Here is a 248,197-nt window from a genome sequence, read left to right as displayed (position 1 = left end):
ATACGTGTCCGTGTGTATTGCAATACAAACCATCGTTATCCAAATAGTGAGTTGGCAATAGTAGTTCTGGACTTCTGGATAGCACTACTCGCAATCACGCCTCTTTAAAACTGATTCAATTCAATAGTATAGCATAAAACAAGCCAAAACACTTAATTGTTATATATGATCCGATGTACGTTAAGGCCCCGAGATAAAACACTTAAAAAACTTGTGACCTTTTTCGACTTAAAGAGCGGTGGCTTTGCAGGTTTGGTTGCATTCGATACATACCGGAGGAATCAGTACGTGCAGTCTGCAACTGTATTTGGGTCACTTGATATCCCAACAGGTTCCCTTAAACGGTCATATATACCCATTCATTAGGCAATCCTGCTCATACAGTGCATGCCTAAATTCGATATGGTTCCCTACTTCCCTTGTACCATGGGAACATTTAGATACTCAACGTATGAAGCCTGGATGAGTGTGACTTCCCGAATCTATTTGTATTCTTTTGTTCCCACTTCTTGGTAAGAATGTGATTCATTACGAGTTATTCTTTATGAAGCCACGTTAAACAGTTTAGGCAAATGGGATCAAATATTCAAATCTGTAGCTTTGCATCTTGTATTTTCGGAATGCATTATGCATGTCTTTCAAGGTTTCAATTTTGATACTGGGTCTTTTGACATTTGTTTGATTGATTCTTAAGATGATAACATAAAACATAGTCTTCCGATATATTCTTTCTAGTTTTCCATCCAAATGCTTGATAAGTAGGCGTCTACAAAATTATCTATAGTGTTTGGGAAAATGGTCTGTCAAACTATATCTCTAAATTCTAAAATGCAAATAAAATCTCATTATAAAAGATTGTATTGTGTATTTTCTATATTTGTACAGTATAAGTATATACATTGTGATAATTCTAAGGTGATTTTTTCCTTGAAGATGCTTTTGAACATCACTCTCACAACAATTTGATCTGTATTTCTGAATGAGAAATGATAGATATTTGAAGAAACTGAATTCCGATAAGTACTCAGCTTTTTTAGAATGGCCAAGCTAGCTAGTTATAAACAAGCTAAGGTCTCTAAAGGGTTTCTGTTCGCTGACGAAGAACTTCACCATCCAGATTGTGCGTTCTATTCTTTCACAATTCGACAACGCCAGTGTAAAGCATCTACAGCTAACAATAGTGTATCATGATATCCATACCGAAAGTCAATATTTATTGCTTGCACAAATACTTACAACTTTAGCATCTCTCCTCATATTGGGGTGTTAGGCATCTTATTCCCCAAAATGGTGGATTAACACTTTGAAATCCTTTCTTGTCACTCTGTTTGTCCATTTTTTCCTAAACATAGGTTTATGGAAATTGTTAGACATAACCAAGACAAAGGAGTTAATTAAAACACAGAGATAGAGTAAGAAACAAGAGAGCACTTATACTTGAAGCCTACTACCTCTTACACAGCCATGCAAAAGCATTTGTTATGTCACCTCAATGGCTTCAGTAACAGAATATCCACACACTGTCTCAATTTGCCAACTTATATGATCAAATTGATTGAACATAGCTACGTGCAATGGCCACATATTTCTTGAACACGTACACTCAATTCTCACCCCCATAAGTTGAGATTCTTATGGAATCACTAAGTTATGCCTACATATAAAGTTCATCTCCTTATAAATACACCAGGCACCCGGCCTCTTTAGCATTAGCAAGCTGAACCAAGTCCTTCAATTAGCTCTCCGAAAATTGATAACCTTTCAAACAAAATGTGGAGTGGTAACTGGAAGTCCGTCTTCTTGTGCTTGAAATCAGGCATTAATGCGCCACATCGAAATCAAGTAGTAAGCGAGTCAGTGCATGGTGCAGAATTGGCCAAGAAGTACCTGTCAAATTGCAATGTTTGCGAGGAGGAGGAGAAGGTATGCAAATGTGAAGTCGATGATGAGGTCTATAAGATCTCAGCAGCTGATACTAATAGCGGTGTGCACCGTGTGAATGCCAATAGTTCTTTTGCTCATTCTGTCATTAACATGGTTGGGATGCTTATAGGTAAGTTTCGGCACCAAAGTCTCCTTGAAAGCAGAATTACATTTAGTTCCTTTCGTTTTATTTTATAACAAGTTAGAAAGGCGAGCGGATTGGTTCTCTTTTAATGAAGGCTCCAATTGAATAATAACTTATTCGAATTTTTGTGACAGGCCTTGGACAGCTATCAACTCCATATGCTCTAGAGAATGGTGGCTGGGCTTCTGCATTCCTCCTTGTAGGACTTGGGGTAGCATGTGCATATACGTCACACCTACTTGGTAAATGTCTCAAGGACAAAGATAACTCGAGAAACTACACAGATATTGGAAACCATGCATTTGGGACTAAAGGAAGAATTATAGCTGCCATCTTCATTTACGTAGAGATCTTCATGGCCCTTGTTTCTTACACAATTTCACTCAGTGACAACTTATCCACAGTGTTTGCTGGAACACACCTTAGATTTCCCGGGATTCACCTATCCACATCTCAAATTCTCACTGCCATTGCTGTTTTAGTAGCCCTACCTAGTCTTTGGCTAAGAGACCTATCTTCAATCTCGTTCCTTTCGTCTGGTGGAATTTTTTTGTCCTTTTTGATATTCACAACTGTGGCAGGCACTGCAATCTCTGGTGCCGTTAACGCTAATGCCAGCATACCCTTTCTTAAGTTAAATAATATCCCTGCAATATCAGGCCTTTACATCTTCAGCTTTGCGGGGCACATTGTTTTCCCTAACATTTACAAATCAATGAGAGATCCATCGAAGTTCACCAAGGTAGCTACTAGCTTGTTATCATTTGGCACCTATTTATTCCGTTCCTACTGTTGTTTATCATGTAAACCTTTATCACTTTCTTGTTTTCAGGTATCTATTGTGAGCTTTGGCATAGTTACATCCCTGTATATTACTCTGGCCTTCATGGGTGCTAAGATGTTTGGACCTGAAGTGAACTCCCAGATCACACTCAGCATGCCTCCACATTTAATACTTACCAAGATTGCTCTTTGGGCGACGGTTTTGACACCAATGACAAAATATGCACTTGAATTTGCTCCAATAGCAATGCAACTTGAACATAACCTTCCCTATGCCATGAGTTCGAGGATGAGGATGTTAATAAGAGGCAGCATAGGTTCTTTGTTGCTTATAGGGATCCTTGGATTAGCTCTTTCAGTTCCTTACTTCCAGTATGTTCTTGGCCTTACGGGTTCCCTTGTTAGTATTGCCATATCTATCATACTTCCTTGTGTCTTCTACATCAAGATTTATTGGTCAGACATCACAAAACCAGTTTTAGCTCTCAATATACTCCTCATAGCTTTCGGGTGTATTTCTGGGGCTTTCGGGACCGTATCGTCTTCAAAATCCCTTATAAAAAGCATACAGAATGGCTCCTCACCTTGAGATTTAAGAGTAATACATATATATAATGGATCGAGTTCTATATTTCCTTCTATTTTTGTTAGATGGCTGAAAATGTTGGACGACACCAAAGCCCTCGGTAATATGGAGGTACGGTGGACTAAAAGGAGTTCAAGAGATCAGTTAGGTAGTATATATGTAGAATTCATATTTTCCAATGTAATCCAAACATGAGTTGCTCCAGGTTATACATGTAACATATATGCAATGGTTGTGTTTTTGGAATAGTTGTTAATCTCTCTCTCTCACACACACAGTTCCGAAATAAAATCCCTTCACAGAGGTCATAATACATGGTAAAACAAAATTTTGTGATGATCTGCTGCAGGGTTGGATTAACCAATGAGGTTTATGCCAAGAGAGAAACATCAATAATGGAGACAACATGTCTATATGCCAATGAGGTTTATGGCCACATTTTCTATAGCACATAATGGATGATTAAATGTCTCAAACCATGACCTTGTACCACAAGAATCATGTTTTCAGTCCACACTCCCAAAGTGACCAATGCAATGCTGGATTCAAGGGAGGGAAGCATTCACACTCCTTAGGAGCAAGGCCCAAAATATCGGATTCAGTGAATATTTCGGTGTACCCAAAAACCGATATATATTGGAAATATCGGAAATATCCATTTTTGTGTGACCAGTCCAATCTATTTAAAATATCGAAAATATCGGTAAAAAATATCGTAAAATATTGGATATTTATATTAAAAAATGGTCAAAAAGGCAAACGATATATCGTAAATATTGCATATATCGGCGATATAAAATTTTATATCGGAAATTTTGATATATGTATCAAGAAAAAATATTCAATATTCGGTGGATATATATCGGATATATCGATATCGGTGTACCAAAAAAACGATATATATCAATAATATATCGGATATATCATCGATATTTTGGGCCTTGCTTAGGAGTATTTTCTATCTAATTGTATTTTACAAGTTGTGACACGACAGATCTAAAGTCTTCTCAGAAAATTGGATATAGGTACACATATGCAAATTTCTTAAGTTTAGAAGAAATAACAAACTTTTTTTTTGTTTTTCCTACATAAAAACTGAAATTTGACATCTATCTCAAATTTCAGACCGACTTTTATAATTTTAACCTCTTTTATTAGTCCCAACTAAATAAGCCAACTATAAACCAACTACTAACAAAAAAAAAACTACGAACTAAATCAGGTACCAAAAGAATAATGGGTTAATCAAAATAACTAAAATTTATCGAAATCTACAAAATTCCAATTAAGCATTTAGATGAATTTTGGAAAACATCAACTTCAAAAACGGAAAAAATGTATGTTGATCACAACTAATTTCAATACGCCTTTAACAATTTAAAAATCCGATAATTTTGAATAAGATGTTTAAGCTTTGTTTGATGTAATTCAAATTGTGAAATTAAAAAGGACAAATGGTTTTTTTATAAGACAATTGTATTATTTGATTGCGATATTTTTGGGGCCTTGATAAGTGGCATCGATTGACACACACACCTAATACACCCAAAAAATGATGTGTTGCTAAAATTGGAGTAGAATCAAAAGATAATATTGGTCTTTCTCTAGACAAAAAGCACACTAAAGAAAGTGTCTAGAGCCCAATTTATAGAAAGTCTTATAGGGCAGTTTAAAATGTTAATTTGAAAGAGTAGTTGATTAGGATTTCTTCTTTATTCCTGGTCAAAACTCGAAACTATCACTGAATCGACATTTCAAATATTTATCATTTGAGAAGCCGAAATTTATAATAAATCGGCAAATAGATATCTCAATAATCAAAATATCAGAAGAAAATCTCGAAATGTGTACCTGCTCTTATCCAAAAAAACAGGAAAAAAAAAAAGTCTCTTTCCTCTCTCATTTTCTTTGTCCCCATCTTTTCAAATAGCATTTGTTTATTGGTTTGAAATAATTAATTAATTAAATTAATTAATAATGCCCCAACCTTCCACGACGTCTGATGGGCAAAGGAACATTTCACCACAGTCCCAATCTCAATTTCTGGATATCATCTACCCGACGTTGGCCACCCATTTGGAAACTGAACAAAATGTTTCCTTTTGTTTCTTTCTTTTAGTAATTTCATCAAACACTTTACATGCATGGCCCAAACTTGTAAAAAAGCTATATTATAGTCAGTTTCGTATAAATGGAAGCACGAAGACGTCTTTCTGTGCTCTGTTCTCATATTGTCCCAGTTGATAAGGAGTTGTTTTCAGGGATTTCGATGTCTAGTTGTGCTGCTAATGATGGGCAATGCATGAAGGGTTCTGAGGAGAAGGATTGTGTTTTTTGTAAGATTATTCGGGGTGAATTGCCTTCATTCAAGGTAGTTTTGGGACTTTTGTTGTGTAGTGTTGTTAGATTTTGAGTTATTATATTTGGGGTTTGATTATAGATAGTTTTGTTTCATTTAAGCCGGGGTGGAAATTTAAAGGGAAACAGGAGTGTAAGGGCAATTGAATATAGGGGAACAAATGCATGAATGGTAGATGCAAACTTTAAATCTTAATATCTATAAATTGTTCATGGACATCTCATTCTTGGAGGAATAGCAAATGAGATAGGAGTTACATTATAAGCATAGCTACTCGAGAAAAAGATTGGATGTAGTCTTGGAATGGATAATGTATTTGTTTAACAGTGGATTTTACAAACTCACAACTAAGCACATTAAAATGTGAAGGGAAAGTCGACAGAACTTAAATGCGAGAAATGCAGATGTCCTACTAAAATAATAGTCATTTAGTGTATGTCAAAGTGATCTGTATTCCGGGAAATGCCACCATCTGAAACTCCGTCGCCATATTCATGTGATTGTACTTGTCGCCTTGCCACTTAGACTCGAGTATTCCTTTGTGTCCGTCATGCACCTTGCTACCTTATACGTTGTACTAGCTTGAAAGCAGTTTGAGCACTTTTGTTAAAATTTTGTGTTTGAGACTAACTATATTGAATTCATATTCTTCTTATACAAAATATTACGCTATATTATGGTCAGTATGGTTGGTTGACAATTATTTTGTTGCAACAGTACTCTTGTCTAGTAGCTCAGCTGAAAAAAAGGTTAATTTGTTTGTTTGTTTTTCCCTGTTTGATGACATCTAGTACTAATCCTTTACCAAACTTTGATCTATATGCAGGTTCATGAGGATGATGTATGCATCTGCATTTTGGATTTGAATCCACTTAGTCATGGGTAAGGTACCTCTTATTTCAGAAATTACCCTGAATGACAAAGAATTGTTTCCTTAATGTAATACTTGAAGGTAACTGCTACTGTAGAACTTCAGCTGGCACATCACTTATTTTTCATGGGTTTAATGGTTTAAGTATCTTGAAGAAATGACTCTCTTTGCCATGTTAGATGCAAATTGATTAATCATTCTAAACATTGATGCATCTTTATTTAAGATATCTAATAAATTAAGCGTTGAATGGAACTCTCCCTTAAGACCTTGTATGCTGGTAGTGTATCTGAAGCATTTGACATGCTACTCTGGGAGAGTAGTAATATCACACATTAGAGTGCCTTATTAAATTTCATTCACATGATATGCATGTCTAGGAACTTGTGGCATGTGCATCGGTTAGGTGACTTGACCTTTTACGCATTGTGTTATTGGGGCTTGATCATATTGGTATATGATAAATTGATAACAAGAGTGATTGTTTTTAAGTGAGCTGTTGGTCTCTTTTTGAATTCATTGTATGCAGATTGTAATCATGTTTTAGGAAGGTGTTAAACTCTACCTTCATGCTTTTGTGATGTTATATGTTTAATTGTCGATGTTGGGTTCACGAATCCTATTTGTCACTGTAAAGTTTCGTTTTAGTCACGACCTTACAACTCTAGGGAATTGGGGAAGATGGAGGTTTAGTGTTGATTTGACTGAGCTCGCGTTTTGTAGCCTACGTATCCAGTTCTCCGGTGAACTAGAATCAAGTCTGCCGTAGTTTCTCTTGATTGGTCTTATGAATAAGAAATGGAGATTGATTGTGGAGAAGAAATAATGCTCTTGGAGAGTGGAGAAGATGGAGACTCAATATGATGCATCGAATTCCCCCACTCTTTGTTAGTTCCCTCGTCATTTATAACATGTGACCTCTGGTCAATGTGGCTCTTGAATGAGCTTAAATGCAGATGCAATAAAGTGCATGGCTGCTGTTACAAAATTGCTATAACGACTGCATTTCCATCTTTGAGCGTTATAAGGCCTGGCTGAGGTTTTGGTATAAGCGACCTGGCTGAGGTCTTGGTATAATCGACCTGGCTGAGGTCTTGATATGAGCGACCTGGCCGAGGTCTTGGTATAATCGACCTTGCTGAGGTCTTGGTATAATTTTGTGATAAGTTGTGCTGGACACGTATATAATATACATTAGCTGTGTATATTAGTCTCTCACAGTTAGGGCAGGGAATCGGGTCGGGTAGACCCAAATCTGACCCGACCCGATTACCGATTACGATTACATCGGGTTCGAGTCGATTTTCATATCCGTTTATGTATTTGGGTCGGATTCGGATATAATTTTTGGGTTTTTTTTAATTTTTAGTGTTATCCGATCGGGTTAGTCGGGTTCGGGTCGGGTTCAGATATTAAATTTTGGATATAATCGGGTTCGGATACTGTTAAATTATTCGGATATAGCCATATCCGACCCGATCCCTGCCCTACTCACAGTCACCGTGCTTATTATGTTAAAGAGATCATTATGGTTAAAGTTATGAAGTTCTATGAAGTACTTTGAGTATTTTGTTGCTAGATGGGATCGTCTTATGTTTTTAGACATGGGGTGACGGTGCATGTTAGGGCTTTTTTGTTTTTTTCTTCTTATGTTTTGTTTCATCGCTTGTAAATATTTTTTTCGGTTGTTCTCTTGTAATGTAGGCCTTCTCAACCTACTTTTCTTTTATTAATGGAATATCACTTTTACCGAGCAAAAAAATATATATATATATATATACTATTTCAGAAGTAACAATGTCATCCATGAGAGATTGCATACCTCGAAGCGCAAATATTAAATAAAGTTCCTCATAAAGCAAATCAGATGTCAAGTTTGTATACGTGAGGTGTATATTATCATCAAGTTTTTCATATTACTCTATACCATATCAGCAATACATTGTGGTGAGATGTGAATGATATAAAAGAAATTTTTTAATATCATTTACATGCATGAATTCAGACCCATTACTACTCGAGATTTGAGATAAAATTAGACTGTTTGCTGGCAGCCTTTTATCTCTGTATGTTAAATCATAGGCTTTTTGCTAATGATTATTCATTTTTGTAGGCATTCTCTTTTGATTCCAAAGTGCCATTTTTCATCCTTGAAATGCACTCCTCCATCCGTAAGTTATTTCTTTTAGATTCCTATGTATGTTGATTAACTATCGCAATTTGTGCTTGTTGAGTTCAGTGTATCAGTAGAATTTTGTGCTCATAGATGTTGCCCTTGGTTGCCTTTCTTACCATTATCTTCGTTGGGTCTATTATTTTGTGTTCGTAAAACACACTACTCACCAAAATTGAAGCCTTCAAACTTCAGAAAATTTATGCTTCCTTTCTTTGCCGCTATAATTTGATGAAAACAGCTAGAGAGACTTATTCAGCTTTTTTCAGTTGCAATCTGCATTCAAAATTCCTGGTTGTACATTTCCAATCCATCTGACTTGAATCATATCTGCCACCATGTACAGCCTTAATGCCTTCTGGATGTATTTATTTGTTTATACCACTCGTCCATCTCAACTGCCTCATATAGCTCAAAGACTCATTATCTCATTGTATATGCCTTTTCAGAACATACTGTGCAATGAGCTCAACCTTTTGTGCACTTGTCCTTTGTTTTGTTCCTATCTACCTTATTTTGATCAATTTTAATATTCTATCATGCAGGTTGTTGCCTCTATGTGTTCTAAAATACCCTTTCTCAGCAGTGCAATTATGAAAGCTACTAATTGTGGTAAGTTCCCAATTTTGTTGACCGGTCAAGTAAATATGTAGAGAATGAGAGCAGTCATTGGTGTGGTGAACTTATTACTGGTTTTATTATGGTATTATCTAGGATTTGGTGGGAAAAAGCTTATTGTTACAAGGACGCGTTATTAGGTTTTCTTCTATGAAATTTCGATTTCCCTTGTCATTCTTACCATTAGTCTTAACAATATAGATTCGTTCAACGTGGTGTCCAATAACGGTGGAGCTGCAGGCCAGGTTATATTTCATGTAAGCTTACACCAATTTGATTATAAAAAACTTGTTTTCTTTGACCTGATCTAATCTTTAGAAGGTTTACTATTTTGCTTAATCTAGTTTGAAATAAAAATGCAGACACATCTCCATATAATTCCTCGCAAAGATCATGATCGGTTATGGAATTCCGAGGTAAAAGTCAAAACATGGTTCTCTTTTATGGATTACCCAAAGTTTTTTAAAAAACAATAATTTCCAGATTGCTATAGATGAAGGTGCCCATTATGCTTAATAGTAGAAATAATCTGGAAGTGGTCTTTTAATGCATACCATGATTGCATACTAATACATGAGCTTCCATCTGAGTAGACAGTTGAAAAGAAACTCCTGTACCTAAAGTCTTAGCCAGTCAAATAATATTGGCCATCTTGTGTTAATATTTAAACCAGGACACTAAAAGTACCTAGAAAATGAAGGCATGGAGATCTAAGGTCATGTTTAACCTGCTTTCTGTGCAGCGAGTATCCATGATAGTGTTCTCTATGATTTCTATCCCTTTGGCCTCTTTCATTTGGTGAGTATCCCCAGGTTCTGTAGTCTTTTCCTTGATCCAAGCTGGTCATGGCATTGCCACTGATACATGGTGTTAATAACCAAATTTCGCACCAAGAGACCAGAGGTGATAAAGGTTTACAAATTTTAAGTCTATCTCATATTCTGTTTTGCAGCTTAGTCTGGGATTAAAAGTAACTTGGGATTATTTCATATTGAGTTTCTGCATAGAAGATCACCTTGATGGTGATAGTCCAGTTGGTGGATAAAACCCCATTCATGTACACCAGAATTGTGAAATGCTATTGTAATTAATACAAAGAGGCAGTTGGTTGATAGAATCATAGAGCCCCCTGCATGTACGTGACAAATGTGGAATGCTATTGTAATTGTAATTAATACATAGTGGCTTATTGTTTGCTTGGTACGAATATTCATTATAAAACTATTTTCTCTCAGACCTTTAGCAGGCAGCCCTTGAAGTTGAGTGGAGAAACGGATGAACTTGCAGGCTCTATACGGAAACAGTTGTCCATGAATACCAGCCATGAAGATGTGAAGGACTGAAGGTATTATTGACCAACAGCTGACTGATAGTTATTTAGAGTATACTGCGATTAAGTGTATTACATTCTTTGAGGTGTATTTTGCATTAAGAACGGAAATTGGAACTTTGATAAGTGCTTCAAGAAAAAACTGGAATATGCTTGGCAAGAGTGGTTTTCATGTTAAGTGTGGTATCTATTTTAGGAAACAGTGTAACAAATGTTTGCAACAATGTTTGTGAAGCGTGGAAGAAAATTTTCTAACAGAGTAGGTTGATTTTTCTGACATTGTTATATTATGCATGTTTCTCCGAATTCATTAATTTTGGTACATCTTATAAGCGGTTATGCCCAAGTCATTCTTGAACCAACCTGTATTTTTTTCCCTACGAAGTGGCTTATCTGACAATGTGTCACCTATTCCTTTCATTAAGAACGGAAATTGGAACTTTGATAATTGCTTCAAGAAAAAACTGGAATATGCTTGGCAAGAGTTTTCATGGTGAGTGTGGTACCTATTTTAGGAACAGTGTCACATATTCCTTGCAAAGCAGCTTTGCGCAGATTTAGCTTGAGCTCAGTCTCACGTGTGTATTTCATTAAGGAAGACCCCCACTTCCAAACCTTCATTATGCTCTGTTAGATAGCGAGAAATTAGATTTCGTTTGTGACTGACTGTTCATTCCACCCTTTTCCAGGAACACTGGTTATTCACCACTTGAATCTACTATTATTAAGTAGTTGCATAATGTTTTAATACAAGAGTTATGATGTTATTGTTTCAGAGTGCAATTGAGTTGTATTTGCAAATGATTTACACCACACCACACAGAAACTAAACAACTTTAGCTGTCTGCCAAAACCAAACAAGAAGATGAAACTGGGCCCTTTACCAACAACATATAATTGAGCTTATAAATTTGTTTATGAAATCCCGTTAGCTGAGGTTGCATGCATATGATAGAGTTTAAGAGGGGATTTCATTATTTAAACATTACTAAGATACGAGAAATTAAGAAAGGAGATCTTTCAAATAAGTAGTAAGCTTCTTTATTCGTAACTAAGAAGAATTAGCTTTGTCCTTTCTCCCTAAAAAGAAAGAATTCTTGTCACGTGAGGTTCTTCAAGTTGAGACGATCAGTCAAACATTTGGGCATTCAACTCTTTTAGAATTCTTAACTAAGCAAAGCACGAGAGATTGAGAGATAGAATACTCGGATACTAAAATAATGTTTGTAATATCGATATGATGACTACCTCAAGCATAACATATATTGCATTACTAGCTTTCCCTTGTTTTCTATTAGTTACACATGAATAAGATAGCTTTTCCACCATTGATTTGGTAAAGACGTGTTCTCACCAAATCAATGCGGCAAATAACATTGAAAATGATTTATTGAAGACAAATCCCTATTCAAACACAGGTCCATCCGCGAGCCAAATGAATCCCAATTCCCAATCCAATATGGCAATATATTGGCTCTTGTAGTAACTCCTAGCGTTATGGCGTTATTGTCGACCTTACAGTTCACAACGAAAATAAAGCATGCCAAGAACCCGAGATAACACTCAATGTCTCAATGCCATGGTGTAAACATTGAAGAAGCACTGTTACTGTTACGTCTCATCAAACAACTCAGGTGGTTAACATGTTACGCTAAATAAAAAATTCTTTGTGCAGATGTATTTGACCTATATGTTCACACCATGTCTAGTGGTAACTGTTCTGATTTTTTCTACTCCTTGTTTTGTTCTTTCTAGCTTAAAATCTTAGCGTAAACATTCAATTTTTACACATGCATTGCACTACTGGTAGCATGGCCACTCCTTAGACTCAGTTACCAACTACAGATACGATACGCGAATGTACTTCCATACACCAACTTTACGTGTCTCCACACGTGTATACATGCCACCGCGAAGGGAGGCACGTGCACACTTGCCCAAGAAGATCAACTTAGGCCATTGAGTTCGAGGAGTGAATACATATGTATTATATTGACTCAAGTTCCAGAATTAGGGCTCTTCTTGCCATCATGGCTTCAGTATGTTCCAAGTCAAATGGTTTGAATCCCAAACTCTTTACAACATAGAGCTTCAAATGAATAATATATCTAAAATGAAGTTAGCGAGCATTTCAAGAGTTTTAGCTGGGCAGTAGGAGAGACAAACACAGACAGGCTTGAATAAAACAATTAAAATTGCTAGATACAGATGTCAGTATCAAAATGTGATCCAATATTCTCACAAATATTTGACCTATCTGGGAGGCATGCACACAAAAAATGAGTTAGGCTTATTTTCCTATGATTTATTCTATATTTTATGGTGTTACTAATATACTTTCTGAAAGAAATACAAGGACAGCCAAAAAAATTCAAAACATGAGGATTGTCCATTACATTGTAAAAATTGATGACAAAATTTAGAAATTAAGGCTTTTAATTTCCGTATACCTAGAACTCATCTAAACAAGATAATTATAATTTGTTTCTTTTCGGTTATCACTTATTCAACTAGTGTCCATCGGATTAATCAGAATCAACGAATGAAACACTAGGTTTTTCAGTTTTTATAAAACACCAACTCTTTTCGAACTTTCTCACCAAATTTAAAAATATGATATGTTGGGACTTTTGTTATTTTGATCAGCAATTTAGTAACACAAAACTCATTACAATGGGCTGATTTTCATAAATTTTAACTACATTTTGCAATGATAAAAGAATTCATAAATGATCACAAAGAGCTTGCCAATGCCACCTGACATTTTTGGGATGATCGTATCTGAAATTTTTGATGGAATCACCACATTATCCAAGTCCAAAATATACGTGCATGCTAAAAGAGGTTATCACATGGATGATCTTGGGATCCATCATCCAAACCCTGATCCACAGCTACTAATACCCAAGTTGAACCAGATCTTTTAGTGCATAAACCAATCCCATTTTTTCCAAAACTAATCAACAACCATTCACAACCCTAATTCAAAGAAACAAGCTATAGCGTGGTTTGTAGGACTTCAAGGCTCAAAAACAAAACTTTGGCAACTTTTCTACTTTAACCCTCACCCAACTCATTGAACAGTGTGCATGCCAATATTCACGTATTATTTCCAAGAAGGCACGGGTGCTCCGCCGTTTTCTCCCAGGCAAAACTCATTCACTAACGAGTTTAAACAATGAAATAATTATAAGCTCATTGATGTTTGCGCAACACATGACGACCAATTTTGATGGCATTACTTTGACTTGCATCCACGCCCTGCTTGAGATGACTATCTAGGTCCAACCATGTTACGACACGTGGCGTCCAAAGGATCATATCATCTGTTTGGAATAGCCAGGTGAGCTAACTTTATTTGTGGTATATTATTATTGAAAATGAAGGGAAAAGATTAGCTGATATATGGTTTGTTTAAAGAACACGGACTAGCCAAATCTATGTTTTTATTTATTTATTTAATTTTCTTTTATCTCTAGGGTAGCAATGGGTGGTGTTGGATCGGATACGTGTCGTATCATATTCGAGTCACGTTTTAGAAGAGCAAACTCAAATCCAACCCAATTATTAATCGTGTCGAGTTTGTAAAATCCAAACTCAACCCGCCTATATAACGGATAACCCGTTAAGCCAGCGGGTAAATTTCATATCAATTTCAAATCGGATTCACAGACAATCTGTATGCAAAATATTTAGTATTTTACGATTTTATTTGTTAAATATATATATATATATGTATTAATTCTAAAAAACCATCCATAATTTAATTACATATTAATGAAAATTGAATAATAAAATATATTTTTATCGAATGAATCAATATGACAGCTAATCCTTTTCTTTTTAGTCGTTTTATTTTAGGTAGTTGGGATGATATATAAGATTTTAGATCAGTTTCGGATCGCATTCACTTGTATGCAAAATATTTAATATTTAACGATTTTATTTATAAACACACACACACACACACACACACATATATATATATAGTCTTTTTCTTAAAAGTAGCTACTTAAGTTAATTTTAAAATAAGTACATAAGTAAAACTTCACCTACAAAATGAATTTAAACCTATTTTTTTTTTTGGATATGATATACTCAATATTAAGATCATCTCTACAAAATTTCAATTCATTTGGAAACCTCTAACATTGGCAAAAAACAATTACAAAAATTCAACATTTCTAGATCGTTAGATTTCATTTTAAAGATGACAACAATTTTTATTTATGTTAGAGGTTTCCAAATGAGCTAAAATTTTGGGAAGATAATCATTATGGTGATTGTTTTATAACCACAAAAAATTAGGTTTCAATTCATTTTGTGGGTAAAGTTTTACGTACGTACTTATTTTTTAACTTAAGTAACTACTTTTTAGATAATTACTGTATATATATATTAATTCTAAAAAAACGTCCATAATTCAATTACATATCAATATATATATATAATTGAATTATATATATATATTGATAACATATCAATTACATATCAAAATAAACGACTAAAATTCAATATATATATATTAATTCTAAAAAAACATCTATAATTCAATTACATATCAATGAAAATTGAATAACAAAACATATATTTATCGAATGAATTAATATCACGACTAATCCTTATCATTTTAGTCGTTTATTTTAGGTTGTTGGGATAATGAGATTTTAAAAAATAATGAAACTTATTTTAAAACAGATTAGGTCATGGGTTGATGGCTCGACCCATTAGACCCCATTAGACCGAACGTACTAATCGGGTATGCTAACGGGTTACTTGGGTTAACATATGTGATCCTAACCCAATCCATTTATTTGACGGGTTAGCGGGTCAACCCCCAAAACCTTTTTTCCCAATTCGAACATGCTAATTTTGTGTCGGACTTGTGTCGGGTTAGCGGTTGTGTACAAATTAAACTGCCACCTCTATTTGTCTCAATATCTCTAAAATCTTGGAATTAAAACTCAACTTATTTAATTTCCAATTATAACTAAATCTCTCAATAACTGTGGCTATATTTTTCGTTGGAGCTGCAAATTTCCATATTGATTTTGATTATATGTCAGTATCGATTGGCTCCCAAGCCAATAATCCAATACAATGATTCCTCGTCCGAGTACCCACAAACTAACTAAAACTGGTTTATGTTAATTTCGAGAATAAAATTCAAGTTTATTTTGCATCAAATTTTCAGAGCTACCCTTTGGACTGGGGTAAAATTGCAACTTGAGAGGGTACATTACATCTCCAAGACTCCAGCTCATTTTTATCTGCATATACCATTTGTTTATTATTACATACTCATTTGCTTAATTTTTACTTTTGCTAGTGTAGCCAGAAACGTTGTTCTCTCCCAGGCAAACCCAATGGTTGGCCACTTACAAGTAGACCAGTTATTTTAAAGTCAGTCTTCACGACCATGAACCGACCAACAGCCACCTCTGGTTCACCTTCAACCCAAACAAACAATGAACTTGCACCCCATCATGAATTTTTACATTTCCTCATCTCCCTCTTGCTTGTTACCCGCTCATTGTCCACCACCCTCGACTGCACCTCCCTATATACTCTAAGTATAGGAGAGACCTTCGCGTACATTCGATACAATGAAAAGTAAAATCAAAACAGGACAATTTTTGGTATTATAAGTACTGTAATGTTTGGAAACTAAACAATATTCCCAAAATCAGATTAAGCAACAAAACAATATGTCATTATCAATGTAACATTCTAACCAACTTAAGTTGTCTCTGGGACCAATTAACTTGGTAATTAAAATTGTGGTTTTTTATCATAAGAACTCTCAGCACCATTATCAAACAAATGAAAAAACTTGGTTGACATACTTATCTTAATGGTCACTAAATACAAATTTTGTATGTAAAACCACAAAACGGATTTCAAACTTTCAAACATGATTCCAAATTAGGGTCAAAAGTTACACCCACCCCACACCCGTCTCCTTGCCCTTTTTTAACCTGGCTAAACTTAGTTGGCTATGATTATGATTGGATTACCAAGAGCATTTATTTTTACAGTGGTGCAGGCTTTAATGTTATAAAATATTGACAAGGCCATGTGTTTTACCTTCTTGATTCCTTTATTGACGGTCAAACTTACAGCAAGTGTATGCACTTTGATTTCATCGAGATGAAATTATCCATTTTTTCTCTCTCATCTTTTTTTCATGACTAAATCACACTATTCATTTATATCACATATTCACATTTTATGTACGACAAATGACAAATCTACAACAAGAGCAAAAAAAAAAATAATCTGAGAAACAATAGAGAAAATACCAAGTTAAACTCCAAACAGGGCTGAAAATATAGCAATATATCCTGAAAATTCAGATAATTGTAATATACTTTTCAACTTTTATATATCAAGCAATTTCTCGTCGACCTGAAATAACAGTGTATGATATTGGGAAGATTTAACGGTACACTGGCCACTGGGTACAGTATATTACTATATTGTAAATATGTATTTTAAGGGGGCTCTAATCCAAAATGTCACCACACCCTACCTGAAGTATATCTAGACACTTGGGTTTATATATTTTCTCCATATTTGTACGTGAAAGATTTTTATTGAGAATGAAATAACCCAAATACCGGAAGACAAGGATTCATGTCCTCATATAGGGGTGCAAAATGCATACACCATTTTTTTTTTTACATATTCTCTTTGTTGCTTCTATATATCTTCTTCCTTTTATAAAATTTTTCTTTTTCCTTTTGCTTCTGAAAAGGTATATGGGATGAGTTCAGTCATTTCAGTGTGTCATGCATGCATTGAGAAGGGTATGTGTACTGTGTGTAAGAGGGCTCCCGGGTACTACGGGGGAGCAGTTTGATGATTAGTACTTGGTGATAATAGTAAAATAATAGGTGTGATAGATCATAGATGGAATGGAATGGGAGAAAGTTATGGGTGTTTAAGGATATTGATGGCTAGCTCTCTGTATATAGAAATAGAAAAAGGGGTCAATTATCAGGAAATTTGCAAAGGGGGTTGGCTAGGAAGAAGGTGGTAGTGGCAGATTGCACTGACATGAAATGACCACTGCCCAACTTGAATAAATGGGTGTGGAGATGGACTGCGTGTGGGTTTTTTGTCACATTTTGTCAGATTTCAGCTTAATACAGGTGTGCATGTGGGGCACTGTACTGTGTGGTGTGTTGTATCTGTACCACCTCATATACTAAGATCTCTTAATTAATTCGAAACTTTTACTAATTTTTAAGTGATGGCCCATATTACTTTATATATATCAAAATTTTAACATGAATAATATTAGTAGGCAACATATTACTTTATATCAAAATACTTTAAGTGATGGACCCATGGTTTAAGGTTATGAAACTATTAATCAATTTCATTAAATATGAAACTATGCAGATAAACTAAATTAATTTACTCTCTTTTTTCCCCATAAATTTAATGAATTAATTAGAGATATTTTTAAGTGCATGTACACATATTTATGACACACAGTTTCCCTAAATTAAGCTTATGATTCTTGCTGTATTCATTTAGGACTTAGGGTTACAAAGTAAAAAGTCCTTCTCCATTTCGGGTTGGGTGAAAGTAAGGGAAAGTGGATTTTATATAAATTTGATAACAAACCCGGCCTTGACCCTTGAGGGTGTAAGGAAAGAGGGGAGGTTATATATAAAGCTTGAGTTTGCTTAAGTTGAAATGTTTTCTAGTGTCTCTAGCTTATTTTTTTAGGATCATTTCAAACCCCAACGCACCACAACCTGCAACTTTCATATCAAAGCAACACATCCAACTTCTTCTTCTTGTTTCTTTCTGAGGTTTATGTCTTCTGCATGCAGAAACTGGTGTATCATGTTTACTGATTTTAAGTTCAGTGCAATCTAACTCTCTTTCCCTTTTTTTTTTCTTTTTCAAGTAGTTGGTAGTAGTAGTGTAATAGTTTCTGAATGGCTTCTATGAACAACTGGTTGGCTTTCTCTCTATCTCCTCAAGAACTTCCATCACACTCTCAAAACCATGAAATTTCCGGCACTGATGTTTCTAATGATTGCTTTGATCTAGCTTCTAATTCAACAGATCCTTCACTTAACCTTCCTTCTATGAGACCTGATGGCCCTTTTGGTATTTTAGAAGCATTCAACAGAACTCACCAACCACATGGTATGGTTTCTTTAGTCTAAAACATGTTACAGTACAACTTCAACTAGTCCAGAAGATAATAAGTTTTCATTTTTATTTTGCAGATTGGAATGTTAAGGATTTGAGCATGAACTGTGATTCCAACTACAGAACAAGTTCTGAATATTCCATGCTCATGGGTGGCTCTACCAATAACCATCAACACTTAGACCTTGAAGAACCAAAGCTTGAAGATTTCCTTGGAGGGAACTCTTTTTCTGATCATGAGCAAAAACTCAATGGGTGCAATACCATGACAGCTTCTTATGACAATAGTGGTGACTACATGTTTTCTAACTGTTCATTACAGCTTCCAGCAGTGACATCAAACAATAACAATGGTGGTGGAGCTAGTAGTACTGGTGGAAGTGTTAACAATAATAACTCCATTGGTTTATCTATGATCAAGACATGGTTGAGAAACCAGCCAACACCAACACCACCCCCACAACAAGTTGCGCCACCTCAAACTCAACCTGAGAACAAGAATAGTGCACAAACGTTGTCTCTCTCAATGAGCACTGGCTCACAGTCTAGTTCTCCTTTGCCCCTTTTAACCGCAGCGGTTGGAGGGGGAAGCGGTGGGGAGAGTTCTTCGTCAGATAATAAACAGAAGACTACTACTACTCTTGATAGCCAAACTGGTGCAGTTGAGGCAGTTCCGAGGAAATCAATAGATACATTTGGGCAAAGAACTTCAATCTACCGCGGTGTCACAAGGTTTCTAAGCATACGTCTTTTTAACCATATCTTCTATAAGCTTTGTTAATGTATTCCTTGCTAACATTTATGGTTTTGATCAACATAACAGGCATAGATGGACTGGGAGATATGAAGCTCATCTTTGGGACAACAGTTGTAGAAGAGAAGGGCAAACTAGAAAGGGAAGGCAAGGTATAAGCAATATAAATTTGAACACAATAATGTGTTTTTCCTTCCTTTTCTGTTACTTGTTTTAGATGGTTATTTACCTATTTCAATCATTTTCTAACTCTTCCACTTGTTTCATGTTCTTGATATGATCTCATTCATCCTCATGGCAGTCTATTTAGGTATGTGGGAGGTGCCTGGGTTTTTTTGTATCCTTCTGTTCTTCTTCCTACTTCAGCATTTATCTTAAATACTACATTTTCTTTCATGGCACCTTAAATTAAAGAGGTATCTTTTCATCTTGTCTCCTTTATTTAGGTGGGTATGATAAAGAAGAAAAGGCAGCTAGAGCATATGATTTGGCTGCTTTGAAGTATTGGGGCTCAACCACGACTACTAACTTTCCTGTAAGTAAAAATTTGAAAATTTTATCTGAATTTTTTATCTGATTTCGGTTTCATTTGTGAAAGAAATTTGTTCTAAGGTGATTGATGAACATTGTACTCTTTTATTTGCTTTCAGATCAGTAACTACGAGAAAGAGTTGGAGGAAATGAAGAACATGACAAGGCAGGAATATGTTGCATCTCTTAGAAGGTACATTGGCTATCTTGCCATATACGTTCAAAATTATGCTATACTGATACAATGAGTTAATGATCGAAACAATGAAGTTGACAATATTATTTATCATTCTCGGATGCAGGAAAAGTAGTGGCTTTTCTCGGGGAGCATCTATTTACCGTGGGGTGACTAGGTACGATTATGTAGCCGCTAAATATAATTATATTCGTGTATAACCTACATTCGTGTACATTATTTGTCAAGGCCCAAAATTTTATAAATCTATTTGCATTATGAATGTCATATTTTCAAAGATAGTTGAGGCCTAGGTGAAATTATCAACAAGCCACAAACTTATGCTCTATATAGTTGGGAATCATTTCCATGCAATAACCTTGATTCAAAGCTTTTAACCATAGAAACAAGAGATCCCTAGAAACAACACTGAATAACCTGGATTGCATTATTGTAGTTTCTGTTATTAACAAACGTGTATATGCTAAAGTACATAACTTCAATACGTGCAGGCACCATCAGCATGGAAGGTGGCAAGCAAGGATAGGAAGGGTTGCTGGAAACAAAGATCTCTACTTGGGCACTTTCAGTAAGTTAAAAATTTGCAATTTATTAGAGGAAGTTAGCCATTAGTTTCAATTTTATGTATTCGTATGTTTCTATGATCAATGAGCTCAATTAGGCGATGAAGGCTATTAATAACGTGTTTCAAAACTTGTTCAATTCCTATGTGTAGGCACCCAGGAAGAAGCAGCCGAGGCCTATGACATTGCAGCCATAAAATTCCGAGGCCTGAATGCAGTAACAAACTTTGACATGAGCAGATATGACGTAAATAGCATTATAGAGAGCAGTACTTTGCCAATAGGTGGTGCCGCAAAGCGTTTAAAGGAAGCCGAACAGATTGAAGCAGCTAGTGTGGATGGGAGGCGAGCAGATGAGCAAAATATTACAGCACAACTGACTGATAGTATTAACAATTACGGAGCTCAAAATCACAGCTGGCCAACTATCTCATTCCAACAACAAGCTCAGCCATTGAGCATGCACTATCCGTATGGTCAGCAAAGAGGTTGGTGTAAGCAAGAACAAGATGTCACTCCTCATAGCTACCAAGATATTCATCAACTACAGTTAGGAAGTACTCACAATTTCTTTCAGCCTAATGTTCTGCACAATCTCATGAGCTTAGATTCATCCTCAATGGAACATAGTACTGGTTCAAATTCTGTTATCTATAGCAGTGGAGAAGGTGGAAGTAATGGAAGTAACTGCAGTTATCAAGGAGTGATGGGTGGAAACCAAGGTGGCTATGTTATGCCGATGGGAATGATTCTTTCAGATCAAGGTAATCATAATCAAGGTAGTAGTTATGGAGATAACGATGTGAAGCAGCTGGGTTATGACAGCATTTTAGCCTCTAGTGATCCTTATCAAAGCCGGAATTCTTATTATCTTTCGCAGCAGTCACCACCAACTGGTATGTTAAAGAGTAATGGCTATGATCAAGGTTCTGCTTGTAACAATTGGATGCCGACAGCCGTTCAAGCTCTACCAAGGTCCAGTAATCTAGGTGTGTGTCTTGCAGCACCTGCATTTACAGTATGGAATGACACATAAACTGACACAACGGGATAACGAAGGATAATATTAGAAGGGAATGTAGGAAGGAATAGAAGGAAGGGTCAAGGGATAGAAATTTAAGGATGTATACAACTTACTTCCTGATTTTGAAGAACTTTCGGTTTTTCTTATTGTTTTTTTAATTTTTAAACTTTGCAGCTAAACACGACAAATGTCATAAGGATTTAGCTGGAGTTCATTAATAGCAAGCGAGAAGTTTCACACTTCCGCTGGCTATGAATTTTGCGAACTTCAGATTGATGAAATTAACTTGACCATGCTTTGTAAATCCGAAATAACATTATTGATGATACAGAGAATGGGAGATTTAATAGCTTCCGTTGACATTCACCATTTGTGGAATGCAATGACTAGTTACCGTCTCAATGATCGGTGACATACTCTAATTATATAACTGCAACGTAAATTTTCCTTCTCCTAACCATTGTTTTCCTCTACATTAACAATAGATGAAATGGTAATTCATTTTAATTTATCATTCACGGTAGATAACTAGATATACTAGTATACTGCGTGGCAGTGGGGAGTGAGCGGAGCTGCGGGGAGAGAGAGATGGGTGAAGGAGAAAGGGTATTGGGGGCGAAGAAAAAATGAGAGAGAAGGTGAGAACAGACACAGAAACCAACCAAGTTGGTTTTTGTCCGCATAGTCCCCCGTTCTATCAAGATCGTTCGCTCCACTCACTCGATTAAGTTAATTACAAGAGGAACAATCTATGTAAGATTTTGATTAAGAAATGCAGGTAGGGGTCTGCCTAACCCCATAGCTATCATTCAAAAAAAAGTTAATTATAAGCCATAACAATGTAATAAGATTTATAATTAATTAATTATGCACCATATGTTAGGATTATTTTTCTGTAGTATACCCCTTAAACCATTTTTTTAAAAAAGAACACAATGGTGCTAGTACGGTACTAGTAGTACCATGCATAATGCACCATATAATTTTTTTTTATGGTGGTTGCCCGTGATTCAGGAGCACCTAATTCATTAATTTTATGAAACTGAAAAAGATAAAGCAGCACCTAGCTAGTTCTTCCTCAGAGACTATACCCCTTTTCCATCCCCACTCAGCTGTTTTAATTTATGAGCAATAAAATTACAAGTTCTAAATGTATATCTAAAAGAAACAGAATCAAAAAAGTTCAAATTAACTAAAACATTACATAGAATGGCTCTCCATTTCCATTTCACATTGCTGACAGTGTCTTTGGAATGCACCATATAAAAGGTTATAACATTGTAATAGCAAGGGCGCGCGCGTGTAAGATATACAGTACATTATAGGTGTATTGATCAATGACTGTTAAGAAGAAGCAAATTACCAAGCCAGTTACTACTTGGGAAGTCCACAAGAAATACTCCTTTAAATCTTTGTTGACCATGTACATTTATAAACAAGAACTTATTACTGATACATGGTTTAATCCCTCTAACCTCTCCAAGTAATTATAAAAATCCTTCTGCACGTTTTCATCCATCTCGTAAAAAATAGGTCCATCATGGCATGACCATCTAGGTCGTCCTTGACACAACTATGCAGAAAACTTCAATATAATCAGGATTATCAATAGATTAATTACCGTTCCCCTTGTTATACATACTAACAATCAATTGCATCCGACACCATATTGCATCCTCTTCGGTACCATATTCTTCATCTTCGGACGGTGATGAATAATAATCCCATGTTAACAGTGGCATGCATGAGCACTTCTACTTTGACAAACTTCACGGGAATTTTTTTCTAAGAAAACGGTGTTCTTTATTTCTAGATAGGCTCATCTTCAATTTTAAATGGAAAGTTCTCTAGCATGTAGCATCTCATACGGAATTCTAAATGGTCTTTTATGCTTGTAGCGGTAACGACTGGGTGTCTTTACGATAGTCCGAGTGAACACTCTATCGGGTTCAGTAATGGAAGACAAGGATCTTCATCACGTACAGCAGCAAAGAATAAATAATGTTCTTGTTGTAGTAATCTTTTTGTGATCAGATTACAATTCCTCGACGACCAATGGTGAGAGGGAATGCTGCGGGCGTAGAGTAGTGGTCAAGCCCATATATACGTACTCTCCAGCACACAGGAAACAGTTAACGGAGAAATGAGCTGCTCTATTACGGCTATTGGCATCTCTACCAGAGATTACGGCCAAAGGACAAACCCCAAACAGCAATTACGGCTGAAGGTGACGGGTAGGGCTGGTCATTGAGCTACTAGAGTTGAGTTTTGCTATACTCCAGCTCGACTCGCAAATGCAGAAGCTAGATTCGAACTCACCTTCGAGCTTAATATTGAAGCTCAAGATTGACTCGTCTAGTTCTACTAATAGCTCAAGCTCAGATTTGAGCTCGAGTTCAATTATGCTCGCAATCAGTTCGTTTGAATTCGAACTCGAGCTCAAACTCGAAAAAAATATATAAAACATTAAAATTGTATAAATTATATATTATAGTTGGATATAAAGTATAAAATGGCATATAAATTATAAATTATATTCTACGTATGGACTTATAAAATGAGCTTGACTCAAGTAGCTCGCGAACTACTCGCTATTTAGAATGAACTATAAATTAAGCTCAAGCTCAGCTCATATTTTTTTTGTGCCAACAAGTTTGAGTCAAGCCTTTGACAAGTCGAACTCGATTTACTCATGAACAACACGACTCGATGACCAACCCTACCCACCGAATTACCCTCCCCACCCCATTATTTGTATCTCTAGTTATCTACTCAACTCAAAGAAAAAAGGGTCTCAAGAAAATAGAGAATACAAACTAACAGGCCCCTCAGCCCATTTACAGATTCAGTCATAATAAAGCCTAACTTTCTTTAGGAATTTTAGGTCATGTACATTAAATCCTAGTATAAACAGGTTGATTTCGCTTAGGAGTCACTAGTCACCAGAATTCTGTCAGCCCATTTCTCTAGGCATTGTGTTGTCTACTACTAGTAGTTGGGCCTCACCGCCCGTTGATCTCGTGGGCCCCCATGTAGTTATGGCAGGGCCGCATGCTGCTTACATAGAAAGGGCTTCCATGGCTTACAGTTTATTTACAACTTCATCCCTAAATTCTTAGTTATTTACTCCGTCCTCCACAAACGTTTTCTTATTGACCTCAACCACCATTTCCTTCTTCTCTCCATTTGAAGCTCATCCCAGAAACCACTTTCTCGTGTTATCTTCTGTTGGTTTTCTCAGGTATATTTCCAATTCCAACATGCCCTGTACTGTTTTCTTTTGTTACTTGTATGTTTTGAGTTCACAGCAGCACTCAACCATGAGAAAATTTGCATACCCTTTATTATTATGTTATGCTTGTTTAATTAAAATATAACCAAGCCTCTTCCCAATATGGGATTGCTGCTTTTTTGACACTTGAGTTAGAAAGAATAATTCTTTACAGTTAGCTTGACTACTCAGCAATTGGAAATGATCCCCTCTTGTAGAACTTTTGATGTCTTGATTCACTTAGTGAAAACACATTTGGAGAATTAGACATTGCAAACAAAGACCCTCTTGGGTGACTAAGCCAGGGTTTTGAATTAAGCCAAATAGCTTTAAGGTTTCTCCGAATGGTATACTCTGAATTCTGAAAGCTGAGCGAGTTTATGGAACTTCGTTTTTTTTTTTTTAAATTATTTTTTTATTTTTTTTTTTTTTTGTAGTATATACTCTTCGAATAAAAGTTTTTTTTTTTTTTTTTTTTTGTATGTACTATTCGAATAAAAGAAAATGTTTTTTTTTTCCCCAGAACATATAAAAGAAATGTGATTTCTACATTGAAATCTTATGTGAACAACTTAGCCAAATAAAGAAGACAAAGTATTTAGGCCTAACGGGTAGTAACGGCTCCGGACGGGACACCATATGGGCTACAATAAGACATTTTAGAATGATAAACCTTATTACATTTAAAACTACGTAATTACCAGCGATCAAAGCACACAAAGCGGAGAAGAGAATCTTGTACTTGAGTTTATTGTTTTTTGCCAAAGGGTGGTTACTTGCTACTTAGATTTGATCTGTTTTTTGAAACCACAAGTTATAATCGTTTCTATGAAGTATGCACTATTAAGTATTACTTGTTTACCTTAACTTGGACTAGATTTGTTTTCTTTATTCAATGACTACTCATTTGGTTCCCATAATCCTATTTACAATGGTAAGCTAGAATCAGAACTTAAACACTTTCTTTCATCGTGGGAACATAATTAAAATACGTTTTGTCTCTCAGACTAAATCCAGATAGCCAACTTTGTTTATTTTTGGTGTAAGACATGGGATTCTCGTATAAGTTAGGCTCGCCTAAATAGGTTGTGGTAAACTCATTGTCCACTGAAGTACCAAGCAAAAGGCATTTCCATAAGAAGTCCAAATGTCTTCCACTTTCCCTATTCTTTGTTCCTTTTTTTTTTCACCCCTTCTATTTGAGCTCCTACTGATTTGAATATATGATATTGTCATTATCACTGTACCGACCAATAGTAAAATGTTAGCTGTTTGTTTATTACTGACTCCAAGCTTTTTTCTTTCGAAATTCTCTTAAAGTGGGCCATAGGTCAGATGTATATATATTTGAAATATTATCATCTATAACTCTATATATTTGTAAGACTGATGCTGGAGATGCATGGTAATATGTTTGACAAACCAAATGAACCTGCTTAATATGAGATCGACACTTTGCTCGAGGTACTAAGACTTGTATGCTGGAATATGATAGCTTTCTTTGTCAAACTTTTGTAGTTTTGAGTATTGTTTAATATGCTCACATTTTTCCTTTTATACGATATCAGAGGTTGAATCTTTTTGCTACAGAGGCACTGATCAGAAAGAGAAGTCAGGAGGATGTCATACGAGATAACTGAACAGAAAAGTAAATCACCTTACTTGAATATACTTGATGCATTGGATTTCTTGTTTTCCTTTTTTCTTTTTCATTGGTAAAAAAAAATATATCCTTCAATTGGTTCTTGTTCATCACTTCATTAGTTAGTTTCTGCGTCTAAGATGTCTTAGGGTCAACTCCATAAGTACACTTGTGCATAATCCCCCGTAGAAGAAAAGTTGATTTTGTGTTTCTTAATTGTAACAAAATTATATAGTTAATGTTCTCCAAATAAATCTGCATCTCATCGTGTGAATCTAATTTGTAAGCATACTTCTCAGTAACACCTCACCTGAAAAAAGTTATTTGAAACATTTTAAAACTTCTAGCATATACTGTCAGCTATGGTCTACAGAAGTTCTAAGCATTTCATGTGTGGTGCAATATCTATAAATTTTTCCATATTGAATTTCAAGCTTAACATACAATGTGGTTTTTAGCTCCTTTTCCATATTTTCTAACAATGCAGAGGTAGGAATTGGACTCATTGGTTTTGGTTTCTTTTTCACATTTCTCGGCGTAATCCTTTTCTTTGACAGGGGCTTGATCGCTTTGGGAAATGTAAGTTCTTGTAAAAGTTAATTATTTCAATTAACCCATCTATTGACAAAGTTCTAGAGGTAAACCCTACATAATTTTCTGCTTCTGCCATCAGATCTTGTCCTTATCTGGTGTGGCTCTTTTACTCGGTTGGCGATCTACATGGCAACTCTTCACAAAGAGAGTAAACTACAAGGTAAACATAAAAAACTCTTAATGATAGATCAAGGCCTGTGGTCTCTGGAAGAGGTTTAGCTGTTGGCTGTGAACTTCCTTTCAATAAGTTGTTTACTATTGTATATATAAGCATCGTCTTCAAATCCTTTTGTTTTTTATTTCTTGGTACACAAGTACAACTGTTCATGTTAGATAGAAGCAACTGATGTGAGTTAAGATACGTTAATTTTTCTTTGTTTAGGTAATTTACTCGTTGTAGATTCAATAGCCTAATTACCTATTCTTTTCCAACTTTTCATAACTTGATTGTCTGCCAACGCTAATATTAAATGAATGCAAGCTATTTAATTGGAATTACGATGATGTTTTCTATATCCTTTCTTTTTTTAGGGCTCTGTGCCTTTTCTTCTTGGGCTTTTTCTCATATTTGTTCGTTGGCCCATTGTCGGTATAATCATGGAAATATATGGTTCCATCATTCTCTTCAGGTTTGTCTCTGTTTTCAAACTCTGAATTGGATATGCCTAGTTCTCAGTCTTCATAGCTAATAATTTTTTTTGTGCCTTGAAGTGGCTTTTCGCCTTCCATAAAGGTTTTCCTCTATCAAATTCCAATTGTGGGATGGATTCTACAATACCCATTTCTGGTATGTGTTAAGAGCCCTTATACTGCTTTTTTTTTCCCTTTCCCTTTTCTGACGCAGTTCTTGTAACGGTGCATTCTGCCGGGTCTTTTCTTATATCTATCATTTTCTTCACAGCTTCTTGATCAGTTAAGAAAAAACTTTGGTTGACATCTTTGTTTACATACTGTCTCGTATACTGCTCAAAAGACAAGGTAGTGGTGCTCACCTGCTTATGATTACTAGGAGTGGTTCTTTTTTTTTACCTTTTCAAGGGATAGAAGAAAAGTTGTTTACAATTTCTCTGGAACCTTCTCATCCCAAGAAATTGTGAAAAATTATTACTTGTTGGATGGAGTTTCTACCGGTTTGGTATGTCGTCTTTCTATACAAATCAAATAGCTCTGGTGACAATGCACACTAGTTTAGTTTGTTCAAGCGGAACCAAATATCAGCAATGCACCACTAATCTGTTATGAATTATTTGTTTTTCAGTTACGTGGATTTATAAATGATTTTCGTAAAACACTATAATCCTGTTGTTTATGACACGAGTTTGAAAGCAATGTAGTCGATTATACACAATTTAAATGTTATTTCTTTTGGTTGAGTGAGATGAGGTTGATCTTAAGATTGAATATCTTGCATACCCTGTGATTTTTAGTACATTTGCCTTGTTTGTAGACTGGTGATTCTTTTTAGGTTTTTGCCACTCGAATTTTAGGTGATCGGACTCATTCCTAATATGGCAATTACGAAAATATTAGGAAATAAAGCCTTTTGAAGTGCTGCACGAAAAGGATGCCTAATTAGTGGAGTAATCAATATCAATATGCAAATACACATCGTTATTGTTTGTTAGAAGCATCCTTTTCCCATTGAATATCCGAGTAGGCCCACATTAGACAACTCCCAGTGTTGCGAATTAGATGCAAAACTGCCTCAAAAAATTAATGCATGTCAATTGGAGTACTTCTGGGTGAGATATAAATGTTGGAGGAGGAAGCAATTTAAAACATTTAATAATTTCATACCCCTAGACCAAGAAAGTGGTGCGCAAATTTATTGTTGTTGTTGGCATGATATTGTGGAAGGGATTGTGGAATAATGAATGAGGAGTGATCCAATTATATGCCCCTTTGTAGATATTCAGTAGGAGTTTGTGCATATGTATATATATATATATTTCTGTAGAGTTTCTCTATTGGACTTCTGTTGAATAACCTGAAAACAAGATTTCATTAGATCCATCATCCATGTGTTCGACAAAGGTTAAGAACATATCAACAAATTAGGCATATGCAAAACTTGTTCATTTTTCCACGTACCTGGATGAAATTTGATGAGTACAATCTTATTAGTATGCTAGTGTAAATGTCTAAATTTACACTGAGGATTAATACTTAGTTTTTAGCTCTCAAGTTGGGAAAAAATGAGGGGATGGTTTTATTTGGTGTTAATGGCTGCTCTTCATGAATAAGAAAATGTCTACGTATCCAGTATTGTGGCGCCGCCATCATTACGGAAAACACCATCATTACATTCTATGCCAATTCAGATAGACCTAAACGCTTATAACTGCTATTCGCATGTCTTTCACAGACACATGTCGTCCATCTCGACCGCACATTTGTACTTATCAGTACACGTGTCACATCCGATGTGCACTCTCAATGACTATAAAAGCCACCCTCTAAGAGCTACATGTGGCTTGATTCCAGTCTCACTAACACAGTGCTGGAACTAAATCATCCCCTCATTATTATCCCAACTTAAGAGCTAAGAACTAAATCTTAATCCTCGGTCTAAATTTAGACATTTACAGCTAGTATAAAAAATAATGACTGATCTCGATCTTACAAAACAGAGAGTAAATGCATATAGGCCGGATAACTATGCTCTTGAGTGCTAGATAGTACAGCCACACTTCATCTGCTGATCTGTGTACTATCATCCTCAACATTAACTCTTCAATCAAGCTTACCAAGAGAATATATGTAAATGGATAAAAATTACAATGAATGATGACTGATTCAGGTTTATATTTGGTTAACTCTTCAATGCTCTGTTATAAGGAGGCAAGTTATGGGTTCTCAGTACTAAAAGACTTAGGTGGTGGGCAGTTATGTGTGTAACCAGGATCACCAGGATGGTCTTCATGTCGATGTTTACCAGTCCAGAAGTAAAAGAAATTTCCACCATGGTTTAATTGAACTGAATTTAAGAATGTTGGGCCTCTGAGGCTCATGTCATAATTTTTCTTTACTATACTTTCACCCCCTATTGCAGCAGATTCATATTCTGCAAAATGAGTCAGAAAAAAGAAATTGCCTTTTTAATGTATCATCTACTTCCAATTATTGAATAAAATTATATCGTCTTCGGAAGTTCTTTGCTGAAATAAAGTCTATGGTTCTGAAAATCTGAAATGAAGGCTGTATAGCTCGATCTTTAAGTTACTTGAAATATATTCTTGTACTCCATCTTTACATTTTGTCTTTAGTTATTGGTTTCACATTTATGTTTTTGGGTGTGAGTAAACTGTAAACACAAATAAACGTAGTTATCATGATGCATTAGCATAATTGAATTATCTTGTTGGCGGAAGCTTCAAAAATAGATGAACATCATATCAAGTTAGTAACAGATGCCAATCATTCACTTTGATTAAGGTTTTAACACAATAGATTCCAGATTTCTTTGTTGTATAGTTGTATACTCGTGTAGTGTGTGTGTTAGAGAGAGAGAGAGAGAGCATCAAAACAAGTTATGATAAGTGGTGTTAACAGAACCAATATAACACTAGGCACTATCAATGGTGCAATGGTGTCTGTCACCTTAGCATTAGCAATGTAAACTGGGAGTAACGTAGAATTTGCAATTAATGAGCTGAATTGTGAACATGGACAACACTATGAGAACTCCCAAGACAATGAAAAGCAGATTTAAGAATTTCACAGTTAAAGCTGAGTTAAGAGTCGGATTTTGACATGTTGAGAAGTTCATAAATGTTGTGAGAATTATAGGATTTGAGGCATTTAAGATCAATCTACTTGCTACCTTTTAATGCTTGGCCTGCTCTCTTTTTAATGAGTTGGATGATGGCCATTTAAGAACCCTTTCATGTGTACACGCCCTTGTGCACGCCATATTCAATTTAAAAGGTGGAATTTCGTTGTTTACTGGTAAGCCTCTCCACAGCTCTCACAGACTCACTTCCATTCTCACTTGGTGAAAACATAATGGACTTTCTACAACAAAAACAAGATCTATTTAATAGGCAAGAAGAGCATGCCAAAGAGGTGAAGAACAGCCAACAGTTTGGGAATGTGGATGTTCATCCTGAGCTTTCTTTAGGACCTTCTCGACATGGGCTTCTCCTTCCAGAGACAACGAATAGTTCGTCGTCAGATTCAGACACCAAAGCTTCCAGGAAGAGGAAGTGCTGCTGGGACCACATAAACTCTGAATCCAGGATCCAAACTAGTATTGAACTTCAGGTTGAAGACTCTTTGCCTTTGGACTGGGAGCAATGCCTCGATCTTAAAGTAATTTCTTTTCTTACTAAATCTTTAATGAGCACCCCCGCAGAGTGTTGCACCATAACACACTCTCAAAGACATTGTTCTGTTTTGGGAATCCAAAAGGTCGAACTCACTTAACCTTGTCTTTAACCCAAAATCTTGTATCTTTTAAGTTCTTGTTTGTGGGTGCAACACTCTGAATAGGTCACTTCTCAGCGTTCTCTTTTATTAGTATTTCAGGCATATTCCTATGGGATCCCCATTCCTATTATCTTTATACGTTCTCATCTTAGATTTGTTGGTTGTGTTATTGTTTCAGTCTGGGAGACTCTACTATCTGAATAGGAATACCATGAAAAAGAGTTGGAAGTGGCCCAATCAAGACCAGAAGCTAGACTTGGAACTCAACATCTCAACAGTATCATCAAGTACCAATAACAAAAAGAACTCTGTAATGTCTATGGATTCAAAGAAACGAGTCTCTTCAAGCAGTAGTATGGTTGCTGTGGCTTGCATGAAGTGCCATCTGCTTGTCATGCTTTGCAGGTCGTCACCTTCTTGTCCTAATTGCAAGTATGTGCACTCACTCCTAGCTCAAGAAAGCCTAGTGTCACAAAACCCTGTAAAGCCCTTCAATACGCTAAGCCTTCTCAACTAATCAGCTTCAGATTATGAATATGACTATAGTGCCCAGAAATAGTAATGAAGGGAATTTACTGTTGGATATCTGGATACAAGGAAGTGTCAAGAATGACTGCGTGTTTATATGCCTCCAGATTTCACTGTTATTGGGTGTTCACGTATTTAGAGTGCATATGTGAAAACTTTGGATGTATTTCCTCATTGTGGTGGTATTGCATAATGCAGATAGCGGTAGGTGGTGTAACGTAGCTTATGTATGACTGGTATCGAACACTATAATGTTGATCTCTTTTTCTTTTGTAATTTTTCTCATATCATTTTAATGTTGATCTGTACCATTATTTTGCTTTGTGACAGTAAATGGTAGGCAGATGTGCTGTGCACGCCCAGCCTCTGCCTATGCAAGTTTTATATATCGAGGCCTGGGTGATGTACAAGTATTTCTCTCATCTGGATATTATTCTAGGTGGCTCCTAAGTATTTGTACTCTACGTGTATAATTGTATACATTACGAGTGCGCAATGAGGCTGAACACAAGTGTGTTTCGAACTTACGCTGGATCAGCTCCTTCCACTAAAAAGGTCCTGAATTTTGAGGATCATCTTGTTCATGAATTTTGTCATTCCAAAAAAATAAAAATAAATAGATAATAAATAAAAATAATTTCACAGTGAAATGGCGTTTTGTACTATTGTATGAGGTAGGATTGTAGGAAACTGGTCGTGAACTCATGAGTCGTGACCGCAAACTTTCATTATTCTGTGAGATAGTCTGTCACAGAAGAAGCATGTTCAAATGTTCAATATCTATAATTTTGTCTCGGTGTTTACGAGAATTCCCATTCCCACACAAAAACAGTACACATATAATACACAGATAGAGAGTAGGTTTTGCCGAATCAATGGTCTGAACAATCCTACGCCATTTGAACTGGTGCGGTTTGAAATCCATATTTTTTTCAACAATACTTTGACCAGCGGAACAAAAACAAAAAAATAATAATTTAAACCATTCGATGCGGGTCTTCAAATTGCATAGAATAAAAACCCATTTTTTAAAAAGATGAAAATGCCCCTGTGCTGGTTAAACATAACCCATTTTCTTAAAAAGATACATCCGTAATAAAATAGAAGTAGTGGGAGTAGTCCCCAAATGACTCCACTTCAAATAGCCTTGTAAGAAATTGTATTTTACATTCTGCATTACTTCAAATGATGCCATTTGAGTTTTTACAAACCACACCACTTCAACTCGCGTGGAATTCTATTCCTCGATAATATTCTATATATATATAGAGCTATATAGATATAGGAGAAGAAAACCACTATAACTCCCACCGATTTTGAGCGAATGCAGACAAAGGTTTGCGCTACCTACCTTGTTCTTCAGATACTTCGAAGAAAAAAGACATGTAAGTTGCATATAACTAATTGCATGTCATTTTCTTTCACTTTTACCGACAAAAGTGACCTATTGCTCGAGAATAAAATACTAGCTAGTCATGGTATAACAAAATGTACCGCATACTTGTCAGCCTAGAAAAGCACGACTAAGGAATCTGTGTCATAGCGGTTTTAGGAGAAATTCTAGATTAAATCTTTAGAGCACTCAATCACTCATGATGATAGGATTAAATTATGGTCAAAAAGTGATAGGCTGAATGAATTGAAAATCATTGCAATGATCGATATTATGTAATTTTTCTTTTTATTTTTCTTTTTTTTTGATAAAACGATACTTTCTTTATTTACTTACTGATTAATCGTTCCGTAAAATTTTTTGAACATCCACTCTTATAGAACTTAATACAAAAGCAGATAGATGAGACCACTAGAACAAAGAGAACTCATTTAATAAGAGCTGAATCACTCCCGGTATATTTTCTTGTATTGGTTAATTTTGCAAATTTCACATTATAAGACAAGTAAGTTCAGTGCCTCCAAACAGGCAACAGGCAAAAAAAGATATATTGAGTTAGGTTATTTAATTATTTCCTTTGTTTCTCATACAAGAAATAGTGAACAATAATTTAGTAATACCCAGACTTAGGACAATATATTGAGTATGTAATTTTCGTAGTTCTATTTTTTAGGAATTGGAGAAGGTGAATTATGCTGAAGTAAGGAGGACAAACCGACAAACTGAAGAGCAACTTTGAGGCCTGGGCAAGGATATTGTGAAAACTTTAGGTTTGAGTTGGGCGTGGGACTGATCATAACTAGCTTTGGGCTACTTTAGGCTCAAGCCCCCATTCAAATTTGCTGGAATAGGCCTGCAACAGCAAGGGCGACATTTTTTTTTTTTATTTCGTTAGAGGAAAGAAGCTTGGACAATGGACACTCTTGAAACCCCAATAATCCCAAAACTATTGCAGTCTTACCAAAAAAAAAATCTAATTTAAGTCTTACAAAATAACAAATTTTGCTAAGCATAGTCTTTGCGACCTAGCCTGTAGATTTCTCCATGTACCACTGGCCTAACTAGCTACAGATTTTTGTAGTGCCGCCCTTGTGATAATAACAAATTTTGACTAGTTTTATAGAGTACCGTTGGAGCTTTAGATTTTTTTATTTATTTTCATGTTGAGCCCCGTTTTAGAGATGTTTTTTAGTCAAATTATTGATGCAGATTGAAGATATTTAAATGATTAATAGAGCAATCAGTACTACAAGTCTAGTTTAATATGATTCTTTAACAGCTAACATTGCTTTTCCAAAAGGACTCGATCTCCTGTTATTCAAATTGAAAGCGAACGTAGGCAAATAGATAGCAGCCATGCAAAGACAAAAGGTCAGTCAGTACACCCACTTAGTTTTCAAATCTAAATTATTAGTACTTTTAGTTTCCTTCATAGGCGCTATTTTTCGTTTAAAGCTAATAATCAAATCCAACATGAAGAAGAAAATTCCACACCATTTTCTACTTCACATGTGCCTGATCGATGGCATTTGTCTTCATTAGATTTAAAATGACTGGCCTGGAACAAATAACATACAAGCTAGTGGAATTCTTAGTTAAACAGCTAATATAAGATCGATCAAAGTTGACATGTGGGAAGATAAAATGGGAAGAAAAACTAAAACTATGGACAATATAAATCAACAACTAATCAATAATCAATGGTCCCGGGATTAGTCGAGATGCGCATAAGCTGGCTAGGACACTCGGTTAGAAAAAAAAAAAAACAACAACAACAACTAACCAATGATCCATCACGTCCATAATGGCAGACAATAATTTAAGGGCATGTTTTTGCCATGTAACATTTCTACTGGCACAAAATTGACCACCATTGTTTTTATTTATTTGTTTGTTTTTCTTTTGCGTCAGTGCCCTTATTATTATTTTTTTGGTAATAGTCGGTGTCAGTGTCCTTATTATTAGTTTTTGATAATCCAGTATATTTAGAAAGGATATACCTTCGTTGGAAAAACAGATTATCAAGAGATTTAAGATCATGTCTGCCCGGCTGTCCTAAAACCATGAGTCGTCATCTTATAATTTTGATGCCAACCACAAGTAAGCCCAGTGTCCTTCACTCCACTCGGCAAAATACACGAGAAAAGAAGTATAAATCCGAGCTGAAAATCTAATTACCAAAAAAAATGCTATATGAGAAGATCATATAAGGTGTTCCCGGTTGCTTTGTAGTTTGTACCCGGATGAAGAGATCTTGAATCTTTCTTAAGGCCACTATCTACCGTTAAAAAATACATTAAAGATAAGACAACACTCATCTGCTACTTAATGTTCATCATAATAAATAACAGATCGTGCACTAAAGAGTTAAAGACCATGTTCTTGTGATGTTTTTAAAGTGATTGTATTCACATCGAATCAGAACAATTTAGGGTCGTGACACGTGAATGAACAGATTATGGATTATCTAAATTGATCTAATCTAAAATATATATTTATTGATTTGACTGAATGGTATCACAAGTAGTCGTATCTTAGTGGCGTATATTGGATAACGTATTCTTTTAAATGTCAACCTAATCACACCGAATACCTTACCTTATACAAGTTTATAAAGAGTTGATGTTAATAATCTTAATATACATTGTCGTACAAAGTGTGGAGCTTGCGTAGTAGTAGGGATTGGGAATAGAGTTTTTTAAGTGGGAGAAGCAGCCAATGGACCAGCTGCAAGTCAGCAAGTAGGGTAGGGAATTGATCCTGAATATGTGGGGTTCGAATACATTTTTCTAACCGTATTTAAATTTGGGTAGGATACGGATACGGATACAGATACGAATAATTTAGGTTCATGTTCGGATTCGAATATATATTTTGGGTAATTTTTCACATTTTTAGTGTTATCTGATCGGGTTTGGGGTTCAGATTCGGGTGAAATAGTTGCAAAAAATTTGGATTCGAATTCGATTCGGATTTGGATTCGGATACTATGAAAAAATTCGGATTCGAATATTGGCATATCCGACCCAAACCCGACCCATTATCTGCCCTAAGTGCAGGGAAGATTGAGAATCACGAGAAAACTTGTAGGGCTAAACCAACATTGTTTTATGTCATTCAATTTCAACACTTTTGGTTTATTGGCACAACAGTTTGTTGAGCTCCTTAAGAGATTGCAGAAAATTATAAACAATAACGTAATGATAGCTAGTTCTAACGAGTTTGTATTTATGAGGATAAGATTTGTCATTCAAAAAGAGTGCAGCTTGTTGCACACTTGTCTTAATTATCTGTAAAACTATTTATCAATAAAATTTTCACTTTATTAAAAAAAAAAACACACACACACCCCTAAGATATTTTGGTCATCACTGGATCCATGTCGCTCCACTCCCGGTCTCTTTCTTTCAAATTTGTCCTGTCCTCAGTAAGAGGTTAGGTTGCTTGGAGGGGCGGTCAGCATTGATTCATCTTTTGTCATGGGTCTTACTCACAAACGTGTTGAAAATGCTATAACTTTGATAGACTGTTTAGCTATATTGGAGGATCCACAGTGTGAGTTAGCACTTTTACGAGCTTGTGTTGGACTCTCTAAGTTGGTATTTGCGATTCGTACTTATCCATCATCTATTTTTAGAGAGACAGCTAAAACTTTTGATCGACATCTCCACTAGGGGTGGAACTTGGGTCGAGTTAGCCCAAGCCCAATGGACTAAAAGCCGACTTTTATTGGTTCTGGGCTAACATATCAGATATGTGGTCCGGGTTTGGTTTTATAAAATCAAAACCCAACTCGATTTTGGGTTGGGCTTGGGTTAGAATATCAAAATACCGAAATACCCGAGCCCGTGTGCATATATGTACGTATATCTTTCAATCATTCTATTCTTGTAAAAAAATAAGGTTTAGAATCTCTATTTTAAAGAATAATGTAATCAACAAGGTTATTTTCTCTTTCAAACAATCAAATCTCTTTGATTTCATTAGAAAATTTTAATTTCGGTGTTTTTTACCTCTTAATTAAAAAAAAACCCCCGAGAAGTTTGATTAATGGACCCAACCCAAATTGGTCGGGATAGGGCTGAAAATTTAAGGACCGACTAGGGCTTGGTCTCGGGCTCGGGTTTACACATTTGAAACTTAGGTTGGGCTTGGGTTATGCCTCAACCCGACCCAAACCGCCCGAGTTCCACCCCTAATCTCTACAGTGCTATTATTGTAGTTTATGATGGTCCTAACTTCAGTGATTTGCCAGTGATGTTTAATGACACTCCTATTACGTTTTAGTGGGTTAAGTATTTATTGTGCCACTGATATCTTTACATTTGTTTTTGTGGCCTCTCGCTTTTAGATTTCTGAGCTTCATAACCACATTCTTAGGAGTTGTAGTCCAATGCCTATGGATGAGAATTTTGATAATACTAATAGTGTATTAAGTTTTTGTCTATCCGATTTTGACCTCAATTCTCTGGCTGTAAAGAATGTTACCGTCATTTCAAAACCACAAAAAAGTTTTGGCGGAAACGTTCTACGGTAAGATTGATGCTAGTCTTGAGAGGGAGTTTGAGTTATCTGCTCGACAAAAGACAGTCATTAGATGTTTGCAGTCTGAACATGAAAAAGATTTTATGCTTGTTATTCCAATGAAAGGATTTTGACAGCATATGTCGTCGATGGAATATCATGTTATTCTCCGATACTGTCTCATGATTCCTTTGTACTTTGATGGTGGTTTTTGCCATGTATGTAAAAACAGTAGATTTGATGCTTTTGGAGACCATGCAACACATTGTAGATATTTTCTAGGTTTCAAATACCAATATGATCATATTATAGGCATCTTATATTATGTATTTTGGAGGGCTTGAGTACAAGTGAAGAAAGTGACTTCTGTCAATTTTCTCACTAATCCGAATAAGAGCATATCAATATTTTGGCCTGCGGATGTTTTGATATATAGTTGGTCTGAAAGAAAATATGCATGTGTTGATTTAACCAGGGCCTCTCCCTTAGTAAGGCTTGATCCCTTAGTAAGGCTTGAAAATAGAGTTTTTGAAGTGTGACAAGCCCTGACAGATAAAACTGACAAACACTAGGCTTGTACGCCAAATTTGTGTTGACAAGATGCATAACAAAATACTAGCCACTGTGCACGTGGTACTCACATGGGATCTACTGAGTTTTTAAAAAAAATATAAATATTAAATTACTATTTTATCTTTCTAATATAACAAAAAAAATTGAAAATTACCAAATTGCCTCTAAGACGTACACCAAAACAGTGTTACTCAATCCCCACATTTTTCTATATATTAAAGATAGCCAATCAGTGTACCACCTTAAATTAAAAAAAAAAAAAAAAATGTAAACTGAACTCAATTTAGAAATCAAGGGCGTCAATTTTCCAAATTTGATTGGTTAGCTAGGCGACTTCTAAGCGTTGAACAGAAATGAATAGATTTTGCATCAAGCTGGTTAGGTATTGGTCTGGGTCCAGCTGTGCTATTGGCTCCACAAACAGTTTGAAACGGGTTTCCAATGAGAGTGATGATGCATATACTTCACCAAGAAAATTTGGAATTAACTGAAAATACTGTGTGATTGGATATACACTTTTTGGGGAAAGATTATCCCATATTCCCAGTACAGAAGTGTTAAGAGCATTCTCGATGAATATCAATGAGATATAACAATATTCATTTTTAAATGGTTAAAAACATTTGTCCAATGTAAAGGTGAATATCAAAGTGACTATTTTTTCAAATCAAATCGAGAGTGAAATCTTCATTGAGATAGTAATTGAGTTGGGAACTTCGGACGGAATGTTTTATTCTGTCTCGTGTGTTTTTTTTAAATTCGATTTTTTTTTCCGGACAGAATAAAACATTCCGTCTCCCGTGTTTTTTCGATTTTTTTTTAAAACTTCAGACGAGATGTTTCATTCCGTCCGACGCATTTTTTCGATTTTTATATTCAAACCGAATCAAACGTCCCGTTCTAAAATAATAATCACATTTGTATTGGGCAGTCTCATCTTGCTTTTCACTAAAACGGTGGAAAAGAAAGGAAATAAAACTGACGTGGAGGTGAATAAGAGTGGCTTGCATTGGCTTGGGAATGCTCCAAAGTGTACACAGTTGAAGTTGAACACTCCAGGACGATTTCTACTTCTACCAATAAAAAATGAATTAAATAATCAAAAACTTAAAAACCAAAATTGTAAACAGACCTACACAGTCCAGTACTCCAGTTAGACTAAATAGGTCGTCTTACCATGTGATACATGAGAGCGGACTGCATACAGCCCATATACAAGAATTTGATTTCAAAGTGCCTCCATAGAATTTGATTTTGTTGCTTAAGTCGTGTGTTAAATAAATAAACCCAATTCCTGCGATCTCTCTCAAATTAGAAACAGAATACAAAGAAACAAGATGAATGCTTCATATATACATTCTTATATAAGTAAAACGACTTAATATAAACTTCTATACACCATAGCACAAAACACCAAAAGATGTGCAAGTTTTGTGTATTGATGAATCGTCATTTATTTAGTAGACAGAGTTTTAAGATTAACTCGATGAATCATCATTTTTGCAAGGTTCAACTAAGACTCGGACAGAACACGACAAGTTCAAGTGACCTCACTGTATATATCTGCTCTAAATGACTAGCTAATGCAACTATGCAAATCGACAAAACTTGTATGTAATCGTCTCACGTCAAACAAGTCGAAAGCATGCCAGCTAGCGTCAAGGAAATTTTGGACTCAGAAGACATAGTTATTAGTAATTTTATTATAGAGCCATCAGTCACTATAGACCAGCTGATCGAAGATTGCCATAATGGGGGAATTAGATGAGATGTCAGGAAGTAAGCGCATGATGAGCTCCCTAAAGCTCTCTTTGTATGTACTTTTATACAAAAACTTGTTGCCTATCATCACATATAAAGCATGTAGAACAGTGAAAGCATACCAACTGATCGTACATACATTCTTCATGAAACATTGAGCATACTGAACATAGTAAAGTATTGAAACAGTCAATAGTCTACAAGACTCCGCTGTTTTGCCAAAACACAAAACCAAGGAAAAGATCAATATTTTGAGTGTTGAAAGGATATGCATTTTTGCTCTAAAACATTAGATTATGACAGAGTTTGGATTAAGAGATTTTCACACTAATCCTAATTGTACTTATCATAAGAAAATAATAGTGAATAAACGGTACAAGTAACTCTATTAACGGTGTTCCAAATAATCACACTCCTTTCCAATGATCAATGTCGTCGTATTCCCTTGTGGTAAAAGTCTCTTCTAATTAGGTGCATTTGGCCGACTTTAAATATGGTTTAAAGTGGAAAGAAAAATTAAATTCATCTGACTGATTTTAGTTACCAAAGTAATCTGATTACAACATATATTCTACTTGATGGTTGCCAGCAAGGAAATTGATAAAGTAGTCATCTTGCAGACAGACCAAAAAAGAGACTAAAAATTGTGCTTCATTTTGTTTTCGTCTTTAAGCATTAGAAAATGCAAGACGTTACATTGCAAGTACTCAGCATAGATAACCAAGATGCATCGACTATCTGTTTTTTCCCCGATAAAATATGTATCTATCGACATCTTTATAATTCACCTCTTTTTCTGCTTATTGTGTTTGGTTACTTTGGTCTTTGGTGGATGGAGATTATTGGAGAGAGGCGGAACATTTTCATAACAGTGAGGACCATTCTTTGTAATGCATGTAAAGGAGATTTGCATTATTATTTCTCACAACAGTGATGAGGACCATTCTTTCTTATGCATGTAATGTAAAGGAGATTTGCGTTATCATTTCTCACAACAGTGATGAGGACCATTTGCATTATCATTTCTTGTACGAAATTCTGTTCAGCAACATATTAAACTTCCATCTTTTTTCAAGTTGAAGAGACTTCTGAAAGGCTGCAAACGTACTAATTGATTAAAAGCACATGTTATGTTGTTCTAAAATGATAATTCACTTCATGTCCAAAACTGAAATGAATACTCGTGTGGTCATGTGGAGTTATTTGTTAAACCTCTCGTTACACTTCTATTTCCTATATATATTTTTTGTTCTGCGAAAACAAATAATAGGATAAATGCTAAAAAAAATTGAAAAAAGAACAAATCCAATAGAGGGCTGCTAAAAGGAGTTTGGCTTTAGAACTAAGTCTTAAAAAACACTTTTTGAATCATTCTCGGGGTTTACCCGAGAACTAAATGAGAATTTTTCTTAATAGACCCTTGTCACATAGGATTTTTATTTTGTCCGGTCAAATATGGCAAGACCAAAACTTGAATTTCATTTCAATCGCTCTTTTGTGTTTTGAAGTGCTAAATGGATATAGATTGCACAATTTCTACCAATTCGTCGAAATATAACACACGGATGACAAAAACTGTGTTATCTACTTATCTGTCTCCCGAAATTTATTAGGAGACAATGCCACACATCTGGATTTATCACACTAGCCAAATTTAAAAGTCTTATAACAATCTCCATTGGAATGATATTTTGGTTTTTGAGTGTTATATGACTTTTAATTAGCTGTCTATATAGCACCCCATTAGATTTGTTTTAAAAGTATTAGGTGAAAGACATTTATTTGAGTGAGAGAGAGCATTAGAACAACTATTAAGCACGAGTTTTTTTATTAATTATAAGTGAAATAATAAAGGAGGTAGGTGACTTCTAAGCATAGAAATAGGGATTCTTAACGGTTACTAAAAGTTAAAGTGAAATAATAGCAAATAACACTATTCACACATTTCCCACTATTTATCACTTTTGATATGATTTCTTACTTATGATAAATGTTTTTAAATTTTGCCACAACTAGTGATTTGCAATGATTTTGATAGCAAAATTTATTTAGGGAGAGCTATGTAAATTTTGTCACACCAAATTACACACAAATTTGCTACAAATTATTTGTTATCATGTAATCAAACAGTATCAAATCTAGATTTGCTATAAACTATTTGCAATTGCCACTTTGATTACTATGACAAATTTGTCATTAAATGGTGACAAAATTTATCTTTGCCGTAGTTCCTATAAAAAACAGTCTAATAATTTTGTAGTATACAACGGGCATTTACAACTTTCTTCAATCCCCATGTCATTGTTTGTAATATTAATATTAATATTAATTCAAAGACTTAATTGGTTGATTGAAATCATTGAATCGTAGATTTTTTTTTCTTGGTTTTTTGATAATATGCACCTAAGCCCATTCTAATGGCTTCAGCTGTGCACTCTTTTTATATATATATATACTACTTGGTCATGCAAAGCCTAAAACCAGACACAACTAAAGTTGTCCATCTCTTTTCTTCTATATCCCCTCTTCTGCCAAAGAGTAGATAAAACTCTGGCACCTTGGCAAGTGCTGAATTTTCAGGTGACAAATGAGAGTTCTCGGCAACCCCTCATGGGGTCATCTTTGGCCTCAGCTTGTGGCATTGATGGCCACAATGCTCTTTGTAGCTAACAATGTAGGATCAGTTTCAGCAGATCCGAACCTCTATGAATCACCACCACCACCGTATGTTTACAAGTCACCGCCTCCACCTCCACCTTCACCTTCACCTCCACCACCTTATTACTACAAATCTCCACCACCGCCATCTCCATCCCCTCCTCCTCCTTACTATTACAAGTCACCACCACCACCATTGCTATCTCCACATCCACCTTATCATTACAAGTCTCCCCCACCACCATCTCCATCACCACCACCTCCATACTACTATAAGTCACCACCACCACCGGCACATTCACCGCCACCACCATATTACTACAAGTCACCACCACCACCGGCACATTCACCACCACCTCCATACTACTATAAGTCACCACCACCACCGGCACATTCACCACCACCCCCATATTACTACAAGTCCCCACCACCTCCATCACACTCTCCTCCACCACCCTACTACTATAAGTCTCCACCACCACCGGCACATTCACCACCACCCCCATATTACTACAAGTCCCCACCACCACCTCTGAAGTCTCCACCACCCCCATATTACTACAAGTCCCCACCACCTCCATCACACTCTCCTCCACCACCCTACTACTACAAGTCTCCACCACCACCTGCCAAGTCTCCACCACCACCATATTACTATAAGTCACCTCCACCTCCAGTTAAGTCTCCACCACCACCATACTACTACAAATCTCCTCCACCACCAGTTAAGTCTCCACCACCACCATACTACTACAAATCTCCTCCACCACCAGTTAAATCTCCACCACCACCGTACTACTACAAGTCCCCGCCACCTCCAGTGAAATCTCCACCGCCACCATACTACTACAAGTCTCCTCCACCACCAGTTAAGTATCCACCGCCACCATACTACTACAAGTCTCCTCCACCACCAGTTAAGTATCCACCGCCACCATACTACTACAAGTCACCTCCTCCACCAGTCCCGCATCCTTATCCGCACTACCATTCCCATATTGTTAAGGTGGTGGGAAAAGTCTACTGCTACAAATGCTATGACTGGACGTACCCAGTGAAGTCCCACAACAAGAAACATCTCAAAGGTATATCTCTTAACGACATAATAAGTCACATAGCAACCTCTTTTGAACGTATGTGCGTGTCATTCATTTCCTCAAAGATTTTACAAGATTAAAACAATAAAACGTGACTAACAGCTATCTTGTAGAGTGAGTAAATAATTGTGATCTCGTAGAGTTATGATAGAATTAAATTTAAATTATCATAGAATCAACATATTTGAAATTGCGACTAAAATAATTCTGAAAAACAGAGAAAATTAGTTTCTTTTGACCTTTGATCTCATATAACTAATCACCTACAATTAATAAATACAGAGTGACTAGGAATATAGTATAACTTATTAATTAGCATTTCTGAATATATAGATACTCTGAAGAAAATAGTTTTAGACCTATTTGCAATCATATGGTTCTGTTCCTAGTAAACAATAGGATCAATTTAATAACACAGATTCCATCACTACAACATCACCTAAGATTAAGGTTCTACCATGAACTAATGGCACTCGCGCACATATTTCACTTTCTGTAATTACGGCACTAATTATTTTGCTCATTTTCATTCTTGGGGTGAGTTCATTTGGAAAGGTTATGAAGTATTATGAATCACACCGAGTATATATCGGGCCCTGGTATTCTTCTGTCAAAAGAACTAATTATTTTGTTAAAGGTGTTTATACTTTATACTTTATAGATACCTTCTGTCTGGCTGAAACATTCAAATTATAGTTTAGTATTCTTGATCAGTCACTGGTATATGCAACTTAACAAGAATAGCTGGACTAATGTTAATTGAGCTTTTTGTGCTCTCGAAAGAATCTTATGTTATGTCAAGATTCATCTAATTGTATACTAATAAATTAAGTAATCCTATGCTTGGAGCAGGTGCAATTGTGAAGGTGACATGTCATGCAGGAGATAAGCACATTGTTGCTTATGGTAAGACAAAGATCAATGGAAAATACAGCATCACTCTTGAAGGTTATGATTACTCAAAGTATGGAACCGAGGCATGCAAGGCCAAGCTCTACAAGGCCCCCGAAGGCTCACCTTGCAACATCCCCACTAATATTCATTATGGGATAAAGGGCGCCAAGCTTAAACTGAAGTCCAAGACAGATTATGAAGTTGTGCTGAAAGCAAAGGCATTTGCTTACGCACCCAAGACCCCTTATAAGCAATGTGAGAAGCCTGTGTCACCGCCATACTACTACAAGTCACCCCCACCTCCCTCACACTCCCCACCACCCCCGTATTACTACAAATCTCCTCCACCACCAGTCAAGTCACCTCCACCACACTACTACTATAAATCTCCTCCACCACCTGTCAAGTCACCTCCACCACACTATTACTATAAATCTCCTCCACCACCTGTCAAGTCACCTCCACCACACTACTACTATAAATCTCCTCCACCACCAGTCAAGTCACCTCCACCACACTATTACTATAAATCTCCTCCACCACCTGTTAAATATCCGCCACCACCATACTACTACAAGTCCCCACCACCTCCAGTCAAATCTCCGCCACCAATATACTACTACAAGTCACCTCCACCACCTGTAAAATATCCACCACCACCATACTACTACAAGTCTCCCCCACCACCAGTTAAATCTCCACCACCACCATATTATTATAAATCACCTCCACCACCAGTTAAATCTCCACCACCACCATACTATTATAAATCACCTCCACCACCAGTTAAGTCTCCACCACCACCGTACTACTACAAGTCACCACCACCACCTGTAAAATATCCAACACCACCATACTACTACAAGTCCCCCCCACCACCAGTTAAATCTCCACCACCACCATATTACTACAAGTCTCCTCCACCACCAGTTAAATCTCCCCCACCGCCATACTACTACAAATCCCCACCACCTCCAGTCAAATCTCCACCGCCACCTTATTACTACAAGTCTCCTCCACCACCTGTAAAATCTCCACCACCACCATACTACTACAAGTCTCCCCCACCACCGGTTAAATATCCACCACCACCATATTACTACAAGTCTCCCCCACCACCAGAAAAGTCTCCACCACCACCATACTACTACAAGTCTCCTCCACCACCAGAAAAGTCTCCACCACCACCATACTACTACAAGTCTCCTCCACCACCAGAAAAGTCTCCACCACCACCATACTACTACAAGTCTCCCCCACCACCAGAAAAGTCTCCACCACCACCATACTACTACAAGTCTCCCCCACCACCAGAAAAGTCTCCACCACCACCATACTACTACAAGTCTCCTCCACCACCAGAAAAGTCTCCACCACCACCATACTACTACAAGTCTCCCCCACCACCAGAAAAGTCTCCACCACCACCATACTACTACAAGTCTCCCCACCACCAGAAAAGTCTCCACCACCACCATACTACTACAAGTCTCCCCCACCACCAGAAAAGTCTCCACCACCACCATACTATTACAAGTCTCCCCCACCACCAGAAAAGTCTCCACCACCACCTTACTACTACAAATCACCACCACCACCATCACCATCTCCTCCACCACCATACTACTACAAGTCCCCACCACCACCATCACCATCACCACCACCTCCGTACTACTACAAGTCTCCACCTCCACCTTCACCATCTCCTCCACCACCTTATTACTACAAGTCACCACCGCCCCCAGCACATTCTCCACCTCCCCCATACTACTACAAGTCACCACCGCCGCCAGAACATTCTCCACCTCCCCCATACTACTACAAGTCACCACCGCCGCCAGAACATTCTCCACCTCCCCCATACTACTACAAGTCCCCACCCCCACCGTCACCATCCCCTCCACCACCATACCACTACAAATCTCCACCCCCACCATCGCCATCTCCTCCACCATACCATTACATTTCCCCACCACCTCCTTCACTATCACCTCCTCCCCCTTACCACTACAACTCACCTCCGCCCCCAACGGAATCACCCCCACCTCCAATCCACTACTAAACCTGAGAAGTTGGGCTCCTCCTTCCGCTCTTCATTCATGTAAGTATCACATCTCATCATCAAAATTTATACTATCTGTAATTTTTAAAGTTGTTCGACCAATCTAATCTAACTAGTTCTTTCGTTTTGCAGGTCTTGTTTACAGTGTTCAAATAAAGGAATTTCACTCTATGAGAATTAGAGTCATGACACATGCTTCTTCGAATAAGGGTCTGGTTGCATCTAAGCGCTTCAACCTTTCTACTTCAGACCAAATTTCTTTCTATGATTCATCGACATCCATCTTAAGAAGTGTCTTCTTTGCATATATCACTGTTGGTGGCTTCAAGAAATACTTGAGCAAAGTATATCTTGGAAGAGAACGAAGAACATAGATTGAAGGATAAGCTTCGGTTTCACAGTGGTTCTTGGATGGAGTTCACTATGGTTTTCTCGTTGTTCATGTCTTCTTGTAATTTGTATAGAATAGAATATTACCCTGTTTGTACTACTTATTTATTGGCGTTCTTTGTGCTATAAGCACTTGTCTCAGTTGAGAATAAAGAATAAGTTATCACACACAAACTCTCTACTACATACCCGCTCTTTCTCTTTTAAAAAATGTGACTTTTGTCATGCATGCATGCATACTCGTTACTCCTGTGTTATATTAGCACACTGCTGCTGTTGTAACTTGTAAAAAATAAGAAAATGTTCATTATTGCACTCATTTCACATATGCAAAATTGCAAACGTGACGTTTGAATAATACGCTAGTACGTACGCTACACAGGCCAGAACTACTGGTCCCTTGCCTTTGGCAAAGTGAGCTCGGAAGACGCCCCACACTGCTAAATTATAAGCTCAATTTGCTTGGGATAGTTGACAGTACTAAAGTTCAGATAATTACAAAATGTGTTGACCTTCGATCAGTAACCATGAGTTCATGATGTTAGTGGAAGAAGTAAGTGGATTGCCTGGTGTTTTTGGGACTATGCTGTCCTCAAAATGGAGCCCTCTTTCATATTTTTCTACACAAATCTTGCGTGTCTCTATCGAATAGATATAAAGTCGTTGTTGTGCGTGTCTATTCGTGGGTGGGGCTGGGACCTGGGGGGTTTACTTATCCAAGATTCTAAGGACATGAAAAATTAAAACATTGAGGTACACTCTGCCATGCTATTTGTTGATCAGGTTCTCTTTTTTGCAAGTGACTCGTTGCTGTTAGTCTAGCCATTGAGGTTTTAGTACGTGAATTAAAATTTTAACTAAATTTGCTCTACAGCAGCTATAGTTTTGGAAAGGGGCATTGTCTGGTAGCACCACATAGCAAGTATAATCTAATTTTGTATGATTTATTTATGAAGATTTTCTTTACTTTTTTCTTTCGCGTCAGATTTTACAACAAGAAAATGTACTCACTTGGCACTAAACTTTAGTTCAAAGGGAGATAATTTTGAAAAATTACTCCAGAAACACTTGGATCCTATCTCCCATGGTGTCATTAAAATCTATCAACTTCGTCCCTCCAACTTCGTCACGCGCATCATCTAACAGTGCCCTGAGATTCACACCACCCAAAGCTGTGAATCAAAGAAAATGAGTAATTCTCAGTCTGGTTCTTTGAAAACTAGTGTTAAAAATTATCCACTTGTACTAGCTTCCATGTTTATAAATAATACCTGGAACTACGTTTGTGATCCCTTCTAAGAAACCAGCCTGCAAACGGACATCAATTAGTTCTGAAGGGCAATAACAGAATGCATACCCATATCATAGTATTTTCTGTAAGTGATGTGCACTAAATAACTTTTATCTTCGTTCAAGTATTAGTTGTTATGTGACTTTTGTGCTCTGTGATCAATCGACCCATAGTGGATACAATGATTGCCCTCTAGCTAGTAATGGTTACCCCCATATCATATGTGCATGTATTTAGGGCTGCGTCTATACGAGAGTCAACAAAGGATCCCGCCGGTAAATAGAACTAAGAAACAAGCACCACCAAATTTTCATGAAAACCTAATATATCGTAGGGGTAAAGTTGGAAAAGACCCTAGATCTCATAAATTCCCCTTCATAGCACTTGGTCCAAATCTAGGTCCCATGCAGAAGAAGATTCAGAGTTCAGCTCAGATCGAACCTAAGTAGATGACCACAGCCAGACGATATTTCTTCTTGGGCTGTTTTAAGTCATCAATGCTGAAAAAAATCATTGGTGGATGTTCAAGGTGATCCTCAATTAAGCATTGGCTGTGATACCTCCTGGATGGGGTCATGGGATATCTACAGCGTGGGGATAGACAATCAAATAGCACTATAATTAATTACTATTATCAAATACTCTATATTTTATGTGAGTCAGACGTATCAAAGAGCACATCTCTATACCTCAGATGAGTAGAATAACTTACAGGAATCCTGATTTCAAGCTTCTCCGATCCATCTCTTCCAGTGATTTTGACTCTCAGTGTGCGAGACGAGGTCCGGGCTAAAGGACCTTTTGAACCATCTGGAGCATAGTACATGTCAGGAGTTATCACTTCGACAATGGGTTCCTGTTCAATTTGACCTTTTTGCTCAGTATCATCTGGAGTCTGCTGCTGTATTGTGTATATATTGCTGCTCGATGATGAGTAACCTATACTTGCAAGAATCAAGACAGTAATAATCATTTAGAATAGAATACTTTCAAAAGCACAAGGGCAGCTTGAAACTGGGTAATGTTGACGACAAATTTTCCCTTTCATCTTAAAGGTCAAAAGTTTTCTAAATCCAAATATTAACAGAATACTCAATGCTCAGCACAGACATATAAGAATGGCAGAATACAGTTTTAATAAGTTTCTTGAATTTTGACTGGTGCTAATAAAGCTTTGAAATTTAGAAGTCTTGCAACAACTACCTCTCTGATAATCTGACTGATTGGTGCTGGTATCATACTGCTTCTCTTCTTCGTAATATGCATTAAACCCAAGGATTTCCTTAATTTCGTCAAAAGATGGCAAACTTGCAGGAGGAGGAATGCGACCACCTTTAATTCCCTTAAGAGCATCCTGCACAGAAGTAAACAGCCCACAAACAATTAATAAACATAATCCGTTAGTAAGGATCATATGTAAGATCCAACCGCAAAGACAGATCTTCAGAATCATTGATTAAAAAAATCTAAGTAACATGGACACTTCACATACTTAAAAAATGTGTGTCGGATACGTATTATTTGTGCGACACTCGTGTCAGACACACAAACACCTGATGCATAGATTTTGAAACTAGGGTTTCTTTTAAACCTTAGAATGCCAAGAACACAATCTATTAGCATAGTCACAACTCCATGATATGCCACTTGCAGAGACACTTTGTAAGGTCCAATCCCAAGAAAGTCATGTAACTAATGAATAGTAATAGTTTTTTTTTTTTTTTAAACGCTGACACAGATACGTGTGTCTGTATCTAACACGGATACATAGAGTCTGATACGGTGAAATATCAAAAATTGAGGTGTATCACATACTGTATGTATCCATGCCATGTCTGATACGGACATGTGGATAGATATATGACATGGTATATTTTTAAAATATGGCGTGTCCATCCAACATTGTTTATTTTCTATTTAGCTATGTCCCCATATTCTACTTCATATAGGTCGCCATGCCGGACAGTCCATATCCATGTGAGACAACGACATGCATATCCGTGTCAATGTGTCTTATAAAATAACTGATCAGACTCAAGGACGATTTCCCAATTAAGCAAATGATATGCCACATAATGACACTGTATACATCGGTCAACGGATGATTTTGTTGCGGTTCTGACTGAAGCTTTTCTAACAACTGACAAATGAAACTATACAAGTTAAAAAAAAAAGTTACTATTCTAGGTACATAGGTTAGGTATCAAACCATGAATATCAAAATCAAAGTCTTTTTGGTGGTCAAACAATTTCATTTGTATTATGACTTGGATGAGCGGTAGGGGCAACTGGGTTAAGATGGGCGACAATATTGGTACTTAGTGAAAATCTTCAACCTTGATGCGGAAGGAGAAGAGGGCACCGGTGAAGAACTGTAGTGACAGTGAGATGATGTAGGCAGTTAAATGATTTTTACTCTTCTTCTTTTTCTTTTTTTTTTCCTATTTTATATATATAGGACCGAGTTAGATAATGTGCAAGTGGTAGCATTAGTACCAAGATTCCAAAACTACCAACTGTTCTGGTTCCCATCAGGCAACAGATTCGATGGTATATTAAATTTGACAAGGAACCTTTGTGGGACCTCCAGTAATAGTTAAATCCACTACATAGTACACCGCATAGGCAAAGTACACACACATACACAAAATACAATGGTAAAATTAATCAAGGATAAAGAACGTATGGTAGGTTGCTCTCAATCTCTTGAACTAAACCAGAAAAATGTGTAACATGTTTTTCAAACATTTTAGTGCTTAGTAATAATGCAAAAGAGAAAGAACAGGAAATTAGACCTGCATCGCCCGAATGGAGACCCCAATCAAGGACAATGGGTAGCTGACGAGTCTAAATCCCATCTCTGTCAGTTCAATAGGGTGCAATATTGGTGATTTTCCTCCTCCTTCAAGCATATTGGCCTACACAAAATGCAAAAGCTATATTAGTTGATGAGGAAGCAACAAATTGACTACTCAAAATCATCATTCATTGCGCACATATCTTTGTCCTTCCAACTTTAAATCCCGGGTTATCAACCTCAATGGGAGTGGCTCAACTATATAAATTTGGTCCCAACTATAGGTCGATATGGTCCTTGCGGCGCATAACCTTTTCAGGACATCTAGAGGAAAGCAGTTAATCAAATGGAAAATATATACCACATGACCAATGATTCTCTTCAAAACACATCCATTTATGGTAAGAATAATTCTATTTATAGAGAATTTTATTCCTAACCCAACTATAAGAATACATTTACAGTAAGACTACTAACAATATCATTTCATCATTTACAAAGTCTCAGTGTATACCACAATGTTCACAGGTTGATACATATTTCTACGCAAAAGCAGATTACACACTCACCAGTTTCTATAACGAGAATCCTGAAGAAGTTAACTCCAGATATTTAAAAACGTTAAGAATTTACAAAAATTATAATGATAAATTTTGACAGTAACTCTGTGTGCAAAGGGTGAAATATCAGGTAACAGATTGCTAATGGTGAAGCAGTTCACTGATAATTCTTGTTCGTATGCATAAAGCTATCATGATTTTAATAATGCCAATCCATACATTCTGGTGCAGGTCCCAGCTGACTTAAAAGAAATAGGAGGCCCTATGAGATACATAAGGAACTTTATGGTTACACAAATAAAAAAAGGAACATAAGTTTTCTTAATCAGATTATTACAAAATAGAATCGCCTGCGTGTTAAATAGCATCTAATCGTAACGGCCATAAAATAGACTCGTCATTCTTTAATACCAATTTTATACAAGTAATTTGGCACATTATGAATGTAAGCACATGCAACCATACCATTTTTGGAAGCAATGGAAAGATCTGACAAAACTTCTCCATCTCTTCTCTTGAAGCAAGGGCATCAATGAAAAGAACATCAGCTCCAGCATCTCCAAAGGCTCGAGATCTCCAGAGAGACTCCTCGAAGGAAATAGCCTGACGAGAATCAGTCCTTGCTACAATAACAATGTCAGACCCACTCTCCTTCCTTGCATCAATAGCAGCTTTAATCCGCATCACTGCCTCCTCCCTAGAGACCACTTTCCTTCCCTGTGTATGGCCACAAGCTTTTGGCGATACCTTCAAAAGAACAATACATTCATAATTTTAAGAAAACAAAGGCACCTAAAGAGTAGCGAGGTTAAAATTTATAGTCAACCAGAGAGCATAGCATAATGTAACCTAACATTGCATATTTCTTTCATCATGTTTACTTGTCATTATAGGAAACAATATAATATCCATCTATTTCAAGTGCAATACTTGTACTCACTCATTTATCCGACCGCTCTCAATTCAATAACATTTCAATCTAAGCTTGTAGACATTATTACAAAGCTCGAATAATGCTAAAAATAATCAATCAAAATATGTACCTGGTCTTCGAGTATAATGCCTGCAAACCCTGCATGAATATACCCTTTAACAGTTCTCTTAACATTCATTGCATTTCCATATCCATTATCTCCATCCCCAATTACTGGAATCGAAACAGCTTGTGTAATTAAACGACCTTGATCCACCATTTCTCCATATGAAATTAAACCCACATCAGGTAATCCTAATTTCGCCGCCGAAAGCGAAAAACCACTCGTGAAGCAGAAATCAAAGCCAGCTTGTTGAATAAGCTTTGCACTTAAAGCATCAAAACAAGCAGGACCTAAATGTGTCGTTCCCCGAGATTCCAGAAGACGACGAAGAGCAAGAACCTTTTTTGATGAATATAAAGAGGTGTTTTGAGCCTTCTGAATTTGATCACTTGAGCATGAAACGGGTTTTAAGGTTGGGGCTTTTTTGTTGGGTTTGAGGGAATATAGCCGTTGGGAGAGTGAAGGAATTGGGAAATTTGAAAAAGAGGAAGAAGGTGAGGAGTGGGTTTTGAGGTCGGAGAAAGAAGGTTGGGAAAGAATGAGATCATGACTGAGAATTGAAAGCTTCATGAAAATTTTGAAGATGAAATGAAAGAGTGAAAATTTTCAAAAAAATTGTATCTTTAAGTCGTTTCTCAAAATTCCGTCAAATTAAAATGCCAAAATCGTTACAGAAATTGGAATAGAAGTTTCTTGAATCTATGTCAAAATGTACAAATATACATACATGACTAATGGCTTTGACAGAAAGAAAAATTCTACAGAAATGATACACAGACAGACAGGTTGAGGTTCTATGACAAAAATGTGAACTCTAGAGAAGTATACTGGAGGATTTCAACTTCTCAATTACAGCCAGAAGAGTGGAATTTCCTTCACAAGCCTCTGCTAACAATCTGAACCTTCTTTCGATTTCGCTCTTTGGGGCCAATGTACTCTCCTTCCGTTCATGCTCTTGAGATGTGGCTGGCTTGTTGTATGGTATGAAGTCCAGCATCATGCCCTGTCATTGAGAAATTTTCACAACCAAAACATTTAGTATCAGATCTACACATATATAAACAACCAATAACAGGTGCATAATTTTGTTAATATTTTTCTCGTCTCGGCTCTTCTGAAAAAGAACCTTACAGGACTTTTGAGTCAAACCTATTATGGATCTGTTCCACTGATAAAGATACTTGTGATAAACGAAATTATGGATCCGTGCATCTAAATCGTTCTGGATAACATTTGACAAAATGTCCCTCTGTAGTCTGTAAGCATATAATGGTGACCATATATATAAATAGCGTACCTCGTGTTTCTGTTTTCGTGAACAGTCACGCAGAAGAGACTTTGCCAGTTTATTTCTCAGCAATAACTTGTCGTCGGCATCATTATAAAAAATGAATGATGAAAGATGATGCAATGCCAATGTAAAAGTCATGGATCCTCGCAAAGCAGCTTTATCCAGTCCCCCAGAAACCCATGACTTTACATATGCCTCCAGAATCCCTTCATTATCCTGCAAAACACACCTTGTTCAATAACCCTCATGTAGACTATCTGACTTCATTAAAAAAAAAAGTTCAAAACTGACACACAAAACTTGCCATGGTCACAGTTAGAACAGTAAATGCAACAACCAAACATAAATATGAATAATAGCAAAATATAAAATAAATATATAGGCATTTTAATATTCAAAAGGCCCCCAACCTGGAACTTTTTCTGTTATGGAAGTTCAAAATAAATCTGAATATGCTTTGGGATACGTAATTTTAGAGATAATAGAGACCATAAAGCTCCGGTGGCTCAAAGATATGTTCCTTTTAAACATTAAAACATTTTTAGATAGTAGGAGTACATTTCTTTAATTCAGAGATTATCACATTCTTTCATGTCAACTGGGATACTGGTTTTTTAGCCACTTTGTGATTTCTATCAAACATGCGAAAATTAGGAGTATTGTGTATGTTGTTACTCATTTTTAAGACTAGAGAGAGAGAGAGAGAGAGAGAGAGAGAGAGAAGCTACAAATAAGAATGATATTTTGACAAAAATAGATGTGCTAAGAATGTCCTTATACCTCAATGTCTAAGTATCCTTCAGTCCCAGCAAAGCATTCCCCAAGAGGAGGTAAGAGTTCAAGGATATGAGCATTAGAAAGCGCATTCCAGGTAGCAAGTCGCACTGGAGCTTCAACTGAATGGTGGAGATACATGGAAATTTGCCGGCCATAAATCACATCGCCATAAGATGCAGCGCCAAATTGCTCAACAAGAGTGTCGATAAATGTGGTGTAAGTCTCATGAACATCCGACTGAAACTTGAGAAATTCTACACCACATTCCCTTCCAGTTTCTGGCAATGTGTCATCATTCTTGTCAGGAAAGACTTTTGTAATTCTTCTACATCTTGATTCATCAAGAAGTTGTGCATAAAGATCTTGTAATGTACGATACAGATCCCTGCTTTTCTCTTCTTGGAGAACACCCATTCCAACAAGTAAGACCACTGATAAAGAATGCAATTTCCATATCAACGGCACAACATGAACTGGAGAACAGTTGACAGAAGTGCATGGGGAAGAATTCATAGCTTCAAGACCTAAAAGAAAGAAAAGCCCACTTTTTGCTACTTCAAGAACTTTATCCGGAGCATTGAGAGCAGCAAGAGCACCTTTACTGTCATTAATGGTTGAGATCGGGCTGAGGAACCAATGCATGGGCAGTGGAAGTCTCTGGTGAGCCCACTTTGTCACCATAGAGGTGCAGTGAGGATCACACACAGTAGGCTCTACTGTGTCTGAATCCTCATATATCGTGTCGAGCGCATTGCCACCTTTCTTCACTGTTTTACGGTCAGTATCAGGATGGCTATCTACTGATTCCGATTTCCTCTTTTTGCACAGCCATCTATTTTTGAAGTGAAATTTTAAAATCTCACTCATATAGAGGTAGTCGTCTTCTTTATACTCCCATCCAAATGCTTTGATTTCTCTAGCTCGAAGAAAACGACGAACACAATAACCAAGATACTTTAAAACAGAAGTTTGGAGCAAAAATCCAATGCCTTCTCCACATTAAGGGTATCCCCTGGGCCAGCAATTAAACATACTCCTAAGATAGTGTCAACTCTTTGTAAAATAAATGTCACATCTTCAACGGTTGGGTCATCTTTCTCAAAAACTACTTCAAACATTTCGACCAAGTCCATAAGCAATTGTGAATCTGCTTGTCGTAGCAAAACAGTCACAGACCAGAACCCTCCACCTGAGGCTCCCCAACCCAATCCAACCCCAGGAGCAGGCCCTCCTCTACCAAACGTCTCAATGCACTGTATATCACGCCAGCTCGAGGATACCAAATTCATAAACGTGACAAGTACACTTCTAAGTTCACCCTGAGACCACACAAATATCCCATCCTCCAGTATTTTACCCTCCCTTAAGAAACTATGTTGTCCAGAAGATGGAGTATAACTTTCTTGCTTAGCTATCTGAACACATTTGTCAAGAGAAACTATAAGCTGGACAAGCCCATGGAGGCAACTAACTGAAGATAATGATAAAGCATAGTGACTATGGAGTCGTAAATGACATAGGGCTTTAGCCAAAGACCCTCGTCCAGACGGAGCCATATCATCTGTACCTGAGAAGTCAAGAAATCTGTTCTTTACAACTTCAATTCCAATCTTAGGAACAAACTCCGGCAGCCATGGAACACAGTCACCACGGCCTTGCAAATTATTATGACTTCCTGGAGCAACCTTATTTAGTACACTGGATAGCATGTGCTCAACAGCTGAAATCACCCACACTATAGAGCTAACTGAAGATTCTTGATCAACTAAGGTAGTTCTTTCATTACAGTTGACGATTTTAGGTAGAAAAGCATTGTTCTCTGAGGATATCCATTTCAAAGCTGACTCAACCATTGGGCCGACATGGCTCCAAGACCACATCTCCATGTCATCAGAACCTGAGGTTTTCTGACTTAATTGCTCCATGGAATGAAGATTTGGGAGCCTTCTAGCCAGGGCCTCCAGAACCAGATAAGCTTCTCTGGAGATCGCAGCAAATTCACCAAGTACATTGTTCTCGATGAGGTTGTCGAAGTCGGGAGGAGTCAACCACAAGCACAAGACAGGAAAAAAATCTGCAAAGTAAGATATGCAATAACCATACTGAATGCAGACCTTCCATAAGCGTAGCTGTTCAATCATTAAAGGCTGACATGAGTTTAAAGTATTCCCTTCCTGATTTTATCCACTGCTCCAATGACAATGGTTGTCGATAGAAATGCCACATCATATTTCGGACTATACCCTTCTCTATAAAATGTATGCAAATCTTCCTGTCATATTGAGCCAACACCTGCTCATTGAGTCAAAACATCTTAAAGGTTAAGTTTTTTCAATTATAAAAGTCTTACTGTGAAACAACAGGTACAGTATATAGAATTACTGTACCCAATCTCAGGAATGTTAGCATCAGATTAAAGAAACTATAATATGATTTAATTTGAGGGATTTCAAGAAACTACAATATGATTTAAAATGAGGGATTTCAAGCTCACCTTTACAAGGGTCGTCGATTTTATCTTTGAAGGATTTACTTCCACTGTATCTTTCATCAAAAACCTGTCAACAATTATTTCAACTAGCCCTGGGAATCTGATGATGGCATTCGCACACATTTGAGAATGCCTTGCCAATCCGATGATTATAGAAATAAGGTGTTCTTCCAATGCTGCACTAGGGTCTGCCTGAAGGTAACACAAATCAACAGGAAAAACTGTATCAGTGTCAAAAAGAGATGTACCTCGTGCATAAGTAAACAATAAAATCAATTTCAAAAGCAAATACTACTAAAATCGTAAGATCATTTGTTGTTTAATGAATTCAAAGGAGCAAATCAAAAATCAATGTAAGGAAATTATACTCAGTCTACAATCATGCTTACCACCAAAAGATAGTGTATTCTTGGAATGATTCCCATCCTAATGAGACCTGCGGCAAAATCTTGTCCAGCCACAATAACATCATCCCGAATAGTATGGTTTCCTTCATTTTCAGAGGCCCCTGTCTCATCAGTTATAGGGAGAATGTTTGAAGGTTTTGTGTTGTACTTCCAAAATCCACCATGAAGAAAGCCAACATCAATTCCCGGTCGACTTCGAAATACTGGAGCGGTACACATGACATTCTGAAAAGTCGACATTTTCTAAGACAAAAACCAATGCAACGTACTAGTAATTATTTCCCCATTTCAGTGAGAATGAACTTGGTAGATAAGGAACAAAAAGAAAGACCAAGAAGAGAAAACCAAATGAGAATTACCATGGTGAAAGAATAAGCCAGAAGTTTACCTCTGAAGTGTCAAAGAAGCTCTCGTTCATATCACAGCTTAATACGGAATGTAGAACTTTTACAGTAGTAAAAACTACAGAGATGTGGTTGTCATCCAAAGCCATCCTGTGTGAGTTTAAGTAAGTGTTTAAAGTAAAGAGCATAGAAAAGATTCAATAAACAAAGAGAGGAGATAGGAAGAGAGAAGTAACACAATCGGGACAATTTCATATAAGCTTATTTGTAACATGCTAATAATGTGAGGAAAAAACCCAAAACCCAATGATCGCCACTCCAGCTTATATACTAGTAATTCATACCGATTGTTGGTGGGTGTGGGTGTGTGTGGGGTTTAGTTAAAACCAAAAGGCAAGTCAGCTAAAGTTCAAACTAGACCAAGCATCATTCACCTTAGTGATAAAGCAAGCTCGGGTTCTGGTCCAAGAGTAAAAGCCCAAACTGCCTCCCAATCAACAAACTTGTCAAAATTATCAGCAATATTCACATCACAGCCAACTTGAATTTGTTGTATTCCCCATAAAGCCTTGTCAAGTACAGAGGCGAGAAGCTGCAGTGCAAGAGATCTTTGTCCTGGAACCTAAAATCCACATTCAGAACAATAAAACTAAATATTACTATTTCTTATCCAATGTCAACCCGCTTGCAGTGGCAATCACGACAGCAAAATGATAATAGATAAACAAACATCAGAGGCTAATAGAAGGCATTAAACCAACCATGCTTCTGCTGAGGGCTACAGCCTCCTTAATTGTGTAGCCTACACCACCAGGGTCCCCCTCGGTCCGTAGGAAGTCGCGTTCAGTAACTCCATCAATGCTTCGACTGTTGTTGGCATTATTACCTGTAAAATGGAACATATAACCAATCAATATCATTTCAAAGCATTTAAACATTCTAAAATCCTCAAACTAACCCCCAATATATTCTCGAAAAGTTTTGTCCACATATTCTATATGAAAAGATAATAAGATTCTAACACTTACCCTGGTCAGATGATTGGAGAGGAGCACTTCCCAAAACAGTACCATCTAAAGAAAACCTCAATACCCTCACTGCTTCAACTCTCTCGCTCCATGCATTCCACTTCTTATTAGGTGCGCCCAACTTCTTCACCCCACCAGTATTCGGAGCATCAGATGTATGACTAGAAGGTCTTAATGCTGAACCCTGCTCAGCATTCGGCTCTGCTGAAAGAGGGTCACTTTTTAAATCTTGTTTTAACAGATTCTCATTCATTTGAGTAGCCAACCGGCTATCACTTTCAGAACATGAAGTTGAACTCTCAAGCTTCGATCCCAACTTATTTCTTCCCCGCCTCTTTAACATCTCTATAACACCAGGTTTCATTTTCTCCAATATTTCGCTCTGTTCTTCCACAATCTCATCAGCTGACATTTTCTGCAACTGAGCTCGATTTTCCGCATCAATTTGACTCTCTAAAGACATAGAACCTCGTTCATCACGTGGTTCACTACTTTCATGTTTGATGTTCAAACCACGCATCGAATCATCAACAACCATGTTATCTCTCCCATTACCCTCATACCCCACATGTAGTTTCTCATTCTCAACTTCAACAACTCTTTCTCTAACCTCAATATCCACATTTTCTATCACAACCCCTTGTAATTGTTTTCCACCTTCAGCTCGTTTATTCGTAATAACAGAAGTATCTTGTGAAACCAACTCTTTCCAATTACTAAAATTCAAAGTTTTCTTTTGTTTTCTCTGAATTGGGTTTGCAAAACTTGAAAAATGAGTATCATCATCATCATCATCATCACCATTATCATCATTATCAATGTCCATTTTATTACTACTTGTTAAAGGAGCCCAATGCTGAAAAAAAAAAAAAAAAAAAAAACTTATAATAATTAAAGTAGATTAAAGTAAAATTAAAAAAGAATGGATTTTTAAGTAGATTAAAGTAAAATTAAAAAAGAATGGATTTTTAGTAAGTAAATTTATTACTACTTGTTAAAGGAACCCAATGCTGAAAAAAAAACAAAAAAAAAACTTATAATAATTAAAGTAGATTAAAGTAAAATTAAAAAAGAATGGATTTTTAGTAATTCTACTTACGGGGCCATGAGAACGATGACGGGCAACGGGGAATGGAAGAACTGAAGGACGAGGGAGTGGGAGTGGTGTTGATGGAAAAGTTTTGTTCTCGGTTGAGAAACCTTTTTCTACTACGCTTCCAACAAGTTGTGATGACTGTGACTGTGACTGTGACTGTGGTTGTTGTTGTTGTTCTTCTTCTTCTTCTTCTCTTTCTCGTTTCGAGAGTGAAATTGAAGTCACCCCTTTCATTTTTTTCCAACACACCAAAAAAAACAGACCAACTTATTTAAGGGTTTAAGGATTCTTTCTCACTAGTGAATAAAAGAGTTGCATTGAGGCAACTCCTCTTTTAAAAAACCAACTCTTTTCACAAACTGACAATTTGGCTTGTTTAGACAAGTATGCAAACCGTGCTACACATCGGTTTTCTTAAGTCTCACCCGCTCCTCTAGATCGATAGTTAGCCATAGTTTCTTTAGATTCTAATTGTAAATGATAATTGTAATTATATAGGAGAGACTCATATATTTATTTATTTTTTAACAAAATGGGAGATAATTATATTATTTAAGTGATATTAGGCAGGCTCTTTTAAATTATCAATAATAAAATGGGACTTGTTTTAATTTCAATGTTGGAAATAGAGATAATTATTTAATTTAAGTGATATTAGATAAGTGTTTCTAAATTATTAATACAAAAGAAATCTAGTTCAAATTATATTAATAAAAGTGGGGTTTATTCTAAATTTAGTGAGAGGTATTTCTAAATTAAATAAATAAAGAGAACTTAAATTGGCTACTCGATATTGGGAAGAGTATTCCGGAATAGGAACATTAATGGCTAGTGCCCTCGAACATTAAAGCCCAACTATGGGGCTCTATGGAAAGGATTAAATAAGTTGAAACAAAGTTATCGGTGAAGTAGATTTTGAGGTCTTGTTTTGGTACAAAATGCATGGCAGTCTATGAAGAATTTTTTTTTCTGTAAGTTATTATCAGAAACATAGACCGTTTAGCAAAGAACTCTCTAGTAGAGTTGGCTGTAAATCAAGAGTTCAGATATATATACTACCAAAACAAAACAAATAATGGTCATCGTGTATACATAACGTCGCAAAAAAGCACAACCAGAACAATGGTCTGGAACAGGTCACCAGGAATCCCTTAGTTACACTCACTCAATAACTATATTTACTCATAAATCATATCTGATTGCTTACAAAAATCGTGAATAAAACAAAATACAAAAGAATTACATTTATTGTTCAAGTATTTCATATGGAAAAATCACTATAATCACAGGGGGGGCAGGGGGAGGGGAGATCCCTCTCATCCGTACACAACACAACAGTAAAATGAACCCCACAAGGCAAAGAAGAACTGGGACCATTGACCAACAAATTCTTACAAGATGTGATCTAACACAGCTTTCGTATCGATAGCAGATGGCGAAACAGTAGCTGGATACCGCACAGAGGAATAGATTGTTCCTTCCTGTCAAAACTCATGTATAATGTATCTATTTCTGCAACTTTCTCTTAAAAGCTGGCAGCACAAGCTCATCGGTACCCTCCGTATGGTTGTTGAGGATAACCACCTGGGCCCATCATGGGGTTGTAGTTGCCAGGCATGTTGTAGTTACCGGGAATGTTGTAGTTGCCGGGCATGTTTGGAGTTGGAGGTAATCCTGTGGGTGGTCGCATTTGGCCTCCCTGACCCATACCCATGTTCATCCCCATACCCATGGGTTGATTCATGCCTCCATAACTTCCCATGTTCATGCCCATACCCATTCCAGAATTGCCACCCAAGCCCATACCAACTCCAGAACTGCCAGCCATGCCCATACCCATTCCAGAATTGCCACCCATGCCCATACCAACTCCAGAACTGCTGCCCATGCCCATTCCAGCACCACCACCCATTCCCATGCCCATGCCAGGATTTGGAGGTGGCCCCAGGGAATTTGCACCTGCACGACCCATCCCAGTACCAGATCCCATAGCCTTACCCATTGTAATGGTAGATGTTACAGGAGTTGCTGAAGCAGGTCTCTCCCTCTTCTCTTTCCGATTAATTGAATCAAAATCGACTCCAATATCGGCCAACGGATTAATTTTGGCTGCAATCAAAAACTCCACGCAGTCAGAAAACTAAAAGATACTATGTGCACAGTAAACAATCAGAAAGTGAAATAGAAATCCTAGCACTTACGTCCAGATATATTCAAGTTGACCAACCCCTTATTCAGAGTATCAGTCCAAACTGTTGATTTCGTTTCAAACTTCTTTGGTGGTTGGGTATTCACAGACAATACAGTGGGAGCAGGAGCAGGAGCAGCTTCGTGTGAAGCTAGTGGAACGATATGTCCCGTCTGTGATAGAAAGTTCCCTGGAGCATGGGTGTTTTGCTGCAAAGGTTGTACGCTTGGGCTGTGAAAACCTCCATATGAAGCTGCTGGGGTTGTATATCCCCCCTGTGGAAGATAATTTCCATGAAAAGCATTGTGTTGCTGTACTGATCCACTTGGAGCTGAAAAGGAAGGCTGTGAAGTCAATGCAAGCGCAGATCCTGTGGGGGGGAGGATGTCTGCTAGAACATCAGTGGTCTGATTGGAAACTGATGGATCTGGTACCGAAAACTGGGAATTCGTGGAAGGAACTTGCATATTAGAAACATCAGGAGGAGCATAAGTAATGCCTGAGAATGTGTCTCCGAAGTCAAAGGAAGTGACTGTTGGTGGAGCTTGTTGAAGAGGTACCGAACTCTGGCCCATGACATTAGGCTGAAAGTTACTTGTGGAAGCAACATTCTGAGTCTGATCGGACATATTATCTGTAGTTGGTGTTGCTTTAAAAGGAGAATCGCCAAATGGATCTTGAACAGGCTGAAGAGCAGGCGGTAACGGTGTACTTTAGCCCAAAACATATGAATACTATATTAAATAAATAGATCTTGATCAACCAGATTTCAACACGAGACAGATATATACTTTTCAAAGAGGATGTTAAAAGTATCTTTAAGCTCCGCTTGCATGCTTTTGTTTAGTGTGTCATATTGGAGTAAATGTATATCCACAGAGACAGATACCTGGTTCAATACAGTGGATGCTGATGATAATGCAACAAATGTAGGACCCGGTCCAGAACTTATGGGTACATCAGCTTCAGAGGTTGTGGTTGCCGACGTCGCTGGCACAAGGGCTAAAGCATTTGAAGAAAATGACTCCGAGAGAGAACCAAGTAGATCAATTTCTCCATTACTCGTGGTAGGAGGAGGAGCTGATAACAGGAGAGACTTAAATTCCATTCAAGAAGCAAAAATTGAAGATACGGTAAAAAAATGATTACTAATGCTACCACAGTTGGCCACCAATATAACAACACTTAAATCAAGTGACAAGGGCTTGTACATTAACAATGTTCTTAGAAACCTGCTCTGTTAACTTTTAGATACGCATTTCATTAGGTTCTCCTAATAGCGAAAGTCTAACAACTTCTAAGCGAGATAACGAAGACGCAAACGCATGTCTCTACAGATTTATGTGCTTATTTGTTGAAATATTCATAAAGTTTCATATATGAAAAAAACAGCATCATCCAAGAATAAAATCAATAACTTGATTATCTTCTTAAATCCTAGTACATTTTCTAGCTTCATCCCCTCTTCACTCTTCAGTCATTGAAAATTAATAACCACTACTTCTAAACACATCCAATATCCTATTTTTTAAACACATCCAATATCCTATTTTTCATTCTTCAATTTGTAAGCTGGAGCTACAAATGGAACGTTAGAGAATAAAAAAATCGGAAAAGAAAATGTAAACTTGTAAACACTTCAAAATCTGATTTTTAGTACAGATGAGGCTTATTCTGGCCTTATGAAATCCTTTTTTCGGTCCTGTCCAAGTGTCCAACTTTACCAATCTTTTTTAACATGGTATCAAAACTTGACTATTAACAACTTTTTTAACAAGAAAAACCTAATCAGCACTATATTACCGTTATTACGGGAGAACTCTAGCTTCAAGGATGACAAGCAACTGAAACACGCACACATTACTAGTAAACTAAGGAGACTGGATAAGGCCGGCAATTAAATGCTACACAACAATGCTTGGTTCCCATGATGCATTCGATGTGACTGAACTTAGAATAGTATAGATGCCATATCAGTTATTCAGTTGAATGCATCCACATATCCTCTCTTTCCCTTCCCTATTTTCCAGCTAAAGTAAAACAATAAAATATAATTTTCTTTTATCGGTGAAATGAAATTTCAACAATATGAAATCTTTTACCAACGAAAAAAAAAGGAAAATTCAATGAAGTGTCAATTACGAGAGGGGGGGTGGTGTCTATAGGCATCAACATGGATACTAAGACATCCCATAATAGATAAGATATTTCGATTTGCTAAGAAGGCATTGCAGTATTTAATATATTAATACAACCACTCATACCCGGAAACGAACCACGTGGATCGAATTCGTCAAAACCATCAAATTCCTGGTTTGCAGGAGATGTAACTGTACCACCCACGTTAGTCAATGAACCTTGGGTCACACTTCCAGTTGGAGAAGACTCTTTAGGAGCATGTGCCTCTCCAATTTCACCATCCCTATCACCCAAAATTATGTGAGATACAACTGATGTATGAAGGTAAGTAGCAAAGAACAATTCTACTGAGTAGTGGCAGGAGGCAAAGTGGCAAACCTTTCATCATGCACTGGGCTTCGAGCATCTGTTACAGCTTCTTCATACGGAGGAGGTGGAGCAATGTTTTGCTCAGAAAACTTGCGCTCAAGCCGACTGCCAAGAGAACAAAAGGAAGTCATGGTCACATAAAATACCTACTTTTGCTGTTAGTGTGATTGAAACTGGAGGGTCCAGAAGCATAAGTCCCAAAGAAAAGTGGTTTAAATGAGTATCTGCTGAAAAATTACCGTTCATCTTGAGAATGTTCTTCTGCTCGTCCACCACTGCTGCTGCAACAAAGAAAGGCTATATGTGACTATGTCGTTCATGGCATTGTACTAGTAAGAGTTATGATAACGATAGCCATGATAAAGAATCAGGAATTTTACAACATACAGTAAGTGTTATCACATTTAATAAAATCAACATAGGACTAGGAAGCTATCTTGACGATGTAACCATTAAGGAATGCCAAAATCATCACAAATCTAGCTTTCTTTATAAGAGAAAAAATACCGAGATGAATAGCGGCCATCATCATCATAGGCTCGATCTTTGTATCTTTCTGAGCTCCTACTTCTAGACCCATACTGATACTCGTCAACGCTTCGACTTCTTCCCCTGTAATCATCATCTCTGTACCCATCTCTGCTATAGCGATCATCAGAATCTCTACCATAACGGTCTCCATCTCGACTATACGAATCAGCACCTCTACCATATCGATCATCATCTCTCCCATAACCATTCCGGTCATCATCTTTATATCCAAAGCGGTCTTCATCCAGTCGGTCACCATACGAACCGGGCCGATACATTCCACCTGTTGATGGGTTGCGAAACCTGGGAAGTATGCAATTAACGGTCACAAAACTTGTAATTGTAATGAGTTCGACCAGTAAAACATATCTCGAACTTGTTACTTTTGATAAGTGAAATCCAATCTTCAATTAACTTGTTACATATGAGATATAACTAAGAAATGAACAATTTATCTATTATCATCATTCAGTAATATTAAAAAATCTAATAAAATTTTTAAAAACATGAAATACGATATTCCAATGTGCAATGAGAAGCACAAACAACAAAAAGAGAATCGAAAAAGGAAATTATAACAGCTAAAACTACCTAAAGGTAGAACCAACACCCAACCTAAAGCAAAGGAATCCAAGGATAAGCCCTCCAAGTCCACAACTTGGACCAAACAAAAATGATTCACTACACCTATGATGCATGGATATGGGTACAGGTACCGATACGGCTTTTCTAAAATATTAGGATACGGGTACGGCCTATGGGTACGGCTAATTATTAGGAATATTTTTAAATAGATGTGTATTCTAAAAATTCTCTTAGTAGTTCTTTGAGTAAAGTAAGTCAGAAACATGTGAAAAACTATTATAACGCATGCCAAAGTCAATCCAGCTTGAAGCCTCAAGAAACAATTTACATTTTCAATTAAGCATAAGTGCATAACTATCGGATCAGGTCTATTTCAGGGATTCCAGCTAGAATCCATTTAGAGAAGTTCACTCTCTTTCGAGAAAGAAGAGAAATTTGGAAATTTTGGTCATTCAAGTGAAAGAATTTTGCTAAATCTCCTCCACCAGCCTCTCTTTAAATTTATTGGGATTCTTTGTTTTTTTGGGTGAGGGACAAGTATCCTAGAAGTATCCGGTACCCGTATCGGTATCGTACCCGACCGACACGGGTGCAATGACATTTTAGGAGTATCCGTGCATCATAGCACTAGACCCTATAAAATGTTTAATTCACGAGCACCTTAGCAAAAAACATTGTTTTTAAATGAATATAAATTTAGGAGTGAGGGGAACTAGTGGACGTTTTCGACGACAAAGCTTTCATTATCTTTATTTGCTCACCCTATTAAAGATGCCAACACAGTAAGTTTTTTATAAAGTACGGGGACCCTGCTAAAGAGATTATAAAAAGCCTGTGAAATAAGCATAAAAACATGTAAAACAATAATTAAAAAAGAATTGGAAGTCAAACTCACTTGTCCCGGTTTGCACTGGCTTTCTGTCTAGCTTCCAAGATTCTCTCTTTGTCATTCACTAGTACCACAAGACTCTGAGACTTCTTCCTGACATTACTTCCCTGGTCTCTCCCACCAGAATCAATGTATTGAAAATCAGACAGCGTCTGCAAGATGAAAAATAAATCTCACAAGTAAGTTACAAGATCACGAGTAGTCACATGGTACATCCAAAAGCTGCAAAAACGTGTATAATGAGTATTTTTGTCAAAGTCAACTGACAAACCCACAAGTAAACAAATAATATTACCGATATTTGGTAGGCATGCTCCTTGATCTCATCAATGACACGTTCAGATCCATTTGCCACCAGGTAATCTAGAACTGTCAATGCCTGAAACCCGAAAAAAACAATTTGAGAATCGCTTTTTGTTTCCTTTTTCAGCTATCCAGGTAGGGGAGAGGAGTAGGTAACACGAGGATCAAGAATATCAAAACTAGATAAATTAACCCAATAGACTCAAGCATATCAAAACGAGTGAACTAGAAGGGTGGACCTACCACCTGCTTGACTATTGGGAAATTCGCAAACCAGCCATCTCTGTGAACATTGAATGCGCACAGTGATTAGTGACCTAGTGAGGGTTAAATTTAAGTTTATGTATGAAAGAAATGTTCTAGTTGGATTTGTTTGGGTTGGATGGTGAAAATGAGCTGTCTTATTCCATGCATATAAAAAATATGGACAACACACCTAACTCATTTGGTGGTTCAGGAATCCTGCTAAGAAATCCTTCTTAACATGGACATGCTCCCCAAAAAAATCTCAACCATTAACGTTTAATGGACACAAGTGTGTCATGTGCAAATCTAGCATGAGATCAGTCATTAATTATATAGATTTTCTAGGTAGAGTCATTGAGCTTTAGTTTCATTCCAAACTGTACGGCACTGTTGTTTGGTTACCACAAAAAGTATGATTCCCTGTACTTCTGTTCCATCTTTGAACTATTACACTTTAATAGCTAACAAAAACAACTCTCAAATATAGCTGTCACCCCTCATCTAGAAATTTCATAATTCAACTCAGACAGCTAATATGTATAACTAAAGAGAAACAGGTCATGGTTCTTATACAAACAGAACCTCTGTTAGAGTTCTAAGAGGACATCTCCCGAGGGTCGGACTTTAGGCAGTTTCTATTATTGTAAACCCTTATTTTTCATATAAATATTGAAGTGATACAATGCCAAAACTAATAAGGCCGTATCCTCTTTTTATCCATTAACAACAATACAATTTTACTACCTCCTTTAAGCTTTAGTCAATGCACTTTTCCCAAAATGAATTTGATCTTTAAAAATCTACATAACATCGAAGCTTCATATTTTTAAAAAAAGAAAAAAAAAAAAGTGTCAAATAGGTATCCCCCTATCCGTGTCAGATACGACACAGACATATTTAATGCTGTACATAACATCGAAGCTTCATATTTTTAAAAAAGAGAAAAAAAAATGTGTCAAAGAGGTATCCCCCTATCCGTGTCAGATATGACACAGACATATTTAATGTTGTACATACTAAATTTTTGGCACTTTGCCATGTCAGAGACCAATACATGTACCCATGTCAATGTCAGGATAAAATGCAGAATACATATCTTTTGTACTTGTATATATTAATATATATACTTAAGTTGTAATTTGCATCAATGGAGTGATCTAATTTCAAATTGCTACCAACCAAATTTAGCCCACCCTAACAACCACAAAGAGATATGTATACCGTGTTACAACCTCATTTAGAAGCAATGAGAAACGAGATAACTGCAGTGACATTGTAAATACTATTAGGAAAATAAGTGAACCTTGTAAACATGTCGCCAATTCTTGCCAGTATCGTTGATCCTTTTCCAGATCACCACCATGATCATTTGGTATTCATGGCTGCAAAAGGGGAAATGAAATTAATAATTTGGAGCAACACAAGAAAGGAAGAGCATCCAAAATAGTTTAGAGCCTCACTAGTTTCTAGTAGCCTGTGCAATGTCTGCCAGAAGTGATCCATGGGGACCCCAGGGTTCGTTGCTAGTAGCGTCAAGAACCTGGAGTTAGAGAAAAATGATAAGTTGTTTTCTTTAACTTAAAAGAGTGATACTCGGCACAGATAAACTGCAAACTGGCTGAATTGAAGAAAAACTCTGCATCACTCTATGCCTAAACAGGTTTTAAAGTGACATAACTAAATAGATAATGAAGATACCAAAGGAAAAATAGTACCTTCTGTTCTATGCCCGGAACTTTCAAAACATTCTTATTCACTCCTCTTTTACTGCAGAGCAACAGGAAGAGACATAGGGTTAGAGTTGCGTACTGAAAATACAGTCTATATATTAAAATATATCATAGACAAATAAATAAATAAGAACAAAAAAAGGCGCTATAACAGACAATATGCCTCCAAACATCCATGAAACAGTAACAATATGGGCAGAAAGCACTGATGAATATGTTGTGCTTTTAAACACGATGAATCCAATATAAACAACTGCATCATAGATTGGTCTTATTATCTTACAAACTATTGCATGTTTACATAATGGCAACTGGTAATGGTGAAATTTAGAAAGAATCCTTACAGGTCCCTAAGGGTTTGATCAAGGGCCTTCTTCATGGCTGTGCAGTACCAAACTCAAAGCTCTCCTTGCTGAAATTCACTTTTAAACTGTTGATGTATTGTAGTGGAAAAGCCTCTCAAATCAACCAGACTGTAACACAACAATAATCAATAAAGTTAGCACCATCAGAATAACGGAAAACTTGGGAAGAAGATACTCTAAACAACGGAATAGATGACCTAAAATAAAATGATCCAGAACACACAAAATCTTCCAATAGGTTTTATGATATAAACTAAAAAAATGGGAAACAAAATACTAGAGGGGGTGTTTGTTCTATGGGAATAATTCCCACGCTCATTTATAGGCTAAAATTCTATTGGTTAGTTCAATTTTCTAGTAAAATTTCCCACAATAAAAGCACCAATCTCATCCAAACTCTTCAACTCTCCCGTACTTAAAAAATAACTAAATAAAAATGAACTTTCCTACACAATTACACATATTGAGTTGTGAAATGTTCCCACAAAATTATGAGCTTGATCCAAAATAACTCAATAGAATGAAAGTTTCCCATGGCATTATTTCCAACAATCAAACACACACAAATTCGTTACAACAAATCAAGACAAACTCTACAAAGTTTTAGTCCAGCACACCCCTTATTGAGTCTCATGTGAAACAGTATAGGTGCCTGTGATTCTTCAATTACAAACACGTCAAGAGGATTACATCAATTATATTTTTCAAACAACATAGTATAAATGTTTGGATTAATACATTTCTGACACCAACATTGAATTTGCATCAACACTAAGCAAAACAATCTCATGGGAACACATTCCAGATACAATTGAACATTCTTCTTAAATCCCAATGCAAAGATCCAAACCAAACCAAAAATAGCTCAAACAAAACACCTAAAGATATGAAATTTAAACCATATTCAAATACTAAACAACGAAATCAGATCCAAAACCCTATAAAATGATAATCATACCTGTAAAATGCCGAAATAATTATAAATTTCGAATTCAAGATCGAAATAAATCAGATCTGGTTTGAGAATAGAGAGAGAGAAATATGATTTTAAAAAATAATAATAATAATGAATAGAGAATCGAGGTGAAGGCTGAAATCGCGATCAGCTTCTTCTTCTCCCCTCCACTCGAAACATTTAACAAATGAGGCCTTTCCATTTTTCTCTCTACAAATTCGGTGTAATTTGTTATCTCATGCTCTCTAATGTATTTTAAATAAGTTACTCCTTCTATCCCTACCGTGGAAACAATCTCGAGGGTAGGTTTTAAGATGATTAGCTGGCAAAAGGTGGATTTTTATATTCTTTAATTAATAGAAAGTGAATGAAACAGCGCACCATAGAAACAAGAATATTAGGACATGTATTTTTTATATTAGTATAATGCATTGCAGTGGGGCGTGAGCTTAGTATATCATTTATTTGGCTCTGATTTTCTATATATATTTTATTTATTTATTTATTTTCACAACTTAATTAAATTTTTAATAAATTAAGAAAAATATATTATATCATTGTCTAGTTTATTCAAGTGTAACAATATTGATTGAATACTTTTGCTACGTATTAACATGTGTAACGCTTTAATACGTGTGTACTCCGGCTATCCTTACCGTGGAAACCATGTCGAGTGTAGGTTTTAAGATGATTAGCTGGAAAAAGGAGGATTTTATATTATTTAATTAATAGAAAGTGAAGGAAACAGCGCACCATAGAAAGAAGAATATTAGGACATGCCTCATTTTTTATATTATAGATTAAAGTAGATTACTACAACTTTTAATTATTGGCTGCACAAAGGAAAAAAGAGGACCGACAGCTAATTGTGAGATTTCAGGATATATGCTGATATTTTGGAGACAAAATACAGACAGAGGTTTGTTTGGAATACTGACTTTTAAAGATTTCTAGAGAGTGTCATTATTTTTAGGAAGAATAAATGGTCAGTCTACTATCGTGTTTTCTAGACGTGATGGATTTTCATAGTATGTGGACAATTTTGATATCCAATTTAATGTTATGGCACATAACTATCTAGTTATATAACATTAGAGATTGATGTAGAAATGTAATTTTTAATGTGTTTCAAGATTTGAGTGACAAATTTTTACATCTAAGATGAGATGTATTTATCCATTATGGCGATCATTGCATGCACGGAACTTTAAAAATATTGTGATATATTAGTCATCCATTTTTTTTTTTTATGCATATAAACCTTTTTTTTTCTTGTTTGTTTTTTTTTTTTTTTTTTTTTTTTTGTCTCTCTAACTTGCAACACGTAATAACATTTACAACAAATTTGATAGTTGCGATGTGAGTGAATATGTATTTTGAGAGCATGTTCATTGATAAACAAAATAAAACAGTGATAATAATTTAAAAATAAATAAATAAATATAAGTGGATATGTTTTTTTTTTTTTCATTTCATATGGAGGTTGTAAACAAATTTAAACTATGTAAGAATTAAATTCAATATTGAAGAGTACGTGAACATGAGAATAACAAATTTTGTTGCAATTTAATCTTTGTTGGAGAATAATCTACAAAAACAAAATGCAACAATGGACATGGTCCACAACTTATTGATCTAGCCTAAACAACTAATATAACATAAGCCAAATAAAATTCTACAATCGTAAGATGGAAGGGATCAGTTTACTTTCCCAAATTTACACAATTTCTTACTATTATCTTCAACCACCATATAAACAATTTTAGTGGTCCATGTTTTGTTTAGGGGTAGCTACTTTGGAGTTCAAACAAATATATATGTTTGGCACAAGTCTGTATATTTTTTTTATTCTTGCTTGCTATTTTTTGTTCGATCAAAATATATATATTTTTTCGATCAAAATTGGGCAATAAATAAAATGATTGAAACTAATTATCGATTTAAATTCCTCTACTTTAGAACTCTCAAAATATAACATAACGAATAAATTTATACTTTGCGTGAATTCCTCAAAATCTCTTATAACAATTTGTGAGGTGTTTGTGACGAAGGTTTATTCATTCATAATGTAATTGAAAACTATATTGGAATGGGCCACAAGTGTTTTAAGAAAATCTCAATGGTTAATATTTATTTAAGTATAAAATCATAGTGTGTTTTGTATGTGGATTTACTTTTTTCATACTTCATGAGTTGTGTTGTGTTGTGGCTGAGATAGAGTCGAATTCTAATCACAAACATATAAACCATATTTTTTTCATTTTTTTCGGGTCAGATTCTAATCACAAAAATATAAATTATATCCGTTAAAATGGATTCGATAGGGTCGAAGATTTGGGTTGAATTCCGTATCATTTATTATTCGTGTTGTGTTGTGGCTGAGATAGAGATGTCCATCTTGCCCAAAACCCAAAACCCAAAACCCGCCCAAAACCTGAACAAAATATCCGCACCGAACCCCACCCAAACTTGACAAAACCCAAACCGAAATACATAGGGTAGGATTTGGTCACACTCTCTAAACCCGGACCGACCCAATAATTTAGCCCTAAACCCGTTAAAATATCTAAAACCCAAAATCGAACCCCAAATCCGGTTTCAATTACATATTATTAATATCATATAAAATAATAAGTTAGATAAATATTTGGATTATGGTCTCATTTATGTTTACAATGATGAGTTATTTAATATATTTGATTATGAAAAAATTTATGTCAGGATTTCAATTTTTTTTAGTAATTGCACATGATCATGTGATTATAGTTTATTCGGAGTCCATATATTTTTAAATCATATCAAATAATTATGTCCGAGTAAAGGTGATAATTACTTCCAAATTTATTAGAACTTTGATTTTGTTTGAAGGATTGGTGGATAGCCGAATAAGAAATAAAATGTAGATATATATTTCAAATAAAGTTTCTTATTGTCTTATTTATTCATTTATACCGGGTTTTATCTTATCCGAAACTCGAATCCGAATCCGATAGGTACCCGAAATATAGAATTAGAGTAGACTTTGCCACTTTGGTCACTTTTCAACAAAATATATGACCCACTAAAAACCAATCCAGGATTCTGGATAATACCGGTTCAAAACCTGAAAAATTAGGTTCGAACTGGGTCGGGTCGGGTATCCGTTTGGACATCCCTAGGCTAGGCTGAGAGTAAGAAATTGTGAAAACTTGGGACCCATAAACAAAAAAGTATAACAAGGACATTGGCCTAATTAGAAAGAACGGTACGAAAACAAGAAGCCCCTGTTTTTGCTCAAACAAACATAATCGCATATTCGCATCATGTTTTTGCTCACAGCCGACAGAATATCCCCGAGACCAACTGATAACAACTCTTTTTGTTTTATCTTCCACGTGTTCAATTCTCCCACGTGTTCCTACAACGGTCACCATCAAATGATCAAAACACAATCTAGCAACTTCTCACTTCATCATTACATAACCAAAACACAGAGAGAGAGAGAGAGAGAGAGAGAGAGAGAATGGGATTGAGAGATTGTTTCCGGAAGAAGTCCAACGTAGTTGATGAGGAGTTGGAGCCTGTTTTATTGGTTTCTGGTGTAGCTGGTTCAATATTGAATGCTAAAGATAAGAAGACTGGTCTCGAAATGAGAGTTTGGGTTCGGATTTTCTTAGCTAATCTTGAGTTTAAGCAGAAAGCTTTGTCTATCTACAACTCCAAAACAGGTATCTTTTCATTCTATTTGTTTCAATTATGTAAAGAACATATCTTTATCACTTTTGGTAGTTTTGTTGAAGTTTGCATGCTTGGTAGACTTTGTAGCACTATTATCTAGTAATCATATATACTTGTGGTTTAGTTTTGGTTAAGCTGATTTAGTTAGTATTACATTCCAGGTTATACAGAGTCGTTGAATAAAAACACTGAAATTGTAGTCCCAGAGGATGATTACGGGCTGTATGCTATTGACATTTTAGATCCTTCATTGGTAAGCCTGTTTATTCATATACCTTTTTCGCAATTGCCTCTATGTGTATTAGTACTCATTCTTTTTGAAAAGAAACCGTACATATAAATATATAATACCTCTTCATGAAATGGACATAGTTCTTTTTGCACAGTCCACTCAATAAACTAAGAACGTTTTATGATAAGTTCCTTAAAATTTTCATAGCTAGATGCCTAGATGGCTTTTGAATATATAGCAACATTGTCATTTCTGTATTAGAAATGTCTTTCAGCACATACTTTCCAGTCTTTAATCTTGTTAGCTTGGTTATTAAGTGTATTTATCTGTCGATGTGCCAGTGGATGAAACTTTTGCATGTAAAAGATGTGTACAATTTCCATGATATGATTGATATGCTTGTTGGATGTGGATACGAGAAGGGAACGACATTGTTCGGATATGGTTATGATTTCAGGCAAAGCAACAGGTATTCAATCGCCCTCCCCATATTTTTGGTTGTTTAATATTTTCTTATTGTTTTCTGTTTCTCAAGTTTTTATGAATGTGTGCATGACCAAGGTATTTATTTTGGTGTAGTGCCACTTGAGTTATTAAAACTTGCATATTTCCAAATAGCCTTTTAATCTCAGTTTTAGGTTGACTTTCCTGTTCGTAGAATTGACAAAGCAATGGATGGTCTAAAATTAAAGCTTTCCACTGCATACAAGGCTTCTGGAGGAAGAAAAGTGAATATTATATCCCACTCAATGGGCGGATTACTTGTGTTGTGCTTCCTGTCTCTCCATCCTGAAGTATGCATCAATTCTTGTAGACGGTCGGATAATTTATATGAGCATTTAGACTTTGGACTTTAATATTTTTATTTTTACAGTGTACCCTGAAAGAGCAGTTATTCATTATATTTCCAGGTATTTGAGAAATACGTCAACAAGTGGATTTGCATTGCTTGCCCATTCCAAGGTACTTTAACCATGTTTGTAGTTATGTCATTTCTCGTATATCATTTGTAACCAGTTCATGGGGGTGCATGTACAAGGTATTTTTATCGGTATAACCCTCCGTAGTTTTCTTAATGTTTTGATACTCCAACTTAGATACCATAATTATGGTGAAACATAATAATTTTGATCTAAGCTGACAGTGATTTCTTGGTTAACATATGTTTGATAGGTGCACCTGGGTGGATAAATGATGCCCTTTTAACAGGACTGCAGTTTGTATTTGGTTTTGAAAGCTACTTCTTTGTGTCTAGATGGGCAATGCATCAACTGGTACTTGATCACATGTCGCTCCTTTTATTAAACAAAGATGTTTTCCTCTCTTACTTTGACTCAGAGAAAGTTGATATAAAATTTTGAGTATCCAGAATCAGAACCTAACAATTCCGTGAAACTTGATCATGAGTTTAGGATCTGGATAAAAAGTAGTTGCAAATACAAGATAGTTGTCAAAATTTTCACTCGTGCGTGGTGCATCACATAACTAATAAGTAACTAGCATGTAACATCCTCACTAATAAGTAAGGATCCTAGTTGTGTACTTGATCAGTATTATATGTGGATCTACCAACAAATCACATTACTCTAGCATGTAATATCTTGATCCAAAATGGCAAAATGCATGTGAGGATCCTGTTGCTTCTAAATGACGGAGATAGGATAGTATCGTCTTGTAGCTGCTTCTTTACTTTCACTTTTTATCTGTGCTATTATTGTGTTACTAATCTATACGCGTGGGCTAAGAGAAACATAACGTGTTGAATGTATAGTTGGTTGAGTGCCCATCCATCTATGAGATGTTGCCAAATCCAGAATTCAAGTGGAAAAAGCAGCCGCAGATTCAAGTTTGGCGAAAACAAACGGAAGGCAATGGAAACTCTTCTGCTGTATTGGAATCATACGGTCCAAAAGAAAGTATTTTTCTGTTTGAAGAAGCTTTAAGGAATAATGAGGTAGCCACCTTTTTATTTTCTATTGATTAATAGGATGACTAATCTAATAGATTTAAGTTGTGGTGGCTGGTATCAGGACCTAAAGCCTAAACTTCTTTCTGTTTATACTTCCTGTTTCGTGCTGTATCTGCCACCAGCCACCTCATTTGTATATGGTATCTGTAACAGGTTATGTAGTGTAGGCGTGTAGCTAAAAAAACTGTGACATTTTTTTCCCCATTTTGGCCCCCTGTAGATAGACCACTTGGTTCCAGGACCATAACATTTCCATTTTAATAAAAGGCATTGTTGAAACTCATGGCGGAGAATAGTGGCTGATTTGTAGTTGCAACTTGCAAGTGACAAAAAATATTGACTTTTATTGACCTGTCTAACTGACCATTTTCATATACAGCTGAACTACGATGGAAGTTTAATAGCTCTGCCCTTTAACTTTGATATCCTCAAATGGGCAATTGAGACCCGCCGGATTCTTAATAATGCAGAACTACCTAGTGGAGTCAGCTTCTTTAACATTTATGGAACGTCTTCTGATACACCTTTGATGTTAGGTAAGCAACTAGATAGTCTCAATATAGAAAAATGCATTTACATTAAATCAAATGGGACTGAAAGAAACTGGAGTTCTTGTGCAATATTGGTTAATCTCCACACTTTCTATTTGCAGTCCCATGATTGAATATTGAATTTCCTGCCTTATAGTTTGGTTTGTAAAAATACTTTGAAGTACAATCTTTTTTTGAGAACAAAGAAGTGTTTTATATTCGCTGAGAACCTTTTAACAAAATCTTCTTGTAACACAGTTATGGATCTGAGACATCTCCTGTTGAGCAATTATCCGAGATATGCCACTCACTGGTGAGTAGATATAGTTCTGTGCACTGAGATAGTTAAAAATGTACGTGAAGAAAGATAATACAATGCTACATGATTTAAAGTAGCTTGGATGTCAACAACTATGGTCTGTAACATCATCACCCAAGCAATGGTTGTTCATGTAATACCATAAGATGAACTGTTAAGCGCACAATATATTTGGACCATTTAAAGTCACTCATAAGTAGCTACACTATTCAACTTCTTGCACAAATTCAGTATAGCAAACACTTGATACATTGATTCTAAATGAGCCGAGTGTTCTGTGCCTAGTTGCATTAGCCAATAACCCCGAATGCTGCAGCAATATTTTGCCATTTCCATTTTTTTTTGTTGAAACTTATACTTAGGGTTTCTATCCATCCCACAGGGGTTGATATCTCTTAAGCGTGCCTGCCTTACAACCCATTACCCCTTTGATATGCATTGTTACCTCACTTTCTATCTACTTGGCTTTTGAGGTAAAGTGATCCTGAGAGGTCAAGTGCTAGAGCTTAGTCGGGGGATGTGTTGGGCATGTGCTGCCTATCAAGTAGGTGTTGGACCTATTACCCCTTTGATATACATTGTTACCTCACTTTCTAGATGCTTAATTACCCCTTTGATATACATTGTTACCTCACTTTCTAGATGCTTAACTTTTGAGGTAAAGTGGTTGTGAGAGGTCCAGCATTGGCACTGAGTTGGGATCGTGTTGGGCGTGTGCCTATCCTGGAGAGGGTATTGTTGGTCTTATGCCTGCCCCGTCTAAGACCTGCAACCCTTCAAGTATTTAAGGTTATGTCTGTCCAAAGAGCTTTTGGAATAAACTGGTTGTTGACTAGAAGATTGTGAAATTTGAAAGATGGAATTTTTTTTAGCTCTCCACATTTCATGACTTTTGCATGTAAAGCAACCAAACAGCAAAGAGATGTAATTAAAGGTTTAATCACTGAGTTGGTTGTTTATCCGGGCTTACTTAGATGGATGTCGCCGTCAGTGTTTATATTTGCTAATGCGGTCTTCCACTCTTTATGGTATTTCCAGCCCGAATATACTTATGTGGATGGAGATGGTACTGTTCCTGCTGAATCAGCTAAGGTATATTTTCTAAGCTCATTTCTTTTACGTGAAGATTTGTTGTTTGTTATTTAGAGATCTTATTACTTTATTCAGTTTTGCATGATGTGTCGAAATGAACATTATTGTGTGCACAACCCAGGAAAGTTCACTTCACTTCTCATTGCTGTCTGTTAGCTGGGGAAAAAAAAAACTGTTTGGGATGGCCTATTGTAAATCTTGGGATTGGGCAAATCCGAAAGTGAGAAGATAAAATATAGTGACACTGAGTTAAAACGCATGCCAGCTGGCTCAGTTGATAAAGTTAGTGGGAGCTGTTACCACAGATCTATTTCAAATCGCGAAAATTGGTTTTGGGATATTAAACAAATTTGGTTTTGAAATATTATTGACAGAAACAAAAGCTTCTAACTGCAACTTTCCTTTGTGTGTGTGTGGGCACGGAGTTAATATATTTATCACTGAAGGAAGCTTCAGTCATTCAAATCACTTTTGAGTGTCAAACTGATATTATTTTAGCTTACAGTTTGAATTATGTTTCTTCCAAAGTAGATTATCTATGGTTTCTTTCAAATCAATGGTTTTTATATATTCAGGCTGATGGCTTACCCGCGACAGCGAGGGTAGGAGTTTGTGCTGGGCATCGGGCCTTGTTACGTGATAAAACAGTGTTTCAACTTATTCAGAAGTGGCTAGGAGTCAGCCACAAGTCTAGCCATCACTCCAAGACAACTAGAGTAATGGATGGATGTGTTCAGTAGTGAAAACACAACAGTTGCTTTTGTACTGATAATTTATTTCCAACAAAAATCATTGTTATAACGTATTTGAAGTTTGAACTTGTAACTTGTAACTTGAAATTGTAAACTCTCTTCTCAGACAGACTATAGAATAGAAACTTCGTTTATCAGGCTCATCTTTTGTGGGAAGCGTGAGAAAAGGAAGTTGCATGGGGAGGTAGGTCGTACTCCCTGAGAGTTTCAAGATAAGCGGAGTGCCACTGATTACAAACAACACCAAACCGGATAAGGTCTTGAATGTGGATGAACCCTAGTGAAATGTAACAAAAAGCTCGCTAGGAAGTTTCAGCCAATCAACAACCTTCTTATCGCTTTCCTCAGTATCTCATTCCATGACATCACAATACTGAGAAAACGAGACACCCACTAAAAGCATTCCCAATGCAAGTCCTTATTTTCCCCTCTTTTTACCTCCACGTAGGCAGTATTTCTTTTCTTTTTCACAGTTTTGGTGAAAGCAAGGTGAATGCAAAGGTGAATATTAATCGATGTTAGATTTCGTCTTGACGTAAAAATTGAAAAAACGCTCCGGACGAAATGAAACATCCCGCCTGAAATTAAAAAAAAAACCCGAAAAATCAAGTTAGACGGATTCCATCCGAAAAAAAAACCTATTTAAAAAAAAAAAACACACGAGATGGAATCCAATATCCCCTCCGAAGTTCACAACTCAACCACTATCTCGGTTGAAGGTTTCACCTTTGTTTTGACTTGGGAAAATAGTCATCTTACTATTCACCTTTGCATTGGGCAAAAGTTTTGAACTATTTGTTTGAACCATTTAGAGGTGAATAAAGTCACAAACCCACCATAATGACTTGTATTGGGAATGCTCTAACCAATACGGAAAAAGACAACTTTTTATTGGGCCTTTTCTTATTACGGGCTTTTAGCCCACCTTTTCAAGACGATATTTCAGTCTAAGCGTCATGGTTTGATAATTGAAATTTTAAAGAAAAAAAATGGTGGCGCGAGTGTTTTTGTTGCAGAAACGTTTCTTCTGTAGTGAAAAACAATCATGGAAAAAGAGTGTGAAGCAAGTAACGAAAACCAACTTCATGGAATCCTTAGAGGAGTTAAAGAATGATATAAAAAACTGTGATTTCATAGCCATTTCTTCTTCAAAAACAGGTTCTTTCTCATTACAAGCTCCATGGGCGCGTGTGCTTCCTCATTTTGATACTCTGGAAACTGCTTACCTTAAAAATAAACATGCTGCTGAGAAGTTTCAGATTTTTCAGTTTATGGTTTGCCCATTTAGTCTGAAAAGTTCTAAGCTTGTTGCTTACCCGTAAGTCAAGCAATTGCTCTTTATTTGCTTGTTTTATTCCCTTTACTGTGTTTTGGGTTGTTGGAATATCAGTATTTAGTTGAATTAGTATAAATGTTTAATCTTTAATGCATGCAATTGTAATAGTATATGTATAGGCAATGTAGACACACTGTTTGGTCTAGATATATTAGCTCAGTTTACTTGGGTTGTAGGCAAGAACCTTAACTTACTAGTTACCATGACATAATTGAAGGACTAGTAGTAAATTGAGAAGATGGAGACTTCTTGGAGGTCTCGTGGCAATGCTAGAATTACAAATGCTTATGGCGAAGATAGGAATTTGGAATATTGAGAATGATAGGGAGGTAGTATTAGACAGAACATCATGCGCGAAGGTGTAGCTTTGAGATTGTTTGACTAAAGGAACGTTTTTGTTACTTCATTTTTGGAGGGCAAAGTCTTTATTTTTTAGTGAAATTAAAAGGTTGTATGTAACACAAATTTTCCTACTATATGCTCTGAGTTTGTATGGTTCTGAGTTTGTATGCTACAGGTACAACTTTCATTTGTTCCCAAGGGATGAGTTAAATATAGGAATGCCATCATACAGCTTTTCGTGTCAAACTTCTTATTTGACATCTATGGCTCGACAAGGCTTTGACTTTAACATGTGCATACATGATGGTAAGTTTGTTACAGTTTGCCGAGTTTTGTACATTGCTTGGTAGCAATCTTATTCCATTTAGCCAGTAAACCATATAAATCTTCAGAAGATCAATCTTGTTTTTTTTTTGGAGTTTCAAAATAAAAAATGGAAAAATAAAAGAGTATAAAACTATGTAAATAATTACGTGACTAAGGGTTGCCTGTGCCCATGGGACTCCAAATTAGGTTCACCTACAGAAACAAAGTTCTGGCACATTAGCACCTTGGCATGCCTTCAACATGCTTTGAGCCTTTGACCTGTATACACCACATATTCAACCCATTCTGGTCTGTCAAGATATTAATGATAAATAGATGTATTTTTCTTTCTTGACAGGCATATCATACCTATCCAGAGTTCAAGAATCTGCTGTGAAACAACAACTTGAAAATCCTGTTAGTGATGTATATAAAGTTAAATCATCCTTGACATCATCAGTTTCTGATGTAATGTTTATGGATAGGATTAAATCAAGAATTCAACACTGGAAGAAAGCATGTAAGGAACAGAGTAAGGATACAGACGGTAAGGAAAATGCTGCACTGCTTCCATTTGAACTTATAACTTCATTCTTGATATGGGGTGTCTATCATCATTACAGATGCTCTAGTTAGATCCATAAGGAAGCTTATCTTAGGAGGTGAAGTGTATGGATCCAGGCCGTGCTTAACTATAGATGTTTGCAATGAACGCCAGGTGCAACTAGTACTAGAGGTAAATGAGTAAAACCCCTTTTTTTTTGGGTGAAAAAAAGATGACTTTGTAATAAGTGTATAGTCTCTGTATTAATTGGTGTTCTGTACATCTTTGCTGTATTAATGTGTATCAGTCCTTATTGTTGGTTGCAGATGTTGAATAAGTGTTTTGATGATCTTGTACCTTTGGTCATCCCAGAAAAAGGTGGAGGATCCAAGGGTGTACGTGCTGTGCTGACACGTTCAGAGGAGGACAAGAATCTTTTCAAAGTAAGGACCAGGAAACTGAATGATGCTTTTTTATAATGCATGAACATATGATCATGGAATAGTTTTGACAGGAGGAGCTTCGAGAAATTGAAGAGGAACAAAACAAGAAAGTCCGTGGTTTTCGGGAGGTGATAGATGTCATATCTGCTTCTCAGAAACCAATTGTTGCCTATAACTGCCTGGAAGGTTACATCTAAAATTGCTAGTTCTCTTTCAGAAGTTGGACTAGACTGTTATCTTTACCAATATTTCTGGACATGCAGAATTTTCTTTCATTCATTCAAAGTTCATAGCTTCCCTTCCGCCAAGTATGAACGAGTTCATGTGCTCCTTACGCTTGGTCTTTCCCCAGATCCTTGATATCACCCATTTGTTGAAGGAAATCGGCCCTCTTAAAAAAGCAAGCAACATTTACGCTGCTATTTCCAACTTGAAGAGACAGTTCTTTGTACCCCTTGATATCGAAATTCCTCACCAAGGTAAGCCAGTCCTACCTGTGCTGATTATCTTTTCATTCTTAAGAGTTTCGTTTTCCAGTGTAACGAGAGTTAGTGTCTTCTTATTCTCTCAATTTTTTCATTTATCATTATTTTACTCTTTTTTTTACTGATTAAGTACAGCATCACGTTCTTCAGTGCAGGGACATGAAAACAAGAACTATGGGCATAATGTACTTTTTACGGCATATTTGTTTGCCAAGCTAAGTTCTCTTCTGAAAATTACTCCTGATGCTCAGGAAAGCTCAAGTGACCATCAAGCTATATCCATTAATAGATATGCAAACAACTTCAGTCCATGCTCTGCCAACCTCCAGGAGCCTACTAATGAAGATGACATATGGGTGAATAGTACAATGAAGGTGAGCTCTAGAGATTTGATTTTATTGTGGGGATTTAGTAGTGGAATGCCTGCCAGAGAATTAAAAAGCCTGTTACATGGAACTCATGATGTGTTTTTAGAAGACTTTGAGCTTAGATTGTTGGATAAGAGTTGTGCCGTCGTAGTTTTTAAGAAGCCTCATGCTGCTGAGGAGTTTCTCAAGGTAATTGGTTCTGGAGGTGTTGGGTATGATGCTCTGAGGGATTTGATATCAGAAGGGCTGAGAGCAGCAGAGTACGAGGCTTACAAGAGGGTTTGTGCATCAGCTATTTTGGAGACAAACTTAGCTGATTCATTAGACAAGACCTTAGCAGAGCAAACAGATGATATTTTAATATCTGATTCAAAAAAAGCTGCAGATGTATACTGGAGCAGTGAGTTGATCATTCTAGATGAACTCTGAAATTACAATCCTCATCTTCTTTTTATATCCAAAAAGCTTTAGTGATTATTTGTATACAAGAAAGCTGCTCAGGACTTGAGACATTCATTAGAAGTGCTATAGAGTATTCTTCATTCCTGGAGTAACAAAAATGGCTGGGACGTTGATAATCTTGAACAGAGTAAAATGTGTTGAACTGCAGGAAAGATGGGAACAATGAAGAACTATTGCGGACTTGTGCTTTTTCAGGAACAAGAAAGAAGACAATTTTCCTTACTTCACTGGTCAGTAAAGAACTGTTTATGAGTATGTACGTGATGTTTTTTTTTGAATTTCGATGTTTATTTTTGTTCCCCAAATTCCATTAGATGTAAATAGGTAATATATGACTATATGAGGACCCATCACTGTAATGTATTAGTTTTGATTTTGGAGTAGAGTAAGTTCAAATATATCTTGTGAAGTAGTTTTTTCCATCAACCAACATACACACCATCGAGTCAAAGACAGACCGTATGAACATTTTGTACTGGCCTGATTATTAATGAATGGATATTTTTTGCTAAAAAACACTCACAGATGACAGGAAGGAGTTCAGGAGAGACAAACACACACACACACAACATGAAAAAACACAAACGAGGAGAAGCAAGATGGTGGTTGACAACATAAGCGTAAATGGTGGTTGTACTGTTAAAAACACAACAAATACAGGAATGTGATATCTGTTATTATAGCAGCAAATATAATTACAGTTGTGAACTTGTGTTTAAGAGAAAAGTATGAAGATGTCGAAAAGGACTCAGGAGGATAATCTCATTGATGAATTTATGGTTCCAGAATCGCAAACAAAGAATCCATGACTACATAGACATCAAATCCTTAACTAAACTAAAAACGAAACACCAAAATCACCACCAATGGATATTACACATTCTTGAAGACTTAAACGAAAGCGAAACAAACAGATGATCCATCATGCATCATAATATATATTGGTCAAATAGTTTCACCATGCAAAAGCTTCACACCCTCAAGGACTCTTCTTTCTTTCTTTCTTTCTTACCCAAAAATATTTACAACCTATGAATTCATGTCAAGGCAGCAAATCCACCCCCTCTCATCATCTGCTTGAATTCCTTATAGTTAACCATACCATCACCATCTACATCAACTTTCCTTATCATCTTCCTGCAGTCTTCTACAGTTCTTCCTTGTTTTAGTCCCAATGAAGCCAAAACCGATCTCAACTCCTCGACAGTAATGAATCCATCTCCATTTTGATCAAAAACATTGAATGCCTCCTTCATATCCTCCTCTTCGTCCCGCTCGTCCATTATAGTTTGGTACAATGCACCAAATTCTTCGATATCCACACACCCGTCTCCATTAACATCAATCTTTTCGATCATTTGAATTAAATCCTTATCAGTGATGAATATACCCAGCTTATCTAATGAATCACTTAGTTCTTTCTTCGTTATACGTCCATCACCATTGTGATCAAACATTTGAAAAACCCGCTTAAGTTCCACGGGGTCCATTGCATGTTGATCCATTATTTTCTTGTCTTGAATCGTCCCCGAAGCCAAACAAGAAGAAGAACAAGATGGTGTAGTTGATGAAATGGTTTTTGTTACTACAACATGGGAATCGAAAAAGAGCCAAGAGGAGGGTAGGAATGTAGAAAGTTTCTTGGGGAAAAAATAGAGAAAAATAGAATGCACAAGGTTGTAAAGAAAGGAGATTCTTAACAAGACGGTTGGCATTTGAGGTGTTGTATGGTTTTGAGAAATTTGTGGAGAAGAAAATTTTCCTTATATAAAGAGTGTTGGTTGTTTTGCCTAGAATGCCGTTCGAATCAATGGCACTTTTTAGAGCTGTCTTCTTAACGTCTTTCTTTTGCCTTTGACGTGTTGTAGTTATTTGTTTCAAAAGCGCGTTTGGTGTTTTGAAACTGAGTTTTATTTATCCTCTACTCCTTGTTCTCCACTACCTAACCTACCTACCTAACATTCCACTTTTCCAATACACACACTTTATTATATGTATTTTTTGGGGCAACCAGCAGTCCAACATATACACTCAGCAATTCTCTTAAACAGATTATCCGTTTATGGACATGTTATATAGTGTCTTGACGTATTTTATTTAGTGTTTTGAACAACTTATTTAATGTTTTACTCACGACCATGTGATAAGTATAAATGAAAAAAGTTGTTCAAAACACCGTTTCGGTCAATGGATAATTCGTTTAAGAGAAGGCTGAAATTTGAGTATACATTGGGTAAAATGTTCAGATAATGGTAAGACACAGCTTTTGTGGACTAGACTCACCTGAATATAGAGTCTTGTCAATTGTCAAGTATTACACATTCTTGCACAAAAATTCCTCGTGAGAACTGTGAGACATTTTGAGATTTAAATTGACTTCTGGCATCTACTTTTTAAAAAAAAATACATACACCCCAGACATTTAAATTTCTTATTAAGTTCATTTTGCGTGGAGTAGGTTGACTACTCAACTCATGGGTGTAGAGGAGTGGCAAGTTTTACGGATTTTAATAGTGATACGAAGAGAGGACCGTTGTTAACGGATCTATGAAAAGACATAAAGAGACAGTTAAAGCGTGAAAAGCGCCAACAACGCGTCCAACTGACATGGACCTACTCTAACGGCTAATAACGTGTCGTGTAATGAGTTTGTGACAGGTGGAGTGCTGTGGTAAAGTTGTGTACGACTCTTTTTTAGTTTGGCTTCCTGTTTTGAGTTCAGAAAACTAGAGACAATTGGACTCAAGATCCCTAGACCCGGGTACAGAGAACATCTATGTAACCGTGTTACGGTTATCTCCCCGTTGATCCGAATCCGAAATATGTGTGCCTTGATACCTGTGTGTGCGCTCCGAGATGTGTGTGTGTGGACCGAGATACGAGATGTGTGTGTATTACACGTGTTACGGTTATCTCGCCGTTGATCCGAATCCGAGATGTGTGTGTGCACCGAGATACGAGATGTGTGTGTGGTACAGAGATCAATCTCTGTACCCGGTTATAGAGGAATTAGTCTACTGAGCAGACATTTTTGCTGATGCATTTCAGATTGCAGTCCAAGACCTGAAGTATGAAGACTATGAACATAGAAAAAGTCAACTTAGAATGCTGCATTGGAATTTCGTTGGTAATGTCAAGTATCGAAACCTTAAGGAAGAAGCCAATGTGAATACTAATTGAAGTGTTTGATCCAAGGGGGGCATGTTTTATGGTTTCAGATGGAACTGTATGACAACTACTCCAGTTATCCCTATTTGCAGACCTAAAACCCTGCCAACATATCTTTCAAGGACATCTGGTCTCATTAGTTCAACAACTAGTTGTAGGCCTAGGCGAGTTATCAGAATCAGCTTAGTAAAAATTGTGGTGAAAATAAATTAAAAGTTTAAATCTATGCTATCTTTCATTCCAAAGCAAATTAGGGAACACTCGAACATAGTTTACATAACGACATCCACGAGGATATAGTCAGTCCATTGTGAATCTTATATCGGATGGCTTTAGTGCAGTTAAGAAGCAATATTGCTCCTGCGCCAAGTCCAATAGTTTGACCTCATTGGGTCCACAGTTTCCAACACAGAACATATGGTTCTTGCAACGTTTACGTCAGGTGGATCTGGATGTGAGGTTCTCAATGGCTCAACAGCATGTATGATCTCTTCACTTGGTTCAAAACCTAGGCAGACTAGATCCAACAGCAGACTCAATGCGAACACGTAATTGCTTTTATTCTTTAGAACCTTCAAGAGCATTGAGGAGATCTCAGGATCATGTGTGAAAGAAAGGGTATCACCTTTATATAAACCTCGAAGGTATCTCCAGGGGCTCTCATTCTCAGGGTTGGAGAGAATGGCTTCAATGGTGTATTTCACCTCAGAATCTCTCATGGCTTCCAGGCCTCCCAAAAGAGGAGACCTTGTTACCACAAAATGCCTCTGTTAAGACAGGATAAACGATCAGAATAACTTTTGCAAAGCATAATTGGCTGACGAAAAAACCAGGTTAAAAATGTCAGCGATTGCCCACATTTGACGTACCTGATTCCAAGCAGAATTGTTAAAAACATCTTCTTCAAGGAGCTTGTGACAGTAATCAAGTTCACCTTCCCATCCTCCCAATGCTTGAAGAACCCACTGCAATGAACAAACTTTATCAATCAACAAGTGACCAACTGATGCTAACAAATGATAAGTTCTTGTTCACACTCATATGCCAAAAAAGCTGCACGGCACTTCCATGATATAATGCTGGACGGTTGATTTGGTTAATCAGTTCCCTACTACTAGAATCAAATTTGAATGCACTCTTTTCTGGAATCCTGAGGTCGATACCTGTCTCAAGTATAAGCATGAACGCATAGTTTTAGTTTAAATAACACAATGTGAGGGCCCTCATTTGGTTGGTTAACTTGGATAATTCTAGGTAATGCCTGGGAGATTAAGGCTAGATAGGCTTTTGAGGCTTTCATGATGGTCGCCACAGCACCCATTGCTTCCTTTACATGCTAATAAATATCTTTTTCAGCTACTGACTACCCTGAGTCTGGACTGAAAAAAATATACTTCAATGAAAGATTCCTCTGATCACAAAAGATAATTCTTCTAAGAGGTGTGTTTGCCAAAACAATAAGCCAGACTGTAACAGGCCAGAAAGCTGGAAGCAAATAGAGCAACTCACCTGCCTATGGGACCAAGCATGGTAGTTTTTGGCATCAAGAGATAGTATATTCTTGGTGAACTCAAGTTCCAGTCCAGTTACTTCAGTTCCTAACTTTTCTGCAACCCATCGCCTGTGATGCCTACGGAGGACCAAAGAACATTGAAGACTCTAAGAAGGCAGGGGGACTAAAGAAGATGCATGACGATATAGTAATAAATAATATAAAAACATGTGTTCACTAATGGAAGGAAGATAAACATAGTAGGCAAGTAGCCAACACCACCATTGGCTTCAGAGTAGGTATATTCTGTGAAGAAATGAAACAAAGCATACACAAACATAGCAAGATATCTAACCGGGATTACTTCCAATCAGAGTCGTACAACATAATCTAACCAGAGTTACTCCCAATTAGGAAGTCGTACATCCCACTCTTTTTTTAATAAGCAAGATATCCATGCAACGTGGCAACATAAATTTTTTCAATGTGTAGGTTGTTAGTGAGCATCTTATGGAAATGTGCTTTTGTTACTATGCACCTCCCCCCCAATTGACATGTGAACTATGAAGAGTATATAGATATGGAAGGAGAAAGAAAATGGACATGTATCAAATAGTGCCTCTTACCAAATCTGATAGTTTTTTGAGTTAACTTTAGCAATGCTTTCAACGAAACTCAACTCATCATGCAGGTCCACACCAAGTGTCTCGAGTACAAGTCTTCTGAAATGCCAAACCTACACCAAAAGACAAGTTTGAATTAATCAATGAGTAGATAACAAAATCTCTTTATATAAACCAAGTTCTTCCTTAACTCGTACTGAGGTTGCAATGTTCAATCCAATGATGAGCTCATAAATTAAAGGACAAATATATAGTATATTTTAACAACTGTAAATATTGTTAAACATGGGATACCCAATTATTGAGAAACAACTAATGAGCAAAAATGATTATTCACTTCATATGGGAGCTAATGCAGCTTTCAATCCACCCTCCCCCCTAAACACACAGACGGCAGGTGCCGACTAGCAAAGTCGGTAAAACCTTTGGGTGATGATACCAGAGGTCTGGGGCTCGAACCCGCCAGCATCAAAGAGTTACTGATCTCATTTAAAACAGACTTACCAATCAAAAAAAACACACACAGACGCGATTGCCGCCAACAAAACTAGCTCGAAATCTGTTTACAATACTCTCATCCTTAATCTTTTTTTTTTATTGGCACTCATCCTTAATCTGATGCTACTAACTATGCTTGTAATTATTCCAAAAGGGTATATAAAAAACTCTGATCACTAATACGCAAAATTTACACTTCATTAAAAACATGATTAGTATCCCACAGTTAATAAATAACAATAAGGTTCAGTGTACTGCACAACAAGTAAACATAGAGCTAAATTACAAAAAAAAAGAGTAAAGGTGAGTTCTTTTTTATGAAATTACAGTGTAGTTTCCAGCATTGAAGTGAATAGCTTCAGTAGTGAGTTCCAAAGATCTAAAGGTTCTCTCATCAGCAAGATAAACAGCTCTGAAATAATCCATTGTTTCTCTGAAATCATCTCTGTATGCTATTGGTACTACTGGATTTGGCCCATCGTCTTGTGGAACGGGGTTTACATCTGACCATTCTGCTCTCTGGCTCAATGGTATTCTCTCGTCTTCTTCTTCTTCATCTGATGAACTCATCTTCTTTCTCGATGCTGATTCGACTACTTGTTTGCACTGATTACCAGGATTCCTTTCTTTCTTTCTGTGTGTGTGTGTTTTTTTAATACTGGCTTAAGTTATTTGTACCCACAGCAAAATACTGTACACACCCATTCTACTAAAACTTAGGCATAGGCAAACAGTCCTTTTGATCATAGATACATAAACTAACAGGTAATAACTAGATAACTGCAAGGCAAAGCGCGGAGATTTTGAGGAGGAGAGAGAGAGGAGAGATGAGTTTGTGGTGGGACTATTCCTAACAGGATTTCAATTCCCGAAACTCGAGTTTTTTAGAGTTTCGTTTGAAATCAGTTAACTATACCCCATTCCAAAAACTCATCTCAAATTCTTTTCTCATTCCAAAGTTGAAATTTAATGAATTCCAAACTATGTTTAAATTCCAAAAGAGAGATGGAGAGGAAGAGTGAATGAGGGAGATTGAGGCTGTGTAAATCACTCTTAGATTGTGAGAACAGTTTGGATGAGAGATTGGAAGAGGTTAGAGGCAAAGATGGGAAAATGAGAGAAGATGAGGGATACGGTCAAACACAAAATAAAGGTTATTTAGGGGTACGGACAGACACGTGGAAGAGTGACACGTATGAAGTGGTTTTTTGTGAGAGTGTTGAATAGTGACCTCAAGAGTTCGCTCACGCTCACGGACTAACTAGAATAACTGCATAACAATGGGGAGTGGAGAATAAGTGAGAAGAGAGCGCAATTATTGAGAAAAAAGAGGGGAACGCTTTGAGTTTGGGCGAAGAAAAAAAAATAGGATAAATTACAAAGATCCCCACCCCCTATGGCTAAAAAACTGTTCGCGCCTCGCTCATTCGACTATAGACTTTTGGTATTCTTTACAAGACCTCTAGTTCTTAGTTCTTTGTAAGCTGATTCGACTTGCTCCAAAATTCCAAAATCATCTTAAAGCATTGATTTCCCAAATGACCATAATTAGATGTTATCAATTGGTTCAAATGGAAAGATTATGCCTTGAGCCCATAAAAAACCAAGAGATGCCTAGTTTTAAAAAAAAAAAAAAAAAAAAAAAACAACTATCAAAATGGGTGAAAATAACCGTATCCCCCAATTCAGTTATGATTAACATGATTCATTTTTCTTCAGTAGGAATGTCAACTATAGACAAAAGCTGAAACTCAAGAGGTTTTGGAAAATCAGAAACTTCTCTCCAAAAGAGAAATATCTGGGGGTGCCTATTATGCTATCAAGGAAAAGTCCGATGACTTTGACTACCGGTAGACAAGATTCATACTAAGATAAAAGGTTGGAAAGCTAAGGTGTTGTCCCAAGCTGGGAGAACAACTCTTATCCAAGCAGTGGCTCAGACCATACCTCTATATGCTATGTCAACTTATCTGCTCCCTGTGGCAACTTGCAATAAGATTGACAGAGCATGTAGGGATTTCTGGTGGTCTGGGAAAGAACAAACTAAAAGTGTCCATACCAAAGGGTGGGACTCTCTCTGTCAACCAAAAAAAGTTGGAGGTTTGGGATTAAGGAAGGCTAGGGATATGAATATGGCTATCCTTGCAAAGCTGCCATGGAAGGTCAAGCATCGATGTTTAGATCCTTATGGACAAGAACCTTGTTCAAAGATATATGGAAAGAAATGGATGGGAGATGTAGCCAAACCCCCGACAAAGCCTCCTACTTTTGAAAGGCATACACAAAGCATTCAATGCCATTAGTGGGGGCTTAATATGGGGATTGGGAATGGGAAACAATTTCTCACGATCAAAGACCCATGGCTAAAATATAAGAATCAACCGCCCGAAAGAACGGGGTGGAAACCCCTAGTCTACAGAACAAGGTTGTCTCGGAGCTTTTCTTGAATGATAAAAGTGGGTGGGATGAAACTAAGATAAGGAATCATTTTGATCCTTACGAGCAACCACATTCTAAATATCAAAGTTAGACTGAAAGCAAACCTTCGGCCGACAAGATGAAGTGGAATAGGGACAAGTATGGGCAACTAAAGCTAAATCAAATATAGGTTCCTTAAACCGAGGATGAGGTGGGTCAAAGTTCAAGTTGCAACCCCACTCCCTCACCCAGTGTGTGGAAATCCCCATTACCGACTTTTATTCAGATGTTCATATGGAAGCTATACATGCATATGCTTCCAATGGGGAGACCCATAGAAAAGAAAGATAAAAGGGAATTATCATGCCCATTTTGCTTAAGGAGTTGAAAACAAGTTAACATCTGTTCTTCACTTGTGAATGGACAAGAACAGTATGGTATGGTTCTATACTAGTTATGACACCAAAGATCTCCCTATAAGACGAGATTGGATAGGTCGATCTTGTGGGAGTTTTTATTTGGGATACACATGGCCTTTATCCTATATCACATATGGACCTCGTAAATGAGCTCAAATTTGAGAAACGAGAAAGGCTAACAGAGAATTTCAGAAGCAAGACCCGAGCCCGGACAAGTGCTACAAGGCCTTCAGAGAAGAACATCTCAACCCTACTACTCCTAACTCAACCATTCTTAAACATAGTTTTGAGGAACTTTTTCCTATTATTCCAAATGATAGCATTATAATAAGCTTTGATGCTTTTTCCACGTGGGAATTGGGATGGGCAAGGGGAGTCAAGATGCAAATGATGATGATGGATGCATCATTAAAATTGTTGTAAGAAGATTTAAAACCATCGGGCGGTGATCTTTGGTGGAAGCAAATTAAGTCGGTTTTTCGGCAAGAAAACTGGGAAGCCACATTTTGTGTGTATAGGCGATAACAAGGAGGTGATGGGGCACTACAAGGACACCTATGTCGATGGGAATGGGAAGCCATGACAAAATATATTATCTCTCTAGTACCTGTTAGTAACTCTGTAGAGTTTAAATGGATTAGTAGGGATTTCAATGGGGATCTGAGAAAAAAAAAGCTTGGGCCTATCGCCAGCCCAGGACTAGGTAACTCGATCTTCCGAATTGTATGGTTGCTACAAACTGTGTTCCTGTATGGCTGTGAGGGGGGTTGCTTAAGTTTGATATATATAAATAGTATGAATTGCATAAAAAAAAAAAAAAACATGATTCATTTCTTTTTGTGTGTTTTTTTTAATATTGGCTTAAATTATTTATACCCACTAACAAAATACTAAACACACCCATTCTACTAAAACTTAGGCATAGGCAAACATAACCTTGCTCATAGAGACATAACATAGACTAGCACGTAGTAACTAATTAGAATAACTGCATAACAATGGGGAGTGGAGAATAAGTGAGAAGAGAGCACAATTATTGAGAAAAAATAGGGGAATGCTTTGAGTTTGGGGAAGAAAAAAAGAGAGGATAAATTACAGAGATCCCCACCCTCTATGGCCAAAAAACTGTTCGTTCTGCTCATTCGACTATAGACTTTTGGTATTTTTTACAAGACCTCTAGTTCTTAGTTATTTGTAAGCTAGTTCGGCTGACTCCAAAATTCCAAAATTATTTAGCATTGATTTCCTAAGTAACTACAATTAGACCTCATCAATTGGTTCAAATGGACAGATTATGCCTTGAGCCCATAAAATACCAAAAAAAAAAAAAAAACACTATATAGTACTATCAAAATGGGTGAAAGTAACCGTATCCCCCCATTTCAGTTCTTGAGGTGGGTGACAATATTTTACCCGTTTTCTCTCTGTGATGAGAATTGACATTCCATCCAAAGCAATTCACCTGCCTTTTAAGCCCGCCACTCTAATTTATTCATTGTTTCTGATTCTGGCGCCAATCTCGAATAATTGAAATGAGAAATTCTGGCGCCAATCTCATCATCTCATTTGTTTTCCTTGTCCAATTATTTCCCGCCACAGTCTTCTCTATCAGGTAACCACAGCTCAAATTCTTCCACTTGTTATTGATTAGAAACCATCTTTATAGTGTTTTTGGGTGTTGCAATACATTTTTTTACCTTAAAGAATTGATTTTTATGCTAACAATCTATTATTTTGAACTTGTCTTGTTTGAATTTCATGTTGGTTAGGATGGATGTCAAAATTCAAAAGAAACAGGCTTGTAGAAATACGGTTCAAGGAAGATATCTACTGTCTGACGATAATGGTTGGGGCAATATTCTCCACACTTCAAATTTTTACATTTCTTATTATTGTTCATGCTTTATGAGTGGTTGGAAGATGCATGGACATGCTATCTACTGAAAACTTCTCTCTTAGCTTCCTGCGTTTTTATGGTGTAGTATTGGATAAGTAGACAAAGGTCTAAGATGCACACACACTACACTTTCCTGTCTGGATAACTATTCTGATTGAGACAACAGTGACAAAAGGAATCTTGTAGACATATCTAGGCATTTCTGTAGTTATAAAGTTGGTTAGGCTTGTTGTTTGACAGTTTTCGAAAGGGAAGTTTGGGTTAGACAGGGTAATAACATACTTCTCCAATTATACTTCATACCCGATCCATGTTGCTAAATGATCAGCTACACCGTATAAGTTTATGTGCATATGGATTACCTAAATAGTAAGCTATTCCAAGTTATATCCGAATGGGTTTGTTTACACTTCATAATGTATCTTTAGATTTCTTTCTATGATGTTGACACCGTAGTTTTGGGAGGGCATAACTGTGAATTGCTTATCTGATAGTTGCTTTCTTTGGTGTGTAATCATATTCTTAACGAGTTACTGCTTAAATATAGAGCACTTGTGTATTGCAGGCCATGTATGCAATGCTCTATCTGTGGATCACTGGTCCCGCTGCTGCCCTGAGACTGGAAAGAAGTTTTCTTGTCAGTGAGTTATACTTTAAGACATCATATCTGTTAATGCTCAAATTGCTGAAATGTTAAGTAGTTATAGAACATTTCTTTTTGTCTTTTCTTGTAGAGGATGTAACCTTGTTTCACAGTGCTGCACTTCATATGAGTATTGTGTTTCCTGCTGCCTTAATCCAGCTCAGGTATTCATGAAAGCATTATATGTTAAATAAGTTATATTCTTGGACTTTTAAAATAGCCGTTTGTTCTTGTTGCAGACTCACAAGGAGCTTGCATTGAAGGTTAAGGTAGCCAAGCCAGTGACTGCAGGTGACTCTTTGATTTCTTCCTCTTCTACATGTTTTACTGGGGTTTAGATTTGGCGTCAGGGAAATCAGTCTGAGATACTATGTGGTCCATTGTAGTAGGAAGTAGTCATATGAAGCTTATAAATGAGATGGAAAACTCATGTGACAAATAATTTTGATGTTGAGCTCTCTTAACTGTGACTGATCTAGTAGTAGTTGGCTGAGCATTTAAAACTAGGACTTCCATTTTCATAAGTAGATGTTTGGGTATTTTTTTTAATCATATTGTTACTGTATAAGAGCTTTACCAGTTACAACTTGAATGTCGCATCTCGCATCCATACGGATCTTTATCTTGCAGGCACTTATGCAAGTGTTTTTGATTTTTGTGCTGGAAGATGCCGTCATAGTTCTGAGAGTGTGGTATGTAATCTTCCATGGGTCTATTTGTCATTTATTTTTCCTTCATGGGTTTCCTTTCTCATCTTTGTGATGTAGATTGTCAAATGGGTTTATTGCATTCTGTTAGTTACACACGAATTAGTTGTGTAACGAAAGAATAATATTTAATTAACTGTGTCCCAGTGTCCTACTTCATATAGGTCGCTGTGTCGGACACCGACACTTGTATCCGTGTCAATGTGATATAGTCTGACACATATTTTAATATTTAGTGACTTGCATTTAGGTGGTGTGATCATAATATATGTCTAGGGATTATGCCATCATTGACCTTTGTATTTGAGGTGTTTCACCTTTGTCATGTCTGAGCTTATTCAGATGTCTAATATTGTAATATGGCTCCCAGCCTCCCATTCCCTAACTGTTCTAGGGTCTTAACCATCCAACCAAATCTACCACCTCGTCTTTGATTATTCTGGCAACAACTTTAGTTGTTTTTGTAGAAATGTGCATAGAAATAGTGGTATATGTATCCCACTTTCAGAAATTTGTAGTCTTTTGTACTTGTTGGAATTTTGGACTATTGTCACTGGAACAAGTATATCACAGATTGGAAGTTAAGGACTTGTGGTAATTGGATGCTGGAAAAAGCAGACTTATACTAGGTTCCCATAATTATGTCTAGCTCAATTTTTTATTTTCTACTGTACTATCTTAAACAAAATTTACTTTCAGGTTCACGAGAATGCTTATATTAGCGAGTTCCACCACTGCTATTCTCTGCCATCAAATTTTTCTGGTGAGTCACGATAAAGAGCTATCTCAATAGTAACTATATGCCATTGTAATGAAAGTCTTGCAATCTGCTAAATATTTGCATAGTTATCAGTGGTTCATATGTTCTTCAGCAAATAAAAGAAAGCATTGTTATTTCCATTTGCCATTTTTTGTCATTTTAAAAATTAGCTCATAAAAATGTACTTGATATCTTAAACTTTCATTTGTGTATGTATTTATTTATGTATTCATTTTGCTTATCGAAAAAAAAAGAAGATTTATTTTATTTTTATTTTTTATTCACTTAAAAGCTTTGTGGTTTCTCACTGGTACTGGGAATCGAGTATCTTAGTTGTTAAATAATTTCTTTGCTCATTGGACAGGGACGTCAAATACCCATTTGGAAGCAAGATTGTCTGGAATAACTGTTCTTGTTGGGAGGTTAGAGTTTTTAAAATTTTCCTTCTTAATGTCCCGCAGAATTTTTGTACTTATCTTTGTTGTCATTGACATGGAACTAGGCAAGGAGAATCCTGTGATTCTGTTTGCAAGTCGAAGGGGCAGTCATGTGTTCCTGGCAAGCTTGTGGTGCTGAATAAATGTGAACTGTAAGCTCCCCCTCTCTGCTTTCTGTTTAGTTCACTGGGCAGAAGTCATTTTATTTCTTGTGTCTAGTACTGTCCATGTGAAAAGGTATCACTATTTATTTAACTTTCATGTTATGTAATTTAAGCTAAACAGTCATACCAGCAGCAAGTTGTAGACACATGCAAATATAAATTTATTCCTTGCATCATATATGGGAATTGGTATTTTTCTGGCTGGGTAAAAAGACATAAGTTTATAGTTCCTCATTTCTATATTGTCATCATTAATAAGTTCCAGAACAGCCGATCATGGCAATTGTGAGTCCTGACCATCTTTTTATTTATATGGATAATTAGCACATTTTTTTAAGTAAATTTTTCTTTTTGGGGCTGTATTTTGACTCTCCAAGTAGTAGTGGATTTTATGTTACCCGCACTTTTGTTTATTTTTGTTCTTTTTGTTTTTGTTTCTGTTTACAGCATGCAGAGATATATGAGCTGCAAAGGGGAGTGTTTGGCTAGCATTGGAGCAGATCAACCGGCTGAAGTCGTGGAGGATGCTCCATTGCATTTGGTAAGGCTTTCTTCTCTTCTAAACTTCAGTAGTTGACTGTGGTTCTTTATAAATACCAGATGTGTGTAGTTATTGTATTATTGACATGGGAAAAAAGGGCTTGTACGGGGGAAAATGTTGTGCATAGAAACTTTTGGGGCTGTAGAATTGATGCTTCAGTAGAAATTGCTCATTCAACTGTCTCTCACTTATCTATTTGGATATTGTTTTCAGCATCCAGGGGCATGCTTGTACACTCGAACACAAGCTGTACTTTGTTGTGAAGGTTCACATCGGCATACAAGGAGACTGTGCCCTTGCGCATAAATAGGTGATACATTTCATTTTTAACTTGTAAGTTTTAATTCCTTTGTACTTTTCGAATTGTTGTTATACAATAGTATTTTTTTCTCAGTTAGAATGAGTTCCTGGAATTAAAAAGGCATATTTTAGTGAGCATAGTGAATGCTTTCTTACAATTCCGTGATTTTCAAAGTTTGAAAATTTTCATCTATAGACACTAATGATTTTTATTTTTATTTTATTTAAATATGATCTTTAGATAAGATGTATCTCTAAAATAAGTCACATTATTATATTCTTAGTCACATAACTTGCTCTTAATATTCTAAATATTGCATTACAGGAAAAAATAGGATAAATGCCTCAACAATCACAGGGACTGCGTATTCATAGCAGCTATGACAAAGAAAGCAACCTTGTAGTCTGCCATAGTTTTTCAATCATTCGTTCTTGGGGGTGTGCACTTATAAGAAAATACGATTTGCGTAATTATTGTAAGATTGGAGATACCTAATGTTGTGGAGAGTTGTTCTTGTATTTGCGTAATTATTGTAAATTGACTTCTTTCTTTAACATGTAAACCTATGATTATACTGAGATTAGTATGGTGTAATCATACATAATTAGTTGGTTCTTACTTTTTAGTTTTTCTGTAATCAGCTATATTTGTTCATTTGATATGTACTTGGTAAGCCAGTGATGCAGATGCGACTATCTGAGCAATTTCAAGGAAATGATGCTGATAGCAGATACCCATAATTGGAACAATTCAAAGTGAACCATCTGATCTTACTGAGAATGCATGCTTCATATATTTATCATAATTATATCCACGTTCCTGGAAAAATAAGGTAGATTACACAGATCCTACACTTCAATTTCCCTGAAAAAATTTCCAAACAATTTATGTTACAGCATCGACAATTATCCACAGTTTCTTGCAACTCTCACTGGACAGAAGCTATTGTAGATTTTGGTCAGAAGAGTCTCAGGAAGAAAATTGGAAAACAATCAGACTTCATATTGAATGAACCAAATCAACTAATCCCAAGCTCTATTTACTGTTTTATTTGTTTTTGTTGGGTATGATGCTGCATTTCAAAAGCTGTAATCTGTGTTGAAAAGATTGTTGCTGAAGGGCTTAGAGCTCTTCCTCAATTCCTCAACCACTCCAACTTCTTTTGCTCCATCAGCTGTTTGCTCTTCAGCCACAGATTCAAAAGCTGGATGGTATAGAATGCTTCTAAGTAGCTGTGTTCCTCTTAGAGCGTTTGTTAGTGGAAGGTGTCCTTCAGGTGTGTCATCTTTCAATTCCCACATGAACTCATTTGGAAATGCTTTGTAATTATATTGCACAACTTCAGTATCAAGCAGCTTCATCCACCCAACCTTTTGAAAAAACAAGCTGAAGTCTTCCTTTTCCTTCTCATAGATTCTCTTTTGTACACTGTATCCAAACTTGTTATCACTGTATTGCCTCCAAAGCTTATCAATAGCCTGGAGGTCAGCTTCTGAGATGAATTGAACTTCAGAAAAGAAGACGTAACCACGCTTCACAGCAGCTTCTCCTACGAGTGCAATAAGGAGGCGACGTGTTTCTTCATCGGCTTGACGAAAGTCTTTGGAAGATAAGTGTTGTTCGAGGATGTCAAAAGTGAGAGTTGGTGTACTAGTAGTGGCAGCACTGGAAGAAGAAGTGGTGGTATATAGAGTGAAATGCGTGGGTGAAAGCTTGTGCATGAGAGAGGGAGTAGGAGTAGTAGAGTTGGGTTTGAGGAAAAGAGAAGAAGGAAGAGAGGAGGAAGAAGGGATGTCTGAAGAGTTGTGGTGTTTACGTATGGTGTGGTGGAGGGACTGAAGGTAATAAGTGGTGGCCATTGAGAGACAAAGGTAGAGAGTGAGGGCTGGAGATACTGAGAGACTGTTTTTTGTCTATTGTCTTGGAAAGTGGAGAAACGAGATAAAGAGATGGGGAAATTTAGTATGTCATCTAAACAAGTAGAGGGAAGCATTTTGATTGGCCACATTTAGGTAAGGCTGGATACTCCTCTCTCTATCTCAATTTTCAACCCAACCGTTCAAATATCTCATGAAAAGACTCTACTTGATGAAATGTTTCAAGTCAGTGTCATTTACAGTTTTCTCTGTGGTATGGAATACGGAAGCATTCTAGATGTTGCACCATTGCAGCCCCACTTATCACAAACTTACTTCTTCCAGTCATCCAGTGCTTTCTTTAAGACCAAATAATGCATCATCTCTATCAACTGCTTTGCCACTCAGTGATTTACATCTGACCTTTAGTTTTGGTTCCAATTATCAAATATCAATACATATATGAAAAGTCCACAAGGTTAAAAAAAATTACAAGTGGGTGCTTGACATTCGATATAGAAACTAGGTTCAATATATGCATTACACCACCTCGAGGAATCCCTCAAACAGTAAAATTTAAAGTTGGAAAAACAACAGCAGATGGCTGAATTAAATAGCAAATACATCGTCAATCATGCTGTATTCAGTAAAAACTGAAGTAAGCCTACATGCTATGTGAGTATACAGCTCATCAACTGTTGTATGTATCACGATCCTGCACAAGTATATTAAACCTGTAACGAATGGTGCTTGGAGGCGGATGGTACCATATATTCTTCACCATCAATGGGCCTGAGTTGAAGTGTGCAACAACCAATAATGAAGTACCATGGTGATCAGAAAGTACAATGCAATTGAGGTCTGCAGTCCGCGTTAAAGCCAAACACTGGTTCCTTTATTCAGTTTAAGATTTAAAACTAACTTCAAAGGTTCTCTGATCAATTCTGATTTTCGGTATTCAGAGACTATCCTCAATACTTAGAGAAGGCATGCATGACGCTGACAACCAGCTCAATCCTTGAAAGGAAAATGTTAAGCATCTTCCATGTCATTTTTTAAAGTTAACCTTACCGCTTGACTCCTTAGGCGCTCACATGCTCCATTTAGACTCCCATGGTCATGTAGACTGAATAGATCAAAAATAATGGAACTGAAAAGCAATATACAGGAAAGTGGAGAACCGGGTTCATCTCATAAGCCTTCATCATAGCTCTAGAGTTCTGTAAAAACAACAAAAGAAAAATGAGCAAAATTAGAGGTCTTTTATCGCTAGCAGGATTCAACCCGTAGTTTCAACAAACACCTACTATATTTCACACACTGAGTGAACAGAATGGAGAAAAGTAGATATTCATCTTTATAAATAACTTCGAGTGTAGATGAGGAAGCTGTCTCAACTCTAAAGTATGATAATTTGTGCAAATATCTTAAGGATGTCTTAAGTAGAGAACTAGAGACGCCGAACTGTATGGAAGAAATTCCCAAAGAGCAGGTAAATCTTTGGAGTGGGAATAAAAAAATTTAGTATTTATGCTGCATGCACATCAAGGATTCAACAGGTGTCCTATATTATATGATAAAGTATAATACTGGATGTGTCGTATATGTGGATTAATAGTTGTAATTCTCTCATGCTGAAGGTCGATGCCTAGACATCCTATCCTAACCATCGTATGGTTTACACTTTAACTTAAGAACGAAACTGTGGGCAATATGAGGAAAGAAAACAACAAGAAAATATTTCTGAAAATGATTGTGTGAAAAACTACTTATTAGGAAAAAGCAATTTTTTTAGGAACATAACTCCACAAACTAAAAACTATCATACACTGAGGTTGACTAATTTCTAACAAGTAACACCTGCTGATCCTCAATGAATTATACACCCGAAATTGAAGGTGAAATGAAAAATGAAAATAAAAAATAGAAGATGAAAAGAAATATGCAATCATAGGAGTAGAAGCCTTACCTTAAAATGTTTCCACATAATCAAGATGCAAGCAATAATTATAAGTTTTCTCGCCAAACGCTTATCATCAAAAAGCTTTGATCTTTTGCTTATTTTGTAATTGTCGTAGTAGTCATCTTCTTTCTTCCGCGATAGTGATAGATAGTGCTCTCTATATACTTCCCTTTCAGCAGCAAGTGATCCTATAAGGAAAATAGCTGGAAGGACCACAAAACAGAGGTGTGGAAGAACAATAACCATTATATCAGGATGGCCAATATATGCTGGTTTTTCCCTTTCACTAGAGCTATTTAAGGTCCAACCCTTGTAATTCATATGCCCCAAGTCCTGACCTTCAGTGAAAACTTGCCCAAGAAACCAAGGGAATGATATCAAATAGAGCAAGTAAATTAACAAACCAAGCCAAACAGGAAAAGGTGTGGATAACTCTGTTAGGAGCCACAGTAAACCACTTCTTAAACCTTTCTTGTTGCTAAAATCCTTGTATGAGTAAGGTTTCTTTGCACATGTGTGAAGTGCTTTTGAGATAAGAAGCATGGAGAAGAGAAACATAATAACAGACCACAGAATTGGGTAGTACAAGCTTGCCCATTGGCAACCCATAACCATGAATTCCTTCCACGTCCAACGGAGCTTTACGCTGATACCATTAATAGAAAATGGCCTTAGCTTGCTAATACTTAATCTCCCCATTATGTCAGTTGCTTCTATTTGGAGCCAGAACCTGTCGGGAGATGGATCCTCAAAGGCTCTCCAATTCCATGGGATAGTGTAGAGGTCGCCTCTAGTGGAGTTCTCAAGCTTTCTCATTGTCTCCTCCATGACTAAGTCGAGATTCCTATATTTTGAATCATATATCCTTGCCACAACTGACACAACCATCGACTTTGAGAATATCAGAGCTCTTACAGAATCATAAATCAATGAATTTGTAGACTGACACTTGTACTCATGGAGATGTGAAGATGTCAGCATGAAGCGTGAGTCAAGAGGAAATGTCGGAAGTATAATCATACTTTTTGTATCTTCTGTTCTGGAGTCAATATCCACAAATGAGATATGACCTGCATCGACAGCCAAGACCCTCATAATCCTACTCTTCCTCCAATCTCCCATCTCCCATTCCCAGAATTCTTTAACAGGTGAGACTCTAGGATGACAATCCTCCTTATCGAAATCACTTTGTGAAGATGTTTGGTGAATGTCTGACTGGAAGTATTTTTCTGATGACAAAAACTGATGACCTGAGTGATAGTGCCGCTTCAAATTCTTACCAAACCTAGTGTGGAGATGCCCACATAAGTAGGCTGATAGGGAATGGTTGAGAAAAACCTCTTTCAGAGTCTTACCAGATTCTGTGGCTGCTGTGAAGGAGAGAGGAAAATGACCAAAGGCAATCTTTGTTACTGGCTTAGTATGCTGGGAATCCCATTGTGACAGTTCATTTTCTATATCATTGAGTAATTGATCTGTTGGATGTCCAAAGAGATTAGTTGGCCCCCGCAGGCCTATGGCCATCGTGCTGTCAAATCCAACAAAGAGATGTTTCCGGCCACCCCTCTGCACTTGAAGTACACAAAATTAAGATGACGTGCTATGACACTAGAGAAAGAAAATGAATAGCAAGCAATGCTTGTCGAGTACAATGAACTTAAAGATAACGGATACTTTTGTCTTTAATCTACACGATGGGCATTTACCTCTAAAGTGATGCTATGGACATTTTTCCTTCTTCCTAGCATCCCATTAACACTATAAACTGAGAAGAAATCAAATGGGCCACCAACTACTGGTACTCCAAAGCTGTCATGGTTCCCTCTGAGGTCATAGAAGATTCTCTTGTCAAGACCACTTCTTTCAACAACATCTTCTACAACTTTCTGATATTCTTTCCACTCCTCCTCGTTTTGTTTCATCGTTAGTAAGTCTTTGCTCTTCCCATCTGGTAAGATTAAATACTTGAAAAACACTAGGTGATAAGAATTAATGTACAATATCAAGCTCTATGGTTGACAAAAGTGTTTATAATAGAATTAGTGTGGGTCAGTGTGTCACGCATTGCATATAACATTCTTCTTTGTAGTTTTTTTCTAATAATAATCCCATATGCATTCCTTTCTCTACAATGCGGCAATGCATACACACTAGCTTTTGACATGTCATTCAGAACTTGGAGAGATGGCATTACCATACTATCTTAACCAATCACCAATTTAAAAAACCCATGATTTACATCACAATGCAATAATCACCAGGTAAAATTAAACTCACCCCTTAAGAAATTCATCCTCAAACATCACCACATTCCTAAAACTAAGTGAAACAATAGCTTCAACAGCCTTTTCCCTTCTATTACCATGTATATAAGCAACTAGAGATTTTAAAAAATGGGAAAAGAATGAAACTTTATAGATTAAAACTTCATTTTGGGCAATCCAATGTGTTCAACTAAACAATTCCAAACTGGCCAATGCTTAGAAAATAAAGACAGGGTACCTGTAAGATCACCAGTGATGAAAACAAGAGAAGGATTGATCATAGAAAGAGTTGGGCCAACAAAACTCTGAAAATCAGAAGCTCTTTCAGGATGAAATACACTGAAATGAAGATCAGATAGCTGAACAACCCACACCACTGATGATAATGAACCATCACCATCCAAATTAATGATAGTTCTCGAATGAGTCTTCTCTTCATTGGTATTTATGAAGGGGTTGGAAGAGATTGCAGAATGCATTGATGATGAAAGGGAGTGAAGGAGAACAAGGAGAAGAACGAGGTCCTTCCTCATTTTCTTCTTCATTCTTTCATTCTTTCCAGCTTAAAGACATTTTAACCACTTGGAATTGGGCTTTGGAGGGGCTTAAAACTTTATCTGGGCTGATTTTTTTTTTTTTTTTAAACGTCCGGGGCTTGCCAAAACGTACTTATAGGTTCCAATTTAATTTACAAAATAAATTTAAACATTTAATTCTGAAAACGGATAAAATTGAATGACTTCACAATTAAACTTTCAAACTACTAAAAAAAACTTGTTAAGAGTTATATTAATCAATTAAGATTAGCTAAATTTATTTCATAACATATTATAATGAAATTATAAGGTTGGCAAACTTGAGAGATAAATGCTTTTTAAAGTGATTTTTAACATATTAATGTTAAAATGAAATATATTGTAAGAAAGTTTATTAAAATATATGTGATAAATGTTGAGGGTCTCATGAAGGCTTAAGTTTCAAAGTCTAGACTCTTACCCTCCCCTCAAAGGCTTGAGGGGCCACGTGAAAGCCCCAAATTTACCTAATGTGATGGGTCTCATTTTGAAGGCTTTTTGCCCCCATGGAGTGAGGCCCGGTGGTGGGCGGGCTAAGGACTTGAGGGCCATTTTGACACCCCTGTCTACGCCCACTTAGTTCAAAATCATCAAATTTATTACTACCCCATAACATTTCCAATGCAAACAACAAGTTGTTACCTATACATACATAGACACCACATACGATTATTTCTCCTCATAGTGATATTATTGGTGATAAGCTACAAGGTATTGGCCAATGCAAATGTGATTTTAAAATTTGGACGAAATGTTTTATTATGTTTGAATGTAAAAAAAAAAAATATCGAAAAAACAAACTAGATGTCATAAAAAAAAAAAAATAAAAACAAAAAAACACACTAGACGGAATAAAATGTTTCGGCCGAAATTTACAACTCAGTAACTATCGAGGTAGCAAGTGATAGCTTGATTGTTACACAGTGAAGAGCTGCCTTAATAAGTCACTTACTCTTGCATTGGAGCATTGATTGTTATTTCCCCCTAAAAATCACCTGCATTGGGAATTAAATCCCATGATATTAAAAGTTACATATTGCAGGTACATATCACCTGTTGTTGCCTTCCATAAGTCCAAAAATCCAAGACGTTGGTTTTAGCAGTCCTCAAAGTGTCCAAAGTGTCATTTTGGGTTAGGCTCCAATTTCCATGTGTCATCACCCTCTTTATTATAGTCTTACCACTTCTCAACTCTCTCAACTGCCACCTTACTCCTTTTTACTGGGTGACTAGTACAGCAGTAATTTTGATAGTTGGAAAGTTGTTGGGCTGCAGTTAAATCTGATGCCTAGTGATTTGCTTTTCCTATCTTTGCATTACCATCGACGGCTCAGAACTGTCCACATAGCACAATAACAAAAATAGCGGGCACGAAGTTTGATTTCCTTCTGCCTATATTAAGATACCGCTCAAAAACTTGCTTCATCACTCTCTTCTGTGAATGGTTTGTAGGCCAAAGCTTAAAAAAAAAACGAAACATGAGTTTTGAGTCTTCATCAACTGTAGTTCAGACAGAAGATGCTGTGCATGCATTGATGGATTTTCTTGTTGATCCTGTGTTATCTGTTAGAACCTGTAAAGATGAACCTCCATCTCTGTCTGAGCAACAATCTGTTGCAAAGCAGGTAAATGATAAAGATTCCACATTTTTTGTTTGTTTAGTGAAGGAAACAGTGAAATGAGCTGCATTTTCTTTTTTAGTTTGTTATTTGTTATGCTTTTTTTGTGTTATTTGTATGTGGAAATGATGTTTATGATGCTGTGTTATAGTTAAAGTTGTGATTAGGAACAAGGATGAAGGTAGGGAGAGTACCACATCTCCATTTTGAAGAGATCGTGTTATGTGTTGTTGTTGTGTGTGGATCATCGACAAGGGGCATTAAGTCACCTGCAGATCTTTCTAGGTGCTCATTAACTCATTTATAGGTGGTCTAAAAGAACGGACACTGACAATGCAAAGGAAATTAAGTTTAAAATGTGTTTCATTGTTTTCAATTGTTTTAGTTACCGATGGCAGGCATGTTTTTTGGCCTGCTTGACTCAAAGAAAGACTGCCAATTTTCTTTCATACCGATGACAGGCATTTTTAAGCATATCATTAACAAGAATAACATGATGAATATAACGTGTGTGCCCTTGAAACAAGGGTTGTGTGACCTGACAGGCATAGAACTATAGGTCGACTAGAGTTTTGAGAGCACAAGTACATATTTATTTCTTCTTATCAATATGTACAAGTGGACATTGATAAAGGAAAGGAGAGTAATATGGCAGATTCACATGTCATGTTATAAAAACATGATTTTGTTTTGATATGCATTTTGGTATGGACTTTGATTGGATACTCTGAATAATTTTAAGTAATTTTTTGATGATCATATCATGTGTTGTGTTCTTTCAGATGCATGCAGTTGTGCTACTGTACAACTATTACCACAGGAAACAATTTCCACAGCTAAAGTTCCTTGGTTTTGAGTCATTCTGCAAGATGGCTGTGATCGCTAAACCGGGTCTATTAGTATATTTGAAATACATGCAAAAGGTTAGTGCTGATGGACCTAATAACAACCTCTCCATCACAGAGAAAGCAATAATGCAAGCATGTGATGTTTCCTTAAGGTTGGATGCATCGAAAGATGCTCCAACCATGGAGTGTTGGCCAATTTCAAAAGTTGCAGTTTTTCTGACCGACTCTATCAAGGAAAACTGCTTGCTTCTTTTCAGTGCCAGAACTCAGGGGGTTTGGTCACTAATAGAAAAAAATGATGGTGAAAGTGGTGATATATCAGAATGTGTGTTGGGAGAAAAAGTGAAAAGTAAAAGGAAGAGAGCCACTAATGATGAAACTTGTCTGCAAAGACTTGCAATGTCAGCTGTTAAGGAAACAACAGGTACCTTACCTCTCTACAATTTATCTGATCAAATATATATGGAGTTATATGTGTACTTGGTAGACACTTTTGATGCTTGTTGGATATGAACACAAGTTTTCATCTATCATGTTACTTTCATTGTTTTAAGCTGCTACTTCTTGCTTTTCACCAATTACTTCTCAGTTAGGTTCTTCATGCATACTATTAGTATCTACAGAGACGAGCAATACTGCCAACACGATGTAACGATAAATAATTAAATATATACCAAGAATACATGAATCCTGATGTACCTATTTACATTGCTTTCCATCAAAATCCGAGAGAAGGCCTAATTGGAAGTGAAATGCAATTGATGTTACTGCTTTCTATATCTCCAGTGTACTTGTGTAATATCTGTAGTTGTTAGTGTGGAAGCTACTAATAATTAGAAGAGGAGTTTTGCTCACAGTAAAAATGCTTTGTATGTTTTGAACAGGTATTGATCCAGCAGAGCTGATCATTTTGGAAAGCCATGTTGCCTATTCACTAAGTGAGGAGAAGACTACCACTCACTTTTTTGTAATGAAGTGTAAATCAGTTAAAGAAGATGCATTTGAGGTCCCTATCAAAGATGCTATTAACAGGTTTGATACTAATAATTTTGGTTTTTCAGTGTGTGCCTTAGATATGGAAGTAATGGAACTGCTTTCTACTGCTAATAAACACATGTGATACCTGATAGAAATAATATAATTACCCACTCTGTACCCATAGTCTTGGCCTAAAACATTTACCCAATCTCTTACACTGTGTGTTTATACGTAGAGTAGTTCTCGTCTCAAGCACTAGGTATGGAATGATGTGCTCTCTGATATTTGTATTCCAATTGGATTCTCTTTTCCAAACGAAAGCATTAAACATTTGTTGACACTGAGGTTAGTGATGGTCACGCGTTCAGGCTCATATATGTCTGCACAGCATATGAACTGGGTGTCCCAGTGCTTTGGCTCACGGGTGCTTGAGGCACACTTTGCACTTTTGCACAAGCTCTATTTAGATATTAACTGCGTCTAGTTGAGCTGGAACCTTGAGTTGGACTGTGCAATTGGTGGGCCTCGTTTTGGCTTGGGAGTGGTGGCATGATGGGAGAATCTATACCCATATATATTATCATTAAAACTTCAATCTCAGTGGATAATCCTACTGATTTGAAGAAAAAGAGGAAAGTTAAAGATTACCTGCTAAGCACCATATCTAAGAAACTTTGGACTACGATGGTTATGAAAGCATCATCTTGAATATACTAATTGGTGGCCATGCATAGAATATGTTATTTAACAGTACTTCTAGTTAAATATAGTTTCTTTATTAATAGCTTTGGAGACATGTTGGACAGGAATGTTCTTCCTGTAAGGGAAGACCATTCAATTGTTGTGCTGCCTTTTCTCTAACACCACGGCTGACTTGAATGAACAGTCTTCTGAGTTTGTATTTCCATTGAGAGCATCAAACCAGTGGTTCAGAAGTTACATTTTTTTGGCTGACCTTTTTTGTGACGATTAGGCCAAAATTGGATGTGTTTTTTAGTAGGATATTTCCTATGCTTTTGCTGGATTTTGCAACACCTGAGTGCTGCACATGCATGAATTTGGTTGTGAAGCCTTTTGATTTTGGACCCCGCATACCTATTGTGATGAATGTTTTGTTTCATATTTGAAGCTTGGAAGGTCCTTTGGTCAAAAAGAGTTGCAACGGTAGCATGGCATCCGACGTTGTTGAGTATTTCCATTTGCTGCCTTATGCTGGAATCATAAAAGAGTGGTTTTCCAGGTATTGTTCAGTTGCTCTTTTTTTAAAATGCATCTTCCAATGGAACACTGAAATCTTACTTTAACCGTATTTATTCTTTATCTTGTAAACGCTATTGTTAGAACACATCTGCTCTTTGTTCTCTTATACTCTTATGTTATCCTGTGCTGTTATGCTTCAAGAAATTATTATCCTTTGTCACAGGGAAATGTTGGCAGATGATTCAGTACTTTCAAAGGATGAGAACAATAACATGGAACTTTCTCCAAGGAACGATGAACCTTTGACTAAGACAAAAAATGAGTGTTCTGGCAATTGCCCAATTGCAAGTGTTCCGGATCTCAAGACGAACAGTTTTGAAAATTTGGAGGGGAGTGACAATCATGCAAGCAGACTTTACCATACAGACAAGGATAAATCATCCAAATTTTCTCATCCCAGTGAGGAGAGAAAAACTACTTCGCAAAGGACCTCTGACAATGACTTGCCTCCCAAGAATATTGAATCTGCCATAGTAACCACTGAGAAAAGTAATGAATCTTCTGGTACTTGCCAAATTGAAAATATTCAGGACCTCAAGAAAACGAATTCCGGGCATTTGAACGGGGAAGAGAATAGCGACTATGATATGAGCAGACTCCACAGTATGGAAAAGAGCAAATCATCCAAATTTTCTCATCCTAGTGAGGACAGAAAGGTTACTTCGAAAAGGATCTTTGAAAATGATTTACTTCCCAAGAATGTAGAACCTTTGACCATAGTAGCAACTAAGAGAAGTAGTGGATCTTCTGGCAATTGCCAAATTGAAACTCACAAGGACCTCGAGACAAACACTTCTGAAAAACTAAACCAGGAAGGAAAAGGCAATGATCATACAAGCGGACTCCACAATATAGACAAGAGCAAGTCATCCAAATTTTATCATCGCAGTGTGGAGAGAAAAACTTCGAAAAGACTCCTTGACAAGGACTTACCCCCGAAGAATGTTGAACCTTTGACCACAGTAGCCACTGAGAAAAGCAATGGATCTTCCGGCAATTGCCAAATTGAAAATTTTCAGAACAACAGTTCTGAGACTTCAAACCAGGAAGAGAAAGGAGACAATCATATGAGCAGTCTCCACAATGTAGACGAGAGCAAATCACTCAAAGTTTCTCATACTAGTGAGGAAAGAAAGCATACTCCTACAGTTCTTGTCGAGAATGCTGCTACAAAGATTTTTACTGAATGCCCATTACGGTCTACTAAAAGTGACTTTGCAGATAAGGTATGTCTTTCCATTATTTACATTTTATTTTTTCAGTACTTCTCACTGTCAAATAAGCAATGGCTGCTAGCAGTTAAATGGTTAGTGTCCAGTTTATAACTTTTTAACTTATGCTCAACCACCCTAAGTCATGTTCATCAACATGTAAAAAAATTCTGTATGTGGAGGGATGAATTGTACGCAGTTACAGAATCCATAAGGCCTACTTTTATGATTATTCGTTAGTTTTCTCCAATATATGTTTAGTGTTTGTATGTCGTCCGTGCTTGAGGTATAATAGGCTTTTTCTGCATTTTACAGGAAGATAAGCCTGATCCAGCGGCGAAAGCTTGCAACAACGAAAACGTATCTGTAAAAGTTGCTGGTAGAAATGAATTTTATACCACTGTTTATTCTGCTCAGGAACCCAAAAGAGACCATTCTCTGGTTCCTTTCAAGTCTGATACTTGTGATTTTGTCAAAGTTCAAGCTGTATGGGCTTCAAAGGGGGATGAAATGTTAAGAGCTTCCCTGGGACTTCTTTTAAAGAGGCGGAATGAACTGGTATGAAATAAAGCTGTCCATTTTCATAACATATTCAACTTACATACAGAAGAAGGAAAGACATTGACATGTAGGCTCATGCCCAAAACTGACAGGGACAAGAGCCTACATAAACCTGTTTTACAGTACATGCATTTACATGCGTAAGCCTGAGTACAGTCTATCTGTGGAGAACTAAAGTTTGAAGACTGGGAAATATGTAATTGGTTTCAGTTGGGAGTTTTGCTCCGGAACATGGGAACAATAGAGTGTCGGTTCGGATTGCCTGCATGTACTGATGCCTTCCTATTTACTATTTGCCCACTTCCCATGTGTACATAATTAATACAGTTTGGTTATATTGGCAGCATCATCAGCAACGCCAACTGGAAGATGAGATTGCCAGATGTGAGAAAAACATTGAGACAATCATAAGTGGTACTATAATCTGTTCCATGTGATCTCTTTTTTTATTTCATTTTCATTTTTTCCCTCCATTTGCCTCTAGTACTCGGTATAGACCAGAGACTTTATTCAGTCATTGTAGAAAGGCGAACACTAAGTGAATGCTTTACTGTAAGATTCTCTTCAAGCTAGAACCAGTCTTAGACACAAAGGGTAGATCCATATTTTCTTCAGCCTACAAATTCACATCATATAAAAGTATTATTAGATTATGAGACGGTCATGGTACTTACATCTTCCTAAAAATTCTGCAGGCGGTGAAGATAACTTGGTGTGGAAGATTGAATCCTTAGTTGAAGCTTGTAATGCTGCTTCCTCAACAGATGCTACTGAAACTCATGGAGACCGACTTAAATGTGTCAAGAGAAAGAGATTATCTGAGGCCACTCTACAATTACAAAATCCATGTCAGGCAAGTAATTATTTTTTCCATTTGGTCTCATCTAAAAACAATTTTGCGTTTCATAATTTCGTGGAGTTCAATGTTTGATTCTTTAAAAGGCAGATTCTGAAGTGCCTAACTTGTCTTTACAAACAAAAAAATAACTAAATAAACTCACTGATGGCACTAAATTCTGTTTTATCAACTTAGAAATTGATTGCCAGGACATGGGTTGCATACAGGCATAGAGTGGTTTACAAGGATGTAAGGGAAGAGAACCTCCAAACCGAACCTTACATAGAAAACAAACTGAATTTTGTATAATCACCACCTACATCAGATGATCAGAGTATTACATAATTATTGGTCTTACATGATTGCCCTCCATAAGGCCAAATAAGCCACGGACGTTACATTGATAGATATTGTTTCTGTTTCTATTAAGCAAATATCATACTTACTTGGTTACTTTATTACAGGAATTGGATGATATATGTTCTGAAAACAACTGGAAATTGCCGCGATACACCGTTCTCCCATCTCATGGTAAGCTTGGGGAATTCTTATTTCCAATTAAGGATATTTTAGATGCTATTTTTGATATTGTATGAAGTCAGTCTTCCAACTGTATCACAATTGTATGCTGCCCAAGTAGTATCCCATGCTACAAGATATTGTTTTTCTAGTAGGTATTGAGTCTTTTTCGTAAGAAACTGCGGTTTCTAAGTACTAGTTTTAAACCTTGCTGCAGGTGGATTCCAGTCCAATGTGACAGCCCAAGGAATTGATTTTCAGTTTTCTGGTGGTGGTGATATACGGTCCAATGCCCGCGAAGCAAGGGAATCAGCTGCGGCACAGATATTGATAAAATTACGCAGTATGGCAAAACAAGCTCATTAAGTCCTGATATCCAGATGCTACATTAGATTTGGACTGTCACCTCCATGTCGGAGTTCAAAAGTACTTATCCAGTTATACATGCTAGAGAAACCAACTATATGGTTCGATTATTAAGAAAGAGCATGTGTATTGAAGTATCAGAATGTATTAGAGATATTAGTCTACTATTAATATTTCAATTCTATATTGAAACAATTTCGACTGTCATCAGTTGTAGATGCTTATGGTCTTGAGTCTTGACTCTTAACTGAGATCCAGGCTTGCCACTGAAATTTCTTTATCCAGTATCTTAAAAATCATCTCAAAAGTCGTCGACTTATTATACTGTTTTAGGTGAATGCCATGCAAGTCACCTTCACTCATATGCTTGTAAGTTGCTAGTCTTCTAGATGGTTGGAGTCATTCTATCTGAGTGACTTGGACTTGCATGTTTAGTTAGCATGTGTAATTGTCTCCTCACTCCTGTGTATGACATCGGTTAGAATGTTCCATATGTGTTTGGATAATCTTTTTTCTCCTAAACATTGGGCCAACAAGAGAATTAAACAACAATATCTTTAAGCTGCTAAATGCTTTCTCGCCAAATTTCCAGTAGAGACTGGGTCAGTGTGATTAATTAAAGAGGTCTAAATTTAATGTCAGGAAACGTGGGATGATTTACCTCCGCACGCTAATTTGATCATTTTCCAAAAAACTAATTCCTATTCATATTTATCATAGTTGTATAATCTAAACTAGCAATGTAATACAAGTAACTCAAAATGAATTGCCACATAAATCTGGAGTACAAACTGAGAAATGAAACTTGGGAAAAATGCTAGAGGCAAGCAGCAAGTACATAATAGCAAATCGGTGTCATTTTAAAATGGTATTAAATTTGAAAGGAGTAAAAAATTAAGCCAAAATTAAAATCTTGCAGCTGCTATAATAAGTTCGGGAGACGACATAGTTTCTGTCCGTCCGTGTGTTAAATTTCAACGGATGGCATAAATGTGTCGTGCGTCTAAAAAAAATTAAGTTACAAAAGAATGGACGGACGGCATAAACGTATCATTTAACATTTCAAAACAGAAAACGCGATTCGATTGGTTTTTTTTATTTTTGGGTGCCAAATTTAGTTGGGCAAGCTAAAAAAACTTGCTCTTAGAAAATGAAAGAAGAACAGTGGAAGCTACTGCGTTGGCGTTGACGTTGAACTTGAAAGTAAGTAGCTGATGCCTGATCACGCGCAGTTTGAACTTTAAAAAGAAGACGAAGAAGAAAGTCCAAGTCGTACCGTCAGGGCTATAATAGGAAATGTGAATTAGAATAACATTCTTCTTCTTTGTTTCACACCATTATTTCACTCAACCTTCCATCCCTTCATTTTCTTCTTTATCTTTCAACTCTACTCACCATCACCTGCTTCATTCTTCTTCTTCTTCTTCTTCTTCTTGACTGATTCAGTAAGTTTTTTTTCATTCTGTTTTATTCATTTGGGCCTTTTCTTATTATATTTTTACTGTGAATTGGATTTTGACAAATGGAGTGTTCTTGTTTTAGTTTCAAAGTTTGTATCTTTTCTACTCATGAAGATCTCAAACCTGTTTTTTCTGAATTTGACTATGTGGTTATGCAGATTTAAAATGCGTGCACCATCGATACTTGCCCAGTGCTGGCCGGGCTTGTTGCCTCAAGAGCGAGGAAGCCATGAAATCTCTTCGGTTTCTGAAAAGAGCCCGCAGCAACTACCATCTCCAGCCGTTGAGATTCAACCTTCAAAGGTATCATTGTATATTTCGTTTCCGTTAAAGTCATTTTTGCATGGTTACAAGTTTGAATGTTCTTTACTGTCTGGTAAACAGTTTGCTTTCCCATCCAAGTTTGCTGGGGAAACTCTGGAGCTGCAAGGACTCAACATTTTCAAGGTAATTCCAATCATATGTTTCAAAACTGTCAAAAACAGAAGCTTTTTTTGTTCATTATAAAGCATAGAATTTAGAAGGTCAAAAAGTTATCCCTGTATTAGTTAAAGTTCTTTGGAATTACGAATATAACATCTTTCGTGTATGATCGAATTTTTCTGAGCTCTATAATAAATGTTCAGAATTCAGTCCTAAATTACAATGCATGTATTGGTTCTACTACTTTGGAGAATACAGGTCTATCTGTACTAACTACTAAGTTTCTAGCCTAATAGAGTTATATACTTACATCATTTCGGAGCTAGGATGATCTAGGCTCTAACTATTGTTGTATGCAAATGGATGTTAACAACAGTATGGAATGACTTTTAGAGTTTAGAGTATTTGTCGACTTGCATCCGTGTATTGGAAAAAAGCTTAAGAATGGGTTTTATTTTACGTGTCTTACAGGGAAGAGTGAGCGTATCTGATATCATTGGCTTCACTAATTCAGAAGTATCTTCTAAATCTGAAGGTGTGCAAGTTATTTTCAGGTCTTATTCATATCCGTAAAGTAGTCGGCCGTAACCAGAATTTGGTTAAACGTTCTTAAGAGGAAAAAAGGAAATTTTTTCTATTGAGTTTCATTCCAGGACATTATTTTATGGCTTTGCAGGTTCTTTGAAATCGTGGGAAAGTTCCATTGATCTTGTTAATGTTCTTAAGAACGAAATCCGTGATGGGCAGCTGAGTTTTAGAGGCAAACAGGTCCTTGAGGTATGTCAACATAAGTACTGTTAGACAACGTTCCCAAGTGTGATTTTGTTGTAGGGATTCTCTTTTATCACCTAACATGAAAACACATGTTAGGTTCACGTAGTTCATCTCCTTTTTCTAAAAGAAGAAACAGAAAAAGGATGTTTAAGAATCATGTATTTTATCAAATTACGACATCAGAAAAGTCAATATAGGTTTTACTTGAGTTGTACAAGAGTGTGCCATGTGGAATGAGTTTATGAGTAAGAAAGTTTCGGTCTATAAAGAGTAGAGGTAGCAGTTATCTCTACTTAGGTGACTTCCGCCTAGATCAAAATCTAGTTACTTATACTTCTCTGGTATAATTAACTAAGCTTTTACGTTACTGAACTAGTAGTTTTCTATTTCAATCTAGAATTTAGTTAATTATAAAGACGTCTAGGCAGTCTGACTTCTGGAGAGGTTGGATCTTATGATCATTGTACCCAAAGACATGTTTGGTGTGGGGTCAAATGATCCCTTTTACCATCGTAAATGGTCTCCTATTACTCTTTCAATTGAATATATTCTGTGTCTGCTACAGGATTTGATTTGTAAATTCACTGTCTATGCTTGTTGCAGCTTAGTTGTGGCTATGGACTTCCTGGGATCTTCGCTTGCTTAAAGGTACTTTTTACTGGTTTACTCAAGTGTTATGCTTTGTCAATGTTCTGTTTTATGATGCATAAGAAACTCCCTATAAGTTGATACCGATATATTAGTAATCTCTTCTGTAATAGAAAACACTTGTTGGTTGCAACTTTATCAGACAGGAGAGTATTATATTTTTCTGATAACAGGAGAGGGTTATATAACGACCTCTTTTTGCTTACGGTCAAACCCTATAATGTGGCTTGTTGTCTTCCTCCAAAAAGTCGACAGATTTAAGATTTAGTGGATGGTGAGACTTGGAGAAGGGACTTGGTAGGTCACTTAGGTGTACTACTCCTGGAGTTATACTCATTGGGTCTTTAGTTCCTCCTGGTGAGATCCTAGAGAGCACACAATGAATGTTTCAAGTATCAGTGTGAAACCAGGTGGGACATAAAACAGTTGTGTTGCTAGTACTTGAACATGGAGGTTTAATTCACTGTATCTGATTCTATCCAATGCAGGGAGCTTCTACAGTGCATTTTCAAGATCTGAATGCAGAAATTGTAAGATGCAAAACCATACCAAATGTCGTTGCGAATCTTGAGGAGGCCCGAGACAAGCAAAGCCGACAACTTGAAGGCCCCCTAACTCCATCTAGGTATGAACTGGCTCCTGAGGTGCATTTCTATGCTGGGGATTGGGAGGAACTCCATACAGTATTGTCTGTAGTGAGGAAGGATGAAATTGAGAAGACAACTGGGATGAGCCTGAGCTACTCAGAGGAGGATTTTATGGATGTTTGTAGCAGTCAAGATGGTAGTGTCATCGGGAATGAATCATCTTCGAGGCGATCTAAGAAACTCTCAGGAAGCCGAGCGTGGGAGAGGGCAGGTGAGGCAGCCCCGGGAGAAGATGGTTATGATGTTATATTGATGACTGAGATCCCATATTCAACGAACACCTTGAAGAAGCTATATGCACTCATAAAGAAGGTTTGTGTTCTCATTATTTTTTGTTGGTACTCTTCCCTTGAATCATACTACAAAAGGTATTTACATCAAAATGTCACACCGAGGACCATTTGAGAAACTATGGAACTTAACCATATTACACAATTTTTGTATTATCAACTGTAATGTGTCAGTTTTCATGGTTATTTTCCCTGTATACGAGGAATTGCTGAAATTGGCGATTTGCTTTTCCGAATTCATGGTCTGATAATCTCTTCTTTTTTTCTTTGCTCGGATCTGGTTTGAATTTAATTTGACAAGCTTTAAATGAGCATAATTCACACATTTTTTGCCTGTCTTTTTTTTTTTTTTTTTTCAACTTTTTTGCTCCCTTTTTTTTATGCCTCCCAACTTCTCACCTTTAAATCCCATTCATGCTGATTCTATACTTGTTCATTTTCAACTTTACTTTCTTTTGTCTTAACCTTTGCTATGGGATATATAACAGTGTTTGCGACCACCATACGGAGTACTGTACGTTGGCACAAAGAGGAACCATTTTGGTGGTGGCGGAGCAAGGCACCTAAGAAGTCTGGTAGATGAGGAAGGTATATTTGGTGCTCATGCAATCATGGAAACAGCTGACAGAGAGATGTGGAAGTTCTTTCTTAAGTAAGAGAAACTGAAGCAGGCCAACATATTTGAGGCAACTGCTGAATGGTTTTGGACATTTGTAATATACATCTCATTTGTTTATTTTATTTTATTTTCCGTTAAAGAGAATTGTAATAATTATTAGTACCACACAAGTGAAAATAGGGAGCTACAGGTCTGTCACTGAGCTCACCATACTGCCACAAGTCCACAACATTATGAACTATATCAAGCCTTTTGTTTTTCTTTCCTTTTTTCTGCTCTCCACACCTAAGTGTTTCAATTAAATTCCAGTTCATGAATAGTTGTATCACTCATATTGTAATTACTTTTATATATATAAGTTAAACTGTTTATCTTAATCTAAATGCTGTGTGCAAAAACTGTCTGACTTCTGAATTATAATCACCAAAGTGGTCACATTGTAACAAGGTGCACAAAAAGTGCACAAGAGCATGCACAGTGTTATAAAATTATTAAAAATTAGAAAAGCTATATAATAAGAAAAAAAAAACATATTAATAAATAGGCAAAACAAAACAAAGAAAGTAGAAAAGGAGTAGGAGAAGAAGGAAGAGACGGCGGAGCATCAGAGAAGGTCTCATTATAAGTAAGTTGTTTTATTTTATTATAATATTTTACTTTTGTATTCACACGATCCTTTCCCTTGAAAATTTTCATAAAATTAAATTCTTTGGGGAAAAAACAAGAACAATAATAAACCAATCTTCAAATTCAAATTAATTTGAGACATGGTACGTTATACTTATCTTGAATTCCTAAAGAAACGATTTTTATACAAAAATTTGAAGCAATTGCCTTGGCATGTAAATTAAAAAAGACTTCTTTATGTGTTTGGATTCAAATTAATTTGAGACATGGTACGTTATACTTATCTTGAATTGATTGAGGATACCATTAGAATAGATACAAAAATTTGAAGCAATTGCCTTGGAATGTAAATTAAAAAAGACTTCTTTATGTGTTTGGATTGTTTTTTGACAGTGAATTTTGTGACATATATGAGTGGAGATGATGAAATGATTGAGGATACCATTAGAATAGATACTGGAGAAGATATGGATGAGAAAGGGATTGAATATAGTTTTGGAGGGGAAGAGGATGGAGCAATGACTATGATTTCTGAGGAAAAGGATATAATTGAACATGAGCATGAGAATGGAGCAATGATATCCAGGACTAGTAATGAAATGGAGTTAACTGCACATGATGGAAGTGAAGATCCTTGTGTTGGAATGCAGTTTGAATCTGAACAGTCTGCAATGGTATACTACGATGCGTATGCAAAGAGAGTTGGTTTTATTATACGTGTTGGTAATTGCCATCGTTCAGGCAGAGACAATTCAATTATTAGTAGAAGATTTCTTTGTAACAAAGAAGGTTTTCGCCTAGCTAATAACAAAACAAAGAGGAATGAAAACAGGAAACCTCGGGATACTACAAGAGAAGGCTGCAAAGCAATGATTATGGTAAGGAAAGAGAGATCTGGAAGATGGATCATTTCAAAGCTTGAAAAGGAGCATACTCATCCACTGGGTTTACCTGCTAGCAAGGGCCGTCGCGGTTCAGTTCAGGCTCGACCACAGGTTAGTTCTGGCTACATTTATACTTAACTACTTCCTAAGATTTTTGTTGTCTATATTCATTTCCATTATAATTTCCCCTGTTTTGTGTAGAACTGTAGAATTCAGACCTTGTCATGGGTGAGGCCTTAAAAATTGACACTGTTTGAATCAGTAGCTTTAGTTGCATAGTTCTTACCTTTTTCATGACATGGTGGAGGGTTTGGTCGCTTGGGTGCTTAAAATCGTCATTTTTTAAAAATATAGTAGTAGTAATTCCTTGACACACTGCAAAACATGCTTGGTCTAGTGAAAAATAAATGATTTAATTTATTTCCTGTGCAGTTTTCCTTCCGCTTTGTTCTTTTGCTATATCATATATTCATAGAGTTTATGACTATTTAGTACCACGTACTTTCATTTTTTTTCCTAAATGGCAACTGTACTTTGTTTCTCACCTATTAGTACCACGAACTCTTAATTTGTTTCAATTTAGTACCTCCGTCTGTTTTCCGTCCAATTTGTCTAACGGCGCTAAATAAGATGACATCAGCACTTCTTCAAGAAAATATTGATTTGGTTGTTCTTGAAAATCCAACAAGTTGTTCTTGAACATTCTCTCTCCATGATGTTTAGTGAACTGCTGCGAAAAATTTATAGTTTAGAGCATAAATAAAAGATAATAGAAGATTACGAGCTTAACAAGAACCATGTAGAGTAGATTGTACAAGCATCTCAGTAATCAAAAGGTAACTAAAACTTCAAACAAGTAACAGCGAACTAACCCATTATTCAAGATTTTGTTATTGGAATAGAGCTTGTCAGAGACTCAATGCCAATAGAAAGGAAAGAATAGATGTGAGCAACCAATCAAATGATAATACTACAAATGCAGAATCCTGAAAAGAAATCATATGTTAAGGAGGTGCAAGATCCACTGTTCTTTGCTGCCAAGAAGAGAAACTTCCTCAAGTTCCTCCCTTCCCTTCCTACAGAAGTTAGAATTATTGAGGCGGCCCTAGAGCTCCCCAAATATCAGCTGAGTCTTCTTTATAAGGACAGATTAAAGTGGTTTCAGTCAGCCTCAATGATCACCTCCTAGAACTTGCAGATTCTGGAATATTTAAAGCCACTGGTAACAACCATTTAAAAAAAAAACAGAACAAAGAACGTCTTGCGCCGCAACACCACCACTAATCTGCCCAGGTACTAATGTTATTCGAAAAATGATAGGTTTGGAACCTCTAAAAAATGGGGTTTGCGATCTCCAAGGTGAAAAAAATGGAGTAACCTTGCTCCTTTCTTAGCTTGTTTTCTTCCTTGTCTTGTTTGGTTGTCAAACTTACATCCTTTGTTTTCTTAGTTTTTTTTCTTCCTTGTCTTATTTGGTTGTCAAACTTATGTCCCTCACTAACAATCTAACATAGAATCACAATTGGTTTAAATTGATTTCCTTCACCAAATCATGGTAGGTAATTCTTAACATCTCCATGCCCTCTACGACAAGAAATGATGAAGATGTTGGGCAGCAAAAGCAACCCCAACTCTAGAAATCACGAATCAATATTTTCTTGAAGAAGTGCTGATGTCATCTTATTTAGCGCCGTTAGACAAATTGGACGGAAAACAGACGGAGGTACTAAATTGAAACAAATTAAGAGTTTGTGGTACTAATAGGCGAGAAACAAAGTATAGGTACCATTTAGGAAAAAAAATGAAAGTACGTGGTACTAAATAGTCATAAACTCTATATTCATATGGCACCTGGACCTACATTTTTGTATCACTTTTTTCTAATTTACCATTGTCCGACGAAATAGCTTGATTAAATAATTGATGTTCGCAACAAAAAAGCCAGCCGTATTATGGAGGGAGAAGTAATAACTTGTTAAAAATGCTATATATTAAGGGTCTAGTGCGAAATTGACGAGTGGGCTACTGGGTCAATGGGTCTTAAGAAATTCAGGGAGAAGAATCTGTTTTCACATGCTTGTGGATACAGTCATACAGCTAAATCCATTATTTAGTATATCCTGAACATATATGGGTGCCAACGTGTGGCTTCCAAGTTGGCTCAGAGCGCAACTTCGAACATGATGGAAATTCTCGGGTCATCTCACTTTCAGCATCCACTTTTGGATTCCTGATTTTAGTAATAACCTGGAACCAATTTAATCATTATAATTTAATCAGTTTTGTTTCTTATTTCATCAATTTCCGCTTTCCAGAGTCATGGTCCCTCTGGTTCCAAACCAGTATAATCTAGTTCATAGTTGTGAAAGTTGACGTGCTAATAAATATTTTTTGGGGTAATACATGGTTATGGTTGAAATGCAACCCATGTTTGTATAGTGTCAGAATGGAGGAGTTGGGCTAAATTAACTGAAAGGGCTATATTCTCTTTTTCGTACCTGTTTTATGTAATTGAAACAATGAATGGCATAACATTGTACTGAATACTGACATATGGTGTTCCTTTTTTGCATAGGATGAGAAGGATAAGAAAATCCGGGAATTGTCTTTGGAGCTCCATCGTGCAAACCTACGGTTGGCCGAGTGTAGGGAACAACTTGACACGATTTTGAATGATGCTGAGCGGCACACAGACCACCTAAGTAAAACTGTCCAAGACATAGTTGAGAATGTAAAAGAAATTGAAGCTGAGGATCAAGAGGACCCTTCATCTCAGCTCGACATGTAGGCATGTAGGTGTAGTTATAGTTATATACACGCCTCGCCCCCCCCTCCTAATTTATGAGCATTATTGACATCACTGCCTTGTATATTTTCCCAGGTGATGTGAAACCCTAAATCTATAGCGGGTTAGTTCTTAGAAATCTTAAGCTATTTCTCAGCCCTCAGGTCCCTTGGTCTCTTGTTTTCATGGGCTCAACGAAGTAGTATGAGCATGTGGTCGTGTTGGATCACTTGAGGGAGTTGAGGCTCAAAATATTAATAGGACTTACAAGAATCTGATACCAAAATTTCTGAAGTATCTCACTTTTTTCAAGTTTGCTTTCGGCGTACAATCCAATGTCATGTCATGTTTATGCCCTTTCAACGTTCAAACACTTGCGCTGTACTGCAGTGTCATGTTTATGCAGGGTCAGATACTCATCTTAAACTTACAAAGGAGTTAATGTGGCCTTGTGCCCATTTTCCGTGCAAACTTTGCATGCTCAGTTCACTTGTCACCGCTGCCAAATGCAAAGTGCATTCTATATCTTCCAATTGCTATAAAAAAAAATTTGACTCTGCAAGTGTTTTTTTTTTTGGCTATGTAAAAATTGACTCGGCAGAAGTTAATGTTAAGCAACATTCCACGTGTTTTGAAGTTCTCTAGCCACCATTGTGCACTGATTTGTTTTCTTCATCTCTTGCTTCAACATTACACCTCTAGGGGTGCTTAATCCACTATTTGTTTGTAACTCTTGAAATATGCATTAAATCTCCTCTGTGGCTCTGTCGTCAGACTAAAGGATTTTTGCACAAATGTAGCAGGAATAATTTCTCAAGTCTGTATGACTTGAAATCTGGAATAACTGGTAAATGTAATTGCTGAGTTCAACATCATCAAATGAGACCCTAGTTCTTACGTATGTACACCCTGGTATCTTGTGTTAAAAGAGCAAAGAGTTATCAACTATTAATTATAATGAAAATTTTATGTGTTATTTCATGTAGGCTGTTCTCACCTACTGGTAAAGAATGAAAAAATAAGGGTGGAAAGTTGCAAGTACATTACTCATGATAATTAGTTAATTACACATATATCACACATGCGACTTCTTTTAGCATCCGGCAGCTTTTAAGAATTTGTCATATGGGCTCGAAGGTGGAAGCCTGAAAGACTGCTCGTACTCGCTTGAACAGGACAGCTGGTTCTGAGTCCAAACCTGCTCAATTCCTGGCAGTCTCAGGTAGTTGTTCTCTGGAAGGTCCTTTTTCTGAAAAAAAATGGCACAGTGAGAATTGTAAGCACACTGAGGGTATTTATAAATGCTTTTAAATATATAGATTAAATGTCACAAGGTCATCTGCTTTACATTGATCAACTATACAATTCCTTAGACGGTGGCATTTTCCTAAATCCTGTGTTAAGCACTGATAATTTAACTATGAAGCTTTGATTTAGATCTTCTTAGTTTACCATGTTTGGCAAACTGGGGACTTTCTTTTCTTTTTCTGTGCTGATGCCAATGCTCAAGGTTTCCTGTTGAGATTTGAAACTCAGAAGTACTGACATCTTCTGATGTTTACCCGTTACTAGAGCTTCACATTGATTCTTCATTTGGTCGTAAGGTATGGGTGTCGTGGAGACTGGGAAGCTTGCAACCTGTCGGGCAGTTTCCAAAACCTGCAACAGATATCACCTCTCATAACATATAATACCATAAAATAGAGATATACTTCTCATAAGACTAACACACACAGTATATGCATATAAATAATTCAACCATACCCCCCAGGTTAGATTCATTTTGGTGAACTTGCCAAAGTACCAACGCATTGAGATGACCAACTATTGTGGTTGCAAACTCACAAGAAGAGTGAGACATTAATGGTTAATGCAGTGAAGATGAGAAGATAGCATCAACCAGTCAATTGACAACAAAAACAAAGAAATCTTCTATTGCCAATAATTGGGTAGACTATATGTTCCTACCATCTGCTGATCTAAGATGATTCCTTCTAGGTCCTGAGTGGTGGCTTACCCCTAGAATAGTGCATTAGCCATCAATAGACCATTACTACATTCCAGTCAAAAGTAGCTTGTACTCCTATGCGTAATGTTTGCGATCATAAGACAGTGAGCATAAAGTTGGGATGTGTACCGATTCCAAGAGTTGGTTAACACTTAAAACGTCAAGTGTGTTGATGGACAGTGATGTTTTGCGATCAGAATGACTTTCACTCCCTTCAAGGAATGCTTCTTCATCTGTAAAGGCAGCCGAAGGCATGACCTGAAAGAAAAGCATCCAACACTCACTAAAAGTGCCTGCCTGTTTTACAAAGATGCCAAGAAGATAGAAATATAGTTCTAACCTCATCAAAAGCCTGAAAAACCATTCGTGCAAGTGGAGAACATGGTCCTGATGCATCCGTCAACAGCCCAGCTCCCATTGGATATGCATCATCAGGTGAGAATCCCTGAAGTAGTTGATTCTTTAATCCTTCAGACTCATCCTGTAAGACAAAACAGTAATTAAATGCTCTTATCCACTTCACACATCCAGATATTATGTGTGTGTATCAATGCTAGGCTAAATCGATGAGTCAATTCCAGAGTATACACTATTGACATATAGAAAGGTTTTAGGTGGATGCGAATATACTTATTGTCATTGTTGGGATCAAACTAAACCCTATAAATGTTATCATGTTCTACAAAAGAAATCCGATAATCTATAATCTAGACATATATAATAGAGCATACGGAACTATCATTGGTGGTGCATGATCTTTAACTAGTCTTCTTTGTCCTGATATCAGGTAACTTTGTGAGCTGAACCATGGTTTGGAGAAAATGGTTCAAGCATTACTTGGGAATTTACCTCAGCTACTTTTCCAATCTTTTTCATGAAGTGAGATAGCACAGTTTCTTTCAACTTTCCATCATCCACTTCTATTTCTGAAAGAGACTTCAAGGCGGCAACTTCATCTTCCTGTGATCCATAGACCGTCTTTCCATCATTTGATCCTACGCCAACAGCCTGTAGCCTGGTATCTTCAATAAGCTCAAGGAAAGGATCAACCTGTTACAGGAGTCAAATTTCCAAAAATTCAGTCATGTTGAAACTCAATATCACCTCCAAAATAAAACCTCATTCAGTCAAGCTAAATTCGAAGTGTATAGAGATTACCGTTTTATCCGTGAGTGTTTCTTTCACACAAGGAATAAGATGTCGAAGATTGCTCGCCTTCGCTGAAAATATAAGCATGCATGATGCCAAGGTAAAGAGAGATCTTCTACGAGATGCCAGCAAACCCCCTTCAATTTGCCATGAAAAAAACACAATAAATGAATCAGAAAAGTTTGCTTGAAAATGTAGCTCACAAGGTTGCATAAAATGATGTTACTACCCCATGTGGACAATAGATAAAAAGAACACACCCATCTTTGATTCGCATTATCAAATATAATAGGCAGTTTGACAAAAAAGTTCATTTTCATATTAACCATCACACAGCTCATTGTTTTATACAACAAATAAAGATCGTCAACATATATAAAGTCAATCTATTGGCTCAATAGGATCATTTGAAGAGAATTAGTTGAGCTAGACAATCTCTTACAAAGTTCACTCCAATTTGTGGCCAATATGGACTTTATTCTATCACTTCCTTGGACTTTGGGTCCAATATGGACCTTATACTCCCATCTATTTTAACTTGGGATGTTTACGTCGGGGCCTAAATGAATCAATATTGATGTGACAGAAACAGCACATGGACCATATATATCAACATTTATTAATAAAATAATAAAAAATAAAATAAAATTAGTTAATTAAGGCCCCATTAATTAATTGAAATTAAAATTAAAATTAAAGTATCACTTTTTCAACTGACAGAATGTATCCAAAGAGTTAGACCTGAACAATAGCTAAAATCGAGACAACATCATCATACCTTCTTGTTCCAGAGAGGCGCTTCTTAACGAGAATGCCAACTGGAAACATCGAGTGAGAGCAGCATGACTAGTGTTCTGACAACACCATGAAAATCCATTATGAAGTGAGATGAAAATCCATTGAGTACCAAACTCCATGTATGTTTCAATGAAACAATGACTTGCAAACTCGGAGACCATCAGCATAAAGTATAACATATGAGCAGTGGTGGCAATTCGTTAACTTGAAACTTAGAAGTAAAATCATGGTCCGAATCTGTTCACCTTCCTAAGGCATGTGATGTTGACCTCAATAGCAGGTTGGTTGTTTGGAACTCAGTTTTCTTCTTACGTTTTCAGCAAAATTCAAAACAACCAATCAGATGTGGATGGCACACATACACCTATACTTTGATTAGCTGATCATTTAAGTATCTGGACCGTCAAAGACGATGAATGCTCACAAGGTAAAGTTTAAACCAAAGAATCTCTACAGTGATTCGTGATTTATATATACCGTCTATTTATTGACTATAAAAAGTTTTACCATAAACAGTTTTTGAACATTGTTGACACAACTTGCAAAGGGAAGCTTTAACACTGTAACTCAGTGAACAAGTCAGGGTTCCTACGAGGATTAAATGGACAGTTTCTCTTCAGCTTTATATGCTAAAGCGTTATGAAGAGTCCCGTCCAATCAATATAAACTAATACTATAAAGCAAGTAAGAATAAAACAATATGCTAGACCAATCTCTGACGATAGTAGCAGTAAATACAACAGGTATCTCACCTTGGATCTGGAAAACAACAGAGCAAGATTGTAAGTGTGGGCCATAGCCTCAAAATTTGCTGGAGTGTTTTCCGTGGTTGTTGCCTGGACCCAAATGGATGAAAGCAGAAGACCAACTTGGTGACTACTCAACCGAAGGGAAGTTAGCTCCTGAAGAATGTTAAGATTGTCAAGATTAAGATGGTTAAAATTTAGTACAGCAAGAAATCTGTAACTACTAAAAAGAACAGAAACGAAAAAAATATTAGTATCAGTCACTGCAGAGTTTTTTAGCAACCTTTCCACCGGAAACAAATATTAAAGTCCTAGAGATATAATAACATCAAAAATCTAATCCACTGGGGCGTAAAAGCACCTATACTGCCTAGACAAGCTACAAAGCGGATTTGACATTGCCTGTTTAGGATATTCTTATTAAATATTTTAAGTTTCAAAAAGAGAGAGAGAGAGAGTAAAAAAATATTATTTATGAAAAGAAAGGTGAGGGGACATAGTGTGAGTGAGCGAGTCACGCTATGGACAATCATATAAGCAATTCACGAATCTTGATATACAACACTATCCCACCCTACCATGAACCTACCAAAAGATATACCCCTCATAACAGGAAGAATACCCTGTTCCAACGATATGTTTCTCACTTTCAATGATGAAAGTAATCAAAACGATAAAGTACTCGAGTATCCTCTGGGTGACAATTAACGAAACCTTTGAAATAAATATATACTACAAGTTGCATCACCAGGGATAAGTTTCATGTTTCTTACATCTTTTCCATCAGTAGCCACGCACGAAGGAGAAAGTTTGAAGCTGTAGACTTGGCCACGAGATGAACGAACAGTATAACGACTAAGCCCCACATCAGCATCTTGGATTGCTTTCTCTGTCATTCCTCCATCCGTGACATCTATTCTATCTATGCTTCCACCTCGCATGGAGAAGTTTCCATTCATCACTTTCTGTGACACAGCACAGGAGGACAATAAGGCAGGCGTACATTTCCCATGTGGATCCGACCAAGGACGATAAAGTGATGGCATTAGGACAACAGAGAAGACACGATGTGCCCAAACTCGTGTCTCGGGATCAGGATGGGCCATTGCTAAGATCAATTGGTGAAATAAAGCATCAGGGAAGGCCTGAAATCAATGCAGCAGAGTTGATCATTGAGCTAGCAGCTACATCAGCATAGAGTGGAGCAATAACCTATTACATTAAGATTTTAAACTTGCCTTCTTGTCATATGATATGTTGGGGAGGGAAGAGATTATTTGTGCAGTGCGATAAACAGCTGATATCGTCGTTCTAGCCACAATGGTAGCAGTTGGGACATTCTCCAGCACCACAGCCATCATATCAAGAATCGGTCCAACATCTCCAACCTGTTCATTCACGCTCAGTCTTTCATGCCTCAAGCCAATCACTCCAAAAGTTGAATCAAATTATTTTAATATATCAAACATTTCCCGTGTTTAAAATTTGGAATAGAAAACATAAATAGCAAAGGAAAAACAAATATAAGGATGCAGAAAACACGACCAAGCCCTGTCAAGGATCTTGCCGAACTGTATAGGGTTGTGTGTTTCTAAAGTTGTTTTTCTTCTTTTTCTTTTGTTTGTTAAGGTGATCTCCTCAAAGAGCAATTATCTCTGTATTCCTCAATATACTCATATTTCTTTTATCTACCAAAAGAAAATGTTAAAAAAATTACTGAAACTCTTATCAATAGAACATTCTGTGCCCATGACATGAAAACATAAACCTTTTGGGCTTTTGTTTTCAGGTGTTGGTGCCTGGTGGTTTGGGGAACAATGGGAACTTGGTCATAAGTAGCAGCTTTATACCGACTACATAAAGAGGCTGCAGGATCTAATTCGTTTTTTGGAGTATCTGAAACATGGTGGTAGTCACCATTTTATATATTATATTAAGAGAACTGGTTTAAAAGTTCAAGTGCGGGAACTTAATTATAGTACCATTTTATATATTATATTAAGAGAACTGGTTTAAAAGTTCAAGTGCGGGTACTTAATTATAGTCAAGTTACAAAGAGCAATGTAACAGTCACAATGAAGTCATCTAGCAAACAAAGAGCCTCTAAGTTAAGTTCTGTACAAGGACAAACATGCCAATTCCCAGCACCCAGATACTTTATCCTTACAAATGCATGAGGTATAGAACATATCATGGCGCCCCACCGCTTAGATGAAAACATAGCCCCAAAAGAATGAGTATACGGTAGTTGCAAACCTTATTCGAGAGTTCTGAGAGGCAATCTTCTAAAGCAGAATTGAGAGCAGCATTCCACTCATTCACCTCACCGTCCTGGCTGGATGTTTCCATTGAACATTGAATAGACTTGCGTAATTGTTTCATCAAATCTACTATGGCACCAGTTATGGCAACAGAAGCTTGCAGATTTGCTTGTTGGGAGATATATGTGATAATAGTTACAACAGCAACCTGTGTACTAGGCTTTTTAATAACATTCTTGTGGTCTAGGTGCTTGACTAAAATAGACAACAACAGATGGCTGTTGTAACCTGCATGGAGCCAAATCAATTATAGCTAAAAGGTTCCTTGGCAACATTTTCAAATCCAACATGGTGCTATCGTGAAATTGAATATTGTGACGCGTATGTCACCTGATTTCTCCATCTCTGATTGCATATGTGATAACACAGAACAAGCAATCCCACTTTCAAGTGACCAATGGTTCCCATCATCGAAATTTCGAAAAAGGGGATCCAGCACTCGGCGGACGGTAGTTGCCTCCTTGGCTAGTCCAGCCATATTGCTTAAACAAACCTTTGACCAATGCACAGGACTACTGAAATCATCCCTGTTAGGAGGTACAACAGAATCAAAGGTTATTTATAATATATGTAGGAAACTTCTGCTCAGAAATCAATATAAAGTAGAGATCAGGGGAAATGTTTGTTCAAATAAGGTTCTCACAATTCCTGGACTGATTCAGGATTTGTATCTACAAGCTCAGGTAATGTAACCTTCTCATGGATAGATGTGCAACGCTTTTCTTGAAGCCACTGGCCGTGAGATTGAGAAGATCGTGGGAGTTGCCGAGTATTATTCGTGTTCTTTGAGAGATCCACGTAATTCTCTAGAGTTGCTGTAATTATCTGTTTTTATGAAAAATGAAACAAAATGGTATATATATACCACCAGATGCTAAATTAACTGAGTCTCTGGGATGGAAAAGATGTACACTATAAAACATAAGGAAACATTCCGAATGTGAAAGGTGTCCAGTATAAATGACAATATTAGTATTAACAAGAAAAACTTACATGGTCAAAGTCCATTGAGATGTGGGAATACACTCCCATGAACCACACCTGGGAATAACATCAAAAACATGTGCAGTATCAGACAATACGAAACATAAATATCCGCATGTCATCCAATCCATGATAAACTAATGCTACTGCATAGTATTAAAGAATTACATTTAAATGTAGTCATAGTAGAAACTATCTAACTACAAGGAAAATTGTGACAACACAGAAAGCATGCCAAATCATTCCCGTGAAAACGTCAAGAGTACTAAATAATTAGCTGTTCTTTTTCACTGGTTCTGGAACTTTCAGTCCTGATGTCTACGTTTCATTTCAAATCATTCTAGGCGCGCGGATGTGACTCATCTGATATACCACATTTCACGTAAAACAAGTGAGAGAAACTCCCGTCTAGACCGAGTGTTAGAAACCACGGGATCAGAGAGGAATCAGAGACACTTTGAGGGAGCACCAACACCTGTGGAGAAAGTTGAGTGGCCATCAAAGCTCTTTTATGTTTCCAGCCGAAGGTGCATATTGAGACACGAGACATATCTTTTGAGGTGTTTGTGTTTAGATGGGAGGCCATAATGAGATGATCGGGCTAAGGGACTTGCAACTTTCTGTTTTTTCTTTTCTTTTCTTTTGTATGCGTATGTAATGGAGGATATCTCATCCTTATGTATCTATCTTTAGTTATATTAATAAATTATACTTTACCGATCAAAAAAAAAATAGGTTCACCAAACATTTGAAAATGAAAATAGAGAAACTCAGTTGATGTAATAAGTAATAAACAATGATTTAAAATACCATGGACCTAAATTTCGAACGGCCAAAAAAAGTGAACAAAAGTTTACTGGAAAACAAAATCACCAAAAAGGGTGGAATGGAGTAGTACCATAGCAGCAAGCGCTTGCAATCCAGCTGAACGTAGAGTGAGGGCTCTTTCATCTTCTCCGACCTCTTGAGCTAGTTGACAAAGTTTCGGTATGAGACCTTCCAAATTAAACATGTATGTGCTATCCGTCTACATTGACACGATATCCATGAGTCAGTTTTAAACAATGGATCATTCGCATAGATGGTATAATGCGATGTTTAATAAAATGCCCTGAGGTGGCGAGACAAGCCTCAAGCCTCAAGCCTCATTGACAACAAATGCACCGAGGCTTAAACCTCTTTGTTAATTGAAGAGGCTTATGCTAATGAGGCGTAAGCCTCTATACCTATGCCTCAAGGCTTATCAAGAATTAAGCCTTTATGAAGCCTTTTTCAACTCTTTTTTGTTAAAAAATAAAATAAAATAAAAGTATCCTATTAAGTATGAAAACTACATAGAAGTCCCACACTACAAATAGGCTATGTTGAGGATCGAGAGAAGGATGGGAGATTGACTTTTCTCCATTTCTTTGCTTTGGACTTCTCACAGACTCGTATAGCACTTGTCATTTTCGTATTTTTTACTTTTACTTTTGTTTTATGTTATTATGGATGCATATTGTGTATTATATTTGTCATATTTTTTTATCAACTCTTGTTTAAATGTTAGAATGGGCAACTTTTGTTGTCTACTTCTATATAGCAATTATTATTGCCTAATAATTAGTATCTTGATGTTGACATAGCACTTGTTCAGTATCTAAGGTCTAAGTAACTTCACTTGTTCCTCATAATGCTATATATCTTGCTTTGTTCAAGCTTTAACTATGTAGCTCGTTAGTGTCACTAACAAGGTAAAATTTATAGTCTCAATAGCTTTTATACTTGCTTAAGAAAATTTGTCCATATATAATGATTTGTTTTATTTTTCATTTTTTAGAATTCTTCAAGCACTTAAAAAACAGATATATTTTAGGCTTAGGCCTTGTACGCCTCAAGGCTTGAAGGCGTTTTTCTTAAACATTGGTATCAATGTATCATGTACTATGATGTATGACCACAGTGTGTATTTAATTCTTTTTTTTTGCTCGGTAAAGTTGAAATCTCATTAAAAGTGTGTATCTAATTAAATGGTCAGCTTTCAAACATGCACTCACGAAGTGATAGCAAAATCTGCCATATGAAAGACCCTACAACTCATCTAGGATAAATTATTTCTATGGCTTGGCTCCTACAGAGTATAGTATATACCATGTAATGCTGGCCTTTTTACCACCTTTTCAAGATAATTGGAGGCATACTACTAGTCTTATAATAGTAGAAATTACCTGGTTTTTTATAAAGTCAACAAGAGTTTGGCAACCTAGAATGCGCATCTCATCTTGTCGTGTTTGCTCAAGAAGAGTTCGAACAATGCAAAGCAAACTACTAGCAAACAGCGGCCTGAAAACATTGAAATATTTCAGTACATGTCATTAATTAAGCAAATATGGGCAAGTTCATAACAGAAACCTAATTTGAGAAATAAATAAAACAGAAACCATGCAATCATAGATCAATGGTGTTACCACGAGGTTAACGTTACTTTCATGTACTCATCAAACAACAAAAATTAACAGTGAAACTGGAATTTATAATAGTTCTTCTATAACAACGTGAAATATGGGATAAGACCTGGTGATTATCTTTTGCTATTAAGTAGCTAACCTAACCACTAAGCTACCAGCCATCTTGCCAAAAACCATATACCTTGACGGACCACTTTTATATGGACCAACCCCTAAATCATACTAATCAAATGATCCTAATCATAATCCTAAATGCAATAGTTCTCAGTAAACATTATGTCACATAAGGAGAGGCCAAGAAAAAACTTTGTCAGATCATTAGAATCATTTCACTGACAAGATAGTGAGGTTGCACGCCGTCAATATAATTATTTGTGAATTATGAAAAATAATACAATGACAATATTAGTGAGTTAAAATCCTAAACCTATGGTGAAAGTCGAGAATTTGAAGCTCACATCTGTTCTTTGCATGAGAATAGTAACTTGCGATATATGCACGATACAACTTTTGCCGAACCAAAATGCTCAATTCTCAAATCCTTATAACATTTCTGCTCTAGATACTCTGTGATCTGTAAATAAGATAACTCATGAGACATCATTAACTATCTGAAAATACAATTAGATGAGCTAATAATGTGAGCACCTTTGGAATACGTAAAGGATTTTTACAAGCATATTCACAAAGCTTGCCAATTTTCCTGTCATTTATCTCAGCATCCTACACAATCATCATAAAAACAAAACTTAGTTACATTTATTTATGATTTATGGCCAAATAATAAAACAATAATAAAAATGTCACCTGAGATTTTGGAAATATATCGCCAAGAAGCTTCTTATACCGTTTAACAGGTTGTCTAGACCTTGCCCGCATCGATGGACAGAAGAAACATAGATTGCCACAGGCGGGTATTACCCGCCGTGACATCACCCCCATGATTGGGGATACTCAAATCAATCCTATCAAATCAAATCAAATCAAATCATCTAAATTAACACATGATACAATCAAGAAACAAGTCAAAACTTACCTAGATTTCAATAGCTTCACAAGAAAAATAATAAATGAACAATCTTTAGAGGATTTGCTGTTTAGCTGACAATGGTGTCCAAACCGATGTAAATTTACGTTTCAGCCCTTGGTTTTTAACGACTTTATCAACTGTTTTCAGGGATATAAAAGGTAATTTGGGTAGTTATTCCATACACCAACTCTTTCACTTTTAGAATCTACCTCCTGGAATCATTAACTTTTTTGAATATTTGGCAATAATTAGGCACATCCAGTTTGATATTTGAAATTTTAAATCTAGAGGTTTTGGGTTTTTGGTCAACAATTTTTTTTTTTAAGAACCAACAATTATTGAATTATTATATGGCTAAATCTATGGTGCGCAAGTCGTATGGTATGCTATCAAATCTGGCCCACTCATACCAAGAGGTGCGTGTGTATTGCATGGTAAAAGTACTAATCCAAAGGCCCACATTACCTGCGCACCATACATCTCGCGCATTGAAGACATGCTCTTATTATATTGCTTACATCTTGTAAGTTTTCACTTTAAGAGCATTTGCAATACAAGTGATAATTCCCCCCTCTATCACCGCCACTTCATCACTTATTCACCCTCTTTTCACTAACCCGTGAAAAACAAGGTGAAAGGCTGTCTGCAATGCAAATGTGATAAAAAATATCTCGGGATGGGATGTTGGATTCGCCCCGGGCGTAAAAATGAAAAAAAACATCTCGGACGGAATGAAACATCCCGTCTGAAATTTAAAAAAAATCGAAAAAAAGTCGAAAAATCATGCGAGACGGAATCTAACATCCCGTCCGAAAAAAAAACCCATTTTTTTTTTTTTAAAAACACGCGAGACGGAATCCAACATCTCGTCCGAAGTTAACAAGTCAGTGAAAAACTCGGTGAAAGGTTTCACCTTATTTTGAACTGGGGAAAACTATCACCGAGTTTATCACCCTGCATTGCACATCGCTTTTGGACCCAACTAGGTGATAGTTTTCACAAACCCCCCTCTATCACCTGCATTGCAAATGCTCTAATATTGAAATAATATAACCTGCCTTACCATCAGTACAACGATGTTGAGGTAACTTAACAACCCCACTTTAATACTTTGGTCTATGCTCGAGCATTAACATTTTTTTTCCATTGAGGTATGGTTCTATATTCAACAATTTTTTATTTAATGTAGTAGTTTTTACCTCTGATGTAGCATGAAGTGTGAGATTATTAATTTATTGTAATTCTAAAAAAAATTAATTATAAACAAACATTTTAAAGTAACACACAAGTTGAACCAAATTTCATAAACACATTGACGTGGCAAAAACTATTACGTGCAACAAAGAAAATACCCAATCAAGACTTGTCTTCCTTGTAACAAGTAGGACGTTTCTATTACAGCAATCACACCTGCATGTTCCTCTGAGAAAACTTTTTAGTTGAGTTACTTCTCTTAATAATTCAGGCTTTTTAACTTTGAATTACGCTCCCAAATATGTACTTTATTAGCTTAATATTTATTCATAGATCATTGAATCTTAGTAGTTTGTGAAGAAGTGAAGAACTAAAGATCCTTGTGGCTAATTATATGTTGATTATGTTCACTCATTGTTTATATGCTTCAAATTCAGTACCGGCCTCAATCGAGTATGACTTACCAACAACTACAAACGGTATATCATCAAAATGAGATTGGATTGTATAACAAAATGATATAGAGAAAGTATATCATCAAAAGAACCCCAAGTTGGATTTTTCACAAATTAAGACATTTTCGGATTTGTAGAAAACAATTTTAGTGAGTGGAAGTGTGGAACAAGTGATGCAACTTTGGAGCATGACCGAACCTCTATGGTCTCGCATCACTGATCCATCACTGATCTAGTGTCATCTACTACTATCATCATTACAAAAATTTTATGAGTTATCAAAGTCTCAAAATTCAATATGTAATTATCTACTACTACTATTGTAACTAGGGGTGCCAACGGGTCAATTTTGGGTTGGGTCTTAGTAGTTTCGATTTGGGTTTTACTATTTGTGATTTTATTGATTTCAATTCTCAACGGTTTTAATATGAGAATTATAGAACCCAACTCAAAACCATAAAAATCCATGAGTTTTTATTGGTTTCGGTTCTAATTCGGGTATTTATTATTTATTATGATTATTAAACAATTTCAATCATTTAAATACTAAAACTTGCATTATTTTTATATATTTTTTATTTTCCTACACGATAATATTTTATATATAATTAGTGATATATCAACAATCATATTTACATTAATTTATGAATATGTATCAATCATACGTGTTAAAACATTTACTATTCATGTGATAATTTAAACCTTTGATATAGAAATTAAAATAATCAAATATATAACCTTATAATTTTGATTTTTTTGACGTACATACACATATATTTGTTTATTTGTATTAACTCGATCGTGTACACGTGCAATCACATATATTTGTTATATTGATATATTTTACGTGCATACACATATATTTGTACACGTGTATTAACTCGCATTTTAAATCGAACATGCAAGTACATGCATTTTACAATTACATCTCATCACAAATTTTTAACATGAACACTATATATTGGTTTATAATAAGTATGTGTACCACAATATATCAAGCATGTGTATCATATTTAAATATACACGTGTATAAATTAATAAATATAAAATGTATTAATTAATTCATAATATACACGTTGACATTATTATTAACAATCTATGATACACTTGTTTAACGTATAATTATAAAATATACATTTAACAACACACATTCACTATTATGCTATATATATTTAATAGACTTTTACATGTAAAAAATATATTTTATATTATGATGTATGAGTTTGATTATCTTAAATGTAATATAATATTAAATTTTATATATTGAAAATTTGAAATCATAATAATCGGTTTCAGTTTCAGTTCGGGTACCCACATGGTTTTTTACTATTCGGTTCAACCGGTTTCGATTATTTATCGGTTCAGTTTTTAATGACCCATTTTAAATAGGTGTAACTTTTTAACATCCAGAATCAGAACATTCGGTTTCGGGTAATCGGGTAGCCATTGTCACTCCTAATTGAAACAGATAACAAATTTAAATTAAATAGAGGACTTTTAAGGGTGCACCTTCAACCTAGCCATATGGTGCCAAATTAACAAACCAAACTAGTTTTGAGCTTTGACATTGGTCACAGAGAGAGAGAGATGACAGTGGCGGCAGGGGCCGGTTATGCGTTGCTGGCCTTGGGTCCATCGCTCTCTATCTTCGTTTCAGTAATCTCAAAGAAGCCATTTTTAATTCTCACTGTTCTTTCCAGGTATCAAAAACAAACTAGTCCACTTTTTTTTTTGTTTACATTCATTTTCGATTTCAATTCAAGTTTTTTTATTGTTTGGAAGCTCATTATTATAATGGACGCAGTACACTTTTATGGCTTGTGAGTTTGATTGTTCTTTCGGGAGTGTGGCGCGCATTTCTTCCTATAAAGACAACTTCTTGGTGGCCCTTTGCAATTATTATAATTTCGTCTGTTGTTTTTCAAGAATCACTCCGGTTACTCTTTTGGAAGGTCTACAAGTACGTTCTACATTACATGTTCTCTATTTCCAGATGGTTTTTATTTATTTTTTTTTAATATATGTACCCAAACACTGATGAAAGTGTGTTCCTTTTTGCTTTTGTTTTTTGAATTTCTTATCTAGGAGGCTGGAAGATATTTTGGATGGTTTTGCTGACAGAGTTTCAAAGCCCCGTCTCTTTTTGACAGATAAAATGCAAATTGCCCTTGGTAATCTTTCAAAACTACGTTTTAACTTCACCTAAATAACTCTTATCTATGCTGTTAGTTACAGAAAAAGTTCACTGATTTCATCTCAGCAGTTACATCCGTTTTGCTCTTCTGCTCATCATCATACAATGTATGGTTTTAAACGTCTCAGAAATAAACATACTACATGTCCGCATTCATTTTCGCATGTAATAAATAAAAAGAGTTGGCAATATACATGTGACGTGGTATTTCACTGGATAATAATCTTAGGGCCGTTAGTAGTTCTGGCTGGGAAATGGGGGTTCTCTTTTGTCAAGTTGTAGAAATGTTGTCTGATAATGGTATGCATTAAGTGGGATATGCTAAGCGCGTAGCCAGTCTATTAAGTAAAGATGCTTTGCGTGAAACACTGTCATAGTTAGAGACACTTTTTCATAACAACAGTTTTTGCTTTGGTAGTTAGCTTTAATTATGTTTCCAAATGTCGTCAAAGTTTAGTGGCATGCTGAATACATTGGAAATTATTCATTCAAAGCTGTATTTCTTCTTAAACAGCACAAATTGTATGCATCTAGACATTTAGGCACATACATCTATCCTAATTAGCCTGCTTATTTGCAGCTGGTGGTTTAGGTCATGGAGTGGCCCATGCAATTTTCTTTTGTCTGAGTCTCCTAACTCCTGCATTTGGCCCAGCAACATTTTATGTTGACAAATGTTCGCAGATGCCATTTTTTCTTGTTTCTGGTAAGTCATTCCTTTTGTTCCTGTTCCCTGCGTATCTGTTCACATGATGCATAATGAGAATTTAGATGTCAAGCGCTTTCCTACTGTATGTGTTAGACAAGGATCTGGATCTGGATTTTCATGTCTTTTAGGGTGGTCTAGAACAAATTTGTGTCTATAGAAAGTTATGAAGGCTATAACAGCGTGAGTGTGGTTGGAGTGCCTTTTTAGTTTTTCCTTCTTTCTAAAAAGAAGGAAGTTTTAATTGTAATATTTTCTCTCTCCTGCTGCTTTAATTCTGATCTGATTTAGTTGCATATTTTGCTTTGACACATTTGTTTCTTACTTGGCAGCAATCATTTCTCTAGGTTTTGTTACCATCCATACCTTCTCAATGGTTATAGCTTTCAACGGATATGCAGACGGAAAGAAAACAGACCAGATATTTGTTCCTGTTATCCATCTAGTTGCTGCAATGGTGGTAACTATCAATCTTCATTTTTATATTTAGAGAATGCTATGGAAAATTGTATCATCCAAATGGTGAGGTTTGTGCCACCAATTTGTGGGGGAAATGATTTTCAGAACCTTAAATTGTGTCACTAACTCAACTTGTCTTCAGTAGCCTTTGTCTCTTTAATCAATTCCACAACCCCCACCTCCCTTTTGAAAGGAAAACAGTAAGAGGGAAAAAGTAAAAGGGTTGCTAATTGCTTGTTGGGCTTTTACTTATTATGTTTTCCTTTGGGTACCTTATTGAGATCTATGAACTCTTAGGAGTAGGGACAAATAGGCCGACTCCTCAGATGAGAAAGGGTCTTATACTCTTATCCATCCACTCTTGACAAACATGGTGGTTATAAAGGCAGCATAGCATTCTTATTCGTGGTTTAAATGTTACCTCGTCTTCTCGCTGCTGTCTAGTGTAGTTCCAAGTTATTTCCAAAGAAATTGTATTTATGCTGTAATCTGTATGGGTAATCTGTGTCCCCAAGTTATATGTAGTTGCTGATTGATTGTCTCATGTCCATGTCAGACACTTGTTAATTTTGCACCTGGCGGTTGTGCGATTGGCATCCCCCTTCTATACCTCATTGTGATCCTGACGCTGCTACACTGTGCGAAGACAGCGTGGACCAAGCTCACTGAAGATCGTGGCAGACAGGGTGACCTGTAGAGCCAGCCACATTCTCTAATACTAGCCTTTTTCATTTGTTCAGCTATTGAAATTGTAGTCATACTTGCCTGTATCCTTCAGAAAAAACTTCCAATAGAATGAGACAGCTTTCAGGATGGCTCTGCTAACAGTATATATCAATTTTATATATTGTGATGTATCAACTGTTTTTGAAGACTGATTATAGTGAACAATAGATATTGCTGACTTTGTAACTTGGTTTTGGTCTTTTGGAAGTTCATGTACAAAAAATCATGCTCAGACTGAATAGCATTCATTTATTTCTGAGAAAACAGATAAAGAACTGGAGAGACATTCATGGCTGTCCAGCTGCCCAGACAGAAAGTTTTTTACACGGTATGATATCTGGGTCATTCCGAAGCCTCCTCAACTCTCGAGTAGGCAAATTTAAATCTCCTTATTTATTTAATTTAGAAATACCTCCCTCACTAAATTTAGAATAAGCATCACTTTTATTAATATAATTTAAATAAGGTCATTTTTTTATTAATAATTTAGAAACACTTCTCTAATGTCACTTAAATTAAATAATTACTTTCATTTCCCATATTGAAATTAAAACAAGACCTATTTTATTATTGATAATTTAAAAGAACCTTCATAATATCACTTAAATAACATAATTATTTTTCATTTTGTTTTAAATAAATAAATAAATGAGTCTCTCCTATATAATTATAATTATCATTTACAATTAGAATCCAAAGAAACAATACTAACTATCGACCTCGAGGAACGGATTTCAAGACTTAAAAAAACCGATGCATAACAAAATTTGCATACTTGTTCTAATAAAGCCCACATAGAAAGCCCATGGATTAAATACAAGTAGGCCCACAGAATAGTCCAGCCCAAGAACTCTTCTACCAAACTTTCTGTTGATTGCTTCTGTTATCTCCTTGTTCTTGCTCTTCAATTGCAGCACTCAAATTATCAATCTTTATATAAATCTCTATCAATCTCTATATAGAAGCTTAGATTGTAAGTAATTATTTTGTTTCTATTATGGTTTTTATAATGTGATGTGATATGGCTTTTTTTGTGCTACAGTTTGTGGATGGGGTCGTGCATGGATCAAAGCCCGGGTTTCTCACCATTTAGTGTTGTTTCAGAAGATGTGCTATCTGATGGTGTATTAGATGTGGATGTTGGAATAAACACTAGTGAGGGAATTCAAATGCTAGAAAATTTAGAGCCATTTGTAGGCCAGGAATTTGAGTCTGAGCAAAAAGCTAGATCTTTTTATAATGGTTATGCTAGATATAGCGGGTTTAGTATAAGGAAAGGGCCTTTGTATCGGTCATCACGTGACCGAGCTATTACTTCTCGGATATTTGTGTGTTCTAGAGAAGGTTTTCGTCGTGAAACTTGTGATGTAAATGAGAAAGGGAATGTGAAGCGACGGATGGCAGTGACGAGGGTTGGGTGTAAGGCACAACTATGGGTAAAGAAACAAGAATCTGGAAGTTGGGTGGTTAAACAATTTCACCTTGTGCATAATCATGAGTTGAGTCCAACAAATGTGCATCGACTTCGGTCCCATAGAAATATGATGGACAATGTGAAAGAATATGTTGAAACTTTGAAAGGTGCAGGAGTGGATACCAGTAAGATCCAGAATTTATTTGTTGAAGAAGCTCGTGGATTAGGCAATGTTGGTGTTTCAGAGAATGATGTCGAAAGTGTGAGTGTTTCTTGTCTTTATTCTTAGTGCTTGAAGTGATTGCTTAATTTGGAGTACACTGGACTTCGTAGTGAGGAAATTGCCTGTGTGTTTCTTTACACTCATTATTTTCAATCTTTTTTTTTTTTGATTGGTAAGTCTGTTTTAAATGAGATTAGTAACTCTTTGATGCTGGCGGGTTTGAGTCCCAGAGACCTCTGGTATCATCACCCAAAGGTTTTACCGATTTTGCTAGTCGGCATCTGCTTATTTTCAATCTTTCTTTTTGTAGGAAGATAAAAAGAAGATTCGTGAACTACAAACTGAACTTCATCGTGAAAGACGGCGTTCTGCTGCATATCGAGAACAACTGCGTCTAGTTTTGAAAGATATGGAAGATCATGCACATCACTTGTCACAGCAAATTGAAGACATAGTTGGAGACATGAAGGACCTTGAATCTCGAGAGACCAGCTAGCTTCCCCAGCACGAGTTGCAATCCCATAGCGAGTATGTATTTATCCTTTGGGGAAACCAATTATTTGTATTCCTTCATTTAGTAGTCCCATACAGTGAGTGACCTTTAAAATACAGAGGAAAAATTTTATGGCTCTTTGGTTTTATTATTTTGTATAAAATTTATGTAAATTTTCTTCTTTTATTGGCACTTGTAGATGAAGTTTCCGAGGAAAGAGAACTTTTGGTTTGAATTGTTGGAGTAATCTGCTAGATATTATGAGGAAATTGTACACAAGTGATCAGCTCCTTGGAAACTTTCGTGTACCAGATGAAGTTTTGAAGTCACTGCTACCTTAATATGCATAGGTGCAAGATGGTGGATCTTTAGCACCAATGATCAGTTGGCTGCAACTCAAGCTGAAATGATGGGAAGTCAATTATTGAAGGGCTCCTTGTTTCAGGAATTAATGCTACTGCTGCTCTCCAAGCATTCCCTTGTTACATCCTCGGGCGGCAGGTCCTGTTCTCCCAAAGACAGAGCTACAAGCAGAAGCAATGTTGTTGATATCCATAGGAATTCACTAAAATTAGCGAGCAATCTGAGCAACAAAAAGCAGAAGGCTGGGGTGGTGCGATCAGATTAAAAATCAGATCAATACCAAAAGTGTGTCATGTTTTTATTTATTTTAAGAAAATGTAAAACCAATGATAATAATTACATGTTAGTTAGAGCATTCTAAATGCAGGTGAAAAAGAAGGGAATGTGAAAAATTTCACCTCTTTTTTATTCAAATCCAATGCCCAATGGTGAAAACGAGGGTGACTATTTTCCCAAGTCATTATCAGGGTGAAAGTTTCAACCGAGATGGTAGGTGACTTGTGAACTTCGAACGGGATGTTGGATTTCATCTCGTGTTTTTTTTTATAAAAAAATGGAGATAATAAGATGGGGAAAATATTGGCTTGCATTTGGAATGCTCTTAAACTCCCTCCTTTTTCCCCCTTCATTTCTAAAAAGAAAAAAAATGGCATCATCAAAAACCATAAATGATTTCTTCCAACCAGCAAAGAAAATCAAACTTTCAGATACCCTGATTCCCAAACCCACCTCCATTTCTTCTCTCCCCAATGACTCTTCTTCTTCAAATCTCACCACAGAACAAAAAGCTAGAATTGAGCTGAACAAATCCCTGGCAAGAGCTAAAAGGAATCTCAAAATCTGCACAGAAGCACTCTCAAAAGCTAAAGGTAATGTCTTTAAATTTCAAAGGTTTAATTAACTTTACATTTCCCTGTTTTTTTCGAAAAAAGATTTGTTTTTTAGATGGAGGAATGAGTTTTGTGAAGTTGAAAGAGTTATTAGTGGAAGAGACATGGTTAGAAGCACTTCCAAATGAGCTACAGAAACCGTATGCGAAGAATTTGTGTATGTTTGTTGAGAAAGAAATGTGTGGGCCTGTACCGATTTACCCACCACCGCATTTGATATTCAATGCACTTAATACGACACCGTTTGATAGAGTAAAAGCTGTGATTATTGGACAGGTATAAAATGTTCATTTGGCAAAATTAGTTCGTTTGTGTTTAGGATTGTATGTAGGGTCTGAATGTTGTGTTTTTGTTTTTAGGATCCTTACCATGGACTTGGTCAAGCAATGGGACTTTCTTTCTCGGTACCAGACGGAATCAAAGTTCCTTCAAGCCTAGGGAATATATTTAAGGAACTCAAACAGGATCTTGGTTGTTCAATCCCGTCTCATGGGAATTTGGAGCGGTGGGCATTGCAGGTAATGGTAGATGTTTTTATGGATGTTAATCCAGGAAGTATAGATACTTTGATAGTGGATATATAAACTTTTGTCTATGTGGACCCTAAGATTATGGACACACTACATGTGAACTCTTGAGAGAGCCCCTATCTCTTTAACGTCTGAATCTCAGCAAATGATAATTTTCAGCAACACATTGACTTATAACGTGAAATTTCTACTTAGTTGAAGTCCATGACATTTAGGATAGGAGCTAGAGCTATTATCATATTGTGTGATGATGCCTGCTACTAAAGTAAACAATTTTTTCTTATGTTTACTACATTAACCCTGAATATTGTTCTCTTGCAGGGTGTTTTACTACTCAACACTGTGCTTACTGGTAAGTAAGCAACTTTGGAAATTGACTTATAACTCGTGTCTTCTGCAATTCTTTGGTGGTCAAATATTTAATGTGTATATTTTTCTGAAAACGCTCTGTAGAGAGTTACTATTGTATCAGTTATGTGTAGTCTTAAGTTATCAACAAAACTTATTTATCTTATGGGAAAACCTAAATACACTGGATTGGCGGCCATCCTATTAAAAGTTTTAGAACATTAAATGTGTTCTGAGCCGTGAACGGTACTGTTTTAAATTCCTAGTGGACAATGCTTGTCAAATCTATCAGTTTTCATATATCGGTTCATTTTGATGATTTGACTCTTGTGCCTATATCATATTTTTTAAACAGTGAGAGGCCATCAGGCGAACTCTCATGCCAAGAAAGGGTGGGAGCCATTTACAGATGCCATCATCCAATCAATTTCCCTAAAGAAGAGTGGAGTTGTATTTCTTCTCTGGGGCAATTCTGCTCAAGAAAAGTCTAGGTAAGTTCCATCTCTTCTCCTTGGTTTGAATTTGCAACAGAAAGACCATGCAGAAAAGTTGAAAAGATCACTGACCATGAGAGGATACTGTTTAGCAATCACAGTTGGAATTTTTGCCATTAGGAACCCAAGGAGAAAAATCTTTTTCTTCCATCGACTTTGCTCTTACTCACGATTAACAAGAGTTCTATGAAGCAAAATCTAGATTCGCCAGGTTGACACACTTCGGCTTATGGATCAGAAATGTGAAGTTTGTTTATAACTAAATGATATTTATCTTGTGATCTGCAATAGCTTCTCTTCTTTATTTAGCAAGAGTGAAACTATAGATGGTTAAGGCCATATAATTGGGCCTATCTCAGGCTATGGAGATAATTTCCAACGTTTTGCTTTCTAGCTAATGCGGTGCATTAATCTGCATAAACATGATCAATGAGTAGGAGGTAGCTTCTTCTAGTCCTGATCGAGTACTGCACACTAGCTGGTAGATTGACTTATACACATTGGCACAGAATGTGTTAACTTGCTAACTGGGGATCATTATAATATATGCAGATTGATAGACAATTCAAAGCATCACATTCTGAAAGCTGCTCATCCTTCTGGGTTATCTGCAAATAGAGGTTTTTTCGGGTGCAGGTTAGTTTTTTGCCTGCTTAGATTTAAAGTATCTGTTAAAGAAGAAAATGACTAAGCTTTTTACAAAAATGGTTTAAGGTTTCCGAGAGTATATTAGAAATGACTAAAAAAAACCTTCTTACTTTCGAAAGTCAAAAGAAATTTCTAGGGGCGAATTTTTTATGGCTGTGTTTTACTTATTTCTTTTCACTTGCTTGCTACATTGCTACAGGCACTTCTCTCAGGCAAATGAGCTACTGGTGCAAATGGGAATGCATCCCATCGATTGGCAAATCTGATCCTGCTGTTGCTGTTTGCTGTTGCTCTTACTCTTGCGTTTTGACGTAATTTTGTACTGTATATATGTCTAGATCTACTCCCCTCTAGCAAGACTGGGTAGTTAAATGATTTCATCTGAGTATAACTGTATTTGGGGCATTGCCAGTAGGTGATCTATAATAGTCGGACGGTATCAAAGGGGAAGTCTGAAGTAGATGACTGCATTTGTTGCGAAAACTATAATAGGTTCCGACAACAAATGGAGTTGGCATGGAAAACAAGCAACTACATGGCTATGGACTAATTTACTATTTGTGGCGTCCAAAGCAAGTACGCTAGTAGGACTCTGCAGCTGTGTAACCACAGAAATTTCCTTATCACTCCAAATCTAGCCTGGGCGAACCAATTCATAGGTCATAGACTCATAGCGTTATACCTCCCTTTTAATGATTTACATCCTATCCTACTACCTGATGTAGTTTCTAGTGGAAGATTATGGAAATTCCACCACCAATTGGGACCTTTAAGTTAACTAAAGAATTTCTTTCTAGTTTATTGTTACTACTCTTATCATTTCCAATTATGCAAATTCTAGCTTATGCCTGTGCTCCAGCATCTGGGCCCTCTAATAACCAAGGGGGTGAGGGTGTATTACCCCACAAAGTCTATAACTAAGGGACGAGATGACTGCGCATACATCCCGCGTACTCTAGAACTGCTATTCCAATTAAATGTTAGTTAATCATCGCCTTACTATAATAGAAAAATACAGGTGTGATGAATAGTGCTTGTATTACAGGGGTAAATATGTAATTTCATGGCTGTATTGCTAAAATGCCATATTTTGAGAAGGGTTCAAGATCTCTACAACTGGGTACAGAGATCATCTCTGTAACCGTGTTATCTCGCCGTTCATTCAAATTCGAGATGTGTGTGTGCCTCGATACCTGTGTGTGTGCTCAGAGATGTGTGTGTGTGTGCGTTGAGATACGAGATGGGTGTACCCGGTTATAGAGGAACCGCTCTCTTTTGAGAAGTTTTGTAATTTCACAGCTGTATTGCTAAACGTGTGTAGCACGAGCATTATGCTGGCTACCTTTAATGAATCTGTCAAAAATAAAAATAAAAATATGCCACTTTTTTGGCCTGATCGGAACAGTGGCTAAGGGTAAGCTTCAAATTAGATCTCAGAGGCAGTGACATTTGAAGTGTTCAAAGAGGAAACCAATCATGAGCGCCCATCGATCATTACCAAATAACCTCTATCTCTTTCTTGGAGCTTATCTACCTTGATCGACCAATCCGACCACCTCTACAAAATTTAGCAAGTTATGCATTGGAATGTCTTAACACAGGTTACATGCCTATTAAATGGCAGCTCGCAAAGAATGATACAAACGAGTGCATTTGCTTTTGCGCTCATATTCAAGGTCGGTTACAGAAACAAGTTTCAAACTGTCAGTGGAACGCTAGATAAATAGACTGAGACAGATAGAAATATGTACATTGAATTAAGAGTAAAATGTCACACAACAGTATTCTCTTCTTGACACACCCTGACTGAAGAGACAGACTTGTTTTCCCCTTTTCTCCATTTATTCCCACATTTCATTCTTACAACCTGGGCTCAAAGCTGATTGACCAACAGTTGCCCACTATGCCCAATGGATCCCCAGAAGTTTGCCACTGAATTGGCCAGGGATGAGACGGAGACTAACAAGCGTTGCAGGCCCCATCTTTGTATGAAGTAGGAGAGCGATTGCTTATCGTTGCTGGTTGCACATCTGGCAAATGGTAGCAGATTTGGCATTTGCATAGGTGCAGTGCTCACAAGACCATGATCCTGAGTCTTCCTGGCTACGGCCAGCACCACTAGACTTGGAGGTCCCTTTCCCTCTCCCACCTTTCCCCTTCACACCTCCTGTGCTCTTTGAGCTTGCTGTCCTGCTGCAAGCACCACGGGAGTCTACGTCAGACAGCCCATTCTCCAATGCTCGGACAAGGTTCTCGAAGTAATTTTTGGTCACGCTGTTAATATCAAAATAATTAAAGAAAGTCAGTCTGGTGCAAAAATATGAATTTTGACAATTTTCTGAAAATATGTCATAGAACCAGCAGTAAATTGTTCCCTCTAATTATAAATAAGAAAAATCATATTTAGTATCCTACCATCTATAATTCCATTCCCGTATGAAAATATCACCTACAGCATCAATAACACAAAGTTCCACTAAAACAATTTGCATGTGGAGAATCTATTTTCGAGTTTTGAAACTCGGTGCTAAATAATTGATTAATCAATTAACCATACAAACTATTTGTCCCAGTACCTGACACCACCTGCGTTCTCCCAATTCAAGATATAGTAAATTGTACCCAAGACTGATATACACCAAGTGTTACAAATGTACCCACCAAGAGTTGATATACAGGTACCTCTTTAAGCTTTCCTTCAGCACAAACCTGGGTAAGTGCTACCCCACTCTTCCCAACAAAACATGCCCAAATAGATACCATAGGGAAGCAAAAAGATCTCAGTATTTATATTACCTGGTCAGACCAGCCAGCTTTGTACGGAACTCATTAAATTCTTGGGATGGGCCCTCCGCATTGAGGTACACTTGTAAATCCTTCTCTGCACATTGATGAAGACGCTCTAATCCAGACTCAGCATCACCTATGAAAATAAGTGGAGTTGTGAGAAGAAAGAAAATTGTAAATTGTGGAACCGCCGAGTGCTAAAGGAGGCAAAGCTACCTACCTTGAAGATACTCAAAAAACTGCCTCTTTGCGTGCTCATGCTCTGGAAGATAATATCCATATGCATAAGTCCACTTGAGCACACGCCTGCATTCAATTATCTGTAACCAGGCATCTGTTATAAACTTGAGCTGTGTCTCTGGCGTCGATTGTTTGTCACTCAGCTTCTCAATCTGCACAAACAAGGAAACTGTCATCTCTAGAAGAACTCAATTATGTGCTCAACAAAGACACCTACACTTCTTTTCTATTCTTTTGTTCCATTTTTCTTGATTTCAACAGAAGACTTTGAGATGCATAATAAGGATATTCTCAACAAGATGTCCTAGACACATTTTATCCTCAGGTACACAACTGTCAGCATAAATAGAATGTTTCATTGGAATCTAACAAGAGTGCTAAAGTTATAACAAATTAACTAACACAAGCATTTCTTCAACCTATATATATAGCAAGGAGCCTTCCGTTTCTTCGTAAAAAGAAAAATTCCATTGTCAGATGCATGAAAGTACACTTGAAATCAATTGTACCCATGCTTATATCATTTCTGAGTCTGACATTTCAATTGTTGAGCATACCACGAGTGGTCATTGTCACATAGAAATGTTATAGGTGATAGCATGTAATAGTCATGTCTAGCAAACGAGAAAATAAAATGGACATCACAAAATAGTAAGGGGTAAACTTACATGCACAGCTTGCATTTGCTGTAAATCTGCCATTGCTTTTTGCCTTGACTGCCAATTCAGAAAACAAGAATTTAAACTTTATTCCAATTACTCACAAGACACCAGATGTCATTCCAATTAATAAAGAGGGGGAAATCTGAATCTATTCAGATATATCACTTACATGACCAAATATCATTTTTACAAAAAAACGGGCAGAAAGTGCACGCCAATGATATCTTAATACTAAATCTGTAATTTGTGTTAGAATATTACTGTAAAAGTACCAAATCAAAAGGAACTCAAACTCTCATCGGAACTCTGACACTAACTCTATTAGAACAACTTCTCTATAATTGGTTATAATTTTCCAAATTTCAAGTACCAATAAGAGAAACAAACCTCACCAATGCATCATCTTTTTATCTCTGACTCCATATTTGGCTTTAATGATTTCTTTCCGAAACACCAAAAGTATTATCTTCGTTTGAAAAGAGACAGACAGAGAAAGAGACTATTCACATAAGGAAGAATTTAAAACAACACTTTCCATCTAGTCTTAGGAAAAATAACTTTATTATCATATCTACACATCCCGCTTTTTTTCGGTATCCATTGTCCACTTTTTTTTTTTTGCTCGGTAAAAGTGATATTCCATTAATAAAAGAAAAGTAGGCTGAGAAGGCCTAAATTACAAGAGAACAACTGAAAAATAAATATTTACAAGTGATGAAACAAAACATAAGAAGAAAAAACAAAACACCCCTGACATGCACCATCACCCCATGTCTAAAAATTGTCCACTTATCAATCAGGGCTTTATTCACGAGCCAACAATTCCTAATCTCTAATCGCTTAACCCCCTCTATGTACAGAGAACAGAGCCGAAAATGAATAAACATGAAACAGTTCACAAATTTATCTCTGGTAGTTGTATTTTTGGTACTCGGAAACACAAAACCACACAAAACAAATAGGCGATGCAGCAATTGCATTGTGGAAAATTTCACCTATAATCTATGTTCCACTTCCAGCAAAATGTAGAATCCAAAGACTGTACATACCGACTGATTGGTTGCCCATCTTTCATAATAATGAGTATATCTTTCCAATGAATTCTTAGCCATCTCTCGTCTTCTCTCAGTCTCGTCATACTATAAGCAATTAAAATATTGAGTTGACAAAATTAGTTATTTTGGTCATGTCACTGTCCAAGTTAACTAAACAGGAAGGAAAACAAAAGATTTACTACCGCTCCCTCTTGCTTTGCTGTCTCATAACGGTTGCATGCATAGAATCCACCTGTCCTCTCACCATGATCCGACCAAGAACCAAGACACAACCTGCAAAGTGATTAACCAAAAGGAAAAAAGAAAACTAGAGATTAGACCCATAAAAAAAAAAGGACCCCGCATTCCAACTAGGGAAGGGAATCAGGTCGGGTTTTGACCCGAATCCGACCCGACCTGAATCCGAATAGTTCGGGTTTGGGTCAATTTTCATATCCATTTATTTATTCGGGTTCGGGTTCGGATATAATTTTTGGGTTTTTTTCTAGGTTACATGGACACGCCATATTTTGAAAAAAATCCATGTCGGATACGTATCCACGTGTATGTGTCGGACACATATTGCATGTAATTTATCTCGAATTTTGATATTTTGCCGTGTCCGACAATTCTTATCTGTGTCCAATCCGGAGTGTCAATGTAACCTAGTTTTTTTTTTAATTTTTAGTGTTATCCACGATCGGGTTGGTCAGGTTCGGGTCGGCTTCTGATGGAAAATTTCGGTTTGATTCAGATTCAGGCTCGGGTTCGGATATTGTCAAACTATTCGGGTTCGGATTCGGATATAGCCATATCCGACCCCGTTCCCTGCCCTAGTTCCAACACAATAGAACACTCCTTTCCAGGTGAAACAGTTATACAAAGGGAAAGGGGGGATAATGGGAGTTTTAAAATATCCAACATATACAACATTATTTCCAATAAAAATACTCAAAGCTTACCAGCAAAACTCGAATTTACAAGGAGGCGTGCAGGTTATATGCATACAACCCTGGTTTTTCTCGATTGGCCGCTTGCATTTCGGACAAGGCTTGGAGTTAGCTAATATCCTGAATACATTATTCAATTAAATAAATCAGTAGCTTGTTTCACCAACCAAAAAATAGTTATACCTTAGTATTATAGAGAAAATACGGCTAACCAAAAAGTTAAAGATAATTTTTTTTTGGCGGGCCACATACATAGTTTTTCTCTATGCTTTTAATTATCCAAGTAGCTACCACAGATGGAATCTATCCTTGTAAGTTAACCAAGTGTTTCAATGTGAATAAGCGGTTTGAGATATTAGTGTTCAATGACTGAATGATAACATTTTCATGAAAAGCAAAAACCAAAAAGTAACTGTACCAATGTGCGAGCTAAATTTCACATAAATACACAATATGACTTTATGGTCAATTTGGAATTTCTATGTGCCAGAGATGAAACAGGTAGCTATTAGGGAGAGATAGTCTCATTAGTCTTGAGCATCAAAATACACAAGGTACACCAGCCTAATGGTAAGGAATTAATAGAATGAGGAATCAACTGGATAAAAAAAACACAAAATTCAGTATCTTTAGTCATAGACATAATGGGTTTGACCGCTTCTAACAAGCGTAATTTATTCCTTTTGTGATTGCTTCAAGTTTTATACATTCTAAAAGATACCTCTAACCCCCTTCGCTGGAGAAACTGGGAATCGATCTCAAGAAGACCTTGGGGCTGAAACCCCCACCGTTTGATAGGTGGACACTGAGAGAGCATTTAAAACATGAACAAAATAAAGGGAGAGAAAGGGGGGGTAACGCTTGAACAATTTCGAAAGTTCATTTTGAAAGAGATGCCTTTATTACAGACTCTCATACGCAACGTGTACTCTACCAGTTCATGTTTTCAGACTCTGCACTATTCTTCAAAATCCACTTGGCAACTGTGCCACAGTCCACTGGACGATGCGCTTCTTCAGTACACTGCAATTTGAATTCAACGATTGAATACAATTAACACTACAAAGGACCAATGAAGGGAAAAATAAAATAACGCATACATATTTTCCAACCAACATAGAAAGACACTTACATTCCAGCAGAAGCCATAGGTACAGTTGCAAGAGACATCATAGCTCGCACTACCAAATATAAAGTCTACAGCATAATCACAGCCTGGCGCGGGGCACCACTTGGTCTGGAAATTATAACAAAGAAATTCAACAATAATAGAAGTGGGATGAAGACTTCTCAATATCATATTTCATGAATATACGATCTATACTTCTAATGATAAAAAGTAAAAGAAAGGTGATCGACGGACATCCAAACTAGGATAAGACACCGAGCACGAGAAACTAGGAAATGCAAGAGTTTTTTTTTAGGCAGCAGTGGTCACACAAATGCACTCTAATAGCTATGTAATGCAGCTTGGACTACAATTAATACAAGGGAGCTGTTGAAAATATGTCCCTCCTACCCTTCATATACCTTCTTTCCACTATTTCCAACAAAAAGTCAAAAGCACTAAACAATAAATGTGCTCAATGGAAAAACCTTCAAGAATCAAATCCAACACCAGAAGAACATAATCAAGACACAGCAGGGGGGGGGGTGGACAACTGACGGCGTGAAGAGATGGAGGACAAGTAAATATAGATCAACTGCCAACACAAACATGGATCGGACGTGTGTGTTTGTCCAAGAGAGATGGAGGTTTGAGGTTGCGGAGGATTCAAAGGTTTCCTGTTCTTTGTTCTTATTTGTATTTGTTTTCATATTTCCGCTTGTTGTATTTCTGTAGGATACCTCATATACTTTTTTTTTGGTCGATAAAACAATATTTTATTATTAGAATATCAGTGTGAGAGGTTCACACTACCCTAATAATAGTTACATGGGATACCTCATATACATTATTGATATTACACTTAATGTCCAGACATTCACAATGGATAATCAATTAATGGTCCCAATCTGAGAAACAAGTTACTATAGAGTCATGTATTGAGTAAAAAGATGCAACAATATCTACTTAACACTATAGGTATAAAATAAAAATATATTAAAAACATTCCTAAGAGACTGTAATCAAAATATTCTGTATTTCAATCAATATTCAACACTATAGGTATAAAATAAAAATATATTAAAAACATTCCTAAGAGAAGTAATCAAAATATTCTGCTTCAATCTATTCAAATATAAAGGAATAAATCACAAGAAAAAATGCTTCCTCCTTATTCCTCACACACAAACTCAAGCACACAAAATAAAATTCTCAGTCCTAGATCTACCTTTCTATTGTCTTCAACGTAGGATCTGAGAAGGTAACGGTTATACTTCTCTTTATCTTCATCAGAAACCAATGCATTAATCATGTCTTGACCAACAGCGGCACCACAAGAGGGATCTGGGCATCGCAACATCAAACATCCAGGGCCATCGTTGATTGATGTACTAATATAACCTGCCACAAGAAAAAGGTGAAAAGCTATGACTAACTCCACTGTAGAATAAAATTCTCAAGTCGATCAAAGAAGTGTTCAACCTGAAGAAGATTGTCAAATGAAATCTGAAAGAAGCTCGATACAAATTAGAGCATTTTAAAAACTCGTCAACTGAAGTCTTCCAAAGGAGAGTTTAGGTTTCCTTTTTCCTCAAACGAGCAACTTCTATTGATGCAGAAAAAAAAAAGGGGGGCAAATTATCTCGAAATAATAATTCCTACCTGGATTTACTCAAGATAATGTCCAACCGGGCAAGAAAATAGGTGCTATATATGAAATAATGGTGTAGAGTCAAAACTAGTAAGAGAAAATGTATTCACCATTCTAGGGAGAAACCATCTATTTTATAACATAAAAGTACCTTTCCAGCAAGAGCTACAAAAGGGATGACCACAGGCAGTAGCTTTCATCCTACTGCGAGGAAAGTTCTCAAAACATATCCCACATGTCCACTACCATAACAAGCATCAATTAGTATTTAGTGAGTGGGAAAGAGTAACGGGGAAAAAAAATGATATACCACTACAAAGAAAAACATAAATCAGTTTAAAAACATAAGGTACTGATGCAGTTAGATCACTTACTTCTTTTGCATTAGAATAAATAACAATTGGTTTCTCCAACAGACCAACATCCATGCGGACTTTTTCTTCGTTAGCAAACCATTCATCATTCACTTTACTGACACTCCTGGTAACACCACAAACCCTCAAAAAAGGTGAGCTACTTAAGCAACATACTCATATCAAAATAAACCAATACTGCAAAAAAGAATAGGCTTGCACCAATTATAGTGACGGAGAAGAATGCTAGCTGAAACTCTGGAGATAGAGAGCACAGTGGAAATTTTAGTGATATCTTCTTCCTGATGTTGTCGTATATCAGCCTCACTCAAGACAGTGTAGTTCTTCTGAAGCAAGGATTCAGAGCAAGTGTTAAACTCCAACCAAAAAATGTAAAGAAAATAAAAGAGGGGAAAGATTATAGCTCCTGTTCACCAAAAGAAAAGAAAACAAACAAAAACAACACGTGCTTTGAGCTGCTCTTATGTCTTCAAATATATTGAGAACTTCTGGCATGTCTAACATTTACAATGGCATATCCAGGAGACCAGGACATAGTACATGGTAGTTGGTCCTACTCAACAGTGACAATCTCTGGAATTCAAAATATTAGATTCTAGATTCCGGGTGACCAATCTACAGAGAGTTCTTAATCAAATTGCAAAGCCAGGTCAATAAAATCCCACAAACAAGTGAAGCTCCATCAAAAGTTTTCACCACCAGTTTCATTTTGTGGCACTATTAACTCTCAAATGTTACTTAACAACCACAGTTTCTACAATAAAAAATTAATCAAATAACTCCCAGCCTACCCAATTAATTTCAACATTTCTTCCATTTAAACCATCAAATCAACCAATTATAACAATTCTTTAATGACAACCAAACAAATTCTAACCAATTAACAAACATACCAATGAAATATAACATAAAGGTGCAATTTTTAAAAACAAAATGAGTAAAAAATGAACCTGCTGACGGTGATGAGAAGTGTTATCATCGGAATCATCAGTATCATTATCAAAACCACCATAATCCTCATCATCATCGCTACCCATAGCCGTCTCTCCACTATAGAAATCATCAGAATCAACATCATTTGCATCATGCATATCATCTTCTGAATCCATCTCCTCAAAAATTAAATAAATTAGCTCAAATCTTCAATGAAGAAATGAGACTTTAATGAAAATATTGAGATGCAAGGAAAATTTTAATTTTTGAGTATGGGGCTAGTTTTTAGTTTTGTTGTTGGATTGCTTCGGTTCTGACCAGAGGAATCTAATTGAAATAATTAGTATTTACTATTTAGTTTAATAAATGTGTTTTTGTCATTATGACGTTATTGCCCTTTAATTTGCTTTTTATAAGTGGGTGCAGGCCCGTAGCCGACAAGTGCACCTACCACAAGCAATATATGTATATATATATATGGGCTTAATAAGGGCCGTGATGAACTACCCAAGCCCACGCGCAACACCTATGGTCTATTCTATAAAATAATCTACAAAATTTCAATTATTATTATTATTTTTTTTTGATAATATTATTGGTTTGATTTGCCCACTGGCTGAGGGGGGCACCTATGGTCTATTCTATAAAATAATGTATAAAATTTCAATTATTTATTTATTTATTTCAGAGAGTGACTCTCAAAGACAAAAATTTCTAAAAAGTAACTCTCAATGGCACTTTTTTATTTTTGTACATCACTCAAGGTAACGTGGATGAAATTTTAAAGTAATTTTTTAACTTCGAGACGAAATAAAAAGTGGCGATCGAGTTTAAATTAAAATGCGTCAAGTCAGTTTAAAATCTATTTTTTTACTGAAAATTAATTAATGTATAAAAGTGTTGATATTTATAACAAATACAATCTTATCTGATTAGAAGTGTAAAATCCTAATGGCAGTTTGAGCATTTAACATTGTAATTTTTATATTGGAGATGAATATTAATGTTAATACACTTTTTTTAGAGACTATGAATATACACCTTCACCCCTTGCCTTATGGAGGGCCCAAATGTAATAGCTATTTGATCGGTTCGGTTCGGGTTCATATCGGTTCAGTGGAGGGCAAACTCAAACCAAACTAATATCTTATCGGTTCTATTTGATTTTGAGTCGGTATAGGGCAAACCGTTTTTTATCGGTTTGGTTCGGATCGGTTATCGGGTTATCGAAACCCATTGACAGCCATAAATGCCACTAGCTAAACACCTATGGTATATTCTATAAAATAATCTACAAAATTTGAATTATTTATTTAATTTTTTTGTATGTAGTTTTTTTTTTTTTTTTTTTGGATGTTATTTTTAAGTAAATCTGTAGTTATCACGTAATTAAAAAAGCAAAACAATTGCAAAAAAAATAACCAAGAGTCACATATTTTTTGTTCTTGGAGCAAACGTTCTGGGTTGAAAAATTTATGTGGGCTAGTTTGTGATTTGGTTGGTTTATAAAATTTGTTATTTTTTTTATTCTTTTCGTCTCCTTCTCTCTCTCCACTCTCTACCCCCTCCTCTCTCATTTTTTCCAAAATTGAGTTGTTAGCGTTGTTCCAATATTTATTAAATATTTATTTTTAGGGCATCCAGGTATAGAGTTGAAATTTTATACGGATGTCCTCTTTTATGAGTGTTATACAGTAGGTAACAATACACTTTTTATTAGAGACTCTGTCATGCAATACACTCTCACCCTTTCGCCTGATGGAGGGCCCAGATGTGCGCAAATACAACATGGGTACTCTAGAATTTGGTTATTTATTTAATTTTTTTATATGTAATATTTGTTTTTATTAATTTTTTTTTTTCATTAGAGTACATAGGGTAAATATTTATAGTTATCACAACAATTTAAATTAAAAAAAGTTGCAATAAAATAACCAAGAGTCACACCTATTTAAAGATATAATTTTGAGCCGAACAAATGTTATGAGACAAGAGAGAGTATGTGGCCAAAATGTGATTTGATTATCTTTCTCCACTCTCCACGCCCTCCTCTCTTTCTCCACGCCCTTCTACCTCTCCATTTACGCCCAATGTTATACAGTATACTAGTATTAAATTATTATTGACAGCAGTATAAATGAGGTCAGAATTTTTAAAATAGTAAAAGATAGTAGTAGTATGTTTCAAGTTGGTATCTCCTCCCACAGCCACTTTCATTTGACAAAAGATGTCAACGACAGATCTCAACAGTGATATTAAGCCCACAACACGTTGCAACATTCACAAATTTTGACAAAAATACCAGACATCTACGTGTTTAAAGCTGAGTGATGAAGAGGGTCCATTTTATTATTTTATTTTCAAGATAAAAATAGTGCAAGGTTATCCAAAACCAAAAACAGGCATAATCCTACGCAGACACGAGTTCAATTCTTGCAATGTGTCAACAGCATGTCTATATACACTGTTACACTGAACTACAAATATAATCCACAAAAGCTTCTTTCTTTGTCAACTCCCTTTTTCCACAAAACTGTACATTTTCACTACCCCGTGTCTTGAAACCATCAAAATTTACGGTCTTTGGGCTAAATATACCATTTTGATATTTGAAGCAGCTGAAAAAACAATTTTTCTGAGAATAGAAAAGAAAAAGTTCCCATTTATTATAAGTGTAGTTTGGGGCTGGTTTTCAGTAGTTTTGGTATTTGGATTAGATGACGATTGTTGAATCGTTTTCTGGAAGCTCGGGGTATTTGGATTCATCCTCAAAAAGAAAAGTTTCCTACTTTAGTAATTCATATGTATTGAGGTTGACTATCACAGCTGGTATTGGTGGACTGTTGTTTGGTTACGACACAGGTACTTGCATTAGTTTTACACCATGGTGTTGCAAATGTTGTGTAGTTTGTATCTCATTTCTTAGCTGGTGAAAATAATGATTGTAGGTGTAATATCGGGTGCCCTTCTTTATATTAAAGATGAGTTTCCGGAGGTCAAGACGAGTAACTTTTTACAGGTATAAGTTATATATAGTTTCGATGCTGTTAATATATGTTTTTATGTTTCATAGACATTGACTGATTGCACAAGTTTGCAGGAAACAATTGTTAGCATGGCAATCGTGGGAGCAATAGTTGGAGCTGCAGTTGGAGGATGGATGAATGATGCTTGGGGACGTAAAAAAGCTACTCTTATTGCTGATGTAGTATTTGCAGTTGGAGCCATTGTAATGTCTGCTGCGCCAAATGCCTATGTCCTTATACTTGGAAGATTCTTGGTTGGCTTGGGTGTTGGTGTAGCATCTGTCACGGCTCCTGTATATATTGCAGAAGCATCGCCATCTGAAATAAGGGGAGGACTAGTAGGCACAAATGTTCTTATGATTACTGGTGGACAGTTTCTTTCCTATGTTGTCAATCTTGCTTTCACTGAGGTAGGAATATTCACAGTGCTTTAACCATATCAAAGGACTTACTTGGCTGATCTCTGTTAATTGCTCTTTTGAATTAATACAGATGGAGTGTGTACCTTTTCAAGGCTCCTAGGTGTTATGCATTAGAAATGCCATATGACAATCTACAAAATATATATAAGTAATATAGCTAATAGTCCGGCCTCAAGTAGTAGGCACCTCTCATTGTAAATATTTTGACAGGACTAATAGTACTGAAAATAGTTCACGTACATTTTTAATGCTAGAAGTGTATTATGGCTACTTGATGACCTAATCTCATAATTTAGTCTTATATACATCTCAAACAATGCAAGTAACACATAACTCGTGAAAAGATGAAGACAAATATTAGTCATATAATTAATTTGGTTTTTCCACTTAGTAGGACAAGTTAGGATATTAGTTTCTATAAAACTTTGGTTTAAACAAGATAAGTAGGTAGTTTAATTTGTTAATAATCATTGGAGATAGCTGGTTTATGTTTCACACCTTTTATGTTTACTTTTGGGCATGAGAGGTTGTTTATTTTGCAGTTCCAGAGAGGCAGCGTCAATGCTTGAGTATGGGGTTTGGATTTTAACTTTTGGCGAATGTGCAACATATTAAAGGGAGATTTTCCTTTTTGCTGTGTTAATATTTCATCACTAAAAAATATGTAATGGATCATGTGCCCAAAAAGTTGACCATCCACCTTAGACCTTAGTATTCAATCGAGATTGAAAGAGCTTTCATAAGCCAACATTCTGAGGCCCTGAACCTCTAGATTTGCTATGCCATATAATGATAGTAAACCTTCTTTCTGGACAAATTCTATACATCAGTACATCACAATTAAATGTCATCTGATAAAAGGAATAGCTTAATATCCAATAGAAATCTTTCTCTTATGAGCTAAGTTCCTAGCTCTTCTTGCTGTTTTCTTTTCAGAACATGTTAACATCATGCATTACAAACCGAGAGGAGGGCCTGACACAGTAATGTCCAACCTGATTTAGTATGTCAACATACTCTGTGCTGAATTCTGTAAACCCTTTTTTTTACCATTCATTATTGACATCCTTACAAAAAAGATTGGCGTAGTCTTAAATTTATAAGTGTGTCAAATCATAAGGAGTCAAATCCCATGAGTCCGTTGAAAGGACAGATATCTGGTTTTCATATCTTTCAATGTCATCATAATTTCCTTAGGGAAGTTGAGGAGTTGCTCTTCCGTAGTCTTGTAGGTAGAGAATGGTCGTTCCTATTCTTAATATTAAGATTATTAAGGCATATGCATGGAAATTGGAAATTAGCAAAATCATATTATGAGGGATATAGTTCTGTCTATGTAAAATCCATCTTTAAAACCAGTTAAGAGTTCAAATGTCCATTAAAATGGTAATATCTCATTTATGTTCAAGCAGGTGCCAGGTACATGGCGTTGGATGCTTGGAGTTGCTGGCGTGCCAGCTGTTATTCAGTTCTTTCTTATGTTATTATTACCTGAATCCCCACGCTGGTTATACATGAAGGTGCAAAACTTAATTTGGAAACAATTTCAGGTTCTAATGAATTTTTCTTAAGCAGTACTATAGACCGTAAACCTTCTATATCTGCAGGATGAGAAATTGAAAGCTGTAGCGGTACTTGCGAAAATATATGATGGTGATCGGTTAGAGGAGGAGATAGACCAGCTATCTGTTGCTTTAGAGGAAGAATATCGAAACAAATCTGTTAACTATTGGGATGTTTTTAAATCCAAGGAAATCAGGCTTGCATTTCTGGCTGGAGCTGGACTTCAGGTAAACTCTGTTTAGACTAGTGAGGTTCTAAAATTCGTTCTGAAGGAGTTAGAGACCATGTTGTGGTCATGAGCGTCTAAAACTTAGATAATTAGGCAGAACAACGTTTCCATGTACTGCTTGTCCCTGATTTGATGGTAGAGGCCGTATGAATGAGATCTTGACTTGTCATTCTAAAAATTGCGTAATTGAATGTGCCCTTAGGTTGATGTTAAATGAAAGGGTTATTTCTAGTACAATTTCATTAGAAAATTATGAAACAAAAAATTAGTGGTAATAAAGTCGTGTCATTGGAAAGGCTGAGGAATTCTTTCAATCTTAAATGATAAAGGAAGTTTGGTTGTTGCAGGCATTTCAACAGCTTACTGGAATTAACACAGTCATGTACTACAGTCCTACCATAGTGCAGATGGCTGGGTTTCAAGCTAATAAACTTGCTTTGCTCTTGTCTTTGATCATTGCTGGCATGAATGCCTTGGGAACAGTTCTTGGGATTTATCTGATAGACCGTTTTGGGCGGCGAAGGCTCGCTCTTACCAGCTTGTTTGGTGTTATTTTATCCCTAGTTGTTCTCTCAGCATCATTCTTTTTTCAGGCCTCTAATTCTTTCTCTGGGCTATGCAGCAGTCACAGCCTCCATGGAAACTGCAAAGATTTGTTTGGTTGGTTTGCTGTTATTGGTCTGTTTTTGTACATTGCTTTCTTCTCACCAGGTATGGGACCTGTGCCCTGGGCTGTGAACTCAGAGATATATCCAGGGGCGTACAGAGGGGTTTGTGGTGGCATGTCAGCTACTGTCAACTGGATCTCAAACCTTATTGTTGCCCAAACATTCCTTTCCATTGCTGCAGCTCTCGGTACTGCCCCAACCTTCCTTATACTTGCTGGCATTGCTGTAATTGCATTCCTCTTTGTGTATGCATTTGTACCAGAAACCAAGGGATTGAGCTTTGAGCAGGTGGAGAGGATGTGGAAAGAGAAGGCATGGGGTAGCGGTTACAGTGAAGGCCTCCTTCAGGATAGTAATAGCGTCTAAGTATCATGTGTTCATGAAATCATGAATACAGTATGTTGTAGAAGTTATTCTTTCCCGACATTATTATGAGAACATGTATTCTGGAACTCTTTGTCGATAAGAGGGTTCCATTAGTATATATAAACGGTTTTTTCCATAAATCTGCTATATATGTTGCAAATCAGACTGGGTTGTGGTTTCTAGTTGAAAGTATCATGAAATAAGACCTGAAAGGGAATTTATCCCACCATTAAGAAAATTTTAATGGGACAAGTTCCACGGGGACTCTAACATCGACGGGAAATTCTTCATAAAATTGAATGTAGTAATTTTTAAACGTATGTTCATTGGATAAAAACAAAAATCCAGAGAACAGGACTCAACAAGTTTTGACTGAAAATCAAAGTAGGGAGCGTCAGCAAAGTTTTGATCGAAATTTAGATGTTATGAATTTACCAATTACTCACGAGTCACGACGTACAAAATCCCAACCACTCGGAATTATTGAAGCCTGTATTCTGCCCACAAATTTGTGACTGTACAGCATTCACATCACAGACGCTTCACAAATTAAAGACACTTTCACAATGACATAGAGAAAACTGTCTACTTTAGAACCATAAAGCAGCTCTCGTAGTGTAACAAAACAAGTTGTCTTATAGGTGTAGCAACATCCAAAAGACTTGAAACATATCATCCTCTTAGCTAAAGCTAAAGGTTGGTTCAACCTTTTGCAAGAAACCATCAAACGGAGATCTCAAAGATTTCAGTATAATAAAAAAAACTTTCAAATGAATTCTTGTCTTTGCAGCTACTCTCAACCATTGCAGTTGAAAAGTATGTATATTTTAAGTTGCCTGGACTTCTTACTTTTAATCTCATTTTATTGTAGCTTCCATCAGTCGCTAAAGAAAAAAAGAATTCTTATTTAATCATGTTGATTAGCACTATTGCTTTATTAATAATACAGCATTTCCCCTGAAGTATTGTCAAACTCAAGTGGCCATTTACTACTAAACGTCAGACCAGTTAACGGCTTCCAGACGATAACTGCCCACTATCATTGTGTTGCAAATTCTCAAGCAAATAAAATACATCAAATTCCAATATGATTTGATGTTAGAATCATGGATAGAGAACCCCGCTCTACCAAAATGTGGATCAGATCATGGTCAGCAATCTCCCAAAGAGAATAAAGTTTGCCATTCTTCACTGACCAATGCTCCATAATGACGTTCAGCTGCATAGCTTAACAGTGCATGCAACTGCCTGTGCCCAGAATTTCAACCTTGCCTTGACTTCCTCTGGATGATCCCCTGGAAAAAGTAAACAAAAAAATTAACAGATGTACATTGGAGATTCAATGATCAGCAAACCTTGCTTAGTATACTGTTAAAGACTGCATGATGCAAATAAGAAACTTCATTTGGTTATCTTCTTGGTTGAGTCCTTTGACCAAAGTCATCAACAATTTTAAAAGGCGGCCTTCTATACTCTTACGCATTCTATGCAAGTAAACCAAACAATGCGCAATTCTCTCTTAAACAAAGACGCTAGAGAAGTTTATCAAGCAAAGCAAGTGAGAGTCAACATGAATATATCAATCAATAGACGACCCTACTCCACTTTTTACGTACTCTAATTGAACTCAGAATTTGATAACATGCACAGAGAGTTTTATGAAAAGAGTTTTGTAAACATAAACGCAAAAACAGGCATGATCTAACAGAAAAAACAAAACGAGGAGCACATCTCAATTCCGTTCAAGTGAAGACACTGTTTCAAATTACGCCCAAGTCCACTGCCTCACATTATTCATAAAGCCTGACTGGTTCAATTATTCAAACAATATTCATCATTATTCTCATGAAGATTCCAATACAATGTCCATCATATAACAAAAACTAACTAAATTTAAAAAAAAAAAAAGATTCATTTTTTTAACCAAAAACAAAGAAATGGAAGTGAAATTCGTTACCAGGGCTAGAAATCTTCCAATTAGCAATGGGCACCGCAGACGCATTGGAAGAATTAGAACAAGACTCATTCCCATTCTCAGAACCAGCACCTTCATTTGACTTCAAATGATTCTGATCTTCCAAAAACCTCTGGCTTAAAGAATAACAAAGTTCAAGAGCAGGTAAAGTATTACAAAGTTCAGGTATTTCATCATAACTGAAACCAAACCCAAGATCCACACACCCTTTTAAGTCATCAAGATCTTCATCTGTTAAACTCACTGTTCTAGATACTCCTTTTGAAGATGACCCTGACCCTGACCCTGGCCCTGAACCATCTTGGTCTTCTTCTTCTGTTACAGATTCTACTACATAACCTTCTAGAAACACCTGGCTTTTTTTCTTCTTTGTAAACCATACATCATCAAAACTACTTCTTGGGTTTTCTTGTTGGTCTTGGAAATCTAGGGCTTTGGTGTTTGAGATTTTGTTGCAGGTGTCCATTTTTTTGGTGTACATGTGTTTGAGTCTTCCCTGCCTTTTAAACTACTTTTAGACTGATGAACAGATGTTATGTTGGATATAGTATGTATGTATGTATGTATGTTTCTTATGTCAATGTGTCATCATACTTGACTCGTATTAAAACGAGTCGAGCCCGTTCTGGAACATAGTTTAGTGAGTTCTGGAACATAGTTTTATGTGGAATGTGGATGTATTTTTAATGCCAAATAATTAAAAAGACCTGTTTCATCAAATTTGGTTTACAATTCAACAAAACTAGTGTATTTCTTAAGTGAAAATAATTCCCAAACCAAACCTTAGTTTTACCGTGTTCAAGCTTAATTGGCACATATTTTGTATGGAGTCAAGAAATATTTTCGTGTGTTATCTACTATTTATATACTAAAGTAGAGACTTTTAATGGAGAATTTTCTCTTTCGTATGTGGTACTATAATATAAGAGTTACTATTTTCTATCTCTTATGTGTCATTATTATAATATGAAATATAGTATTTTATAATAGCCTACAATTCCATATATATGTAATATTTTTTGAGAGTTTGAATATATTTACAGTTTTTATATATTTGATCAAATAAAAAAAATTGCTAAAAAAATAGGTAATTTGTATAAAGTAATTTCCTATTACAAATCAAATACTTTTAGTGTTCTAATTTTTAAGTATTTGATCAAATAAAAAAAATGCTAAAAAAATAGGCGATTTATAGAAGCTAATTCCCTATTACAAATCATACACTTTTTGTATTCGGATTTCATCGGAAAACACAAATGAACTCAAAAGCAAATTTGTATTTGGCACTTGGTAAGCAAAACATTAAGTATATATACTTAACTAATTTCATTTATAAACAATACATTTAGAACGACATGATCTTCTATGTTATTCATGTTGGAATTGAATAAGTATATTTTGCATGTATACAAACAATCACATAGAAAAAAAAAGAAAATACTTGGGGGAGTATTATAAGTAGGTGAACGCATTTTCTTGAAATAGATTTTTTTTTTTTTGTATTCATCAATTCATTGTAGAACAAGTTAATGTGATAAATATTTTCAAGTGGGAGTAGTATATTCTTTGATGATAGAAAAATAATCAATCTGTTTTAGTGATTTGTACAAATTAGTACGTAAATCGAGCGGTGATGATTTACTACTAAATCACCATAAATATAAGAAAACTATTATACAAACTAGATCGAGTTTAAGATATTTCTATTTGAAAATTATGGATTAATATCCTAAACCACAAAGTGGATAAGCTATCTCAATTTGATCCCTTAGTTTCCAAGTATTTATGCACCATAATCGTTGTTCATTAACGTATTTCGATTTATTTTTCAATAAAAATATATTCTGATTCAAAAATTTATGAGACATTTTGTAAAGCTTTTTCAGTACACAAAATATTTAATAGATCCTGGGCATATGCCCGGGTCCAAAATCTAGTTGCTATCTGTGCAATTTAATAATTACTCGGTATACGTATTCCCGAGTAGGTGTAATCGGTCGGGGATTAATCGGATGATTTTTCATAACACTATATTTCTTTACAAATAATTATTAAATATATTTAACTTTGAAATACAAACATAATTAACTCAATTAAGAACCCAATTAATCAATAAACAATTAAAATACTCAATCAACTAAAATAAATATGATTAAAGTGTAGAACTTTACAGAATTGAGAGTTGGTCGAATCGGTGAAATGTCGAGTTCAATGTTTAACATTGAAATAGTGAACACAATTACTTGGCTAATCGGGACTAATCTGCCGAGTACTCGAGGAATTTTTAAGCCCGATTGTGATCGGAGATTAAATTGTTAGTCCGGTCAGCTAAACAGCAAGTAGCGAGTATTCACCGATTACTCAGAGAATACTCAACGATTTAATAGCCCAGGTTGCTATACTAGTATATAGCACGTGTCTATGACATTGTTTCAAATTATGAACAAAATAATCTCAACCCACCAAAAGATAAAGGCATAGTTCATAAAACAGTAGTTGTTAACCAAATCAACAATGATCCAATATTATTGTGTCCAAATAATAAACTGCATATATTCCATAAGTTTTTTGATTTGCCATGTCATAATTTGTGAGGAGAATTTGTTGCCATCAGATGGAGCCCTGCAATCCCCACACCGACTTCTTTTATTATTGCTATATGAACTAAGCTAATAATGCGGGCTGAGTTGATTTTCGTTATGTTTGAGTTCAGTATGTTTTTTAAACAAGTTCTTAAATAAGCTCAACTCAACTCATAATACAATACAGTTTGAGAAATGGAGGTTGAGTAGCTTTGTATATTAGCCACTTAACTTTAAATTAAACTCGAATTTAACTCATGTTTTAATACTATTTGAGCTTAATCAAGCTAAAATCGAGGTGAACATGAAGGAGTATGAGCAGTTAGGGGTGGAATTCGGGTGAGTTGGGTCGGGTCGTGGCATAATTCGAGTCTAACTTGAGTTTCAAATGCTTCAACTTGAGCCCGGGACCAAACTCTAGCTGATCCTTAAATTTTCAGCCCAAACCCTAGCCCGACCAATTAAAGTTGGGTCGGATTATATCGAGTTGGTCAAATTTATCGGTTTTTTTTTTTTAAATTATGAGACAAAAAATACCGAAATTGAAATTTTCTAATGGAATAAAAAATATTTGATTGTTTGAAAAGGAAACTAATCTTGCTGATTACATTATTCTATTTAAAATAGAAATTATCAATAAGAATATAATGATTGAAAGATATACATACATATATGCATACAAACTCGAGTTTTTCAGTTTTTTGATATTCTAATCCGAATCCAACCAAAATCGAGTCGGGTTTTTATTTTACAAAACCAAACCCAGACTATAGATCTGACATGTTAATACATGACCAACAAAAATCAGATTTTAGTCCATCGGACTTGGGCTAACCCGACCCAAATTCCACCCCTATGAGCAGCCCGACTCGTTTATAGTGGTAATGTATGTGAAATCACGGCGTGTACGTGTGATGGACTTCGCTGCAATGCGGATCACATGTTATGGAATATTGATGTGATGGCATGACGTGGAGCAAAACAAGTGAACAGCTGTACTAAAGTGTGAAAAGGACTGGTTGTGACAAGACAAGTTGGAACAGAAATTGGGTCCGACCACGTTGTTATGTGCTGTACACTCGTTTTTTTCTTGGATCAGATGTACACGTGTAGTCATGTTTTTTGGACTTATTTTTCACCAATAATACAATTCTGGTTGAAAAAATAATACATCCACTCTTTCTCCTCTCAATTTGGATTTTGGCAAAGAAAGTCATTTCAGTTTGAAGTGGATGACCAACCTTCTTCTACCTATCCAACTTCTCTGACCCAAGTGCTGACATTTGGCTTGAAATGGCCTGTACACCGTATTGAGAATGATGTCAGAATTATATTTCTTTGCTGGATTGAGAACCATTATGTATTTATTTTTCTACTTGTGTCTAAGGGAGTCAAATCGACCAGGCCGGCCCTCAAATAACGAAGCCCTTGTGTTTTGATGGTCGGGTCAGTCCTATCTTCATTTGTCTTGAAAGCCGGGTCGGGTCGAGCTAATACTTAAATCTCTCAGCCCTTTTAGGAGGGCTTTAATAGATGGACTTAAAAGCCAAGTTTGAGGGCCGGTTACTATATTATATATTTGATTTACAAAATTAATTTAGAAATATTAATTAAAAATAATAAAAATGTACACATTTCACAATCAAAATTTCAAAAGTAAATTTAGGGTGTGCATAAGAGAGAAAGTGAGGATAAATTTGGATCACTCATACATAAAAGTTGATGGTGTATTGCTCAACAAGGTACTGGATCTATGTCATCTTAGACCTGCGCAGCTATAAGCTTAACGAAAGCCTAGGAGAGTCAGGCTTGGCAGAGGGCCAAAACTTCAAAATCTAGACCCTTCCTCTTCACTCAAAAGCTTGAGGGTGGGTTGGCCTGGCCCATAATTGTGTGAGGGCTTCATTTTAAAGGCTTTTTCGACCAATGGCCGGGTCGGGCGGGCAGGGGCTGAGAGTCATTTTGACACTGTTATGGGATGGGATGTTAATTACTGAAGAAAAGGGTGGGAGAGAAAAGGGACAATGTGTCATTAGATCTTCCTTCGGGAGCAGTAATTCATCATAAACTTTCCTTCGATTTTCCTGAAGCATGACATCGATCCCTCTTGCAGAGAGCAAAACCATTTTAAGGCTTTCCCTTTTAAACTTGAAGAAAATGATTTGCATAACAAATAATCTAGATAAGTTGTTTCTTGATGGATAGAAAATAGGTGTCGATACCCAAACAGATGATCCATAGGATCCAACTTCCCATCATATTGAGTATATTTGGGAATCTTGAACTTGGGTGGAATAAGCATCATCTCGACTTTGATGAATAGGGTTTCTGCTGACATCATCTGCCAACCTCCTTATCGATGTGGAAGTTTTCTCTAAAAGCTGGATACCCAACTGCTTCTGCACAATTTCTTGTATCATATCTTTAGTGATTGGTTGTGGTATCGGCATTATAGGTATCGGTGATACTTCCCTAATTCTTTCGTCTTTCGCCGATGACTTTTCTGTATAGTGACTAATTGACTTTGAACTACAAGCCTTATCCTCTTCCACATGCGGATCTTTTAAAACCTGGTTTGGCCTTGCATTCTTCATCTTTTAATTCTCTTTAATTAATAGCGCATTCTGTTTTTCAACTTCCCTCAACCGCTTCAACACTTCTTGAAGTGAAACTTCAACTTCAATGTTTTCTTCTTGACACCACTTACTTATTGAAGCTATTATATTTCTTGTCTGTGATTGATTATCATTATCCACTCGCTTGCTTTTTGGAGCCATTGTGATTCAATTTTCAATCCACTACTCACTCTTCTTTCACTTAAACTCATAAAACAACATATTTGAAATTGAAGAAGAATAAAATTTAAACTTTTTTTGTTCTCGATGCACAGACGGTGCCAATGTGATGTCTAATTTAAGAACAATTTCTGATAACTGTTCTTAAGATCACTAAAATTAGATGATGGTTTGAATGAAATTGAATTGAATTGTAGATTCTATATGAAGAAGAATAAATTTTTTTATTGAACAATAATAGGGGTTTTACAATCGCTTTGTTTTTCCTCTTTCTCTCTCTACTTTCTAACAATTTTTGTGGAAATGTTCGAATGAATTTTCTTTTTACTCATCCAATATTTATATAATGTCTTCAATTAGTTTTGACTCAATCAAATCATAACACGTGTCCATTATCTTTATATTTTTTTCCCCACTCAATATCTATAAATATTGAAATAAATACAAAATATATTAAAATATGAGCACTTCTTGGTCTTGTAGTCGTAAAAGGTCTTGCAGGTCGTCAGCGCCTTTGGATTCAGTACTTCTGCCTCGAAATACACACGCACCCCCTTGATGAGTGGCCGAGATGTAATGGCGCACCATACATCTCGCGCACGGTAGATTTAGCCTTAAAATATTTATATTTATATCAATATCTTGAGTTTTGAAATATGAGATGAAATATCTAAATGCAATCATATTTACCTACTACAGCAATATCTAGTTATCAATTGTCTGCCAACAGAAGCTGGTGGACTAGCTGCGTGCTACAGGCTAGTAGGCTACACCGCTACAGGCCTTCACATATAATTGAATTGTACTATCATGTGCATTTTTGGACTATAAATTAGTGGACTTCCATAAATCTAGAGCTCAATCCACATATAGAGGACAAAGTGAATTTGCTCCAATCTAGAAATACAATTTTTTTTGTCCACCCATAGGCCCTAAGTTGAAGAAATTTTATTCCGTGTTTATTCAAAATCTTAATGATATTATTCACTTTTCGTTTTATAATTGTAACCTGAACGTGTGATGTGTGCAATACTGCAACCACTTAAAATATCTACTAGGCCATATATTTAAATCACTAGCAACTGTGCACGTGGTATCCATATAGACTCGACTGAGTTTTTTTTTTTTTTTTTTTTTTTAAATTTAAATTTAAATTACTATTTTATCTCTCAAAAAAAAAAAAAAAAAAAAAAAATTACCAAATTACTCCTAAAACGTACACTAAAATACTGTTATTTAACTCCCACATTTTTCTATATATTAAAGATTTGGCAGCTCACGTACTTATATTGGATTATTGTGGAATTGGGCCAGTACAAAATGTGAACTATTATGATTATTCAACTCCCATTTCTAGGTGTTTTCTATTTATGTTTTCTATGTGAGCCTATTATCATATTTACATAATGGTCCTCTATTGGGTCTTCATCAAATTAGATTGGGCAACCCCTTCCCCCCAAAAAAAGAAATATTATCAATTTGTCATTTCATAAATTTGTCATCAAAGCTCAAGCCCAACAACCAATCCAACCGGTCTCGCCATAACAAAACTCTCGAGTCGTTTGAGTGTACACTCAAACGGTCTCGCAATGTCGTTTGAGTATATACTCAAACGGTTTATTCATGTCGTTTGAGTCTTACCATATAGTTTGATCGTACACTCAAACAATCTCACCATGTAGTTTGAGTGTATATTCAAGTGGTCTGCGTGTGTCGTTTGAGACAAAACTCTTGGTTTTTAGCTAGACGATATGGCGGAGTCGTTTGGACAGTCTCCTGGACAACATGGCTAGGTCGTTTGAGGACTCTCTTGGACGACATGGCTAGGTCGTTTGAATTTAAAAAAATTGGTTTGTTTGTCATGATGTTCATTTTAAAAATCAACTTCCACTTAATCAACCCAAACTCGAAAACGACTTCATCAAGCTTGGGCAAACTCGAACTCAAGTTTAATTAACCCAATTTTCCACCCAAACTCCAAAAAAATATCAAGTTTAATCAATCCAATCTTCCACCTTAATCAAGTTTAATCAACCCAATTTTCTACCCAATCAAATTTAATCAACCTAATCAATTAAGTTTAATAAACCCAACCAAGTTTGAGTATATACTCAAACGAGACACGACTTGAATTGGGTAAAGTCGCCAATTTCAATTCCCATTGTTAATTCACAACTCAACACTCGAAATATGAATACGACATAAAATTTGATTTTTTTTTTTTTGGTGGGTTCAGTCTCGCGAGAGAGATGATTCCAACTAAAAAGGTTTGAAATAAATAGTAGCCGGTATGCATTGAGGTGGGAGGTGTATTGGGATATTGTTGTTGGAGTTAGTTGACGGGCTTGGACCGGAATCTGCCCAATGCAATTTGATAAGTGCCCGATTAAATCACCTAAAAAAAATGTCCACCTGTGTTTAATTTTAGTGTGTCGTGCCCACTACACAAGTTCAAATTCGTGCCCACTACACAAGTTCAAATTGGTTGTATTTGGCTCATTGGAATATGAATTCATATAGTGAGGAGTCAAATTCACAATTGACACAAATATGAATAAAAGAATAAAACTCAACTTGTTTGTATCAAATTATTGTACGTAGTTTCATTTTCAAATGAAAAAAAGCTGCTTCCTTAACTTTGTTAGCTTCAGTTAAAGAGGGAGTCAAGTCAAGTCAACGAGAGGAAAGAGGAAATTGTAACATGAAAAGCGAAAAGAGTGTAAATAGAAGTCGCGTGAAGCCATAATAAAGTTAGCTTTCCATGCAAATCGGATCCCATGATCCATGCGAATCCTTTTTCAAGTACTTCCACTAGAGAAGGAAAAGTTGTGAACAAGATATGTCTTTTAATTAGCCGAAAAAGGACGAGATCTGTCGGCACGACTTTTCTGGGCCGGCCTATCATTGCTGGTCTTTTTATTACATATCCATCAACTGTTAGATGCCTAGGCGTCAATTTGTCATTTCTGAAATGACTACTCCGTATTTCCACTTTAGACCAGGATGACATAGCCTGATAGCCAGATAGAATCTAGTGTCTGCGTTTGTCAGTGGCGTAGTCCAAGGTTAAGTTTCTTCTGCATTTCTTCTTTCATTAACCCCTATGATTATTGGATATTGTTCTTAAGTTACAGCAATGTAGTGCACCAGGCATTAGGATTTAGGAGGAATAGGTGCCACTGCACATGTAGGATTCTGTATATATCTCATGCATATTATGGATCAAGGATCAGCTTCAGGCATTATACCGGTCTTCAAAGCATTAGGAGCAACCGTAGCAGGCGGCAAGATTCACACTTACTATTTAAACATTCAACTAGTTTTAACTTCCATAACTTGCAACGTGTCTCACATTTCTATGCTAATTTCGTTGACAATAAAACCGTAAAACACAATGCAATAATAATATGTGATAACCACAAGAAAACCATATAATGACTTCTGATTATGTCTATTATTGCGACAATTGTAATCCCACACTTTTCGAGCATAATCCATGATAAAAACCCAAAAGTTAACACCTGCCCTTTAATCTTAATCACCCATAAAAAGAAGAAGAAAAAACGACTTATCCTGTAGTGTTATTTTTCTTATAAAGACTACACGTATAGTATATATATACTTGGCCACCTGAGAACTCATCAATTCGAGCATAGTGAGCCACATATTAATTGCAACGAGCTACATACATCAGCTATATACCACTATAGATTTCTTGGAATTTCTTCATTTCATTACTTGGTAGAGCTATGAGAACATTCACCCCCTTATCAGCTGTCACCCCATCAATATCAGGGAAGAACAAGATGATGTCTTTCCTATGATGCACAAGAGGGCAACTGTACTTGGGCTTTCCCCATGGATACTCAACCTCGTTAAATCCTAATTTCCACCATGAAGAAACAAGGACATCACCATAAGGGAACCCTTTGTGTAGTTCACCCCAATCAATAACTGATCTAACGTACTCGTCAGTTACTCTACTTGTTCCTTCCGTAATCATTTTAACCAAGTAAGAAAATGGTCTCTCTTCCAAATCTTGAATTGTTGCCATGCCATAAGCGGTAATGACTGCATTGCCAGTGTACGTTGATGGGAGTCGCGGTGGTCCTAGTCGGGCCCGGACATCCACGGCATATAGTATTGTCGATATCTTCTCCGGACTGGCCTTTACTATGGTCCCCGATAACGCCTTGCATCGCCAAATATGAGCCATAACCACATTGAAACTAGTAATCTTGATATTCTCTGCTTGACCTCCTAGGACTTCCATCTTTGCTTTTTCTTTAAGTTCCATAATTTCACTCTCACTCAAGTGAAAAACCTTGATATCTAGACTTTCTTGTGTACTTTGGAAGAGTTTTGAATTTTGATCGTTTCCTTCTGCTTTTGGGAATTCTACTAGCTCTGGATGGGAGAAAGTGACTCGAGGTGGCGTTCTAGCTGCTAATAGGCTGCGGTCATTATATGGAAGAATTGCTAGAGGTTTGCCCGCGGCAAGGGTGGCCAGATTGACTAAGAACATTTTATAACTTAAACCATCCATTAATGTGTGATTCTCAGATATGCTCATAGCAAAGCCACCACACTTAAATGAAGTCACCTGCATCAAAAAAAGATTTAAAAACAAACATATTCAGAGGGATTGAATTTGCAGTTCAGAACTTCAGATAGGGCACGTAATCCAAGTTGTAGGCTGTATAAGTGTATAACTGTTTTTTTCGATAATCAACTTTAAATGAAAAGAAAAAGGTTGGGCTATGATTTAATTTAAGTCTGGTTGGTATTAGCTATAATGCATTATCGACCAGCTTTTGGTGACTTAATTTAAGGCGGATAGTGATATTATTTAACGTGTGCCCACAAGGCCACAACAATGACCACAATTAGATATGGACATGGTGTTCATATTTTTCAGTTCCTAAAATAATACCAATTAGCCTATTAAAATCGTTTTTGCTAAACAGAGGTCAGACTGTAAAGGGTGGAATTTGAGCTGAGTGGCTCGGGCTCGGCTCGAGCTTGTTAATTTAGGTAAATGAACCAAACTTGAGCCTATATTATACCTCGTGTAACAAATGCGCTTAATGATGCTCGGCTCAATAAGCTCAAATAGCATCTTTTTAGTGTAAAATAACCAAACTACTCGGGCTCGGCTCGCTAAAAGCTTAGTTCGGGTTTGTTCATATAATATATGAGCCAGCGCTTGAGCTTATTTCAAAACTTGCTTAATAAACAAGCCGAGTGGATAGTAAAACTCGGCTTGATTATCTCGAATTCCACCCTTACTGTCATAGAATACATATACAATGTTTTCGTACAAACCAACACCCTTACCTCAGAACAATTATGGGCAGGAACTAGTTAATTACCATCTTCTATTAAATGAATGTAATCGATCAGACATTGTGTCTAGCTAGCAAATTAATCAAAGTGCATGTACTCTAGGGCAGTAGTGCTAGTCACTGGGTATCGTACCTGAAGAACGAGAAGTGGAAGGTCCTGAGAATCTGGGGAAGGAAAGTTCTGTTCTTGAATTAGTTGACGAAAAGCGGGATTAGGATAAACCAAGTCCCCTATCTCAGCCAATGTTAACTCACTTGAAGCCACTGCAAAACCTGCCCCAGCTGAATTACAATCTATTTCTAGCCTACCCTTCATAGGATCAACCTTCAACCTTCCAGCCAAGAAATCGTAAGGCACAAGTAATTTTCGTAATGCATTTTCAATCTTGTCAACAACCTCTTCCGGCGAGTAATTGGGATTAGCTTCAAAGAAATGGATCGTTTCAACGTTGAAATTTAGTGATTGATCAATATTTGAAAGAAACATGCATCTCTTTTCAGTTTCCTCCACTGGATACACCATAGAGTAACGTTGCATTGTGACCATAAGGTCATGAGGGAGAGGGATTGCTTCCATACACATAGTTCCCGTGGAAGAGAAAATTGCTTTTGGTTATGGTAACACTAAGGAATAACACTTGCTGATAACTATAAGCTACAGCAGGTAGGAATGAAGATTTATAAGTATTAGAAAACTTCACAAAGTTGGTATCATTTATATTAGTAGTTGAGTAGATTATATAGAGCCATTTGAAATAGCACAAATTATCTAGTCTGATCAGCCTACCTAAATGTAAGACTTTTTTTTTATTTGGTAAAGGCTATTTGTAAGACTTGGTTACCACTTGAGGACGTATGAGGCTCATAGGATATTTATTCTGACATCTAAATTGTAACACATTAATTAATTGACTGGGACCAAAGTCAATCGTAACCAAGCAAGGAAGTTGATGTCTACCAGGACCAGTTCATATGGAGATTCTTATGCACTTAAAACTTAAAAGTCGATCACTCGAGCTGAAACTAAAGTTTTTGCTCTTAAATCTCCTTAGAGCATTCCCAATCACAGTTACTATGGAGGAAAATGGACAATTTTCACTTTTTTAGGAAAAAACCCTTGCCCACTACAAGGGTGACAAAGTCGGTCAGTTGTGATTAAGTGAAAACGAGAGCAGCAGTTCCTACCGAAAAAGTAGCTGAGTTATGAACTTCAGACGGGATGTTTTATTCGTCTCGTGTGTTTGTTTGTTTGTGATTATTATTATTATTATTATTATTATTATTATTATTTTTATTTTTTTTTCTGGACGGAATGTTTCACTTCATTTTGCGTGTTTTTTGGTTTTTTTTAAACTTTAGACGAGATGTTTCTTTCCGTCCGGTCGTTTTTTCAATTTTTACATTTAGACGGAATCAAACATTCCATCCGAGATTCAAACTCACCTTTACATTGGACAACCTCACCTTGTTTTTCACCAAAACGGTAGGAAACAAGAAAAATTGAGCCTATGTGGAGGTGAAAAACTCTCGCTTGCATTGGGAATGCTTTTAGAAACAGTAAACGTTGTGACCCTTTATTGAATATCTATATAACAAAGAATGGTGGAGTAGGTTGACAAATTCCACCTTATAAAGTGATACGTGGTTGTGCCACCCTCTAACCATAGCCACTGAAATGTTTTTATGGAGTGAGTTAACCAGTTTTTTTGGGGTGAGTTTAAAAGTGTTTCTCACCTCACCCGCCCCACACAAAAAAAGCCTGAATTGTTTTTGGGCTGAACTTTTATAGGTTGTTGGGCTCAGAAAACATGAGTAGGGAGGAAGGGGAGGATGCGCGTCGGAGGTGCCAAAAGCGCGCATATCTGTGTCGTACGAGGGTGGATGTGCATCAAGAGCGCCGATAGCGCGTGCATCTGTGTCGTACGGCACGAGCAAATACTAGCATATCACAAATTAAATTCACAATTAGGCACCTTGCAAACTGTTTGTCTCGGAGTATCAAAATTTGCTAAAAAGTTGAATTTAGCATAGCCCCATGTGAGAATAATTTCTTATAGGGAAACAGTATTTATTATGGTTTTGTAGATGACCTCTTTCCGGAAGAATACCATGAAATCTATTGATGAAGAACCAAAAGTTGCTTTTGCGTACTTTTTCTTTTTTTCACGTTAGGTTATAGACTTTTTGTGAGTGATTTTGCCTGGAAGATATGATTTTTCGTAAGGTTGATCTCCGGAGGGCATACATAAAATGAGCCCTTACTTCATGGACAGCAACTTCTCTTGAGCAAGTCACATGTATATGTGTAATAAAGAAAGTACACAACCACAATCCACTATTTTGACTTGGAGAGTGGCCGTGAGAGGAATCGAACTAGTGGCAAACCCAAAACCGGACCAGTTGTGCTTACCCCTCAAAGTTAATAAACAAATTGATGAGTCATTATAGGTCGCTTTCTTGGAGGTTTGAACGTGGCTGTTCTCATATCTTGCAATTGCACCATAGTTGTTGTCTTGTTGCTACTTTAAACAGCTTCCCACATGTAGATTAAATTGGTGGCCCCTTAATTGAGTATTTTGTGTTCAATTCATGTTTACGTTTCCAGTTCTGCTAGAGATTTCGATAAATATTGCATCCTTTTTAGAGTATAGACTAATATATATTTTCGGTGATCCAGTTTCCTCCTTACTAGCATAGGTGTCTAAAGTCTAAACGTATGACTAATAGAAAAAGTTAAATATATCATTTTCAATCTGTTGGTCCGATAAATACTTAATCACCTAGGAGGCTAGGACTATACCATAACAGTGTACTTTACCTGGCAACATTTAATTTGCAACCATTGTAGACTTCACCATTCAACAGTAAGTGCGGGACCATTGAATTGGAGAATGTTGTATGATGTGTCAATTTTTTCAATAGATTATTTTTTTTATAATTATTTTATTAGCCGTTCTAGCATGAGCTGGCTGTATCGGTGCGTAGGGCTAAGAGAGCCTAAATCCAGTACCTTGCCATGTAGTATATGTTGGAAATGTGAATGAATTTGTGTCCTCATGGGTTTGACCCCATGACCTTTTGTATCTACTACACTCTAATGTGGGGGGCTTTAGTCCCACATTGGTTACTAAACTTAAGACTCTTAAGTTTATATTGGTTAATGTCCTTATGGAGGGATAGTGTAGAGATATAAGGAGGTGCTCGCGCACACAAGGCCTCCTTGGTTTGGGGGCTCTCGGGAGGTGGGAGCTCCGGGAAAAGATCTTGGCGTGTGTGTGCCACACACGCCGCAAGACAGAGGGGTGCAAATCCACCCAATTGGGCTTCGCATGGGTGCGAAGATCTTGGCTTGTTTTTGGTCTTGGTCTTCTTTCCAAAACTGAAACCGTGAACACTAAGGTCTCTCCTGTTTTAGAAAAAGACGAAAAACAACATTATTTTTCCTCTCGATTAAAAACCGGTGCGAGTATCTTTGAGAGTTCCGCAGAGTGGGTCATTGGGGTGACACGCCATCCATCGTTGTATCTCGGGAGACGACGCTTTGAGGCCGGGCGTTTTTGCCGTCTTAAGGAAATTGTGCGAAAGCACAATCCTCGATGATAAGTTTTACTTCCTTTCTTATTATGTTTTTCGATACTAGATTCATACAATCTTAAGGCGAAAAACGATTGTCTAATAACAATCTGTTATTATCTAGTATTGTGCTCGTTGTTGTTAATACTGCTAAGATGGAATAACCTAGTGGTAAGTCCATCAAACCGAGATTTTTATGGCGAAATTTTAAAGCATACCGCGGATGAAAATGCGGTTTTATCGACTACTCGAAATTGGTTGAATGGATTTCGATTGTGAAACCCGTTTACAATGAAAATGAAGATGAACCTGGTCGTTCTGGTGGTGTGGAGAGATGGGAAAAGAAAGACTATTTATGTAGAAATTATATACTTGATTGTCTTTCCCTTGATTTGTATGATGTTTATGCTGTGTGTACGACTGCTACTGAATTGTGGAGTTTACTTGATAAGAAGTATGCTACTGAAGATGCAGGTTCTAAGAAGTTTCTTGTAGGAAAGTTTCTGGAATTCAAGATGGAAGATGGGAAATCTGTTGTTTCTCAAGTGGAAGAGTCGCAAATAATTATTCATGAGATTTTGGGGAAGGTTATAAAATCCGCAAAAGGCTTCGAGGTTGCTTCCATCATTGAGAAACTCCCTTCCTCGTGGAAGGAGTACAAAAAACAAATCTCAAACATAAGAAGAAAGAGATGACACTAGAAGATCGATCGTCAACCTTCGGATCGAGGAGGATAACAGAAGGCTGAAATCAATGTGGAGACTTCCGAGGGGAAATGAAGGCTAAGGCTAACCCGGTGGAAGGTAACGCCGCTAGTTCTTCTAAGTCTAAATCAACTAAATTCCCGTCAAAAAGAAACCATATGCGAACAAGAATAAACAGCCCCAACCTCACTTTTAAAAGAAACCTTACAATCTCGAAATTCATTGCTATGTGTGCGGATCTCGAGGTCATATAGCCCGGGGTATAAATTCAAAAAAGGTCCGAATGATGGGAAGAAAGACAAGGCACAAGCAAATGTACTTCCGGGATGGTAACTTTTCTCTCTTGTGGTTACCGAGGTTAACTTGGTGAGTAACATGATCGGTGGTGGGTAGACACCGGGCTACCAAACACATCCGTGGCACTAAAAGTGCATTTGCGTCCTTCACTCCTCCGGGAGAAGGAGAAAGTCTGTTCATGGGTAACTCATCCGCTTCTAGAGAGTTGAAGGAAAAGGACCGTTAATTTGAAGTTCACTGAAATGTTCTTAATTTGAAGGATGTTCTTTATGTTCCCGATATTAGGAAAAATCGGTTTCGGTTCCCTTTTAAGTAAAGAAGGGGTTCAAACTTGTCTTTGAGTCGGACAAATTTGTTCGACTAAGGGGAGCCTTTGTGGGTAAAGGTTATTTAGATGAAGGCTTGTTTAAGCTCAATGTAACTGATTTTGATTTAAATAAAGCATCTACTTCTTCTTATATGGTTGAAGTCATTTGATTCGTGGCATAGTAGACTTGGACACGTTAATAATGTTTCAATTAAAAACCGATGCATCTAGGTAACATATCCAAGAATACTATTTCTGAAAATAAGAGATGTGAAGTATGTGTAGAATCTAAATATGCTAGGAGACCTTTCAAAAGGTAGAAAGAAACACCGAGTTGTTGGCATTGATTCACACCCGACTATATGATCTTAAATGTTACATGACTAGAGGAGGTAATAAATATTTTGTTACATTCATTGATGATGCTTCACGTTTCTGTCATGTTTATCTTCTTAAGAGTAAGGATGATAGTTTTAGCTAAATTTATTTCCTTTAAAACTGAAGTTGAGAACCAGTTAGACAAGAAAATAAAAATAGTTAGGTCTCGATAGAGGAGGTGAATATTCCGGTCATTTCAATAAATTTTGTGAAAATAATGGTATTGTACATGAGACCATCGCCCTTATGCTCCCCAATCCAATGTGATAGCAGAGAGGAAAAATAGGACTCTCAAAGATATGATCAATTCAATGATCAATAGCTCGGGGCTTCTATGAACCTATGGGGGAGGCTTTGCTAACGGCCCGTTATATTCCGAATAAGATACCTTTTAAAAGACATGAGATAAAACTCCATATGAGATGTGGAAAAATAGGACACCGACTTATAGATTCTTTAAAGTGTGGGGGTGTTTGGCTAAGGTATCTATACCAACACCCAAGAGGACTAAACTTGGCCCTAAAACAGAGATTGTGTCTTTATGGGTATGCCTGTAATAGCAAAGGGTGCCCTACAGTTTTTAGTCTTCAAATCTAAAAATAAATTTGTTGATGATAATATCATTATTGAGTCTAGGGATGTTGTCTTTTTGAGGATAAATTCCCATTTATTGAGAGATCGGGAGGGACTCGAAGTTCTTCTACACTTGCTCCTAGAGTTCGAGAAGATTCTTCTGGCGAAGATGAAATTGAACTTCGGGGAGCAAGAGACCTAGGACTAACACCTCTTTTGGACCTGATTTCCTTACTTTCTTAGTAGAGGAGGATCCTCGGACCTATTCAGAGGCCATGTCATCTTCCTCGCGATTTTTTTGGAGAGAGGCCATTCTAAGTGAATATGAGTCCATTATAACCAATAACACTTTGGAATTTGGTTCGGTTGCCCCTCGGTTGTAAAACTATTGGGAATAAATGGTTATTTAGAAAGAAACTTAAAAGGCGGATGGATCCATTGATAAATATAAAGCGAGATTAGTAGCAAAAGGCTATAAACAGAGAGAAGGGTTTGATTTCTTTGATACCTACTCTCCTGTGACAAGGATTACATCTATCAGGAATGTTAATAGCCTTTGCTTCTACTGTAATCTCGTAATTCACCAAATGGACGTTAAAACGGCATTTCTAAATGGGGAATTACAAGAGGAGATATATATGGATCAGCCAGAAGGGTTTGTCTTAGAAGGCCTTGAGAGAAAAGTTTGTAGGCTAAAGAAATCTCTTTACGGTCTCAAACAAGCTCCTAAACAGTGGCATGAGAAATTTGATAGTGTGCTAATCTCTAATGGTTTTAATATTAATGAAATGATAAATGCATTTATTGCAAATTTGAGGAACAATCCGGGTGTAATTATCTTTTATATGTGGATGACATGTTGATCATTGGAACCGGTTTAGAGACCGTCAATAAGACTAAATCTTTTTGAGTAAGCATTTTGACATGAAAGATTTGGGTATCATTGATGTCATTCTTGGCATTAAGATAGTGTATAATTTGATGGAATTACTTTGTCTCAATCTTATTATGTAGAGAAAATGCTTAAAAGATTTAATCAATTTGATGTAACTGCCGTAACACCATATGATCCTAGTATACATTTGACAAAAAAAAATCTTTGGATTAGGTGTATCTCCTTTAGAGTTTTCTAGGGTTATAGGTAGTCTCATGTATCTTATGAACTGCACTAGACCCGACATAGCTTTACCGTAAGCAAACTTAGTAGATACACCATAAATCCCAAAGAATGAGCATTGGGATGCTCTTATCGGGGTATTGAGATATTTGAAATATACTTCAAATTATGGTGTTCATTATGGCGATATCCAAACCGCAGGCTTGAGGGTACAGATGATGCCAATTGGATTGTCGATTCTCGGGAATCTAAATCCACTAGTGGTTATGTGTTCACTATGCAAGGGGTGCGTGTCTTGGAAATCATCTAAGCAAACTTGCATTGCCCGTTCCACTATGGAATCGAGTTTATAGCTTTAGACAAAGCTAGTGAGGAAGCAGAGTGGATCGAATTTTTGATGGATATCCCGCTTTGGCCTAAACCTGTTCCACCTGTCTCTATTCACTGTGATAGCCAAGCTGCTATCTTGAGGGCCAAAAATACTTCCTATAATGGGAAATCTCGACATATTCGTCGAAGACATAACACCGCTAACAGCTTGTTTAAGAGATGGGATCATAGCTATTGACTTTGTGAGGTCAAAAGAAAATTTAGCTGATCCTTTAACTAAAGGCCTAGCTAGAGAGCTGGTTTTTAGTACATCGAGGGGGATGGGGCTAAAGTCTATTAAAGACTAATTGCCTATTTAATTAAATCACCGATAACTGACACCCAACCTTCGTGAATGGAGATCCCAGGATCAAGGTTCAATGGGGAAACAAGTTATCTGCGTGATTTGTGGGGGTACTACACCTAGAGTGAAAACTCTGTACCCATCCCTATGATGTAGTAGTACCTTCTGTATCATTTAAAGGATGAGTGAATACTCTTAATGCTTTCTATATACCTGGTTTTTCCAGGTGGGGGTGTAAAGATACAGTACACTCCTGATAGAGGCACCTATATGAGTGAGGAAGTAAAAGCCGCTTCCTATGAGAACTTATAGGCTTGTTCTCTAGAGCACTCATGAAACCTGGGAAGCTCATGGCTATACGAGCACAACTGAGGGAACTCTATGATGATTTTTGAAGTTATGTGTGTTACCTGTTGACTAGGCTTACATATAGGTTGAACAGTTCAAGACTAAGGTCACTGGTCAACTAGTAATCCCGACAGACAAACACCAAGCGAAGGTTCAAGTCGTATGACACCTTCAACCCATTCATAACTTCTTCATTACTCCGCACATTCTTGTTTTGTTTTTCTTTTCTTCTCGTTTCTTAATAATTCCATTCATGTGGGGATTGTTGGAAATGTGAATGAATTTGTGTCCTCATGGGTTTGAACCCATGACCTTTTTTGTATCTACTACACTCTAATGTGGGGGGCTTTAGTCCCATTATTGGTTACTAAACTTAAGACTCTTAAGTTTATATTGGTTGTGTCCTTATGGAGGGATAGTGTAGAGAGATATAAGGAGGTGCTCGCCACACAAGGCCTCCTTGGTTTGGGGGCTCTCGAGAATCTTGGCGTGTTTTGGTCTTCTTTCCAAAACTGAAACCGTAGAATGATCTTTCCTTGATTCGAAGTCAAACAATAAAGGCAATAGCCGAAGTTGTTTTTTTCGGATCTATAAAACTAAGGTCTCTCTGTTTTAGAAAAAAGGCGAAAAACAACATTATTTTCCTCGACGATTAAAAACTGGTCCGAGTATCTTTGAGAGTTCTGCAGAGTCGGGTCATTGGCGGTGACACGCTCATCCATTTGTTGTATCAGGAGAGACGACGCTTGAGGCGGCAGCCTACCATACCGGGCGTTTTTCGTCTTAAGGAAATTGTGCGAGCACAATCCTCAGTGATAAGTTTTACTTCCTTTCTTATTACTGTTTTTCGATACTAGATTCATACAGTACACTCTCACTTTTTTTTACTGGTGGAGACCTAAATAGCATGTGTACTTATAAACCGGAATACTCTAGATTTTGTCATTTTATTTTATTATGTTGTTATGTATTTTGGATAGGGTCTATAAGCAAAATATGTGTGGAAAATACAGTATAGCTCGTTGCGTTAGTACCCATCGAGCTAGGAGATGTGCACATTACGTCCACATGAAAGAAACCTGAATATAGTAATATACAACACATTACATATTTACCTACGAACCCAATAACTCGGTGTCTTCTGGGTCTTGAGTGGTAACTTTCCTATATGCTGCTCCAATTACAACACCATTTTGATTCAAATAAGTTGCTGCTACAGCCACATATCCAGGATTCCAGGCAACACAAAAATGATCTTAGCTTGATGAGGATCAAGAGAGTGAGTGTGTGGGTGTGGGTCAGATTCCTGCACCAGAGTAATGCCATCACCGCAATCTGAGTTTTTTTTTTGTTAAAGAGTAATTGTATTAAACAATTAGATTTTTTTGTTTTACAGTTTACACATGTGAGAACCTTGTGTGGGCACTCCAACAGTTAGTGCCGCAATCTAAATAGGCGGTAGCTAGGTGATAACACATTAAGGAAACATTAAGATGAATAAACTATGGGATCTTTTTGACATTGTCACCCCTCTTCTACTATGTGTGGACTTTGAATTTACAGTGGATGATTTTATAAATTCTGACCGCTCTTGGAATTGTGTGCGCCTCTCTTCTCTGGTTCCTACTATAGTTTTTGATTCTATCAAGAGTATGCACTCGGCTATCTTGTTATGATAAACTATTGTGGAATCCGGCTCCAAATGAAAATTTTTCAGTAAAGTTTGCCTATGATTTTATTTGCTATCTTAACAGGGCACAAGGTCAATGCTCAACTAATCCATAAAATAGGGATCTGCGTTGGAAATATGGAAGCTCAAAATTCCAGCAAGAGTGAAACTTTTCTTATGGAAACTTGCCAAAAAACTACTGTCCACTAGTAGTGTTTTGGTGAAACATTACATCAATGTGGAGAATTTTTGCATTTTTCGCAATGATCGACCGGAAGATTTGGATAATTTGTTCTTTGAATGCCTTTGGAGCAAAAAACTCGGTTTTCTTCTTGGCTCGGGCTCAGAGTGGAGAGTGGAGCTTTTATGTCTCAAAGATGGTTTAACTTTTTGAAAGGTAGAGATAGTTCTTCTAAAAATGTTTCCCTATATGTCTTTGCTTTGTTGTACCATTTTTGGTGGCATAGAAATGATTGTCGGTTTAGGTTTGTTCGGCCTAACCATGAACAAGTTATTGCCAAGGCTTTTGTGTTGGCTTTATCCCTCACATGAGGAGAGAGAGAAAAAGTTTATTTTGCGTGGAGATGTCGAGCGACCCATGAAGTCAAGTTTAAGTGGGCTTTCTTCAAGAATCCATGAAATTTGTTTTTTCCTATAAAAACAAAATCAAGGTTTTGGAAAACCTAGGACTAATGCAAGCAACCAAATGTTTTTTACACAAAAAAACAGGAGGCAAATGTTTTTTTTAGTTAAAACATCATGGCGATATCGTTAATCTACTGAACACTTGGGGTAAAATAGTAAAAACAAAAGCATGTACCACAAAAACCGACGAAGTAGTCAAAGAATATATAAATAAGGATAAATTAGGTAATAACCAGAAGGCACAGGGGCAAAAATGGCATAAAAGTGGAGAAGTGATTGAGAGATATATAAAAAACAATATTTCATTGTTGTGGGATTGTAGCTGAGAGACGCGACGCGATCACTAAAGTATTTTACTAAATATTAGGGGTAAAATAATAAAAACAAAAACATATACCACAAAAACTGACGAAGTACTAAAAGAGTATATAAATAGAGTTAAATTTTTAGGTAATAACCAGAATGCACAGGGGCAAAAAATGGCATAAAAAGTGGAGAAGTGATTGAGAGATACATAAAAAAACAATATTTCATTGTTGTGGGATTGTAGCTGAGAGACGCGACGCGATCACTAAAGTATTTTACTAAATATTTGGGGTGGCATAAAAGTGGAGAAGTGATTGAGAGATATATAAAAAACAATATTTCATTGTTGCGGGATTGTATGAGACTATACTAAAGAAAAATCACTAAAGTATTTTACTAAATATTTGGGGTAAAATAGTATAAAACAAAAGCATATACCACAAAAACTGACGAAGTACTAAAAGAGTATATAAATAGAGTTAAATTTTTAGGTAATAACCAGAATGCACAGGGGCAAAAAATGGCATAAAAAGTGGAGAAGTGATTGAGAGATACATAAAAAACAATATTTCACTGTTGTGGGATTGTAGCTGAGAGACGCGACGCGATCACTAAAGTATTTTACTAAATATTTGGGGTAAAATAATAAAAACAAAAGCATATACCACAAAAACTGACAAAGTAGTAAAAGAGTATATAAATACGGTAAATTATTAGGTAATAACCAGTAGACACAGGGGCAAAAATGGCATAAAAAGTGGAAGAGAGAGAGATACATAAAAAACAATATTTCACTGTTGCGCGACTGTAGCTGAGGGGCACGATCACTAAAGTATTTTACTAAACACTTGGGGTAAAATAGTAAAAACAAAAGCATGTACCACAAAAACTGGCAAAATAATAAAAGAGTATATAAATAGGGTTAAATTATATTAGGTAATAACCATAATGCAAAGGGGCAAAAATGACATAAAAAGTGGAGAAGTGATTGAGAGATACATAAAAAACAATATTTCACTATTGCGGGACTGTAATTGAGGGGTGTGATCACTAAAATACACTTGGGATAAAATAGTAAAAACAAAAACATGTACCACAAAAACTAACGAAGTAGTAAAAGAGTATATAAATAGGGTTGAATTATATTAGGTAATAACCAGAATGCACAGGGGAAAAAATGGCATAAAAGTGGAAAAGTGATTGAGAGATACATAAAAAAACAATATTTCACTGTTGCGGGATTGTGTACTTTAGGGTTAACAGGTTTTCTAGGCTCCATATGAATCCGACTTCCAGATAGCACATATGGCATCAACAGGGGAGATAGACGCTATAATCACAATCGATACTGATTTTGTGCCATTACTATACGAAGAAATTAGCGAAGCTGTCAAGCTTCCGCAGATAATCTTCAAAGATGACAATAGATGTGACTTGTTCGACTTTGACAAATTTCGGGCGTCTCAGTTCTTTAAAAAATTCTGAAAAAGCATCTTCTGCATGCATCGCATGTGGATGTAGTTATATAAATAAAGAGAAAGGAGTGTCACTCCTCAGTGCATTTTCTATGAGCAGGAATACTGTTAAGAAAAGTACAGAAGAATTTGTACTGGGCCTTCTTCATGGTAAAGGTGAAAAGTTGGATTACCGAAACAGATTTGAAAAAGTCGTTAAAGTATTCTTATATGGGTGTTGGTGTTGGTGTTGGTGTTGGTCTGTTGTTATTTTTCTCCGCCTCCTGGATTTGGCATTATCTTTTACTAATTTAAAAATTCTTACCCTAAGCTACTGTCCCGCAACAGTATTATAATATTTGTTTATTATGTGATTTGTGACTCTTGGTCACACTTTTTAAGACGGTTTTGCCCATATTATTTTCCTATTTTTACAATAGTACCCTTGTTGTCCTTAATCATTTAGTTTGGGCATAAAAACATGTGCGTCAGCACATGCATCATGCTAGTATATTTATATTTGCATTGACTTACTTGGGTGTCAAACTACTCAAAAACAACAACTACTAATTATGGATCCACACTTATAGAAACGTGAGATACTTTACATACTTTAACATTTTAAAAATTCACATCATCTCCTATTAAAAAAATTCATCCTCTAGTGAAAAAAAATTCTAATACTTCTAAATTAAGAAGGAGGGTCTCTCTCATAGTAAATCTAAATTAACTCAACTATTAAAACGGGATCTCTCCCCAAATAAAAGACGGGTTTAAAACACAATTAAAGCGTGTATTCAACTAAAACGGGATCCTTTCTCCAATCAAATCATACGATTTGTCACGAAATTTGTATATGTTCTTAAACAAGTTTTCAAAAGAGCATGTGTGTATACACGGGCCTACTTTCAAGTCTTAATCTAAAGTTGGTACCTAATGAATGAGGCCTACTCTTCATCTCAAGGTCCTTACGAGGTTTTTGCTCCACCACCTTCCGATTTAGATAACCCATGGAGCTATGGTATGGTTACATCTTAGAGAATATATGTTGTCATACCTATACCTCACGTTGATCAAAGTTATCTTCTGAACTTTGTTCCGGATTTTGACACTCTATATGAGGTTAGCATTAGGTTTATTTTAAAATTAAATTATATTTGGTTTATAGTGATGATTTTTCTTAAAGTTATTGATTGTTTTGTATGCTACACTTAAGGCACGATATGCTGTCACAACTAATGATGCCTAAGATGTGCTACTTGTTTATGACTACAACCGACGAGTACTATCATTATTTGGTGACCGAGCGAGAAGAGAAAAAAAAAAGTCACAGGATAGAGTCGTGGAGTTAGAAGCGTAGTTGATAGAAATGACATTGCGAGAATCACGGTTAGGGAGCAAATCAAATAAGAGGCAACCTGGCGAGGATTTGAACTGAAGTTAGTTTAGATTTTTTTTTTATTTGTATTGATTGATGTTTGTATGGATTATGTTTAGTTGAATAGACGCATTAATTGTTGAGTTGTGGAATGGATTGTGGAGTGAATAGATTGGATTGGTGAGTTGTGGAATAATTGGAATGAATTTGTATATGAAAAGAAGAACAAGTGTCTTCAGTTCTTTACTCTGTAAGGTACAGACGACAGAGTTTTTGCCATCCGTCCATTTAATTAAAACTAGAGACAAACGACAAAGACATTTTTGCCGTCTATATAGAAATAACCAACAGACAACAGAAACTATGTTGTCCGTCTTCCGACAACTTATTTTGGCAGTTGCTAGACAAGGCTACAAATTTTGTTGGATTTATCACACCAGCCAAATTTAAAACCCTTATAACAATTCCATTGAAATGACATTTTGGTGTTTGGGTTGCTATATGACCATTTAGCAGCCCATAGAGCACTCGCTGGACTTGCTATTATAGAGTATTTTATTACGTGCTATTTCATTCTTCCTTTTGTGGTTCTGTTAGACGTTTTGAGCATCCTTTAGACAATTATTTTATGTGATCTAAACGTGTACTTTCACATAAACTAGTGAAACTACTGACATGCAGTCTACCAAAACTCATTAATTACTTCTAAATATATACCTTTCACTCTACTAATCTCAAAAATAATTATTGAAAAAAAAACGTACTAGTCTCTTTTATTTTTTGTGCTAACTGGGTGTCTGGGCTAGCTTACGCGCACCTCGACTAATCCCGGGGCCCTAGTTAGAAATTTGATAGGATAATGCCTCGCCAGTGGCCTTGAAGGGAATCTAACTAGTGACCATTGGAGAGCAAACCCAAAGCTGGACTGGTCTCATAAATACTTCAAGAGCAAGGAGCATTTCCTGAAGAACATGGAGTTTACCTTGCAACATATGATTTACAAGTATTTGGTAGACCTAATTTTCTGAGTTTTCCAAACTGCTCCAAAGCATAAAAATGTTTAGGTAATTAGATGTCCATTATGCGCAGAGTGCACCTATACGCAAGCATGAAAGACATTGATTGCAGTACTTTTTGGTGCAATACACTTTTACTCGTGCTTTATGAGTGTCCTAGATTTAATCAAACACTCTCTCCTCCGCACACTAGCTTTACTAATTAATTAATTCACCAAGGAAAATTGGGATGCACTCTACCCCTGCGACTTTCTATCCAACATTGTGTTTTTCGAGCAAGCAAGCACACGAGCGGCTTGAAAGGATTCTAAGGGTGTGTTTGTTATGATGGAAACACTATGGAAAGGAAAGGAAAATAAGAGTGGTCCACCTTTTCCATAGTTTTTAAGGCGTTTGTTTACCCATGGAAAGGAAATGGGTTTTTCCATATGGAAACAAATGGAAAAGGTTTTGTGTCTTTAGCTAACTCCTTAAAATTTTGTGGAAAGGAAAGGAAAGGAAATAGATAAATAGGGACTTACTACTAATACACTCCACTCAACAATACAATTATTCATTTCCATAGCTTTTGCAAACAAACATGATTATTCTTTTCCCCGCTTTTACTTTCCTTTGAAAATGGGTTTTCCAAACACATACCATTTAAAATTATTTCCTTTCCATTCCATTCCATAGTGGACCACCAATTTTATTTCCTTTCATTTCCATGAGTTAAAATTTAACAAACACACCCTAATAGTCATACATATGCTCAGCAATTAAACACTAGAAAATCAATCTAACGCTTTAAACAGGAATGCATCACGTGAAAATACTACAATGTTAAACCTCTCACAACGTTTCCGAAGTTGATTATTAATCTATGAACAGGTGCTAGTGACAAGCAAGGAACAAAATATATATTTGATATATATTGTTTTTTTATACACCGATTCGATATATATCTACTGAATATTGAATATTTTTTTTCCAATATATATCGGAATTTCCGATATAACAATATATATCGACCGATATATGCGATATATCTTATATAAATTGTTGACTTTTATTGATATTGTTGACTTTGACTAAATATTGTTGACTTTGATCGATATATGATCGATATTTCTAATATAATCGACAATATTTCCGATATATCGATATACAAAACAAAATTTTGACGGGTCACAAAAAAACTAGATATATCCAATATATTCGATATATATCGGTTTTTGAGTACACCGATATATTCACCGAATTCGATATTTTAATCCTTAGTGACAAATAAAGTTGCAAAAGGAGAAACACGTGTCTGCTTTTTACCCGAGCACAAGCACACGACTGCTTTAAAATTTCCAGGTTACCAACAAAAACACACAACGGCCTTTTTACCCAGTCTTTAGCGTGTATAAGCAGGTTGCATTGGAGAGCGTTTTTGAGTTCTAATATACCCATGGTTTGAACTTTGAACCCACACACTTCTCTCGTTGGGTTCTGGGAAGATGCTTGCCAAAGTCCGGACGGATGTACTCATGTAGAACTGCTGAAGTTGTAAACTAAATCACAAGAAAATTACTTCTCGATATCAGGACAACAAGTGGATTATGTGGGGAAAAAAACCGAAGTAAGCAAACAAATGCACAGTTTTATAGCAGGGGAAAATATATATCAATAAAAAGTCCTTAGCAGTACTTAGAGCATTTGCAATGAAGGTGAATAAAAGGGGTTTCCAGTTTTGTTGGAAAATGGATGTGCAATACAGAGGTGAAAAACTGGTGACTTTAGTCCCCAGTTGATTTCAAGGTGAAACCTTTCATCGAGATAGTAGTTAACTTGTTAACTTCGAACGGGATGTTGGATTCCGCCTCGTGTTGTTTTTTTTTTTTTTTTTTTATTTCCGGACGGAATCATTCCGTCTCGCTTGTTTTTTCGATTTTTTTTTGTTTTTTAACTTCACACAAAATACCGGACGAGATGTTACATTCCATCTGAACAAAAAGCCTCCAGACGGAATTTAACATCCCGTCCGAAATATTTTATTCACCTTTGCATTGCACAGCTTTACCTTGTTTTTCACCAAAACGGTAAAAGAGGGTGAATAAATGCTGAGGTGGCGGTGATAAGGGGGGGATTATTTTCACTTGCATTGGGAATGCTCTTAATGAGAGTGGTAGGAAAACTGGTAATTTAGCAATCGCCTTATCAGCTTTGAAGTCGTGCTGAACTGTTCCCACATCAAGTCCCCTGACAAGCTGTTTGAGCAGCCGCAATCAATTACTGGATATTAAAACCTTATGAAATCCATATAAAACAAGAGACTAAACAAAGAGCACAGATACATCATTCTTGAAATGAATTACATTCCTTTGAATTGATGATCTCAAAGGTTAATGACAAAATTTATAAAAAATAAATAATAAAAAATGATGACCTCAAGCAGAAACAGCTTCTTTACATCTCTCTCCTTCAAAAGCAGATTTTGTTTCTTCCGAAAACTTTGGAGCTTTTGGAGTCAATCCAAGAACCTTGAACATCATCTGATCAGCGTCAAAATCGTTGTTTGGTGTTGTCAACAGCTTCTCACCACTGAAAATTGAATTGGCACCAGCTAGGAAGCACAGAGCTTGCTCGGACATGGAAAACCGGACACGTCCGGCTGATAGTCTCACCATAGCTTTTGGCATTACAATACGCGCAGTGGCAATCATCCGAATCATCTCCCATATTTCGACTGGCTGTATAATATGAATGCACAAAAATGAACCTTTTTAAGTCATTAACTTTGAAGAATTGTTACAAAGTAGCAAGCGTACAAGCTTCACTTAAAAAAAGATAATAACAAAATGGGAGTTGAGTTAATACGGTTGGACCATTGCACTTTTTGAACATTATGATATCCAACTCAAAACCAATTGGTGATACGTGAAGAGGCCCAGGAGCATTTATACTATACCACAAGGCTTCACACATCCAATGTGGGACTACAACTTCTCAACACGCCCCTCACATGTGGAATTACTGAGGCTAACACACTTGGGTGAGACATGGAGTAAACAATATCTTTGGGCCCCTGATACTAATTATTAATGAAGAAGAAAGTTTAGAGAGAAAAGAGAGTACGACTTAATGGGTTTCGAGTTTCGACATTCTCTCACCCTTCTTATATAGGGAAATATTTGTTTCACAATATGGAAAACATTATTGCAATAGATTTCTTCTGGCTGACACCAATTACACGATGAAATGCCAATAGGCACTTACAAATGAACCGGTCCAAATAGTTTGATAATAAACCATTCTTGCATTTGGTACAGATGAGTGGAACACTGGAACATATCCTTTGTAAATGGTATTTCAACACAACAATATAAACAGGAAAGAACAAATATCAAAGTACCTTCTGATTTTCAAGAGGTGTGCCTTTGACAGGAACCAGTGCATTGATTGGTACACTCTCCGGGTGTGTTGGGAGTGTTGCCAGTGTATGCAAAAGGCCAACTCTGTCATCCTCTGCTTCTCCAAGCCCAATTATTCCTCCTGTTGACAGACGGTATAAGAAGATTGTAAATCTCTCAAGGGCAGGGGGTGATCATATTCAACTCCTACAGAATCATTTCACCTAATCTGTATGCTATCCCCTCTCCCAACCTAGAGACCAACATAAGTATTGAGGATCCATATCAGATCCCAACTTTGAAGGAAAATCACAGAAATCAGGTAGTACACCATTTGTAGTGCCAGAAAACAAGGTTTGGAAAATGGGAGGTGGTTCGAATATGGTGATCTGGGTGAAGATGGTCAAGCTTGGTGGTGGTCTTTGAGCTTCTGTCTCTTTTTTTTTTGTTCTTCTTAAGAGAAAAACTACTTTTGTGTTTAACTCATTCAAGTGCATCTATGTAAATCTGCCTTATTTTTCAGTATCTGTGTCTTTTCTCCCAGTTTGTTCTATAAAATTTCAAAACCCCATGGGAAGCATCCAGGTTCCTATTGCAATATTTACAGTAGAGTACACTATAGCATCAGAATTTACGCTTTCGTTGATAAAAGAATATACCTGAACAGACACTGATTCCTGCTTCACGCACAAATGCAAGAGTTTCCAGGCGTTCATCATAAGATCTTGTTGTTATGACATTAGGATAATACTCTCTTGAAGTATCGAGATTATGATTGTATGCTGTGAGCCCTGCCTTCTTGAGCTCCATGGCTTGCTGCTTCTCTAGCATGCCCAATGTACAACAGACCTCCATGCCCATTTCCCTGGGAACATCCGAAATCAGGTGTATAGAGTAAGCCCTTTGTAAATGGTAGGAACTTATATAAATTGGTGTTCGACCTTCTTAATGTAGTCTTACGAACTCAATCACATTCACGCACTACACTACGTGGTGCATGAACCAAGTTCAGGTAAGACACCAAAAAGTCAGATTGCTAATACGACAATATTTTGGCTTCTATTCAACCACTCATTTATTGCTTGATAAGATTTTCCAAGAAGTTAAACTTGTGGGTGATTGTGCACAAACTAATGCAAACTCAATTACTTTGCATAAAAAGAAACACATCTCAAAGATCAGGGCCTGGGTCAACTAGTTGAGTCTTGGACGAGTTGTTTCCCTTGCAGCAAACAACCTTATCGTGAACCCTGAACACTAAAGATCGACCTGCCTCTCATCAGAAGAACTACTTCCCTTGAACCAATGCGCCTACCCTGCTTGTTGAAACCCTTAACAGGTAGAGGAATTCAGATTTGCAGTGCCCTTTATGCACACAAATAACACTCAAACATAAAACTAATTTTCAATTCAAAACAATCCACTGTAGTAAAAAAAAAGTATGTGTTCCTCTGCTAAAAGTCAACAGAAACTGGCAGCATCATACTTCTCTTTAGCATGATCTATAAACTCATAAGCTTATATACTTTGGAATTCAAGTTTCTCCTAATCAAAAAGGTCATACTACTGCTTAAAGTTTATTAGATCTCTTCATTACCTTATTTCCTTTACATAGTCAAGAATCTGGTTGAAATTGGTTTTCCTGCCCACTGTATCTCTCCACGCAGCACCCATGCAGAAACGAGTACTACCAGCATCTTTTGCCTGCAAAAGTTTAAAGAATGGAGTTCAAAATAATTTCCCAATTTTTTTATTTATTTTTTATTCCTTTTTTTTTTTGGAGAGTCTTGGCTTTCTGGTTCGTCCAAAAGTAGAATTGAGAAAGTACCTCGCAGTTGTCAGTTGATCATCTTAACAAATACACTATTTTACTCTAGATATAATATCACATGCGAAACAATTTCAAAAGATTATTAACCATTAGCGTGGTCATCTTTTGCATATAAAAAAAAACTATAGTTGTCGGATTTTGCACAAGGCCACACATGGGATAAAATAATTGTTTTTAAATATCTCGCTGAAAATTTTGTTTAATGGAATATAGTTGTAAAGACATTAATCAAGTGAGCAGAGCGAACGATCTTGGCAGAAGGGTGGTTATGCGGACAAAAACTAAGTTGGTTGGTTTCTGTCTGTCTGTCCTCACCTATCCCTCTCCCTCTCCCTCTCAACCAAACCCTAACTCTCTCTCTCTCCCCACCCACAAACCCATCTCTCCCTCTCTCTTCTCCACCCTCCGCTCACGCCCCCACTGCTTAGCAGTTATCTAGTTAAAGTCACTTTTTTTTTTCCAAAGTAAGCGAGGGTTAGGCCGACCCTCACCTGTATTAAAATTACAGTCACATTGTTTCACACTGTTTCAACTTTTTGAAGATATGCAATGTAGCATTAAATATAATAGAAACTACACCTTCTGTGCCGCCTCTAGAACAACATCCTTGTTCATCAGCTTCTGGGCTTTTAATCCAGTGTCATATCTCGACGATTGTGGGCAATAAGAACAATCCTCACTGCATCCACCTGTCTTCACAGAAAGAAGAGTACACTGCTGAACTTCCCTGAAGTTATGAGCGTATCTATGGACTTGAGCCTACAACAAGCCACGTATCCCATAATTCATATGACGATGGCATAACCTTATAACAAATGAACAATATAAAAAAATGAGGATGTCCAACCAATATCTATTTGAAATTTAAATGAAGAATTGAGTGAAACTCACCCCGTGGAAGAGAAGGTCGAGAAGGGGAGAATTGTAAATGGATTTGATTTCATCTGTGCTCCAATCATTTCGAGGCCCATCACGAATAGTTCTCTCTGCTTGAACAGCAGCGGCTGAAGAAGAAAATGAAAATGAGGAGCAACTTAGAATGCATGGACGTAGGCCAAGTTGCTGCACTGATCGAATCATCTTCGTTTTTCTTCCCTTCTTTCAAATTACTAGCTTTCAACTCGTTTCAACTAGTTTAACAGTTCCCAACTACCTCTGTATCTCCGTCATGGTTATATAACCGAAATTGCCCTCAACTTCTCTTCTAAAGACAAGATTTTTATGGGTTATGGGTTGGGCCGTGTAGGCAGGAGTCACCCATTACTAGTTGCCCACTCTTGTTCGTCTCCTCAAAAGTCTCACAGCCCCCAAATCTCTTAACCATATACATTCACACCCCTTGCTTAACTATGGGTTCTGCTAACAAGCTTCATCTCAAAACCCAACAACAAGTAGTGACACAGAAGACAAAAAAACTAGCCCCAACATGGATATTGAGTCAATAGCTTTACCACCACCACCTTTCACACTAGATGAATTACAAGAAGACTTGATACTAAGTAAATCTGAATACTTGACTAGACAAGAAGTGATTAGACGTAGGTATCGTAGATTAAAGTTAGAGATTAAGGTGTATGAAGATTACTATTGGGCATTAATGGAAGATTATAGGGTTAAACATAGAGAGTACTATTGGAATTATGGGAAGAGTCCATTTAAAGAAGAAGAAGAAATGGAGAATGGTAATAGAGTTGAAAATGGGAATGTTGTTGTGGAAGGGGTTGATGAGAATGGGAAGTTAGGGCTAGGGCTTAATGAGAATTGTAGTAGTGGAGGTAGTGGGATTGTGAAGAATAGGAAGTGTGCTTTTAGTGGTTGTAAATCCAAGGCCATGGCGCTAACCAACTATTGTCATCTTCATATTTTGTTGGATACTAAACAGAAGCTGTATAAAGCTTGCAATTATATTGTCAAGAGGTTTGGTTTTTTACGCCTTTTATTGGGTTTAAGTATGTGGTTTTATAGATATTTAGTGGTTGGTTGGTTGCTTGATTTTGTTGTATCTTGTTCATTAAAAGCAAATATTTTGTTGAACTATTACATTTAGACATTTAGCCAAATCTTTATGCATTTAGTCAACTATTTATTTACACTGATTCTATTTACAATGTAGATGATGACTAGAATGCCCTATTGTTTTTTTTGTGTTATTGTTGTTCTATAAAGATTCAGGCATCTGATTGCTTCGAACCGAAGATATGCTTTGTAGTGATATATATTATCAACGGTGATTCGATTTATAGCATATGTAATAACTTGAATGCCTTTTTATTTGATTAAATTGTTTTGTGTAAGATACCTAATTGTTTGACCGTGTCAAGTGGCGCAAATGTGTTTTAGGCCTGTGTTTATTGAAATGTTAAACTTAGATAACTAAGCTGATTCAATCTAAAGCATAACTGCATAAATACTGTTTGATGAACTCCCTTGTGTTCACTGTATTACAATTGGCTATTAATCTCCAAGAGATTCATATCATATAGGTCCTTTTATAGTTTTATATTTCAAATTTTATTATTCCAGTTTAAGGAGGGTAATTTTATGCATTGGAGTTGAATGGCTTAAACCTCTTTGAAGACTTGTATGGTGTGATTCAGTACTTCAGTTTGCTTTTTGTTTTTTCCCTTCTGGTGACATTTTGTCCACTCAAATTTTGTATTGTTTGTTTTTCTACAGTCAACATACTGGACCTGTTCATTGCGGCAAACCAATATTGAGGTCCACTGAACCTTCTCTATGCTCTGTGCACTTTGAAAAGGCTCAGAAACACGTCACAAGAGCTTTGAAGAAGGCAGGTCTTAACATCTCCTCAGCAAGTAAACTGGCACCTAAGTTTCACGTTATAGTTGCAGAATCTGTTCGTCATATCAATACGAAAAGAAGAGAAAAAGGAGGGACAACTGTTAGCACTGCTGTGGTTAAGGAGGAAAATGCTGGATAAGCTGGTTGATCTGTTATTACAGAACTGACTTTAAAATGTCATTTGTATAAAAAGAAATGTAAGTTTTGGTCCTAATTGTATGTATCAGGTAGTGAGGAATTACTAAATTTATCTGCTCAGATATCTGTGTATAAGAGCAGCGTTTCTCTGGAAAATTACTGCCACCCACCACTCTATTATGCTTAAAGAATTTTTGCTTCTGTGACATTATAATTTGTGTATCATTATTTACTGAACTCTGACATTTACTTTCAGTTGGCACAAACTAAATATAAGAGGCGTGGAGTTGCTGGCAGGTTTTGGTTGGAAAGCATAAAGGGGCACTAGTGTTGGTGGTTTTTTACTAACAAATGCATGATCTCTTCAGGGGGTCCGAATTTCTGATGGTGCGACTCATCTTTCTTCAGTGGAGCAGATTGTTAACTGATTGAATCAAAATATGAATATTACTGACAAGATACATCTACTACAGGCAATTCTTATAGGAATTAAGCTTTTTATGATGAATATTGCAAAATGTATAGAGAATTCTGTTTGAAGTCCAGAGTGCTGCGATTTTCTTTGGCATAATGATTCGTAATGTTGATACCATACCGATCACTGTACTCTTGATTCCTACAACTGTCTAAAGATATAATTTCAGTGTAATTGGAGTTGCATTTGTTACTTTTAGATTTTAGCAGCACTTCTTTTATCACCTCCACTGTATGGATATACCACCGGTACCTGAATGTGTACACATTAGTTTGGTTGTGAGGCTATTAGGTGAGGAATGCGTAGAGTTGGTTTGTCTTTGTGACTGTCAGATGCGAATTCAGTTTGGGAATCTTCTGCAAGTTAAAACACTAAAAGGAATAGGTTTTCAAGTTCATACTGCTTTAACTCATAAACTTTGTGACTGTCAGATGCGAATTCAGTTTGGAAGAGATAACGTTCATACTGCCTTAAGCTACCAAATTCACGTATTCTCTTTAGTGAATTATTTCACTACTATACCTCGCTCAAAAAGCTCATTTAGTTGCCATTTTAACAGATCAAGGCTGTTAGGTACTGCTGATTGCTAAACCATTTAGTTAACGGCCTTCCATTGCACTTTTATAACAAAATGCTACACTTTTGCAATATCTAATATAATTTTCGATGTGGAGATTTGAAGTCCTTAATAAGTAACAGTTAAAGCATGCATACGGCAGCTAGGAAAATAAATAGATGTCTGAAAAAATATGGCGCATCACATTCAAATCAACCCAAAATATGGCGTTTAAGTACTGCCTAAGCCAAGTGTTCAATTATTTTCTCCTTCCTCCATTCAGTACACTTTTGTTCTATTTTCACAATATCTAAGGTACAGTTGAGAGGACATTAAACAGAAAGGATATTAAAATTTGCACGAGTGTTAATATGTCATGTCCTTGCTTCTCCCTAGCAAGACTTCTTGTACCTAGTCTGAAAGATGATCCTTGCTGCTTGATCTTCTTCCTTCATGTCGACTGGAGTGTCTACTGTGTTTGTGGCGCTTGTGCAAGTGTGAATGCTCGTCCTTATCCACAGAGCTTCTTGGTCTTCGAGGAGGTGAAGGGTCCTATACCATGAGCAATGTGAATTACAAATTTATTTTAGGTACTATGACGATATCCAGTAATTCCTTACTAAGATTAATTATAGCTTCATCCGAAGCTCATATGAGGATCAAACATTGAGTTAGCTGACCAACTCTGACTTCATCTGATAAAACTGTGGTCATCTAACTCTCGGTTCTCCCCACGTTGTCACTTAATCCATGTTTACCAATATAAAGATTAGCAAGCAGAGAGCGTTACCTCAAAACGTGTTAGATACCGTCCTTCTGGGGGAGGGGAAATACCAAGCCTTTTCAGATCATCATAAGGAATTGGCCGCCTGTTAATAAAGAGAAACAACATGTAAATAAAATGTTGTATATTCTCCTTTGAGATGATATTGCAAGGAGCCAAGGAGGATAAAGGATGAAAGGATGAAGTTTTAAGAAGACTATTAGGATTTCGCCATAGAGAAACCAAAGATGGAATCTTATAGTATCAGCAGCCAAGCATAGAGTGGTGCATCTATGAATAATTAGTGAATCAATTAGAAGTTCATACAGTGGTGCTCGAAATGGTCTCTCTCGTCCTCCAAAACGAAGCTGGCCTGACTCTTTCTTACCACCAAGGCCACCTCCTGTTGATGGAATATAAGGTTAAACTTATAAATACGATGAATATACAAACACTGTAAAAATGACAAATTCGTAACTAACCTAACCTTCGAGGAATCCAGCCCGGCATCAGTTGCTGCCGGTTATAATCCACAATGATTTCAATGTCATCAATGATGGAATGGTGAGCATCCTGCACACAGAAGAAGACAATGCAAGAAAACCTTTATTAGCAGTAAATATTAAGGGTGGAATTTGAGCTGAGCGGATCGGGCTCGGCTCGAACTCGTTCATTTAATAAATGAGACAAACTTGAGCTTATATTATAGCTCGTTTAACAAACGAGCTTGATGAAGCTCTGCTCGATAAGCGAATTATTCAGGCTCGGGCTCGTTCATATATTATATGAGCCAAGCTATGAACTTTTTTCAAAGCTCACTTAATAAACGAGCTGAGCTTGAGAATAGTGAAGCTCGGTTTGATTAGCTCGAATTCCACCCTTAGCAGTAATTACAGAAAGGATACTAAAGATGGAAGGATAAAATCATGTTATTTCTACATGATAAATTTTTTTTATGTATTTGTCCAACCACTAAAATGCTTTCTAGGGTGCAGCTGTGTTTGGTATCCTTGCAAATTTAGGAAAACTTAGCAGGTTGGGAAAAACAAATAAGGTGATACAAGGGGCTTGGTTGTCTTGGTAGAAGCCCCTCCACCAAAATCCCTATCTAAGAAGATTTAAAAGAGATTTTAGCAACAAGCAAAAACCTTTCATTGCAACCAGAAAACTCTTGCTAAAGTTGCAGGAATACAAAAGCTGAAAAATGTAGAAACAGTGAAATCTATCAATTTGAGTGAAAGGCACCTGATATGCACGACGCATCTCTCTTTGAGATTGAAACTCCACAAAAGCATAACCACATGATGCACCAGTTACTGCAAATCATAAGTTAACATGAAAGTTCAAAAGTAGACCTCATGGTCGATACTGCACCAAATGCAATACTTGAAAATTTCACGTCAAACTCACCAATGTGTCGAACCAAACGCAAGTTCTTCACCTTCCCGTACTTACTCATTGCCTTAAATCCAACAAAACAAATCTGAATTATCTTTATACTAGTTAGAAGAAGAAGAAAAAAAATGAGTGGGGTACCTTGTGAAGGGTGTGTTCATTAGTGAGGCGAGAAAGACGACCAAGAAACAAAATACAGTAAGGATCACCAATGAGGTTTGCATCTCCAAAGGGGTCATCTGTTATTTTTTAAGTAAAGAATGGATTTTTAGTACAAGTAAATAAAAATAAAGAGAGTTTACATACATACATACATAGGCCAGCTGAAGAACAGAGAAGAGCTCTATAAACGGCGTTATCATGAGGAAGAATGTCCGTTCCGTCTATGCTTCCTGATTGAATCGGGTGGTACGAATCGGCATAGAACACCGAGTTTGCGTTACCACTACTCATTTCGACCACTCCTATTAATGTTTCTGTGTAAGTCCAGTGGGAGCTATATATGTACTGCTAAAGCCAGATATAATCACCCCAACTACAAAAATGTCATTCCAATGGACAGCTAAAAAGGGTTTTAAATTTGGAAGGAGTTTAGCCAAAATTAAGATATTTGGGTAGCAACTGCTATAATAATTTCGGGAGACGGACGGCATAGTTTCTAAGCCGTCCGTCCATGTATTAATTTCGACAGATGTTAGAAACTATATCGTCAGTCCAAAAAAATTTCAAAAAATATAGATGGACGGTGAAACTATGTCGTCCGTATCATTTAGCACTTCAAAACAAACACGGATTGGTTTTTTGATTTTGGAAAACCAAATTTGGTTGACATTGGAAATACTCATTTTTTAAATACAAAAGAAAAACTAAAAAAAAAAAAAAAATCATATACAAAATTTGGCACTTAAAACAAATGTGGCTAATTAAATTTTAGCAGTTCTCCATTGGACTTGTTTTCAACTATTTCAAAATCTCATAAATTGATGAAATTCCACCATATATCGATACATCCCACTCACAATATTATAGTATGTGAAATTATGAAAAGGTTAACTAGTATTACTTTTTACTAGTTTTGAGTGCTGGAATTGGATTTTTATCCACACTTTTGTGTTCCCCAATTCAAGAGGGGGAAATTAGAGTCTCAAGATAAAAAAGTTGGGAAATCCTAATTGGCTCATCTAAGTAGGGAGTAATACCTTAACCCATTATGAAATTTAGGCAAATCTGGCACTGACAACACTATGAATCTCTGCGAAAATACCAAAATACTTTACAGATGATGAGATGAAGATGCTAAGAGAGAGAGAGCTATCTTGGTGCCAGGCTATCGGACATTTACAGTGGATTTTTCTTTTAATAACACACGTGGAATTGATCAGTTTATACCACGTGATTTATCTCAAGGATTCTCTTCTTGGCTAACCAGTAGGCATGATCCTGAGCTATTTGATTACCTTGCTTAGTTACTACTTACTACACACCTAGGAGGCTAGGAGTATATATGATGCTGAACCCTCAATAACCAGCCTTAACTCATGACATCTACTTCAGAAGTTCTGAAACCCTGATATCCAAAGCTAAAATGCATGACTTTAATGATCTGGTCTTTCTACAAAATCAACTTCTAGACAAGTTCCAGAAAAAAACGGTTATATTATTGACCAAACACAGCCATAAACAATACAAAACACTGAATGTTTTCAATGGAACTAAAATAAGCTGAAGAAGACTGCAAACGCAAGCCTTTTTTATATTTTTTTTCTCATTGGTGTCAACAAGGGTTGATCCTGCAACCCATAATGTGAGTATATTGACCTTACTATCCCTGTATACTTGTTTAAATTGTGGATGCTTATTTATATTCATGTACATGCATGATTTCCACGCTGTATTCATCCCTCATGTTCGTTTGTTTCCAACGCTACTGCAAAAGTAGATAAATTTACAAGAATTAGAATATCTACGTACTATTTGTAACTGAAACAAGAAGGCAGAGATTGTAAACTTCACTACTGACCTTTACAAAACCCCAGCAATCAACAGGTAGTTCTCATGTATATGAGTATATCACAAAAGGAGAGGGACTGGTTGAAAGAATTTTCTTGGATGTATCAATTAGTCACTGTAACCAGCTTGAGAAAGCCGAACATGCGCACGCCGTATTATATCCACCAGCTCTTCATTTAGAAATTCCAGATCACCAGAGTTACGTAGATGGGGAAAGGAAGGAGCGATACAGTCTGCAGCAACCTCAACTATCTCCCATTGAGAGAGTTCAGTGGCAATTTGAATGATCTTCAAAGCCAAGTTCCTGTTGGAACTTAAGCATGACACAACCACTCTCAAGGCATCATCCCGAAAATCTTCCAAGAGCCAAATTTCAGCAAGCCAGCACAGTTCTAAATACGGATGCACCTCTTGTAGCTGACCCACAACATCCATATTATTCCATATGCATCCCAAACTGGGTTTTGGAAGCTCGTCGGAATAGAACCAGTGGATGAGTTTAGACAATGCTTTCCAACCGACTGGAACCTTTATGTTGTGTGAACGGCTGCACAGACACAGAAGAGCACAGGAAAAACATGAACTTAAAGAGAGGCTAACAGCATATTTATAATAATGCATATCTGATATGTAAGTTATTGAAATCTAGTCCGCTAAACGGCTTGGCCATTTGGGACAATATTTTCACAAGCTTCCAGACATGGCGTGTTTATCTATTCAAAACAGTTTTAAATAAAAATATCAATTAGTAAAGTTTCACTATGAAAGTGGCACTTCGTTGAAACATGGTTCTAACAACATTAAAAAATAGAGCTCCCAAGCTGAGGCCTATTAATAGTACGGATGGATCTGGCACTTATGCCACCTGGGTTTGCACACAGGCACAGCATATGAATTGTATAGATTCTGACTACAATATTAGGTGGAACACACTTTTAAAAAACATCTAGTAACAAAAACTTTGAACATTTATTTGGGTACTGTATGTATATGCATATAAAAAATGAATAGGAGCTGAGTATATGTTAATTTCGTGTGGCACCTTTCCTGCATTCCTGACTGGAACAATGCTTTAAAGTAGTCAGAACTCAACCACAACATGATTTTGTGGACATGCATGTGTGGTGATGATAGAGAACAATATCTACAAGTCCAGTCCACTGCTTCATCGTTTTTAGCTTCGACGACCATATCACTGCAGGATAAACATGGAAAGTTAGAGCCACCATTTTGGTTACTACAACCAAGTTTCCTCTATAGACAGTAACAACCAACACAATTCGGTCATAACATATGATTAATTAAAAAAATATATCTTCGGAGAGCGTACCCTCACGGTGACCAATATAGCAAACTGGTATTTCTAACCAAATACAATTGGTTGCTCACATATACCACAACAGTAGCATAGTGAATAAGAATTCAGATCATCTGCACACGAGTAGAACTCTAAATTGTACAGCTTCAACAAACTCAGGTCATCGAGTCGTCTGGTGGCTGAATTGGACTCGCCAGATCAACGACTTAGCAAAGTGATAGTACAAACCATACAAGTTCAACACATGCACTTTGATTAAAATTTAGGAGATAATTATATGGTTCTCTGGATTGCAAACTAAAATTTATAGACAAAGAAGACCCTACCAAAAATGGAGTCCAGAGGGTCCAAGAGCAGGTGTAAAGTCGCAGCATGACACTTTAGTACCCCACTTTGGACGATTTCTGCTGAGGAGTTGAGATAGAGAATTGAAGTCACAGCCTCTAGCGAGCATTTTGAGAGGCTTCACAATATCGTCATCCACTTGTACAAACCCCATATAAACAAATTCCAACAGTTTCATCAGAAACTTCTGATCAACTCGGGCAGATAAACGAACTTCTCTCTGAAAATTCCTACATGGCTTCTCAGTATCTTGTCCCACTGAAGATCCATCACAGATTGTTCCATTGGAAATGGAAGGGGATTCCACAGATGGAAACAAGGATGGACATCTAACCTTAAGAATGACTCCATGACCTGTCAAACTTTCCCCACTGAAAAGCTTAAAATGCACGTCAGCAAGTTCCTTTTCATAGAGTGCTTTCCCAATCCTTCTGCCAAATCTGCTGGGAAAACCATAAAGGCCAAAAAACCTAAGAATATGTGCCGCCCACCATCTAAGTCCAGAACTATTAGAGTTGCTACTGGAGACAGTCTGCAATTTATCAATAAAAGTCCGAACATCGAAACTTCCAAGATTCACACCGCCAGCTAATTGACTAGAGGTTACTTCACCATGATTTGCTACAGTCCTACAGTCTCGTATCAATTCACCTAGCCCCCACATGCTAAAAAACAATAGAGTGTCTCCACTGTCCCAATCTTCGGTGTCAAGCGTACAACATGTATTGTGATTGGACGTAGAATGCGAACTAGGGGAATCGCTTGCATTACTGCTCAGGCACCACGCTGTAAAGGTTGACAGAACCATTATGCCATCATATTCAATAATAAAGCTACGATACTTTGGCAAAACTGATACACATGACAACACTATCAAATCATTGACAGTCTGGACTTTATTCACCACACTGAAATTTGCCCCAAATTTGCGGGAATCTATAGTACCAAGAACGTATTCCAGATAGACCTCCACATTGTATGAAGATAATTCAGATAAGATGTATGTAGCTTGGGATGCAATATACTTGCAGGGAGAATGGATCATTAGCAGAACCGCTTTAGAAGCAGGTTCCACGTTGGATGCTTCCAGAGAAACTTGGCGCTTTTGTTGAACTGCATCCATCAGTATCAAGCTATCAAAGAAACACAAGAACAAGCATTATTAACATTTTGTAGCACAGTAACTGCAAACTCAGTTCCAAAGACATACAACATTAACTGGCACCATTAATTGGAAATTCTAAATTGTGAACAAAATATTCATTTTAAGCAGTTTTTCAAAAATACAAATAGTCCCCAAGGCTACACAATGGCTACTGCCTCATTTTAACATTGCTTGCTGCATCAATAATGAAAAATAATTGAAAGGTAAAGCAGCCCAAATTAGGAATACAATGGTTGCCTTTTGAGTAGTGTTAAGGACTGAGAACAGCTTTTAATTGTCATCTGAGGTCAATGTTTTCAGCAAAAAAAAGGTCAACGTTCACCTACAGGAAAGTTTGGGGATTGGTTACAGACCACTCCAGTCCCGCCCAACAAAAATCAATGAATGTACACTTGCTGGACTGAAACAAGAAACAATAAGTGCAGGATTGTTTGGGGAGAGAAAGGGTACCATCCACAGGTGATTAGAATGTTAAGCGAGTGGCTGTTTCCTTGTGCTTCAGGGTTGAAGTTTTCCGAGCAGTGTGTTGCAAGCCATCCAAGAATATCCCAGATATATGGCCTTAAAACTAAAAGATAATTAGCATCAAGACCCTTGCGTGCTGCATCTGCTAATTCTTTCAGTGACGCGCCACTTTCAAGTTGTTTGCGTTTGTAAAAATTGTCTACAAGAAGATTAAGAAGAACTCTATCAACCCCAAGCTTCCAAAAGTAAGTATGATGTTCTCCAGACCAACGAGTTATTGATGCTAGCTTGCATGCCAGAGCAAGGAGAGGCACTTGATTGGTAGCAACCTTTCCAGAGCATGAGTTCCATCCACCCAATGCATCAATTATGGCTTTGACAACTGACTCACAACAAGTTTTCGCAATTGTTAACCATCCTTGTTCTGATTTCTGCATATTAAGGAACCCTTGATTATTTCCCAAATAAAATACACCAAAGGTGCACAATCACAAAAACAGGAAATTATTCATACCGCTAAACATAAGGTAAGCTTGAACGCTTTCACTCGCACAAATTGAGGTTGTGAGCTTTCCATGCAATGCAAAATCATCGGTAGAAGGGTCTCTCCGTTGTCAAGGAGCTTCTTGGCCCCGTCACCACACAGAGCTGATATGAAAGAAAAAAAAAATGGTTACTGCAAGACACAGTAGCAGGTCTACCTATACGTGCATTTCAGAATGCTCGGTAAAGAAATTACCATAAGAAAGTGGTGGCTACCTAAGGCAGAATACACCTGCAACACGGCAACTTCTACAGAAGAATCAGTCTTTGTACATATGCCTCCTAAGCCTTCCATCAATTTCACATTACTCCAAACAGGGTACCTAGAAGGAGGCCAGCGCGACAATATGGTCTCCAAAAGAGATGCCATCTCTTGAAAACATTCAAATGGTTTACTTCCATCAATAAATCCCTGCAAACAATATACAATACATTCTACAGCCTTGCTTTCTTTCAAAATTTCCCAGACCTCATTCTGACTTCTAAGACTCTTTGCTCCCAACTTTAAGAGGACACGGTTCAAAGCAGTAGCACATGAAATTACAATCGACGATTGTGGAAAAGATAGCAAGTACGAAAACGAACCAACAAGCTTCAACAACTGGTGCAAAGTAATATAATTGCCCAAAACGTCAACAAACGTTACTGTTACTTCTGCTGTCATTCCAAGTAATGCCTCATTCCTAGTTTTGGTAATTCCAATAAGTGCCAACACTATATCAGCAATAGAATCCTGAAATCCATCAAAAGCAATACATAAATATTCAATCTTTAACAAAAGTTAGATGAGATAAGTAAGTAAGTACCTTAACAAGTGAATGTTGCAACGTATCAGATGAGATACAAGCAATAAATGCAGAAATAGAACGAATAGCAAGTCTTTGAATCTCAATATCCATGGATTGCCATTTCCTTCCTTCATTATAATGACATCTGGCAACAATCAACCAATCAAAACTAAACTAAAAGCATGCTTAAACTTATATAATAATAATAATAATTTGACAATCATGTAAAGGAGATATATTTATTACTTGGTTATTCCGAGATTGAGAGCTTGATAGAGTCGCTGATGATGGGTGATCATTGTTTGCTGGGTGTGCTGCTTCGATTCTTTGCACTTTTTCGGTTTAATGACAATGATTTATTCATTATTATTATGAGGTTTACTCAATTTTCTACAACAAATTTTTTGGGTTAAGTTATAACAGAGTCTTCTTATTTTAAGTTCATCTTATAAGTACTGTATAAAAAAAAAAACAAATACACATCGTTTTAGAGATGGTTATTTGACAAATATAATTTCGTTTCATATCATATTTAACTTTAATAGATTAATTTAAAATAAATGTATAATTTGATTTTCGGTTTCAAATCAATTTTGATAATTATAATATTGATTTTATGAAATTATTTTAATAAAAGGTGGATTTATTTGGAGTGTTTATGGACCACATTTAATTTTGTTCTCTTCAATATTGAAACATTTGTTATAACTAAGTGGTAATTATTTGACAACCTCTTTTCCGTGAGATCACATTTTATTTCGTTGTTTTTAATATTAAAACATGTATCATAATTAGTATACTGCATGGGTGGGGGAAAAAATGGAGGGCCGAAGAAATGAGAACAAAGTCAAGAGATAGAAAGAGAGAGAGAGTTTGGGTGAATAAACATTTAAAAAAAGGGATATTATGGGGGGCCCTTAAAATAAAATATGAGAAAACAAGTCTTGAAGATCTTTAAGGGCGACAGATAGCCTATATATTTTAAACCAGTTTTTAAAACTCATTTATATTGGTTTTTACAAACTCTCAAACCAATCTAGTAATAATCTCTGTATAAGTCCAACAATTTAAAATCACATCCACAATCACGACTAAGTACTGATAATTATTTAAAAACCCGTAATTATATTATCATTTTCGCCAATATTAGATATAAAGAATGTATATAGGATTTGTAATATCATAAATTATTTCACATATTACATTTCCCTAGTTAGTGAAAAAGTTTTTGGGAAGGTTTGGATTTTATTTTCCCGACAAAGGGTGTTTTTGGGATTTGAATCTATTGGATTTAACCTTTGGTTTTAGACTTGCTTGGATTGAATAATTTTATGAAATAAGTGAGAAAAGTTAAGAATGAATAATTTGATATTCTCCAATAAAATTTTGGTAATACATTCATATTTTTTGTTATATAAAAACTACATAAGTGATAAATTCTGAAAGACAATGTTATTTTAAGGGGTTTGTGAGAGTGTGAAATAGAGAGAAAGAAGGGTTTGTGGCTTTGGGAGAGGGAGAGAATTATTTTAAGGGTGTTAAAGTCCTGGATTTGAATAATTTTAAAATAAGTTTTAAATCGTTGAAATCAAACCTAAGTGATAATTATTTAAAAATTCCCTTGATAAATCTCATCAGGATCTAACATTCCTAGTTAGTAAAAACATTTAATTCGGTTATAATTTTATACGGTAGTTTGTGAATAATTTGATATTCTCCAATAAAATTTTGGTAATACATTTATATATATATATCTTACAGAACATAAGTCAAAACCTTGTAAAATCATTTATATCACATGTTTTAACTAAAATATATATATCTTACAGAACATAAGTCAAAACCTTATAAAATCATTTATATCACATGTTTTAACTAAAATAAAACATATTTACAATATAAAAAAAAAACTCTCCAAACATACATATGGATTGTTTTCAAGACGTAAATCATGTCTATGACTCATCAAAATGTTAGGTAACTTTTGAACGCGATGAAAATTAAAATTAACTAGTATGGGAGTTATATTGTCATCATTTATCAATATTTTTGAACAAAACATGAATTTGTTAAAATTTATAACTAAAAGACAGTATTACCCATGCAAAGAGTTACACTTAAGAAAATGTGTCGAGGGTATTAGAGAGAAATAAAGTGAAAAATAATTCCACGTCACTAAAAATCGTGCGAGGTCATTTTCCCGTCTGACCTTGACATATAAAAGGAGTCCAGAAAAACTTTTCTAATGTGATTTTGAAGCAAAAAAACAGCTTCACTCTCAAATCTATAAATACTCCCTTTTTCTCTCTCTGCATATTCTCTACAGCATATCCTTGGAGAATCAGATCCTTGAATTGATTGAATCGTGATCTCGATCTATATTGGTTGAAAGGTCAGCTGGTGATTCAACTGCAGTGTCGGTGTTACTAGATCTGGTGTTTATTTATTTATTTTCTAGATTAATCTGGTAATGTTTTGTATTTGATTTGATTTGATTTGAATTTTGATGTAGATCTTATTCTATTAGATTTGATTCAGTTTTAAATATCAGTGACATGAGTTCCTTCATATGAATGCAAATGGTACATAAGTTACTAAATAGAGACTGTGAAGTTTTTAACTTATGGAAAATTGGGAGTAATTTGTGTTTTGATGGTCAGATATCTGGAGAGTTGTTTGAATCTATCCATTTATGCACAGTAGATATAAGTATACAATTGTCTTCTTGGTGAAGACTTGGAAGTTAAAGCAATGAAGAACGGGATGATAGAATGCAGCGTTTGCCATTCCAAACTGGTGTCGCCTACTACCAGGGCTGTTTCAAGGGCGTATGATCAACATAGAAGCAAGATATCTTCAAAGTACCGTGCTCTCAATGTTTTCTTGGTTGTAGGAGATTGTGTATTGGTTGGACTAGGTGTAAGTATCTGAGCTAGAAATATCTAAATCTTTATTCCTCACACAACTGCTCCAAACTCAATATTGGTATTTGGTTTTTCCTGCAGCCCATTCTTGTTTTTATGTCCAAGGTGGATGGGGGCTTTAAGTTTAGTCCCATCAGTGTTAACTTTTTGACGGAGCTTGCTAAGGTTTTCTTTGCGATTGTTATGCTCTTGTTCCAGGTATTTTCAGTCCTTTGAAGTAAACTCTTCAAAAGATCTTTTATGCATCATTAAGGAAGAAGAAATCATGTTGTAATGTGATATGGTTAAATGCTTACAAGTATGTTTTTTTTGGCTCGGTTAAAGTGAAATTTCATTAATAATAAGTATGTTCTAATCAGTGTTAGGTTCAGTTGAAAGATAGCAAGCTTTTCTTCAGGAGTTATAGAAGCACTATCAATGGTCCATGACAATTTTACACTGTCTTATAGGAACTCTTTAATTATTTTGGTAGCCATTTAGATTCCCAATAGTTTTGCATATAGTACTCAAGTATTTTGTTTATGTAGCTCGCTCAGTTGAGGATGGGTAACTATTTTCGGCCGAAAACATCCAACTTGTATATAAGATCTACCATACCCAAAGTTTGCCACGATGTAGGGGTTGGAGCTGTAGAAAAACTGGCTTGAAATATCGCGAAATCTGACAAGATGTTCCAGCATCCAGATTCAAACTTTCTAGAATCAAATTATTGAAGCGGAGAAAATGCAATCTCCTGACAAGACTTTTGATTTTGACAGTGTTGATACTTTGTTATGTGGTTGGAGTTCCTTTGGTTGCATTGCATTAAGGGCATATGAAAGCCCAAGAGGAATTCATGGTGCTAAACTGCTAGCTGTGCACGTGCAAGTAACATAGTATATGCAAGAAAAAGACAGTTCTTTCTATGTCCAGACTCTAGAGAAAATCGGACTATACGTCGTTTTCCAAATTAATACTAATGGTACAATGAAATTTCAAATTCTTTTTACATCATTTAGAAATTAGGTTGGGTCTAGGTGGTCAATGTTTACGTTCTTGTGGCGGCGACTCCACATTGGTCTTTGTGTTGTTTTTTCTATATATTTTAGTTAACTATTTTTATTAGTTTTGATTTTAAATACTATTATGTATTATTTATTTATTTTTTCACCGACAAGGGGAGGCGTGCAATGATTCTTGTAGTCATTAATATTAAATCAAATACCTTGGATGCGTCAGTGTGGGTCTCCATTGACGTTATTCAGATATTTTATTTGGCAGTTAATACTTTCTTTTGGTTTTGAGTTGATTGAAGTAAGGCGACAGCGTATGTTTGCCAATACAAGATGAAATAACAGGAGAAGCAAAACTTCCTTCTAATCTCGATCATTTCATAGTAAAGATATTGTTTGTTTAGGTGGAAAGCATCCTCACAGTCCTTTCCCGACTATACTAGTTATTTGACATTCTTTTGGGTGCCCGTCATTACATGTCAGTTGTCACCAAAAGCTTGTTAAGGCTGACTGGATAGCAGGGTAGACCTTTACCTGTAAAGCAAGAGTAGGATCTTGTCTGCAGGCAATATATTTAACCAATTAGTGCTGCTTTCTATCAACTCTACAGGCCAGACATCAAAAGGTTGGAGAGAAACCTCTTCTATCAGTTTCTACATTTGTTCAGGTGAGGCTGTGAGAGTTTCTGTATTACATCTCTGTTTGTACTATTTGTTTAATATTTTTTTCTTGTCCCTTTTAGCTGAAGCTTGTGTGTCCATAATTAATACTGTCATTTTATATCGAAAATGCCTCTTTTTCTTGTTACAGGCAGCTCGCAACAATGTCCTTCTCGCTGTTCCAGCTCTTCTCTACGCTGTGAACAACTATTTAAAATTCATCATGCAGGTATGTGTTTAATGACAACAGCACAAAGTTTACCCTTTTATTTGAGATTTGATCTTGATATTGCGTACTTTGACTTCCTCAAAACTATAAGCAAATAATCACCTGATAAATTGATTGTCTCCTTTACAGCTGTATTTTAATCCTGCTACCGTGAAGATGTTGAGCAACCTGAAGGTATTTCCCATACACAACTAAAGTGACCCTAGGGTTCTGAATATCATTTGGACATCCTTTTATCTTTTCTTTCAATCAATTTACATGATTTAAACTTTAGCGGGGATTCAGAATTTGTTTTCTTATGGTGGATCTCTAATTCATCTCGTCTCAATTCTGCTTTATTCACATATTGTTATGCCCCAAGTTGGCTAGTAAGAACTTGCAGCATATTGTTCCACACCATTTAAATTTCTCCATGTTGACATTTTGAGTACTCATGGCCATTTTTGAAACCGTGAACACATGCAGGTTCTTGTAATTGCCGTGCTGTTAAAGATGGTCATGAAAAGAAAATTCTCTATAATCCAGGTTAGTCTCAAGTTTGACCACCTTGACTACTCAGGTATTTAAAGTAAAATATAGGTTTTCCCTCTAATTTACTGTTCTACTGGCCGCCAGTGGGGGGTAGCCAGGACTATGGAGGTCTTGCGTATGCCACCTCTGATCATGAGTTCCATATGAATGAAATTATCCACGTTCCCTGGTATCTCTTCCTGTCCCATCACTGGGTAAATAATCAAAGCCAGTCATTGACTAAGCTAACCCTGTTCCGACTTTCTGTACGTTACCTAGTGTAGTTGTAGTCTCAATTCCATACACAGATACAAAGCTAGAAGCAGACCCAACAGCAGCAAAGGCAGAGGCATTATCAGTAACATATCCAGAAAAAAATATTCGATCAATTCGATCTTCAAGGCCCCATAGGATTTCCTTGAACTTTCTTTCTTCTCCTGGCTGTCACATCATACAACTGTAGATCATTTGTCCCATGCACTCATGGTTTAAAAATTTGATCAAGAAGGTTCATGTAATAGTGTAATACACATCACTCTGATAATGTTTTGTTTATATGTAGAGAAAGCGTTATAGTTATGTACTTTAAGCTGGAAAGTTTATTAAGATGTAAAGTCAATGTGAGAATTTGTTATACTTATGTGTTTTTAAGGTGAAAATGTACATGTTGTAATTTACCTCTACAATAAACAATAATGTAACAGACTCATCTCACCTAAATAGACTTGTTTCACCTTTGAATAAGAGATAGAGAAGTTACCAATTTAGTTTTCGAATTAAGTGGGCAATGGTAAATTAGCAGCTAGTACCAGTGTGATCTATCAGATATCAACTTAGAATGTTATTCTAGTTGGAGTCTTGTAGCATATATAGTTTGTGAAAGTACTGTATGAATCCTTGTCGATAAACATATTGTTGAGGATAGAATGATGGTCATTTTTATGCAGTAAAATACTTGGTTCCCCATCATTTTTGTGCTTGTATGTATATATCTTTTTCTAATTCCACATTCTGTTACAGTGGGAGGCTCTTGCTCTGTTGCTTATTGGAATTAGTGTGAACCAACTTCGGTCACTACCAGAGGGTACTACCGCGTTGGGTATTCCTATTGCAACTGGTGCATACGTATATACGTTGATCTTTGTGAGTTCATTGCTTCATCTGTCCAGTTAGTAAAGAAACATATAATACATGATGTATGCCCGTTCAGTGTATATGCCACAAGACCGATTTATTTAAAGTTTAATGGTGGCTGGTCTTATGATTATGACTTGTATGTTTTTGTATCATGTATGCAAGAGCTACAGACTACTATAAAAAATTTAGAAAAATTTCAGCAATTGGATAAAATCTCTCATATAGTTATATTAATATTTTTTTTAAATCATGACTTGATTTAGTCTCTGAACTTGTTGGTCAGGTAACTGTTCCATCGATGGCATCAGTTTTCAATGAATATGCTCTAAAGAGCCAGTTTGAGACAAGCATATACCTTCAGGTAAATCTTTTAGTTGTTTTTCAACATCCATTGAATCACATGCATTTTTACAGAATATGTCTCTTTGTATTTTTGCAGAACTTATTTTTGTATGGATATGGTGCTCTTTTCAACTTTCTTGGCATTCTTGTCACCGTCATGTTTAAAGGTATGGGAACCCAATTTGGTCTAAAAGACTCTTTTTTTTCCTTTAAAAATGATGGGCAATTATACAGAAATGACAGACTATGTTTTTTTCTTCTTGATCCAGCGTCAACTAAGCTGTTATTTTTATTATCATTCCTTTGATTCTGATAGATATATATTGTCTCTATGGAAATTGCATATTCATTGTTTCATGTGCATATACTTTGTACGGTCATGGTGTTGATGCTTGATACTGGTATCCCATGTGCTCCAGGACCTAGTAGCTTTGATATTCTTCAAGGACATTCTAGAGCAACCATGCTCTTAATATTCAACAATGCGGCACAGGGGATCTTGTCATCCTTCTTTTTCAAATATGCAGGTCAGATCCTGCTTGCTTACTCTTATTTCCTAGAAGTTACATGAGTCCATTTGTGTCAAGAACATATTATTAGGAACAGAAGGTGTACATGTCACAATTAAGTTCTGAAAGAGTGAAAATCTAATTAACTAACTTGGGTGTTGACATGACGGTTTCTGCGCATATTTTAATATAAAAATATATTTTACTTGTCAGAAAAAGAAGAAGATATCCTTCATATTTTGTTAATTTATACACTGTTACCTATAATTTACCACATCTGAGAATTTTACAAACTAATATTTCCAAATTTGATCAAATCTTTCTCTGATGATGCAGATACAATTTTGAAGAAGTACTCATCAACTGTCGCCACAATTTTTACGGGCTTTGCATCTGCTGCATTGTTTGGTCATACACTGACAATAAACTTTATGTTAGGAATCTCTATTGTATTTATCTCAATGCACCAGGTAATTAAGATTCCTAGGCAATGAAAGAGAAAGAACTGTTTTTTGTTTATTGACTTTATTCTTTTGAGGTCTGCGGTCTGCCTGATACTATTTTTTCATTGTTTCTGCAGTTCTTTTCACCTCTTTCAAAAGTCAAAGATGAACCACAAAATGGAAGTGTCGAATTAGTGGATGTCCACGACAACCATAGGTATGTGCCATGTTCCTTATGATTCTGTTGATGAAGTGAGTCCACAACTGCTAAGTGTAATTTAACATGAGAATAGATCATCTGGTTCCAGGACCCTAAATAGGAAATGTGTTCTTTGAACACCACATATCAATAGTTATTGTGTCATCTCGTTGTTCTTGTAATACACATCAATATAGAGTGGTGGTAGATGTTGTTCCTGTTCAAAAGCAGGAATGGTCAGATGCTATGAGGCCCAAGTTCTCCCATATTACTAAAAGTTTTCAATGAACGATTAAATGTAGCATGTTTGTACAATACCATATCAAAGGACTCAACATAAAGTTCTATGCATGAACTGTACATGTCGATGAGTGTGTATAACGTGGGATGTATCCATGATTTGTGCCTACGTCTTGAAATTGCCAACTTGTGCCTATCAGTTATGTGCAAATCCTTGAGTCATACGTTTATGCTCTGGTTTGATCATTACATGACATTGGAACATAGTTTACTTGGAGCCGATTGCCTGAATATAATTGGGATTTGGGAGTAGATGACTACCCTTTCTATGTTGTGAGTTCCCCGTATCATACCCCTAAGTCCAGCTAGTTGTAGTAGCTGCAATTTTGGAGTTGGTATTAATTATCACATTTGTTTGGATCTTTTTGGGTGCTTTTGAGGTGGGTTGAGTGGATTAGTGTTAATGGAAAAATGGTTCTGTGGACAAGTCTTTATGGTTCAAATGTTTTATTTTCGTAAGGTAAAAAAAAGACATGTAAAATGTGCATCATGCTAGCTGCATACAGCATACTTGTAATTTTAAGCAATATTTCTTATTCTAATCTCCCTTCCCGTTGGTACGTTGTATTAGTGTCAAGTTCGGCCTTCTGAGATAGATTTTCTACTTCCCTTCCAGTGCAGTTACTTGTCCCTAACGAGTCTATGTTCTCATTTCAGGTCGAAGGATTCATCCTTTATAAATATGGCTGCAGGAGCAAATGAGGATGTGAGAAACTTAGCTTTATCTTTCTCGAGGATAAATGGTTATATTTTAAATTTTCTGGAACTAATACCTTAGTTCCCTGTTATTTTTCCAGGCTAGTCATCGTATCAGCGAGGATGAGCGAAAACCACTGCTCCCTAAGTAAAGTTGCCCTTTTAAGGTATGCTCTGTATCCTACATCACCTTCTCATTTTTGCAGGTAGGATTGATTGTATAAGGTCCATTATGGAGATTGATTATTGAAGAGTTCTCTTGGTTTGGCAAGTTATCATGGTTCTCGACTTGTCAAATACAAGCATGAAAAACTCATGTGATGACCCTCATTCATCACAATAAGAACTAGAGAGAAAAAGAAGAAAAATCTGTGCTCGTATGCATATATGGAGTACCCTTTAGTCCTTTACCTCTTGAATTATTTGGACTGCTTCCTTTTCTCTGTATGGCAAAGGTGTCTTCTTCATCTCTCATTTTTCATTTGTACAAGTAATTAGTGATTGATTGGTTCTTTTACCCCATGCGAGTCATGGTTGATTGGATTCCATACAAAACACATGTACATGGCACTACCACCTACGGAGAATATATCACAACTAATCATCATTTGGTTCCTGTAGTCTCACATTTATTTCTAGGAATCTTGCAATTGAAGAAATTCACTGGCTGTTCTATTTCAAATTTCATTACAGGACTTTCTGTTCAAGGAGATTCTTTTGGCTGGACTTATTGTGCGGTATAGGTGATGATAAGCCAGTTCCGAAAACCAATAAAGTAAAATGTTATAGAAGAAATTCATTTTCGTTCCAGAGAACTGTCCGCTGGCAAAAAAAAATTCAACGAAGACAGGAACTGGTGAATTCACAGCTTTTTCTGGCAAGGATAGAGATTTTGAAATTTTTTTAAGTTGGAATGCTCATTCAAAGAGGTGGCGACTTATACTAGTCATCTTATGCCTTGCATCTGATGGTATTAGAGTTGATGGTATTAGAGTTGTCTGTAATTTTATTTCTTCTTTCCCCTTACACCATGTCACCATGTACGAAGTCTCTCCCGCATTTCTTCTTTTACTTCCACCCTCATGTTTTGTTTCCTTTACCCTTGAGTGGGTTTATGTCTTTTATATTGACAGTCAAAAAAAAAAATTATTTGTATTATTCATTTTCCCAATACATTGATAAACCAAATTTTGTTTAAATCTCAGTCCGATATTTCATTGATATATTACTGAAATTTGGCGATATCTCGTTTAATTTTAGGCTACATGTTGAAACAGAGACTGAAGAAGAAGAACAATTTTGTGATGAACGCTGCAAGCATCACTCTCCGTTCTTCACCACTTGAAATTTCTTCTTATCTTGGTCGTAATCAACGCAAGAATTCGAATAAACCCATTAAGAAATACACTTCATCTGATGACCAGAGACTGAATTTAGTTATCGATGTTGAAAGCATTACAAACAGAGCAAGAACATCCTTGAAAAGATTTATCAACACTTCAAAGTACAAATACAATAGATTCATTTCATCAGGAAACGAAGCATTGGAAGATTTCAAAACATTGGTTACAGTTGATTATGATAGAAGAGTGATTATTTCATGTCGTAGGTCATCACTTGAGTTTTTAGGTGAAACTTTACTTTGGGGTTTTGTGATTGTTATTGTTTTTAGAGCTTTAGTGAAATTAGGGTATTGGGTTTTTGGTCTTGGTGGTGGTGGTTATGGAAGTGGGGTTTTTGTTTCGAGGAGGGATCGGAGTCTTGCTGGAAGAGAAGTGGTGGTTGAGAAAAGGAGGTTTAAGGAGAGGGAAGGGAAGAAGAAGGGGTTTAATTTTAAGGTTCCAATTAATCCCCTTTCGCCTTCTAGAGATGTGGTGAAGTTGGGAAGTGAGGCGGCTTTGCGGAGACTGCAAAAGCATGCGTTGGAAGGGGAGAAACTTCCTAAATGGTGGCCTGATTTTGTTCCGGCTTCTTCAGTTGTTCCTGGCAATGACAACCAGGAGTTACAGAAAGAAGCCAATAGAGTAATTCGAGGTTTGCTGATTTTTCTTCGTAATTTTAGTTGTTGAGGCAATAATATCACTTTTTTTTTTGATTGGCAAGCCTGTTTTAAATGAGATCAGTAACTCTTTGATGCTGGCGGGGTTCGGACCTCTGGTATTATCACCCAAAGGTTTTACCGACTTTGCTAGTCGGCACCTGCTAATAATATCACATTTGTTACATGATAAATTATTTTCTGATATAGGTTATGAAATAAAATTGTATTTAGCAATTGGCAAAATGTTTAAAGCTGCATTTGGTATTGTGAAATCATCATGACCTGTTTTTTTGTCATAGAATTCATAGCTCAAGCCAAGTTGAACAATGCCCATTACGTTATCTCGACATGTAATTTGAAGCCCACAAAAGTGATTATTGGAAGCTTGGATTGTTGTTTCTTCTAATCACTTCTTAGACATTGGTTATCTCGCGTCTTGATTCAGTAAAGGGATTTGGAAAAACATTTAACATTTGAGCAATGCCAAAGGCAGCCTAACTAGATTGCTGGTTATGGTGAGAAATTGGGTGAAGAAGAGATTGAGTGAGAAAGATATTTTTTTTCTCCTATGCCAAGGCTATTTGGGTCCCTTGTTTTAATGAATAGCATGTTTATTTTTAACACTTAAACCCCCTTTGTCAGGTGATGGGAAATTGATGTTAAGACGATGGGTCCAAACACCCTAGAGTTGACCATTGGGCCAGCCACTTGACACTTTTATGAACCATTGATAACCTTTGCTTCGTAATGCATAACTTTTTTAATCAGTTTGACTCTCTTGTTTTGAGTTAATTATTTTTTGTTTTGTAGGTAAAATCACATCTCCCCTATCTTTGAATCAATTTCAATGTCATAGTCATGCATTTCTTCATCAAATCAGGACTTATCAAATTAATTTCCAGCAATCATGGATAATAGAATGTGCGGAAAGGACATTACAGAAGAAGATATAATACAAGTTAGTGCTTTGTAACCTTCTTCTTTGCCCCCTTCCCCCTCTATACCATATTTTCACTGATCACTATTGTTTTCTTAATGGTAAACTTTTGGTAAGTGACACTTAGAGAGTTGCAAATGAAAAAGAATCTCTTCATTCGTGATGGACAAGTTTTTCTTTGTATTTTTGAACAACAGTTCCGTCGGATATGCAAGTCTTCTGGTGCAAGGGTCTACATTGAGACAGCCAATGCACGTGATTCCTTCTATCGTTCATCAGTTGACTTTGTTCTCAATTACTGCAGCAGGTGTGCATTGTCATTCAACCCAAATATATTCTTGTTTCAGTCACTACTTCATAAATAAAAAATCTATTATAACTTTATTGTGTTCCTCATATGTGATGCAGCTCAGCAAGCAGCTCTACCTTTGCACAAATTGATGGGGAGGATGCATGCCAATTTGTTGCTGGTCTTGCTGATAGCATAGGACTTCAAAACGTTCGCGCTGCAACCATTGTGTCTGCAGCAGTTGCAGCACGGACACATTCATGTTTTCTGCAGGCGTGGGTAAAGCCTTTTTTCTTTCTTTCTCAGGCTATATCTGACTATCTGTCTATATGTTGAACATATTCACGTAACATGCAAGACTATCAGAAATTGATTTGTTCTAGTGTCTTAGTAATCCTCATTAGGTGGATAGTAAAATATCAGAAAAAGAGCAAAAAGAAATTCGGAGATATTTTTAGTTTGTTTCTTTTTTCTGGGTTTTATGTCAGGAAACTTCAAATAGTCAGCAATACATTATATCCCAACTCTCGTGGTGTTTCGTAGGATGTTTTTGCTAAGATTAAACTTCATAAATCAATAACTAGCAAGTTTGGAAGTCACCAATTATTTTATTTTGGTTTAATCTGTGTTTTTTGCAGATATTAAACTGCGTCTAAGATTCTAGCTTCTCTAGTCTCTCTCTTTCTCCTTTTTTTTTGGGTATCTAAACACACAACACTTTCCCCTTACGGATTTTTATTTTTTATTTTTTATTAATTAAAATGGTGTATTCTGATTGCACATGGAACTTTTAAAGATCTGTATCATTCATCAGATATTTTCTCCCCAAGAATCATCGGTAAGTACTTCATTACATGCATAGAAAGAAGGAGCTTACATTCTTTTTTCATGCCCCCATAGTTTTCTCTGTAAAATCTGTGTCTTTTAATTTATGATTTCACCCTCCTGGAGTTTGGAATGTCTCTTTTATTGTAAAATTATTGTAACTTCAAGTTTTATACATAATATGAAATACTCAGACTTATCTAAAAGTTCAAATTTGTATACTAATTGATCTCATTGATTATTATCACAGCCTGAAATGGAGATGGTGGCGCGAGGGCTCAAGACACATCTAAGAGTAGAGCAAAGAGAATTGCTGTTGAATCTTCTAACGGGTATATGCGGTCCTGCAAGTCCTGCAAGTAAAAGTGCTGCAGAAGCTCTTGGTTTGATAAACAGGCCTTCAGTTGAGGATGATATGTGGCATCTAACTTCATGAAGTCATACAGATGAAGAAAATAAAGCATGCAAAACTATAGAACACAGAAAATACATGTTATTCTTTTATGGTTAGAAAATGTAGATTCTTCATGAACATTACAAACATTTTATCAAGACTCATCTTTTTTCTTTCAAAGACTTCTTAGTACATTATAGCTTCTAAATAAGGCCCGTAATTTTGCCAACGGGCTTTAAGCCCACACAAATTTGTTTGCGGGGCCCAAATTAAGCCCGACTGTAAAAAAAGGTCGACTCTTTTCAATCTCTCTCACAATTCTGAAATCCAAGTCTTCAATTCACTCTCTCAGTATTCATTTTGAGGTACGCTCTTGTTTTTATAGATCTGGTGACCTTGATGTCAATTGGTTTATAGATCTAAATCAATATTAATAAAGTTTTATACTTGTTTTATATTCAACAGAGATCGTCCCATGTCGAGCTTCTCTGCCTATCAGGTAACATTTACTTGATTTGATTTGATTTGATTTGATTGCATTGGAATTTTTTTGATATTGAAGTTTTGTTGTGTTGATTATATATGATAGGGTTCTTGCCCTTTTATAAAGAACATTCTTTTATTGGACTCTGAGGGAAAACGAGTAGCTGTTAAGTATTATTCGGAAGATGATTGGCCAACTCTAAATAATAAATTAGCTTTTGAGAAGTCTGTGTTTACCAAGACTCAAAAGACAAATGCCCGTACTGAAGGTAATTTGTATATATGTTTTTTTTTTTTTTTTTTTTGATTGGTAGGCCTGTTTTAAATGAGATCAGTAACTCTTTGATGCTGGCGGGGTTCGAGCCCCAGACCTCTGGTATCATCACCCAAAGGTTTTACCGACTTTGCTAGTCGGCACCTGCGTATATATGTTCATTGTGTTTCGTAGAAATCGAAAACTTATATATATTTGGTTATGTATATTTTGTTTTACAGCGGAGATAACAATGTTTGAAAACAATATCATTGTCTATAAGTTCATCCAGGATCTGCACTTTTTTGTTATTGGTGGTGATGATGAAAATGAGCTTATCTTGTCGACTGTTCTCCAGGGATTTTATGACGCAGTTGCCCTTCTCCTTAGGTTGCTTCACCTTCCTTTGATTATTAAGCTTTACGTAGATGTTAGTTGTTGGCCTTTTTTTGTGTCAATGCTGTCTAACTTTTAAATATTTCTTCCAGGGGAAATGTGGAAAAAAGGGAGGCACTTGAAAACTTGGATCTTATCCTTCTTTGCCTTGATGAAATTGTTGACGGAGGGTATGTAATATCTCGACATGTGCTTTATAATTATATAACTATTACTTGAAACTGTTTACTGAATTTTTACTTTAACATGATTTGTTTATTCATCTAGAAGATTATCTAGACATGCCTTGGTATATTTCTTCTTGATTAACATTTAGAAAGTACAGTTGTCTGGAGATCATTGTTATAGGAATGTTTAACCTTAGAGATCGTTCAATAGATCCAGAACTGATAAATAGTATGTTATTTTAAAATAATTCTTTGTGCATACGTTATATTATGCCGTATACACGACTACACACTTTGAAACCACCGTTTAGGGCTTTAATGCTTACCAAAAATGTACTTCTAGGCTTTTATTGTTATTCTTGTGGTTGCTTGCTTGAACATGTCTTGAGTGTCTTGCATTTTACATGCTTTACTGTTGTAGTCAAGTTAGTTTATGGACAGAGGTGATAGAGAATGTATCTTCCCATCGTTCCAATACAGCTTTATTGTCTAAGTGGGTGTGGAGGTATGGAGAGGAGAAAGGAAAATTATGGAGAAAGGTCATTGTGGGGAAGTGTGGAGTGGGGGAGAGTATGGAGATATAAAGTACCAAGTGGACCTTTTGGAATCACTTTGTGGAACACACTTTTAAAAAACATCTAGGAACAAAAACTTTGAACATTTATTTGGGTACTGTATGTATATGCATATAAAAAATGAATAGCAGCTGAGTATATGTTAATTTCGTGTGGCACCTTTCCTGCATTCCTGACTGGAACAATGCTTTAAAGTAGTCAGAACTCAACCACAGCATGATTTTGTGGACATGCATGTGTGGTGATGATAGAGAACAATATCTACAAGTCCAGTCCACTGCTTCATCGTTTTTAGCTTCGACGACCATATCACTGCAGGATAAACATGGAAAGTTAGAGCCACCATTTTGGTTACTACAACCAAGTTTCCTCTATAGACAGTAACAACCAACACAATTCGGTCATAACGTATGATTAATTAAAAAAATATATCTTCGGAGAGCATACCCTCACGGTGACCAATATAGCAAACTGGTATTTCTAACCAAATACAATTGGTTGCTCACATATACCACAACAGTAGCATAGTGAATAAGAATTCAGATCATCTGCACACGAGTAGAACTCTAAAATGTACAACTTCAACAAACTCAGGTCATCGAGTCGTCTGGTGGCTGAATTGGACTCGCCAGATCAACGACTTAGCAAAGTGATAGTACAAACCATGCAAGTTCAACACATGCACTTTGATTAAAATTTAGGAGATAATTATATGGTTCTCTGGATTGCAAACTAAAGTTTATAGACAAAGAAGACCCTACCAAAAATGGAGTCCAGAGGGTCCAAGAGCAGGTGTAAAGTCGCAGCATGACACTTTAGTGCCCCACTTTGGACAATTTCTGCTGAGTTGAGGTAGAGAATTGAAGTCACAGCCTCTAGCGAGCATTTTGAGAGGCTTCACAATATCGTCATCCACTTGTACAAACCCCATATTAGGGGTGCAAACGGATAGGTTCGGATGTGGATATGCCTGTATCCGAATCCGAATCCGAATTTATACCGATATCGAATCGAATCCGGACGGATATTAAAAATTTATCGAATCCGATTTGGATATCCAAAATGGATATCGGATAATATCCGATCCGAAAATTAAAATTAATTAAAATTTTATTTGCTTTAAATAATTCATTTTACCACTATAAAAACTAGTATAAATATATATATTTGTCATTTATTATTATTATTTTGTTATTATAGTTTTATATTATTAGTTTATGATTTTATATAATATTTTATACAATAAAAATGAATAAATTAATTATATATAATAACTATTAATTTTTTAAATCGGATCGGATATTATCGGATGCGGATATGGCAGTATCCGAATCCGTATCCGAAACCAGTTCGGACATAAAAAAAATATCCGAATCCAAATCCGAAATTTTCGGATAATATCCAATTTTTCGAATACGAATTCAAATCGGATTCAAATATTTAGATATCCACTTGCACCCCTACCCCATATAAACAAATTCCAACAGTTTCATCAGAAACTTCTGATCAACTCGGGCAGATAAGCAAACTTCTCTCTGAAAATTCCTACATGGCTTCTCAGTATCTTGTCCCACTGAAGATCCATCACAGATTGTTCCATTGGAAATGGAAGGGGATTCCACAGATGGAAACAAGGATGGACATCTAACCTTAAGAATGACTCCATGACCTGTCAAACTTTCCCCACTGAAAAGCTTAAAATGCACGTCAGCAAGTTCCTTTTCATAAAGTGCTTTCCCAATCCTTCTGCCAAATCTGCTTGGAAAACCATAAAGGCCAAAAAACCTAAGAATATGTGCCGCCCACCATCTAAGTCCAGAACGATTAGAGCTGCTACTGGAGACAGTCTGCAATTTATCAATAACTAGTGGATAGGATCAATTTAATAGAGGTGTAATCTACTTGGGGGAAGGTAAGACAATTTCATTTTGGTATGAGGTTTGGGTGGGAAAGAGGGGGCTTAGTGTCCAATTCTATGATTTTGCTTTGAACATGAAGCATGCTAAAGTTTCGAATTATTTGACTAGAAGGGAATAGGGAATGGTTTGGGATGTGGCATTAAAGAGAAATCGAGTTGAATAACTTTGTCGAATTTTTGGTGGTTGTTGACCTAGAGGGAGAGAGGTTTGGAGAGGAAAATGGAAGAGAATGGAAGTGGGACTAAAGCAAGGTATTCACAGTGAAATCTCTATATGGGTCTCAACAAAAAGTGCTAGTCAAGATAAAGGAGCATGAGATCATTGCTAACTTTCCTTGCAAAAACAAAAAAGATATGGGTGGCTTTCATCCTGTACCGAGTGGCTTTCTTCCCATGGTCGGTATATCTTGGGCGCATCCAAACGACTGACATTCTTAATGAGAGGTATGAAGCTGGATAATGTTTGTCCACTTTGCAAGGAAACAGAAGAAGTAAATAATCTTCCTAAGGCAATAGTGTGGGGGATAGGGAATGAGCGCAATCTGAGAGTGTTTGAAAACGAGGGGAAGGATGTTCATAAGATCGTGGTGGATTTCAAGTAGCTTCTATATGATTGGTCAGGAGGTGTCAGTCTATTTAGTGAAAATAGATATCAAGGTTTCATGTGTAATTGGGATACTCTTTTTTTGTAAGTCAATTCTTGTAATTTAGTTGTTTGGTGGGTATTGTAATCAGCTACGATTACCAACTTGCTAGGCTTAGTGTTGTGTGGCAAATGAATGTACTTTTTATTGATATATAAAAAAAAAGTTCCAAGGCTGTCATGCCAGATTGAGCAATCCCTATTGTGTGACTTTTAGAGGGCTCCTTACTACAGCTGAAGAGGTAAAAAAGACCCAGTAGTTTGCCCTTGATTTTTGTTCAGGGTTTTTGGCTCTCATTTTCCACTGCTTCAGTCTTCAGCATTGATTTTGATAAACATCAGAAATAGTCTAGAACCTTGTCTCCTTATTACTGTAATGAAACATCATGAGGAGCCTGTTGCAATGTATGCTTGAGGAGGCGAAGAAGGGGCAAGTGATATCTTAATAAGCTTGTACGTATAGGAAATTGATTAAGTTGTTGAATATACTGCAAGATTTAGCAGCTTTTAAATACATCTAGACACCTATGCAATAAAACCAGCTATCTACAAATGTGAGTGTGGGATGCGTCTTTATGATACATCAGGATAGGGTTGTGCACGGGTTGGTTTTGGAGTAAATCCGACCACTGAACCGACCCTGTCGGTTTATGTGCAACAAGAACCGAACCGATGCTTTTTTAAATGAGATGAAGAGAAATAAAATAGATGAACTAGAAAAGAAAAGAGAAGAGATAAAGGGAAAACACAAGGATTATAAGAGATGAGAAGATATAATGGTGATTGGTGATGGACTGGTGGCAGCTATGCCCTAGATTGGAAGTGAAAAGTGATAAGGATTATAAGGGGGTATAAGGGGAATTATGCTTTCTTTTCTAGGGTTGTATTGTGGTCAAAAGTTGAGTTGAAAAGAGTGGACACGTCACACGTGTTTAACAAACTCACATAGTCACATGTGCAACAAATTCAACCTGACGTTAGATTCTTTATTCGTGTTATATGTACACATGTGCGGGTCGGGTCAGTTATTTTCGGGTTTTACAAATTCAAACTGATGACCGAGCCGACACAGTCAGTTTTGCAAATTATCAAACCGATACTAAATGGATAACCGACCCATATCACTCGGTTTGGGTGGTTTGGGTCGGGTTGGTCGGTTCTGTCAGTTAAGGCGGATTTATGCACACCCCTACATCAGGATTATTCCAAATTATTTTCTTGATAGACCATATTATAAAGGCAGTGGCATATCTTATTCACATGAAGCTGAAACATACTACCTATTTGTTAATTCACTAAGTCATTCGGTGTTGACACATTTGTTGTCTCAGGATGGTTCTTGAAACCGATGCAAGCATTATTGCAGGTAAAGTTGCAAGCCATAGTGTGGATTCTACAGCACCTCTATCTGAGCAGGTGTGACTTTACTTTCCCTTTTACTTCTTACATTTTTCTCTCTTGGCCTTGTTTTGAATTAACAACAAAAATTGGAAATGTTATGATTTCCTTCTTATTCTTGTAATATAGGTTGCACTGCTTAATTTGTTTTTGCTTGCAGACCATATCTCAGGCCCTTGCTACAGCTCGTGAACATTTAACAAGATCCCTTCTCAAATGATTTAATGGTTTGAAGAGAACGTGGGAAGAAGTTTTTCTTACATTCCATTCCATCCCTTCCCATTTTTATTTTTTTTCCTAAGGTTCTGGGTACAACATTTTGATTTACTTAATTACTTCAGATGTTAGGGTTCTCGAAGATAATGATTGTCAATGTTGTTTGAGCTGTTAATGAGTCAATTCTTGGGTGGATTATCAAATTTTAAAGTCTGTTGTGTACTTAAAATGTATTTCCTATGGCATGCTACAGACAAGTGAGCTTAAGTTGGAAACTTGGAATAGCAAGATCTTTAATTTGAAGGGTGATTGGTTCGTGACATGTTTTCTTTAACATTCATTTTTTGCTTACAATGTTCATATCGCATCGCAAGTGGTTGGATATTAGATCTGTATGAATTGGAAATGCAAATGCATCATGTACTGGATGTCAGATCTCTAGGAAACAGGGGTTTTGTTGGTGCAAACCATACGTTGGACTGCACTTTGCCACTATCGACAACCTGTTTGGCAAGATTAACACTAATGCAACGTACTGCAGAGTTTGATTTTGTTCTTTCACAACTTTGTTTGGCATCTAATCAAGCTCTTGCTTTGTAACAACAAGCCGGCCTAAGAAACAAAATCTTATATTGTCTGAACTCTGAAGTAGTTAGTAGTCAGACTTATTAAATCAAGTGTTTGGATTCATTTGAACGGTATTGTTTTGTTGCTACCCAAAAAACCAAGCTCCTTGGAATGATGTGAATTACAGTGATTTTTTGTTCATACTATGTCCGAGTCTTGTACAGTGGTCCCCTTGGCAGACATTTGTTCTTTGCTCTTCTTAAAAGCCTCTCAATACCAATAATATAAGGCTAAATCTATGGTGCGCGAGATGTATGGTGCGCCATTACATCACATGCTCATAATATAATGATATAGGTCTGGAGTCTGCCACTAATTTATTCGACAAAAGTAGAATTTAAAACAATAGTGTTAGCTGACCGAAAGGTATGAATAGTGAAGAAAAATAATGATAAATGATAAAAGTGGAAGGAGGAGGTGACCCGTCAAATCCAGCTAAGCCAAAGAAGATTTCGAGATAATATAAATAGGGAAGGTTTTAGAGACATATTTTATCTTAACACGTGAACAAACTCAAAATCGTTAGGACATTTATAAGTTTTAGATTAACTTAATATTTTGTAGATAAGATCTCATATCTATTATAAACATTCAAAAAATTCAAAAAATTCCAAACTTGCCAAATATAGTTAACAATTTACAAAATTTGACTAATTGTAGACCGTTTATTTTCACCATTTTTGATACTATATTTGGCATTGAAGTGGATTCATCGAGTCAGGTTGGATCGTATATGTTTGTTTAACAGAGAATGGATTTGTGCTCTAAAGATTGCCAACTCTAGTAAAGTACATAAACTCACGTGTTACTCTCACAATTTCACTTACATCTATGCCCTTTGTATTATGTCTTTGGTTTAGAATCTGCTTTATTCTCTAGGGTTAAGATAAAGGAACTAATGTATATCTTGCCTTTTTAGGGCCAGTTGGGAAGGTCGTAAAAATGGAGGAGCATACACTCATTTGGATGAGTCAGAATTTTTTTAGTGCTTTTCGAGTCATTTACAAACTCAATTTTTACTATCTCATAGTGAACTATTGTAGTAGGGATGGGCTTATGTGTTAGACAACAAACTTGATGCCAGGGCAACTCAAGAAACCTACAAGGATGCAACAGAGATTGCATTGAAGACAACATAATAGAAATACAATAACATGCGAATGGAGTACATGGTAAAGACTTTTGGGAATAGAAATACTATTGTGGACTGGAATTATTTTTTGGTGTTTTATTAGACTTACTACTACAAAGTTGGCAGTTAGAGAAGGGGCCAAAAATTTATGTATGTGGAGTGTGGACTAGGAGCCAGGGAGTGGTAAACCTATTGTATTTTATTAATGGAATTTCAACTGATCAAAAAATAAATAAAAGAATGCTTTATGCCGTCATAGGTAATAAGGACTTCACAAATGAATGTTGCCATTTAACTTTGGAAAATCAATACAACACATACATATTAGTGACATACGTGCTTTCACCTAGCAACCAAAATGCAAAAACTTTTGACAAAACGTGAAAAAGTTTTTACCTATTATGTAACAAGGAAAATGAAAAAACTAAATTGACAAAATGTAAACGAAAAAGTTTCATAGTGGTGTATTACAAGGACTAAAGTAAAGAATAAACTATCCAAAATAATGGTACGTATAATTTGACTGTATCGGGTAAGACGACAATCATTCTGTATTATAAGTTCAGATGACTTATCAGCCAACTCAAGCTGCAGTATTCATTTTCCAGTTTAGAGAACTAAATATCTATCATGAAGCTTTCACGGAAGCCTGATGTTTTTTTTTATCATGGGACGAAACCTTGACCCAAATATAAGTGCCAACCATTCTCCCAAGAAATAAATGTTGTAAACATGCCACCAATTCAGGAACAGAAGCAGGCAGTAGGATTACCCAAAGCATAATAAAAACTCCAGAACAATCCTACACTATTTCTGAACATTCTTCCCCTGCATATGTCCTATTATTTCAGATAGTGATGTATATGTTCCAATAACTACAATGGAGATTCCCATAATTATAACCCCTATAATAATAAGTAGCTCACTATTCCATGTCTTGTATCTTCCAGACATTTTCAGATAGCAAATACAAGGCAGTATGATACAAGCTGTTGAATCTAGAAATGCTCCGAAAGAGACATTAAATCTCCGAAAAATGGAACAGCTAAAGCTACTATGATTGTGCTGATTAGGAACAAGGTTCTAATCAGAACGTTCACAAGTCTTTTCTGGCTGTTTATGCAGTTTTCGATAGCTGAAACAACGGGTGTTGCCATTAAAGCATACTTTGCAAGGGGATTAACCAGAGTAGTGTATATTGCTATCTTCGAGCTGATCTTTCCAATGGGCAGGTTTAGTGTCACTTGAGAATTCACCTTTTCACCATACATAAGATACCCCATAACGGCCATCGATGTGTAACAAGCAGTACAGATGACAAAGCAGATAATCAAGACCTGCATGACAACATTAACATGCTGAAGATATTGGAAATTTAAGTGCAAGGGTTTATAGAAAGTTTCTTTTAATTTCCCCAAAAGGGTTTCCAAAATTGATATTAATATTAACTTCTTCTCATTTAGCTAAATAAATATATAGAAACCGGCCAGGATACAAAATGTTAAAAGGACATGAACATTATAAGGCACAAACAAAATTGCAGTCATACTAATTTAATAGATGTTTTTTGAGTTGCTTTTGCTTCATTACTATAGTGAATTGGTTTATGTATGTCATGGAAGTGTATCGTGTTGGATTAAAACAGCATAAGCACAAAAACAGATGGTGTATAAAAGTTGTTCGACACAAGGTACATGAACATTCAAAGGCACAAAAAGAATTGCACTCATACTAACTTAAATACTTAATAGATGGTTTTGGAGTTGCTTTTGTTTACCTTATTGAATTGCTTTCTATCTGTCATAGAAGTATACAGTGCTGGGAAAACAGGATGAGCACTAAAACTGAAGGTATATAAGCTAACAGCCATAGGAATTCGATTCAAGTTCAAAACCTTTCCCTTTTCATGAAATCCAACCCCAGCAACTGCACCAGTCCAGAGAACAGCGGCAATGAGGATAACAGAAGCTATGAACCCAGTAGCAGATAAATAGGATAGCTTGCTCAAGTCACGTAACAACATCGAAGGAAAAATTAGTAGAGCCACTATTATCACAAAACCAACTCTCCCACTAACGTTAATCCATGAATACTCGAATCTAATTTCAGGGAATAGGTTATGTAGGTTATCTCCTTCTAGTATTAAAAATCCTGTGGAAACAAAATAAAGCTGCAGGTACATAAATATTGATAGCACTACCCTCATAATGCGGCCAAAAGCATGTCCTCCAATGTCTGGATACGTTTTAATTGTTGTATCCAAATCCATGCATTTTTGGATTAGTATTCCTGTGAAGAAAGTGGAGGCAGCTATAGTAAAGAAAAGTATGAAGCTTAACCACCCTCCACATGATAGTGCATAGGGCAGTGATATTATTCCAAGTCCTGCGGAAACAAAGTTACTCCAGTTACAATTGGAAAAAGAATATTGTAACTTTTTTGTTGTTTGTTTTTTCATTTATGAATAGATTATTAGCATGTAAAGTAAAATGATGACAATATAATAGAAACGAGGAGTAGGCTTAAAACAAGTTCCAGCACTCTGTTCAGAGTCACAGGGCTTTGACTTCATTAGAATGGTTATACGCATATTGGTCAGAATCAGGTTTACTAATTTCCGACTTAAACAAAGTCTTCGTTATATAAATATGAACTGGTGTTGTACTTAGGTGTATAACATAGACTTATTGTTGAAAACTTGCTTGCCATGATAGTGTTGACAAAAAGACCTCAGGAATGCAAACTTGTGCTTGTAGAAGCACAAGCACGAGCTCTTTGACATTTTCAGATCGATTATGAAAGATGACTCTCAGAATACGGCATAAATCGCTAAAAAACCAAGTTATGGCTAAAGGAAATATGTAAAATTATTATCAGGATTATGTTATATGTATGACTGGATCTGTTCGATGACATACTGGTTTTTGAAAGGGTAGCTAAAAAAAATATATTTGAACAACAACTTCCTCTAAATAGACTTCTGAGCTAATCATGCATGCAAGAACGTAGGTGCCCATCCTTTTGTTTATTAAATTTTTTATTCTTGGTACATACACACAACCATTGGCCTTAACATTAAAGTAGTTCAAGGAATTGATTTCTCTGTTAGTTGTTAAAATGTAGATGGTTGCGCTAGTTCATTGCACTGTTCTTCAACTCTTCTTGAGAAGAAGGGAATATTATAAGGACTTCACAGGATATTATATGCCATCTTTGAGAAAGTACAAAGATCCTATGGATTTGATGACAGAAAGTTTGTCCAGATTCTTTACAGAAACTTCAAACAAGATATTTGGGCGGTTGTGCAGCTCTAAAATTTGATTTCTACTTTATAACCAGTAAAGATCATGGCAAAAGAATAGATGCCTAGCATTGTCCTCCCAAATCCCAACTCATCTCCCTAGTAAATTTACATCTAAGGGAGGTTCACAACTCGCAAGTGGATCCTAACACAGATAAAGCAAATCGAATTAGATTTTAGATTATAAGAACAAAAAATAAAAGAAAGAAGAGAACCTGATAAAGCATTCAGTCCGTTAAAACAAGTCATAAAGAAAGTAGCAGTGCTTTCCTTGTTGTTGTGGTGGTTATTGATTTCTTCGACTGTTTCGTTAATAATGTTACTCATCACTAAAGAGAACAAGAGACAAGCATTGGAAAAATGATAGAGTTCAAGAAACTGGAGAGAAGCACTGGGAAAATGATGGAGTTCAAGAAACTGGAGATTTTGTTTAAATAGAAATGGTCCTAAGAGTCCTAATCAATAGGTGACCGCTTCAGAACGGTTCTACCCTATAGCAAAATAAGCAGCCAGCTTAGGGCGGCAGTCCAAAGGGCCCAATATATCATAGCCCACCTACAGTGCTAAGTCTATTATTGTTTTATTATGAAAAAAAAGCTCACTATTTGTTTTTCATTTATTTTAATTGGAAAATTGGAAATTAGAAAATCGCATTAAATATCTTCGTTTCCCTAGCGTTTTCACCTTCTCCAATAATAAACAGGCATGCCTCAATAACTAATTAAACTTCTTCAACACCCTATGACAATTTATCAAATTGAAGCCAACACTTTAATATTATTTCTATCATTCTTTTGTCTTATTTGCTTTTTTTATATTGTTTAATTTGGTGTAGACTCTCTCTCTCTCTCTCTCTCTCTCTCTCTCTCTTGTGTAATTCTTTATTAAATAAATATATTAAAATTTCAAGTTTGTGACATTATTGTTTGCCCATGATCTACTATGATGTTATAGGTTATTTATGGTGTTTTATCTTAAATCTCTCTGTATGTGAGGATCTCCCTCACAACACTCCTATGTTTCTACTTCACTTTGTATTTCTGTTCTTTTTATCAATAAAATTCAATTAAAAAAAAATTTGTAGAGAGACTATTCAATAAAGAATAAAGAAAATGTTAGCATCAATTTTGACAATAATTGTTATCTTTTAAATTTCTTGTTAAAAAAAAAAAATGTTTATGGAGGAGACTATTCAAGAAAGAAAAAAAAAATGTTATGATCAATTTTTATAATAATTGTTATCTTTTAAATTTTTTGTTATAAAAAAAAATGTTTGTGGGGGAGACTATTCAAGAAAGAAAAAAGAAAATGTTATGATCAATTTTTACAATAATTGTTATATTCTAAATTTTTTGTTATAAAAAAAATGTTTGCGGGGGAGACTATTCAAGAAAGAATAAAGAAAATATTATGATCAATTTTGATAATAATTGTTATCTTTTAAATTTCTTGTTATAAAAAAAAATGTTTGTGGAGGAGACTATTCAAAAAAGAAAAAAAGAAAATGTTAGGATCAATTTTTACAATAATTGTTATCTTTTAAATTTCTTGTTATAAAAAAAAATATTTGTGGAAGAGACTATTCAAGAAAGAAAAAAAAAATGTTAGGATCAATTTTTACAATAATTGTTATTTTCTAAATTTTTTGTTATAAAAAAAAATGTTTGTGGGAGAGACTATTCAAGAAAGAAAAAAGAAAATGTTATGATCAATTTTTACAATAATTGTTATCTTCTAAATTTTTTGTTATAAAAAAATGTTTGTGGAGGAGACTATTCAAGAAAGAAAAAATAAAATGTTAGGACCAATTTTTACAATAATTGTTATCTTCTAAATTTTTTGTTAAAAAAAAAAAAGTTTGTGGAGAGACTATTCAAGAAAGAATAAAGAAAATGTTATGATCAATTTTGACAATAATTGTTATCTTTTAAATTTCTTGTTATAAAAAGAAATGTTTGTGGAGAAGACTATTCAAGAAAAAAAAAAAAATGTTATGATCAATTTTTACAATAATTGTTATCTTTTAAATTTTTTGTTATAAAAAAAAATGTTTGTGGGGGAGACTATTCAAGAAAGAAAAAAGAAAATGTTATGATCAATTTTTACAATAATTGTTATATTCTAAATTTTTTGTTATAAAAAAAAATTATTTGTGGGGGAGACTATTCAAGAAAGAATAAATAAAATGTTATGATCAATTTTGACAATAATTGTTATCTTTTAAATTTCTTGTTATAAAAAAAAATGTTTGTGGAGGAGACTATTCAAAAAAGAAAAAAGAAAATGTTAGGATCAATTTTTACAATAATTGTTATCTTTTAAATTTCTTGTTATAAAAAAAATGTTTGTGGAGGAGACTATTCAAGAAAGAAAAAAAAAATGTTATGATCAATTTTTACAATAATTGTTATATTCTAAATTTTTTGTTATAAAAAAAAATGTTTGTGGGAGAGACTATTCAAGAAAGAAAAAATAAAATGTTATGATCAATTTTTACAATAATTGTTATCTTCTAAATTTTTTGTTATAAAAAAAAATGTTTGTGGGAGAGACTATTCAAGAAAGAAAAAATAAAATGTTATGATCAATTTTTACAATAATTGTTATCTTCTAAATTTTTTGTTATAAAAAAAAATATTTGTGGGGGAAACTATTCAAGAAAGAATAAAGAAAATGTTATGATCAATTTTGACAATAATTGTTATCTTTTAATAATATTAATAATGTTACTCATCACTAAAGAGAATAAGAGACAAGTACTGGAAAATAATGGAGTTGAAGAAATTGGATACAAGTACTGGGAAAATGATGGAGTTCAACAAACTGTAAATTTTGTTTAAATAGAAAGAGTCTAAGGGTCCTAATCAATCGGTGACCGCTTCCTCTCTGAATTGTACGTAGATATCTACACGTCTTGCTCCACTTATTTACACGTCTAGGTTGCTGTTAAGCTATTGCATGTTTACAGTTTACTCCAAAAATCAAGGATCTCTTTCATAAGATTTGGAGTACGTAGTCACACCAATTCGATTTTGTTCACTAGCAAGCTCCTAGTGCCCACGTGCTAACAAAAGTTTTTCATTTTCATTTCGAAAATGCTACGGAGACAGCTACTGCTAACTAAGTAATAGACCAATAACCAATTACCCACGTCATTACTGTGAAACTGAATACAGAGAAAAAAAAAGCAAAAGAATAACTCCCTTTTTTCATTTCTCTCTCATCTTTCCCTCACTTTTTCCTTTTCTTGGTTTGTGGATTACAAATTTGAGGTTGCATTGTTTCAAGTAACATAACATTGTACTCCTCCACTAGCTAGATCAAACTTCTCAGTAGTGACTATATTGAGGTTGCATTGTTTCAAGTAACATAATGTTGTACTCTATTGTCTAGGCTTTCGATAGTGTGGCTGGTCGCAGTAGAAATTGCGCTAGAAAAACTGCACTGCGCAGTCATAAGTTTAGGGGTAGATGAAGGATGACTCAGCATTGGATTTTTCTCAAATTTAATCGGAAATTGTATAAGACTATGTAGTCTGACATACTCAAGTTACAGACAGATCCAACGGCTAGATTGTTGTTTAGGCTTTCGGTAGTGTGGCTGGTCGTAGTAGAAACTGCACTGCGCAGTCATAAGTTTAGGGGTAGATGAAGAGGATGACTCAGGATTGGATTTTCTTCAAATTTGATCTGTATCTTCATAACACACAGTAGGTGTATACTTTAAAATGTCAGAGTGATCCAATGGTGGGTTGTCAGTCGAGGCACAGATTGACAAGGTTGTTAGTATTAGCAAAAATTTAAAATGGATATGGTTAGGTGTTTAATTTGGGTGTTGGGATGATGACATTATATGATCAGTGTTTACATTTTTTTTTCTTTTCTTCTTCTCATAACTTGTTACTTTCTTTTGCATATATACTCTGGAAATGTAGGAAAATGACAAACGATTACCGAGCTATTACATGGATTTGCATTTCATAGGTTGTGTGCACGATTAAAGGGGAAGGGTTTGCAACCTAGTAGGTGAGTTGATGTAGAGGAGCAACTGGCTCTATTCCTTCTCATTGTTGGCCACGACACACGTATTAGGCACAGTGCATTTGGTGTCATAAGATCTCCTGAAACAGTACATCAATATTTTCACAATGTCTTGCGAGCTATCTTAAAACTTGGAAAAGAAGTTGTGAAGCCTACACGTGCAAGTTTTTATCCACAAATAGGGTTTGCATGGGATGATGAAGCAAATCAGGTACAAACTGAGGAAGCTATTTGAAGCTCTCTATCAACAATGCCGGTACTACCAAATTATATATACAAATATTATATCTACATGCCATTTTAGTTAATACACATATGATTTACACATTTTGTAAATTTGACAGGAGAGAAAACATTTGCTACGATATATAAGGAAGATCACTTCCCTTGTACCAATGTTTTGCTGAATATTTTAACGATCAAGATAATGAATGAAAATGAGCCCCCTATTGAAAACCAATTATTTGGAGAGATTGGAGATCAAGTGCAACCTGACGATTGAAGACATGCCTTTCTATCTTTAAATATTTTTAGTTGATTTTTGAATTTCAATAAGTTTTTTTTTTTTTCAATAAGTTTTTATGTACTTCAATGTAAAGGACGTAAAAATTCTATGATAGGACCTTTGTTTCTTATTTTTATGCTACAACTCTTTTTAAATAAATTGATGTTGACAATGCCTATTTTATGTGTTAGTTTAGCTAAATTAGATTGATGATGTATAATAATATGTTGTAATGTATAAAATTTGTTCTTCATATTTATTGTGTTTTGGAATGACTATTATTTTGGTTTTGTGAAATATTTGAGCAAAAAAAATTAACAAAAATGGTATAGAAAATTGATGTGATAATTTTAGCAACCAAACAACATGTGGGAAATTGACAATGAGAATTACCGAGAATTCTCAAAATTTGCCAAACAGTCATAATTCTCGCATAATCATGAGAATCAGATTCCATTATAATTCTAACTCTGACGAGAAACTTTGTTTGGCGTCTAATCAAGCTCTTGCTTTGTGGCAACAAGCCGGCCTAAGAAACAAAATCTCATATTGTCTGAACTCTGAAGTAGTTAGTAGTCAGACTTATTAAATCAAGTGTTTGGATTCATTTGAACGGTATTGTTTTGTTGTTACCCAAAAAACCAAGCTCCTTAGAATGATGTGAATTACAGTGATTTTTGTTCATACTATGTCCCATTCTTGTACAGTTGTTCCCTTGGCAGACATTTGTTCTTTGCTTTTCTTAAAAGCCTCCTCAAAAACAATAATAATAAATAATAATATAGGTCTTGAGTCTACCACTAATTTAATCGACAAAGTAGAATTTAAAACAATAGTGTTAGCTGACCGAAAGGTATGAATAGTGAAGAAAATTAATGATAAATGATAAAAGGGGAAGGAGGAATAATCCGTGAAATCCAGCTAAGCCAAAGAAGATTTCGCGATAACATAAATAGGGAGGGTTTTAGGTACTACGTAAACAAACTCTATAAATTTGGTAGATCTCATAACTATTATAAATATTGTCACAAATAATTAAAAAAATCAAAAAAATTTCAAACTTACTAAATATAGTTAACAATTTATAAAATTTGGCTAATTATAAACCGTTCATTTTCACCATTTTTGATATTATATTTCACAAATTTAGAAATTTTTGATTTTTTTAAATTATTTGTGACAATATTTAAAATAGTTATAAAATTATATCTACAAAATATTAATATAATTTCCGAAATTTATAAATACCCTAACGATTTTGAGTTTGTCAAATAAATATCACATTTATTCTTTGGTATAATAATTAGGTGCACGCGGCATACACACATAGAAGAGTCTCTTTTTAAAGTTATATTAATAATAATTAAAGAGAAGTCTCTCTCTGTTGTTTATATTAATGATGATGATTGTGATTGTCGAAACACGTTTTGATAAGTAATGATAAATGATAAAAGGGGAAGGAGGAATGATCCGTGAAATCCAGCTAAGTCAAAGAAGATTTTGCGATAACATAAATAGGGAGGGTTTTAGGGACTAAAAGTAACCAAACTCAAAATTGTTATAAGTTTTGTAGATCTCATAGCTATTATAAATATTGTCACAAATAATTAAAAAAATTAAAAAAATTTCAAACTTACTAAATATAGTTAACAATTTATAAAATTTAGCTAATTATAGACAGTTCATTTTTACTATTTTTGATATTATATTTCACAAATTTAGAAATTTTTGATTTTTTTATTATTTGTAACAATGTTTAAAATAGTTAAAATATAATATCTATAAAATATTAGTTTAATCCAAAATTTATAAATATTCTACCGATTTTGAATTTATTTACCTATGTCTAAGATAAAATATATCCCTAAAACCCTCCCATATAAATATCACATTTATTCCTTGGTATAACAATTAGGTGCACGCGGCACACACACATAGAAGTGATAGAACATAGAAGAGTCTCTCTTTTTAAAGTTATGATAATAATAATTAAAGAGAAGTCTCTCTCTGTCGTTTGTTTGTTTGTTTAACTTTTAATATCTTGTTCTGTTATTCCCTTATTTAGAGGCGATCAAAATACTTGTCAAAACCCTTCAACTGAATTCCACCTCAAAATATCCAGGTACATCCTCATTTTTTTTTTTTCATTTTTATTCTCTCTCTTTCTCTCTGTCTTTCGAAACACGTTTTCTTTTTCTTTTCTTTCTAATAATAGTTAATTAATTAGCCGATCTATTTATTATATCTCAAATCTTTGGATCTGTTTATTTTTCTTTCATAATAATAATATATCAAAGGGTTTATAAAAAAAAAAAACATGGAAGAAGAGATTCAAAGACGTGGTTTATTGGTGAGATTATAGAGTTTTATTTTGTTATATTATTATAGTTATTTATATTATTAATGATGATGATTGTGATTGTGAAAACACAGGGAAATGCGTATACGAATGTAATGGCTGATATAAGGAAAAGAGATAAGATGCGTCGTTGGCTTTGTTGTAATTGTCATGTTGATGAAAGCTATCATCCTACTGAAGATGAACCTCTTAAAAGCCCCAGAAATCATACAGCTGATGGTATATATCATCCACTTCACTTGTACTTGTTGTTCCCATGTTATAAATATGTAATAATTTATAGGATGGACACATTTCAAAGTTCAAGTTTCTTGGCCGATGTCATGTTTTATGCAATATGAAACTTGCAGTTTAGTTCGACTTTTTTTTATGGCAAAAATGCATTGGGCCGGGACATGGGGGACATGGAACGTGAAGTCCTATGTGGTACGCCCTCGGGAGAGTCTATTCATAGTGGCACGTGCCCAAATATTTGGCGTGTGTTGTTAAGCTGGGATATCACTATTCATAGTGGCCTATGTGGTATCCTATGTCAGATTTGTAAAGATGATCATTGTGATGAACCTTGATTTTTCGAATTTAAACAGTCATTTATGGTTGATTTTTAAAAACTGATTCCGAATCATCATGAAAGACATGTGCCATATTTATATTTCATGGCAATGTATTCTGGTTTTTCATGATCTTGTAAGAGTGTAGAACTTTGTTGTTTAAGTTTTTCGCTGATAAAAAAATGAAATATATATATATAGGGAGGGATAGAGCCACATTCACTGTAGCCACATTGTAAACGAATCCAAGCAAAATCGTGGACTTAAAAGTTGAATTAAAGGCTGAATTTTTGTAGATATGAGCTCCCCACCATGGAGAACATGCTCACAAAAATTTGGACCTTTAGATGAAAAGTTCAAAATTGAACACTAATATTTACATGATTAGACATCCAAATATTATAATTTTTTGTGAGAATGATCTTCATGGTGGGGAGATCATCTCCACAAAAAACCAGGCCTTAATTATTTTGTATGTCGAAAATGTGGCTATAATTTGCGCATAAGAATGTGACTCTATCCCTCCCCATGTATATATGATGGGGTCTTTACTGATTACTATGTTCTTGTTATCCAACATTTAGCTTTCTAGGGATCAGTAGATTATTTTTATCATGTTCTTGTTATTTTTGGTACATTTCAGGATATCAGAAGGGATCGAAGCTCACCCCAGGTAGTGAAGGGCAGAAAGTACCACCACCCATTGAAGTGCCGGCTTTGCCTTTTGATGAATTGAAAGAGAAGACTGATAATTTTGGGTCCAAGTCTTTGATTGGTGAAGGGTCCTATGGTAGAGTATATTATGCAAATCTAGACAGTGGCAAAGCTGTGGCAATAAAAAAGCTAGATGCATCATCTGAGCCAGAATCCAATTTTGAGTTCTTATCCCAGGTACATTGCAAATTCAATTGTTGTCATCCAGGAGACGTTTTGTTAATTTGATCTACAACTTAGCTTTCCACTTCCCTGCCCGACTTCAGGTCTCCATGGTTTCAAGGTTGAAGCATGACAATCTCGTTGAGTTGCTTGGTTACTGTGTGGAAGGCAGTGTTCGCATCTTAGCATATGAGTTTGCAACCATGGGTTCTCTACACGACATTTTGCATGGTATGCCATTTGTGCTCATTTTGTCTTCACTTCCTTTTCCGTATCTCGTGTATAATACTTATTTTACACAACTGGTACTCAATTTGTAGGTAGAAAAGGAGTCCAAGGTGCACAACCAGGTCCTGTGCTTGACTGGATGCAGCGAGTGAGAATTGCTGTTGATGCAGCAAGGGGATTGGAATATCTGCATGAGAGGGTGCAACCATCTATAATACATAGGGACATCAGGTCAAGCAATGTGCTCCTGTTTGAAGATTTCAAAGCCAAAGTTGCTGACTTCAACCTATTAAATCAGGCTCCTGATATGGCGGCTCGTCTGCATTCTACTCGAGTTTTAGGGACATTCGGCTATCATGCGCCTGAGTATGTGCTAAAAATGATTCTTTCTTGTGCCTAAATATAGCTATATTATGTTGGACATATGGATTCTTGCCACAGCTTTCCTTGGGGCTCTACTTGTGTTGCCACTTTTTCCAGTTGGTTGTGTGCATTTCCATAGCCGTGTTTTGTGCACATAGTAATATTTGAGGATATGACTGTTACAGTCTTTCAGATGCCCATCTTATCATTTATTCTATTTGATAGTCATGTAGTCGGCCACGTGGCTGGGGGTGTCAAACTACATTACTTCTGTAGCTCCTGTTATTGAAAAGACTGACCCAAGATGTCCCTTTAGATCTCCAGTACACTATAATTTTGACCATGAGATTTCTCCAAGTCATCCGGAAATTTTTAGTGTTTCTGATCTTCTGGGATGGGGGATGAGAGACACGCGTGCAAGCATGTGCTTGGCAACCTCGCATATCTTACTGGAAATATGTACCTAAATTAACTCACTCCTTTAAAGAAATGTTTTTAGTGCTTTGGAATACTTCGTTGCATCATTGGTGTATTGTCTTCAAATTTATAGAAAATATCTTTGTAAGGAATTTTGCTTTCAGTGGATGAACAAGAAACCACTTTACAAAAGAAAATAACATTTGACACTGGGTCAACATTATTTACATAGTTTCCCAGAATTAATATCTACAGTTTTGCTGACCAAAGAGGAAAATGAAAAATTAAGTGCTAGAAGCTTTTGTGCAATATAGGAGACCTCTTGCTTATCACAGAATAGCCTATCTATGCAGGGATAGTCACATTGTCTATCTACCATGGAGTTAATGACACTGATGTTTGATGTGCAGGTATGCAATGACTGGCCAGTTGACACAAAAGAGCGATGTATATAGTTTCGGTGTTGTTCTTCTAGAGCTTCTGACTGGGAGGAAACCTGTTGATCATACTATGCCTCGGGGGCAGCAGAGTCTTGTCACTTGGGTGAGATTTTCGCTATGCTAATAGTGCTCCTTTTTTCTCCTTTCTTTTGATCTCTGACATCCATATTTGAGCTAATCTTACCTAAGCAAAAACTTATCTAGTGGAAGTAACCATAAGGAAAATCATGTGCACGGGAATCCACCTAACTTATGTTGGTTCTAAAAGGAACATAACTATTTCTGGTATTATTTGAGTCAGTAAAAGACTTTCTTGAATTGAAAAGTTGTAACTAGTGTGACGGAGCATTGTCATAACCGGTTGATTTAACTGGATGCCCTGCGAAATTGTTTGTCGTTTTCCTTCTTTCTTATACAAGGTGTGCATGTACTTTTGGTTTTGTAACCTAATATTAGCTTGTTCTACTCTGGTGGTTAGGCAACTCCAAGACTGAGTGAGGACAAGGTTAAACAATGTGTTGATCCAAAGCTAAAAGGGGAGTATCCACCAAAAGGGGTTGCCAAGGTCTGACCTCCTTTGCAATTAGTATCTGTAGTAGTCTTTGTTGATTGATATTTGTGTTCATTGTACCTATGTTACGAAGGCTTATTTGGTTAATTAAACTTGAAGCTGAATACCCCTTACAGTTTGCATCTTAGAGAACATTAAACCACTATTTCTGAGATCAAGACATGTAAATTGTAATCCCAATATCTGATCAGAAGCAGCTGGAAGACAACGCGTTCTATTTACTTGATAAAAATCCAACCTACACATGGTTAAACTATGTACTGGAGTTTGTGTATGTAGTCTGAGCTTTAAACCTATGCTGTCAAAGGCGACGGCTGGGTGGGTTTTCAAGACCAATGCCTCTCCTGCTTCAAAGTCCGTTCATGACTTTCCCAGCAGCAGTGGGCAGCCTAGGTGGCCGGGGCCGTTTGTAAGGTGGGAAAGCCGTTTAAAGCAAATTAAGAAAAATTAAAGCCCAACAGAAGAAAAGATAAAAAGAAGCCCAAAACCTTTAAGCTCAAATAAGAATCCCATACTTCAATTAAAAGAATTTCAAGAAATATATTCATAAGAGTAAACAAACTGTATGTTGACTGGTCAAAGGCACTGCTCAGGCGACCCCAAGACGGGCTGAATTTGGTCTACTGCCTCGCATTACACCTTTGACAGCATAGCTGTAAACTTAAGGGAAAAGCAAATTATTGTTCTAGCTTAGCCAAATGTGGCAAAGAGTGAAACTCTGAACTGCTTTATTTATACCAGCTGGTTTTATATACTAATTGGTAGACTGTTGTTACAGCTAGCTGCTGTTGCAGCATTGTGTGTGCAGTATGAATCCGAGTTCCGGCCGAATATGAGCATTGTGGTCAAGGCTCTCCAACCACTACTCAATCAGAAGCCTCCCGCCCCGGCTCCGAGACTGAAGACAGGGTTTAACACACGCCACCCTCTTCTATTTCACGTTGTGCATGGTTTGGTTTGTTGCAGATTTATTCTTCAGATTATATAATATGTTATGAGTGTTGCACTGTGATCGGATGGAGCTGTTACAAATTTCTGTTAACACTGATAGAGTCATGAATGAATACTTATTGATGTCGGACTGGGTTGTGGTGGATGCATTTCCTCAAGTTTTTCTTTTCAATCTTGTCATTTTTTCCCCATTTATTGGTGTTCATACAAACTGGGATACTGAATAATATGGTGATTGTTTCCTAGGAGATATTTCTTTTGAGTTACTGTCTGAAAGATGTGATGTTATATTGAAGGTAGTTAATAGTATGTGCCAGTAAACAATGGTTGGATTTGACTCGATGTTTGTGCAATATCATATTTTAAGGTGAGGCCTGTTTCTGTTTGGATTGTGTTTGAATATGAACAAGGGTGGTTTGTGAAGATAGCTGGTTTTTGATTGAATGCTTCGCATTTTTCATAATCCTTGATCCGGTATTTCCGAGTTAAACTCAACTAAAAATAAACATTCCCATTTATAACAAACTAATTCATGGAAACACAAATCAAAGAATCTAATTTCAATTTGGAATTGATTTTCAGCGAACCAAACACAGCCTAAGTGAAGGAAAAACGCACAAGCCATAACACCGTGGTTTCATCCTTATGAAAAAGAAAACTCGTAAACAAGCATAAGCAGCAACGATATTTGTTTGGCTACACACCAGTACACCACCAGTCACCACAAATACAAATTTTAATACATATCACATCACACCACGCATAAGTATTTTTACTAAGCATTAGCAATTTATATATTCATATATAGTAATATCTCAATATCGTCGTCCACCAGTACCCCTCTCCCTTTGACAGTTGAAATAAACTGCAGCAACAGGCAAGCCAAGGTTATAAACCTCAGCGAAATCCTTGGTGTTGAAGTTCAGACGCCAACCCGGAGCATAAACAGTTTGCCTACCAAGTTGTCGGAACAGAACGAAGACAAGCCGATGAATTCCAACTGAAGGGCTTGGGCTCTCATAACAAAAAATCTCCTCCCCTGATATGATAACCATACATTTCGTAAATATTAGACAAACAAAACAATTTGTTGCTTCAAATTATGTCATCTTAAATGAGAATACATCATTAGGAAAAACTATCAGTTGGGATCAGCCTAAAATTCATAAAGCCGAAAGGGAATGAAATGAAATTGATAAGACAATGGCACTAGGATGTGCACAGACACAAAGAGCTTCCAACACAATAAAAAGAAGTGTTCCTGGCACCAATGTTGTCTTGTTAATAAGGATGAAGTGGAGTAGAGTCAATGTCTTTTTTCTTGCATGAAAACCAATCAAACTTTTAAAGCGTCCCACTAAAAGCTATCACTAATTGTTGGAACTGTTCAGTCACTTTTAAGTTTGCCCAGCAGACTTGACTACAGGATAAGTGACACTTCACACTTCCACATTTTCACATCCCTCATTTGATTTGAGGACTTTTGGGGACCTTTTGTTCATAAATAATAGCAACGTGGACTTCCCTGAACTTGGGAGTTTTAAGGATGCAACATTGATAGGAAAACAGCACCACTGGTAGACGGGAACAAAATCTTGAGCAACGGTGGCAGGCAAGCGCAATAAAAGACAATTTTCATGTAGAAAATGTTTCAGCATTGTTTAGGAGCTGGAAACAAAAAATAACACAAATTCTTTTGGACTCCCTGAACTACAACGATGTGCAATAGTCAGTAGTCACAACTCACAACTGCAAATAAGAATATTCCGCATTCGCCTGATGAATTGATGATGATCGTGGCTTAAAGTTAAAACTATCTATTTGTCTCCCCGATTGTCATGTGTTTTTTGTTTGGTTGACTAACCCACTAACTTTTTAAGGTGTTCACTATCACATGGATGGATCAAGTTGTTTGCCCTTTCGCTTCTTCCTCCATGCACTTTTCTGTTATTTTTATAATCATGTCTATACTTCTAATTAATATTAATATTGTAAAGATACTAGTGTCAATTGTTGACCAGGGGAAAACCCATGTTTTATGTTAAAGTGACTACACTCTGCATAACAAAATGAAAACTGCAACAATATTTACGGCTATCTTAATTTCAAATGTACTAGTGATGTAATTTTAGGGGTAAACATAAGTTTGATAGCAAAGATACATCAAAATAGATGAACGTCATGTAGGTTAGTATTCCGACTTACCATATGTGGCATCAGTTGTCCCTGGAATATCCGTCACCAACCTAAAATCCAATGTAGAGGGGAAGAAAATTAAAATTTTATAAACATTGCTATTTGTTGCCTGTTTTTTTTTTTTGAATTGGCAAGCCTGTTTTAAATGAGATCAATAACTCTTTGATGCTTGCGGGTTCGAATCTCAAAACTTTGGTATCATCACCCAAAAATTTTACCGACTTTAATGTTGGCATCCTGAAGTCGTAAATCTAAAGAAAAGGGGGCATCTCGCAACTCCACATATTCAAAGATATAAAGTGATCTCCGTCCAATGGTAAGCTCAGTATTGTGCAAAAAGCCAAAAAGGTATTAAGAGTTGATCTTTTGGAAAAGGAAAAGGAAAAACACAAAGACAAAAGCAAAAGCAAAACAAGACAAATATGAGATCATTTTATAACTTGAACGTTAGCTAGCTAGGTTCATCTAAATAAAAATAAAAGTGTAAGTACGATTAATAGTAGTAGGATAATTAGATAAAACCCTGATCTTTTAATCTTGGGAGTTGGGATGATTATCATATATTGTTTTGTTGCGGCTGCAGAAAAATATTCACTTGTCTTATTGGGCAATTGCCACATCTATATGCTTTGCAGTGGCGTTCCTCTTAGAATTAAAGAGGAACGTCACGTGTTGTCACTAGTGACGTCCAAGTTTCAAAATTACAAACGACCACTTTTAGAACTAAAGAGGGACCTCACGTTTGAAGTGAGGTCCTGGGCCGCTCCTAGTGAAGTCCGAGCCTTTTACCAATTTGTATCCGGGTTGAGAATTCCCCACTCCGTCCCATTAGTTATTAGCTATTATATACGGTTTACATCAATTCCCATTGGAAGAGCTTTTTTGAGAATGAGGGTGTAAACTCTTACTCTCCATTGGAGATGCCCTTAGAGATCACAAAAGTAATAGAACTTTTGGCGTCCTCTGTGAACTTTTCAGTGAACCACACGGCAAAAGGTACATATATGTACTATATCTATCTCAAGTTAGAGAGGCAGAGTATAATGATCGAGCCGAACAGGTGACTTTGGTTCTCAAATACAGTAGGAAGAGCCGAAGAATTGAGGGAGATAGAGATCGAGTTTTCCACTAAAGCCAGAGAGCACGTGGAACAGGGTTTAAGTTTAATTCATTTACCAGTGCAAGTATTCCCTCTGTTGTGGATCACTTGGGCTGGGAGCATCAGGGTCGACCAAAGCCTGCAACTATATGTGTTACTCATTTACATACTTATCATGAAAACACACTATGGATGTACGTATTTTCAAGAAAACAACACACACACACATACTACACACAAAAGGATTAGACGATTAGTGAAATAAAAAAATGATTTAAAACACAAACACACACACACACAAAAGAGCTGCTGATATACATTCAGATCATGATCATAATGACGGCAGAGCAAAAGCCAAAGGTTAAGACTTAATTAAGAGAGGTATATACGCTTACTGGGAAACAAGATCTAGATCGACTGCAGTGATAGACACTATCCATGTTAAATAACATGATACCAACGAACTAGTCATGTTTTTGAGTGAAGGGCATACTCTTTACAATTCCTAGTTTAGTTTAATTTAGTTAGAAACATGCACAGTACTTATGATCACTAGGGTCGATATTTAGAGAGTGTGGATTGTGTGGCGCTTGCATGATCATTTATATAAGAGCAGTGCAGTAAAGCTTACCAAGGTGTAGAAGGTTCTTAAGTCATCCCCTCCAATCTCAACTCGAGGTTGGTTAACAAGAGCCGAGGGCCTAAATTCACATCCATTGGCGACCTCCCTCGTACCATAAAAAATCCTAAGTTCTACTGACCTAATGAAAGGGTCCAAAACATCCCCGATTACACGACCAACAACCAATGGATTCCTTTCTCTTGGCATATTAGAGAGTGATGAAGGAATGAAGGGCAATCTTACTACAAGCCTACAACTATGGTAGGACCTATGGAGTGCGGTGGTTTTTGATCAAGAACTGGAGGACTACATATATGATATATATATAGTGTAGTAGAGAAGCATCCACTTCTCTTGAAAATTGAAACATTAATCAATATTAATAGGAATCTATTTTCTCTCACGTACTATATAACCTATGTGGTGTAACAGGTTCTCGAATGTTCTTTCATTCAAAGGCAAGTTGGCCAACATATTCACCTTGTCCATATCTTTACGAGGCCTAGGATTTGTGCATTATCTGAAAACTTTGTACGTTTGAGAATCATGATCGAAGTTTTTCCTTTTGACCCTTTTTGATCCGTGCCCACAACACCCCCCACGACTGAAATTCATTTTCACTTATGTACCAACAATGAATCCATCACACCAAGCATTATTCGCTAACCTTTTTCCTTTTAGCTGTAATCACTGCTGTCAGTAACCTCCTTAACCACATTTTCATTCCATCAGTAAGAACAAGTCCAATCGGGGGCTATATGGGCTGCTAAAGGCAAATATAGCACCCCAACCACAAAAATGTCATTCTAATGGGGCTGTTAAAAGAGTCTTAAATTTGGAAGGAGTCAAAAACCCAGTCAAAGTTAAGACCTTCGCTAGCAGCTGCTATAATAAGTTCGGGAGACAGACGTCATAGTTTCTGCTGTTCGTGTGTTAAATTTCGACGGACGGCAGAAACTGTACCGTCCATCCAAAAAAATTTCAACTTAAGTTACAAAATAATAGACGGTGCTGTCCGTATCATTTAGCACTTCAAAACAGAAAATGCGATTGGATTGGTTTCATACAGATCACAAAAAGTTCGACTACAATATAGTAAGGGAGTAATGGTACATTGTATATATTAAGTTGGTATAGATCGATTCCATGATGTTAGCCTTCGGGGAAGGTAGATGGACGTGACTGTTTAAGTTAACCAAAGTGAAAGCAAGTCCTCATAGACGTTCTATGTGGAGCTTATCAAGATACGTTATTATTGTCTAACATCTAGTTGTTATCAAGATACGCATAGCTCTATCAATATGGTGATACAGAGTACAGACAGAAGAAGCAATATATACGACGTACCTTTTGGAATAGATATGAGGATTTTGTAACTTCGAGCCGTGGTCCAATAGAGTTCCAGGAAACGATTCATAACAAGAAAGAATTTGGCGTGCTCTTTTTCTTTTCCCAAAGGATGAGATTGGCGTGTCACTGGGCCTGGCCAATCCTAACCTCCTAGGAACATATGCATGGTGGTCTTTCTTCGGAGGGTACACCCCACTCACCCAAAAGTTACATCATTGAAAAAAGGAAAAAAAACATCGCCCATGTCTCATGCAAAAAACTAACCAATGGAATTCAAGATTGAACTCCATCCAATAATTTCTTGGAATATTACCACTCCTAGTCTCCTATGCCCTGTTTTTGAACTTGGTTAGTCTTCGTAGGACCATTTGAGATATTATTCCAAGGATAAAGAAACCTTTTGCTTTCATCTTTTGAGCAGTGGTTGTTATGGACTTGGTCTTTGGACTCTTGTTTGGATTTCTATTTTATGTTGCAAGCAAATCCAATAGAGGAGAGCTCATCTAATTGGATCAATGGCCCAAGAGCTATATTTATCCAGCACCATTTGTGCACTTCCCAAAATTGATGGAGAGAAACACAAAACAGCTAATGGAGAGTGAGCTGAGAGTCCATCTGTGATAGTGATTGTAGAGGTTTGGTGTTTACTGGACAACGACGATGATTTGTGTGATAGAGAATGGCTACACTCTTTTTGAGATAAGAATTGCTTACGTATCAAGTTTCTTGGAGTAAATTTGAATCAAACTTTAAGTAGTTCATCTCTCTCTACTTATAGATGTTTGAGCTGACTTTCTTTATTTGCTCCAGGCCGTTATGAAGTGTAGATCCACCTTGTGTGCTATCTTGATGATTCGTCATTACTCTGATATTACAAAGTAAATGACTCCTTGATTGTTGTGTTGACTGAGCTCCAGGATTGCGCTAGATGATTTGCTTCCATATATGGTTGTAACTGATGCTGGGACGACCTGAGTTTAGGACGTTGGTACGTTCTGCTGGATTGGTACGAGCCAATAGAGTACGACTTGGTGTGTGGACACGTGTACTGTAGTGTAGAACGGAGGTGATGGAGACATTAACGACGTTTTAGATTAGGAGACATCAATA

At 36.3% G+C, this 248,197-nt stretch overlaps 35 protein-coding genes, 2 long non-coding RNA genes and 1 pseudogene across 54 annotated transcripts; 20 read left to right on the top strand and 18 right to left on the bottom strand.

Annotated features, from left to right (window-relative positions):
- Positions 1-1,692: 1,692 nt before the first annotated feature.
- On the top strand, positions 1,693-3,685 carry LOC147474133 (Transmembrane amino acid transporter family protein). The gene is made up of 3 exons (XM_086586656.1): positions 1,693-2,053; positions 2,203-2,810; positions 2,901-3,685. Exons 1-3 carry the CDS (start codon positions 1,771-1,773, stop codon positions 3,438-3,440), a joined length of 1,431 nt encoding a protein of 476 aa, XP_086442782.1. The 5' UTR covers positions 1,693-1,770; the 3' UTR covers positions 3,441-3,685.
- Positions 3,686-5,438: 1,753 nt separating this feature from the next.
- On the top strand, positions 5,439-11,045 carry HINT3 (histidine triad nucleotide-binding 3). 2 transcript variants are annotated; one of them, XM_086586644.1, is made up of 7 exons: positions 5,439-5,808; positions 6,623-6,678; positions 8,781-8,838; positions 9,386-9,452; positions 9,660-9,715; positions 9,821-9,874; positions 10,694-11,045. In XM_086586644.1, exons 1-7 carry the CDS (start codon positions 5,629-5,631, stop codon positions 10,799-10,801), a joined length of 579 nt encoding a protein of 192 aa, XP_086442770.1. In that variant the 5' UTR covers positions 5,439-5,628; the 3' UTR covers positions 10,802-11,045. The 2 variants fall into 2 exon arrangements, with proteins under 2 accessions (XP_086442770.1, XP_086442771.1); XM_086586645.1 differs by lacking the exon at positions 9,821-9,874 and having other exon boundaries at positions 5,442-5,808.
- Positions 11,046-18,426: 7,381 nt separating this feature from the next.
- On the top strand, positions 18,427-22,433 carry LOC147474131 (AP2-like ethylene-responsive transcription factor BBM). Its single transcript, XM_086586647.1, has 9 exons — positions 18,427-18,957; positions 19,041-19,695; positions 19,787-19,869; positions 20,019-20,027; positions 20,164-20,252; positions 20,368-20,441; positions 20,551-20,601; positions 20,936-21,012; positions 21,160-22,433. Exons 1-9 carry the CDS (start codon positions 18,744-18,746, stop codon positions 22,041-22,043), a joined length of 2,136 nt encoding a protein of 711 aa, XP_086442773.1. The 5' UTR covers positions 18,427-18,743; the 3' UTR covers positions 22,044-22,433.
- Positions 22,434-25,136: 2,703 nt separating this feature from the next.
- Positions 25,137-28,915, top strand: LOC147474130 (Got1/Sft2-like vescicle transport protein family). The gene is made up of 7 exons (XM_086586639.1): positions 25,137-25,272; positions 26,871-26,950; positions 27,432-27,523; positions 27,618-27,698; positions 28,070-28,167; positions 28,250-28,325; positions 28,440-28,915. The coding sequence occupies exons 2-7, from the start codon at positions 26,923-26,925 to the stop codon at positions 28,470-28,472; spliced, it is 408 nt and encodes a 135-aa protein (XP_086442765.1). The 5' UTR covers positions 25,137-25,272; positions 26,871-26,922; the 3' UTR covers positions 28,473-28,915.
- Positions 28,916-43,207: 14,292 nt separating this feature from the next.
- Positions 43,208-48,020, top strand: LOC147474129 (uncharacterized). Its single transcript, XM_086586672.1, is given in 4 exon segments — positions 43,208-44,488; positions 45,353-46,834; positions 46,837-47,495; positions 47,589-48,020. Coding segments are annotated over 3 exon segments (3,258 nt in total). The 5' UTR covers positions 43,208-43,332; the 3' UTR covers positions 47,457-47,495; positions 47,589-48,020.
- Positions 48,021-48,771: 751 nt separating this feature from the next.
- LOC147474128 (Phosphoenolpyruvate carboxylase family protein) lies at positions 48,772-54,478 on the bottom strand. Its single transcript, XM_086586604.1, has 7 exons — positions 53,538-54,478; positions 52,960-53,241; positions 51,933-52,055; positions 50,341-50,491; positions 49,850-50,076; positions 49,118-49,154; positions 48,772-49,018 (listed from the first exon to the last, which is right to left on the bottom strand). Exons 1-7 carry the CDS (start codon positions 54,099-54,101, stop codon positions 48,900-48,902), a joined length of 1,503 nt encoding a protein of 500 aa, XP_086442730.1. The 5' UTR covers positions 54,102-54,478; the 3' UTR covers positions 48,772-48,899.
- IYO (RPAP1-like, carboxy-terminal protein) lies at positions 54,163-61,211 on the bottom strand. Its single transcript, XM_086586603.1, is given in 12 exon segments — positions 54,163-54,534; positions 54,829-55,038; positions 55,603-56,576; positions 56,579-57,743; positions 57,745-57,891; positions 58,094-58,282; positions 58,480-58,722; positions 58,886-58,991; positions 59,276-59,463; positions 59,603-59,727; positions 59,870-60,725; positions 60,969-61,211. Coding segments are annotated over 12 exon segments (4,623 nt in total). The 5' UTR covers positions 61,200-61,211; the 3' UTR covers positions 54,163-54,345.
- Positions 61,212-62,120: 909 nt separating this feature from the next.
- Positions 62,121-71,515, bottom strand: LOC147474126 (clathrin interactor EPSIN 2-like). 2 transcript variants are annotated; one of them, XM_086586664.1, is made up of 14 exons: positions 71,269-71,515; positions 70,290-70,418; positions 69,931-69,982; positions 69,676-69,755; positions 69,519-69,597; positions 67,962-68,045; positions 67,673-67,818; positions 66,169-66,495; positions 65,901-65,939; positions 65,671-65,766; positions 65,418-65,575; positions 64,043-64,233; positions 63,167-63,839; positions 62,121-63,074 (listed from the first exon to the last, which is right to left on the bottom strand). In XM_086586664.1, exons 2-14 carry the CDS (start codon positions 70,322-70,324, stop codon positions 62,512-62,514), a joined length of 2,523 nt encoding a protein of 840 aa, XP_086442790.1. In that variant the 5' UTR covers positions 70,325-70,418; positions 71,269-71,515; the 3' UTR covers positions 62,121-62,511. The 2 variants fall into 2 exon arrangements, with proteins under 2 accessions (XP_086442790.1, XP_086442789.1); XM_086586663.1 differs by having other exon boundaries at positions 65,901-65,942; positions 71,269-71,490.
- A 2,991-nt stretch (positions 71,516-74,506) lies between these two features.
- Positions 74,507-80,017, top strand: LCAT3 (lecithin:cholesterol acyltransferase 3). The gene is made up of 11 exons (XM_086586646.1): positions 74,507-74,972; positions 75,144-75,235; positions 75,556-75,683; positions 75,873-76,008; positions 76,126-76,177; positions 76,388-76,488; positions 76,986-77,168; positions 77,563-77,719; positions 77,972-78,026; positions 79,071-79,124; positions 79,700-80,017. Exons 1-11 carry the CDS (start codon positions 74,768-74,770, stop codon positions 79,728-79,730), a joined length of 1,194 nt encoding a protein of 397 aa, XP_086442772.1. The 5' UTR covers positions 74,507-74,767; the 3' UTR covers positions 79,731-80,017.
- An 807-nt stretch (positions 80,018-80,824) lies between these two features.
- LOC147474124 (Polynucleotidyl transferase, ribonuclease H-like superfamily protein) lies at positions 80,825-84,574 on the top strand. Its single transcript, XM_086586635.1, has 8 exons — positions 80,825-81,194; positions 81,730-81,860; positions 82,219-82,407; positions 82,484-82,596; positions 82,731-82,847; positions 82,919-83,033; positions 83,111-83,326; positions 83,483-84,574. The coding sequence occupies exons 1-8, from the start codon at positions 80,866-80,868 to the stop codon at positions 84,127-84,129; spliced, it is 1,857 nt and encodes a 618-aa protein (XP_086442761.1). The 5' UTR covers positions 80,825-80,865; the 3' UTR covers positions 84,130-84,574.
- A 323-nt stretch (positions 84,575-84,897) lies between these two features.
- On the bottom strand, positions 84,898-85,990 carry LOC147474123 (calmodulin-like protein 3). The gene has a single exon (XM_086586636.1). It carries the CDS (start codon positions 85,875-85,877, stop codon positions 85,200-85,202), a length of 678 nt encoding a protein of 225 aa, XP_086442762.1. The 5' UTR covers positions 85,878-85,990; the 3' UTR covers positions 84,898-85,199.
- Positions 85,991-87,539: 1,549 nt separating this feature from the next.
- Positions 87,540-90,690, bottom strand: FTA (farnesyltransferase A). Its single transcript, XM_086586640.1, has 5 exons — positions 90,271-90,690; positions 89,449-89,558; positions 88,840-88,960; positions 88,200-88,295; positions 87,540-88,097 (listed from the first exon to the last, which is right to left on the bottom strand). The coding sequence occupies exons 1-5, from the start codon at positions 90,511-90,513 to the stop codon at positions 87,672-87,674; spliced, it is 996 nt and encodes a 331-aa protein (XP_086442766.1). The 5' UTR covers positions 90,514-90,690; the 3' UTR covers positions 87,540-87,671.
- Positions 90,691-94,149: 3,459 nt separating this feature from the next.
- Positions 94,150-98,855, top strand: LOC147474121 (glycosyltransferase family protein). The gene is made up of 12 exons (XM_086586607.1): positions 94,150-94,392; positions 94,550-94,626; positions 95,243-95,318; positions 95,412-95,484; positions 95,560-95,611; positions 95,951-96,012; positions 96,727-96,790; positions 97,152-97,209; positions 97,290-97,376; positions 97,836-97,929; positions 98,143-98,262; positions 98,555-98,855. Exons 1-11 carry the CDS (start codon positions 94,313-94,315, stop codon positions 98,233-98,235), a joined length of 816 nt encoding a protein of 271 aa, XP_086442733.1. The 5' UTR covers positions 94,150-94,312; the 3' UTR covers positions 98,236-98,262; positions 98,555-98,855.
- Positions 98,856-99,000: 145 nt separating this feature from the next.
- Positions 99,001-100,169, bottom strand: GUN4 (protein GENOMES UNCOUPLED 4). The gene has a single exon (XM_086586609.1). It carries the CDS (start codon positions 100,087-100,089, stop codon positions 99,310-99,312), a length of 780 nt encoding a protein of 259 aa, XP_086442735.1. The 5' UTR covers positions 100,090-100,169; the 3' UTR covers positions 99,001-99,309.
- Positions 100,170-100,565: 396 nt separating this feature from the next.
- LOC147474119 (Calcineurin-like metallo-phosphoesterase superfamily protein) lies at positions 100,566-104,886 on the bottom strand. 2 transcript variants are annotated; one of them, XM_086586605.1, is made up of 4 exons: positions 104,552-104,886; positions 103,756-103,997; positions 102,056-103,615; positions 100,566-101,306 (listed from the first exon to the last, which is right to left on the bottom strand). In XM_086586605.1, exons 1-4 carry the CDS (start codon positions 104,856-104,858, stop codon positions 101,190-101,192), a joined length of 2,226 nt encoding a protein of 741 aa, XP_086442731.1. In that variant the 5' UTR covers positions 104,859-104,886; the 3' UTR covers positions 100,566-101,189. The 2 variants fall into 2 exon arrangements, with proteins under 2 accessions (XP_086442731.1, XP_086442732.1); XM_086586606.1 differs by having other exon boundaries at positions 103,756-104,013; positions 104,552-104,686.
- A 1,463-nt stretch (positions 104,887-106,349) lies between these two features.
- On the top strand, positions 106,350-113,295 carry LOC147474118 (uncharacterized). Its single transcript, XM_086586638.1, has 10 exons — positions 106,350-106,513; positions 107,290-107,779; positions 108,240-108,387; positions 109,463-109,573; positions 109,757-110,819; positions 111,120-111,362; positions 111,710-111,779; positions 112,061-112,218; positions 112,668-112,734; positions 112,940-113,295. The coding sequence occupies exons 1-10, from the start codon at positions 106,367-106,369 to the stop codon at positions 113,086-113,088; spliced, it is 2,646 nt and encodes an 881-aa protein (XP_086442764.1). The 5' UTR covers positions 106,350-106,366; the 3' UTR covers positions 113,089-113,295.
- Positions 113,296-114,166: 871 nt separating this feature from the next.
- LOC147474117 (S-adenosyl-L-methionine-dependent methyltransferases superfamily protein) lies at positions 114,167-118,215 on the top strand. Its single transcript, XM_086586649.1, has 8 exons — positions 114,167-114,533; positions 114,707-114,851; positions 114,933-114,995; positions 115,443-115,506; positions 115,648-115,748; positions 116,349-116,393; positions 116,882-117,352; positions 117,819-118,215. Exons 2-8 carry the CDS (start codon positions 114,714-114,716, stop codon positions 117,984-117,986), a joined length of 1,050 nt encoding a protein of 349 aa, XP_086442775.1. The 5' UTR covers positions 114,167-114,533; positions 114,707-114,713; the 3' UTR covers positions 117,987-118,215.
- Positions 118,216-118,463: 248 nt separating this feature from the next.
- Positions 118,464-122,542, top strand: LOC147474115 (uncharacterized). 5 transcript variants are annotated; one of them, XM_086586653.1, is made up of 4 exons: positions 118,464-118,574; positions 118,970-119,571; positions 122,036-122,252; positions 122,342-122,542. In XM_086586653.1, coding segments are annotated over exons 1-3 (816 nt in total). In that variant the 5' UTR covers positions 118,464-118,573; the 3' UTR covers positions 122,249-122,252; positions 122,342-122,542. The 5 variants fall into 5 exon arrangements, with proteins under 5 accessions (XP_086442779.1, XP_086442778.1, XP_086442780.1 ...); XM_086586652.1 differs by having other exon boundaries at positions 122,036-122,542; XM_086586654.1 differs by lacking the exon at positions 118,464-118,574 and adding an exon at positions 118,591-118,719 and having other exon boundaries at positions 122,036-122,542.
- LOC147474116 (uncharacterized) lies at positions 118,745-119,033 on the bottom strand. The gene is made up of 2 exons (XR_015210115.1): positions 118,915-119,033; positions 118,745-118,783 (listed from the first exon to the last, which is right to left on the bottom strand). It is a non-coding gene; the product is annotated as an uncharacterized LOC147474116 (long non-coding RNA).
- Positions 122,543-123,160: 618 nt separating the features above from the next.
- Positions 123,161-133,866, bottom strand: LOC147474114 (ARM repeat superfamily protein). The gene is made up of 20 exons (XM_086586648.1): positions 133,735-133,866; positions 133,506-133,663; positions 133,347-133,421; positions 133,157-133,272; positions 132,459-132,573; positions 131,150-131,278; positions 130,261-130,308; positions 129,911-130,092; positions 129,598-129,794; positions 129,203-129,495; positions 128,185-128,334; positions 127,720-128,091; positions 126,953-127,102; positions 126,181-126,256; positions 125,412-125,539; positions 125,103-125,303; positions 124,594-124,734; positions 124,383-124,511; positions 123,698-123,904; positions 123,161-123,494 (listed from the first exon to the last, which is right to left on the bottom strand). Exons 2-20 carry the CDS (start codon positions 133,638-133,640, stop codon positions 123,339-123,341), a joined length of 3,000 nt encoding a protein of 999 aa, XP_086442774.1. The 5' UTR covers positions 133,641-133,663; positions 133,735-133,866; the 3' UTR covers positions 123,161-123,338.
- A 3,015-nt stretch (positions 133,867-136,881) lies between these two features.
- LOC147474113 (gamma-secretase subunit APH1-like protein) lies at positions 136,882-139,651 on the top strand. Its single transcript, XM_086586671.1, has 6 exons — positions 136,882-137,077; positions 137,182-137,337; positions 137,463-137,548; positions 138,152-138,277; positions 138,610-138,737; positions 139,293-139,651. The coding sequence occupies exons 1-6, from the start codon at positions 136,965-136,967 to the stop codon at positions 139,431-139,433; spliced, it is 750 nt and encodes a 249-aa protein (XP_086442797.1). The 5' UTR covers positions 136,882-136,964; the 3' UTR covers positions 139,434-139,651.
- Positions 139,652-140,307: 656 nt separating this feature from the next.
- On the top strand, positions 140,308-142,369 carry LOC147474112 (protein FAR1-RELATED SEQUENCE 5-like). Its single transcript, XM_086586668.1, has 4 exons — positions 140,308-140,435; positions 140,505-141,138; positions 141,410-141,627; positions 141,792-142,369. The coding sequence occupies exons 2-3, from the start codon at positions 140,512-140,514 to the stop codon at positions 141,593-141,595; spliced, it is 813 nt and encodes a 270-aa protein (XP_086442794.1). The 5' UTR covers positions 140,308-140,435; positions 140,505-140,511; the 3' UTR covers positions 141,596-141,627; positions 141,792-142,369.
- Positions 142,370-142,486: 117 nt separating this feature from the next.
- On the top strand, positions 142,487-145,666 carry UNG (uracil dna glycosylase). The gene is made up of 7 exons (XM_086586667.1): positions 142,487-142,824; positions 142,901-143,121; positions 143,205-143,363; positions 143,697-143,727; positions 144,079-144,214; positions 144,770-144,853; positions 145,065-145,666. Exons 1-7 carry the CDS (start codon positions 142,509-142,511, stop codon positions 145,129-145,131), a joined length of 1,014 nt encoding a protein of 337 aa, XP_086442793.1. The 5' UTR covers positions 142,487-142,508; the 3' UTR covers positions 145,132-145,666.
- An 834-nt stretch (positions 145,667-146,500) lies between these two features.
- On the bottom strand, positions 146,501-154,986 carry LOC147474110 (putative E3 ubiquitin-protein ligase ARI7). Its single transcript, XM_086586665.1, has 14 exons — positions 154,622-154,986; positions 153,873-153,997; positions 153,672-153,777; positions 153,449-153,539; positions 152,875-153,047; positions 151,671-151,775; positions 151,473-151,561; positions 150,551-150,658; positions 149,792-149,882; positions 149,604-149,693; positions 148,561-148,608; positions 147,873-148,044; positions 147,662-147,788; positions 146,501-147,139 (listed from the first exon to the last, which is right to left on the bottom strand). Exons 1-14 carry the CDS (start codon positions 154,778-154,780, stop codon positions 146,875-146,877), a joined length of 1,749 nt encoding a protein of 582 aa, XP_086442791.1. The 5' UTR covers positions 154,781-154,986; the 3' UTR covers positions 146,501-146,874.
- A 1,900-nt stretch (positions 154,987-156,886) lies between these two features.
- Positions 156,887-161,018, top strand: INT1 (inositol transporter 1). Its single transcript, XM_086586666.1, has 6 exons — positions 156,887-157,466; positions 157,553-157,623; positions 157,705-158,040; positions 159,465-159,572; positions 159,660-159,842; positions 160,192-161,018. The coding sequence occupies exons 1-6, from the start codon at positions 157,322-157,324 to the stop codon at positions 160,876-160,878; spliced, it is 1,530 nt and encodes a 509-aa protein (XP_086442792.1). The 5' UTR covers positions 156,887-157,321; the 3' UTR covers positions 160,879-161,018.
- A 745-nt stretch (positions 161,019-161,763) lies between these two features.
- On the bottom strand, positions 161,764-163,394 carry LOC147474108 (uncharacterized). Its single transcript, XM_086586670.1, has 2 exons — positions 162,836-163,394; positions 161,764-162,173 (listed from the first exon to the last, which is right to left on the bottom strand). The coding sequence occupies exons 1-2, from the start codon at positions 163,332-163,334 to the stop codon at positions 162,094-162,096; spliced, it is 579 nt and encodes a 192-aa protein (XP_086442796.1). The 5' UTR covers positions 163,335-163,394; the 3' UTR covers positions 161,764-162,093.
- Positions 163,395-171,781: 8,387 nt separating this feature from the next.
- On the bottom strand, positions 171,782-174,292 carry GLC (HXXXD-type acyl-transferase family protein). Its single transcript, XM_086586655.1, has 2 exons — positions 173,709-174,292; positions 171,782-172,833 (listed from the first exon to the last, which is right to left on the bottom strand). The coding sequence occupies exons 1-2, from the start codon at positions 174,156-174,158 to the stop codon at positions 171,925-171,927; spliced, it is 1,359 nt and encodes a 452-aa protein (XP_086442781.1). The 5' UTR covers positions 174,159-174,292; the 3' UTR covers positions 171,782-171,924.
- Positions 174,293-190,159: 15,867 nt separating this feature from the next.
- Positions 190,160-194,421, bottom strand: BIO2 (Radical SAM superfamily protein). The gene is made up of 7 exons (XM_086586600.1): positions 194,113-194,421; positions 193,801-193,980; positions 192,988-193,094; positions 192,050-192,255; positions 191,393-191,532; positions 190,427-190,730; positions 190,160-190,247 (listed from the first exon to the last, which is right to left on the bottom strand). Exons 1-6 carry the CDS (start codon positions 194,299-194,301, stop codon positions 190,428-190,430), a joined length of 1,125 nt encoding a protein of 374 aa, XP_086442726.1. The 5' UTR covers positions 194,302-194,421; the 3' UTR covers positions 190,160-190,247; position 190,427.
- Positions 194,422-194,456: 35 nt separating this feature from the next.
- On the top strand, positions 194,457-196,834 carry LOC147474105 (uncharacterized). Of its 2 annotated transcripts, XR_015210104.1 has the most exons (3): positions 194,457-195,138; positions 195,898-196,220; positions 196,418-196,834. XR_015210104.1 is itself a non-coding variant. In XM_086586601.1 (2 exons), the coding sequence occupies exons 1-2, from the start codon at positions 194,648-194,650 to the stop codon at positions 196,160-196,162; spliced, it is 756 nt and encodes a 251-aa protein (XP_086442727.1). In that variant the 5' UTR covers positions 194,516-194,647; the 3' UTR covers positions 196,163-196,375. The 2 variants fall into 2 exon arrangements, 1 of the variants encoding a protein (XP_086442727.1); XM_086586601.1 differs by lacking the exon at positions 196,418-196,834 and having other exon boundaries at positions 194,516-195,138; positions 195,898-196,375.
- Positions 196,835-197,374: 540 nt separating this feature from the next.
- Positions 197,375-199,893, bottom strand: LOC147474104 (RNA-binding (RRM/RBD/RNP motifs) family protein). 2 transcript variants are annotated; one of them, XM_086586631.1, is made up of 8 exons: positions 199,665-199,893; positions 199,492-199,589; positions 199,366-199,417; positions 199,201-199,271; positions 198,438-198,528; positions 198,283-198,358; positions 197,983-198,061; positions 197,375-197,744 (listed from the first exon to the last, which is right to left on the bottom strand). In XM_086586631.1, exons 1-8 carry the CDS (start codon positions 199,801-199,803, stop codon positions 197,604-197,606), a joined length of 747 nt encoding a protein of 248 aa, XP_086442757.1. In that variant the 5' UTR covers positions 199,804-199,893; the 3' UTR covers positions 197,375-197,603. The 2 variants fall into 2 exon arrangements, with proteins under 2 accessions (XP_086442757.1, XP_086442758.1); XM_086586632.1 differs by having other exon boundaries at positions 199,661-199,845.
- Positions 199,894-200,993: 1,100 nt separating this feature from the next.
- LOC147474103 (BTB/POZ domain-containing protein At1g04390-like) lies at positions 200,994-206,438 on the bottom strand. 2 transcript variants are annotated; one of them, XM_086586598.1, is made up of 9 exons: positions 206,231-206,438; positions 206,003-206,129; positions 205,413-205,929; positions 205,168-205,301; positions 204,639-205,084; positions 203,005-204,156; positions 202,403-202,555; positions 201,371-201,907; positions 200,994-201,277 (listed from the first exon to the last, which is right to left on the bottom strand). In XM_086586598.1, exons 1-8 carry the CDS (start codon positions 206,281-206,283, stop codon positions 201,469-201,471), a joined length of 3,021 nt encoding a protein of 1,006 aa, XP_086442724.1. In that variant the 5' UTR covers positions 206,284-206,438; the 3' UTR covers positions 200,994-201,277; positions 201,371-201,468. The 2 variants fall into 2 exon arrangements, with proteins under 2 accessions (XP_086442724.1, XP_086442725.1); XM_086586599.1 differs by lacking the exons at positions 206,003-206,129; positions 206,231-206,438 and having other exon boundaries at positions 205,413-205,608; positions 205,782-205,919.
- A 1,724-nt stretch (positions 206,439-208,162) lies between these two features.
- Positions 208,163-216,123, top strand: LOC147474102 (Nucleotide-sugar transporter family protein). Of its 4 annotated transcripts, none has more exons than XM_086586594.1 (16): positions 208,163-208,451; positions 208,645-208,903; positions 208,990-209,106; positions 210,511-210,567; positions 210,711-210,788; positions 210,918-210,962; positions 211,254-211,313; positions 212,319-212,441; positions 212,719-212,796; positions 212,875-212,944; positions 213,197-213,304; positions 213,623-213,756; positions 213,867-213,946; positions 214,886-214,934; positions 215,026-215,091; positions 215,618-216,123. In XM_086586594.1, exons 2-15 carry the CDS (start codon positions 208,736-208,738, stop codon positions 215,074-215,076), a joined length of 1,218 nt encoding a protein of 405 aa, XP_086442720.1. In that variant the 5' UTR covers positions 208,163-208,451; positions 208,645-208,735; the 3' UTR covers positions 215,077-215,091; positions 215,618-216,123. The 4 variants fall into 4 exon arrangements, with proteins under 4 accessions (XP_086442720.1, XP_086442718.1, XP_086442721.1 ...); XM_086586595.1 differs by having other exon boundaries at positions 208,237-208,451; positions 208,688-208,903; XM_086586592.1 differs by having other exon boundaries at positions 208,234-208,451; positions 212,719-212,944.
- Positions 216,124-216,177: 54 nt separating this feature from the next.
- On the top strand, positions 216,178-219,590 carry LOC147474101 (uncharacterized). The gene is made up of 6 exons (XM_086586657.1): positions 216,178-216,958; positions 217,868-217,923; positions 218,100-218,209; positions 218,311-218,470; positions 218,970-219,029; positions 219,267-219,590. Exons 1-6 carry the CDS (start codon positions 216,190-216,192, stop codon positions 219,450-219,452), a joined length of 1,341 nt encoding a protein of 446 aa, XP_086442783.1. The 5' UTR covers positions 216,178-216,189; the 3' UTR covers positions 219,453-219,590.
- A 68-nt stretch (positions 219,591-219,658) lies between these two features.
- Positions 219,659-225,779, top strand: LOC147474099 (coatomer subunit zeta-1-like). Its single transcript, XM_086586596.1, has 7 exons — positions 219,659-219,775; positions 219,876-219,909; positions 220,000-220,162; positions 220,389-220,536; positions 220,635-220,712; positions 225,177-225,261; positions 225,404-225,779. The coding sequence occupies exons 2-7, from the start codon at positions 219,886-219,888 to the stop codon at positions 225,461-225,463; spliced, it is 558 nt and encodes a 185-aa protein (XP_086442722.1). The 5' UTR covers positions 219,659-219,775; positions 219,876-219,885; the 3' UTR covers positions 225,464-225,779.
- Positions 220,749-222,272, bottom strand: LOC147474100 (uncharacterized). Its single transcript, XR_015210103.1, has 2 exons — positions 222,046-222,272; positions 220,749-221,596 (listed from the first exon to the last, which is right to left on the bottom strand). It is a non-coding gene; the product is annotated as an uncharacterized LOC147474100 (long non-coding RNA).
- A 2,185-nt stretch (positions 225,780-227,964) lies between the features above and the next one.
- LOC147474098 (amino acid transporter AVT1I pseudogene) lies at positions 227,965-230,846 on the bottom strand (annotated as a pseudogene). The gene is made up of 3 exons (XR_015210117.1): positions 230,735-230,846; positions 228,996-229,603; positions 227,965-228,555 (listed from the first exon to the last, which is right to left on the bottom strand). The product of XR_015210117.1 is annotated as an amino acid transporter AVT1I pseudogene (transcript).
- Positions 230,847-237,040: 6,194 nt separating this feature from the next.
- LOC147474097 (protein CYTOSOLIC ABA RECEPTOR KINASE 7-like) lies at positions 237,041-242,068 on the top strand. Of its 3 annotated transcripts, none has more exons than XM_086586659.1 (8): positions 237,041-237,186; positions 237,498-237,642; positions 238,618-238,865; positions 238,955-239,081; positions 239,171-239,444; positions 240,269-240,401; positions 240,777-240,863; positions 241,648-242,068. In XM_086586659.1, exons 2-8 carry the CDS (start codon positions 237,519-237,521, stop codon positions 241,855-241,857), a joined length of 1,203 nt encoding a protein of 400 aa, XP_086442785.1. In that variant the 5' UTR covers positions 237,041-237,186; positions 237,498-237,518; the 3' UTR covers positions 241,858-242,068. The 3 variants fall into 3 exon arrangements, with proteins under 3 accessions (XP_086442785.1, XP_086442784.1, XP_086442786.1); XM_086586658.1 differs by lacking the exon at positions 237,041-237,186 and adding an exon at positions 237,192-237,414; XM_086586660.1 differs by lacking the exons at positions 237,041-237,186; positions 241,648-242,068 and adding an exon at positions 237,219-237,414 and having other exon boundaries at positions 240,777-240,956.
- A 302-nt stretch (positions 242,069-242,370) lies between these two features.
- Positions 242,371-246,123, bottom strand: LOC147474096 (protein HEADING DATE 3A-like). 2 transcript variants are annotated; one of them, XM_086586661.1, is made up of 4 exons: positions 245,747-246,123; positions 245,193-245,260; positions 244,026-244,066; positions 242,371-242,859 (listed from the first exon to the last, which is right to left on the bottom strand). In XM_086586661.1, exons 1-4 carry the CDS (start codon positions 245,942-245,944, stop codon positions 242,636-242,638), a joined length of 531 nt encoding a protein of 176 aa, XP_086442787.1. In that variant the 5' UTR covers positions 245,945-246,123; the 3' UTR covers positions 242,371-242,635. The 2 variants fall into 2 exon arrangements, with proteins under 2 accessions (XP_086442787.1, XP_086442788.1); XM_086586662.1 differs by having other exon boundaries at positions 245,193-245,254; positions 245,747-246,121.
- Between the last annotated feature and the right edge of the window lie 2,074 nt (positions 246,124-248,197).

The sequence above is a fragment of the Coptis chinensis genome, unplaced genomic scaffold (assembly GCF_015680905.1).
Source record: "Coptis chinensis isolate HL-2020 unplaced genomic scaffold, ASM1568090v1 utg1343_pilon_pilon, whole genome shotgun sequence".
NCBI lineage: Eukaryota > Viridiplantae > Streptophyta > Magnoliopsida > Ranunculales > Ranunculaceae > Coptis > Coptis chinensis.
The sequence above is the reverse complement of the archived record's forward strand: the minus strand, read 5'-3'. Positions and strand labels throughout refer to the sequence as shown.

Coding starts and splice junctions, on each gene's coding strand:
- LOC147474097 (XM_086586658.1), top strand. CDS start 237,382: ATGGAAGAAGAGATTCAAAGACGTGGTTTATTG. Junction 237,643..238,617: donor CAGAAATCATACAGCTGATG/GTATATATCATC, acceptor GGTACATTTCAG/GATATCAGAAGGGATCGAAG. Junction 240,402..240,776: donor AGCAGAGTCTTGTCACTTGG/GTGAGATTTTCG, acceptor TCTGGTGGTTAG/GCAACTCCAAGACTGAGTGA.
- LOC147474110 (XM_086586665.1), bottom strand. CDS start 154,780: ATGGATTCAGAAGATGATATGCATGATGCAAATGATGTTGATTCTGAT. Junction 153,540..153,671: donor TTTATTCTAATGCAAAAGAA/GTAAGTGATCTA, acceptor TTGTTATGGTAG/TGGACATGTGGGATATGTTT. Junction 148,045..148,560: donor AGCAAATGCAAGCTGTGCAT/GTAAGTTTACCC, acceptor TTGTTTGTGCAG/ATTGAGAAGCTGAGTGACAA.
- HINT3 (XM_086586644.1), top strand. CDS start 5,629: ATGGAAGCACGAAGACGTCTTTCTGTGCTCTGTTCTCATATTGTCCCA. Junction 5,809..6,622: donor GTGAATTGCCTTCATTCAAG/GTAGTTTTGGGA, acceptor ATCTATATGCAG/GTTCATGAGGATGATGTATG. Junction 8,839..9,385: donor TGAAATGCACTCCTCCATCC/GTAAGTTATTTC, acceptor TCTATCATGCAG/GTTGTTGCCTCTATGTGTTC.
- LOC147474131 (XM_086586647.1), top strand. CDS start 18,744: ATGGCTTCTATGAACAACTGGTTGGCTTTCTCTCTATCTCCTCAAGAA. Junction 19,696..19,786: donor ATCTACCGCGGTGTCACAAG/GTTTCTAAGCAT, acceptor TCAACATAACAG/GCATAGATGGACTGGGAGAT. Junction 20,602..20,935: donor ATTTACCGTGGGGTGACTAG/GTACGATTATGT, acceptor CAATACGTGCAG/GCACCATCAGCATGGAAGGT.
- BIO2 (XM_086586600.1), bottom strand. CDS start 194,301: ATGATTCGATCAGTGCAGCAACTTGGCCTACGTCCATGCATTCTAAGT. Junction 193,981..194,112: donor TCGACCTTCTCTTCCACGGG/GTGAGTTTCACT, acceptor GGCTTGTTGTAG/GCTCAAGTCCATAGATACGC. Junction 191,533..192,049: donor AGGAATCAGTGTCTGTTCAG/GTATATTCTTTT, acceptor GTCTGTCAACAG/GAGGAATAATTGGGCTTGGA.
- LOC147474102 (XM_086586592.1), top strand. CDS start 208,736: ATGAAGAACGGGATGATAGAATGCAGCGTTTGCCATTCCAAACTGGTG. Junction 213,305..213,622: donor CTTCTTTTTCAAATATGCAG/GTCAGATCCTGC, acceptor CTGATGATGCAG/ATACAATTTTGAAGAAGTAC. Junction 213,947..214,885: donor GATGTCCACGACAACCATAG/GTATGTGCCATG, acceptor TTCTCATTTCAG/GTCGAAGGATTCATCCTTTA.
- GUN4 (XM_086586609.1), bottom strand. CDS start 100,089: ATGGCCACCACTTATTACCTTCAGTCCCTCCACCACACCATACGTAAA.
- LOC147474128 (XM_086586604.1), bottom strand. CDS start 54,101: ATGAAGCTTTCAATTCTCAGTCATGATCTCATTCTTTCCCAACCTTCT. Junction 50,492..51,932: donor TCTCCATTCGGGCGATGCAG/GTCTAATTTCCT, acceptor ACTTCTGTGCAG/GATGCTCTTAAGGGAATTAA. Junction 50,077..50,340: donor TCAGTCAGATTATCAGAGAG/GTAGTTGTTGCA, acceptor TTGCAAGTATAG/GTTACTCATCATCGAGCAGC.
- LOC147474113 (XM_086586671.1), top strand. CDS start 136,965: ATGACAGTGGCGGCAGGGGCCGGTTATGCGTTGCTGGCCTTGGGTCCA. Junction 137,078..137,181: donor ATTCTCACTGTTCTTTCCAG/GTATCAAAAACA, acceptor TAATGGACGCAG/TACACTTTTATGGCTTGTGA. Junction 138,738..139,292: donor ATCTAGTTGCTGCAATGGTG/GTAACTATCAAT, acceptor TGTCCATGTCAG/ACACTTGTTAATTTTGCACC.
- LOC147474130 (XM_086586639.1), top strand. CDS start 26,923: ATGTCATACGAGATAACTGAACAGAAAA. Junction 26,951..27,431: donor CGAGATAACTGAACAGAAAA/GTAAATCACCTT, acceptor CTAACAATGCAG/AGGTAGGAATTGGACTCATT. Junction 28,326..28,439: donor TTCTACAATACCCATTTCTG/GTATGTGTTAAG, acceptor TTTTCTTCACAG/CTTCTTGATCAGTTAAGAAA.
- LOC147474096 (XM_086586661.1), bottom strand. CDS start 245,944: ATGCCAAGAGAAAGGAATCCATTGGTTGTTGGTCGTGTAATCGGGGAT. Junction 245,261..245,746: donor TAAGAACCTTCTACACCTTG/GTAAGCTTTACT, acceptor TAACACATATAG/TTGCAGGCTTTGGTCGACCC. Junction 244,067..245,192: donor CAGAGGGAATACTTGCACTG/GTAAATGAATTA, acceptor ATTGGATTTTAG/GTTGGTGACGGATATTCCAG.
- LOC147474112 (XM_086586668.1), top strand. CDS start 140,512: ATGGGGTCGTGCATGGATCAAAGCCCGGGTTTCTCACCATTTAGTGTT. Junction 141,139..141,409: donor CAGAGAATGATGTCGAAAGT/GTGAGTGTTTCT, acceptor TTCTTTTTGTAG/GAAGATAAAAAGAAGATTCG.
- LOC147474123 (XM_086586636.1), bottom strand. CDS start 85,877: ATGCCAACCGTCTTGTTAAGAATCTCCTTTCTTTACAACCTTGTGCAT.
- LOC147474115 (XM_086586651.1), top strand. CDS start 118,945: ATGTGTTTGGATTGTTTTTTGACAGTGAATTTTGTGACATATATGAGT. Junction 119,572..122,035: donor CAGTTCAGGCTCGACCACAG/GTTAGTTCTGGC, acceptor TTTTTTGCATAG/GATGAGAAGGATAAGAAAAT.
- LOC147474105 (XM_086586601.1), top strand. CDS start 194,648: ATGGATATTGAGTCAATAGCTTTACCACCACCACCTTTCACACTAGAT. Junction 195,139..195,897: donor TGCAATTATATTGTCAAGAG/GTTTGGTTTTTT, acceptor GTTTTTCTACAG/TCAACATACTGGACCTGTTC.
- LOC147474126 (XM_086586663.1), bottom strand. CDS start 70,324: ATGAAGAAGGCCCTTGATCAAACCCTTAGGGACCT. Junction 69,756..69,930: donor TTCCGGGCATAGAACAGAAG/GTACTATTTTTC, acceptor CTCTAACTCCAG/GTTCTTGACGCTACTAGCAA. Junction 67,819..67,961: donor AGCATGCCTACCAAATATCG/GTAATATTATTT, acceptor TTCATCTTGCAG/ACGCTGTCTGATTTTCAATA.
- LOC147474099 (XM_086586596.1), top strand. CDS start 219,886: ATGTCGAGCTTCTCTGCCTATCAG. Junction 219,910..219,999: donor CGAGCTTCTCTGCCTATCAG/GTAACATTTACT, acceptor TATATATGATAG/GGTTCTTGCCCTTTTATAAA. Junction 220,713..225,176: donor GATGAAATTGTTGACGGAGG/GTATGTAATATC, acceptor TTGTTGTCTCAG/GATGGTTCTTGAAACCGATG.
- FTA (XM_086586640.1), bottom strand. CDS start 90,513: ATGAGTTCATCAGATGAAGAAGAAGAAGACGAGAGAATACCATTGAGC. Junction 89,559..90,270: donor TCAATGCTGGAAACTACACT/GTAATTTCATAA, acceptor CTTTTGGTGTAG/GTTTGGCATTTCAGAAGACT. Junction 88,961..89,448: donor TCAAAAAACTATCAGATTTG/GTAAGAGGCACT, acceptor GGTCCTCCGTAG/GCATCACAGGCGATGGGTTG.
- GLC (XM_086586655.1), bottom strand. CDS start 174,158: ATGTGTATGGAAGCAATCCCTCTCCCTCATGACCTTATGGTCACAATG. Junction 172,834..173,708: donor TTCCACTTCTCGTTCTTCAG/GTACGATACCCA, acceptor TTTTTGATGCAG/GTGACTTCATTTAAGTGTGG.
- LOC147474124 (XM_086586635.1), top strand. CDS start 80,866: ATGGTGGCGCGAGTGTTTTTGTTGCAGAAACGTTTCTTCTGTAGTGAA. Junction 81,861..82,218: donor TAACATGTGCATACATGATG/GTAAGTTTGTTA, acceptor CTTTCTTGACAG/GCATATCATACCTATCCAGA. Junction 82,597..82,730: donor AGGTGCAACTAGTACTAGAG/GTAAATGAGTAA, acceptor TGTTGGTTGCAG/ATGTTGAATAAGTGTTTTGA.
- LOC147474118 (XM_086586638.1), top strand. CDS start 106,367: ATGAGTTTTGAGTCTTCATCAACTGTAGTTCAGACAGAAGATGCTGTG. Junction 106,514..107,289: donor AACAATCTGTTGCAAAGCAG/GTAAATGATAAA, acceptor GTGTTCTTTCAG/ATGCATGCAGTTGTGCTACT. Junction 112,219..112,667: donor AATTACAAAATCCATGTCAG/GCAAGTAATTAT, acceptor ACTTTATTACAG/GAATTGGATGATATATGTTC.
- LOC147474103 (XM_086586598.1), bottom strand. CDS start 206,283: ATGATCACCCATCATCAGCGACTCTATCAAGCTCTCAATCTCGGAATA. Junction 205,085..205,167: donor AGCTTACCTTATGTTTAGCG/GTATGAATAATT, acceptor CTTAATATGCAG/AAATCAGAACAAGGATGGTT. Junction 202,556..203,004: donor CCCTCTGGACTCCATTTTTG/GTAGGGTCTTCT, acceptor TTTATCCTGCAG/TGATATGGTCGTCGAAGCTA.
- LOC147474114 (XM_086586648.1), bottom strand. CDS start 133,640: ATGGGGGTGATGTCACGGCGGGTAATACCCGCCTGTGGCAATCTATGT. Junction 124,735..125,102: donor AGATTGGAAAAGTAGCTGAG/GTAAATTCCCAA, acceptor TTTGTCTTACAG/GATGAGTCTGAAGGATTAAA. Junction 123,495..123,697: donor TCCCCAGTTTGCCAAACATG/GTAAACTAAGAA, acceptor ATTTTTTTTCAG/AAAAAGGACCTTCCAGAGAA.
- LOC147474121 (XM_086586607.1), top strand. CDS start 94,313: ATGAGAAATTCTGGCGCCAATCTCATCATCTCATTTGTTTTCCTTGTC. Junction 96,013..96,726: donor GTCATAGTTCTGAGAGTGTG/GTATGTAATCTT, acceptor ATTTACTTTCAG/GTTCACGAGAATGCTTATAT. Junction 97,210..97,289: donor ATAACTGTTCTTGTTGGGAG/GTTAGAGTTTTT, acceptor ACATGGAACTAG/GCAAGGAGAATCCTGTGATT.
- LCAT3 (XM_086586646.1), top strand. CDS start 74,768: ATGGGATTGAGAGATTGTTTCCGGAAGAAGTCCAACGTAGTTGATGAG. Junction 77,720..77,971: donor TGATACACCTTTGATGTTAG/GTAAGCAACTAG, acceptor CTTGTAACACAG/TTATGGATCTGAGACATCTC. Junction 79,125..79,699: donor TTCCTGCTGAATCAGCTAAG/GTATATTTTCTA, acceptor TTATATATTCAG/GCTGATGGCTTACCCGCGAC.
- LOC147474104 (XM_086586631.1), bottom strand. CDS start 199,803: ATGAGTAGTGGTAACGCAAACTCGGTGTTCTATGCCGATTCGTACCAC. Junction 199,418..199,491: donor ATGAACACACCCTTCACAAG/GTACCCCACTCA, acceptor GTTGGATTTAAG/GCAATGAGTAAGTACGGGAA. Junction 197,745..197,982: donor GGTATCTAACACGTTTTGAG/GTAACGCTCTCT, acceptor CTCATGGTATAG/GACCCTTCACCTCCTCGAAG.
- UNG (XM_086586667.1), top strand. CDS start 142,509: ATGGAGATAATAAGATGGGGAAAATATTGGCTTGCATTTGGAATGCTC. Junction 142,825..142,900: donor AGCACTCTCAAAAGCTAAAG/GTAATGTCTTTA, acceptor TTTGTTTTTTAG/ATGGAGGAATGAGTTTTGTG. Junction 143,364..143,696: donor TGGAGCGGTGGGCATTGCAG/GTAATGGTAGAT, acceptor GTTCTCTTGCAG/GGTGTTTTACTACTCAACAC.
- INT1 (XM_086586666.1), top strand. CDS start 157,322: ATGACGATTGTTGAATCGTTTTCTGGAAGCTCGGGGTATTTGGATTCA. Junction 157,624..157,704: donor AGACGAGTAACTTTTTACAG/GTATAAGTTATA, acceptor ACAAGTTTGCAG/GAAACAATTGTTAGCATGGC. Junction 159,843..160,191: donor TGGCTGGAGCTGGACTTCAG/GTAAACTCTGTT, acceptor TGGTTGTTGCAG/GCATTTCAACAGCTTACTGG.
- LOC147474133 (XM_086586656.1), top strand. CDS start 1,771: ATGTGGAGTGGTAACTGGAAGTCCGTCTTCTTGTGCTTGAAATCAGGC. Junction 2,054..2,202: donor CATGGTTGGGATGCTTATAG/GTAAGTTTCGGC, acceptor TTTTTGTGACAG/GCCTTGGACAGCTATCAACT. Junction 2,811..2,900: donor ATCCATCGAAGTTCACCAAG/GTAGCTACTAGC, acceptor TCTTGTTTTCAG/GTATCTATTGTGAGCTTTGG.
- LOC147474119 (XM_086586605.1), bottom strand. CDS start 104,858: ATGAAGAAGAAAATGAGGAAGGACCTCGTTCTTCTCCTTGTTCTCCTT. Junction 103,998..104,551: donor CATCACTGGTGATCTTACAG/GTACCCTGTCTT, acceptor TAATCTTACCAG/ATGGGAAGAGCAAAGACTTA. Junction 101,307..102,055: donor TTATGTGGAAACATTTTAAG/GTAAGGCTTCTA, acceptor TTGTTTTTACAG/AACTCTAGAGCTATGATGAA.
- LOC147474108 (XM_086586670.1), bottom strand. CDS start 163,334: ATGTACACCAAAAAAATGGACACCTGCAACAAAATCTCAAACACCAAA. Junction 162,174..162,835: donor TTGGAAGATTTCTAGCCCTG/GTAACGAATTTC, acceptor TACTTTTTCCAG/GGGATCATCCAGAGGAAGTC.
- LOC147474117 (XM_086586649.1), top strand. CDS start 114,714: ATGCGTGCACCATCGATACTTGCCCAGTGCTGGCCGGGCTTGTTGCCT. Junction 115,507..115,647: donor AGTATCTTCTAAATCTGAAG/GTGTGCAAGTTA, acceptor ATGGCTTTGCAG/GTTCTTTGAAATCGTGGGAA. Junction 116,394..116,881: donor GGATCTTCGCTTGCTTAAAG/GTACTTTTTACT, acceptor TATCCAATGCAG/GGAGCTTCTACAGTGCATTT.
- LOC147474101 (XM_086586657.1), top strand. CDS start 216,190: ATGTTGAAACAGAGACTGAAGAAGAAGAACAATTTTGTGATGAACGCT. Junction 217,924..218,099: donor CAGAAGAAGATATAATACAA/GTTAGTGCTTTG, acceptor TTTGAACAACAG/TTCCGTCGGATATGCAAGTC. Junction 219,030..219,266: donor TTTCTCCCCAAGAATCATCG/GTAAGTACTTCA, acceptor TTATTATCACAG/CCTGAAATGGAGATGGTGGC.